The 288,358-nt window shown below is 43.2% G+C and overlaps 14 protein-coding genes and 2 long non-coding RNA genes across 21 annotated transcripts; 10 read left to right on the forward strand and 6 right to left on the reverse strand.

Annotated features, from left to right (window-relative positions):
• The first annotated feature begins 815 nt into the window (after positions 1-815).
• LOC311030105 (tripartite motif-containing protein 16-like) lies at positions 816-3,028 on the forward strand. Its single transcript, XM_084035670.1, has one exon. It carries the CDS (start codon positions 954-956, stop codon positions 2,613-2,615), a length of 1,662 nt encoding a protein of 553 aa, XP_083891796.1. The 5' UTR covers positions 816-953; the 3' UTR covers positions 2,616-3,028.
• Positions 3,029-6,396: 3,368 nt separating this feature from the next.
• cdk9 (cyclin-dependent kinase 9 (CDC2-related kinase)) lies at positions 6,397-14,037 on the reverse strand. The gene is made up of 8 exons (XM_084036001.1): positions 13,951-14,037; positions 13,702-13,815; positions 10,753-10,834; positions 8,983-9,073; positions 8,726-8,892; positions 8,471-8,642; positions 7,518-7,666; positions 6,397-7,232 (listed from the first exon to the last, which is right to left on the reverse strand). Exons 1-8 carry the CDS (start codon positions 13,989-13,991, stop codon positions 6,867-6,869), a joined length of 1,182 nt encoding a protein of 393 aa, XP_083892127.1. The 5' UTR covers positions 13,992-14,037; the 3' UTR covers positions 6,397-6,866.
• A 1,521-nt stretch (positions 14,038-15,558) lies between these two features.
• On the forward strand, positions 15,559-39,524 carry fpgs (folylpolyglutamate synthase). The gene is made up of 15 exons (XM_084035973.1): positions 15,559-15,711; positions 17,742-17,870; positions 17,997-18,050; positions 18,283-18,347; positions 20,062-20,176; positions 22,541-22,618; positions 22,832-22,893; positions 32,019-32,121; positions 32,388-32,465; positions 33,331-33,478; positions 33,872-33,955; positions 34,258-34,408; positions 35,682-35,757; positions 37,818-37,884; positions 38,353-39,524. Exons 1-15 carry the CDS (start codon positions 15,565-15,567, stop codon positions 38,721-38,723), a joined length of 1,728 nt encoding a protein of 575 aa, XP_083892099.1. The 5' UTR covers positions 15,559-15,564; the 3' UTR covers positions 38,724-39,524.
• A 1,149-nt stretch (positions 39,525-40,673) lies between these two features.
• skp2 (S-phase kinase-associated protein 2, E3 ubiquitin protein ligase) lies at positions 40,674-45,960 on the forward strand. Its single transcript, XM_084035247.1, has 10 exons — positions 40,674-40,815; positions 41,296-41,549; positions 41,633-41,744; positions 42,212-42,355; positions 42,699-42,833; positions 43,281-43,379; positions 43,458-43,585; positions 43,749-43,800; positions 44,574-44,681; positions 44,758-45,960. The coding sequence occupies exons 1-10, from the start codon at positions 40,802-40,804 to the stop codon at positions 44,963-44,965; spliced, it is 1,254 nt and encodes a 417-aa protein (XP_083891373.1). The 5' UTR covers positions 40,674-40,801; the 3' UTR covers positions 44,966-45,960.
• Positions 45,961-46,961: 1,001 nt separating this feature from the next.
• On the forward strand, positions 46,962-48,620 carry LOC311030338. Its single transcript, XR_014598967.1, has 2 exons — positions 46,962-48,424; positions 48,457-48,620. It is a non-coding gene; the product is annotated as an uncharacterized lncRNA (long non-coding RNA).
• Positions 47,317-57,211, reverse strand: nadk2 (NAD kinase 2, mitochondrial). Of its 2 annotated transcripts, none has more exons than XM_084035995.1 (12): positions 56,415-57,211; positions 56,251-56,339; positions 56,064-56,152; positions 55,724-55,805; positions 54,478-54,561; positions 51,541-51,680; positions 50,629-50,722; positions 50,368-50,463; positions 49,495-49,550; positions 49,343-49,396; positions 49,139-49,262; positions 47,317-49,068 (listed from the first exon to the last, which is right to left on the reverse strand). In XM_084035995.1, the coding sequence occupies exons 1-12, from the start codon at positions 56,664-56,666 to the stop codon at positions 48,930-48,932; spliced, it is 1,299 nt and encodes a 432-aa protein (XP_083892121.1). In that variant the 5' UTR covers positions 56,667-57,211; the 3' UTR covers positions 47,317-48,929. The 2 variants fall into 2 exon arrangements, with proteins under 2 accessions (XP_083892121.1, XP_083892120.1); XM_084035994.1 differs by having other exon boundaries at positions 50,368-50,508.
• Positions 57,212-66,373: 9,162 nt separating this feature from the next.
• LOC311030312 (excitatory amino acid transporter 1-like) lies at positions 66,374-82,071 on the forward strand. Its single transcript, XM_084035978.1, has 10 exons — positions 66,374-66,493; positions 68,430-68,572; positions 68,701-68,838; positions 71,021-71,225; positions 71,310-71,352; positions 72,149-72,429; positions 72,510-72,743; positions 74,337-74,531; positions 75,832-75,966; positions 81,191-82,071. Exons 2-10 carry the CDS (start codon positions 68,434-68,436, stop codon positions 81,399-81,401), a joined length of 1,581 nt encoding a protein of 526 aa, XP_083892104.1. The 5' UTR covers positions 66,374-66,493; positions 68,430-68,433; the 3' UTR covers positions 81,402-82,071.
• Positions 82,072-88,210: 6,139 nt separating this feature from the next.
• Positions 88,211-98,659, forward strand: spra (sepiapterin reductase a). The gene is made up of 3 exons (XM_084034577.1): positions 88,211-88,569; positions 95,912-96,202; positions 96,359-98,659. The coding sequence occupies exons 1-3, from the start codon at positions 88,257-88,259 to the stop codon at positions 96,547-96,549; spliced, it is 795 nt and encodes a 264-aa protein (XP_083890703.1). The 5' UTR covers positions 88,211-88,256; the 3' UTR covers positions 96,550-98,659.
• A 1,392-nt stretch (positions 98,660-100,051) lies between these two features.
• smyd1a (SET and MYND domain containing 1a) lies at positions 100,052-117,350 on the forward strand. Its single transcript, XM_084035992.1, has 10 exons — positions 100,052-100,305; positions 105,505-105,681; positions 106,890-107,103; positions 107,201-107,331; positions 108,411-108,449; positions 114,241-114,430; positions 114,520-114,612; positions 115,200-115,363; positions 115,534-115,702; positions 117,191-117,350. Exons 1-10 carry the CDS (start codon positions 100,169-100,171, stop codon positions 117,302-117,304), a joined length of 1,428 nt encoding a protein of 475 aa, XP_083892118.1. The 5' UTR covers positions 100,052-100,168; the 3' UTR covers positions 117,305-117,350.
• A 1,304-nt stretch (positions 117,351-118,654) lies between these two features.
• On the reverse strand, positions 118,655-135,845 carry dqx1 (DEAQ box RNA-dependent ATPase 1). Its single transcript, XM_084035969.1, has 12 exons — positions 135,670-135,845; positions 133,531-133,876; positions 132,087-132,280; positions 128,249-128,654; positions 127,258-127,551; positions 126,397-126,496; positions 125,809-125,967; positions 124,742-124,933; positions 122,884-123,009; positions 122,460-122,650; positions 121,362-121,552; positions 118,655-119,421 (listed from the first exon to the last, which is right to left on the reverse strand). Exons 2-12 carry the CDS (start codon positions 133,843-133,845, stop codon positions 119,223-119,225), a joined length of 2,367 nt encoding a protein of 788 aa, XP_083892095.1. The 5' UTR covers positions 133,846-133,876; positions 135,670-135,845; the 3' UTR covers positions 118,655-119,222.
• A 1,732-nt stretch (positions 135,846-137,577) lies between these two features.
• Positions 137,578-183,752, reverse strand: thnsl2 (threonine synthase-like 2). 3 transcript variants are annotated; one of them, XM_084035981.1, is made up of 9 exons: positions 183,582-183,752; positions 159,170-159,401; positions 158,800-158,994; positions 142,320-142,472; positions 142,002-142,235; positions 140,470-140,618; positions 139,212-139,337; positions 138,963-139,117; positions 137,578-138,058 (listed from the first exon to the last, which is right to left on the reverse strand). In XM_084035981.1, the coding sequence occupies exons 2-9, from the start codon at positions 159,390-159,392 to the stop codon at positions 137,833-137,835; spliced, it is 1,461 nt and encodes a 486-aa protein (XP_083892107.1). In that variant the 5' UTR covers positions 159,393-159,401; positions 183,582-183,752; the 3' UTR covers positions 137,578-137,832. The 3 variants fall into 3 exon arrangements, with proteins under 3 accessions (XP_083892107.1, XP_083892106.1, XP_083892108.1); XM_084035980.1 differs by lacking the exon at positions 183,582-183,752 and adding an exon at positions 160,906-161,004; XM_084035982.1 differs by lacking the exon at positions 183,582-183,752 and adding an exon at positions 160,816-160,835.
• A 3,659-nt stretch (positions 183,753-187,411) lies between these two features.
• On the reverse strand, positions 187,412-205,406 carry tbc1d13 (TBC1 domain family, member 13). Its single transcript, XM_084034908.1, has 12 exons — positions 205,263-205,406; positions 199,696-199,769; positions 199,553-199,593; positions 197,343-197,404; positions 196,778-196,877; positions 194,617-194,699; positions 194,233-194,392; positions 193,340-193,550; positions 193,091-193,254; positions 191,258-191,418; positions 191,110-191,167; positions 187,412-189,610 (listed from the first exon to the last, which is right to left on the reverse strand). The coding sequence occupies exons 1-12, from the start codon at positions 205,283-205,285 to the stop codon at positions 189,545-189,547; spliced, it is 1,203 nt and encodes a 400-aa protein (XP_083891034.1). The 5' UTR covers positions 205,286-205,406; the 3' UTR covers positions 187,412-189,544.
• A 3,787-nt stretch (positions 205,407-209,193) lies between these two features.
• Positions 209,194-231,949, forward strand: zer1 (zyg-11 related, cell cycle regulator). 2 transcript variants are annotated; one of them, XR_014598901.1, is made up of 17 exons: positions 209,194-209,318; positions 210,447-210,673; positions 210,779-210,929; positions 211,494-211,948; positions 213,436-213,609; positions 213,697-213,811; positions 218,884-219,030; positions 219,131-219,304; positions 220,071-220,286; positions 221,306-221,347; positions 221,482-221,601; positions 223,171-223,286; positions 224,353-224,541; positions 226,267-226,364; positions 226,797-226,899; positions 227,676-228,975; positions 229,011-231,949. XR_014598901.1 is itself a non-coding variant. In XM_084034907.1 (16 exons), the coding sequence occupies exons 2-16, from the start codon at positions 210,507-210,509 to the stop codon at positions 227,761-227,763; spliced, it is 2,355 nt and encodes a 784-aa protein (XP_083891033.1). In that variant the 5' UTR covers positions 209,194-209,318; positions 210,447-210,506; the 3' UTR covers positions 227,764-231,949. The 2 variants fall into 2 exon arrangements, 1 of the variants encoding a protein (XP_083891033.1); XM_084034907.1 differs by having other exon boundaries at positions 227,676-231,949.
• Positions 231,950-235,312: 3,363 nt separating this feature from the next.
• Positions 235,313-258,232, forward strand: sh3glb2b (SH3-domain GRB2-like endophilin B2b). 2 transcript variants are annotated; one of them, XM_084035999.1, is made up of 11 exons: positions 235,313-235,465; positions 237,818-237,959; positions 241,188-241,316; positions 242,676-242,809; positions 248,819-248,911; positions 249,346-249,408; positions 253,880-253,903; positions 254,000-254,089; positions 254,566-254,666; positions 255,705-255,945; positions 257,595-258,232. In XM_084035999.1, exons 1-11 carry the CDS (start codon positions 235,403-235,405, stop codon positions 257,700-257,702), a joined length of 1,188 nt encoding a protein of 395 aa, XP_083892125.1. In that variant the 5' UTR covers positions 235,313-235,402; the 3' UTR covers positions 257,703-258,232. The 2 variants fall into 2 exon arrangements, with proteins under 2 accessions (XP_083892125.1, XP_083892126.1); XM_084036000.1 differs by lacking the exon at positions 249,346-249,408 and having other exon boundaries at positions 257,595-258,231.
• An 890-nt stretch (positions 258,233-259,122) lies between these two features.
• On the forward strand, positions 259,123-261,237 carry LOC311029712. The gene is made up of 2 exons (XR_014598908.1): positions 259,123-259,390; positions 259,454-261,237. It is a non-coding gene; the product is annotated as an uncharacterized lncRNA (long non-coding RNA).
• A 4,131-nt stretch (positions 261,238-265,368) lies between these two features.
• On the reverse strand, positions 265,369-271,206 carry LOC311029618 (uncharacterized protein). The gene is made up of 4 exons (XM_084034841.1): positions 270,946-271,206; positions 267,740-267,794; positions 267,541-267,579; positions 265,369-266,641 (listed from the first exon to the last, which is right to left on the reverse strand). Exons 1-4 carry the CDS (start codon positions 271,186-271,188, stop codon positions 266,256-266,258), a joined length of 723 nt encoding a protein of 240 aa, XP_083890967.1. The 5' UTR covers positions 271,189-271,206; the 3' UTR covers positions 265,369-266,255.
• Between the last annotated feature and the right edge of the window lie 17,152 nt (positions 271,207-288,358).

Below are 288,358 nucleotides of genomic sequence, written 5' to 3' on the forward strand. Positions count from 1 at the left end.
ATAATAATATAATATTCAATATAAATGTACTTGTAATTCTCTGGGCTGAGGAGAAACCCAACTCTTCATCTGAGGTCTTGAAAGTTTAAAAAGTGAAAAGAAAATAGCTGAAAAGCAATAAAACAGAGGAAGAATGTTTGTCTGAGAGTACACAACAGCTGGGAAAGAAGTATGGCTTCCAATGTCGTGCCGTTTTGGACTTCCTATGTTTGTGGCGTCCTCAGACCTCCGTACTGTCTGAACTTTTACACCGTCACACTCCAGCTGGAGCACTGAGGTCGGCAGGTCTAATGCTGCCGGATGTCCCCAGGACCAGACTCAAATCCAGGGGGGACCGAGCCTTTGTGGGGGCTGCACCAAGGCTCTGGATCAGCCTCGGGACATTAGATCTGCCCAGACCCTGGAGGTTTTTATGTCCTCATTGAAGACTCAGCTTTTCTCTCTGGCTTTTGATTCAAACTGAGCAAGACATCCTTTTATTGTATGTTTATGTGTTCTGTCTTATATTATTGCATGATGTCTACTGTTTTATTTATTGTCCAGAACAGCACTTGTCAACTGGTGGGTGTTTTAAACACGCTTTATAAATAAAGTTTGAGTTGAGTTTGAAGGCTCTGTTAGAAGTGAGGAAACAAAGTCAATGTGCCGCACCTCTTCCTGGAATGAACCCCAGCTTGAGGACGCCTCCCTCCTCTCTCTGCTCACACACACACACACACACACACACACACACACACACACACACACACACACACACACACACACACACACACTTCCTTGTTCCTCCCCTTCAGATCTACCGTGTGAGGATGAGTGTAACCAACATGGCGGTGAAGTGCAGCAGCTGACAGGCCACATTCACTGCACACACACATGTTGTTGAGATCAGACCTCAGACCAGTTTCACTTCTCACAAAGTGAAACTCAGACAGTCGTCGTCGCTGAGAGGTGAAATGGCGCAGAAAGGAGTTCAGCTGGACCGGGAGACCTTGTCTTGTTCCATCTGTCTGGATCTACTGAAGGATCCGGTGGCTCTTCAATGTGGACACAACTACTGCATGAAGTGTATTGGAAGCTTCTGGGATGAGAAGGAGATCCACAGCTGCCCTCAGTGTAGGCAGACCTTCATACCGAGGCCTGTCCTGCAGAAAAACACCATGTTGGCAGATCTGGTGGAGGAGCTGAAGAGGACTGGACTCCTAGCTGCTCCTGCTGGTCTCTGCTATGCTGGACCTGAAGATGTGGCCTGTGATTCCTGCACTGGGAGGAAACTGAAAGCCCTCAAGTCCTGTCTGGTGTGTCTGGCCTCTTTCTGTGAGAAACACCTCCAGCCTCATTATGAATCAGCAGCATTTAAGAAACACCGGCTGGTGGAGCCCTCCAACAAGCTCCAGGAGAACGTGTGCTCTCGTCATGATGAGGTGATGAAGATGTTCTGCCGTACTGATCAGCAGTCTATCTGTTATCTCTGCTCTGTGGACGAACATAAAGGCCACGACACAGTCTCAGCTGCAGCAGAAAGGACCGAGAGGCAGAGAGAGCTGGAGGGGAGTCGACTAAACATCCAGCAGAGAATCCAGGACAGAGACAAAGATGTGAAGCTGCTCCACCAGGAGGTGGAGGCCATCAACCACTCTGCTGATAAAGCAGTGGAGGACAGTGAGGAGATGTTCACGGAGCTGATCCGTCTCATGGAGAGAAGACGCTCTGACGTGAAGCAGCAGGTCAGATCCCAGCAGGAAAGGGAAGTGAGTCGAGTCGGAGAGCTTCAGGAGAAGCTGCAGCAGGAGATCAGTGAGCTGAAGAGGAGAGACGCTGAGCTGGAGAAGCTCTCACACACAGAGGATCACAACCAGTTTCTACACGACTACCCGTCACTGTCACCACTCAGTGAGTCCACACACTCATCCAGCATCAACGCCCGTCCTCCTCGCCGCTACTTTGAGGACGTGACGGCGGAGCTGTTAGAAGTCAGAGATGGACTACAGGAAGTTCTGACACACAGATGGACAAACGTCTCACTGGCAGGGACTGAAGTGGATGTTTTACTGCCACAACCAGAACCCAAGACCAGAGCTGGATTCTTGAAATATTCATGTGAAATCACACTGGATCCAAACACAGCATTCAGATATCTGTTATTATCTGAGGGGAACAGAAAAGCAACAAGGAGTCAAAACCAGCTTTATTCTAGTCACCCAGACAGATTCACTGGATGGTGGCAGGTCCTGAGTAGAGAAAGTGTGACTGGACGTTGTTACTGGGAGGTGGAGTGGAGAGGATGTGAAGTTGGTGTAGCAGTCGCATACAAGAGTATCAGCAGAGCAGGAGGAGGGAAACCATGTAGGTTTGGATTAAATGATAAATCCTGGTCTTTATATTGTTACAATAACAGATATAACTTCTGGTACAACGATGTTCCAACTCCCGTCTCAGGTCCTCGGTCCTCCAGAGTAGGAGTGTTCCTGGATCACAGAGCAGGTATTCTGTCCTTCTACAGCGTCTCTGAGACCATGACTCTCCTCCACAGAGTCCAGACCACGTTCACTGAGACCCTCTATGCTGGACTTTATGTTTATGGTGGAAGTAGTGGTGAGATCTGTAAACTCAACTAGACAGAAATCATTTAAGAACTGAATGACTTCACCTCCACCCCTCCTCTTCCCCTCTTCCTCTCCTCTCCTCCTCTCCTCCTCTCCCCCTCCTCCTCTGCTTAGCGATGTACTTCTATGTTCTCCTCCTCTCCTCCTCTCCTCCTCTCCCCCTCTCCCCTCCTCTCCTCCTCTCCCCCTCTCACCTCCTCCTCCTTTCTCCTCTCCTCCTCTCCCCCTCTCACCTCCTCCTCCTTTCTCCCCCTCCTCCTCTCCTCCTCTCCTCCTCTCCCCCTCCTCTCCTCCTCTCCCCCTCCTCCTCTCCTCCTCTCCCCCTCCTCCTCTGCTTAGCGATGTACTTCTATGTTCTCCTCCTCTCCCCCTCCTCCTCTCCTCCTCTCTCCCTCCTCCTCTGCTTAGCGATGTACTTCTATGTTCTCCTCTCCTCCTCTCCTCCTCCTCTCCTCCTCTCCCCCTCCTCTCCTCCTCTCCCCCTCCTCCTCTCCTCCTCTCCTCCTCTCCCCCTCCTCCTCTGCTTAGTGATGTACTTCTATGTTCTCCTCCTCTCCTCCTCTCCCCCTCCTCCTCTGCTTAGTGATGTACTTCTATGTTCTCCTCCTCTCCTCCTCTCCCCCTCCTCCTCTGCTTAGCGATGTACTTCTATGTTCTCCTCCTCTGCTTAGCGATGTACTTCTATGTTCTCCTCCTCTCCTCCTCTCCCCCTCCTCTCCTCCTCTCCCCTCCTCCTCTGCTTAGCGATGTACTTCTATGTCCTCCTCCTCTCCTCCTCCACTCCTCCTCTCCTCCTCCTCTCCTCCTCTCCCCCTCCTCCTCTGCTTAGCGATGTACTTCTATGTTCTCCTCCTCTCCTCCTCTCCTCCTCCTCTCCTCCTCTCCTCCTCTCCCCCTCCTCCTCCTCTCCTCCTCTCCCCCTCCTCCTCTGCTTAGCGATGTACTTCTATGTTCTCCTCCTCTCCTCCTCTCCTCCTCCTCTCCTCCTCTCCTCCTCTCCCCCTCCTCCTCCTCTCCTCCCCTCCCCCTCCTCCTCTCCTCCTCTCCCCCTCCTCCTCTGCTTAGCGATGTACTTCTATGTTCTCCTCCTCTGCGTGGCTCTTTGGTGGAAACCAGCAGACCTCCTTAATCCCAGCTGCTTTGTTTTCTTTCTCTACGTTAGTAAAGAAATCTAGAATCCCACGTAGAAAGTGATTGTGTGATGAAATCATTGATCCTTTAACAGACTTCACTGATGAGATCTGTGGACACACTGAAGCTTTCCATGATGAATAAAGCAGCGTGAACAAAGTGCTTCCTCCTCGTCTTCATTCCAGGGTGTCATACAAAGCTGCTGGAGAAGAAGCTGAGTTCAATCCTGACAAGAACACACATATTGTTCTTCTGGTTCTGGTTCTGTTGGTTTTCATGCAGAGGAACGTTCAGAATGAGGCCGTCATGTTGGTTATCATAATAATAATAATAATAATAGTAATAATAATAATAATAATAATAATAATAAATGGAAGTAGCAGAAAAAAAGCATCCGCACACTCAGATCTGAGCAAAAGTCCTTCTTCTAAAGGCAGCTTCCCCTCAGAGACCTTCTTCAAGTCTAGAACGGTAGCAAGACAATGTAGCAGCACAAAAGGTTCAAGGATCATCACTTGATGATGCCACGTAAAATGACGGCGCGGGGTCATCGATGCTGAGGCACAGAGGTCACAGAGGTCACCAACTTTCTGCAGAGTCAATCACTACAGACCTCCAAACTTCATGTGGCCTTCAGATTAGCTCAAGAACAGTAGAGAGCTTCATGGATGGGTTCCATTAGGGGGGAGAATCTTTGGCTTCACAACGATTCCATTAACGATTCAGTAGAAATGTTTATTTTTTTTTAACGATTCGATTCTGTAACTTTTAACCAAAATTCTATATCCATGAAATAAACATCAATAATACGAGTGAGACTATCTGGATTCTTCTGAAAGGTGAAAAAATAAACAGACAACAGAATTACTTATTAAACATATTTATTCTATAAAAAATAGTCCTGCATAATATTTTATGCTGAATACAAAAATGTAATCAAACATTGCTCAGTTATTTTGAACATTTTTCAATAGACTACATGCTGGCAGGGGAGTCTTAAAAGTCTCAACACATTAATCATAATTAAGAATCACGATTCATAAGATTTATATGGATTATTGGTGAAGCCAAAACGATTCATTCTATTTATTTATTTTAGCAGATCGATTTAGTTGAATCGGTAGGACTGACAATCGATTCATCGATGCATCGCATGAATCGTTACACTACTAGTTTCCATGGCGATCAGCTGCATCCAAGCCATACATCAGCAAGTGCAATGCAAAGCGTCGGATGCAGTGATGTAAAGTTCTTATGTTCCTTTGATATTCTTGGTTTTATTTTGATTGTTTTGCTTGTTTTATTATTATTATTAAATGCCATGTTATATGTGTTTCTTTCCTATGCTTTTAATGTTTTATGTAAAGTACTTTCATTTTTGAATTACCTTGTTGTTGAAAGGTGCTATACAAATAAACTTGCCTTGAACGGTTAAATTCACATTATTGCACAGTGTTGGCAGAGTTGAACAGCAACAGGAAGGAGGAGCTGCTGGACCTGAACCAGCTGTTTATAGAACCAACAACATGGGGAGAGGTAGACCATGTGGTTTTTGTAGTCTTTGTAGACCAGCTGTCTCATCATAATGACGTATCTTAGTAAATCCAGTAGGATCCTCTGAGCTCGTCTTTGCCTAAATCCTGATGGTTCTCCTTCATATCATGACCTTTTCCCTCGAGCTTTTATTCTATTCCAACGCAGCGCTTGTGCATTTAGTCTCACTCTGGAAGTAGCGTACAGTCTTTATTTCCTCAGTTCTCCAGTCTTTAGTCGGTCTACTTTATTTCAAGTCTTTTGGATATTTTCCTGCCTGCTACCTGTTGCTTGAATACCATCACCTGCCTGTTGGTGGACTTTCAGCTCAAGTCATTTCACATCCACTCTTGAATTGTTCCCGCTGCCTCCTCATTTCTATCTGCATTTCAGTTCTTCTCCTGCAATCGTGACAGAGCTAAAAGAAAAACAATATTCCATTTCATTCCCTCAGCAGACTGTTTCCTCGTACTTATAGAATAAGAGCTGATGATTTGCACGTGACTTTGAGCTCTTTACGTGAGTAGTACTCTACGTTTCTGCCAGGGTTTCATGGAACCAGAGTACATAACTGCTGTTGTCGTGGGACATTTAGAAAGATCATCAGCTTGATAAGCCGTTTTTGTTGTGGGGGGAAAAGAAATAGAAACAGCTTCTGGAGCCATATGTGGAGGTTCTACATGACAACATGTAACTTTTCACTTGATAGTTTAATTTAGCTATGCTAGCTAAATCCAGCTGTAACGTTGACCTTGAATTATGAAGCTAACTTTGTTAGCAGCTTCACCCCGGAATCCAGAAGGATCCAGATCCAGTAAGGTTGCTCCTCGGGGTACTGCTCGTGTTCTTTAGATCCACCCGTCGCTCCTCCACAGTCCAAATATGGTCACTTCCTTCACTGGTTGCAAAAAAAAAAAAAATCCAACATGGTGATGAAGATGGCGATGACTCGAAGCTTCAAAAGTGCAGTCCACGAACCAGTGGGTGACATCACAAAGACCAAGTCCACTTCTTACACATCACACACACATCACTTGAAGCCTGATACGACGGACCTTCATGAGATCTCATGAAATTGGGAATCCAGCTGCCGTACAGGTGAGGAAACACCATGATCACACATTGAAAGTCAAGTTCAGTCATTTTATTTTGGGTATGTTACTCTTGACAAGTTGTGTGGTATCCTTGTAAAACGGTTTAAATAAAAGTTTCTCACTGTCTTAATATAAATAAAAACCTCAAAATTCGCACAGCCTTGAAAGACAGCTATTTGTATACAAAACAATGATAATGATATTTGAAAATGTATAAAAACATATTTAAAACTTACAGAGACGTCGTTAAATCAAGGTTACCAAGCGAACACGCAGCCATGTCTTTCTGGGTAATTAGTCTCTTCATTGTCACCTAGAAAGCATAAAGTGGGACATAACTTGGCTCTGCATAACTCTGAATATTACAGTCCCTGGTCATCCTCCGCCATAAACTCACATAGAAAATGTAGAGATCTTCAGGTAATACCTGCTAGACCTCAACCAAAACAAAGGAATGTGTAGCTTTCCTCGGTATCAGGCTGGTTGTGCGACTGTCCGTGAGCCACTAGAACACTCGGTCAAACTCCGTCTGACTGGTGGTGGCTGGGTTTCTGTTCTGGTTGGGCTGCTGCTGCGGCATGTGACCTCTCCGTCTGGGTGGGGCCAGATATTCAAACATGGAAGTGTTGTGGGTGGAGAGCATGTTCTTCAGGTCTGACGGCATGGGGTCGGACCAGAAGAAGTCGTGGTTGAGTGCGTCGTCGCTGTCTATGCGCTGTGCCGGGTCCAGGACCAGGAGTTTGTCTATGAGGTCCAGGGCGTACGGGTCCTTGACGTAGGCTTTGAGACGGTCCTTTACTTTCCTCTTCTGGCCTTTAGGCAGCTCCATTTTCTGGTAAAGCTCATACTTCTTATCCACGCCAGGCCACACCTGATGGAGAGAACATGGTTGTCAGCAGGTAGTAGTGCTGTTACAATAAAACAACATGCCTAATTATGTGGATACTCGTACGGAAATGATGCCAAATCTAAAAGGTCAGGAAAAGTAATGGAATTATTGATGGATGATTCTAATTTGTTTTCCCATTAATTCAAAAATGTATTAGTATGTGATGTTCCTTATACTTGAGTTTAGGTGATTTCGTTGATAGTTAACGTCACGTATACAACCAGATACCACGTTAAACATGATCAATGTAAACGGATGTGATCGTACCTCAGCAGTGATGGAGCCACACAGCTGGCTGATGAGAGTGAGTTGGTGCTGCTCAGTGTTGCCTTGCATTATGGGACTTCTGGTCCACATCTCTGCCATGATGCAGCCGGCTCCCCACAGGTCAATGGGGGGGCCGTAGTCTCGCTCACCTATTAAATTACAGAACAATTCTTCATTAATGCAATGCTCTTGTCTTTTTTATTTTTTTTTTTATTTGTATCACTTGTGAAAAGACTGAGATACAGACACAATCTACTAGTTGACACACTGGTACACATTTACACACTGCTGCTGCAGCAGAATGCACACACATCAGTGAACTGCAGAGATTATCTTAGAACAAGACGAGGATGTAGAGCACATGCAGAGGTCTGCCTCTGTGCGTTCTGTTGACAGTAGGGCTGTTTGCCCAAAAATAAAATCCAGATTTTCTTCTCTCAAAATCCGATTTTCGATTACGACTATTTTGTGAAATGACAAAAGGCAAAGAAATTATTTCAAATATGCCGTTTTTTATTGAACATTTTGCAAATAATTTCCCCGTTGGGATTTGAGTGCAAACCTTGCTCTTATTAAACAAAAAACCCCTCAAGGGATTAATATAAAGAACAATTAATGAACTTTTGCCATCCGGCTTTGTTCCATGTTGTCTTCTTGTAGACCTCTTGTAAAAAACAAAAAAAACAATCCCTTTGGGATTAAGAGAAAAACCTCACTTTCAACATGTATCTTAAGGTGTGTCCATTAAACAAAAATGAATGAATAAAGTGCAGAACTTCAACTTTTTGTAAAATAAATAAAGCTTGAAAAGTATATTATGTATCTCTGAGACAAAAATCAGACACACAAAAAAAATCTATTTTACGACATTTTAACATAGTCCTAACTACATAATCACGATTACGATTTAAAATCGATTAATCGAACAGGCCTAGATGACAGTGATCTCTTACCCAGCAGCAGCTCTGGGGGTCTGTACCACAGAGTGACCACTCGGTTGGTGTAGCGGTTCCCCTGACTGTTTTTAGCCAGGCTGAAGGCTCGAGCCAAACCAAAGTCAGCCAGCTTCAGGACTCCGTCTCTGGTGATGAGCACGTTGGCTGCCTTCATATCTCTGTGGAGGATCTGATCCAAGAGATGGACATATCATGCTCAAATCTTAAATCCGTTAACGAAGCAGTGGACGTTCATCTGTATCAGAGCCGCACCTTGTTTCTGTGGATGTAGTACAGTCCGTTGAGCAGCATCTGCATGACCTTCTTGATCTCTGCCAGGGTGAACTTCACATTGGCGTTGCTCAAAAGGCCGGCCAGGTCATGTTCACAGAAGTCAAACACCAGGTAGATGCTGCCTTTGTATCTGTTGAACTGAGTCGCTTCAACAACACCGACAAGAAAGCATGAAAACATGCGCCTCCCAACTCATGTAACAGATGTTACTGGAGAGACATATAGAGGTGACCTACCTTTGGTTCTGCAGATCTCAATCAGATTGACCACGTTCTCATGTTTGAGGAGCTGCAGGATCTTGATCTCTCTCAGAGCTGTGATTGGGAACTGAAACAGAGGAAACTCCTATGATCAATGTCCACAAAACACTGATGCAATGATACAAATTCAGGATGTGTCAATAAATTGAAATCATACCTTCTAAACTAGAAAGAAATCAGGTTTTCCAGAAAACTGGGCACATTTGCATATGCATATTTGCATATGCGACCAAAATTTTTACGAGTGCGACTGAAAAAATTGTAGGTCGCACTGGTGCACCTAACACTGATCGGGTGAAAAAAAAAATCATAAGCGCAGCATCTCTTTGTGTTCTCCTGATGGTATCGTGGTCTCAACCAATAAGAGACAGAGCTCGGGCGGGTGCTTGCCTCTGATTGGCTGTGGTCCTTTTCACGGCTGTAAATTGTGTCAGTTCGAAAAATGCGAGCAGAGCAGGTACTCCTGAGCGCTTCAACAATGAGTGCTGAGCGCTTCGATTTTCTTTGAAAATGAAGAGAGGCAGAAAGCCTCGCCCCGAGACTAATTAAAAAGCCCAAAAATATGCCTTCAGACAGGACTGGTTGAAGCAATTTCCCTGGCTGATGTACGATAAAGAAAGGGACTCGATGCACTGCATTTATTGTCGGGAGTGCGGTCAGAATTTGGCCGGTAATAGTGCGTTTGTGGAAGAGTCAACAACATTTCGCATCGAGACGTTGAAAAAGCCCAATATGTCCAAAAAGCATACTACATGCCGTGATAAGTGTGTTAATAAAGTGGCCTCTCATCCAGCTGCATTTCAGCGTCAGGCTGTATCGATCAGGTCCGCTGAGGAATCTGAAATTATTATAAAATTCAACGTTGCATACAATATTGCAAAGGAGGAGTTGCCGTTCACTAAATTTAAATCAGAAATTACTCTGATGAAAAAAATGCCGACACACTAAAGAACAAGACAGCTGCGGAGGTTGGAAACGCCACGTACACGTCATTCATGATCGACGGCGACACAGACGTCTCTACGAAGGAGTGCGTTATTGTCTACTGCTGCATTTTGCGGAAAGGGAGGTCAACATGTTAATTGGACATGTCGGTGGAGCATGGACACGCACAGTGTTTGAAGGCCCACATTACAGCGTGAGAGATCATGAATAGGAAATTGTATAGTAGCCTATTCCTAATATTATTAAAAATGAATAGCCTAAGTAAAAATATAAGTAGGCTAGGCTAAGATCACATAAACAGTTTTCCATTTGCAATCTATAGGCTAGTGACCTGTATGATCTTTTTATTGTGCCACAAAGCAAGCATTTACTGCGTTTGGGCATCAGTGTGCAGATTGGCTGGAGAAAAGGGTTGCTCTGGGTGCTGATGGTGCTGCAGTTAACCTAGGCCATAAGGGGGTGTCATTATGTAAAAGGAGAGCGATAAAAAGGTGACTTTTTGGCGTTAAAGGCGACACGATGAAAAATGTGGGTGCACCTAAATTTTGTGCTGGTGCACCTAAAAAAAAAAAGTTAGGCGCACCAGTGCAACCAATGCAAAAAGTTAGCCCTGAAGAATCACCATCAAAGAAATTAAATATTATGATTTATTAAACAAAAATCAGACGATTCTGTAACAAGAATCATCCTATAATGTGCCTTTTCTTTCATCTGGAAAACTCACTCAAATAATATTTCAAACAAATCGTAAACACATTCAGCTTATCATGCTATTTAATGAATTCTTGAACGGTATCTTACCCCTTCTTTCTCATTTTCCATCAAAACCTTCTTCAGCGCGACCTTCTTCCCAGTCTGTCTGTGCTTTGCTTTGAACACCTCCCTGTGAAGAGAAGAATACAACATGAAAGATGCTCACAAACCCAAACTCAAGACCGAAAACCTTGTTCCCCATCACCCTGTTCTAGTGGAGAAAACGGCTCCAGCTAGCCTTACAGCGCTGGAAGTCAGCCTACAATGGACGTAAACGCTCCCTTTCACTTCCCCGAGGGCTACGAGTTTGACTTAATCACTGGATTTATTTGCAAGGACCTTCGTCCATATAGTGTCGTCGCAAATGAAGGTTTCCGCCAAAAGCTTCAAACATTGGAACCAAGATACAACACACTGTATGGAAGGTATTTCACTGAAAAAGTTATTCCAGCCTTATTCATATGCAGAGACGAGAGCGAAGGTGGAGGATGCACAGAGTTACTCTCACCTGTGACGGGTGGACTTCAAGGGCCAGAGTCCTATGTGGCCATTACTGGCCATTTTACTGCCAACTAATGAAAAATGCTTGTGATGGAAATATGTATGAGTCGAAGCAAGGAGACCTCTGGAGATGGTAGATTATGTTTTATGCAGACATATTTATTGATGCCCGATGAACATTGTCAGAGTTTGAGCAGTACAACAGTTATGAAGTGAACAGTGCAGTGCCAACCCCAAGTTTGTCTACTGTCCTCCTAGGGAAGCATAAAGGCCCAAGTTATCATCGGCGTCTGGATTAGATCGAGGTTAAAAGGGAAGAACTTTGTGTTCAACCCCGAGAGACACGCTAGTGTCTTGTTAGCGGCGTTGCCTCGTCTAGAGAAGCTGACACTTAATAACTCAGATTAAATGTGAATCTAAGACGACATGTATTAATCTTACACTGGAGGGAATCAGCTAGAGAGAAAATTCCCTCACAATGCTAATTTACTTTCAGCAAACTAGGGCCAGCTGCTGTTCCTGAAGAAGAACATGCATATTTGAGGATACATTGAAAGGTTTCCAGGTTTACATACCACATATTAGTAAGCACTGAAATGTGCACAGTTTTCTGGAAAACTAGTTGGTAAGCACTGAAATATATATAGGTTTAATTTTGCATAACCTTTTGTTGTTTTTATTTTCTGGAAACTTAATTTGCACAAATTGATACAATTTTGTATCGTAAAACAACTTCAGAAGCGTTGTGATTATTATCAGTTTATGTCTATTTAGGAATAGTGATGTATATCGTAGATGATTATCGTACAGTATCAAGGATCAAAGAATTGTGATATCCTCGTTATGATATTATCTAGGGCTGCAGCTATAGAGTAATTACAGATTATTCCATCGATTCATCGAGTAATCGGATTAAAAAATTGTAACATTGTATATAGTTCCCAGTGAAAAGTTGATATGATATGATGATATATGAAACATATTCCCGTAATTTCCGATCGGATTTTTATTTTACGAGTTAATACTTAAATTTACACTTTTCGGAGGTCATAAAGTGTGTAATAGTGTAAAGACCCCTTCATTATCTCATGTGCTCGCCGATTAATGCGTTGTGTTGCGGTGCACTGAAGACAGGACGCTGACGTTCTTTAGCACGTAGGTACTTTAAAGTTCAGGATTCTATCTTCAGAAGCAGACTCGCTCAGTCAGGTAGAATGCAGACCGCTAGGAACGCGAAAATGCAGCCTATAGCCACCACCATCCAATAGAGGGCGCACTTACCATCAAATGGCTGAACATTTTGGTGAACTAAACTCACATACATAGCCACAAAATAGAAAGGGAAAAGTTAAAAGGTTTCACCTGAAATATCTTACTGGAATAGTAAGGATTGTTCTAATTGAATATGGGGCGAGGTGACGGCCCTCTTATTTTAACCAAAAAACATAACTTGACAGTACTTGACTGTCAGCTCATTCTAACAAAATCATAATGTCGTTTTTTTCTTCATATAGGCTAGAGGATAACCACGGGGAGCGAGCAGGACGGAGAGAAGAAGGAGGAAGGGACAGGTTTGATCATTCTAAAGAGACACTTCTTTTTCAAAGAGGGGGAAATGTAACCATAACCTGTCAATTATTAATTTTGCTTCCCCTCTTTTGTCTTTTGTTTGGCCACCTCAAGTTTAAGAAATGTCAGGCGGTGTTATGTATTTGTAGCCTATTATTTGTATTATATGTATTATTTTCAGATTTTGTAAATGGTACGTTTAATCCATTGGTTCTTACACTTGAATTAAAATGAACTACACTTGAGAGGATTCATGTTCATTTACAATATTTTGTAAGGTTTTGTTTCAACATTTAATAGATGTATTCCCAATAGATGTATATGTATCATGAGTATGAAGTTGCACTTCCTGTGGGAAAATGTGTCCTCCGCACAACTATGTAGGAGCAGTGGTATGCCATGCCAGCCTGGGGACCAAGCATCATATATCCATAGCTTGCATGTTGTTTTAGAGTAATAGAATATAATAATTTGTGCTTAAACAATAATCAAAAGGGTACACTGTTGGTCTCCCACCATATGCACCGTCATCAACACAAATGATCTGTCCCTAAACGTTAAAATCCACCATCCCCCCTGTTTTTTTTTTACAGCTCGAGTACTGCATGTGCTATCCACTGCACCGATGTCAGCAGCTTACGAGTTTATGTGACTTTGAAAGCTACATTTTCTAAAAGTCTCCTGAACATAAAACACATTTGTCCTTAAAACACTTTTGAACAGCTGCCCACACGGAGAAACATACATCGTTTCCATGTTTAGGACGAGCTTACTTACTTTAGTAAATTAGCTTACTTTAGTAAGTTAGCTTTCTAAAGTAAGCTAGTCCCATGAGTTAGCTGTCCATAGCTAACGTTGGCCACTCAAACACACGCACAACGCATTCAGAGGTACACTCACGTGATAATGTGTTGGTATGTGACTCACCCAAATGTCCCTTGTCCTATTTTAGCCATTTTTTCATATTTGGAGAACTCGTCACAGAAAGGAAATTCAACTCCATCGTAGTATTTCGACATTATGGCGGCCTCCCGGTCGGGCCTAAGAGAGACATTTCATTGCATATTAGGACATTATCGTTGCAACACCAGCTACACAGAACGCGCACACGCGATAAATACATTAATGAAAATAAAAATGTGTACGTCGTTTAACTGTAAATAACTATATTCTTACTTTTCAGCCCCACCGGCGTTGCTTGTTTTGTCTCGCTGCATCCCTGTTGGTTCCGAGTCTCTCTGCGACCCTGCTACATGTGCTGCATTCAGGGGAACTCGGGATTCTAGGCTTCCCAGGCAGTTTAAAAGAAATGCTTCATTGGTATATTTATTATACTAAAACTAAATATATAGAAATACATACATCTCGCTGTTGCCATAGAATGTAATCCAATAACACGTGAAATAAATAAGTATATAAAATATGATTTCTATTCCAAAACTGTGTTTCTGTCTAGTCAAAAACTGTACAAAGTGATCACCAGTGCAGTAACGTTACCTGAAGGCAGCAATACGGGACAGTGGCATGAACTGGAAGCGACACCTGGCGGCTCGGAGGAGTAATGTGTGGAGACAGACTGGTGGAGGGAGAAGAGTGGCAGGGAGACAGGTTGGTGGACGAAGACCTAGAAGAAGACTGTAATTTGCGATGAAATGAGCGCCACACTTCTAGACCATGTTGTGGATCCTGGTCTCTCATTGAGAGAGGCAGGGGTGAGGGTGCAACCCAATCTGCAAAGATCTACAGTTGCATCTGTAATGCAAATTTTCAGGTGAGAGTTGCATCCTTACAGTAAATGATAACATTACAGGAAGTAATTTCTGTATTGCAATTATAAAATATTTACACAGATATAGTATTTTTTTTTTTTACAATACAAAAGGACCAACAGGAGGAAGAGGAAGGATATGTTCAGATGTGCAGGCAAATGCTGTGGACACGGTTGTTATCAACAATAGCATTAGTATATTACTATGGACAAAATAAAAATATATCTTCTTGTTTTCCTAAAAACAAAACTGGTCTGTTAAATAAACATTTTATGTGAAAGAATATTTTCTTTAAAGAAAAAGTCACTCAAATGATTCAAACTGTAAAGAGGAAAAGTTTCTGTTTTAGTGTGTGATGGTAGTGTTTTTCCTCCCAGTGTGTTCTGAGTGACAGTGTGTGTGTTGTCTCCATGACGATTGTTTACAGTGTTTCGATGCACTGAGCCTCAGGTCACTGTTGGTGATGCAGACTGTGTTAGAGTTTTACACACGTGGCTTCAGTTCTGACCACCGTTGTTCAGCAATTGAAAAAAAAAGTTATTTCGTGGATATTACTGTTGCTATATATAAAAAGCATACATGCAAAGCAAGCACATGCATTCATTACAATTCAAAGCAATTTAAACTTGTAATGGATCTCTTAATGGTCGGAGTGTAATTCATCTGCAGTTGTTCACGTTGTAAATGTCAGTTAAGTTTAAGGTTAATGACGGTTATCCCATTTTCCATTTCCCTAGCTCAGTAAAAGGAAATGTTGACGTTTTCTATGTATATTCCACTGATTAAATGCTTTATTTGATATCCTATATAGCTAGTTAGTTCGTTGCTAAGTTAGAATATAAATTAGGAACACTTTGAGATCAAAGGCCGAATTAAATACAAATTATACATAAAAATGAGACCAAATATAATCAATATTTTTTTCAAAGTCGGTTGGTAAAAGTAGGGGGCGCGTCCTGACGTCACGCGTGTGAACGGACCCTCCCATATTTGGCTACAGCTTCCTGCCCGACGCCCCACGATGGTGTGCATGTCGAGCGTATGGCAGCGGGGCTCCGTGTTTTCCGCGCGGCTCCGAAAGAGGGACTGGGTGGGTAGTTTGGCGGGCCTTTCTTTCCGGTACTACAGCACCAAGACGGCACCTCAGATACCAGGCATGGAGTACCAGGTACGCTGTGTTACGGTCTCTCCTACCTATATATGCCGCGGCTGCTAGCGAGCTAGCTAGCCACCAGCGCTAGTTTGACAAGTTTGTATCGAACTAGTTACTGCACCGGTTTGAGAGGAATAGAAACATGGCTGACGGGACTTTATAAGACCACATGAAGTTTAGCTGGCGGGCTGGTGGCCGCTGAGTGACTGGTCTGGGAACAGTCCTAGTGAGGAGTGAGCTCACGGCACGCTGTCAGACAGACGTGCGGTTATCTGTTAACTCAGCGTCAGACTTCCAGCAGGCTGCTAACACGTGGACTGAACCACTGTAGACGAGAGTTGGACTCAGTTCACCTTCACGCGTTAACTTAACGGTTGTTTACCTTTTTTCTGCTGTAGTTGTATTCCAACTTCGTGTGTGTGTGTGTGTGTGTGTGTGTGTGTGTGTGTGTGTGTGTGTGTGTGTGTGTGTGTGTGTGTGTGTGTGTGTGTCACGAATATATATTCACACACACACACGGGGGATGGGGGGGATCTATTAGGCAACAAGTGAACATTTCATTAAGCAGGAAAAATGGGCAAGCGTAAAGATTTGAGACACTTTGACAAAAGCCAAACTGATTCTAGACGACCGGGTCAGACCATCTCCAGAACTGCAGCTCTTGTGGGGTGTCCCGGTCTGCGGGCGTCAGTTCCTATCAAAGTGGTCCAAGGAAGGAGGAAAACTGGTGAACCGGCGACGGGGTCATGGGGGGCCAAGGCTCATTGATGAGTGAAGGCTGGCCCGTGTGGTCCGATCCAACCGACGAGCTACTGGAGCTCAAACCGCTGAAGAAGTTCATGCTGCTTCTGATAGAAAGGTGTCACAGACCAGCCAGGGTCCCATGCTGACCCCTGTCCACAGACCAGTCAGGGTCCCATGCTGACCAAAATTCCCATTTTCTCTGTATATTGTTGTGAACAGAAAGATAAATGACAGAAGGCGTATAATAACCAGGATGTGAAGCCTCTACAAATAGAGATGCACAGATACCACTTTATATCAGACCGAGTACAAATACTTAACTTTCAGTACTTGCCGATACCGAGGCGAGTACTGATATGAGTACTTAATAATACCATTACAGTTCTAACAATAACTTTGAAAACATTCAACTTTGTGTTTTCCTGATACAAACAGAGCAGAGTTTGCAGTAGAGGTATTAATAATTCATGTTTAACCTGCTCTCAGTTACACAGTTAGAATACATATTAAAGATAAAAAGCTCAGAGGAGCAGAGAATAGTGCTGGTCCACCTTAAATGTCAGCCCCCTTAAGTGTTCCTGAGTTGGAGCAGTCAGAGTTGTTGTTAACTTCGGGGCTAACCTTCACTTTAATTATCAGCTGCGTCTTTGTGTACCAAAAAATATACAAGTCATATGAATTATCACATGGTCTCAGTGTGAACCTGCTGTGAAGAGAATGAGGCACCGATGGTGGACCTGCCAGTCCTGGTGTTCTCTGGTGAATCAAGCTGCATGGTGCTGGGCTGTGAGACCAGGTCCCACTAGAGGACATTGGCCCTCATTGGTCAGAAACATGCACACCAGCATTCTGCTGGAGGTTATTGTAGGGCTCTGGCAGTGCTCCTCCTCCTGGTGAACGACTGGTCTCCTGGGATCTCCTCCATGGCCGTGTGACCTCAGTATGGATGTGGATCCTAGAGGAGCTGGACTACCTGTGAACATGATCGGGCTGCAGGTAGCACATCATTGTTCCATGACTAGGACACGAGCAGAACCAGAACTAGAGAAGAAGCAGTCAGGAAGGAGAAGGAGAGAGCAGCTGTCTGTGTTCTCCTCATCAGAACCTCCATGTTGGGGTGGTCTTGTTTCGCCTCCATTGCTCCTGTTGAAAGTTAATTTGCACCAAAGTAGCTGAAATGGATTCATAATGTACTTCTAACTTCTACTTTCTAAAAGGACGGATCCATATCTCTGAAGGTTTACTGATTTGGTGTGAGACTATGGTGATTAAGAGTTCCCTTGATTTCCCCTTTGCTGCAGGATGCCATTTGCACTCTCAACACACTACAGACCAATGCCGGTGCTCTGGAGCAGGTACGGCGAGAGCGGAGCCATCCTCAGCTGCAGCTCCAGGCCATGACGGGCTTCCTGGAGCGAGCCGGCCTCACCGTGAGTCCCTTCTATCAGCTCAGATAATACTACACATGTAACAGTGATGACGTCAAGGATTACCAGACTGCTACTGTTGTCTGATGGGATTGGAGTGTTTTCTTATCTGATGTTTGTGTTTCAAAGGTGGAGGAGCTGGACCATCTCAACATCATTCATGTGACGGGAACAAAGGGCAAGGTGAGCTAACAAACCGCTCTTGTTTGTTTGTGTTGCCTTTTCAAAGGCCCATCAGTCACCATACAAGGAAGGCACCTACACATGTTTTTGCATTGTGTGTTCATATTTAGACTGAGCTCACATTATGCAAGGTCATGCAAACATGTTTTCAAGTCACTCTTTCAGTGTAGGAGATCAACTACTGTGACCACTCCGTTAGTGCGGCCTCTAAGTGTTTGTCTTTATCTCTCAGGGGTCAACATGTGCGTTCACCGAGAAGATTTTGAGAAGTTATGGCTTCCGCACTGGATTTTACAGGTAAAACGGGTTGTTAATGAGTCTGTCCACAAGACGATACGCAAATAACTTTTAATATGCTTGTTTTGGCAATGATGTTAAGATCGCTCAGAGCTAGGCTATGCTAACACCGTAGCTGCTCTGTAAACACTAAAAATAACGTCTCTGTATGAAATGTCAGATACTATCGTAGAGCTCCGGGAGACCACAGACCGCTACCAGGTGTTTTGCCTCCATTGCGACACGCTGATTGGCTTCACGTCACACGAAAGATTTCGCTTCATTCAAGTCGGTGAACGCCCTTCATGGGAGGAACCCGCCAGTCGACATCGCAACCAAACCCCCTTGTGTTTAAAGCGATGGTTCGGAGTAAAATGCAACCTAGGTCATTTCCACCATTTGGAAATGACCTAGTTTGGTCAGTTTGGTAACATTCCATGCATTATTAGTGGGGTAATTTACAAGATATACATAATGTGCCATCATGCCAGTACTTAGCCATTCGGCTGATAGCCCTATCTTGACCAATGTTGACCATCGCTAAAAATGCTTCTGAGGGGGTATTTGGCTGGATTTCATGGTGGAAATGACCTAGGGTGCATTTTACTCCGAACCATCGCTTTAAAAGAGATAACGTGCAAGAAATACATGTGAAATGGGGAAAATGATGCAGTAAAGTTCAGGCCCGGTGGTACCGACCGAAAAAACCCTAAACAGACGAGACGCGTGGGATGGTGTATTGGTGCAGTTGGATTAAGTCAGGTGACAGCAAGCAGTCTGCAATTCTGCAATTATTATATTTGCATTCAACATTTTTGTTCAACCAGAGTGTATTCAAGGTTTTCAAGGACTCAAGGAGAGAGTGACTTATTAAGGTGCCGGTTGAGGGAAATGATCCAAAATTAGGGTCCGGAAAAATATGGCTGGAAAATGAGGAGCATCACATTAATAGCTACAGATTCTGTAAAACACTAACGACATATGAGTGCATATATTGTCTTGCCCCCCAGAGGGGGTCCCCCGCGGCTTTGCATTCACACTGCTCAAGCCCAAACGGGCTTTGGCCCGTTAGTTGGTTGTACATACGTCATCACGTCCTAATACTACACACGCATGGCTTGATGTTGTTTTTAAGGAGCGCCGTCTTTGCATATATTTCTATTAAACACTCGACCTGCATCAGCGAATGTGCGCACGAGCGGATCTGTGCGAGCATGCAGCGCGAGGAAAGCGGATTTTGGACGGAGACACACAGCGGCATTTTTCCGGTACCGGTCCGGTTCCGCTCACACCACGAGTCTGAAGAGTGCAACAGCTTGTCAAAATACAGTGTCAACTTTCCGTGTTTTCAAAGTAGAAAACGACATCGTGGTGGTTTAACGAGGCAGAGCGGCATCAGAACAACATCAAGTGCGTAAAGTACACGAAGAAGAACGTAGCGGGAGCGCGCAGCGTGGATTGTTGCGGCCGCGCGTCTTGCGGAGCAAGTCTACTGTGCTGCCCGGAGCCGCTCCTAATGTAAATGATTATTGATTTATGAATGAATTGATAGGTGGCTTATTTTTGGCGTATTGATTTTTTTTTTTTTGGCCTGGCGGCAGGCCTCCTTGGCCTGGCCTGTACAATGGTAGGGGAAACGCTGAAGATTCATATGGATGCATCTTGCCATGGTACTTATTGTCTTCTACGTGGCCGGTTAAAAGTGGCTAAACACTGTTGATGTTGTCGGTTGTAGTTCACCACATCTGGTCCAAGTCAGAGAGAGGATTCGAATCAATGGACAGCCGATTGGAAAAGAGCTCTTCACTAAATACTTCTGGCAGGTTTATGGACGACTGGATGAAACTAAGGTGGGTCATGGAAGGAGTTCTAAAACACAGTTTAAAGTCCACACACGCTTTCTCAAATTAATTATTAAATAATTCCACTGTATATAGGGTGCTCCACACTACTTACTTGGCAAGTACTTTGTGACAAATAACTGATCAAATATATCCAGTGAGTGCTCCATTGCTGCACGTTAAGTGACTGCTCCTCAGCCTACTTGTAGCAAAGTTTGATTTTATTGGGGGATTCAGCCAGCCGTCTTCTCTGCAGGGAAAACAATCCTTCCTGTGCATCGAGTGTGCACGGAGAGGAGGGAGCTCACAGACGGTCCGAGAGCGAGTGAGACAGAGAGAAAGTGGAGAGACAATTAAATACGATTTTACATATTTTTAAATAGTTAATAAAATCAATATGTGAAGGTCAATGTTGATATTCTGGTGGGCCGCCACAAATAAATCCATGTATGGGGAAAAACACTGGTGATGAATGAACAGAACGATATTTATATTATAAAATCGCATTGGGGGAAAAAAAAAACAGAGCCAATTTGTGGCGTTTGATGTTGATTCTGTGGCGCTGCTCCACACATTGGTCGATGTATGGGAAACACTGTCCTGGTACCCAACACACACTTACCTCATTTTCAACAGTTAGACCACAAAATGAGACCTTCTTTATGTGTAAAATGATCTTTTAAATTGCCAAACGTCATATGTGTAATGTATACACTCATCGCTGGCTTACTCTCATCCCAGTCTTGTTTAACTCAAATTCCCAAATGTTTATCAGAGTTCAAACTGTATTTCATCGCTATTACAGACCTTTACAGCACTTACCTAACCATAATCATAACCATAGCTATGATGCTAGCGATTAGCATTTGTGTTTAAGCAATGAAAGTCCAAGTTCATATGGTGCTTTTTATGTTCTGAAATGTAGCATGGAATTGGCAAGCCAGCTCGCTAATTAGCCCCCAAATGAGTAAAATAGATTAACTTAATGCTTCACATGCTTTTCATGTTTTAGAGGCATTTTTGTTAACTTCCAGGCTCGAGGCATTTCAGCGGTGAGGTATTTAACTGAAAGGTGACCAGCTCTAAAGAAACAGACCAACCATGGCTTCTCATCCACTTCACTCAGGGAAGTGATTCAGTGGATTAACCTTTAACCGCCCTAAAGTAACTGTTGTCGTTCCAAGCAGTGATTTCAGTGAGATTTGAGTGAATCCGTCAGTATAATCAGTGTCACGTCTTGTATTGAAGTGAATGAGAGCCGTGGTGTCGGGATGAGCAGGACCATCATGTGACGGCACGCGTCGGTCAGCAGTCCGTAGAGGAGGGCTTCCACTTACAGATAAACGTATTTAGACGGGTCACTGCATTTATTTAACATTTGAGCCGTTACAATGCAAGGACTGTTCATTCACAGGTCACATCCAGTTGGCTGTTTTGAGGGTTCTTTTGTGGGGCTATAAATACGTTTGACACATTATCAACTGTTAAAATTGATACACAGAATGTGTTCATCAATCAGATGGAGTAACATTAGCTGTAATTTCAAATCACGTTTATGTCCAACATGCTCTGTTTTTGGTCTCCACCACCACCTGAGAATAATCTGTCTCTTTAGCAGAAAGTTTGAGCTGACAGTCTCTAATAACCTCCGAAACCCTTTGACATAGCACATTTGATTATTGTTTATATACTTATATTGATGGATGTAGCTTTTAAAGAGTAACTCAATCCCAGAATTCTGGCTGAAGTGCCTCTCGGCTGGAAATTAAAAAATGAACATGCATTCCATATCCTTTGGCTTTTGATGTTATGTAAATTACTTCTTGCTGAAATGTGCTATCGTCAATAAATAGAACTTAAATAGAACTCTTTACTGTGGTGTTAAATTGTAATCAGAACGGGATAGAATCTGGTGACTCCGTGTTATTGACTTAATTCCCTGCTGATAGGAATGAACGGTCCTGCTCTTTAACAGGAGTGTGTGGATGAAGCACTAAGTAGTTCCGTTTTACTCACTGAGGGGCTGCTAGGTCGCTAGCTAGCTTGCTAATCCCATGAAACCGGATACATTGGTTCAGATCAAAAACGTGGTTTGGGGGGTTTAGTTCATCTTTAAGGATGCTGATAGTGGTGCTGTGGAAAGACACACTGAGATGAATGGGCTGAAAACACAGCAATACACTGCAGGTTTGTTCCGTCTACAAACCAGAAAGTATTCCAGAATGACTGTACGCTGCTGTAAATATTCTACTACTATTCTCTTCTTAAATGTACCGTAGACCTGCTGGAACAGCGACTCCCCTACCATGTCAGAGGCATTGTATTGACTGTATTATTGCATAGAAACATTTCCCCTCTCTTTGACGTCTTCAGGATGCCCATGAAGGGACGATGCCGGCATACTTCCGTTTCCTCACCATCCTGGCCTTCCATGTGTTTCTTCAGGAGAAGGTATGCCAGCAGGACCCCAGTGCTCCTTGAGAATTAAACGTTGGTTACAGACTCGTCGTTTGGCTGTGGGGTGAAATGGTTGTAAACCTGCTAAACAAAGGTAAAGGTCTAGCTGCTGCTTGTGAATGGGAGAAGTTTCCTCGTCGTTGATGCTCAGACTAAATGAGATGATTGAATTTGCCTGGAATCTAAACAACTGTGCTCTTTGTTCAGGTGGATTTGGCTGTAATTGAAGTTGGGATTGGTGGAGCGTATGACTGCACCAACATTATACGGTAAGACTCCACGTTTCTAAAGCATTTGTTTTCCTTTTATTGCACAATCACAAAGGCTCATATGAAATACAATTTCTAACGACAAAATAACAGCGAATTACGAGGCCAAAAACTCCACAAATGAACATAGATATTCATAAAGATCATGGACGTTTTCTCATCCTCCTGTTTTAGACCAACCTTTATATTTTTCAAATGTTAAAATAATTATTATAAGTCATCCAATATTGAAAGAGTTTGCAGATAGTCTGCAAGAGAAAACCGTATGTTTAGGGTTTCAGTGTCCCAGGAAGTACAACTATTAAAATGTAAGATAATCCTCTGATGTAGGAACTCATTACATGGGTCTTTTTATTCAGGTGGAATTTGTAAAAATGTTGCAACTAGCTCTAATAACTACAAAATTGCTTCCAGTAATTTCATAGTTAATACTAAAGGAATTCTATATACTCTGGAATACTAAACAGATTTAGTTTTTAGGGCTGTCACGGTGAAGGAATTCCCCCGCGATAATTTAGGGAGGCTAAACTGTGCAGTTTGCAGTATTATCGCCATTAATTTATATATTCTCAGATTACTTAATTTATCCTGGTTTATCCTCATTGATAGTGATTTTAAAATACGCTTTATTGTTAGGCTATTATTAGGTATATTTTTGCTTTTTTAAATGACAAAGATAACACTGTTTTAAAACAAATTTAAATACTTGTATATTTATTAGGGATGCAACGGTCCTCAATATAATATTGAAGCGTGCGGTACGCCATGCACGGTTCAATACGCACTTGTAAATTGACGTATTTTTGCAATAAAATTTAACTTAATTTCACGTTTCCATCCTTGTATTTCTCTCTGAATTGGCTATGTCGGAGCTTTAGAGGAGCACTTGAATGCAGCATGTGTTCACGCCTCCCTGCCGAGTAAATATCCAACGTCCTGCTTGGCTGAGCAGGTAACACGTCAGTTAAAAACAGATTCTCTTGTTGATGCCGACAACAAGCTGATTCTACCGTTGCAGAAAACACAAGAACACAACAAGTGCAGTGGGACGTTTAGTGCTAAAGACTTACAGCCTTTTCCCGTAGTTGGTGGCTTCCGTCACCCAATCAAAATGCTCGATTCACACTACACTGCCATCATGCACACTTTTCAGCACCAAGGTAATGTCGTAGTGGGAGATGAAGAGCGCATACTCCAAACCTGCATGAAAGTCATATATAGGCTACTGAAGTACGGATATATGTATTTAAAACTGAGACTTTGTTTTAAATATGTACATATTTGTTCTGGCTCTCCCTTTTAATTCGATCCAACGCTGAAATGTTCCCAAACTGGCAAAGTTGCGTTTAGTCTTGCGAGCAGAGCAGCTGCCTTTGTGTCCTTCTTGAAAACAAGGACTGAATGTCAGCAGCACCTGATGCACACAGACGGTTGGGGGGGGGGGATCAGACCTTCGTGGTTCAGGAATTAAACTTTAGCTTTGGTTGTGAATGATTGACATGTCATGTGATACAGCTGTGTTGGGGTTGTAGCAGGAGCAGATTTGGTTATCAACAGTTAATTATTAATATCAATATGATTATCGGTATTAATAATTATATTTAATATATTATCATGATATAATCATGAATAAACGGGGCACCACCCTGGGATCAGGGAAAAGATAACCTAAAACTGTATTCAGTCTCAATATGAAGGTTTTATACTCACATGCCAATCATCGTGATCATTGGCATGGAAGCATAAAACAATCTAACAATTAAAAAGGCGTGAAATTCAAGCACTAGCCTTCACAACCTGCTGTTATCCAGTGACATATACACAACAAGCACAAGAGACCGCTAGTTATAATATAATAAGATTTATTAAAATCAGTAATAATGATCACAATCAATAACACTGCAATTAACAAAGCCTTATTACCTAACTACCTAACACACAAAACTAAGCTAAACAGAAGGAGAGACACACGTGGAGTGTGTGTGTGCGTGCGTGTGCGTGTGTGTGTGTGTGTGTGTGTGTGTGTGTGTGTGTGTGCGTGCGTGCGTGTCGAGAGAGAGAGAGAGGGAGAGATAGCTGATGTGCGGCCACCAGATGGAGCTATTCCTCGCAGCGTTCAGGGGCGGAGCCACTGAGGTTCGATGGGGTAGCGAGAGAGAGAGAGAGGTGGAGCTATTCCTCGCAGCGGTCAGGGGCGGAGCCACTGAGGTCTGACGGAGTAGCGAGAGAGAGAGAGATAGCCGTATGTAGCCACCAGATGTAGCTATGTCCCTAGCGCCCGCCGGGAACAGCTGGCTTAGGACACGTGTGTGCGGCGTGTAGCCTATGTGTGTGTGTGTTAGCGGGTCACAAACAAAGAGAGAGAAAATGCGCGAGCGATATTCGGAGGGACAGAAAGCGTGCCGTTACCACACGGGCTCGCGTGAATGAACTGGCGTTTATTCCGCGAGACCGGTCTTTTAACTGATAGTAGAGGCTTTCTGAGCTCGCGAATATGGCGGAGGTTAGTCGAAAACACTGTTACAGAAATCAACCCAGCGGCGATCACAATCAGTATTCAAATACAGCAGCACATGAACCAACGGACTCGGCGGTCCGCGATCAGAACTTAAAACACATTAACAAGAATTACAAGCATATCCTACACTATCACTTGTGTCTCTGCCCAGACTGATAGCCTCTTACTGGTATCGTTGCGTAAGACGATGACGGCGTTCCGTAACGGCGGTGGTTCGTGAGTCCCCGGCGTCAGCGGGGGCGTGATGAGTCGGCTTCGTCCAGACGAGAGCGGAGCGGGTTTCCTCTCGTTGATCAAACTCAAATAAAGAAAACAGTCCGTGTTTCTTTCTTCCACGGACGGCGATATAATCGCGGCTTGGCGATTTAGTCAGCTTACTTCAGACAGCGTCTGGTAGCTGGACGGCAGGAACCGGCTTGGTTCCTCTTGTTGCAGCGGTGCGCTGCGGGAGGGGGTCGCCTCCCGTTGCAACGTGGTGTTGCGCCGGTTGTAGGAAGAGGCCAGTAGGAGTCGGAGTAAGAGTGAATAAGAGAATAAGAGAGCGTTCTCCGGGCGGCTTCGGTTTATAAAGCTCAGGCCGCTCCAGGGGACCCCCCGGGGCGCCCGTTGTGACGTCACATTCCTCACCTGGGTGAGAAGTGAAACTAAAATGGCGGTGTAGTTTTTAATCCCCTTTGTCCCTTTGTCCTGGCCGCATGTGTAGGCTTCTGTAGGCCGCATTGTGTAGTCCTAACGGTTAGGTCCCAACAGTCCCCCTTTTGGTCTGAAGGTTGAGGTGTGGGACGCAACCTTCGGAGCAACATAAGGGCCGAACCGTCCATGTATTCCTTGAAACATGTGGGAGTCCAAACAGTCTGTATATTCCATGGAAATGAGGTTAAACAGTCATTCAGGTTAAAGTCCATAACTTGATGGAGGCATTGTCTGGGCAGAGATTGAGGCAAGGTCTGGGCAGAGATTTCTACGGTCTGGGCAGAGATTTCTAACCATCTAACCTATATCAAACATCTGCTAAGACACAATTTTCACAAACATCAACATTGTCATTACACTCAGGTAGTTTCAAACAGGACACACCCCAACTATGAAACGGAACGAAGGAGGAAGAGGAGAAGGGGTTAGTGGTCGTTTGGTTTACTCCTGGAGAAGATTTAAGTTAGCCATATTTACTATGTTGTGGCTCAGGGCTGTAACGCTCCATGTAGCCAGAAACAGAGGAAATGTCAGAGGCGCTGTCATTATCTGAGTTGTCATGTTTGTACACTGCTGGTTCACGTGACTGGGACAGAATTTCGGAGTAGGGCTTCCTACTACTTCTGTGTGAATGCCCATCTCGACGCAGTTGGTGGGCATGTCGGTGATGCTCAGTATCCCCACGCCGTCTCTTACCAGGCTTCTGGGGGGAGTTTAGTGATGGTTGGGTCGAGTCACGCCATAGCGCTATCGTTTTTATCAGCTTCTCGATCGGGTCGCACGGATCCCTATCTTCATCAGTTTGGGAGTTTGTCTGATTCCAGGGGCGTGCTGGCCGCTCACCCCCTTTCGCGCTGTTATGAGGGCTCTGCTTTAAGGCGACGGATGTTTGGGAGTTACTCTCGTTCCTTGGTTTTGTCTGATTCCTGGGGCGTGCTGGCCGCTCACCCCCTTTCGCGCTGTTACGAGGGCTATGCTTTAAGGCGGCAGACGTTTCGGACGCAGATGTGTCGAAGTTAGCGGGCTGGCTTTTAAGTTTGCGCACTAAGTGGGTTTCCCAAGCCATCTGTGCGTAATTACGAATCTCTTGCATGGAGAGTCGATGTGTCCGGAAGTGTATGGTGGCATCGTAGCGCACACTTTCGTGTAGGTTATGCAGGAAGAGGGCCTTGAAGGCAGGCTCTTCCTCCACTCCTGGGGAGTTACGGCCCTGAGCATAGGCGGCTCTGAAGCGCCAATAGTACTCCGTGGGTGATTCCTGCCCCTCATGTACGACGGCGAGGGCACTGATCGTAGCGGCGGCGGGATCCCAGTCCCGGCTATACTCCTTCCGGAGTGCTGCACAAAGTCTGGAGTATCGGTCCTGGGTTCTGGGTGCAAGTGTTCCTATGAAACTGCGGACATGTCTGGTTGTGGTCTTCTCGACTAGTCTGAGCTTCTCCCGTGAGGAGGCATGGGGGAGGTCAATCAGGAGTCTGTCTAACTCTCTCAAATATTCGTCAATATTATGGTTCGAGTTGTCGGGATCAAAATGTTGAATATCTTTAGCCATGCTCTCTAGCTCTTCAAAGCGGAAGCGCTGTGGCATCCTTTCTGGTGAAGGCGAGACTAAGCTAGGTTGAGGAGGCGCGTCGCAAATTACAGGTTTGTTCCAAAGATAGGAAGATTTTGGAGGAGAACTTGTGTAAGTTCCACTGCTGGTTTCTTCGCTGTCTGTGTCGGAGCAATGGGAAGCTGCGTAGCCGTTACCGCTATCTCTCAGTGGAGTTTGTCTTAAGGACTTTGTGTCCGCTGGTAACTGTTCCCATCTTCTGCATGGCGGGGGAGTCGTATTTTCACTACGAAAAGAGGGGAAGTCGGAGAAGCCTGAATCACACTGACTGGCCGAGTCGGCTGAGGGAGGACATTCTGGTTTAGACTTCGACCACCTGTTCTTGTAGGACAAAAACTGGGACTCTGTGGTGTGCAGGACATCTAAATAACGCATGGCTCTCATGTCTGCTGCTTGAGCGTCGTGGAGGTGACAAGCACTTTGCTCCTCTAGTGCTACCACTTTTTTCTCTAGGGCAGATTTACTCTGAACCAAGAGACAGGTTTGTTTGTAGAAAGTCAGTAGCAAGCATTTTAACAATGGACCCTTGGATGATGTTACTTCATCAGATCTGCTGTTCAGTAACACGTTGATCTCCTCTTGGCACTCACTGAGATTTAGTTTCTGCAAAAACTCAGAGTAGCCTGTCTGAAGGCTCTGTGCCACAGATGAGATGAACTGTTCACAAAAGTTCTCCATTGTGTCTGGAGAGAAAGGAGGGGGGTTATGCAAATCACCTGATAAGGTGACTGGCGGTTCTCTTTTAGAGAGGTCAGCTTCACGCTCTAATGATTCTATACAGCAACTCAGACTTACTGTAGGCTGCTTACTTAATTCTTTGCCAAAGGCACGCTAACTGAAATGCGCGGCAGGAACAGTTAGGGAATTATTTTGAAATTTTAACTCGAGCTAGAACCCGTGGTGGAAATAGCAAGGTACAATTTCAACGTTCACAGACTCGGTACACTCTGTGGCTCTATTCTCTGCTCTACTTCTAGTGAAAGGGAGAATACGGTGGCTTTACTTGTTCGGTGTTAATCGCAAGAAAAACTGTATTTGTTGTTATACTGAGGTGGGTGCACAGGTGAGCTGCGTCGACCTGTGACTTACAATGGAAATGTTAGTACTCTTCTACAGCCTGTGGACTGTCAATGAGGTGTCTCTAGCACCTCTGGTGAGTAATAACAGTGTTATAACGCGTCTTAGTATCCCTAACCCTGTGTTTGTTAGTATTGTTGTCAAACAATAAATGGCTAATCACAACATGCATATGCAACCCATCACTGTATTTGCTTGGCAAATAGTAACAGGGAGCAAACAAATCGATCCTTGAACATCGATTTCTAAACAATGATATCAATAACAACAATTCCTATTATTGTTATTATTACTATAATTCTCAGGTTATTGTGCATAAATCTCTGGATAAAGCTGGTTTAAGAAGGCCTCACACGGGGCGTCATTTATGTTGGGGTTGTAGCAGGAGCAGATTTGGTTATCAACAGTTAATTATTAATATCAATATGATTATCGGTATTAATAATTATATTTAATATATTATCATGATATAATCATGAATAAACGGGGCACCACCCTGGGATCAGGGAAAAGATAACCTAAAACTGTATTCAGTCTCAATATGAAGGTTTTATACTCACATGCCAATCATCGTGATCATTGGCATAGGAGTACAAAACCAATCGAACAATTAAAAGGCGTGAAATTCAAGCACTAGCCTTCACAACCTGCTGTTATCCAGTGACATATACACAACAAGCACAAGAGACCGCTAGTTATAATATAATAAGATTTATTAAAATCAGTAATAATGATCACAATCAATAACACTGCAATTAACAAAGCCTTATTACCTAACTACCTAACACACAAAACTAAGCTAAACAGAAGGAGAGACACACGTGGAGTGTGTGTGTGCGTGCGTGTGCGTGTGTGTGTGTGTGTGTGTGTGTGTGTGCGTGCGTGCGTGTCGAGAGAGAGAGAGAGGGAGAGATAGCTGATGTGCGGCCACCAGATGGAGCTATTCCTCGCAGCGTTCAGGGGCGGAGCCACTGAGGTTCGATGGGGTAGCGAGAGAGAGAGAGAGGTGGAGCTATTCCTCGCAGCGGTCAGGGGCGGAGCCACTGAGGTCTGACGGAGTAGCGAGAGAGAGAGAGATAGCCGTATGTAGCCACCAGATGTAGCTATGTCCCTAGCGCCCGCCGGGAACAGCTGGCTTAGGACACGTGTGTGCGGCGTGTAGCCTATGTGTGTGTGTGTTAGCGGGTCACAAACAAAGAGAGAGAAAATGCGCGAGCGATATTCGGAGGGACAGAAAGCGTGCCGTTACCACACGGGCTCGCGTGAATGAACTGGCGTTTATTCCGCGAGACCGGTCTTTTAACTGATAGTAGAGGCTTTCTGAGCTCGCGAATATGGCGGAGGTTAGTCGAAAACACTGTTACAGAAATCAACCCAGCGGCGATCACAATCAGTATTCAAATACAGCAGCACATGAACCAACGGACTCGGCGGTCCGCGATCAGAACTTAAAACACATTAACAAGAATTACAAGCATATCCTACACTATCACTTGTGTCTCTGCCCAGACTGATAGCCTCTTACTGGTATCGTTGCGTAAGACGATGACGGCGTTCCGTAACGGCGGTGGTTCGTGAGTCCCCGGCGTCAGCGGGGGCGTGATGAGTCGGCTTCGTCCAGACGAGAGCGGAGCGGGTTTCCTCTCGTTGATCAAACTCAAATAAAGAAAACAGTCCGTGTTTCTTTCTTCCACGGACGGCGATATAATCGCGGCTTGGCGATTTAGTCAGCTTACTTCAGACAGCGTCTGGTAGCTGGACGGCAGGAACCGGCTTGGTTCCTCTTGTTGCAGCGGTGCGCTGCGGGAGGGGGTCGCCTCCCGTTGCAACGTGGTGTTGCGCCGGTTGTAGGAAGAGGCCAGTAGGAGTCGGAGTAAGAGTGAATAAGAGAATAAGAGAGCGTTCTCCGGGCGGCTTCGGTTTATAAAGCTCAGGCCGCTCCAGGGGACCCCCCGGGGCGCCCGTTGTGACGTCACATTCCTCACCTGGGTGAGAAGTGAAACTAAAATGGCGGTGTAGTTTTTAATCCCCTTTGTCCCTTTGTCCTGGCCGCATGTGTAGGCTTCTGTAGGCCGCATTGTGTAGTCCTAACGGTTAGGTCCCAACAGCTGTAATATGTGTAAAGGTTTGGACCCAGTAAAGGACTGCTGTAATATCAAATAAAAGGTCTTTGATCAACACTATCAATCTTTGTCTGAGCTGATAACACTTACAGGTGACAGTAGGACTGCCTGTACTTGAAAATGTTTGATACCTTGAATTGGATACCGATACCACAACAATACTTGTGTTGATACTTTGTGTGAATGAAAACCTTGTAGCCTGACTAGTTTAGTTAGTAGTAGTTTCTATAAATGACTCCAGCTCATTTCTCTACTAGATGTGAAATCAGTTATGTTATATGTAGGGCTGTCGAAGGATTGAACAGTGTAATCAGATTAATCACAAGGTAGGATTGGATTAATCACGATTAATCACCATTTGTAAATATATATGAAAATCCCTATTTTCTCTGTATATTGTTGTGAACAGAAAGATAAATGACAGAAGGCGTATATGAACCAGAATGTAAAGCCTCTACAAATAGAGATGCACAGATACCACTTTATATCAGAGTACAAATACTTAACTTTCAGTCCTTGCTGATACCGAGTCCTGATATGAGTGCTTAATAACACTATGACAGTTCTAACAATAACTTTGAAAACATTACATTTAGTGTTTTCCTGATACAGAGTAGAGTTTGCAGTAGAGATATTAATAATTCATGTTTAACCTGCTGTCAGTTACACAGTTACAATAAATATTGAAGATAAAAAGCTCAGAGACTCAGAGGAGCAGATTCACTTATGGGAGAATAGTGCTGGTCCACCTTAAACGTCAGCCCACCTTAAGTGTTGCTGAACCAGTTGTTGCTTATGTCGGGGCTAACCTCCTTCCCTTCTATCAGCTGTTCAACAACAACACACAGGAAGTTAACTCGTGTCTGGTTGTAGAATTTATTAGCGTTAATGTGTTAAAAAATGAACATTGACAGCCTTAATTATATTGTAAACGTTAGTCGTTCTGAATGACGAGCTATTAGTTCTTATTCATCAGTTGATCTTCCAAATATGTATTTATTTATTATTTGTTATCAGTCCCTAATGAATCACTTCATCAGTGATGTCATAACATGTGACCAGTGTGTGTCGTCCTCCCTCCAATCTGTGGTTGCGTCCCCAGGAGGCCGTGGGTGTGTGGCGTCTCCTCTCTGGGTATCGACCACACTCAGATCCTCGGCGACACCATTGAGAAGATCGCCTGGCAGAAAGGAGGCATCTTCAAGGTCCGTTGATTGACTACTTCAGTTAGGAGTTTGCTCCGTTGTTTGAGTTGTCTCCATGAAAACTGAGCAAAGTCCATCCACTGATGAAGACCATGAAATGTATTGGGAAGTGCTGGAAAAGGCTAGTAAGTGGACCTTGAGCTAAGATGAGGTGTTTTGAAAGTCGAGGATACATTTCAAGACGGGGTTAGAAGGAATGATTTCTGAATTTGATTAATTAAAACTAGTCGTTGTTGTACTTCTCACTGTGTTCCCATGTGTTTCAGCCGGGGGCTCGTGCCTTTACCGTCAAACAGCCAGAGGATGCCATGGTGATGCTCAGGAACAGGGCTAAGGAGATGAGAGTAAGTGAGCAGTCAGGCTGAGACCCATCATCCCGAGACGTGTCGCCACACGCTTCAAAAACGCTGTCAAATGCATTGGTCAACGAGGTGATGTGTAGTGTGGGTGTGACATCATCACCCAGCTGATGGTCCTGTGTAGTGGGGGAGTGACATCATCGGCTGGAAGGCTGTTCAAAGGTTATAAAGTAGTGGCCAGATAAGGAAGAATTTTGGGTAAAGATAATTAAATGGACCAGGAGCACGATGCACTATAACAAACCGAATTGGCTGCGTTTTTTTCCAGTTTGGGTGCAAAAGACTGAGAATCAGGCTCTCAAATGAGTTCTAATTTAGTTTTGGTTTCGTCTGCTGCCTCGAGATATATATGAGTATTAATATGGCTGGGAGGACTAGCTTCGTTAAGCAAACATCGTCTTCAGCCAGGTTTCAGTCAGGCAGAATAAATCAGCCGCAGAGAAGTGTGTAAGACTGCAACTCTGCTTCCTGGTCTCAACTCTGGCTTGTCATGTTTTAGGACTACCAATAAACTCAGCAATACTTCTAGATAGGAGAGCAGCTCCATCCAAAGTGGGTGGATGCCATCTCTCCTGATCAGACCAGGTTTTCCCCAGAAAGGCTGGCAGTTATCTACGAAGCCCACATCTTTTACTTGTAAAGCCTCTTGCTCAGTTTGATTGCCTGCCAAGTGTGATGCTGACGAGTGGTTTGACTCCATATGTGGAGATGAAAGGTTGAGAATATTTAAGCTTTTATGTGCGTATAAAAATGTGGCACAAGAGAGGAGCGGCGCGTCTCAGTGAAATGTCTCATGGTGACTCAAGTTGTATGTGATCCAGTCTGACTGTTGTTGTTGTTGTTGTTGTAGTGTCCTCTGTGGGTGTGTCCAGACCTGGAGGACTACAAGGCAGATGGTGGACCGTTGCGTCTGGGCCTGGCGGGGCAGCACCAGCGCTCCAACGCCTCGCTGGCCCTCCAGCTGAGTCACACCTGGCTGCAGAGACGATGTTTACCAGGTGGGACGGCCGTCTTCTTCTTCCTCCATCTTAGGAACACTAACACAGAGTTGTCTTCTCTGAAGTACAAAGAAAATAAAACCAGTATAATAAACTACAAAAATAGTGAATTGTAAATTTAAAGAGGACCTGAAACATCATCTCCAGATTATGTGGAACGAGATGGGAGGAGGGAGTAAAGATTGATTTGGAAAGATTAGCTTACCACCTTCTTGCAACCAGATCAGCCTGTAAAATGATTTTGGCCCTGTTGATGAGGGACATTTAACCAGCTGCTAAATGTCCTCTCCTGTCTCAGTGAAGACATAAGTAACTGCTACGTCTGAATGTAAGGCCAAACCAGCAGCAGTGTTGTGTGTTCCATGTCTGAGAAGGCGTGTCCTCGTCCACCAGATAAAAGCTTCCCCTCCACCAGTGATGAGGACTCAGCTGTCCTGCAGGGGACGGCCTTCAAGCCCAGCCCCATCATGGTAAAAGGTGAGTCCTGAACAACTATCTGTTACTTCCCACCTCTGCCGAGTTCATTTTAATTGAGACACTCAGTCAGAGATCTACAGCAACTCGGTACAAATACTTACCGTCCCAGTCTAGTTCTGACTCCTCTCCATCAGCAGAGAGCTCTCCTGTCTTCAACACATCTTGTCTTTCCTTTTTTTAAGCCAGCCCTAATCTTTGCTGCATATTTAAATAAGGTAGAAAAGCTGTGTTTCATACCTTCCTTAGTCGGAGCACCGTGATGCTGCTGCTGCTGGTTGTGATGTTGTGATGTTTGGTCTCAGGGCTGGCAGACACGGAGTGGCCTGGAAGGAACCAGACTCTGAGGCACGGAGCAGTCTCCTACTTCCTGGACGGAGCTCACACCATGCGGAGCATGCTGGCCTGTGTTCAGTGGTTCAGAGAGACGGCAGCCCAGCATGAAAGGAACGCAAGGTGAACCGCTGTATTTCTCCTCTGTACACACCCGTAACATGACAGGAGGGGCTCATAGAGGCTAAGCCCCGCCCCTTCCTGTGTCGGTGCCTTATTTCACAACAAATATGTATGGCAGTCAACGGCTACAGACAAAAACCTTATCATATGTTTAATTAGTTGTACAATTCAAAAGGGATCTAAAATGATTTGTATGTGTTGACTGTCATCCATATTGTGACGGAGAGAACACTGTCACCTGGCTTTGAATACACAGCACTTTGGACTGAGTGGGACTATGCACTTTAATAATTGCACACACACTTTAGGAGGATACTGTTGACAAGTTCTTCCCAGCTACCACCACAACCGCGGAGGGCCCCGAAGTGAACCTGTCACCTCTGCCTGCCGGGTGAGAGACAGATGTGACAGGTTTTCTGGGTCCTCCGCGTTTTGACCAAAAAGAAGTCCCACGGGAGACACAGGAAGTACTGAGCCCGGCAGTATCACATCAGACACAACACTCTTGGTGTTGCATTAGGATTTGTAGCTTTAACTCCCGGCAGACTAATGAAACACTCCAGACGCTGGGTTTATGTGGTGGCATCCACCAGTGAGACCACATGTCAAAGTGGTTTCTCATGAAGCCGGAGTCCAGCTGGCTCATCCTCCATACTGGTTTAGGATGTGAAATGAACCTGGGGGAAGTAGAAACCACCTGGTCGTCTCTGAAACGGGATCCCCTCTTTGTGTGGAACAACTCTTAGCATTTGATGCTGTTGGTCTTTTAGCTTTAGGGTTGGTCGTCGTCGGTACAAAAAGCAGCTGCTCGTCTTCTGACTGGGAAAAGAAAACAGAATGACGTATGAGCAGCGTCGTCCTCCTCCACTGGCTTCCTGTCTGTCTCCGGATGGATTTGAATGCTTGTTATTAAGGCTTTAAATGGACTGAAGCCCCCTTATGTAGCAGCCACCTTATCTCCAGTTAGCGCACCGAGGTTGACCAATCAGATGCCCCACAAGTAGACACTAAAGCAGTGGTGGCACAGCCTCTATTCTCTACGGCTGACTGGTTCATATCCAAACATTGAAACCTTGTCTTCACACTTTGTGCTTCATGTCTGTTTTGCTGCATTTCTTTTACTCGCATCATGTACACTTTATGATTATTCTTATTATTGTTATTTGCTTTGTGTTTATTTGCATCTCCCGTTGGTTTGTGAAAATGTGCTCTACACATCAAATTGACTTTTCAAAGCGTCCTGACTTAAAGCCGTGACATGTTTGTGTTGTAGTGGACCTGTGGCCAGAGTTCTGCTGTTCAATACCAGCGGAGAGAGAGACTCGGCAGCCATGCTGAAGCTACTGGTGGTGAGTAGCAGAAACGACCTTTAACCCCACACGTACAGGAATGGGTCAGTTTAACAGAAGTACGACGGAGTCGAACACCGTGTTAAGTTTTTTTTAAGAACATTAACCACCAAAGACGGTGAAGGAACACAAACAAATAGTTTTCATAGAGTTCAGTTAGTTGTGTAGCGTTACACCAGCGAGGTATTACCGATACCTGGGCTGAGCATATCGGCCGATACCCGATACCGATCCAATACTACTGTTGAATGAATGAACCGTATACCTTCCCATGTGAGTGAAGGCATCAGGCAAATTAACACAGATATGTACTTAATATTATTTATTAACAAATAACAAAGTGTACGTTAGCAGCAAAAATAAATAAATAACACTTGTAACCATGTAAAGTGCACTGTAAATTTTAAAATGTAATATAAAATATAGCAGCTGCCTGAAACCCAACAAACAATGGCTTAATTAACCGGCCATGTTGCTCTGTGTTTGCTCATCACTAGCTGCTGTTCGTGATGACGTAACCAGCGTTGCAAACAGAATTGAAGTGACTAGATCGCTGTAACTGTATTGCTGTGTCTGATATTAATAAAAATGAAATGACTGGATCGGAATGCTGGATCGTCCTCATTCATCCGATATCCGATCCAGGTATCGGATCGGTGCATCTCTAGTTAAAGCCAGCCGCTGATTCTCTGATTGGTTCTCTCGGTGCATCAGAAGGCCGTTGACGTTTACATTCTCATCATTTTTTTATTGTATTTTACTGTGAATGTTTTGAGGGGATTGTTCTTGTTTTTACTGAACTGTTTTTATTCTTATTGAAAATATTGATTTATCTTATTGATGGAAAGCACTTCATGAATACATTTATTATTATTATTTTTATCATCATCTTCTCTGGAGGTCTGGAGGCGGCACACATTTCATTCACACACTTCAAGGAGAGGCTGCATGTGTGGCTTATATTTATAAATTATACACTTATTTCCCACATTCCTTGCTAAAGGAAATAAGGATTTCACACACAATGTATTTTTCTTTTTGAAAAGATGAAGTTCCACAGGTTTTTACTGAATGAGTAGAATGTGAAGGAGCAAGTTCCTTCTTATGTCTTATTCTTCACACAGTTTAACTCCTAGTTCACTCTGAGTTTTAGAAGTTTGATCAATTTGGACAAATTGAGTCTTGTAAAGCTCTGCAATAAATGTGGAACATTAGCTTTAATCAGTGCAGAAACCTTCCAGTTTATCCTGATTTGAAGATGAAAACCATAAAACTTGATTGTGTCTTGGCCTCAGGAGGATCAGTCCCTCCAGGATTTCAGGGGCTATTTTGGTGATTGCAGCGGATTAAAATGCCTGATTGATAATAATTGCAATGCATATCACAAGGGTTTAGACGTTGTTTTGCAATGAAACTTCAGGAACAAGTTGTATTAGACGGTTTCTGTCTCCTCTGTCTTACTCAGTAACGTCTCCATCACACTGCAGATTTAAATCAAATATTTTCTTTATCAAACACACAACACACACTAGAGCTGGCAGCAAAACCACAGACGATGACGTGATCAATTGGACAAATATTTGATGTGGTTTAAAAAGCAGCCCTAACTTGTCTGACTGTCCCTGAACGCACCACACGATGGAGTCACACAACATCACTTTGATGAATGTAAAATGAAATGTATCGTGAGGAATAATTAAATACTAAAGCGTATGACATCAGAGATGTCGTCCACAGAGAGACTTCCGTTAAACCAGGAAGCTGTCAGCCACTAAACAGTGGAACTAAACAGGAAACACAACTATTTTACACTAGATAACCAACAGGAAGTAGAAACTTTCAGGTGATCTCCATCCTGTCAGCTGACACCTTATTTATATGTTTGAGGAAAGGTTGCAGAGCTTGGACTTGATTGTTAGCTTACACATAATTCACAGATTGTTTGAATTTGCGTTAAGTGTTGCGATCGGGACCTCCTGGAGGGGCCGGCCCGTGGATCCCAGCAGGAGGGCTGATTTGGCAACGACACCAATAAATGACGTTTGTCTTTTTCTTTTCAGCCCTGCCACTTTGACTTTGCTGTGTTCTGCCCAAACATCACTGAAGCCATCGCTTCCTGCAACGCAGGTAACCACACCTCACACACGTAGCCAACAATAATCATGATGACAGACGGCATGCTAGCGATAAGCATGAGCGATTCGTTTTAGCACAAGTAATTAGCATAAGCTGAAGTAAAGGGCAACATTCAAGTCTGGCTCCATGCCAAGACCAGCCCAGCAGTTCATGCGGTGCTGTAGCATGTTCCTTAACTGTAGCATGGAATTAGCTAGCTAGCTAGCTAGCTAAATGAGTAAAACAAGTTAAAGTCCTCCCAGCTGCACATACGTTGATACATGTTGCTACATGTTGATACACGCTATCTGATTCCACCTTCTAGAGGCATGTTTTGAATCTTCAGGCTCGAGACACTTAAGCCAGAACTCTGGGGTTTAGTGACTCATCAAGTGCTTATGTGCTACAAATGAACCCCGAAACACGTTGACCTTAGTCATCCTGTTGTTGACCTTAGTCATCCTGTTGTTGACCTCTCAGACCAGCAGAACTTCAACGTCTCCGTGGAGCACATGTTGACTCGCTGCTTGGACAACGAGAGGAGCTGGCATCTCCATACCAACAACAACAACGGTCCACAGCTGCTCATTGAGGACCGCCTGCCCCTGGTCCCTGAGAAGACGGCAGACACCCTGGTCTTCCCCTGCATCCTCAGTGCCCTCCAGTGGATCACCCAGGGCAGGGATCCTGTGCTGGCTGACCCAGCCAAGTCAGTCTTACCAGTAAAACCCAGCATCATGGCCAAAGCTGCTCCCCTCTTCCACGCCGCCGAGATCCACGTCCTCATCACAGGAAGCCTGCACTTGGTGGGAGGAGTCCTCAAACACCTGGACGTGGCGTCCGCCAAGTAAACTGTCCGAACGTCAAACATGCTCTACTGCCATGTACGATGAGTGTAGTGGAAGAAAGGTGGTCTCTATGAGTAGTTGAGGTTTTTTGTCACTCTAGCTTTGTGACTGCAGCTGTTTACCTGTGTGGGGTTAGCTGCAGCCAGGTCAGTTAGCTCATGCATGTTTGGACCAAGGGAGCTGCAGGACTCGCAGCAGGCCCGGCTTCACCCAGAGCCTTACCGACGGCCTCCAACGGGTGGCGCTCACGTTTCTAGTCTTACTTGAAGCCAAATATGTTTACATGAACTGCACAGTGTGAGTTGATTGGCTGAACTGGAGCTGTGTGTGGATGAGCCAGTGTGGTGTGATGGTTAGTACGTCATTACATTTATACAAAGCCTGTCGATGAACTGCACCTAAAGGTGCTGCCTTCAGTTGAGTTGTTGGGATACTTATGAACACTATGACCTTTTTAAATGCTGCCATGTTGCACTTTTGGCATCAAATGAATTCATGCAACTAAATCACGTGTCACATTTTTTACACAGGTTAAATGGTTGTGATTGAATAGCCCTTAATGTGCATTAACTGACTGAACGACATACAATAATTGTATGTAAAATATTTAAAGATATTGAAACGTATATATATTCACTAATATTGCTGGCTCTTAATGTTGTCCAATCTCTTACTTCAAATGAGTTTTAAAATCAGTTTAAATCAAGACGCCAAGAAAATGCACTTAAATGGAATGTGTCCCTTGTTGTACGGAGTGAAGATGAAATCTTCTCATCGTTGATACGAGTCAATTAAAAAATATACATAAGGAAATCGTGCCCACCATTGTTTTGTCTTGTATAATGTGATGTAGCCAGTCAACTTTAGGAGACTCTCCTATGTCCTACTTCCTATGTCCTACTTCCTTTGTCCTACGTCCTACTTAATATGTCCTACTTCCTATGTCCTACATCCTTCTACGTATCTCCTACTTCCTAATTTCCATGTCCTACTTACTATGTCCTACTTCCTATCTCCTACTTCCTATGTCCTGCATGCTCAGCTCAAGCCCGGTCCACTTCCTCGGTACGGTGGGAATGTGTGCTTGTGCTCGGTACACTTGCTGTAATGTGGTCAGCGTATAATCAATAGGCCGTTCCTCTCATCTCTCGGTGGTCAACTCCGATCACTGACTCCTGTGGCAAATGCTAAGAACTACTAACATTTCTTACTGCAGACATGATGACTTTAATAGAAAGTAGAAAGAATTATTTATTTAAATCGAAAACCTTCGATGAGAGAATAGCATTCAAAGTTAAGGATCTCAATAGTGAATGAAAATGAATTGTCCAGGTGCAGCAGTCTATATTCCAACGAGTAAGATCTTAGACCATTTATAAGTGTACACTGCTTAATTGTTAGCAATAATGTTGGCCCTGCAGTGGATGGTGGAGAAGGAAGTTAAAAACGCATTCATCAATACGGCAAGAAGAATGGAAGGTACACAATTCAAAAATATGTTGGTGATGCTGGGAGGTCGGTAGGTCTGTCATTCGTAACATGAAATAAAATAAAAAACACCCTGCTGGGAACTGGACACACAGTAACCAACCAGACCGTTGAATATGCTCTACTTCATTGTAGGCAAAATAATGAGAGAAATAATCTTTATAAGTCATTAAGAAAGCCCAAAACATAATGAGTAAACAGTGTCAGGCATCCTGGGGAAAGGGAAGCTACACAGTGACATTAAGTTGTTTAAAAAGCTGGAAGAATTAAACGAATTGAGTTGTTCTTTCCCTGTCCAACCTCCTGTTCCACAGTCCCGTCCAGTTGGTGGCGGTAATGCGCCTTTAACTTGGATTTCCAAACGCCAATAAACACCAAAGAAGAAGAAGACTTGCGCCACATGGAACATGGAACGCTCGACGTCGCACGAAGCCTGCAGCGCGCAGGCGCGTCAGTGACGTAGGGATTATAGAGGGCGCCGTGCTGCTGCCGGCGGGGAGTTTAAAGAGTCCGTGTCGGAGCCGTGAGAACAGTCGAGTCTTCATGTGTAACGCTGCTCCTCACTGACTCCTTGTAGATTTTAACCGGAAAAGATGCCAGAAAACAGGTGAGCTCGCGAGCTTTTACACGTTGTTAATGTAAAACATTTCACAACCGATTCCAAACTACCCGGTTCGCTGTTCCGATTGTCCTCCAATTAAATAAATACCAGTATCTCTCAGAGAACTGCGAGTCGGTACCGTGACCGTGTATTACGTGTTGGTGAGCCTCCATTCTGGCGCCACAGCGTCAAAGCAGCTAGCAACATACCGCGCTTTCCGGTGGGACTCGGTCTCTCGCTGCTTCCTGCTCTCATAAAGGATAACGGAGAGGAGAATAAAAGGCCGGTTTTAACAACGAAGGCTTGTTTGAGAGAAACGTGACAAAGTATGTTTGCTTGGTTCGTATGTGTAGTTTGCGCGGTCGCGCCGCTGTGGCAGCGTCAATATGGCGGGCAGAGAGGTGACGCTGATGTCACGTCGCCAAACACTCAGTGCAGTGAAACGAGCGAATACAATGTGTTGTGATGGATTCTCCCTCCACGCAGCATGCCGCTGCAGGATCTGCCCTGCACCGGGCTCCAGGGCTCCGTGTGGTCTCAGTCCAAGACGGTCAGCAAACGCAAGTCCAGGGGCTGCCTCGGTGAAGGCCTGGACATTGAATGCACCCCGACGGAGCTCATCCAGCAGTGGTCACCGCGACACAAGCACCAGCGGCTCGCCAGCAAAGGGAAGGAGAACGACGATGGGAACCAGTTTGTGCTGGCCAGGAGATCCAGGAGGAAGAAGGAATCCACGCCCGGTAGGAAACCTGTCCGCTCACCTTAACGCCGCTCCGCTGTCTTGTTTGTAGCTCTGATCAACTCGTTGCTTGTCTTCGAGCAGGCGTTTCGTGGGATCACCTACCTGACGAGCTGCTCCTCAGGATCCTGTCCTACGTCCCTCTGCAGGACCTCCTCAGGATGGCCGTGGTCTGTCAGCGCTGGCATCGCTTGGCGTGAGTCTTTCAGACCTTCCTAAGGACCACCATGTCTCCCAGCGTGTCTTTGTGCTGGAGAACTGCTTCCCCCTTCACTCTCATTCTTCATGCAGTCGCATTCCCACAAAGCATTGGCTGGTGTAGAGCCTGAATACACGCTTTTATTGTTTTGTTGGCCTTTTGATGGACAGTGATGGACCGTGGCACATGAGTTACAAACAATTGTATAAATCAAGAGTACATATTAAAATCAATAACCGCAGCAACAACACCACATAAATAAGTAGATGTAAATTACCTGATCATTTCTACTAGCGGAGCTACTAAAATACACACTGATACACTGATGAAGAGGAGGAACCTCTGCTGACGGAGAGGAGTCAGAACTAGACTGGGATGGTCCTTTTAAAGGGGGTCGGAATGAGACTGTGCAGACTGTCTTTGACATATCAAACAGGTTTTGACTGCCTCCGTGTCTGTTCCAGGTTTGACGAGTCCCTGTGGCACAGTGTGGACCTGGAGGGGTTGACCCATGTGGGTCCAGCTCTGCAGCAGGTGCTGAAGACTGGAGTCCGCATGCTGCGCTGCCCTCGCTCCTTTGTGGAAGAGTTTCACTTCACAGGATCCGGGTGAGTCCAGTTCTATATTACCTAAATGTGAAGCGGTCTCATGTCAGCCTGGTGTCTCTCAGAGCTCAATTAAAAAGCCTCACTGTTGTTCCTTCATCACCATTTCTCTACATCCTCTGTTTGATCCAATGAGCTGAGAGCCACAGAATGATTGACAGGTCTTTAAATACATGGACTAACACCTGCACACACATTAAACATTATTTAAGGTAAATGTTGTCTTCCGTTTGTACTGTAACCCTTACCAAACAGATGCTTTAATGTACTGGTGTAGTTTTCTTGCTGGATGTGCCCAAATAGACTGGTCTGTAATTGGTTACTAATGATCTCTTCTGTGGCTCAGCCCTCTGCAGATAGCAGTCATGGATCTGTCCAGCTCCATCATCCCCACCTCGTCTCTGGAGAGCATCATCACTCAGTGCAGGCAGCTGGAGTATCTGAGCCTGGAGGGTCTGCAGCTCTCGGACACCATCCTCAGGTCTGTGGCTCTGCTGTCTAACCCACTGGCATCGCTTTCATCCCATCACGTTCACTTAATTAGACTGTTTTTAAAAATGTGTCTATGTATTTTATGTTGCACATACACCAAATGTGAAGCAATGTTTCTTCTCGCGTTATGCAAGCTTGAGCGTGATCATCGTTTTTATTTGCGTCTCTCGTGCTAGATGCACCAGATCGGTTTATGTCGTAGCAGCCTCAGTCGGCTGTGGTTCATGGGGTCGTTGTTTTGACACCACACTTCAGCAAGACTGAAACCAGCACAGTAATTAAACATCAACACTAAGGAGATATTTAGACTCGCTCCAAAGCTCACTGTGAGTCGGGTGTAGAAGTGAGGATGTAAACGGAAGTGATGTTGTCGTGGTGTCTTTGTCCGTCTGTCTCACTGACGTGGTTGAAGACATTTCATCCGTCTGTCTCTCAGCTCTCTGGCCGGGAACTCCAACCTGCTGCAGCTCAACCTGAGTGGCTGTTCAGGCTTCTCTGCTGGCCCGCTGGCTGACATGCTGGAGTCCTGCACCAGGTCAGAAACTCCCCCCCCCCCCCCCCCCCCCCGTCTCTGTGACCCCACTAACGCTGTGTTCGGTTCCCTCCTGTACAGCCTGGAGCAGTTGAACATCTCGTGGTGTGACTTCAGCAGTCATCATGTGAAGAGTGTGGTGAACAAGCTGAGCCCCAGTGTTACTCAGCTCAACCTCAGCGGATACAGAGAGAACCTCAAGCTAGAAGGTAAGAGGTGTAGAGCAGGGTGGGGTCCTTCACGCTCCCAGATAGGTTAGACTGTTTTCAGCTTTAAAAACCATTTGATGCATATTGTGACCAGATGAATCTGCTGCTGGGTTCTGTTTGCTCAGATGTTTTATCCATATAAACTCTCATGTTCTTCCTCCAGAGTTGAAGGTGCTGGTGACGAGATGCCCCCACATCCAAACACTAGATTTAAGGTGAGGCTCTATTCCTCGTGGATGATCCATAATATCTACATGTTAGCTGTAATGAACTATTGTCAAACCTTGAGGATTACTAAACCCAAGCAGGTGGAGGTCCAGAATCATCTTTCACTCTTTGTTTCTTTCATTCTGGTGACTTAAATGATTCAAGTTAGAAAATAAGAAGTGCAGTGCAACAGCCTTTTATTTGTTCGACTTATTTTTAGCTATTATCTCCAGGAGGATCATGTGATCGTGAGCGTGCACGTCTGTCTGTCCACAATATAACTCGTCCTGCGGCAGCAATCTGCATATTTTGGGCAGAGCCCACGCGGTGAAGTCTGGTTGACCTGGTTTTACCAGGTTCCTCAGGAACCTGAAGTGGACTGAAAGGAAAAGAGTGACATTCACGTCAACTTAACCAGAGCTTTCTATGATCACTGTGGGGCCTTCCTGCTTTTAGCAGCTTTCCCTCATCAACTTCTCAGAACTTCATCATTTAGTGTCTTTGTTTTGGAAGCCTGTTTTCCTGCTGCAGTACCACTCTCCGCCTGAACAGTTACTGATCTGTGGTCTGTGGGGGGTGCTGTTTGATGTGCTATCTGGCTGTAAATATAAGGGTTAACTATAAATAAATCACATTAGATAGTATAGAAGACATCCGATTATTATGTGTTTGTTCCATATCGTCAAGCAGCTGTTTTCATGAAAAAGCTCTGAAGACTATGAACATGGTGCTCAGCAGAGGCTCCAGATGATGCTGATGTTCTGCATGTGTAACTTGTTAGTGACAGCACCCTGCTGATGGCCGACAGCTTCCCCGTCCTCCGACAACTGAAGGATCTGCTGCATCTTTCCCTGAGCCGCTGCTATCACATCCACCTCGCTGCTCTCACGTGAGTTCCCCTGCTTCTGGTCCTGCTTCTGGTCCCGCTGCCTGACCTGAACCCGACTCGTGTCCTGTTTTTCTAGTGACTTGGACAAGACGTTCCCCATGCTGAGCCTGCTGGACGTGTTCGGCATCGTCTCCGGCAGCCACCTGTGCTCTCTGAAGAAGGAGATGCCCGGCGTCAGCATCAACTCCAGGCCGTTCTCCAGCATCGCCCGGCCCACGCCCGTCACCCGGCCCGTCGGCTGCCACATGTGGACCAAAAAGTGCCGCCTGAGGTTCAGACCGTAACCAGCACGCCCCCTCCACCAGGTTTCAAGTAGTTCTGCAGTATTCGGCCACGCGTCCGGGGGACAGGGGGGGGGGCGTGGTCACAGACACAGAGCCATGTTTGTGTTGTTTCTTGCTGCTACAGAAGATGTTTTTAGTGTTGGCTGCCATGAGAGGTCCTACATGTCCGTCCTGGACCGGGCCTTGAAGTCCTGGACCAGGCCTTGAAGTTCTTGAACATGCACACTTCCAAATCCAGTTCTTGTTTGAATGTTTTAACACAAACGTTTTAATGGATTTTTGAATCTGTTTTAGGTTCCAATAATGTGTTTTATTTAAAATATTTTGTACGGCAAACATGGTTTAAAAGACTCTTATCGGATGTGTATAAATATTTGGTCAGACGACTCCTCAGACATTTGAATAATACCGACCGCTGTAATAATGATTGAACAGTCTGAACGGTGAATCTTCCTGTTACGTACGCAGCCTCAGAGTCTCTGGACCAGGACCTGGTCTTTTTATCTCCAGCTGGACAGTAGCTGCTTTTATGATGAGCTCATGGTGCTGCTGTACGGTGTCGTTCAGGGCTCTGTGTCATCACGTATATGCTGTGTGTATACATCATCTCCTTTTAAATGTCCTACAGACCGACCATTAATGGAACATGAGATTGAACTTTTAACCGAGTCTTACCAAGTAAACCACTAAATACACAACCTGCTCCGTGTCTGTTTGTTGTCCTGTCCACGACGGGCTCGGCTGCTTTGAGGACCCATGTCTCGTCCTTTGGTTGCGATCGGTGGCGACCAAAGGCTCAGAACAGTGACCATAGGATCGAGTGATGAGCACAACCGGTTGGTTTCCATGCATGTGGTAGATATCTGGGCCGTTGACCAGCCTGGTTCATCTCAGTCTTTTGCTCATAGAGCAAATTAAAGCTTGGTTACTATGACAACGTTTGCTGGGAAACTAACCTGAGGCTGTGTTAAGACGAATCACTGACTTTGAATGTTTAAATAAACAAGCTGGTAATGTGAGTGACCATCTAAAGCTTCATGTGTACATTATGTTAATGTATTCTTACGACAATGCTTGAGGTTTGTTCTTTCAGCTGCAAGACGATATATTTTTATCTCAAATATTCTGCTTCAATCCATATTTCTTGCAGCCTTTGAAAAACATGTTTTGCTGAGGTACAACGCCTGTATGGATGCGTTTAGTGTCTCGTAAGCACAGATCAGACATAAGATAATGACCACCTGACTAATATTGTGTAGGTCCCCCTTTTGCCGCCAAAACGGCCCTGACCCATCGAGGCATGGGCTCCACTAGACCTCTGAAGGTCTGCTGTGGTATCTGGTACCAAGCCGTCAGCAGCAGATCCTTTAAGTCCTGTAAGGTACATGGTCCAGTTCTGTTTCTCACGTGCACATTGTTGGGGCTTTCGGCAGTGGATGGGGGTCAGCATGGGACCCTGACTGGTCTGTGGACAGGGGTCAGCATGGGACCCTGGCTGGTCTGTGACACCTTTCTATCAGAACCAGCATGAACTTCTTCAGCGGTTTGAGCTCCAGTAGCTCGTCTGTTGGATCGGACCACACGGGCCAGCCTTCACTCATCAATGAGCCTTGGCCCCCCCCATGACCCCGTCCCCGATTCACCAGTTTTCCTCCTTGGACCACTTTGATAGGAACTGACCCCTGCAGACCGGGAACACCCAAGAGCTGCAGTTCTGGAGATGGTCTGACCCGGTTGTCTAGAATCACAGTTAAATCCTTACGCTTGCCCATTTTTCCTGCTTCTATCGCATCAAATGTGCACTTGCTGCCTAATAGAACCCCCCCACTAACGGGTGCCATGGCAACAAGATATACAGGGTTATTCACTTCATGTCAGTGGCCATTGTTAAAAGAATTTTTCCGTAAACGAATAAATTCACCCAAGGAGGAGATCGGAGACATAAGTAAAGTCGACGTCTGACTTTAATCTTGATCAAGAGGAGCAGTTACAATGCAACAACGTGTGAGGATGCTACAGAGGAAGTGCTCAAATCACTGTTGTGACTTCTTTTAAAGGCACAGGAGATAACGCGTCACTGAAAACATGTAATACAAGACATCACGTGCACAGGGCCCCTGATAACGGTTAGCTGTTCTGCAGGATAGCTTTAGGCCCTGTTTAGGTCATTAGTGGAAATACTTAAGTCATTAAAACACTAAAATCATGTGGTTATACAAAATTCTTATAACAGCTGATCGGTGTGTATCCACTATGTGTGCAGCTTACTGAGGGGCAACGCTGCCGGATCTTCATGCTGGAGGTGATTCTAAGATGTGTGACCCGTTTTAATAAGCTCAGACACAAGCAGCTTGTTTTCATAACACTTTATCTGACATCATATTCATCAAGAACTGTATGCCTTTGGCAGCTGGATCGATGTCCTGATGATTGAGTAAACTCATCCTCAAATAAAACACCTGGTGCTTCAGAGTTCAGGGACCAGTTACAGACACCGACAATGAGATCTGCTGGATTTGTAATACATATGAAAAATCATTACAGCTTCACCAACATGATGGGCAAACTGTCCGTAACATACAGCGTCGAGGGTCAAGGGGGTTCAAATCACTCGTTTCTCTCGGGGTCCTTTTGGTTTTCATGTCTGCCGGTTCAGCGGCGTTTCTAAAGCTACGCCTCCGCTCTTCAACCTTTGACCTACGGCACGGAGCCAAATGCTCCTGTGGAGTGTTTTAGTGCACTTCATTCCAAAATATAAGCTATGTTCCAAAAATACCTTTAGTCAACAAACACACTCCACTTCTGAAGGTCTGCTGATATTCTACATGTCCTACAGTCGATACATCTCATGTTCAGACTGGAGCGAGCAGGGAGAGTTATTGTGCAGGAGAAGCTCTGATAACGACACACACAGAGGGACAGTGGCTTCTCTCTCTGCTCAGGTACACATCACTACATCTCGACATGAACAACAGTTGTTGAATCATCTGAATTTAACAGTTTGTCCAGTTACACCCATCACTATGGGCTACGTCTGTATGGAACCAGTTGAGCTGTTCAGACAGAAAACTGGTTTGCTTTAATGGTTTGCTTAAATGAATGGGTTAGTTACCAGTTAGTGAAGCTGCTAAAAATTCTCTTTGGCAAAAATAAAATCAATTTTTTCATATATTTTATATCAAAATCCTGTGCCTACATCAGCAAGATCCAACCAATATTAGTAAGACATCCATCCATCAACCAATCGGAGCTACAGAAGATGGCGAGCTCATATTTCAACCATGAAATCAAATTCCTCCCAGCATTATGTTTATGTCCCGCCTCCCGTTCCACTGGAAATATGTCACATATGAAGATGACGACTCAGCTCCACTTTCATGGAATTCAGGCTATCGAAAGCAAAACGAACCAGAATCGACATCCTCAGGCTGAGAGACAGACAGCTGAGGAGTCAGACAGGCTGAGAGAGAGACAGCTGAGGAGTCAGACAGGCTGAGAGACAGACAGCTGAGGAGTCAGACAGGCTGAGAGAGAGACAGCTGAGGAGTCAGACAGGCTGAGAGAGAGACAGCTGAGGAGTCAGACAGGCTAAAAAGTAAAGAATAACATCCTTCTTATTCTTATGATTAACAGATGAAAGTAATGTGAAATTGTTTTCTGTTAAAATAATTATATGTTATAGTTAATAATCATCCATGTCTTTCCTCTCCTTTGCATCGACTGTTAAATGCTGCCCAACACCGGATTATAAACGTGAGATTAGGTCTGATCTGGGGTCAGGGGGTAAAAATGCACACACAGTATTAAAACAATAGTAACAATGAAACCTTTCTTCCAGGTGTAACAAACACTTGTGGAGGCTAAAAGCTCTATAGTGGTTCTTCCCTTTGAACAGTTGGCCTGAGAGAAACCAGTCCCAGCTCTCCAGAACCAGTCCCGGAGCTGACCCTCCTCTGGACTCTCGTCAGTTCTCCAGCTCCACGGTCCGGAGCTGATCCTCCTCGCTCATGCTGATGGTGGCGATGGCGCCGTCGTTGAACTCGAAGGACGTCCCGCCGTCGACCACCATGCAGGCGTCCCAGCAGCGCGAGCGGACCGACACCCTGAAGCAGCAGAGGCGGCGTCACATTCAGCTCCACGGCGAGGAGACGGCTGTGTGAGAGCATCACTCACCTGCTGGCGAAGCCTCTCTGCCGGCTGCTGGAGAACACTCTGTTGACGATGGGCTCCCTGACGCTGTACAGCAGACGGCGGTCCTCGGGGCTGAACACCAGAGACTCGTTGTATCCGTGGGTAACTGAACACAGACCAGCGTCACGTCAACGAGGGCCACTCACATACAAGTCCATCAGAAATACAGGAGGATTGGTAATTCACCCTTTTCGATGACGTCACGGTGAAGCGGGATGTCGACGCCGGTTTGGGACTTTCCTGAAGGAATCACAGTGGACAGAAGTCAGCTGACTGACTGGAGACCAGCCGGCTGCTTTATTGTTCACATCACCATGACAACAGGAACACAGACGTACCGATTCTTAGAACCTCCTCCACAGCTTGTTCTGCAAGTTTGTTGATGTTATAAGACCTAACAAAGAGCAGCCAGAGGATTAATACAGGATTGAACATGCAGGATGCACTGATGCATGCTGGGAGACACTGATGTAAGGAGGAACTAAACCCCCCAAACAACTTCTTTAAGTAACTATAACAACAGGTCTCTCTGTGTGTTGGGTACCAGGATGTAACGTTACTATAACAACAGGTCTCTCTGTGTGTTGGGTACCAGGATGTAACGTTACTATAACAACAGGTCTCTCTGTGTGTTGGGTACCAGGATGTAACGTTACTATAACAACAGGTCTCTCTGTGTGTTGGGTACCAGGATGTAACGTTACTATAACAACAGGTCTCTCTGTGTGTTGGGTACCAGGATGTAACGTTACTATAACAACAGGTCTCTCTGTGTGTTGGGTACGAGGATGTAACGTTACTATAACAACAGGTCTCTCTGTGTGTTGGGTACCAGGATGTAATGTTACTATAACAACAGGTCTCTCTGTGTGTTGGGTACCAGGATGTAACGTTACTATAACAACAGGTCTCTCTGTGTGTTGGGTACCAGGATGTAATGTTACTATAACAACAGGTCTCTCTGTGTGTTGGGTACCAGGATGAAACGTACTAACACTACAATACCATTATTGTGCTTGGGTGTGGCAGGGGCCTCGATAGCAGGGATCATCGTCATCATGTGACCAACATCATCCAATACACACAACATGTATGTTCAGATGTCTTCCCTTGATAAACAGTGAAGTCGTTTCCAGCCCCACACACTCCACACAGGAAGTAACATCTACGCCATGAGACATTTCATGTGAGGCCGGACGTAGAGGACTCACCAGGCTTTGGATCCTGTCCCCGTACAAATGCTGAGTCCTGAACTCTTCTGCTTCTCCCAGGGGCCGTCGTCCACAGAGATCTCATAGTAGGAAGCCCTACGGAGCAAGAGGTTAACATGGGGATTGGAGTTTAACTTCCCCCTGTAGTGGACAGAGATTCCCACGGTGAGAAGAGCAGGCTGACGGGGGAGGTTGGGGATTAATGAGGGTTAAGACATGCGGACCGATGGTGGAGTTAGGAGCATCAGGGGACGGAGGTACCTGGAGGACAGAGACTCCCCGATGAAGATCTCATTCAGGCTCCTGATGGGGAGGACGCTCGGCCTGGAGATGCTCTCGTGTAGCGTTCCTGTCCCTGAGGAAAGTCTCTGGATTAGTAGAACAGTGATGGAATAAAAACAGTTTACAGATACGGAAGCATCCCGTCAGACATCTGAGAGGACCATGGAACTAAACTTCGTCCTAGGATAAGGACAGAGACCAGAATATAACATCCAGGTTCAACTGTATTCTCCTGTCAGGTGACACTAAATGGAGTCAATTGATCCTTCAAATCTATGTCACATGTAAATAAAACATGCTGTTGTTTTTATCTGTTAAACTGGATATTATTGAAAGAAAGAAGATGTGGTGACCGACTTAACGGTTGTAACGATGGAGCTCCTAATTAACGTTAATATCAGCCCATCAATGCCAACCTAACATGTGTAACATGAGTGAGGAGAGACAGGACAGAGGGACAGACAGGACAGAGGAGAGACGGGACAGAGGACAGACGGCACAGAAGAAGAGAGAGACAGAAGGACATAAGGACAGAGAGACAGAAGGAGAGAGGGAGAGAGGGACCGAAGGACAGAGTGACAGAAGGACAGAAGAGAGGGACATAAGGACAGAATGACAGAAGAGAAGGACAGAGGGACAGAAGGACAGAGGGACATAAGGACAGAAGAAGAGAAGGACAGAGGGACAGAAGGACAGAGAACAGAAGGACAGAGGACAGAATGACAGAAGAAGAGAGGGACAGAGGACAGAGGGACATAAGGACAGAATAACAGAGGACAAAAGGATAGATTGACATAAGGACAGAGGACATAAGGACAGAGGACAGAGGGACATAAGGACAGTGCCAGAGGGACATAAGGACAGAGGGACATGGAGGCTGCTGGGTCGTACTGCGCTGGCCGTCCATGGTGAGGATGCGGTGAGCTTGGCTGTGCTGCTCCAGACTCAGCTGCTGCTCGTGCAGGTCTACGGGGGTGGGGTTGATTCCGGTTCCCTCCAGGTGCACACGGATCCTCTGACGCCACAGCCACCTGAACGCAGCACAGAGGACGTGAGGGACACCAGCAGCCTCGTCTTCACACATGGGAGTTATATAAGGAAGCTTTTGATTAAACCTTCGTTTTTATGTCTTTCAATGGAGCAATCAAAATGAAGTTGTTAGCTAGCAAGCTAGCTTGCTAATCCCATGCTACAGTAACAGAAGGAACCATGTGAACTGCTGGGCTGGTCTACCTTACTTTAACATGGAGCTGGATAGAGATGCACCAAAACACTTATTTTCAGTACAAATACTGACATTTCAGTACTTGCTGATACTGAGTACTGATATGAGTACTTAATAATACCATTACGTTCCAACAATAGCTTTATTTTCATCAGATAATCCTCGATAAAACTCTTTTTTCTGACTGTAACAAATTGAAAATACAACATAGTGTCGTTGCTGATATTATAACATTCAACTTTACAAACAGAGCAGAGTTTGCAGTAGAGAAATTAATAATTAATTCATGTTTAACCTGCTGTCAGTCACACAGTTAAAATAAATATTAAAGATAAAAGCTCAGAGGAGCAGCTTGTCACTTAAAGGAGAATGGTGCTGGTTTAGCAGTTAGCAAAGTGATGTTGGCTTTATAAACCAACACCTGAATCCATCAACACTACTAAATACCAGGTGCATTGTTATCTGCTGAGAATGTGGTTTGGAGGTTTAGTCATAACATCTGACAGTACTTGTATTGCAGTAAGTAATGCTGTACACTTGTAAAACAAACATGGTTTATTTAAGGACTACTCCAGTGAGCTGTTATTGTACTTCTGGAAAGTTAATAATAGTGAAAATTAGTACAGAAAGATATCGTGGGTTTTAATCCAGATTATGACTCAGACTTCAGAATACTGGATCCTACATTTCCCACAAGTCAAAGTCCCAGTTTGTAACTTGCCTTAAAGTTACTCAGATGGAGAAGTCCTCCATAAGGAGTGAACTGTGATCAGCCATAATGATTGATTGTTGATTGGTTGGTATATGACACACGGTTCTGTGATTGGACCAACTCTATTCACCTTTGATATGCGTCCTTTAGGCAATATTGTTAGAAAATACTCCATAAATTATACATGCAATTATATCTATTATCGAATCAGACGAGACCAACCAGTTAGCTGAACTCCCAACATGCCTTATGGACATAAAACTTGAATGTCCTGAGGTTATTGTGGATGAAACAGATGATTTAAAGGTCCGTAGACGGCATTGCTCCGCCTCCAGCACCACCCCACACACACCCATGACTGTTAAAACCTGCCACTAATGATGCATATTAATGCACCGTTTCTCATATGGATTGATGTTTGAATTATTTATTCTGTTCACATGACATCTATTGTAGCAATAGAAATGTGTGGCGACTACGTCCCAGTAAGTCAGTGATAGGAATAAACGTATCTGCACATCTCACATGAGCCCAGGTAGTAATAGAAGCAGGCAATCTGAAAATCACCAAATCAATTCTTCCTTAACTCTGTAAGTGACTTTAAAGAATGGCGATGAGCACGTGGAGAAACAACGACCTCTAAAAGCAGTTTATCAGACACAGTAACTGGATTGAAGAGTCTGAAGACACAACAGTGAGCTTTTAGAAACCATGTGACTTCATCCAGACAACACAGGTGTGAACTTGTGTTGAACTCTGAGCTGATGGCAGAGCAACAGACCCGAGTTATTTACCAGTTTACACACAGCCGCTCTAACTAGAGGAACTAAACCTCCAAACCTCCTATTCAGCTGATGTATTTATTAGTATTGTTTATGGATTCAGTTTAATATCTTGAATTTTAATATCTGAATTCTACATTTTGTCTTATTAAAAAAAAGAAAAAACCAAACTCACTGTCTAAAGACATAGCTACTATTGATGAGATTGCCATCGCCTCAAATACTACCATAAGAAACCTTGGAGTCATCTTTGACCAGGACCTGTCCTTTGGCTCACATATTAAACAAACTACAAGGACAGCCTGCGTAACATTACTAAAGGCCCATCCAACTCTAATCTGATGACAGAGCAACAGCCCCGAGTTGTCTACTTTAAATTGAGAGATTTTCTGCATTATTACTATGTTATATGATACAAAACTCTCTTGTAAGGTGTGATGGATGATTGACGTAAAGGGTGTTTTCATGTTCAGTATGATGCCCCCCCCACTCAGCCTGCCCTATAACCATACGCCCAAATCCGACCCAGAATCCCGCTGTGATCATCATCAACAGTTTTGTCAGTCATAAATCAGCTCGATAGCGGGATGGGGTGGTAAACGACTCAGCACGCTGTAGTACATCTTCCAGGCCTATATGTGGCGCTGTTTCTGCTACAAAAATACACCAAAAATGGAGAAGAAGAGACGGAGCATGCACATAAAGCCTGCGTGCTGTAAACAAACAGACAGTAGCAGGAGAAACCCAACACAACAAAGGCTAGAGGGTCGAGGGGCGGGGCAATGACATCATCATTGGCGTATTTGCTGGAGCCATGAACGCGAACACACACGGGCAGCGTTTTTACTTTTTCACCCTGGGAGCTGGTCTCAAAAAAGTATGTTTACAGGTGCCAAACACCAGGAATCCACGTCTTCCAGTCATGCAGAGGGAGCGTACTGTTCTGAAGTACGGAACGGAGCATCACACTAGTGAAACCAACCAGACATGAGGCTCAAACGTGCCTGGGTGTGGTACGGATGTGTGAGTGCTCCCTGAGTGACAAAGCACACACAGGACAACAGGCAGCATGTTCTTTAGATTAGGATAATTTGTGGCTAAATACGCACCTGAACTCACCACAACACAGTTTCTCCAGTGCCTCTGGGAAGGCACGAGTGTAGCGCACAGGTAGGCACAGATGACCTTCTGACCTACAAGTGAAACAGAGACGTATGATCTCAGTATGACGACCGTTAGACACCAACAATGTGGAGTAATGACCTGATGATCACAGCAAACACAAGGGGAGTTTTTGCATCAAGTTACTGAAAAGTGTGACTGCAGGATCATTTGTGTTATTCGGCATCACGCTATCTACATGCACCAGAGGAGGCGGAGCTTCCTTCCACGTAGACCCCAACCAGGTTTCCTCCTGAAATCACCACTATTGCTGCTTTGTACATGTTGAAGTCCCAGATCCACCAGGAAACCAAACACATCCTGTCTGAGTTCATGACATCATCCAGAGGTGCTCGGTGGATTTCACCAAGCTGGATTCACTGGATCGAACAAGACCCACGTGGGCTGGTTTACCACAGCTGGAGGAACCCAGAATCAACTATTTATCTGTGATTTAATATCAATAACCAGATGAAAAGGATGCTTAAATAACTCCATAAAGATGTTGATCAGTAACAAGTCTGAAGTCATGCTTTGTTAGGTCTGTCTGAAGACCACAAGATAACAACTTTTAAAATGCTTGTTTTCTGAATGGAGTCTGGTTGATGGGTGCTAGGCTATGCTAACATTGTAGCTGCTCCATCAACACTCCAAATAAGGTCATCTAGACATAAATACAGCAGAGACCTTGTTGTTTGGACTACAGTCAGTCTTTCTCCACATAGTCTGGTCTGGTCTCTGGACTTATGTGAGCTACTATCTAGACCTCTGGGGGACCACAGACAGTCTCTGGTTCCTCCACATAGTCTGGTCTCTGGACTTATGTGAGCTACTATCTAGACCTCTGGGGGGACCACAGACAGTCTCTGGTTCCTCCACATAGTCTGGTCTGGTCTCTGGACTAATGTGAGGTACTACCTAGACCTCTGGGGGACCACAGACGCAGAAGCCAACATCTGGTCCCCCCATGAGACAGGCAAATTTCTCACTCAAGTTGAAATATTTCAACTGGGGCGAATATATGCGAATGAAGCATATTGGTGTCTTTGTTTGCCACATGAGAAGTTCACGTGATGTTTGCTGTGAACACGTCATTACTCTCCAGCTCTATAAAGAAGGTTTCCCACTACTTTTCACTTCTTTACACATTTAACGACCCAAGCTCTCACAAAAAAGTGCTGTGCAGTGTTTTACCTCTCAGGGTCGGTGTTAACTCCAACAACTGGTTTGTCCTTGCTTAGAACCTTACTGGCAACAAGTAGCATTGTCCCATCACCTAACAAAACAAACTGCAGTTAGAGAACTTGTATTGTGTGATGCATGTGTTGTCTGAAGCCTTTGTTCACGTGACTTTTTGCCCCCTGGGTTGAATAAGTCCTGCCCATTCTGAACATCAGGCCTGGGCACAAATGTTTGTGTTCGAGGATGTTTTTTTTTATTCAGGGTTTATGTATTCAACTAATAGTGTAGATCATAAGCATGAAAGCCAACATGAACGTTGCAGAAGAGGCTGCAGTACATCCAGAGTTCCTACCTCCAGCAGAGATGATAGCGTCCGCCCATCGAACGACTTCTTCATCATATTCTCCTCTCCTCACAACTCGTACCTCGATGCCTTCTCTCCTGAAAACCACGTGAAACAATGTTTGACGGTGAGAAACGAACTGTTGCTGTCTGCTTGCTGGTGTGTGGTGGTCTTCCTGTGGCGGACCCCCTCTCACCTCAGGCTCTTCACTATGTGCTCAACGTTGCTGGTGTGGATGTTGTGTCTTTCCAGCAGGCCGCTGTAGCTGGAGCCCTTCATAGCAAGCTGCAACACACAGACAGACATGTTAAAGTGGATTTTTGGGGCAGCAGCATGCCTCAAAGTGAAAGCCCCTCTCACCAGCTGCTTCAGGTCCTCTTCAGACAGCCCTGCGTACAGATACCGCTGCTGCTCGAACTCATACCGCGTAGTCTTTGTGACCACGGCGACTTTTCCCGGTTTGAATCCAGCGTTCGGCTGAGACGAGGCGTCGCGTGTGGAAGTGTGGAGGAGACGTGAGTTTCCATACAGCAGACTGACGGCTCGATTCCCGAGGCACGTCAGGTTGACCAGTGAGCGGCGAGCCATTCTTATGATTGGACACACAACCATGAACTCAATTACATGTCCGAGTGGAGGCGTTTAATGCTAAGTTACTTAGCTGACATACTGGCTCGTATGTCCGTCCTCAAGTTAGTGTCCATTCACAGAAGTCGGGCACACGCCCAGCTGCCGCGGAAGGTCACCAAGTCCACGAAGCGCTTCCTGTTTAGAACTTAGAGGACTTTCCAAGTCAAGTTTCCTCGGGCAGGTTACTAAACCCTAAAACCCCATAAACAACCGATCGCTCACTATTTAGCTAAGGCTAGTTACCTGCTACCCTGCTAACCGTATTTGGTAATGGTAAAATCTAGCGTTAACTTACGTTACCAGGCGCGCTCCAAAAGCTAAAACTAGCTAGCACTTTTGATGACAAGACATAAGCTAGTGGTCCCGAATATCACAATTCCTACTGTTTTACTGCGATATTAAAGTTCACATGCACGAGCCGCACGCCTCGGGTCCGAACCACTTCTAAGCACGAGGGCAGCGGAAGAAGAAACGAAAACACAAGGGAGCACTGGTCACACGTAGGTTACCATGCAAGCTGGCACGTACGCTAAATACGTAGGGGTTACGTGAGGAGACGGAGCGGTGACGTTTTGTTGTGGCCTGGTGCGTTCAGGATCCACACGAAAAATGTTATTATATATTTATTATAATTTACACACACTTATTTTGGACTGAACTGAAGCCCACTTCTACGGAAGTGTATTGCATTCACTTGAGAAAAAAAATCGTAATAATCACGAGTTGATTATCTCGGAATTACGAGAAACATTTTATGAATTACAGAACAAATGTTTTGGGCAACATAAATAAAATAAAATGAAACATTGAATATTATATATTTACTCACAAATAGCTGGAATGAGCTATTTCTAACTTTAGTCAAGTCCTCTTTGCTTTAATGGACTGGATAATAAATGACGCCTTCACTATACGCTAAACAATATTACATATTATATTTGAGGCAAACAAAATGTAGATGCATTAATGCCACAACATCCTGTGGAAGGTTTTTTAGAACAATGAGCAATAGAAATGTGTGGCGACTACGTCCCAGTAAGTCAGTGATAGGAATAAACGTACCTGCACATCTCACATGAGCCCAGGTAGTAATAGAAGCAGGCAATCTGAAAATCACCAAATCAATTCTTCCTTAACTCTGTAAGTGACTTTAAAGAATGGTGATGAGCACGTTGAGAAACAACGACCTCTAAAAGCAGTTTATCAGACACAGTAACTGGATTGAAGAGTCTGAAGACACAACAGTGAGCTTTTAGAAACCATGTGACTTCATCCAGACAACACAGGTGTGAACTTGTGTTGAACTCTGAGCTGATGGCAGAGCAACAGACCCGAGTTATTTACCAGTTTACACACAGCCGCTCTAACTAGAGGAACTAAACCTCCAAACCTCCTATTCAGCTGAAAACCAATGTATCGATGTATTTATTAGATCTTGACATTTTAATATCTGAATTCCACATTTTGTGGACAAAAAAAAAGACAAAACTAAAATTGAAAACCTTGGAGTTATCTTTGATCAGGACCTGTCCTTTGACTCACATATTGAACAAACTACAAGGAGAGCCTACTTTCACCTGCGTAACATTACTAAAATTAGACCAATGCTGTCTCAAAAAGATGCAGAAAAACTCATCCATGCATTTGTTACCTCAAGGCTGGACTATTGTAATTCCTTATTATCAGGCTGCTCTAATAAATCTCTTAAATCTCTCCAGCTGGTCCAGAATGCTGCAGCGCGTGTTCTGACTAAAACTAGAAGAAGGGATCACATTTCTCCTGTATTAACTTCTCTGCACTGGCTCCCAGTAAAATCCAGAATAGAATTCAAAATCCTTCTTCTCACTTACAAGGCTCTTAATGGTCAGGCACCATCATATCTTAAAGAGCTCATTAAACCCTACGGTCCTGCTAGAGCACTACGCTCTCAGAATAAAGGGTTACTTGTAGTTCCTCAAGTCTCCAAAAGTAGAACAGGGGCCAGTGAAAAAGTATTTGTCCCCTTCCTGAGTTTTTTTTTTTTTTGCAGCAACCTGAAACACAGCTACCTTCTGCCGGGGTCGACCACCACGGTAAGAGGGGGGAGACTCAGACTGAAACTTTCAACTCCAGCACCTAGAACGAGAGGCCCACTTTACACTTTTGGTTTTAGTCAATCAATAACTACCCCTGACAGTCTTGGTAACCTTTCTGGGCCAGAGAACAATCTGCTGCAAGTTTTGAACGTATGGCAAAAACGTGCCAGTGGCCAAGGGAGGAATGGGCCTGTAGACTAATTCCCCTGCTGACGGGGAAAGCTCTGGAGACCTACACAGCTATGGATGAGGACAGATCCACTCATCATCCTTATCTATAGGAGGCCCTGTTAGTCAAATTGTCATCTCTTCAGAGAACTACCCTCAACAATTCCGGCCCACCTTGACACCACCTGAGGAGATACCCACTGAGATGTATCACCGGCTGAGAGGCCTCTATCGTCGCTGGATGTGGCCAGAGCAGAGGAGTAAGGAACAGCTGGGCAGGACCACCATCCTAGACTACAACCACTCCAGGGATGCTATTCTGAAGACCTTTGGAGGTAGCCTAGTCATTTTATATGTTCTCATGTTATCATTGTCAGCAGCAGGGACACAAAGCACAAATCTGGCTGGACTGTGTTATGTGCCTAGAGGTGCCAATGACTTCCAGGTCAGGGATTCTGGTGGTTCCATGTCATTCATCACAAAAAGCTATGTACCTAGCGGGATGATTTCAGCCAGCCAACAGAGGTTTTATGTGTACATGTGGTGACAATAAACCAGAACTGCAGGTAGAACTGATGGTTGAGGTAGACAAAAATATCTGATGACAGTGGGAGTAGTGGAGAAATTGCCAGTGGAGATGCTTTTGGGGAGGGATTTGCCTGTTTTGTATGACCTATAAGCAGCGGTAAAAGTCTCTGTAATGCTTGTGAACCTGTGTTAGAACCAAAAACCCAGGTCTCTTATTTTGTCATGACGCGCTCCCAGGGAAAAACTCAAGCTCAGTCCGGGTTACAACCTCTGCCAGACTTATGTGGTAATCTGTGCAAGGCTGGAACAAAAGGGCCCAGAAAGACACGTTGGCAATGGCGGTTACAGAAACATACTGGTACACCTGTATCTTGTGGAATGCCTGATCATGTTTTAGGTGATGTTAAGATGCCAGAGAACATCACCATTTACAAACAGTCTGATCCTCTGTAAAAATATTTGCTATACCAGGTCTTAGCCTTTGCTAATCACGCTGCTCAAGTAGGTGGAGCAGTGTTTGTCCTTCAGGATGACATTCTGTATGAATGTTCTGAACCTCACGGTTCTTTTGACCTTCAATGTATACTGATGTGCAGACATATTGCAAACTGTGCCCAAAATGTCAGAAAACCAGTGCTGTCTGTAAGTCTGAGACTGAGCACCACTCAGGGATTACCACCCTATTTAAACGTATTGCCTACGTATGGACATTGTGTGGCCCCTGGGGAAAAAAAGCTCAGCAGAACGTCAGCAAAATCTTGTTGTGTATGATTATGCAACTTGTTTCCCTGAAGCTTTCCCCAGTGGTCAATAACAACTCCAAAACATCAGTGCTCGTGTAGGCATCCCAGTGGAGAGCCTGACGGAGCGGAGTGTGAGGGAATTTTCACTACACCTGATTCCCTCAGTGTAAGATTAATACATGTCATTTTATGAATAGGATCACATTTAATCTGAGTTATTAAGTGTCTGCTTCTCCAGACGAGGCAACGTCACAAACAAGACACTAGCGTGTCTCTCAGGGTCAAACAAAAAGTTCTTACCTTTAACCTTGACATAATACAGACGACATGGCAGCTTTCTCAAGATAACTTAGGCTTTTATGCTTTCCCAGGAGGGACAGGAATCAGACTTGGGGTTGGCACTGCACTGTTGAGTTTGTAGCTATTGAACTGTTCAAACCTTGATTCTCACAATCAGGCATCAAATAAATATTTCTGCATAACACATCTACTATCTCCAGAGGTCTCCTTTCTTCGACTCATACATATTTCCATAACACCGGGAACCAACTTTACTTCCAGGAGTTGGGCATAACGGCTATCAGGACATCCCCTTACCACCCAGAGACAGATGGCATGATGGAGAGGTTTAACTAAACCCTGAAGAAGATGCTAAAAAATTTTGTGGTTGATACAGTGAAGGAACGGGACAAATGGCAACCGTTTCTACTCTTTGCCTACAGGGAAGTGTCGGCAATCCACTGAATTCTTTCCATTCGAGCTACTCTATGGCTGGCCAGTTCAAGGGGCTCTAGATCTACTGAAGCGGACGTGGGAGGGGAATGTAGCAATGACTGATGGATTGTGCAATATGTCCTTCAGATCAGAGACCGGTTGGAGCGGTACAGAGAGGAGGCCGAACCTCCTGGAGGACGAGAAGACCCAGAAGCGGCGGTACGACCGGCAGGCGTTTAAAACGGGTGAAAAAGTCTTTCTCCACATAGGGCACCAAGTGCTGAGGGGGCACCAAAAATATTATGAAAAATCATCATAGTCATAATAATTATAATGCCGATATTATTTCACTATAGAAATTGTAGGCACATTTTAGGCATGTCTATCACAAAACAAGGTCAGAGCGCACAGCAGTAGACATAATGGTGGCGAGACCCCGGTGCCTGCACGAGCTGCCGGGCCATTCATCATCAACATCATCATCATCACCACCGTCTTCATCATCTGCGCTCCACAGCTGCACCGGATTCCCCGTCCAACCCCAGAACGGCAGGACAACGGGGCCGCTCCTGTGGTCCCCCACTCTGGCCCCTTGCGCGTTGTGTGCGGATCAGACCAGCTACAGCCCCAACTCCGGTTCCGGCTTGCGGCTTCTTCTGTCCTTGACCAAGTTTCCGGCCTGTGTGTTTCCTGGTTTCTGTCTGCTGGCTCACGCAACTGCCTGGCATTTTTCTGTGCCACCTGTCCACCGTGAGTGACTTGACCACTTCTCCGGTGGTCTGTCCAGCCTCAGACACTTTCTCTGTGCGGATTCCTGTGTCATCATTTCAGTCTCAAGTTTCTTGTTTGTCCAATGGACTCCCCGTGATTTGTATTTTCTCCCTGTGTGTTTTTCTGTGCTCCAATTGACTTCCTTGTCAGAGACTGTAGCCATCTTCATCTATGGAGTTTTGCTGAACTGCTTAAGGGTCCAAAACAGACTTGTGTCAGGTGGAGGGGACAGGAGCATATATGCGCAACCACTTGGTCACTTTGGTGACCCGGAGAAGGTCGGAAAAAATGTGCGATGTTGCCTGCTTCATGATGAGGTTCAGCTGATGCGCATCGCAGTGGATGTAGTGAGCATTTTGGTAGACATCCATTCTGTTATGCTGCACTCTGCCGGTGGCTCCCCTCATAGCTCTATCGTAAGCTTGGGCAATAAGTTTGGCCTTTTGGGAATTTTACAACTTAATGCTTCATCCACACTCTGATCACACCATAGGAAACAACACAGATGTTGTCAGATGACTGACAACTAACAAGTGCAACATTAATGCAGTGGAATTAGCAAACTAGCTTACCATCCGTCACTCCTCCACGGTCAAACTATGGTCACTTCTGTCAATGGTTGCAATCCAACATGGTTGGTCCAACATGGACAGTTAAAATCCAAGATGGTGAACAAAATACTGAACTCAAGGCTTCAGTCCACAAACCAACGGGAGACGACTACGTCAACTGAGCTCTCGTCCAGAGGCCTGTACTACGAAGCAGGATTTGGGCTTAGCGAGGTAACTTCAGCGCTAACTGCAAAAACCCTTTTTCTGTCCCTGACGGTGTTTTATATGAGAGATACAGATTCTAATCGGAGGGAATGGCTTATCTGTGTCAGCGTACAGCCTACTGACCACTTTGAATTATGTTTTTATATCGATTTTATTTGCTCCCAAGACTGTTTTACACCGCCGGGATTGCAGCTGAAAGAATTAGGCTGACTTGATAATACATCTCAGCAATACATTCATTTGTTAAAAGTAATTTTTTCGGCTTTTTGTTGCGGGGAGGACAGCGTGAGAGTTAAAGGGGCGAGAGAGAGCAACGACATGCTTTAAAAGGGGGCCGCAGGGCGGATTCAAACCTGGGACCGCTGCAGGGAGCCTCGGTACAACGCTACCACTGAGCTATCAGCACAGTTAACGCGTTTATTCAATCAGTCAGATCTAGTAGTTCCCTCATGATGGGGGCAGTCATATTATACTACTACTAATACTATTAATGCGACTTACGCATTCACGCAGTCTGCAAGTTTTTCCAGCTGTCCTTCCTGCATTTGGCAGATGAAACTGTTGCCTTTTACCTGTATTATATGTTTAACTTCGTATTTCTGTAAGATTTTGGTTTGCTACTCAAACGTGAAATACGCCGCTCCGCTGCCGTAGACTGATCCATGTTTGTGATTGGTCAAATGCTGCAAACGCCGCCTCTTTCATGTGCACGCGCTCATAGCTCGACAGGGAAATCCTGGTTGACTTACCGAGTTGATAACCAGCTTCATGTGACTGCTTTTCCCTGATTGCCTTTGTTAGGGTTACTTAAGCTGGATCTCTGAAAGATACCCTGGTATGTTGAACCCGCTTCGTAGTATAGGCCTCTGGTGAGCTGTGTCATCACTCTACAGCCCCACTGTTGTGTGTTGTCGCCATCCTAACAATCCCCATTTTCTTTTGTTTTAGTCACCTGCCTACTGAAACATGTCAATGTCCTGTTTTGTTTTTCGATGTTTCCATCATTATGAGATATGAAAACAGATTTTGGTTTTGATCATGAAAAACAGACTGTCAGGCCTGGACTGAAGGAGGACTCAGATGCAGAGCGGGATCAGTAAAACAACTTCTTAGCTCTTAAAGAGAGTGACAAAGGAACAGGCTGTGAACAATTACCTATCTAATCTTGACATAAGGCAGGCTAACTAATAACACAAAATCACTCCACAGGAGGCAAAACAAAAGACTATGACCTAAACTACACTCCAATACTGAGCTATGAAATTGTACAACAAAAAACACTCCAACGGAGGAAAGCAAAAAGGCTAAAAACAAAACTTCTCATCCAGACTGAGTTGTGAAAATGATCAAACAAAAGATCACTCCAACGGAGGAAAAGAGAGGCTATAAACTAAAGGTCCCTTATTTAAAAAAAAAAAAACAGGTTTTCTCTGGTCTCTACACCTATAAACTGGTCCTCCCTGAGCCTGTCAACTCCCAGAATGAGGAAAAAAAGCGACTCCTGCATGGTCTCTGCAGCCCCCCCACTGGTACAACGGTGCTCCTACAGGCTGTTTAGATTCAGCTCCCGTTGTTACGTAACGAAAGAAGTCATTTACATAGACCGAACTCCTCTGATGATAGGAGATATCCGAGAGAGGGTGTTCATCACCGAGGTGAAGTTTGGTGTGTCCTGATAGACCGAACTCCTCTGATGATAGGAGATATCCGAGAGAGGGTGTTCATTACCGAGGTGAAGTTTGGTGTGTCCTGATAGACCGAACTCCTCTGATGATAGGAGATATCCGAGAGAGGGCGTTCATCACCGAGGTGAAGTTCGGTGTGTCCTGCGGTGAGACAGCAGTGAGATAGCGGTGTTTCACAATGTTGTCGCTCAGAGCTAGACAGGCAGATTGCTCTGTTGTTGGTTGTACAAATCAACATAAGTGCTTATATTCGGTCCCAGCTACAGAAGAACAGAAGAGACGGTGGTTGCGTTTCATTTTTAATGACAATGTGCAGGCTACGGTTGGTGTTAGCTTGTATGTGTGTGCTAACCACTTCACATGGGACTGCTTCAGTAACGAGGGTCAGTACAAAGCTCGCTTTGCCTCGACACTGACCCTCGTAAAAGGATCTGTCCCAACCATACGGGACCCAGCAACTTCACCTGAGACACAAAGGCGAGCCATAGCGATACATCCACGTAAACATTGGTGCATGCTGCCGCTAGCGTAAGCGGCATCCTCTCCGTCTCTCTCCAAGTAGGCGTTGATAGACGGAGCTCATTAGTATTTAAAGGTGCAGGCACAGAAACAGCCTGTTCTCAGCAGAGCTCATTTGAGCAACTTTTAGACAGCTGAAATTCAGGACAACGGATGGGTTTTGGGCAATGCATATCAAATCCAGTGTTGTTGGACCTCTGACAGCTGTGTGGAATTGATAAAAAACTGTATAATATGGGAACTTTAAACTGGGAGACAAAGCTGCACTATAAAATTATCAAACACAAAAACATTCTTTAAAAGGAAAAAGAATGCAAAGTTACCAACAAGGAAATCAAGGCTCGGCCAAGACGAGAGCTGTGGTGAAAAGCTGTGCACGGTTGAACAAGACAATCTGGCACAAGACAGAGAGACAGACTATAAGACACATGAGGGAGAGGGGGGCAGGTGGACACAATCAGGAATCAGGGGAGACGTCAGACCAGTGACACATGAGGAAGGACAAGTGACCTGAAACGAGAGGAGAGTTACTTTTCAAAATAAAACAGGAAGTCACGAAACAAAAAACCCAGAACGAGACAACCCTCACCGTGGTGTGACACAGACTGACTTCAGACGTTGTTTAGGTCAAATTAGACTGTAAGCTAAACTGAAATATCAAAAAATATCCTAAGGTTGACTGAATGTTTACTGACACAAGTACATGTTTAACCAACTAGAGAAATGTGTTATTCACTAGGTGACAGTGAGTAGTGTTTGTAAAAGGCTATGTGACCTGATTTCACTAATTATATTCAACTTCACCAGGGAATATGTTTCCATACAGTGAGGTCACTTATTACTGCACAAGCTCTACTTTATTCAGCTAATTGTGGCAAATCATTTAGTCCATGGAATTACCTCCAACTATAACACGTCCCAAGTGAGATGATGTGTATCTATTAAACCTAGTTATTGTTAAAAATGTTTCATACCTCTGAAACTGTGTTACCGGGCTAAACCATGTTATCATGGAAGGACTATTTCATTTTCTTTTGTTTAAGTAATTTAGTATTATACTAATACATTGATCATATCCAATCACAAACACAGCAATTTATTTATTCAAGCATTAAAAGTTCTTAAGAAGAACATTATTTAGAGGAAAATAGAACAATAAATGAATAAATGATGAAGATAGGGGGGGGGAGGGGGGTACCTGCAGGTACAAAGATACACATGATGGAGGTTAAAATCACAAAAATGACTAAAATCATGATTAATTGAACCCATCTGGCTCCAAGAAGAGACACATTACTGAAAACATAGAATCTCTGTTGTGTTTTGGGGTATCTTAACTTTCTTAATGTTCTTTTATTCAGATACAGAGTTGCAGCTGTCCATCGCCCTTTATTTTGCAGTTGTGTCGTAATTTCTTCCATTATGTACTTTTTTGTGTTTTTGTCCATCGTTCTACTGATTGATTTTGATCCCTCCTCCCTCCTCTCAGTCTCCCTCCTCTCAGTCGCCCTCCCTCTCATTCTCCCTCCCTTTCCTCCCTCCTCTCAGTCTCCCTCCCTCTCCTCCCTCCTCTCAGTCTCCCTCCTTCTCCTCCCTCCTCTCAGTCTCCCTCCCTCTCTGTCTCTCCCCTGGATGTCTCCCCTTCCCTCTCTGTCTCTCCCCTGGATGTCTCCCTCCCTCTCAGTCTCCCTCCTCTCAGTCTCCCTCCCTCTCTGTCTCTCCCCTGGATGTCTCCCCTCCCATGTTTTCCAGTTACAATAAGTGTCTCAGTACTTCATGTTGGAGCTCCATCTCTTCACACTGACGACTGAAGAACAAAGACATAAACAGGTATGTGACCAATAAGAACTTTTTTCCTGCTTTTACATAAAGACGTGACAAAGTTTACATGCAGCTTCATCTGCACACTCGGCGATCTAACGTTTAAAACGTGACATCTTTTGTATCTTAATGGTGTTTTTAAAAATGTGGCCTCATGAATGTTGGTTTATACGAGAGCTGAAGTACAGAGGAAAGGTTGGGAAGTCTATTACACATTCATCTATTTCACTCAGAAAGGAAAAGGAAATCTGAGTCTATCAGGTAAACGTAGGTGAAAATATGTATTTGTCACAAAAAAGATAGTTTTGGTTTATTTGGACACATTTTGATATTTCTGCCTTCACCCCGAAACAATGAATGAATGGAATTGAATTTGTGGTACTCAGTAATTCATTTGTTTGTGTTTTGTTTTGCTGTTGCCTGTTTTGTTTATTTATATTATCTAATCTTATATATGTATATATATGATTTCATTTTTTAAAATTATTATTATTATTATTATTATTATTATTATTATTATTATTATTATTATTATTATTATTATTATTATATAATCTCATTTGGTTGTTTATGTTCCTGTACTTGCATTCACCTGTCCTAATATCAATTTTCACACAATTAAAAAATAAATGAATGAACGCATTTAAATACATTAAAACACTAATTAATGTGTAGTAGTGTAGTTATAGAATCAACAGTGAAAAGGCAAATATTTCAAAATAGACAAATAAATCCAAAACTATCATCATGACGAGAAAAAACTGTGAAGCACTCATAGCAGATTGAATGCTGTATATACTGTGATGTATTAATTTATAAAGTCATCTTCATATTGTCATTTAATGTGTCAAACAATATCTTTATTTTTAATGTTGTTTTGACTTGATACAAAAGGCTGTTGCATATTAATTTAAAGCTGGGTTGTGATGTTTCGAAGTCTAAGTTTAAAGAGTTATTGGATGCTGCGATTCATCTTCCTGCTCTTATCGGCCTCTTTCAAGTTCTTATTCTTAGGAGAAATATTCTAAACCACATTTTCACAAAAGGATTCATTAGTCTAAGGTAGAAAAGGGAAAGTCAGTTTCGTGCAAAACTCTCTTTGAGCCACAGTGGGAGACTAAAACAAAACTCAACTCTATCTGTGGATTTATGTCTTTATGTTTTGTCCTTTCTCCGTCACTCAAAGGTCATAACATGATGTCTTTAAGAGACTCAGTCTTTAAGCTGCTGGTATCACATGAAACTAGAAAACCTAAAAAACCATGAAACCCATTTTCATACAGTTTGGGACAAAAAACATTGCAAAAAAAGTGGGTCTTACAGAGTTTACAACACTCACAAACTCGTTCTAAGACACTCAAGCTTTAGAATGCAACATTATCTACAACACAGTCTCATTGCAGTTCATACAATAGTTACAAAACTTTAATCTTCTGATTCTTCTACTTTTTGATACAAAATGTAACTGTAATTAGATTTAGACAACAAAACCAACATTAGGGTTGAGACAACAAAACCAACGTTTAGGTTTAAACAGCAAAACCAACGTTATGTTGAGACAACACAACAAACGTTAGGTTTAGACAACACAACCAAAGTTAGGTTGAGACAACAAAACCAACATTAGGTTGAGACAAGGGTCAGTATAGAGACAAGTACATGTCAATATTATACATTATCACCCAGTCTGTATATCCATTCAGTATATATTTCCTTGCATGATTATTTTGTTTATAACTTACCAAACACTTCACTTTGTCAATATTATTGGAGATTAGATTTCTTCTTTTCTTCTTTTTTATACCATCCTAGCTTTTACTTATATGTGTGTCACATGCCTTGTATGTGTGTACATTGCTAAATTGTTAAGATTGTAATTATGCTTGACTTGAATTTAGTCTGCTGGTACTATTTGCTCCAATGGACATATGTTGGTTTCCTGCAGCAGGATGCAGCGATTCAGGGAAGGCATTCACATACGCACGATGAAGGCGAAGAGGAAAGTGGAAGAGATCTCCAAGGAGGACGTCCAGGCTTTCCTCAAGAAGAACGCCTTTGTTCTCTTTACAGTCGCGGCAGTGATTGTAGGTGTGTATGACTCTGCAAGCTAAACCATCATTCAATCTGTATCTCCACTGCATTATTATATGTTATTAAATGATACAGTATATACAGTATATATATATAAAGTACATGCTGTCTCTCTCTCTCTGCAGGTATTGTTCTGGGATTTGCACTGCGTCCATATAAGATGACCTATCGAGAAGTGAAGTACTTCTCTTTTCCTGGAGAGCTGTTAATGAGGATGCTTCAGATGCTGGTCCTCCCCTTACTGGTCTCCAGTCTCATAACAGGTGCCACTTCTGTCTGTTGATATAGGCCCTTTAAAGGCCGACCTCATCCTCATACATATTGGCCTCATGTTGTCATTGTTTGTGGTGTTTTGTCCCACCCATTCACATCAGCTGGAAGCTTTAAACATTGAATTAAAACTGTTAACAGCATCTCAATGTCTGCTTGAGAAATGTTCATATGTCAGAATCCATATTCCAACAGACTCAAGTTATACAGAATTCTGCAGGATCACGATGGTGTTTCAGTTTCAGGTAGATAATAAGTTTACAGATGGATTTTTAATAGATTTAAGACTTTTAGGAGGACACCTACTTGTTCTAGTCTGTCTCTCTATGCTTCGTAACAATATTTGTTAGCCTACTAGAAAACCTCACGTCAGTGACTCCACTACTAAGTTGCTACAAAGGTTCCATTGCAAAGATATGGAAAAATGGCCATTATAATATTATTTTATGGGTACTGATTCATCATGAATTATACCGATTTTGTCATCAGATCTGGTCTTTGGCTGTCCACAGTATGTTTTGTGGCCAATATCTGAAACCAGAAAACAACACAATGAAAGTAAACACATGACACTTCCTATACCATCCCACTGTATTTACTTAACTTTGCTCTTTTTGTAGATCACAAGCAAAATATTTATTTTTCTCCTTTTTTTTTTTTTTTACCAATTGAGCAACTAGATTCTGGAAGAGGAGGTGAAACTTAGTTAGAAATACTAACTTAATACAGAATTTTTTTCATCCAGGAGGTTATAAAAGTCTGAAGGAACATGCAGGGTATTTATTCTTAGATATATCTGATGCTTATCTCTGTGACTGGGATGCGACTGTGGTGACTAGTAGCCTGTTTGTCAATTTGTGAAACGATCAATCAGCAGTGTCTCAGATCTGTGTGGGAACATGTTGCTGGGAGGGAATGATCTGGTTCACGGCGATGTCATGCTTACCAGGCAGAACACAATGGTAAGCCTTACTGACCCCCAGCTTGGTGATGAAGAGATCCCCACTGAGTCAGCTACAGAGAAGACTTTCTCAATTGAATCACAGAAGGTGCTTCAGCCACGTGGCCTCTAAGTGCACCATGTCTGTTCTCACGGTGCAGCAGTGGACATTAATTATTTTCAAGGCAGAGTCCTCTTCGTTTCACCCACAAATTAGAAAAATGACAAAGTTACAGTCCCCTGACATCTCTCACTTCTTAAAAAGTAGCCCTCCATACTGCTAACGTTATGTATGAAGACAATGGTCCCTTTGATTTAACACGCTCTCACGGCAGTTCATGAAACAGTCATGAAATTGAATCCATTGGTTTCTTACTGAGTGATACAAATTTTACTTTCTTCCTGTTGCTCAGCACAACTTATTTTTCTGTCAGTGGGAATGTCATTACGTTGCAAAGCAGAAGTTAGGTTTAGGCAACAAACCCTCTCAATAAGGTTGAGGAAAATCGTTTCTTGTCTACAACACTTTGGGCAACGTGGTGTCCATGGTCCTGTGGTTAAAGGCCTGTGTTGTTGGACCCACCACCTCCCCACCATCAGTAGTCTCTCTCAATATTTTACAACAATTGGAAGCCCAGCACAATAGCACAAAATGGCTTCATAAAAAGTTTTTGTGTTATCATTTTCATTTTCATAACCAGGAAAACCCTCAACAAAAAATTCCGAATGCTGTTTCTTTTGAACTACAACTGCCATTGCCTGGAAGTACACTGTACTCCAAAGCAGAGATTGTGACGGTATAGAGAGGCCCGCCCCTTCCTGTATCCCCTATGGGACCTTATTATGCAAAAAAATAAAAATCTACATTTTTCAAAGGTCAAATAACTTGTTCATCCTCTATGATCCTGCTAGCTAGCCGAGCTAATGGCCATGTTGGTGACGTACGTTGACGAGATGTCGTGAGTGGTTTCACACTAAAATAAATGATACAATGAAAGACTGAGACTTTCAGGACATGAACATTTGTCTTTTAAAATGACATACATCATATATAATTCTTGGTAAAATACAAACGGGATCAAAAACGTATTTGTCTGTAGCCGTTGACTACCATACATATTTATTTTGAAATTAAGTTCAATAGGGGAAACCTGAAGGACCGGGGCTCTGGTTTGTAAAGTTTGTTATGTGTTAATTCTCAGATGTCTACTGCACTCCCATTTCCTGTCCTTTAGGAATGTCAGGTTTGGACAGCAAAGCCTCAGGAAAGATGGGCATGAGAGCCGTGATTTACTACATGACCACTACCATCATCGCCGTCTTCGTCGGCATCATCGTTGTCCTCATCATCCACCCAGGAAAAGGATCAAAAGATGAGTTTGGAAAGCAGCAGAAGATAGAGCAAGTCAGTCCTGCTGATGCCTTCTTAGATCTGATCAGGTAGCCTGAATATAACAACAATAATATTCACTAATTTCTCTGAAACTCCTCATCTTTTAATCACTGTGTGATTTCTCATTTCAGAAATATGTTTCCACCAAACTTGGTTCAAGCCTGCACACAGCAGGTGAGCTTTGCATCCAATATTGATGGTTAAGTACCACAACGTCTTAAAATACTACAACTATACTATAGGTTATTACAACCAGGTCAATAGTGAAAAGTTAGGCAACTAAACTACATAGTTAGGTTGAGGCAACTAAACTACATAGTTAGGTTGAGGCAACAAAATTACATAGGTTTAGTAAAAACATCATGGTTTGGATCCAAATCAGTATGAAGTTGCTACAGTATTTTGTAGCGTTTTCCATGCAGTTTTAGACACCCATTATTCTCAACTTTTTAATGCCAGGTGTGGAATAACGCCACTCGTCAATGTCACACGGGGCCCAGGCGGCCAATCGAATGGAGTAAGAGGCGGGCTTTACTACTGAACCACTTCCTGTTTGATGGCAGTAGATGTGGTACAATAAACGGTTGATATTAGTGGTTTTTAATTAGGATGAACTACATATTTTTTAACAGCAGAGTGACATTAAGAGCTCCACGTCTGCTGGAATCCACATTTCATCACCAAATTCCAACTTGAACCCAAAGCCAATTCATTTTTTCTAAAACGCCTTCATCTCCCTCCACTTACCTTTGATCTCTCACACAATGTCATAGGAGTTTGTTGAACAGCCACAAAATGTTATCTGTACATTTCTTTATCTATGAGTGGACATTACATTAGGATGTGAAACGGAAGTTATGATTAAACAAGTGACACACGACTCGAGAAAAGGGGGCATTAGAACTTCTAGAAAATGTGGGTGAAAAGTGGTTTGTTTCAACCTCAATCATTTAATTGTCTCATTCTCCAGTTCAAAACCAAATATGGAAAGCGAACAGTCCATGTCACTGTGACAGTGAATGACACCCTCTTCAACTCGACCAATGTCACTCAGGAGGTCATGGAGATCACCCGGGAGGAAGTGATCCCAGTGGCAGGTCAAGTGAATGGGGTCAATGCCCTCGGGCTGGTGGTCTTCTCCATGTGCTTTGGTTTAATAATTGGCAGCATGAAGGAGCAGGGCCAGGTCCTGAGGGATTTCTTCGACAGCCTCAATGAAGCTATCATGCGCCTGGTTGCCATTATAATGTGGTAAGACAAGTGTTTCCTGTTGCACAAATGTTACCGTCACACTTATCTCCAATAACTCGATTTTCCTCTCCTCCTCTCAGGTATGCTCCTATTGGTATCCTCTTCCTGATTGCAGGAAAGATTGTGGAGATGAATGATCTGACACAAATGGGCGGCCAGCTGGGCATGTATACCATCACAGTTATCATTGGCTTAACCATCCATGGAGTTCTTATTCTTCCCACTCTTTATTTTGTTATCACTCGGCAAAATCCCTTTATCTTCATTGCTGGTCTACTGCAAGCTCTGGTAACAGCCCTAGGGACATCCTCCAGGTGAGTTGTGCCATCACTACCCCACTTGAACAGATACGCTTATTAGATGTCTGCTTATGGAGTTTTTACACAACACGCAAAGCAAACTCGTTGCACATACAAGACAATGCATGGATGCAGATGCAATTTTGCACTGAGTTGCGGGAATGAGGCGATTACACAACATTTGGCACATCCGCGAGACACTGTGTTGTGAAAGCTTATCAGCGCGGAGATTCTCCTTCTGCCATTACCAACGTCCTGACGTTGCTGCATGTGGTCCCCCAGAGGTCTACGATAGTAGATATTAGTCCAGAGACCAGACCAGACCAAGTGGAGAAACCAGAGACTGTCTGTGGTCCCCCAGAGGTCTATATAGTAGCTCACATTAGTCCAGAGACCAGACCAGACTATGTGAAGAAACCAGAGACTGTCTGTGGTCCCCCAGAGGTCTATGATAGTAGCTCATATTAGTCCAGAGACCAGACCAGACCAAGTAGAGAAACCAGAGACTGTCTGTGGTCCCCCAGAGGTCTATATAGTAGCTCACATTAGTCCAGAGACCAGACCAGACTATGTGAAGAAACCAGAGACTGTCTGTGGTCCCCCAGAGGTCTATGATAGTAGCTCATATTAGTCCAGAGACCAGACCAGACCAAGTGGAGAAACCAGAGACTGTCTGTGGTCCCCCAGAGGTCTATATAGTAGCTCACATTAGTCCAGAGACCAGACCAGACTATGTGAAGAAACCAGAGACTGTCTGTGGTCCCCCAGAGGTCTACCATAGTAGCTCATATTAGTCCAGAGACCAGACCAGACTATGTGAAGAAACCAGAGACTGTCTGTGGTCTCCCAGAGGTCTAGATTGTAGCTCACATTAGTCCAGAGACAAGACCAGACTATGTGAAGAAACCAGAGACTGTCTGTGGTCCCCCAGAGGTCTGGATAATAGCTCACATTAGTCCAGAGACCAGACCAGACTATGTGGAGAAACCAGAGACTGTCTGTGGTCCAAACAACAAGGTCTCTGCTGTATTTATGTCTAGATGACCTTATTTGGAGTGTTGATGGAGCAGCTACAATGTTAGCATAGCCATCAGCCAGACTCCATTCAGAAAGGCTGCAGGACAAACACTGAGGTGATGTTGATCACGGTAAAAATCTATTAATCCAATCATCACTGGTGGACAATGAATCTTGGGATACGTAGGGCCCTGAAGGATCCATCAGTTGGATCCTCCGAAACAGGGAAAGAATGCCATATTTCTCAGCTGCATTTCTCTGGATGACACTGAGTCGGGACTGAGCTCGTCCCCCTCTGCCATGACAGTAAAGCTTCTGTTGTATGTTGTAGTTGAATACGTATCCCAGAGAGGCTGGGGAGAGGGAAGGAGGTGTTACTAGTGTACATCTCCATCCTCATACATCCCTAGTAAGTCTTCTTTTTAACAACATCACAAAAGTAAAAGACAGTTTTGCACCTTGGGGCCCCCATATTAGGGATATGCTGATCTACCTTTTCGTTACCTTTGTCGATACCAACGCCGGGCTTTGGGTCAGCCAATGCAAGTGATGTTGAACTTTTTATTAATCTGTTTCCATTCTTCATCTCAGCTCAGCTACCCTCCCTGTAACCTTCAAATGTCTGGAGGAGAACAACAAAATTGACAAACGAATCACCCGTTTCGTGCTGCCTGTGGGCGCCACCATCAACATGGACGGAACAGCTCTGTACGAGGCCCTGGCAGCCATCTTCATTGCCCAGGTCAACAATATGGACATGAACTTTGGTCAGATCATCACCATCAGGTGAAAAAGAGGAGAATCATAGATTATGTTTATGCTGTTGTCCTCTTAGTTATGTTTAGGCAACATAACCAACGTTATTTTTAGGCAACAAAACCACATAGTTAAGTTTAGACAATAAATCCAAAGTTAAGTTTAGGCAACTGAACTACTTAATTAGCATTACTGTCATATTCCGTGGCAGATCCCCTTATCCATGCCCTCATCACCTTAAAGGTTGTATCAGCGATTCTGGTTGCCCTCACTTCCGTTGCGAGATCCAAAACAAACAGAGCCAGCTAGCCCCTCCCTCCCGTGTTTTGAAAATGATCATGGACACGCATTTTCATGAACACTGTTTATTTTGCTTTTGCGGTGTTGGTAGTATGTCCAATGTTCTAATGTTGCTGTTGTCCAAAAACCATTTGTTTTTGTGTGCGATCTCGGAGCCTAGGCTGCCTAGAGAGACGCGTTTTTTTGATGGCCTGCTTATGGGGCGGGCAGCTAGCGGATCATGAGGTAAAAACAGATGAATGTGATCATTTATGTTTCGGCCCAGAATCGCTGATACAACCTTTAAGCCTGGACTATTGTAATGGAGTACAGTCTGGGGTACGGTCTGGACAGGCTCCAGTATGTACAAAACTCAGCACAACACCCCTACCCTCATGTACCTTCCCAGTCCAGTCCTCATGCAAAATCCTCCTTCTCACCTTCAAATCCCTCTACGCCCCTGGCCCCCAGTACATGTCAGACCTCCTCCAGCCCTATACTACTCTCCGGTCCTCTGGCACGGGTCTGTTCTCCAACCCCCTCACTAGACTTTTGTCTACGTTTTGGGACAGAACGTTCAGTGTGTCAGCCCCACCCTTTGGAACTCTCTCCCAGCTGAGATCCGAAAACACTGCATCGCTGGACATTTTCATGGGATGTTCATAACAACTTATAGACTCTAAGTCATCACTCCTTATTTCTGTCACTTTACACACACTGTCTTATTGTGTGTAAAGATTCCTTGGGTGCCTTGAAAGGCGCTATATAAATGTAAGTTATTATTAATAATCAGGCTTAGACAACAAAACTATTTTCTGCAACAACCCCCCCCCCCCCCCAAATACTACATCATTTAATACTTGCTCTGGAGGTGGCATAGTCACATGGATGTGTTTCATTCATGTCCACCATAAAAAAAAGGTTCCTAATTGACTTCACATTGACATTGTTTTAGAGTTGAGAGACATGAAAAAATCACTGAACATGAAACCAAAAGATTGCATTTCTTGACTATTTAACAAACTGCTGTTTCTGCTTCTCTTCAATCAAGTATTACAGCAACTGCAGCCAGTATTGGAGCTGCTGGCATTCCTCAGGCCGGCCTGGTCACCATGGTGATCGTACTGACCTCTGTTGGACTTCCCACTGATGACATCACTCTCATCATTGCTGTTGATTGGTTTCTGTGAGTAGTGTGTGTGTGACCCTGTGAACTACTGTAACTTAAACTTCAAATGGTCAAAGCAGATCTGCTATGACCACCCAGTAACATACTTCTGTCTCCCTGGAGTCTTGTTCTACATCTTCACTGCTCTATTGAATATTTTTGCCATGACTTTAACATAGAAACATAATTAGGTTTCCCAAATTAATCATTTCAATTAGAATACCCGTCCCTGAAATTACTCAGCTAACTGGGGTAATAAGAAAAAAAAAAGGTTCTTTTCCAAACTAGAATGGACTAAAGTCTATCACAGCCTTCCCACATGAAGATAGACAGAAGTTTAATGAATACCAGACATGTGCATTGTTCTAAAGCTGCAGGTGCATTTTATAAAGCAAGATTATCTGATTAATCCAGTTCACTCAAGAGAATCAGGCAAGAAGTGTGTTTCATAAAGGAAGTTTAAATAAATTATAGTGCTAAGCTAAGCTAATAGCTTGCTGGCTCCAGTTCTGTCTGCTCATCAAATGAATACGAATATTTCATTTATTTAAAATATATTTTTTCAAGTCAAGAAAGTCTCATTATGTTGAATAACAGTTTAAAGGTCCCATATTATGAAAAACAGGTTTTCTCTGGTCTCTACACCTATAAACTGGTCCTCCCTGAGCCTGTCAACTCCTAGAATGAGGAAAACAAGCTACTCCTGCATGGTCTCTGCAGCCCACCCACTGGTACAACAGCGCTCCTACAGGCTGTTCAGATTCAGCTCCTGTTGTTACGTAACGAAATTAGTCATTTACATAGACGGAACTCCGATGATAATAGGAGATATCCGAGAGGGGGTGTTCATCACCGAGGTGAAGTTGGTGTGTCCTGATAGGCCGAACTCCTCTGATGATAGGAGATATCCGAGAGGGGACGTTCATCACCGAGGTGAAGTTTGTTGTGTGTTGCGGTGAGACAGCAGTGAGATAGCGGTGTTTCACAATGTTGTCGCTCACAGCTAGACATGCAGATTGCTGTTGTTGGTTGTACAAATCAACATAAGTGCTTATATTCGGTCCCAGCTACAGAAGAACAGAAGAGACGGTGGTTGTGTTTCATTTTTAATGACAATGTGCCGGCTACGGTCCGTGTTAGCTTGTATGTGTGTGCTAACCACTTCACATCAGACTCCTTCAGTAATGAGGGTCAGTACAAAGCTGGCTTTGCCTCGACACTGACCCTCGTAAAAAGGATCTGTCCCAACCATACGGGACCCGGCAACTTCACCTGAGACACAAAGGCGAGCCATAGCGATACATCCACGTAAACATGCTACTGCTAGCGTAAGCGGCATCCTCTCCATCTCTCTCCAAGTAGGCGTTGACAGACGGAGCTCATTAGCATTTAAAGGTGCAGACACAGAAACAGCCTGTTCTCAGCAGAGCTCATTTGAGCAACTTTTAGACAGCTGAAATTCAGGACCCCGGATGGGACTGTCTGTCAGAAAAGTGTGCAGCTGCGTGAAATTGATGACAAACAGTATAATATGGGAACTTTAAGTATAGAGAGGCTAAGTCACAACTCAACAGTTTTTCCTTTTTCAAGCTCGGGTCCTCTACCTGAGGCCTGGGAGTCTGTGGGTGCTGCCCAGTATCTTAGCTGTTCCCAGGACTGAGCTCTTCTGGACAGAGATCTCCAATGTTGGTCCTGGACTCTGCTGGAGCCACTGTCCCAGTTTGGGGGTTACAGCCCCAAGTACTTCCATTACTACCGGTACCACTGACGCATTTACTCTCCCCATCTTCTCTAGATCTTCTTTCTTGGTATTTTTCCAGCTTCTCGTGTTCCTTCTTCCTGATGTTACGGTCTCTTGGGACAGCTACATCAGTTACTAGAGCTGTCCTTTGTTGTTGATCCACCACCACGATGTTTGGTGGTTAGCCAGTTTATCAGTGTGGTTCTGGATGTCCTACAGGATCTTAGCTCCGTCATGCTCAACCACCCTTGGAATTGTCTTCCATTCACACATTGGGACTTTCAGTCTTTCTGATGTGGTAGACCCCCGGCCTCCACCTGTGGTTCTGTCTAGTGTGGTAGACCCCGGCCTCCCCCTGGGGTCCTGTCTGGTGTGGTAGACCCTGGTCTCTATTTACATTGTGCCTGTTCTTGTTCTGCCATGATCCGTGCCTCTGTGCAGCCATTTATAGCCACCAGAGGGATTTCTCCTTATCAGCCACTTCTTCTATCTGTCGGTGATACATGTCGTGCAGGGTTTGTTCTTCCACCTCCTCCTCCTCCTCCTCCTCCTCCTCCTCCTCCTCCTCATCATCATCATCATCATCATCATCATCGTTTCTGCTGTCTGAGATCTTCACTTAGCAGGTCATCACTTGGGGCCATCTTCCTGATGGACTGGATCCTGGATCTTGAGTGTTTAATCCTGGATAGTGGCTCTGATGCTCATTAGTCCTTGGCCTCACTCCAATCTCAGAGTACGGGTTTTAGGGTGAAACCCTCGATGATGGCGAGGAGCATTCCTGTCATTGATATCAGTGGTTTCTATCTCTTCCTTCGACCACGTTATCATACCAGCAGGGTATCTGATGACCAGCAGTGTGTCTATGTTGATGGCTCTGATCTTGTTCTTTCCATACAGGTGACTCTTCAGGACTTGCCTTGCTCTGTGTAGGTATTTGGCTGTGGCTGACTTTCTTGCGGCCTCTTCCAGGTTCCCATTTGCTTGTGGTACAAGGTATTTGTAGTTGTCCTGGACATCTGCTATGTTCCCTCCTGGTGATCCAACCCCTTCAGCAGTGTTCATCTTGCCTCTCTTGGATACCATCCAACCTCATATATCTCTCCTGAATGACATTCTAATGTTGCTGCTGTAGATCCTGGTGATGTGGATCAGTGAGTTGAAGTCACACTCATTCCTGGCAGACAGCTTGATGTCATCCATGTAGAAGAGGTGGCTGATCGTTGATCCACAATGGAACCGGTATCCGTAGACACTCTTAATGATGATCTGGCCGAGGGGTTTCAGACCTCTGTAGATCAGCAGCTGGGACAGATAATGTCCTTGGTTTATGGTAACTAAAGTGTTTCACAGTGTGTAGGATAGCTGTACTTTGCATCATTGCAAAGTACAAAGAAATTCTGTGAGAAACAAACTGGGGCGTGGTCGAAAGTAGTAGATTTTCAAAAACTTTGGAGTGGAAAATAGTCAGAGATGTCAACAACAATCCTGCTGCTGTTGCTGAACTGGCTTCTTCTGGACTTGATGTTTCAAGGAAGACTGTTGTGAGTGCTCTTCATTGTGGTGGGCTTCTAGGTCTACGTCCAAAAAAACCTCCATCAAAGCAAGACTGAAGTTTGCCCGTGAACATTTGAAACACGGGAATGAGTTTTGGAAGTCTGTCTTTTGGTCTGATGAGACTAAACTTGAGCTTTTGGGACATATGGATGGTGCTTTTGTTTTGCGAAGGAAAGGAGAGGCCTTCAACCCTAAAAACACAGTTGCCACAATTAAACATGGTGGTGGGAGCGTAATGCTGTGGGGCTGTTTTGCTGCTTCAGGCATTGGGAACCTTGTTCGGGTGCATGGGACCATAAAGAGAGAAGATTATGTTGACATTTTGAAGGATAATGTTAATAAATGTGCTGCCAGTCTAGCTTTTGGTCGCCGATGGATCTTCCAGCAAGACAATGACCTGACGCATACATTCAAATTGGTCCAAAGTCTTTTGAAAGACACCAAAATCAAGGTCCTGGAGTCCTCAGAGACCAGATCTCAATCCTATTGAGAATCAGTGGCAGGCGCTCAAGGTTAATATTCATGCTCAAAAACCATGCAGTTTGATGAGCTGGAACTATTTGCCATGGAAGACTTAGCTAAGATCCCCAAAGAGCCATGTGCCAACCTAGTTAGGAACTGCCATAAGAGGTTTACATTTACATTTACATTTAGGGCATTTAGCTTTTGTCCAAAGCGACTTACAATAACATACATTTGTCAAAAGAAAGAAAGCACAACATATCATTGCTGATAAAGTAAGAGCTAAAAAATAGAAACAAGCGTTAGGTCTGAGTAAAGTAGTAGATGTTCAGCAAACATACCTTAAGAACTACAGTGCTATGATCAAAGTGCTATAGGTAATAACATAGAAGTGCTTTTTTGTTGTTGTTGTTTTTTTTTGGGGGGGGGGGGGGGCGTTGTTAGTAGGTCATGCTATGCAGAGTCGAGGTTTCGGAAGATGGCAGCGACTCTACTGTCCTGACGTTGGTCAGGAGTTCGTTCCACCACTGAGGACCAAAACAGAGGAGTCTGGATTTTGCTGAGCGACATTTGTTTGATTTCAGCGATGGTGGTACCAGCCGGCCAGCTGAAGTAGAGGAGCGAAGTGCTTGCTTCGGGGCATGAGGTTTGACCAGTGTTTGAAGGTAGATGGGTGCCGTTCCATTGATGGCCTTGAAGGCCAGTGCCATCGTCTTGAATTGGATGCGTGCTGCAACAGGGAGCCAGTGGAGGTCACGGAGGAGGGGGGTCACATGGGAGAATTTTGGTAGATTGAAGACAAGGCGTGCTGCAGCATTCTGGATACGCTGCAATGGTTTAGTCACAGAGGCCGGGAGTCCGGCCAGGAGAGAGTTGCAGTAGTCAAGGCGGGAGATGACCAGTGCTTGGACCAGGAGTTGCGTTGCATTCTTTGTGAGGAAGGTCCGAATCCTGCGGATATTGTAGAGGGCAAATCTGCAGGATCGGGCCACAGCAGTGATGTTAGGGGTGCAGGATAGTTGGTCATCGAGGATTACACCCAGGTTCCTCACAGTTGAGGAAGGAAATACTGTGATGCCCTCGACAGTGACCGACAGGTCCATGCGAGGTTGTTGTCAGTTGCGAGTCAGAAAGTTTACACTATTGACTATTCATTTTCACAGGGCTAATAATTTTGGCCTTGTCATTTTTTGTATTTTCTTGTTTCAATTCAGTGCATCAGTAAACCCTTAATCAAACTTAGTGGAGAATTTGTCTTTGTTCTTTTGGAAGCAATTCAACTATCAACACTTTTGGTTATGGTCATTTCCATGGAAAAGTTAAGGGTTTTGTTTGATTTCATGAAGGGGGCTAATCATTTTTTTCTGAACTGTATGAATGTATGTATGTATGTATGTCTGTGGCCTATGTATTTAATGTACCCAGCATTCCCACTTCCCACTTATTTGCCTTTTTCCTCCCTGTGTTCATGTTGGAGTGTAGGGACCGCCTGCGTACTACAACCAACGTTCTGGGGGATTCCATCGGAGCCGGCATTGTGGAGTTCCTGTCTCGACACGAGCTCCGCAGCAAAGACGTGGAGATGGGAAACTCTGTGCTGGAGGAGAAGGAGAGGAAGAAACCCTACAAGCTCATCTCCCAGGATAGTGACTTTGAAAATGATAAACACGCTCACAGTGAATCAAACATGTAGTTCAACCAATATGAGCATTTACAGCTGGCTCTGTTTTAAGGAGTAGGGACCTAATTGTGAGATGTTATCTACAACCATATAGTTTTACTGTCATTATGTCACACTTTTTGGATTTGTTAACATTCCTTTATTATCAAACCCTGGAAGTGAATTTCTTACATTCCTCTATGGCATCATTTAGTATATACATCAGTCATTTGTTTCATATCGGACTAGAAGTTTCTGTTTTCTATGTTTACGACCTTAAATTAATATTTTCACTTCATAATGCCCTTGTGTAGAAGTTGAGGTGACATTAGCTTTAGATACTTGAAGGATTTAAATGTTACAGTGAAATAAACCATCAAGCTTTTGAAGATGTTGTCTGAAGATATGATATATCTTAACTTTAACCACTTTGTCACCAGGACTAAAGTTCCCTAAAAATATATCTATATTGTCCCAACATTTGCTGGTTAATATTGTGGTTATAAAAAGCATTTTATAATTTTTACATTTTAGGCTCACATGCTCTTTCCCACACCTAGACTTGCATGCATGTCTGTGCATGTTGACTGTGTGACCTGATTTTTTTTATCAACATTTTCTGAAGAATGTGTGGAACTCATATTCAAGTCTTGGATGTTTTGAATTCAACAACTTTTTATTAAAACAGTTGTATTAGTTTTTGTTTATTATAACTTCAGTGAAATAAATAGAAAAAAAAGTATTTCTGTTCTGTCTCTCTTTTAGTTATTGTGTCAGGGAAACATTTAGAGTCATCAATTTACCTGCATGTCTTTGGACCATGGAGTACAAGGAGAGAACCCACGCTGACACACAGAGAACATGCTAACTCCACACAGAAGGAACCCCAACATCACACCCGCAGATGCATTTGACTAGTTTATAAGAGTCAAACTGTATTTTGTCATGACAGACCTTTACAGCACTTACTTAACCATAATCGTAGCAGTAGTGATTAGTATTACCCCTAGTGATTAGCATAGTCTAAGCCAAGCTGTCAACCTTTTTTCTTTTTTTAACATCAAATATTGACATCTGCTCCCAGATAGATGTCAACAATGTTCTAAGTGATCAGATCCAGATAAAGACATTTATCTAGGATGTACAAAACAATGAAATATAGTATTGTACTGGGTACTGCTACAAATAATCATATTAATATAGTTAATACAGTTAATGGTGTTTTGTTACGCACTCTCCTCTCGTTTCAGATGTTCCCACCAGTTTTATTTTGTCTGCCCTGTCCTTGATTAGATCCATGTCTCATTAACTTGTTCTCCTTGCATATGTTTAATAATTAATATGAATGTAAAAATATGTCATGATAATTAATAATTCAATTATGACTTAGAAACCCATGAATTGGTGTAAACATGTGAAGGAGAGTGTTGGGTTACTAGCAGGCAGATGTGGTTATTCATAGATAATTATTAATATCAATACAAATGAGTAATATTAATATGATTATGAATGAAATCAATAATAACACGGAACCATCCTTTAAAAAGGAAACATATAACCAAACCTTGACTCAGTGTCAATATTAAGGGGGTTAGACTCAAACGCCAATCATTAATAACTGTGAGCATATGAATGTGTGTGTGTGTGTGTGTGTGTGTGTGTGTGTGTGTGTGTGTGTGTGTGTGTGTGTGTGTGTGTGTGTGTGTGTGTGTGTGTGTGTTAAAATGGCGGCTGTCCACTGTCAGCCATGTGGTCGGGTTAAAGAGAGCGGGGGAAAACGTGAGGAAAGCCTCTGAGTCTGTCCTGAGACCAAAGTTGGATTAGTGAGCATGCACACTGATTGTTCTAGATCACTAACAAATGAACTAATTTAACAAACTTAACAAAACAACACATGAAACAGAAAATCAGCATGAAACATTAAGGTCATGACATAAAGTCCTGTACTTATGCCCATTAATCTCTTTGCCAAGTTTTGCCCAGAATGTTACCAGTTCTTGGGGAAATGTTGGTCCTTGTTGGTCTTTCTGAAGAAAGATTGCTGTCTTCAGGTTCCTGTGAACGAAAGTTGCTGTCCTTCAAGGTGTGGATGGAGGAATTTCTAGTGAGTTGGGTCTCTAATGTCTCGCTAGGAATGTTGCTTGTAGGCTGAAGCAGGCTCCAACAGCCAGCTTGTTTGGCTGTTTGGAGGAGGCTGCTTGGGGGAGGAGATGAGACCTGTTGTCAGGTCGAAATCCCAAGAGAAAGATAGGTATGAGACCCCTAATTCAGGTCGAGGTCCCAGGACAAAGAGAAATGTGGACACCCGTGTTCTGGTTGTAATCCCAGGAAAAAGGGAGCGATTCATTAGTTGGTCTGCTCAGTATAGAGAAGAAGAAATCAGCTCAGCCAATAGCAACTTCTGAGTTCTACCGCTAATCACAGTGGAATCTGGAGTTCACAGGTGGGGTCGTTGATGAGGCCAACAGGCAGATGGGGGAGGGGAGCCCTAGACCCCCTGTGCAGGACTGTGACAACCATGTTAATGTTCAGAAACCATTCAATCTGCATCTATGAATTGTTTCATAGACACAAACCTTGAGGTCCCAACAAGAGTGATGGCAATCAACTTGTGCTATACAGACACCTTTGGTTTTAGCAACATCATTTCATTAGATTCAATTTAGGATAGATATTTGACATTTGTTTAGTTTAGCAGACCCAGAGGAAGCTCGTAAAGGTTTAACAGTTTTAATGTATTTTGCGGTGAAAATGAAGGGTGGAAGTCCAGTGGATGATGGAGCAACAGGAACAATCCAGTCAACGGGGAATACAGAGAACACAGGGGCAGACAGGTGAGGATAGTACTGGATTCGAAGTGTCAAAAGTGAGGTGGTGGAGTTGTACTGCGACACAGGAACAAAAAGTTAAAAAAAACACAGTAGATATCTGGTCCTAAAAGAGACACTAGAGTAGGTTCAGAGGACTGGAGGAGAAAGGCTTCAGGTGAGACACATGAAATGTGGGAACAACCTTCATTGAACTTGGACTGACAGCAGATGGATGAATGATTTTTGGATTCTTTCAAAAAGGGCCAACAAAACGAGGAGACAGTTTTCAGATCCCAAGAACACAAACATACCTTCTGGTCTGGCTTGCAGAGGGGAGCAGGGACGAGACGACAGTCTGCCAGGCCCAGCTGCAGAGCGTAGAAGAGCTGTGGATAAGAGTTGGCAAATCCAAGAAAACATTGAAACTGCGGGTCAGTTCATGACTGCTTTCACTTTAGGAGGGTCTTCACCTGCCCCTGCTCAATGATGTAGCTGAGAAAACTGACCCTGAAGTGACATTAGACACATTTTCCTAGTCTTTAAAGCACCAACCTGACGTGCTGAGTGTGTTCCTCGTCCTCGTTCCAGGACAAAGCGGTTCAATATATAGTGGAGTATATCGTTGACCAGTGCTTGAAACACACAGGGGCACTGGTGAGACCAAATGGCACAGATGTCCAAGGGGAGCGTTAAATGCTGTCTTCCATTCATCCTTCATCATCCTTGATGTGGATGAGGTGGTATGCATTGCGAAGGTGCAGCTTTGTGAAGATGGTGGCTTGGCGAAGGGATTCACTGGATGGATAGATGAGGGGGAGAGGATGATGAACAGCGATACTATTAAATCTGTGAATATCAATGCAGTGCGTGGTTCTTCTTTGCAACGAAACAGAATCCTGCACCCACAGGAGATGACATGGGACGGATGAGGCCGGCAGCAAGGGATTCACTGAAACCTTCTCCATAGCCTCATGTTTGGGCCGGGAGAAGCTGTAGAGGCGTTGAAAGGGAAGAGGGGCACAGGGTAGTAAATCTGTAGAACAGTCGTATGGTTGATGTTGCAGGAAGTCGATCATCGGCTCCAGAGTCACCACAGCTAGCAGAGGAATGGAGGTGTAAGGGAGGACTAGAGAAGCTTGCATCTACATGCATGATTGAGGATTGAGGAACAATCTTTTGGCAAGGGGGGGAACGAGGCAAGGATGTGAACAGCTTCCCCAGTCAATACATATCCCCACCTTCTAGCATCCCTGCCTCTCGGAAGTGGAGATGGGCTCGACTGAGCTGCGTGGCCTCGTCAGGTGGGGATGGTGATGGTGACTTGAGTGGAGGACGAGGAAAAGGTGCACAGGGTCAGCTAGGTTGTGATGAGTTTGGCGGTTGTCAAGTAGCTAAGGAGATCCCTAGTGGCCTAACTCATCTTTAATATTCTCTGCTAATCCCTGCATGAATACACCATGCAAGGCTATTTCATCTCACCCACTCCCTGAGACGGGTGGTAAAATATTTAATCCATCACTTACCTTTGTCCTGAACATTCCTCCTTTTCTCTGCCTCAGTAAACACCTCAGCCATCAGTTCCCGACAAAAAATCTTGTTTTACATCGCATGGATTCTCCTACCATTGCTATGCAGATGACACCCAGCTGTTCCTCTCTTTTCCCCTCAACCATCTCGGACTGTCTGGCTGACATCTCTGTTTGGACAACTGCACATCACCCCAAGCTTAACCTGAATAAAACCGAACTCCTCTTCATCCCGGGGAAAGACTGACCTCGCATGGACTTGTCGGTCACTGTCGAGGGCATCACAGTATTGCCGTTGTCAACTGCGAGGAACCTGGGTGTAATCCTCAATGACCAACTATCCTGCACCCCCAACATCACTGCTGTGGCCCGATCCTGCAGATTTGCCCTCTACAATATCCGCAGGATTCAGACCTTCCTCACAAAGGATGCAACGCAACTCCTGGTCCAAGCACTGGTCATCTCCCGCCTTGACTACTGCAACTCTCTCCTGGCCGGACTCCCGGCCTCTGCGACTAAACCATTGCAGCGCATCCAGAACGCTGCAGCATGACTGATCTTCAATCTACCCAAATTCTCCCATGTGACCCCCTCCTCCGTGACCTCCACTGGCTCCCTGTTGCAGCACGCATCCAATTCAAGACGATGACACTGGCCTTCAGGGCCATCAATGGAACGGCACCCATCTACCTTCAAACACTGGTCAAACCTCACGCCCCGAAGCGAGCACTTCGCTCCTCTACTTCAGCTGGCCGGCTGGTACCACCATCGCTGAAATCAAACAAATGTCGCTCTGCAAAGTCCAGACTCTTCTCTGTTCTGGTCCTCAGTGGTGGAACGAACTCCTGACCAACGTCAGGACAGCAGAGTCTTTTGCCATCTTCCGAAAAAGGCTCAAGACTCACCTGTTCAGACTTCACCTCGATTCTGCATAGCATGACCCACTAACACCCCCCCCCAAAAAAAACCCTTACCTATAGCACTCTGATCATAGCACTCTTGCTCTTAAGGTACTACGTTACTCAGATGAGGACCTAACACTTGTTCTATTTTTAGCTCTTACTTTTCGGCAATGATACGTTGTGGTTTCTTTGTTTCCTTCTTTTGACAAATGTACTTATTGCTTTGGACAAAAGCGTCTGCTAAATGACCTAAATGTAAATGTTCCCTCACTTCAAACTTTACTGAACCAACCTTTATCCTGTTGACCTTTAATTATCTCATATTTTTGGATGAAGCATTCATTAAGTTTCTGTCTATACAAATTGTTTCCTTTTTCCAAATAAATTAAACCCCAGACATATCAATAGACACCATATGGGAGACATTAAAGGCCTTTATGAGGGGTCAAATTATATAGTACTCTGCCTACACCCGGAAAATTAAAATAAAAAAACGTCTCTCATTACCAGCAGAATTTGAAACTGGACATGCAGAAACCTCCTTTTGAAGTCAAGTTCTAAGTTCTACGAACAAGGGGAGAAATCCTGACAAATTCTTGCAAACCAGCTTCCCCAATCAAAAGAACAGAAATCTGTACTCCCTCAGATACTGTAACTAGGCCTACTGATCATGATGAAATAAATAATACATTCTGTGATTTCTATTCAAAACTTTATGCTTCCAACCCATCAGTCACTGATGGAACATTTCTTTCAAAAATGATTATTTGCCCTCCATGGATGTGAATGTTAGACACACACAGACTCAAAGAGCCAATTCTGAAATTGAAATAACAAAAACCTTGAGAATGTAGAAAAGCTAGTTTGTCTGAGGGAGAGGTAAGAAATGAGGCAGATTCCACTAGTGTTAAATTTCACTACAAGTTTAAAAAAAAGACTTGCTTTGTTGAATTAATTTTGTCACTCAAGATATTGAGAAATAAGTGGAAGTGAGGTTCATGGACTGTTGGTTTTTGATGGTCTATGTTCAATAAAACGAAACTGTAGGTCTCAAGTGAGTGTTTTTATACATAATTGTGTCTTGAGATGCCGTGTATGTTCAGTGGAATGAAAACGTTACACATTGTGTCTTAAACTGCACCTTATATTAAATCAAAACGTGTTCTGAAAGACACATTGAACTTTAAAGTCTATGTAAATTATTTATAGATTTTGAAACGTTTTGCTTGACAGCCTTAAAAAAAACATGTCAAGGTGCTACAGAAGAAAAACAGGTTTGAGAACAGCACAAACAGAACACAAAGTTTGGTGAAATGCTTTTTTGAAAGGAGGTTTTCAGGCCCTTGGCGACAGACAGCTCAGACTCCGGATCTCCCAGGAGAGAGCGACTCCAGGTGGACTCTTCCATCGGTGCAGGTCACGCTCCAGATCCATTCTCCGCACTGCTCCTCGCTGGGTTCCTGTCTGTCATACAGTGGGAAATCGGAAGATGGCGACAAGTGGATTTACGCCCCTTGTTAAATCCACGAAGAAGAAGAAGAATGTGGGTGAAGGGCGATTGGCTGGCTCTTTTTGCACACACACACACACACACACACGCCTTCACGCAGCAGCCTGCCTGTGTGCTGGTTCCTCCGCGGTGTCTCAACCATGTCGTGTACGGACCTGGGCCGGGTGCTCTGCATCATCACCGGGGCCTCCAGAGGCTTTGGCCGGACCATTGCGAGGGAGATGTCTCGGGCGGTGAAGCCGCGGTCCGTGCTCGTACTGGCGGCCCGCTCCACTGATGACCTGCGGGCTCTGCAAGCGGAGCTGGCCGACTCCGAGGCAGGCAGAGCCGGCGTGCTGGTGGAGTGCGTGGTGGCGGATGTGGGCCAGATGGAAGGACTGGAGAGCATCGTGAGAGCATCTAAAGACGCCTTTTCTGAACACGTGGATCACGTCATACTGGTCAACAACGCAGGTGACAATAATAATAAAAAATAATAATAATGATAAATTGTATGTCTGCACCTTTCAAGACACCAAGGACACCTTACACAACATTAGCTGTGGATTAATCACGATTAATTATTTGTAAATATATATATGGAAAATCCCTATTTTCTCTGTATATTGTTGTGAACAGAAAGATAAATGACAGAAGGCGTATATGAACCAGAATGTGAAGCCTCTACAAAAAGAGATGCACAGATACCACTTTATATCAGAGTACAAATACTTAACTTTAAGTACTTAATAATACCATTAAAGTTCTAACAATAACTTTGAGAACATTCAACTTTGTGTTTTCCTGATACAGAGTAGAGTTTGCAGTAGAGATACTAATAATGAATGTTTAACCTGCTGTCAGTTACACAGTTACAAGAAATATTAAAGATTAAAAGCTCAGAGGAGCAGCTTGTCACTAAGGAGAATAGTGCTGGTCCACCTTAAAGATCAGCCCAGTTTTGTCAAAAAGAAAAAATGTTCAACTTTATCCCTGAGGCAGTTGTTAATGTCGGGGTAACTGCTCCATTCACAGCTGCTCTCTGTCAGTGCTGGAGCTGCTGACTTCATACTCACCGTCATGCTCTCTCTCTCTCTCTCTCTCTCTCTCTCTCTCTCTCTCTCTCTCTCTCTCTCTCTCTGTGTGCATTAACTCAAAGAAATGAACTGATGCATTAACACTTTAATTTTGACAGTCCTAATATAACAACAACAATTAGAATATAAAGGCATGATATAACAACTCACAGTTTTCTCACTGTTTCTAATTAATACGAATGCCGACATTTTTTTTAGGCATAGAAGCCTTTTATTAGCAGTGGACAGATAGGAAACATAGGAGAGAGAGGGGGGTGTGACATGATGCAGCAAAGGACCTCCGGCCGGGATTCGAACCGGGGTCGGCTGCGTATGTACGTATGTTTGTATATGGCATGCGCTCTAACCACTCCGCCACCTGCGCGCCATGCCGACATATTTTAATAACAATCGCATAATTGCACAGTACTTTCAGGAACTCCTGAGGCTTGAACGTCTGCAAACAGAGCTGCACATGTCTAGTATTTTTCTCTTCAGGGCCCTAGCAGCGATGACATCGGGCCAGCGAAAGCCCTTTTGTAATTGTGTTGATTCTTCTTCTTGTTATTGCGCGGCTTGTGCTACCTTTTTGGAAGCCTTAGCATTAAAATTAGCTGATGTTGGTGTGTGCATGGGGACTGGGGAAAAACTTGAGATTTGAGAGGTTTTATAGTTGGCCACAAAAAAAACCGAGACACCTAACGCCTTGTAGGACACGCCCTTCACACCGTAATTCCAATTCACATGAAATTTTGCTCTACTCTAGCAGCAGCGTTCTGAACAAGCTGTAGCTGCTTGACAGTTTTTTTTCCGGAAGACCTGCAAGGAGACCATTACAGTAGTCTAGCCTACTAGTAATAAAGGCATGTACAAGCCTCCTACAGTGTCAATCCGATCCTTACCAAGTTTCTGTGGATCATCTCGAGACTGAGCCAACCAATCTCTATCAAAGGCTTTGTAAAATATCGTTGCGTTCAGAAGTTATTAGCCAAGTTACCAAGTTTGCATACAATTTTACTTTACTTTCTGTCAGATGCATTTGCTCAATGGTTGGGAACCCGTTTCCCTCCCCAAGTTTAGAGCGTTCCTCCTTATCTGGATCAGGAGAGCCGAGCTGAACGTGCTGCTCAACTTTCCCTCCTGCTACCCCACCTGTCTGTCACCTGTACATCAGGTTGTTATGTACGTTGGAGCACAAGTACAGATACACTAAAGGTCATTAACAGATGAAAATTGAACACGTGACACCCCGACTTGCGTGGTAGTGCGAGGGCCCGTTCATCACTGTTTTCATTTCTATTGGAATGTGTGTTGTGACAGTCACGGGAGAATCCACATTAACTGGTTGTGAAGCTCCAGTATTAGCTGCAGGCTCAAAGTCCACATTGCTGACAAAATGTGAATCAACACAGTCCTTGTGTGCTCGAGATAAGTGCTGCTTGTAGCCAGAGTATGTGCAAAAAACAAATGAACACGTAGCCTCTCCACAGAGACCTTCCTGGGTCCCATCCATGAAACTTAAACAACCTTCTTCAAAATAACGATGTCCGTGGTGTACCTCGCAAACATCGTAACATTTAACATTAAAGTCAGAAATGGGTTCCTCTTCAAGCTGAGCTTGTCGAAGGCAGCAGCCCGGTCCGAGTCTTACAAGAGAGCACTGTTCCTAGAATAAGGATAACATCTTCAAATGACTGGAGGAGCACAATCATGTTTCCTTTCATGTGCACAGTTCATGTCAAATGAGGACAAAGCTGCTCCTGCGCTGTAACATACCTGCAACAGGTCGGTTGATTTCTAAAGGGGGAATATGCTTTAAAAACAATTCTAAAAACATCCCTTGAGGAACTTGATCAGGCAACCACTGATCTTACACAAATTCTATGCAGACTCCTTGCCCTTGGATGTTGGAGGCAACAGGTGAAGCAGTAAAAAGATGGCGGGCACCTCACAGTCCCATTCTCGGGGGGAAAATGTATCAACACCATTTCAATGACTTGAATAACTGTAGGCCTAACTATGTTGTCTCGGTGGTCACTGCCAGGCACTCTGAACTAGCTGGAGGCAAGCTTGTTTGACAGGCAAGTTTCCAAACCGTATTACATGAATAGAAACCAAAGGCTGCCTGAAAAATCCTCAATCAATTGTAAATCAGTAATCTTAAAGAACCACAGGTTGAATTTGAAATTGATCAGCACTAATGTTAAGTACCACATACATGGGACATGGTGTGGTCCAGTGATCCATTATATTGGATTAGCAGGGAATGCAGTGGATGCCCTTATGTGTAATCTACAGTCTCCAATCACTTGGCACCATCATCAGATTACTGTTGGCAACAAAAGAAGCTCATCCAGATGAACACATTGACGGGAAGGCCTGGCTCTCAGTCTCCACTCTAATTCATCCCAAAGGTGTTCTATCAGGTTGAGGTCAGGACTCTGTGCAGGCCAGTCAAGTTCATCCACACCAAACTCTCTCCTCCATGTCTTTATGGACCTTGCTTTGGGGTCATTCCGTGTCATTTCATCAAATGCCTCCCACCTGACCATCTTAGAATGTCCTGAAAAAATTTGAGTACAAAGACACACTTGTTAATAGGACAAATCCAAAATATTAGGTCTCTACTGTCAACAGTTTTCTCATGAAACGTCATTGAATGAAGGGTAGTTTAGACGGTTTTTGGCATCATGCTCTGAAAAGCCATTTTTAAACGGCATTATCTGGAAAACTTTCTACAGTGTATATCTGTTACTAATAGCCTCCAGACATGGAATATCAGGGATGTAGCTCAATGATAACCTAGTATGGTAGGTACTTAAAATGAGGCTTGTTGAAATAAAGTAGTACATTTGAAGAGTGGCTGAGCTCCCATTTTTACAGATAAAAGACTTCTATCACTTCTGCCTCTATCTCTGGTGTTAGCTTAAACATTCTACAAAATATGGTCTCTCTCAGATGATTAGTTTCACAGATATTAAGGCTTAAAAATGGAAGTTAACACATCTTTGCCCAACTTCAGAGTCATATTCCAAAAAACTGACAACACGTATCAGGTCCAAACTTACTTTTTTTGAAAGATCACATTCTTGTTAAAATCATATCAAAAAATCAGGAGGGTGTTTTGCCTCATTTTGTCGCAGTGATTTTTTAAAAATCCTGATATTGGTGGGGTTTTTGTGGCTTGTTTTGGTACTGCATGTCTTAATATCCTACAAGTAAACATCACAGGAGGGCAATTCAAATGTGTTTTTTACCATTTACCAAAGACTTACATGTGACTAAATGCTACTGATAAATTTAGCCTCACGAAAACATTCAAATGTAGCACAGTTGTAGTTACAGAGGCAATAAGTCCTTGAATGTGAGTTAAACATGCTGAAAGCAGCTTTTAATGTCTTTAACCATGAACAAAAATAGCATAATATTGAAGACTGTACATTTTGTCATACTTTAAGTATATAAATACCACAACCAAATCAAATAATAATCTTAATTTGAGCATAAGATTTTACATTACAGTACAAAAATCTCCAAAGTTTGATATTGAATAACAGTTTGTCTCTATGCTCACTGTGAGGGATCACACATTTTTCATCTTTTAGATTCAATTCCTTTGTTACATTCATTAATTTGGCAGTCACTTTACAAATTGTCTAATGTGCATCTCTGCTCTGTTGTGCTCATCGTTTTTGATGGCATACATGCACCCAGTTTCTGGAGAGGGAACGTCTAGTCTTGCAATGCTAGCCTGCAGTGGGACATTGCACATGTCTTCTCTTCTTGGCCAGTAGAAACTCTTGGCAGGGCCATGTGGGTGCATGAACTGAACCAATACATCTTCATCTTGATCTGAAACATCTCTGATACTTCCTATCCACCATTTCTGATCATAACTTACATATTGTCTCATAGTGAGCATAGAGACAAACTGTTATTCAATATCAAACTTTGGAGACTTTTCTACTGTAATGTAAAATCTTTATGCTCAAATTAAGATTATTATTTGATTTAGTTGTGTAATTTATATACTTAAAGTATGAGAAAATGTACAGTCTTCAATATTATGCTATTTTTGTTCATGGTTTAAGACATTAAAAGCTGCTTTCAGCATGTTTAACTCACATTCAAGGACTTATTGCCTCTGTAATTACAACTGTGCTACATTTTAATGTTTTCGTGAGGCTAAATTTATCAGTAGCATTTAGTCACATGTAAGTCTTTGGTAAATGGTAAAAAACACATTTGAATTGCCCTGCTGTGATGTTTACTTGTAGGATAATAAGACATGCAGTACCAAAAACGGCCACAAAAACCCCACCAATATCAGGATTTAAAAAAATCACTGCGACAAATTGAGGCAAAACACCCTCCCAATTTTTAAATATGATTTTAACAAGAATATGATCTTTCAAAAAAAGTAAGTTTGGACCTGATACGTGTTGTCAGTTTTTTGGAATATGACTCTGAAGTTGGGCAAAGATGTGTTAACTTCCATTTTTAAGCCTTAATATCTGTGAAACTAATCATCTGAGAGAGACCATATTTTGTAGAATGTTTAAGCTAACACCAGACATCGAGGCAGAAGTGATAGAAGTCTTTTATCTGCAAAAATGGGAGCTCAGCCACTCTTCAAATGTACTACTTTATTTCAACAAGCCTCATTTTAAGTACCTACCATACTAGGTTATCATTGAGCTACAGTAACAGCTATTAGTAACAGATATACACTGTAGAAATTTTGAAGGCCACAGGTGAGATAGTTTTCCAGATATTGCTGTTTAAAAATGGCTTTTCAGAGCATGATGCCAAAAACCGTCTAAACTACCCTTCATTCAATGATGTTTCATGAGAAAACGATTTACAGTAGAGACCAAATATTTTGGATTTGTCCTATTAACAAGTGTGTCTTTGTACTTGAATTTTTTCAGGACATTCTGAGATGGTCAGGTGGGAAGATTTTCAGAAATTTGATGAAATTACACGGAATGACCCTTTGTGCACTGGTGACCAGTCATGTTGGAACAGTAAGGGGCCATCCCCAAACTGTTCCACAGAGTTGGGATCATGGAATTGTCCAACATCTCTTGGTATGCTGAAGCATTCAGAGTTCCTTTCACTGGAACTAAGGGGCCACGCCCAGCTCCTGAAGAACAACCCCACACCATAATCCCCCTCCTCCAAACTTTACACGTGGCACAATGCAGTCAGACAAGTCCCGTTGTCCTGGCAACCGCCAAACCCAGACTCGGCCATCAGATTGCCAGATGGAGAAGCGTGATTGGTCACTCCAGAGAATGTGTCTCCACTGCGCTAGAGTCCAGTGGCGGCGTGCTTTACACCACTGCATCCGACTCTTTGCATTGCACTTGCTGATGCAGCTGATCGCCATGGAAACCCATTCCATGAAGCTCTCTACTGTTCTTGAGCTAATCTGAAGGCCACATGAAGTTTGGAGGTCTGTATTGATTGACTCTGCAGAAAGTTGGTGACCTCTGTGACCTATGTGCCTCAGCATCCGCTGACCCCGCTCCATCATTTTATGTGGTCTACCACTTCTTCCACCCAATCGCTTCCACTTTGTTCTAATCCCACTGACAGTTGACTGTGTAATATTTAGGGGGGAGGAAATGTATATATATATATTTTATATATATATATATATATTCTACTAATACAGGCCAGTTTGGAGCCAGTTAAGTTTGACTGTGGTTTTAACTACAGGATTAGATTTTAATAGATAGATTTTGAAATTCTTTGTGAAACACTGTATCTTACAGTGAAAAAGACGCCTTATAAGATCTTATAAAGAGTCAGATACATGACTGATCTTAATTTGTTTCACAATATGATCCCATCAACTGCACCATGAGAAAAAACAGCAGGATAAACAATTCTTTCAGAATGTAAAGCATGGTGTATATTAGGGGTGGACATCTTTGGGTGTCGATTAGATTCAGAATCGATTTTCGATTCAAAACTATTTTTGATTTGCTACATGCTTCAGGATCTACTCCAGCCCTCTATGAGCTAATAAGATTATATTATTTACATTTACTAATAAATAATAAATAATGACAATCATGTATTTATTTTTAAATGTTTATATATATATATATATATATATATATATATATATATATATATATATATATATATATATATATATATATATATATATATATATATATGTGTGTGTGTGTGTGTATACAGTGTGTGTGTGTGTGTGTGTATGTGTGTGTGTAAGTGTGTGTGTGTGTGTATGTACAGTGTGTTTGTGTGTGTATGTGTGTGTGTAAGTGTGTGTGTGTGTGTGTGTGTGTATGAGGGTGTATGTGTGTGTGTAAGTGTGTGTGTGTGTGTGTGTGTGTGTATGTACTGTGTGTGTGTGTATGTGTGTGTGTAAGTGTGTGTGTGTGTGTATGAGGGTGTAAGTGTGTGTGTGTGTGTGTGTGTGTGTGTGTGTGTAAGTGTGTGTGTGTGTGTGTGTGTGTGTGTGTATGTACAGTGTGTGTGTGTGTGTGTATGTGTGTGTGTGTAAGTGTGTGTGTGTGTGTGTGTGTATGAGGGTGTATGTGTGTGTGTACTGTGTGTGTGTGTGTGTGTGTGTGTGTGTGTGTGTGTGTGTGTGTGTGTGTGTGTGTGTGTGTGTGTGTGTGTGTGTGTGTGTGTGTGTGTGTGTGTGTGTGTGTGTGTGTGAGGGTGTACGTCCACCACTAACAAGTCCTTCCCTCTGCCAGCCTCTCTGGGGGACGTGTCCCGCTACACCAGAAGCTTCACCAACATGGCCGAGGTGGACTCTTACCTGTCTCTCAATGTCAGCTCCTCCCTGTGCCTCACCGCCAGCGTCCTGCAGGCTTTTCCACAGCGGCCAGGTCTGCGGCGTACGGTGGTCAACATCACCTCGCTGTGCGCCCTGCAGCCTTTCCGCTCCTGGGTGCTGTACTGCACCAGCAAGGCTGCCAGAGAGATGATGTTCCGGGTGCTAGCAGAAGAGGAGCCAGACCTCCGGGTGCTCAGCTACTCTCCAGGTGAGGAACCCCATTTGTGCTCGTTATGTTCCTGGACTCGGCATTTCTATTTGTGGAAGCTTCTGTCATTAATCGACCTGTTCACACAACAACAGAGGAGATGGGGGTTCTTCGTGTTTCTTTGCGCTTGGTGATTGGTCCTCTGTCCTGTACCAGGTCCTCTGGACACAGCCATGCAGATGGTGGCCAGATCCACAACAGCTGATCCCAGCCTCAAGCAGTCTTTCTCAGACATGTTTGCTCAGGGCCAGCTGCTGACCTGCGAGGCATCCTGTGCCAAGCTGATGAAGCTGCTTCTGGAAGACAACTACACATCAGGAGCTCACGTCGACGTCTACGACCTCTAGACGCAGCTCACGTTGAGCACGCCTTGATTCTTGCGTGCCTTGATTTTAATTGAAACTCTATTCATTCATACGCATAATACAGTTGGAAGTGGAAAAGTTGACTCAAAATTCACTGTCAATTAGGGGTGGGCGATATGGCAAAAATATATCAACATTTTTTTCAGGCAGGATCACAATCCACGATCTTATCACAATTCTTTTTCTTGTTGGTTTGTAAGACTATTAACCAAACTAATTTCCCTATTTAAACAAATATAGCCCTACAAGGTAACAAAACTGGAAGAATAACAGACCATGTAGGCCAAAGTACCTTTTCGAACAGATTTGAATCAAATTTGCAAATGCATTTCTGCAAAGTATGAACATTCAACATGAATTTTAAAAGGTAAAACAACACTATAAATAGAATTCTTTTTAGGGACCAACTCTTCCGTGTTGTCCTCCATGCCGCTTGTGCGCCGTTTACAAGCTGTCTGTAATCCCTCAGCGTAGTGGCAGAGGTGCAACGGCGTATTAGGGCCACTGTAGTTAAAAAAAAAACGGAGCCGAGAGAGGTCGCAATATTCAGAGAAAAAAGTTGCAAATTTATAAAGTGGCAATTTTGCTACTTTATAAAGTCGCAGATTTGCTAGTTTTAAAATAGTAAATTTGCTACTTTATTATAGCGGTCATAGAGGAAGTAAACATGTTGCTTGACCGGATGTTTGCCGTTGCTCTGACAACAAGTGAAAGCTACGGCTACATCTTAGCCTAACCACCCGATCAATAAACACCCATAAGATGAGAATTTGGCCCGTATCAATAAAACCAACAATAAGCATCAACAGCCGGCACCCTAAGGTCCTTAACGAGGCGTTGTCACACGTTGGCATGGATTCATTAGAAAGATAAATATACGTACATTCATGGGCCGTTAGCTAGCATAAATGCCGGTTGTTTGTTAGCTTCGTAATAAAGTAGCATATCTACGACTTTTTTCCCAGAATATTGCCCCCCTCTCTCGACTCCGTTTTTTTCATACAGTGGCCCTGATACGCCGTCGTACAGATGAGCGGAATATCTGCTGCAGCACGATCCAATGGCCCAAACGTGCAAGACTTCTGCATTTACTCACAAAAGACGTTTCCATGTGGACGGCCAATGTACGCTGTAGCACAATGCTAACGATTTCTCTGTAAAGGCAGATCGCGGAACGATTTGAGACATTTTGATTGTTCACGATCTAATATCGTCATATCGCAAACCCCTACCGCCAATTCACCGTTTCTATCTGAACACGCACATATGGAAACACATGAAGGGTGTTCCGTACATGGTTGTACGTTTTTCTGAGCTTTACACATGTATTTGTGAATAATCAGTAAGACATGCTACTTCTAGTTGTTCATCTCAAGCTCACACATGATGCAGTTGTTGGACATTCAATCATCGTCTACCGCTTATCCGGTGTTGGGTCGCGGGGGCAGCAGCTTTTAGTTATTGGACATTCATTTCTTTTCATTTAAAGGAACAGTGTTTTACATTAAGGGCAGAAATGAGATAGACTCTTCATTATTATGGCTCTAAATAGAGCAGGTGATTATACACTAATATTAGTGTATAATCACCTGAAACTAATGGTATCACTTGTGTGAGTTTACTTGCTCGAGATACTTTATATTATTTTTATTTGGATACTGACATTCTGTGATGTCTCTGACCTCAATCAGTGAATGTTATTCTAGTGAAGTCTGGGGTTCCAATGTTAATGTGCCTTACTAGTGAGCTCTGTTTATAACATGCTCTGTTGTTGTAATAGTTAGATTAGTAATCAGGGATTAATGTGTATAAATAGTTATGTAATGCTGAGTTTAGGCATTTTAATATCTGCCAGAAAAAATATTGAAAAATATTTTTCAAGCATTCCACTGATGAATTATTACTTTATATGTGCTTACCTCAGGCTGTCATTTGACGCACAAGATAATCTGATAGCCAACTTACAGAAATATCACAGGATATACAGTATAACTGTTCTACTAATGAAGGTAACTCTAATAGAAACTCAGTTATTAAGTTTCTAAAATATTTCTGATAATTTCTCTGTTAATAAATCATTCCAATCCAGAAATTGTGTGTGTGTGTGTGTGTGTGTGTGTGTGTGTGTGTGTGTGTGTGTGTGTGTGTGTGTGTGTGTGTGTGTGTGTGTGTGTGCGCGTGCGCGTGGACCTAAATCCAACTGAAGACCCATGGGACATTATGCATCAGACCACCAAGTACCCCCGCAGACCGGAGCTCACTGATGCCCTGATCCAGATCTGATAGTTGTATTGTGTTCCCAACAAATTATACAATGGACACCACCAGTAAAGTAATTTTAATAATTAGTGCATCAAGATCTAATTCATGTGTTCCTTTCATTTATTTGAGAAGGGTACTTTTGTTTTCTTGTGTGTATTTTTGTAATGTTGTGTACAACGTCTCAGACAGCCTCTTGCCTCACTGCTGAGGTCTGCTGATGCGTTCCACGGACTTTCCTCGGGCACGGCAAAGCGCTCCGAGAAGAAGGAAGAAGAGTGAAACTGCACTTAGGCGACTTGAAAACAAGAAGAAACAAAGAAACATTTGTAATTCCCCTTCTGGAGCAGCTGATGAACAAGGAAGAGCTGCTGAGGTGAGACTGGGTTTGGCGGTTGCTAAGAGGAGACTCCTGAGCCCAGAGGGTCTTTGTCCAATAGGAACTCATTTCAGAGTTTGGGTTCCACCCGAAACTTCACACCTGAGTGAGCCTTTGGGTTCTCGTGGGGGTTTTGCATCGTGTCATAGTACTGGCTTCGCTTTGGGGTGTAGGCCTCATATTTAGGCTTCAAACCTTGCATACATGGTGAGGCCAAACAGAACTTAATATTTGGTAAAGAAACCTTTGTTAGCAATTCCAGAGGTCAGACGTTTCCTATATAATATCGTATTGTGACAACTATCGTGATAATATTGTTTAGTGACATAACAATCGTGATAATATTGTTTAGTGACATAACTAAAATGATATCGTATTGTGATAACTATCGTGATAATACCATTTAGTGACATAACTAATGTGATAATATCGTATTGTGACATAACTAAAGTGATTAATATTGTGACATAACTATCTTGATACTTTCGCATCGTGACATAACTATCGTGATAAGATCGTATCGTGAGTTCTCCGATGTTTGCAGCTCGGCCTGGCTGACTGTGGGATGTGACCACGCCCACTGCGCTGTGCTGAGGGTTAAAGACGACAACACAGCAAACAGGCTGCCACTGAATGTGAGCGGCTCCATTTCCTGTCATGTGCCTCTGACGGACAGACACAGCTGCCTCGGACCAAAATACCACAGAAGGAACCGACCCAAAGAAGGGGCCGACACCCCCAGAACCCACCCCCCCCCACCCCAGCCCATCGTACCTACTGCTCTCTGGGGAGCGGGTGCAACCAGATTTATTTTTGGCTGCAACAGGGGTCGGGTTAACGAGAGAGAGGGCAAGTTCCTTAGGATCTCCCTGCAGCTTGTTCAGTCCCTTATCCTCGGCCGTCCCACCCTCAGCAGCCTTCTCCCTCCTTTCTGTCTCCTCCGGGTTTTGTTTAGTCAGTACAATGACTGTGGGGAGCATGGAGAGCGTTGAACTGTTTGATGCTGGGAAGAAAGGTCGAGGCCTGAGGGCCACCAAAGAGCTGCATGCTGGGGAAGTGGTCTTCGCTGAGCCAAGTGTCTCTGCTGTGGTCTTCGACAGGTACGAGGCTCCCGGTTGTTAGTCTTTAGATGGACGGGTAGGAGGACGGAGCTCTGCTTACTGAGCAGGTCAGGTGTGTTGTGGCAACGTGTCATGTGATTATGACGCCTTGCAAACTTTCAAGTTCATGTTTTAAATAAAAAATGATTAAAAAATCAGTCTCCATCTCAGCAGTGTGCTGACGAGAGAAATGACACCTCCTTCACGTCCATATGTGCTGTCAGACATTATCGATATGCTACATGTTACACTTGAAATATTGTGTTACAGCTGCTAAATGTTCACCTGAACAGAAATACAGTACAAAAATGTCAGAAATATATTCTTAAAAAAAAAAAAATGAATATGAAAGTGTGCTGCTTCTAGTTTGGTGTCTGACAGTCAGCAGAATGTCAATGCAGATCAGAAATAAGTGACGAGTTGGTATTTTAAAATCAATTATCTAAATAAATAATGAATACATGCAAAAATAAATCCATTTAAAAAATAATAAAATATAGATGAAAGGAAAAGTTTGTTGAGATTTATTTTTATATTTTTTTTGGTAAACTGAAGTAATGTGAAAAAAATAAGCGTGTAAAGATACACTTACTTATAACACAAATAAGACACTTATACGGAATGTTATACATAAATAAATTTATATATATAATAAAACATCTTAAAAATAAATACATTAAAAAAATACATTTACATAAATAAATAAAAATATGTAAAAATTAATATTATTTATATAATAATATAATTAATGTATTGAAAATAAATGTGTTTGAAAATGAAGGGCTATGTTTATATGTATTTTTAATATTAATTTTGGTGCACTAAATGGCATATTAATTTGTATTTTTAATTACTTTTTTTATCTATGTTAGTATTTTTTATTTTTATATTTTGCATCCTTTTTATATAAAAATACAACAGTGATGATTTCTTCTAAATCTTTCTGTATATGATGTTTAATAGGTGAACAATATGATCGGGTATATGAACTAAAAGGGTTGAAACTGCATTTTCCCTTTTCAGCTCAACTTCAGTAGTTATGTGGTAGTTTATGTACTCCTGGATGTCCAACGTGTCCTTACTGAATTATATTGTTGAAGGATATTTAGTTTGACTTTGATGCTCAAAGGTGTCACCTTCAGAAAACTTTTCTTTTTCAGAGCTGGAGTTATGTAAACATGTACAGTCTGGCCCAGTCTCACGGCCGTCATCAGTAGTCACCATGTTCAGAATGTTGCTTTCATGTTCACTGGGACATGTGAACTTCATTGGGATTCTTTTTTTCGTGGTGGACACATGTATTACACATCCATGTGACTCTGTAACGGAGGGTGATGGGTCCACCAACAGGACCGCCAGACCACCAAGTGATGGTTTTCATGAACTAAGAGGTTTTGTTGTTGAAACTTAATTTAGAGGTTTTGTTGTTGAAACTTAACTAAGAGGTTTTAGTGTCTAAACTTAACTAAGAGGTTTTGTTGTCTAAACCTAACTAAGAGGTTTTGTTGTCTAAACTTAACTAAGAGGTTTTGTTGTCTAAACCTAGCTAAGAGGTTTTGTTGTCCAAACTTAACTAAGAGGTGTTGTTGTCTAAACTTAACGAAGAGGTTTTGTTGTCTAAACTTAAGAGGTTTTGTTGTCTAAACTTAACAAAGAGGTTTTGTTGTCTAAACTTAACGAAGAGGTTTTGTTGTCTAAACTTAACTAAGAGGTTTTGTTGTCCAAACTTAACTAAGAGGTTTTGTTGTCTAAACTTAAAAGGTTTTGTTGTCCAAACTTAACGAAGAGGTTTTGTTGTCTAAACTTAACGAAGAGGTTTTGTTGTCTAAACTTAACTAAGAGGTTTTGTTGTCTAAACTTAATTAAGAGGTTTTGTTGTCTAAAACTTAAAAGGTTTTGTTGTCCAAACTTAACTAAGAGGTTTTGTTGTCCAAACTTAACTAAGAGGTTTTGTTGTCTAAACTTAATTAAGAGGTTTTGTTGTCTACACTTAACTAAGAGGTTTTGTTGTCTAAACTTAAGAGCTTTTGTTGTCTAAATTTAACTATGAGGTTTTGTTGTCTAAACTTAGTCAAGAGGTTTTGTTGTCTAAAGTTAATTATGAGGTTTTGTTGTCTAAACTTAAGCGGTTTTGTTGTCTAAACTTAGTCAAGAGGTTTTGTTGTCTAAACTTAAGAGCTTTTGTTGTCTAAACTTAACTATGAGGTTTTGTTGTCTAAACTTAGTCAAGAGGTTTTGTTGTCTAAAGTTAATTATGAGGTTTTGTTGTCTAAACTTAAGCGGTTTTGTTGTCTAAACTTAACTAAGAGGGTTTGTTGTCCAAACTTAACTAAGAGGTGTTTTGTTGTCCAAACTTAACTATGAGGTTTTGTTGTCTAAACTTAACTAAGAGGTTTTGTTGTCTAAAGTTAACTAAGAGGTTTTGTTGTCTAAACTTAAATAAGGGGTTTTGTTGCATGATTCCGTCCTGAATGACAAATAAAGAAGTAGGATTGAGTGACAGAAACTTAATGGACATTTGGTGTGGCTTCACGCTGAGGCAGTAGATACAGTCTGGGTATTTTTGGGACGGTCTCAGGACTGCAGTCGTGTTGACAGTGCACACAGTGTTCCTGCGTTTCTGTAAATGGTTGGTTTGTCTTTGAGCTGGAATGCCAGATCCAGATCCGGTAGCTTGGTGTTCAGCCATATAAGAGCGAGTGGCTGCAGGACGTTCGGTGTCCAACACAGTCGGCGTGCTCTAATGTGAGACAGGAACAGGACTCCGGTGAGAAAAACAGCTCTGAGTTTCCAACAATCATCAGAGGCATTAGCAGGTCTGTTCACTGTTGCTGTGGACAGGCAGCAATAAACAGTTTACATACACGGACACATTCAAGCTGCTGTGGCGTCGGCATCCAAAAACACGGGACAAGGAGAGACATGGAGGCATGCTAGCGTTTCTTTGAAGCAGACAGTTGTGATACTTGTGTATTTGTGTCTTGTTCATGCATACTGTATATTTAACTATGTTACCTAGATATGTAGTATAAAGAAAAGAGTGGAGTATATTAATGAATCGTTTTTATTATTGCATCATTCAATAAATGCTCAAAAACACCAAACATTGGGAGAAACCAGATCTAAAAAAAATAGAGAAGCAGCTTGAACAACTGTCACAATGACATTTTCAGAGTGCCAACGTCTATAAAACGATTCAGAAATCAACGAGACAATAACATTTTCCATCTGGAACAAAAGAAATCTTTCGCCTACTAAATGAAATTTTGAAATAATTATTTGAGACAACGTTAGCAAAGTTTCCAAATCACAATTGAACAACCATTTCAATTTGTGATTACCTGCAGACCAGACAAGTGGAAGAAATTGTAAATCACTCTATTTGCTCATCATAAATTATTGCATCATCAAGTTGTGTAACGAAAAGAAAACTAAGAGCTAAATACAAAACTCTATCTGTAACTAACAAAGGCAGATGTGACACTTCAATCAAGACAATTCTTCAGTACAATTCTTCAGTATGAAAACAACAATGTGTAGAATAAGTGATAAACGCAGTCTAAAGCTAGCCAGTTTAAGAGGAAAATGTTGTCTCCTCTAGGTTGTTGGTATTATTATCTAAACAGCAGTGGTGGACAGTAACGGAGTAAATTTAGTACTGTACTTAAGTACATATCCAGAGGATTTGTACTTTACTTGAGTATTAGATTTCTTTGGTACTTATTACTCTTACTTGAATACATTTCCAAGACAAATACTTTTACTTTTACTCTAGTTAATTTCTAGAAAGGCTTAAAAGTACTCGTTACGTTCAGGTCTGCTCTTTTTTTTTTTTTTTTTAAATACTATTGGACACAAGCTGTGTTTGTCAAAGAAGGAACCCTATCACAGTGCACGCTCTCCACTGGGATCTACGTAAAAGCGGAAATACGTAATCCCTCCCCATAAGGATACCGCCAAAGTAGCCACGCTCTCGACTGTGTTTGTCAACACAAAACCACGACAATGTCTGAGTCTCAGACTGAGTGTGATAATGATCCGGAGGAACTTTCACAAAATGTTAGAGCTATGTTCGATGCAGCATCAGTGCAGTTTCCTTGGCAATATTACACCGTAAGATACATTATGATAATCTAATCATACTAGTTAAAGGTATATGTATTGTATTATATTTTACTTATCTTGTGTGACTGTATAGCGCATAGCAGTGGTTGGTATTTACTGGTGGTGCAGGAAGACATGAACCCCCAAAGACTTTTTTACACAAAAACGTATTAACTATGTTAAGCCTAGAACCATTCATTTGATTTGAAATTTACTCTTACTCTTACTTTTACTTAAAGTACATTTCAAAGCATGTACTTTTGGATACTTAAGTACCTTTTAAAAGCAAGTACTTTTTTACTCTTACTCGAGTACCATGTCGACTGAGCTACTTTTAGTTGTAACGGAGTAAATTTTGACCAGTAGTATTTGTACTCTTACTCAAGTACTGGGGTCGAGTACTTTGTCCATCTCTGCTAAACAGTGATGGATGGAGGATGAAACCAGCCCAAATAAAGTAAATAAATAAAGAATATACCATTAAATGTATGTTGTATGTTTTATTTTCCCATTTATCCATCTATTTTTCAAAAATGGATATTCCCTTGGCATTTCCCACAAACTTATTTATGTATTTATTATTTCCATTTGTATATTTTTCCTTTTCCTTCTGCAAATGAGCAGATCTACCGGTACTAATGTTGTATCTCTATACACCTACATGTCGCAGTTCTCTATATTGAAATAAATTAATGTATACATTAATACATAAAAAAATAATAATGCATTTTTAAATGCATTTAATACACATAATAAAATAAATATTTTAACGTCTCAATGTTTAATATTATTTTTCTTCCATTTAATGGCATATTTATTTATTTATTGAGTCATATATTAATGTATGTTTATTTTGGAGGTATCTAGCTCCATGTAAAGACACAGTGTTCTTTAAATACAAAAATACAGTAAATACAGCAATCAATAAAAGGGAAATTAATGTGTATATGTGTTTTAATATTATTTTTGATACACTAAATAGCATATTCATTTATTTAGTGAGTCACTTATTTATGTATATTTCTTTTCTTTTTTTTAGATTTCAATGAAAGCAGCAGCTGAGCTGTTTCTCTGTTTTGCTTGTTTCCCTCTCAGTTTGGCTACTCAGGTGTGTCACAGCTGTTTCCGGCGCCAAGCCAAACTCCACCGCTGTGCCCAGTGTAAGTTTGCCCATTACTGTGACCGCACCTGCCAGACTGCATGCTGGGATGAACACAAGCAAGAGTGTGGCGCCATCAAGAAGATGGGCAAGGTGCCCAGCGAGAACGTTCGGTAAGAGACTGGGAGGTGAGAGGAAGCTGCAGGAGAACGTACCGACTCATAACAATCAGCTTTACTGCGAGGAACCCATCATGGAAACCAAAGGTCCAGTTGGGCAGAACAAGATGTCTCCCTGGCAATTCTATTCAGTGCAATTCTTTGACCCTTGCTACAAGGAAAACCCTTGTTCATGTCTGTACTGCTCAGTGGTTTAACATCTGAGTGGAACTCATTTCCAGTTAGCCTACACTAAGCTAACATCATCCAAACTAGATTGACAAGTGGTAACTCCAGAAGAAAAGGGACAGTCGCCTGTACCTTTCAGACCATGTCAATTAATGCTTTAAGACACTTGATCAGCACCATAGCTCATCATCTTTTGGTCACATGCCTATGGAATATGATATATATGTTCATGGTGCCCAGAGAATGATTTCCAATGATTTTAGGGACCCACCTTGACTGCACCTCTTCTAAAACCACCAGGCCAATATATCCCATTTCCCCAAAGCGTTGGTTTAATGAGTGTTTCAAACACAGAGGGCTGGATTTCTATGGATTTTGTTGTGTTGTATAGTGTAGTATTTCATTGCAGGATAATATAATATAGTATAGTATAATAGTATAGTACAGTATTGTAGTATAGTATAGAATAGTATATTATAGTATAGTATAATATAGTATAGTAAAGTACAGTTTAGTATAGTAGTATAATATGGAATAGTATAATATAGTATAGTATAGTATAGAATTGTATAATCTAGAATCGTATAGTACCGTTTAGTAGTATATAATAGTATAATATAGTATATAATAGTATAATATAGTATAGTATAGTACAGTTTAGTATAGTAGTATAGTATAGAATTGTGTATTATAGTATAGAATAATATAGTATAGTATAGTACAGTTTAGTATAGTGTAGAGTAGTATAATATAGTATAGTATAGTACAGTACAGTACAGTTTAGTATATTATAGTATAGATGATTGTAAAGTTTAGTGTAGTTCAGTATAATATAGAATAGTATATTATAGAATAGGAAAGTTTAGTACAGTAGTATCATATAGTAACATGTAGTAGAGTGTAGTATTGGTAGTATACTATAATATGACATAGAGTGGTGGACACATGATGTGGAATATGACAGTGATCTCTCTCTCTCTCTGTCTCTCTCTGTCTGTCTCTCTCTCTGTCTCTCCGTCTCTCTCTCCTCTAAGTCTGGCTGCCCGTCTTCTCTGGCGTATTCACAAGGACACAGGCATTGTGTCAGACAGTCAGCTGGTCTCAGTGGACCAGCTGGAAGACCATGTGGCTGACCTACCTGAGGAGGACCTCAAGCAGCTCCAGACCGATGTGCACACTTTCCAGGAGTACTGGTCTTGTGGACGAAAGCAACACTCCGTCGACTACATCTCACGTATCTTTGGCATTGTAAGAATGATCGTCGCGTCCTGAGGTATTTTTCATGTATTAAATGTGTAAACTGCACTAGGAAAGACCCCCCCCCCCTCTCTGCCTGACTCTGTAGATCAAGTGTAATGGGTTTACCCTGAGTGACCAGAGAGGCCTGCAGGCTGTCGGTGTGGGTCTTTTCCCCAACCTCTGTCTGGTCAACCATGACTGTTGGCCCAACTGCACTGTCATCCTCAACCACGGCAAGTAGGTATCCAAGGTGGACCAGCACAATGACACATTTCTATGGAATTATTTTCTAATTACAGGTTGTTGTTTTCTGCATCACCAACACTCACCTGAGCTGAACATCACATCTCCAACAGGCTCAGTGCAGCCAAACACGATGTGACGACAGACAGTCACTCAGAACACACTGAGAGGAAAAACACTACCATCAACACACCAATACAGCAGTTAGACACTTTTCCTCTTTAGAGCTGAGTCACACAACTCCCATTTAAAATGTTCATTGCAGCAGCAGAACAATGTTGGCGTCGAGGCTTCAGCCTCGTCACTCCCCAGATATGATCACATGGAGATGATGGGAAGCTCATCCTGCCTTTCCCCAGGATCAGGCCATGTTTTCATCAACATCACATCAGATGTCCTCTCTTTCATGCACCTGGGGAAGAACCTCCTGGAGTGCCTCATCCATCCCTGGCAGTCCTCTGGACTCATGTCCCCACATCCGACTCTCATAGCTTCCAATAGAGACATTTGATCATGTGGGTGGTGATCGTACACCTTCCACCTCCAGGGAGAGAAAAACTCAAACCCTGAAACCAGACACCTGCTGAGGTTTTCAGCTGAAGTTACAATCATCAGTGTTTGACAGTCAGCAGGCTGAAATCATCCTGTGTTGAATGTGAGGTTTACATTTCTGACAGCGGTGTGTTAATATGAACAACATGCTGTAAATCCACAGTGTTGTGCAGGTTGTGGTTAAAGTCAGGAGAGACGTGTGGAGACTTTTGAAAACTGTGTTCAAACAATGGGAGCTAGAGTTCTGTCCACATGATGTGAGGCTGTGCAGACTGTAGTTAGTTTTACACATGTAACTTCAGTTCAGCCCGCTGCCATTTAGCAATCGAAAAAAAAAACTGTATGTAGAAAACTTTATTTAGGAATATATATTATGTGAGCACAACATAAAGTAGAGCAATAAAACTAGATTTTGTGAACCATAATGACCTGTTAATGCTTCAGTAATAAAATAAAAAACAAAGCCCCAGTGTAACTAATAGAAATGTTGTAAACTAATTGACTGTTACTTTCTTTTGCAGCCAGTCAGCGCTGAGTTCTGCTCTCCACTCTCAGAGGAGGTATGTATTAGACAGTAGCTGTTCTGGGACATAGAGACCCCGGGCCCTTAGAACTACGCAATAGAGAGGCTCACCAGGGTCTCCTATAGGTAGAGCACAGAGCCCTGCACTCCTCCAGGGGAACTGCTCCCAGTAAAATCACATCAGTGTGGGAGGATGTCAGAGAAACAGGAGTGCACATCAAAATGTTCCGTTATGTTCCGTTATGTTATGTTCCGCTATGTTATGTTCCGCTATGTTATGTTCCGCTATGTTATGTTCCGCTATGTTATGTTACGTTACGTTACATTATGGCCCTGTGAAAGACTGGCGTCCTGTCCAGGGTGAACCCTGCATTCACCCAATGACAGCTGGGATAGGTTCCACCCCCCGTGACCCTGAATACAGGATAAACGGTAGAAGATGGATGGATGGACGTTACGTTACCTTACGTTACGTAACGTTACGTTACGTTACGTTACGTTATGTTACGTTAAGTTACGTTATATTTAGGGCCAGGACTTGATTAAAATAATTAATCTAATTAATTAGAGGCTTTTTAATGAATTAATCGAAATTAATCGCATTTTAATCGCATATAAATATTTGACCTGAGAACAGTGAGAATTATTTTTTTTCACATGGATTTTTAGTATACCATTGAATAATGACTGAACACACGTAAATACACGTAATAACGTAATTAACCTGTATATAATGTACATAGCCCATTGCTTCTCTATATCTTTATTAATCTAAATCCTCTTGTCTTTTGTCTATTTTTTTATACCAGTATTTTATTGTTTTTATTGTGTTGTTTTTTTATTGCTTGTACATCTCTTGCTACTGTGACAAGTGAATTTTCCCGATGTGGGATCAATAAAGTCTATCGTATCGTATTGTATCGTATAAGCTTAAGCAACAAAATATTGTTTATTTTTGTTCAACCAAGTCCAACAGACCAGTGCAATTTTTGCCATTAAGTGTAGCCAGTGGCGGTCCTAGGTTTCATGACGCCCTGGGCGAACCTCACCTCCAGCGCCGCATCCAGCCCCCCCCCCCCCCCCCCCCCACACACACACACACACACAAATGGGCCCGGTCAGACCAGACACGTATTTCTCCGCGACGGTCGACAAGCGCTTTTGCTCAGCTCAGCTGTTGTTCATTTAGAGCTATATTTTTTAATCATAACTTCATAAAATAAATACGCCATGTTTCTGTAACCAAGAAGTTTGTACACTTCTTCTATTTATCCGTTCAGAGAGAGGGAGAGATAGAGAGACACACACACAGACAGACAGAGAGAGTGTGTATGGTAGTAGACAGTGTAGATATACAGTTGAAATACACATATTTGTTTATCTACTCTTCACATTTATTAAATGTATTTTCTCTTCCTGTTTCCCAGTGCGAGTTTAGATGTACAAATATCGCATTTGTCAATCGTGGTATTTTATTTTGAAAATTGCTTTTATTTTGAAAATTGACCGGATTGTCTCGTGTTTCTTTGTGTGATTTCCTGCCAGAATTGACATGATCGCTCGTGGCATGTGCAAAAAAATATAGCAGACGCCGAAACGATCGCTTCGCGGCGCTCCGCGTCTGGTGTGAAATACACTATCGCTTAAAGGGATAGTTCAGAATTTTGGACATAAGACCTATTTTCCAACTCAGCCGGTGTGTTGGAGACGTCTGGAGACGTTTTCAAGACATTTCATTCAGTTCTTCTAGTTGCCGAGTTCACTTGTGCTATGGCTAGCGCAAGTCAATGGTTCTAGTTAGCATGGCATTAAAAACAGTCTTGCCCACGCCACAGTGCACCCGAGGCAAATCAATTAAAACACTAGACTGTCGATGTACATATCTGTGTTGATAGAATAATATTTGAAACAAAACTAACCTTGCACAGTGACGGCACGAGGGGGGGGCAAGCAGGGTCTCAAGACCCTCCTGTCAAAGGCTGCACCCCCCCATTTGCCCCCCCTCCCCTCGAAATATTTATGGATTAAAAACTATAACAAATATAGAACAAATTAAGACACTGAGACATTAACAATCAATCATCTGAAGAAATATTGTTTATAACGTTCTTATGGTGATTGGGTGTCGTGCGATTTGATTGGCTGGTTTGCACGCAGACGGCAGGCTGAATTTGACGTTCACGTTAGCGGTGGTTGATGCATAGCGGCTAGTTAGCGATTGTGTCAACAGAGCGAAATGGACCGATTTGTGATAGCCAAAAAGCAAATAAGAGTGGACGATGGTGGTGGTGATTTACGGACGCAGGACAGAGTGATGACCGACTTGGAGGATGAGGATGAAAGCGAGGATGACAAAGGAGTGGTAGTAGGTGAGGAGAACAGAGAAAGGAGGAGGAGGGGAGAGGAGAAGAGAGAAAGACAGCATTGGAGAGCGAGTGAAGCAGAGTTTAGAGGACAAGAAGGGAGGAAGAGGAGAGCAAGACAGAAGTGGAGAGTGAATGAGGAGGAGTTTAGAGGAGAGGAAGACAAGAGTGGAGAGTGAGGAGGAGGAGTTTAGAGGAGAGGAAGACAGGAGTTGAGAGTGAGGAGGAGGAGTTTAGAGGAGAGGAAGACAGGAGTTGAGATTGAGGAGGAGGAGAAGAAGGGAGGAAGAGGAGAGGAAGACAGGAGTGGGGAGTTAATGAGGAGGAGTTTAGAGGAGAGGAAGACAGGAGTGGAGAGTGAGGAGGAGGAGTTGAGGGGAGGAAGACAGGAGTGGAGAGTGAGGAGGAGTTTAGAGGAGAGGAAGAGGAGAGGAAGACAGGAGTGGAGAGTGAGGAGGAGTTTAGAGGAGAGGAAGACAGGAGTGGAGAGTGAGAGAGGAGGAGAAGAAGGGAGGAAGAGGAGAGGAAGACAGGAGTTGAGAGTGATTGAGGAGGAGTTTAGAGGAGAGGAAGACAGGAGAGGATAGTGAGGAGGAGGAGTTTAGAGGAGAGGAAGAGGAGGAAGACAGGAGTGGAGAGTGAGTGAGGAGGAGACGAATGGAGGAAGAGGAGAGGAAGACAGGAGTGGAGAGTGAGGAGGAGTTTAGAGGAGAGGAAGAGGAGGAAGACAGGAGTGGAGAGTGAAGGAGAAGAGAACAGAAGGAGAGAGAAAACATATTTAGTGAGTTCAGAGACAGTTGTAAGAGTATACTGTATACAACTATACACTGTGCTACAATTCTCAGTTACACTCTTGTAAATCCACAGATGTTCTCTGTGGTGGATTTGTATTGTTTTTTGTGCTTGTTGTTTGGCACTTCATTTCATTAAAAGTAGTTAAATATGCTTGTGTTTGTTTTATGATAAACGTTTAGTAACATGCATTCGACAATATGTAGTGTATCAGCACGGCCACGGGAACAGTACACCTATATCTATTATAGTATTATTTGTTGGTGTCAGAATTCACTAGCACCTCCTATAAACAATCAGACCCCCTCATTGCCCCCCCCAATAATAATTTTCTGGTGCCGCCACTGACCTCGCATCACATGAATCATCCATTTCTCAGCAGCAGCGGAATTTTACTTTGCTCCGTCGGACTCAAAACTCTAAGATGCGCTGCTCGGAATCCAGCCGGTAAATACACACCTGAACACCGCTGATTTGTCAGCCCTTAAGCCCCCAATGCTGTCTGAAAAGCCCTCGGAGCTCACTAAAACACCGGGCAGCACACGGCCCTGCGAACCCACAATTACACACCACGAACCCAAACCTCTGCTCCGTCAGGAGAACTGTAAACCCTCGGCGGCGTTGCAGGGAATCCCTCCGGTAAATACACACCTGAACACCGCCGAATTGTCGGCTCTTATGCCCCCAAGGTTGTCTGAAAAGCGCTTTGACCTCACACAAACACTGGGCAGCACACGGCCACGCGAATCCACACATGCGGACTCTCCATCTGACTCAAAACTCTAAGACGCGCCGCCCGAAATACTGCCCGTAAATAGGCAATCAAACTGGGCCGAATTGTCGGGCCTCATGCCCTCAGACCTGGGTGAAAAGCGCTTTGACCTCACTCAAACACCGGGCAGCCCACGGCCCCGTGAACCCACAATTCCGCACCGCGAACCCGGACCTCTGCTCCGTCCGTAGAACCGTAAACCCTCGGACGCGTTGCGGGGGATTCCCTCCTGGCACCACCAGTCTCCGTTTGTTCGGTCCCGGTTCTCAGCTCCAGCGGGGACTATCTCGGTCTCCACAGACGCTCGTTCACGTTCTGCCCTTTGAGCATCCCTCTCGCGCAATTCTTCCTCTGTATATTCAGGCTCGTACAGGTACGGTTGGGTTTGGGTGGAAAAACACTCCTCATCAGAGTCTTCAAAAGTTTCAGTATATTCTCCAAAAGTGTCCATTTCTGTGAGATTGAAGAAACTAGCACTGCAGGCTACTCTGCGTCTGTAGCAATGACAGCAGGTAAACAAACTATTATAGAACCGGTAACTTATAAGTGCTAGGTGATATCACTCCGCCGCTACCATAGCCTACTAGGAAGTATGACACGCTGCTGCTGCTGAGACATAAATCCTTAAAAATGCAAGGTTGGTTTTATTTCAAACATTCTATCAACACATATGTACATCGATAGTCTGCCGTTACAATTGATTTGCCTCGGGTGCGCTGTGGAGTCGGTATGACTGTTTTTAATGCCTGTCTAGCTAGAACCATTGACTTGCGCTAGCCATAGCATAAGCGAACTCGGCAACTAGAAGAACTGAATGAAATTTCTTGAAAACGTCTCCAGACGTCTCGAACACACCGGCTGACTTGGAAAATATATCTTATGTCCAAAATTCCGAACTATCCCTTTAACAAGGGCGCCAAAAGGAAGCGGGCTCTGCTATGTGCCTATTTGCGGCGCTTCCGCGGCCGGTGTGAACCAGGCGTAATCGGTCCGCCTGAAACTCATCCAGTGAGAAACGTTCCGCGGTGCAAAAAAAATTATTGCGATTAAAATGCGTACATTTTTTTAACGCGTTAATGTAATTAATTAATCTTATGTCCCGCGTTAACGTCCCGGCCCTAGTTATATTATGTTCCATTATGTTATGTTATGTTACGTTATGTTATATTATGTTCCATTATGTTATGATCTGTTATGTTATGTTCCGTTATGTTATGTTATTAAAAACTAGACAGGGTAACAACACAAAGTATGACCTATAGCAATACTGACCACTGAAAAACACAATTTATATTTTTTTATTTATAATTTTACATCATTAATTGAATAAACAGACATTGATGTCATAAAGTGTGCATTGTTCCCAGGGTTCTCAAAAAAAAAAAAATATGGAACTTTGGATGCACAAGTAAATAAAGGCTAAAATTAAATAGGTGTGCCTTTAGTGGTGGCTACGTGTGACATACACATTGTATGCTTACAAACTGATCTTTTTATTTTTTGTTAAAAAGCTCTCAAATTGATAGTTTGCAGGCATAGTGGCGTGGTGGTGTAGTGCAGCCATGCTGCATTCACGGTGCTTTACTACACATTTAGGCTCCTCTTATTACTCGTCATGTCAAGCTATTTATCTTTAACGTCAATATTACAACGTATGTATAAGGGAAAATGACTTTATTTGTAATTAGAATATTATACTGCTGTATTTTCAGAGACCCCCACAGATATTTGAGTTAACTGTGTTCATGGGAGCCGGTCCTCACTCTATAGGAGCTCAGCTCCCACTGAACTCCAACACGGGTTGTCCCTGATAAATAACCCAGTAAATGAAAGACTTGAGCAATGCATATGTAAAGTTCACTTTCTTCCTGAGATGAGTTGATAAACCCCCTCGTGTCCAGGATTGAGCTGCGAGCTGTGGGTAAAATCTCCGAGGGCAAGGAGCTGACCGTCAGCTACGTGGACTTCCTGGACCTGTCAGCTGACCGCCAGAAGAAGCTGAAGGAGCGCTTCCACTTCGACTGCACCTGTGAACACTGCAGCCAGCACGTGAAGGACGAGCTGATGACGGCCGCCGCCTCAGAGGGCAAGGTCGGGATGACATACAATGACATCACACACGTGATTTCTTTTCTGGATGAGCTTCCTGTTGAGGGTCTGGTGGTGGTGTCTCCTTTCAGCCCTCCGCTGATCAGGTGAAGGAGGCGACTGTCTTCAGCAGAGAGAGTCTGGAGAAGATCGAGAAGTCTCGTATTGAGAAGGATTACCACGAGGTAACGCCCCTGTTCTCCTCTACTACATGTCTGTCCCTTTACATGCTTATCATGTCTCCTCCTGTCTCCTCCTTGTGTTCTCCTCTACTACATGTCTGTCCCTTTACATGTTATCATGTCTCCTCCTGTCTCCTCCTTGTGTTCTCCTCTACTACATGTCTGTCCCTTTACATGCTTATCATGTCTCCTCCTGTCTCCTCCTTGTGTTCTCCTCTACTACATGTCTGTCCCTTTACATGCTTATCATGTCTCCTCCTGTCTCCTCCTTGTGTTCTCCTCTACTACATGTCTGTCCCTTTACATGCTCCACATGGCTCCTCTTGTCTCCTCCTTGTGTTCTCCTCTACTACATGTCTGTCCCTACATGCTCCACATGGCTCCTCCCCGTCTCCTCCTTGTTTTTTTCCTCCCTGCCTCATCCCCATCTCCCCCTGCTTCCTTCCCCATGCTTCCTCCCCATCTCCCCCTGCTTCCTCCCCATCTCCCCCCTGCTTCCTCCCTGTCACCTCGTGTTCTTCTCCCTGCCTCCTCCCTCTCTCCTCCCCGTCTCTCCTGTCTCCTCCCCCTTGAATGGTGTCGTCTCCCAGGTGGTGAGGTTGTGTCGTGGCTGTCTGGAGAAGCAGGAGGGCGTCTTGGCCGACACTCACCTGTTGAGGCTGCGTGTGCTCAGCGTGGCGGGGGAGGTGCTCTCCTTCCTGCACTGCTTCTCGGAGGCGGCCGACTACGCGGGCCGGATGGTGGAGGGATACATGTGAGTGTTGGCGGAGCACTTTGTTCTGCAAAAGAATATTTGTCAAATATTATTTCAGGAAAAATACCTACAGTAGTCTAATGTAGGTATTTTTTCCTGAAATAATGTCTCACGGGGGACACAGGAAGGGGCGGGACTTAGCCTGTTAATCATGGGATTTGTTTCTACAGGAAGTTGTACCACCACAACAATGCCCAGCTGGGCATGGCCATCATGCGTGCAGGCGTCACCCAATGGCATGCAGGAAAGATCGAGGTGGGTCACGGTATGATCTGCAAGGCCTACGGCATCCTCATGGTCACCCATGGACCCAACCACCCCATCACCAGAGACCTGGAGGTACGCTATGCAGGAGTCTACTGCCATGTATCTCACTGTGACTAATACGCTCATGTTGAAGTAGGGAGGTGCAGATCTCCTCCACATGGTGGGAGGAAAACAAATCTCACGTCTCTACACAAAAGCCCAGATCATTACAAACAATCAGCCCAAAGTCCTTTCATACAGTTTGACAAACACAAAAGGAAACTTGCCAAGCAGCAGCTGAGTGGTGGTACGGCCCTGGTGGTAAAAGATTTAGCAGAAAGCTATGGTGAACATAAAAGTTTTCAGTCTAGTTTTAAAAGTGGTCAGAGTTGGGGCAAGTCTTCCATCTTCAGGAAGTTTATTCCAGCTATTTGTTGCATAGTGACTAAACGATGCTCTCCCGTGATTGTTGTTTACTCTGGGAATCACTAACAGATTGGTCTCAGAAGATCTTAGTGGTCTAGAAGGCTTATGTAGTGGGAGCATATCAGTGATATACTTCGGTCCTAGACCATGTAGTGATTTATATGTGAGCAGGAGGATTTTGAAATCAATCCTCTGACATACAGGGAGCCAATGTAAGGATTTAAGAATTGGTGTAATGTGCTCACATTTTTTGGTCTTTGTAAGAACTCTAGCAGCAGCGTTCTGAACAAGCTGTAGCTGCCTGACAGTTTTTTTCAGAAGACCTGCAAGGAGACCATTACAGTAGTCTAGCCTACTAGTAATAAAGGCATGTACAAGTTTTTCTAAGTCTTGAGCTGACATGAGCCCTCTAAGTCTTGCTACATTTTTGAGGTGATAGTAGGCTGATTTTGTTACTGATTTAACGTGACTGTCGAAATGTAAATCAGAATCCATAATAACCCCAAGGTTTCTGGCTTTGTTTGAGGTTTTCAGGGACAGAGAGTGAAGGTGTTGAATTACTTTAAACCTTTCTTTTTTTAGCACCAAAAACAATTATCTCAGTTTTGTCCTCATTTAGTTGTAGGAAGTTTTGGCACATCCAGTCTTTGACTTGCTCAATGCACTGGCACAGAAGATTTATGGGGCGATAGTCGTTTGGTGATAGTGCTACATAGATTTGGGTGTCATCGGCATAGCAATGGTGGTCAATGTTATTATTTTGCATGATTTGTCCTAGTGGGAGCATGTAGATGTTGAATAAAGTCGGCCCCAAGATTGAACCTTGGGGGACTCCACACGTTACATTGGTAGGTTCTGATACAAAGTCGCCAATGGAAACAAAATAGTTCCTATCTTGTAGATATGACTTGAACCAGTTTAAGACTGTGCCTGAGAGCCCCACCCAGTTTTCCAACCTGTCCAAGAGTATTGAGTGGTCGACAGTGTCAAATGCAGCACTGAGGTCTAATAGCATTAATAAAAATAATTAAAAGCAAAAATAATTCTACTATACTCTTTCTCTACTTGTTCTTGTAAAATGATTTAAGCATTATTTCGTCTTGTCAGTGGACTAGCAGTGATGTTGCTCTCCTCCTCCTCCTCTCCCTCCTCTAGGTGATGCGCCTGCAGACGGAGACGGAGCTAAAGATGTTCCAGAAGGACGAGTGTGTGTACCACAGCATGAGAGACGCTGCTCTGAACAAGCAGCTGGTGATCAGCAGCTCCTAAGATGGTGAAAGATCCTCCAAGCAAGCAAAAAAAAAAAAAAAAGAAGCAAGGCCAAGCATTATTTAGTCAGGAAACTATTCAAGTGTCTTTAAATGTGATTACACATAAAACCGGCCAGCTGATTATGTTCAGAGCTTTTTCCACATTGCTGTTGGCTGATTGTAATACACACACGGTGAAACAGCCTGCTGCTGTTTGGAGTTGTGGAAATAATCTGGAAGTGTGGGTTTTCTCGCATCAACAGTGTGTTTCCTGGTCGGTAGCAAACAGAACAAAGTGGAGCATTGAGTGGCTGAAGAGACCAAATCAGCTGTTAAAGGTCAACTATTCTGCTCACAAGTGATAAAAATAAAGGATTCCTTCTATCAAAGCAGAAAGTCTAGTTTGGCTGAATTTTAGCTGTTTTAGTGCACACAAGACATGGTTTGGATCTTAGCTTGCTAGCTTGCCTTACATATTTCATGCTACAGTTACTTGTAGCAGTGATTTAAAGGTTGAGTAGGTCATTTGGAAAAATCAGAGATTTTGGCTTTAAATGCGTCACCAAACCGACAAAGTCCCGCCTCCTTCGTTCAGACCTCTGTTCAAAGCCCCACCCCCTTCGTTCAGACCTCTGTTCAAAGTCCCTCCCCCTTCATTCAGACCTCTGTTCAAAGTCCCTCCCCCTTCATTCAGACCTCTGTTCAAAGTCCCGCCACCTTCATTCAGACCTCTGTCCAAAGCCCCGCCACCTTCATTGCTATCGTTATGTCACAAGGATTTCAAGTCATATAACGGAAAGTGTTTCTGATTTGAATCACCTACTCTACCTTTAATGTAGCCTGACTTCAATTACATTTAGCCAATCACTAGCATGCTAGCTATTGTTATGATTACAGTTGTGCTGTAAAAGTCTGTTATTGTACAAAATACTTATAATATTCTAAACATTTGTTAAATTTGAGTTTACACAAGGCTGGAATATGTGTACGCTACCGATTAGCATTTGGAATTAGCATAAGCGTTTCACCATCTAACAGAAGGGGCTACTTTTCACTGACACTCCTCTATAGCAGGTTTCAACCAGCAGGTGGCAGTTACTGTGTACATTTATAACACAATATGTAGAATGCCATTACTTGTGAAGATTAAGATCAATAAACAACACTATGAATATACAGATAGACTGGCTTGGAGGTTAAGTTACTCTTTGACTAACGATGGTGACCGAAATTCAGTTTGGACAAAACCTGAAATACTGAGAGATAAAATGGCTCTATTGTCTTTAATACCAAACAGTTTAGAGACAATGAAGCAGAGATAATGGAAGTAAAGCTACTAATAAAAAAATCAAAGCTGACATTTCCAACATGAAAACCAAGACTTTTATTTGTAGTACTGAGTACTGTATTGTTGACAGATGCATCCTATTAAATAGGACTTTTCATTACTGACAAGATAAAAAGGCAGATTCTAAGCAGGAAAACCCAAACATTGTAGAAACGGTATCAAAATGTTGAAAATAGAAGCTCTGAGCATCACTGCTATAAAGCCTCGAGAAGCATCTGCATAGAGGTCAAAGGTCAACGATAACAGCGTCTCTGCTCACTGAAGTAGTGTGTATTGCTTCTAGCTGAAATCTCAAGTGTTCAAAAAGAAAGAAAAGAGACAATTTCATGAATATTTTTGTTCAATTACAGAAAAAAGAAAACCCTCATTAAATTAAAAAAAATATTCTATATAACATTTTAAATTAGGTCAATCCAAAGCACAAGATACAAAGCCACTGCATATAAGACATATTAACAATACACCACTGTTAATGAGCGTTTTCATTTGAAATCACTCATCAGATTCAATTGATTTAACCTTAAATAAAAGTACCAAGATCGGATCAAACAATAAAGTGACAGCGGTGTGTTTAGTGTCTTCTTCAGTCTCATTGGACGACACAGAGCTCAGTGCTGGACTGACTGGGAGTCTCTCCTGTCCCGTCTGCGTCTCTGTGAGTCCTGCTGTGATCGTCTGAGACTCTGTAGGAATGAGGTTCCAGACTCTGTCTCAGCTCCATCAGCAGCTCTTTCCCATCACTTGAGGGCAGGTTTCCCAGGTAGTACTGAGGGGCCAACTCCACCAGCCTGCAGCGCGGAGGGGACAAGATTGCATCAAACATCTTGCCATAGTCAACTCAAGAATGCTTCAACAATTTACAAAATATACTTATTGTCTGGAGCAGGAAGTGATTAGCCTTGCTTAGCATAAAGACTGGAAGCAAGAGATGAAGCTAGCCAGGCTCTGTTCAAAGCTCAAAAATGCTCCTATATAACCCATAATGCCGTGTTCATACACAAAGCGAATATTTGTGTTTATACGCATCATTTATGATAGATGCCCCAGAGAGGAGGTGGGGCTTCCCTCCACGTAGACCCTAACCAGGTTTCCTCCTGAAACCACCACCATTGCTGCTTTGTACATGTTGAAGTCCCAGATCCACCAGGAAACCAAACACCGTCCTGTCTGGGTTCATGACATCATCCAGAGGGGCTCGGTGGATTTCACCAAGCTGGATTCACTGGATCGAACCAGACCCACGTGGGCTGGTTTACCACAGCTGGAGGAACCCAGAATCAACTATTTAGCTGTGATTTAATGGTAAATGGACCTGCATTTCTATAAAGCGCTTTACACGACATTCACTCTACATTAACTCATTCATACATATTTACACAGCACAGCCTTCGGGGGGCAATTTTGGGTTCAGTATCTTGCCCAAGGACACTCGGCATGCAGACTGGAGGAGCTGGGATTCAAACCACCGATCTTCCGATTGGGGGACGACTGGCTCTTCTCTGAGCCACAGCCACTCATGAAGGAATTTAATAGCAATAACCAGATGAAAAGGATGCTGAAATAACTCCATAATGATGGTGATCAGTAAAGTCTGAAGTCATGTTCTTTAACCCCTAACCCTCAAACGATTAAACATTTTGATCAGATTAATCACAGTGCAGCTGTGGATTAATCACAATTAAAAACCCGAAAAATCTCCATCTTCTCTGTATATCGTTGTGTGAACAGAAAGATACATGACAGCACACTAACTAACATTAACGTAAGGTTGTAACGTATATCAGCAGCTAAATTAAGTGATGTGGTGGAGACTCACTAGACTGTTTAGCTTCATACTACATGTTTATCCATCAGGTTATAATTGATGCTGGTTATTGGACTCCATGGTGAGAGGTTAGCACCACGTTGCTGCAGTGGTGTTGTATTATTGTTAGTAGTATTATGATGCTGCGTGTTTATTGATTGTTCCATCTTTGTATTTTTATACTCGAACGTCCAATCCAGAGAGCTGACATCGTTAATGCGCTAAAAAAAAATGAGCGCGTTAATTCCACAAATTAATCATCCTCCATTTACAAGTTAATTTTGAAGGGTTCATCATGAAACTGGCGGGTCGACCTAGACTGTAGGTCATTAATAGGAAACACTGAATTAGTCGAAGAAAACCAGAACCATTTCATATCCTTTTGTATCAAGAAGCAAATATGTTGTAGCATGACATGTTTGAGTTAATTTGCCGACATCATACTTCCTGACTATTGCGCATGTGCAAATCCCAATGCCGATGCTGAAACGAAATATGTTGCAGCTCTAACGGTCCACATATAAATGATAAGCAGCATTGAATCTGTTTACAATCTGTCCCAAGAATAACAAAAGTAAAGAGAATAACAGAGGCTCCAGGACAGAGCCCTATGGGACACCATAAGACAGAGCGCGGTTCCGTTAGAGACGATAAAACTTCCATTAGTGAGATATGATGAAAACCAGACCAACGCGATGCCAGAGAAGCTCACCCATTCACGTAGCCTCTGGATCAGGATATGATGGTCTACATTGCAAAATGCAGAACTTAGAATTCATAACACAGACCAATCGCTTACATCAGAAGATATTAAGATATCGTTACAAACCTTCAAAAGAGCATTTTCAGAAGAGTGCTGTTTTTCCGAAACTCTGACTGGAATCTATCAATATAAATGTTTACACATTTGCACTCTTGACTCACATCTGAGGGTGGACTTCGGAGGCGATGCGGATGCAGTTGTCACGGGAGATGGTAAATTCGTGGTACAGGACCCAGCTTGGGGGATTGGGGCATGGCTGCCGAGACAGGTAGGAACTGAAGGGATGCAGGTGAGTCACATGGCGGTGAGTTAGCAGGAGGTAGTTACCTGAGCCGTCCACATCATGAGCCACCTGAAGAGGACAAGAACAGCAGTTATCATCAACAACAAAGAAGGAAACTGTGTGAAGGTCTGGAAGGTAAAAGAAAGACCACCAGTAAAAAACACTATGGCAGGTGTGATATGGAGAGCGCCACATTAACATGAAATAAAATCACGCATTCATTATGGAGCTGGTTCTGAAAAGTTCACAGTTCACCAAAATCAACTATACGTATTTTTCCTTGTGTAGAGATGTCTGCCTTCACTCCCATAAAAGACCTTGTTCAATGTTCACGGTTCATTTATTGTCATTGTACAACATTGTACTGGATTGTACCAAACTTGCTGAGACTGACAAAATAGCTCTATAGGTAAGATTAGGGGTTACTGTCCCTTTAAAGGCTGTATTAACAGTATTATCAACAGCAGGTCATGAGTGAGTGAGTGAGTTTTCTTAGACCTAATAAAGAAGTTTTGTTGTTTGTCTAAACGTTGATTTTGTTGTCCAAACCTAATGACGGTTTTGTCTGTTAGGGTTTTGATTGTTATGATTATGGTTAGCTAAGTGCTGTAAATGCCTGTTGTAGTGACAAAGTAAAGTTTAAGCTCATAAACGTTTGTGAATTTGAGTAAAGAAGCAAGGCAGGAACATGTGTATGCTAGCAATTAGCAAGTCACAGGCTAACTGAAAGGGTCAGGGCTACTTTTCACTCATACATGCACTTAAATGTCAACATTTGGGCCTGAATTAATTAACACTACTAAAAATACATATTGATTTTCCTTTAAACAGGTATTATGATCTCCATCTCATTTTGGCATGTCAGCCCGCTAACATTTGCTAATTAGCAGTTAACAAAGTAGATTGGAAGCTGATGGGAGAGCAATGAGCTCTGCAGGAGATGCATCACTCGGTTTGAAGAAAGCAGGCTGTTTACTTTGAGGAAGAAGCCTGAGATGAGAGCACGCTTGATGTTGGTGCAGTTGTCCTGGCATCCAAAAGCAGGAGGAGAAACAGGAAGCTCTATTCGCTGCATCACCTCCAGCAGCTCCGCCCTGATCACCACAGCCAATCGTAGGGCGGCGTGACTGAGGAAGTTTGTTGTACACCATGCCTCGTCCTGATTATCTGCATTTACCACACACAGATCGTTCAATACTAAATCACATGTCAATAAAAGCTCACATTAATGCACAGTTCACACTGTGATCGTTATACTAAATCTTTGTGTTTCATATCCAAATCTACAACACTATATTCCGTTAATGCTAAAACACATAACACACATTGATATTATCTGTGTAATAAATTCCGCTAGTTGTTAGCTTCTATGATGAGTGTGTAATGAAGTCCGTACGTACGCTCTATGAAGGTCTTATAAATGTTGATGAGGGTCATGTGATCTCCCTCTGAGTGCATCAGCGGTCTCCAGTGTGTAACAGCAGCTTCCTCTCTGCTGGTGTCTGCTGTCACAAAGCAGGACGGAGCTGAAAGACAAACAGCAGACCAAAGGTTCATTTTAAAGAGTAATTTGATTAAATATAAAAAATTCTGCTCACATGGTATCAGACTTGAGAACTTTGTATCTCTATAAATGCATATTGTAATATTCTGTATTTATTGTATATTTTGTTTAACGCGTACATCCCACATGTTTCTTGGCTCTCTCTATTAGAGACGTTCGGTGTTGTTGCTGTTGTTATGACCATGAGTCATAATGCGTAGCTCTTATTTAAGTGTATTATGTAGTTTCCCCTCCCTGCCTTGGGGAGGTGCTGTTCCCTGTCCCCGTGTGTGTTTGTTTCTCTTGGAGTTCACAGGTGGTGGCTGTTGATTGGTTGGGAGCTGATGATGACCCTCTTAAGAGGATGCCTGCTGGAGATGACTCTTTTTCTTCCTGACCTCCAGCCAGACTGGCTGCACCATCATTTTGAAGAGTGATCAGAGTTGAGTCTTTTGAGTTTGTGTTGTTGCAGATGATTGTAATTAGGGCCGACAACGTCGGGCAGTGAAGCCCTATCGTAATTGTGATGTTTCGATGTTTCGACGTGCCTTTTGGAGGCCCCAGCATAAAAAAAAACCTCACCAAATTTGGTGCGCCCATGCGACGTGGTGGAAAATTTGAGAATTTGGTGGTTTCGTATTTGGCCACCAAAAAAGTTGCTAGCGTGGGGATTTGCCAGTTCCGCCACACCGTAACTCAGATTGACATGAAACTTTCTCTGCAAAAAATCTGTGTGGAAAAAAAGTCCGCCTTGCAAAATGTGCCGCCATTTTGGATTCTATGAAAAACACGATTTTGCACATTTCTCCATCACCGTTGATCTGATTTGGACGAAATTTGGTGTGCCTACTCGTTGGACCTAGCTGGGTCATGGTCCAAAAAGGTTTTGAAAGTATGGTTTTATTCAGAAAATATCAGCCAATGAACATAAGAGGGTTGTGCCTCCAAAACGCAATTAGCATAACTATAACCTTTGTGCCAATCATCACGAAACTCGAAACCTATGTTGACATAGCTTCAAAGAAAAAATGCATTTCGATTTTCATCAAAATCGAATAATCTGGGGTGCTTCCAAAAAATTCCAAAAATACCAGTAGCAATTTTTGGCCGTTTTTGGCCATTCAAAGATGTTCCAAAAGTTTAGGGCCGTGGCCAGGCCGACGCCATGACTGCGCTTCTATTTTCAACCTTCGCCAAAGGCATTAAAGCTGTTATAACTTCCGCATTTCTTCTCCAATCTGCTCCAAAATATTCATACTTGATAAGAGTCCCGTCCTGAACGCGTTTGCACTGCAATATTGACTCACAGTCAGAGTGCCACCTAATAGCGACATGAAATGTGACTGATTTTATGCCCTTTTTCTGAGTAACAGACACCCCTTTAGGTTGGGCGTACAAAATATTTTTTCCTAGATAGACCATGTGGAGATGTACAAAAAAGCCTCTTGGACCCACCGCCTCAAGTCAACATGTAGTGGCCAAAAAAAAAGTTTTTTGTAAATATTTGATTTTGCAGATGCCTTTTTGCTAAAAGATGAGTTAATATACATAATATAAAATGTGCTGTATGCATACAATCAACATGGATTCTAAATGTTGTTACACCTTCTCGTATTCTCTCATTGTGTCATGGGGCACAACAGAGAGTCAACTGGGTTCTCTTGGTTGTTTCCCAGTGATTCCCTCCTGTTATTATTATTAATAATAATTATTACCTGTGAGCATGGCTGCTATAGTGAGCAGCTCATCAACACAGTCGTACTCGCAGGCAGCGATCACAGCTTTAGCCAGCGGCGGCTCCAGTGGCAGCTCTGACATTATGATGCCCACTTCTGACAGGTTACCATCATCATCCAGGGCTGCCAGGTAGTCCAGGTCCTCCAGGGCCTGCATTAGAGCCTCGGGGGCTAGGAGTGACAGACACATGAAGGACAAATAAATATGGAGGAGACGGGGAGGGAGGAGGATGTCATGCGGTCGAATAGCCAAAGAATGACATCGCCTCGAGGGAAAACGTCATGATGTGAAGGAAAGATGAGGAAGAAGAATCATCAGGATTTAGGATCCTACTGGACTTTCACTAAGATACCTTATAATAATGAGACAGCTGGTTATTGACGTGGGCCTGCGGTGGAAAAACTACAATGATGGACTACAAAAAACACATGATCCTCTTCTCGCCATGTTGTTGGTTCTATGTCCAGTCTATGTCACACCCTGCCTACACTGGATCACCAGCTGGTTGATGATGTCACACCCCGTCTACACAGGAGCATCAGCTGGTTGATGATGTCACACCCCGCCTACACAGGATCACCAGGTGGTTGATGATGTCACCCCGCCTACACAGGATCACCAGCTGGTTGATGATGTCACACCCCGTCTACACAGGAGCATCAGCTGGTTGATGATGTCACACCCCGCCTACACAGGATCACCAGCTGGTTGATGATGTCACACCCGTCTACACAGGATCACCAGGTGGTTGATGATGTCACCCCGTCTACACAGGATCATCAGGCCTGTTGAGACGCGTCTCGTTGTGATCGGGACTTAAGTCTGACCAGATACAAGCAGCCTGATGATGATTAGATGTGATCGACCCAATCAGACGCAGCACATCTAAAGCTGATAGGAGATCCACTCTAATCCACAGACATCTGAAGGGCATGACTGCTGCAGGATCTTTCCAGGTGACCAGGAACCGTTTGAGGAACTCAAGAACTAAAACTGCATTTCACCCAAAGCTGGTTATTAGTGTGAAGAAGGAGCCGCTAAGTACCTGGTCTGTCCAGGAACTTGCACTGCCCCATGTCAGCAATATCGAGCCTCTTGAGCAGCAGCACCAGGTGACTGAGGTTCTCCTCCATCACCCCGGGACAATGAGCCTCCTCCATCCCGTCCTCATAGAGAGACCGGGGGTAAAGACGGACACACAATCCTGGAGACCAATAAGGAGACACAAAGGAAGAGCAGTCGGGATACAATCTCTTGCTGGCTTTTTACACATGAATTAATAGCTAAACAATTAGCAGTCTGATACAGTAGCTGGACCAATATTTACAAAGAATATTTACAATATGTTCCATTTTACAGTCAGTGCAGGAACATATTTATGCAAAAATGTCACAGATGGCAGATGACTGTGTGTGTGTGTGTGTGTGTGTGTGTGTGTGTGTGTGTGCATGTGTGTGTGTGTGCATGTGTGTGCGTATGTGTGTGTGTGTGTGTGTGTGTTGGGGGGAGGGGGGGGGGGGGTTGTGATGCTGCATATAAAGACAATAAGATGAAAATGATTTGACAGTCCGACTTCATGGCGTTAGGTGATATCTGAGGGTAATCAGAATAGCAGCGATGACCTTTGACCTACCTGGAAGGTGGCTGTTGACCCTCTGAGCTCTCATGTCAGCCTGGTGTTTGCTGATGGTCCTGACCACCTGTGAGTTAGCTCGTATTTGTGGATTGTAAACCTGCAGCAGATCAGAGGAACACATAATGACTTTGGTTTCACTTCAATAATAACTCATGAATAACTTCGTAAAATGAATTCACATTGAGCTTACACTGACCTCGACATTAGAACACTCTTATGGTTATATTCTATGTGTGTTTTACCAAAAAAGTGCAGTTCTTTGAATGCTCTTTTTAACTGTCTCACTAATATTAACATGATTAATAATAAATGAATAAAATAGAGACATCATGCTCAGATCCAAAAGCAGAAAGGACAGTCCAGCCCCTTCCAAGCCATGTCACCGAGCTGGGAGCTCCTTTACACTCTGATCTTCATTCTACTAGACATTTAAACACGGCGGAAACCACAGGATTCTTTTCATCTGAGGATCATTTTTAAAGTCAGACCATTTTAACTCAATATTACAAGCTGCTTAGATCACAGAAACTCTCTTTCTCTCTTTTTTTCGGTGTCTTTTAGTCAACAAATCAATTAAAGACATGTTTTTAATTTGGCTTTTAGTTTTAATAGTATGATTATTGATGTTTTGTTATAATGAGATAGTCTTGCAATTGTGTTGCTTTTATCGTTGTTGCTGCTGTTTAGTTGAACGGTTTGGGCTGCATCTTTGCATAAAATAAGCTTTACAAGTAGATCATTATTATATTAAAACAAAACAAGCAACCAACAATCCGAGACACTACATGGAGAAGCAAACAGGACAAATAAGTAAGCTCGCTTTGTTTAAACATGTTGTTTGTGTGAAAACGAACTCACGGTTTTGAGTTGAAGGCCGGTGTCTACGACGTAGCGGATGGCTGGCAGGGAGAAGGAAGCCTCTGCCAGCGTATCACACAGGATAACCTTCCTTTTGACCCCCGGACCTCCGGCTCCAAGCGCTGCGACGTCGAGGCCCTCAGAGACCTCGTTCTCCTTCAGTGGAGAAGCTTCATAGACCCGCTGGGTCAGCCCACCCAGTCCAGCATGGAGGGGCAGGATCCTGAGAGGACCAAGCTGGGGACTCAGACCTATACACTCCTTCTTCAGCAGAGATGCACACTCCTCTGTTTCCTACACAGAACACGTGAGACAGGATCAATCCACTCTTCAAAACATCCATAGCAATATCTAGTGGTGAGGGTTTGTGCCAGCTGACAACCCTGACCAGAGTTTCTGTGTGCTCTGGTTTGTCGTGTTAGTTCACTGTGTGTGTTTGACTGAGGATTAACCCGAGCAGAGGGGCATCGTCGGAGGACTTTGAGCCAGGCTGGATCACAGACTGGGTCTGTCCGAAACACAAAGAAGGACTGGCAGCGTGTCAAGCAGCACAAGGTGTGGTGATGATGTTGACACAAAGGGAGTTTAATGTGCGTGAGGGAGTTTGATAAACCGAAGGTCAATATGTACTGATAGTTCTGCACGTGGGCCGAGGACTCACGACAGAAACCTTGTAGCCTCTCAGGTTGAGGTCTCTCTCCTCTACAAGACAACGGTGGTGAAACGACAGCAACACAGAGACGATATGGTTCCACCCCTTTCCCTCTTTTTTGTAGCTCTTCATTACAGAACAACTACAAGTAATACAACAGCCTCTAAATAGAACCCTGTTTGCATCATTTAACTGATTTAAACATATTCTCCCCCTGAAAGTCATTACTGAATTTTGAAGTTATAATCTTTCATTTGAGTTCTATGAAACCCTCATTTTTGATCATGAATGGGTTTGCTTTTGGACTAATGAGGTATGTAAAGTATTAGGAGACTCTACCTGTGCACTGGCCAGAAACACCATCACATCTCCTTCCTCCCCCCTCCGGTGCAGATCCAGCACCATGTGACAGGCAGCGGTCGCCGGGTCCTTCCCCGGTGAAAGCTCCCGGTAAAGCATCTCCACCTCATCCCTCTCCACAGCCGCCCCGCCCCCCTCGCTGTCCAGGGAGAGGTGAGGGACCGACGGTCCCAGGAAGGCGGAGAGGCGAGGTGCTAGCGTCGGGTGGGTGAGGAGAACCACCCGGAAGTTGTCTGGCCTCTGGCGGCAGACGTCACACAGCAGACCCAGCAGCACGTCGGTGGGCACGGTGCGCTCCTGGAGCTCGTCCAGCACCACAACACCGTACTGGTGCAGCAGAGGGTCTGACATCATTTCCTCTAGCAGGAGGGTGTCACTGACAAACCTAAGGAGAGGCAACGGACAGGAGAGAGATGAGGAAGGTGGAAGAGAGCTACGTCCAGTCACGTCGGTTCATTTTAGTATCATCACAATCACGGGCCTTCTCTCTTTTTATGGAGGACTTGAACTAAACCATCAGGTCACCTGGTGAATCTGTGTGACTAAGTCTCTGCTGACAGAATGAGCTTTCCTACACTGTGACCTGCATTCACTTGTTCACTTTAACTCATTTAGGGGCTGCTAGTTAGCTAGCTAGCTAGCTAGCTAGCATGCTAATCCTATGCTAGAGTTACAGAATATAGCAACACCACATGAACTGCTGGACTGCTCTCCGTTACTTTACTACATTACATTAGCACACACGCTCATTCTAAATCACTAGCATGCTAGCTATTGTTCTGATTATGGTTAGCTAAGTGCCGTACAGCACCAGTAGAGGGCAGTCACTATGTACATTCATAACACAATACGTAGAATTCAAATACTTTGCACTGAAATATGAAGATTTCAACCTATAAATAAACAGATGTGTTGGTTGTCAGCTGAAAAAAATAAAGTTTGGTGTTCGTTTTTAAAGCTGCTATTGACAACATTGATAACATCCAGCCACTAGATGTCGCACTCGCACTCCCCCTTCCATTGCATCACAGAACACAGCTGTCGCTAGAAGCCACGCCCTCATTGGGTTGCCAGTTCATTGCATAACCTGCGTTTTCATGGTCACTTACTCAGACTCAGTAATGTGATGAATCTTTCGTGTTATGAATACATTTTGCAACATGTAGCTATTCGTTTGTTACTTTGTGCGATGGTGTTACTGAAATGCCGCCCTCTTACCGTCAAACTCAGCCATTTTATCGTTTTTTCCACACTAACTGGCAACCCCAAAGACCCTTGAGCCCTGACTAGCAGAGATATCATGTGATACCAATATCGTTATTCTATTGGCACACAAGCCTTGCTCGAAGCCACAGCCACACGTCACACATCTACACAGAGGTAAACTAAACATTCATTTTGGACCCGTCAACATTTCATTTTCAACGTGATTAATTTACTATCAAAACATTTTTTTCATGAGAAGTGATACTTTGATTCTGCACCTTTCTAAAAGTCTGTGGACGTTTTTTTTTTTAATTATTAATTTAAACAAAAATCTTATCAATATGACCTTTAAACAAACAGATTTTAAAGGACCCCATCCCAGTGGGTCACACCTCACAAAAACAACTATACACTGTAAACTAGGAGACAAAGTGACGGCTGAAAACCAACACCTTTATGGATGCTCATTAATCTATAGAAGCTTTGGAGAGTTCAGGAAAGGACACGGGGATCTGTTTTCAGTGAAAACACTTTTCCGGCCTCCTTGGAAACAAACTGCAGGAGACGCAGAACAAAGAGTCGAGGTGTGGCTGCAAGGAAAAGAAAGACCCTGAAACATTATCAGACAAAGCTAGTTCCAATCCAATCCAATGAAGCATCGACATGACCCCTGGGCAGTAAAAGATGATGACACATGATACAGAGCAGCGTTGTGCTCAGAAAATAAAGCAGTGAATGACTCCCTACAGTTTGGAAGAGCACATTTTATACCCATATAAAGTTCTTGTTCTCAGTCCCCCTGGGAACACGAGAGTCTTTAAAACCAGACCGTCAAGGTAGAACACGGTTGCTTTCAAATCTTACTCTTTAGTTTGTATTCGAGGGGCATCCTGAGCAGAATGATGTTAATGAAACGAGCACAAATTCGCAATAGCTGTGACCGTGTATGTATGCATGAGAAATAGCTCATGAATTGGTGTGACGTTGACATAGGGAGTGAGGCCAACCCTCACCTTTGAAACAGGAAGTCTGCTGAGAACAACGATGCCTCCTACAAGAGTTGAGGGGGAGCACCTGGTCAGGAGTTTTGCTAGTTTTGGCTATAATCCCTTTCATGTGTGTGTGTGTGTGTGTGTGTGTGTGTGTGTGTGTGTGTGTGTGTTCACCAGTGTGAAGGCCTTTCCTTCACAATGGTGACTCTCTACATCCACCTCAAGGCGGCAGGTTTCTGATGGACCTGCAGTCTCTCTGTGAGCTGACTACCAAGCGGCTCGTCCAGATCACACAGGTGGATGTTGCCATTAGAGATGCACCGATACAGTTTTCTTCCGATCCAATCCGATACCGATACCTGGGCTGAGCATACCCGATACCGATCCGATACTACTGTTGAATGAATGAACCGTATACCTTGCCATGTGACATTGCCACAGATATAAATGTACTTAATATTATTTATTAACAAATAACAAAGTGTACGTTAGCAGCAAAAATAAAGAAATAACACTTGTAACCATGTAAAGTGCACTGCAAATTTTAAAATGTAATATAAATATACAATGGCTTAATTAACAGGTGCTTGCTCCGTGTTGCTCTGTGTTTGCTCATCACTAGCTGCTGTTCGTGCTGCGTGTGATGACGTAACCAGCGTTGCAAACATAGAATTGAAGTGACTAGATCGCTGTAACTGTATTGCTGTGTCTGATATTAATAAAAATGAAATGACTGGATCGGAATGCTGGATCGTCCTCATTCATCCGATATCCGATCCAGCTAATTAGTCAATATCGGAGCCGATATCCGATCCAGGTATCGGATCGGTGCATCGCTATTTGCCATGTGTGTTGGGACGGTCCCACACACACTTTTGGTCATGTATTGTCCAGGCTCACCTGTGGCCATGACGTGGGATCAGAAAGAAGTCCCCATAGAGACTGTGACAATCAGGGATTATCACATTCACAACTTCAATGACAAACCCAATGAAACATTCTGATAAGACAAACTACGTTCAGCGTGTTTAACAATCAGCTGGATAGGTTACACTTTCATGGAGTTCACCAAGAGAAGCTTGTTTCAAAGTAAATCCACTCAAGCAGTACTTTGTTTGAATGAAATGTTGTGTTAATTGATCCATGTGGTATTGTCATGATCATATGACAAACTCATAATTACTTGAACTTATTCCGAAGTTTGCCACATCAGATTTTTTGCTATAGAAGCTAGTCAGGTTTAACTGACAGGACTGCAGATTCTCTCCACATTAGAACAAGTGCTCGGCTATCGCAACGTTTTGGATCTTTTGGCTGATTAACGTATGATTAAGGTGCTGCCTTTGGTTATTCATAGATTTTAGAATTAGTGAGCGATGCATGGCAACTCTCAGGACTTGCTGAATGTATACTATATTTAGTTGGCGTTTGGTGTGAACACAACAGGAGGCAGGTGGTTAAATCCGTCTCATGTACTGCTGTCAGCATCTAGTGGCATTCTGACACTTATTTTTATTTAAGTTACAGCTTTAAACGATGTGACTATCTCTGTTAACTCTCACGTCAATCAATACACATAGCATTTCCATTTTGATGTCATTATGAGTGTGCGTGCTAACCTGAGCAGGGTGTCAGGTGTACAGCTGTCATCGTGAGACACCCTGTAGCCCACCTCCAGACCCAGACTGAGGTCCATCTCATCAGCCACGCGGAGGGCCAGGCTCACCGCCGTCACCGAGTGGGGCTGCGAACAGCACACCAGGCCCTGAGCAAAGTCATAGGACAACGCATACTCCACACACCACTGAGGCACCTGAGGACAGGACACAAGATAACACATGATCACACACTCAGCAACTTCACCCAACTTAAAAACAAGGTGCATCAGTGGAACGCAGTACTGAGGAGACGGCTTGTAAAGTGGAGCACCATCCATCTTGTGCCCTAAGATGTCGGCAGGCAAACTCAGTATCTTCCTTTAAATCTCTTCTTAAGGCTCACTTTGAACATGATTATTTTTATTTTGTTTTATATTAATTTCTCTCTCTTAATTTCTCTCACTCTTAATTACAGTGAAGTGCTTTGTTTTTGAAGGCTATATAATATAAATATTATAACGTTATTATTATTATCTAGAAGGGAGGACTGAACAATAATCTACATTTGTTTGAAGTTCTTATATCTACATTAAATCACTTTTTAGCCACAACAACCTCAGTAATATCATCCTTTATGAAGGTGTTATGCCAACATGCTAGCTGCCTATTTAAACATCAACAACATGTGGCAGTAAGTTAGGTTTGATGTGGGCTTCTCAAAAATGATTAAAGTTTCAAACCGGTTGTGATGCAGACTGGATCCACCAGCAACCAGTCGCTCCTTGCTTGTGTCCACTCTGCTGGACGACTGGACCCGACACATGAACACTGAAACACGGCCCTACAATTAATATTTAATCAAAGCCTGCATTAGATCCACTGATGAGGACACTGAAGGATAAGACTGAACTCTCCAACACAGAAGACGATCACTTCCTTCTGTCTTCATCAGTATATCAGTGTTTACTTTAGTAGCTCCGCCTCCCTGTTTTAACTTCCGTTCACTGACATTCATGTTGGAACGGTTTTAAACCCTCTAGAGACCATTAAGCCTCTGAGTTTAGGGAACTCAACCTGTGTTGTTTATTTGATCTAAAATTACCAGATTACTCTAATAAAAGTATTAAAATATTCAAATTCACACATTGATCTCAGATCCCGTCTGCCTCCGAAGCTAGAAGAAGGGTCTGGGTTCACTTGTTGTTAATGTCGGCTGCTTCCAGTCTACGTAAGTGACCCGGGTGGAGCTAGCCTCTAATATCATGTTCAAGAGAGTCTTGTTTCGGCGAGCTACAGGTGACCTAGCTCTGATTGGTGGTGGTGGTGACCTAAACATTTCAACCATCTAATCAAATTCCTCCCAACGTTATGTTCCGCCTCCTATCCTGTTACCATGGGAATACAGAGGAAGAGACTCTGGAGGTGATGATTCAGTATTTTCCCAGTGACTGGTGCTCCTGGTTACCTGGGTGCTTTTTCCAGCTCCGCTCTGTGCACTGAGCAGCAGCATGTTGTGACTCTCCAGGTGCTCCAGGAGACTCTGTCTCAGCCTCCATATTGGAAACTGCTGCCTCTCTTCCAGGAGGGCGTAGTAGCGTGAAGAAAAGGGCAAACCATCATAAGGGTTCACCTCCAGGTCCCCCAGACCTTCCTCCTCCCCTCCTTCTCTCCCACCATCACCTTCATCGTCTAAATCCCCAGACAGGAGGGAGGACATGGACAGGGAGTCCAGGGCAGCCGAGGGGCCCTGCTGGGAGGTGGCAGATGGCTTTGACATCATCAGCAGCGAGTGGCGAGCTGCCTGAGATCACCTGCAGAGAGGCAGAAACACATTATTAAGTTATGATTCTCCTTTAATCTAACAGGCACCACAAACATGAATGTACAGTAGATCCTGTCTCATTCCCCTCCATAGGAACCTGTAGCATGTCTGCTATTTAACTGTGGAATGCTGGTCTCCACCCAGTGTGTGTGTGTGTGTGTGTGTGTGTGTGTGTGTGTGTGTGTGTGTGTGTGTGTGTGTGTGTGTGTGTGTGTGTGTGTGTGGACAGCTGGTATGATCTGTGGAGGAAGACATCCTACAGGAAACTTTCTGAGTGCTGCTTTATTCATGTTTGGGGACAGAAGATGAAAAGAATAATAAAAGGAAGAAAATAGAAGGTTTTATATTTAAATATTAGGGCTGTCAATCGATAATAAATGTCAGATTAATCACAAGGTAGCTGTGGATTAATCACAATCAATCACCATTCGCAAATATATATGGAAAATCCCCATTTTCTCTGTATATTGTTGTGAACAGAAAGATGAATGACAGAAGGCGTATAGGAACCAGAATGTGAAGTCTCTACAAATAGAGATGCACAGATACCACTATATATCAGACCAAGTATAAATACTTACTTACTTAATAATACCATTACAGTTCTAACAACAACTACATTCAACTTTGTGTTTTCCTGATACAAACAGCAGAGTTTGCAGTAGAGATATTAACAATTCATATTTAACCTGCTGTCAGCTGTCTATGTCTTATTCAAAACACCAATCACTTGATAGTAAATGAGTACTTTCCAAAAGCAGAAGTAAAATTATGCAAAAATATTGTCTTCTGAGGGACCAAAACCTTCTTCACACACGTTTCCATAACTTAATATCAACAAATCTGACTGACTGAAAATAAAGAGTGACATATAATTAACAAGTTGCTTCACTGGCAGAAATATCACACAGGTATTAGTGGGTGAATAAGGTAGGTGGGCTTGAACGGGACATTTAAGATAAGATAAGATGAGACAAGACAAGTTAAGATAAGATGAGACAAAGTAAGTTAAGACAAGACAAGAGAAGATGAGATGAGATGAGACGAGACGAGTTAAGATAAGATAAGACGAGACCAGACGAGACCAGACCAGTTAAGAGAAGATGAGATGAGACAAAGAGAGAATGACAGTTAAAGGCACTTCAGCCTTGGCTTCACTTCCAGAACCGGAGGTTGACACCTGAGTTTGAGCCGCTGGGAAGAGACACCAGGAGAAGAGTCTCTCCTTGTTGGCATCACTAATGTTGTTGTCCACTGCGTGGATAGGCGACTATCGGACAGCCTTTGTCAAACTCACACTGTACCGTAGTATTGAGGGTATTTTGTCCCCTCGATATGTCTGGCAGTAGAAATATAAAGTCATCTCATATGAATCACCATGGGCGGAGCCATAATCCGTTTGTGTACTGGTCACTATAGACAAACAAAAGGATACGGGGAAACTAATAGCTGGCTGTTTATTTGACATTACAACTATTTAATCGGTTAAAAACACAATGTAATATTACTATGGGAGCCCATATTGACATTTGTGTCTGTGTATAAAGCTTATGGTTGCGTGATAAGTAGTCTTTCTAGAGAGGAAAGGCTAATGTCTGTTATCACAACAACGAGCTGCTCTTCTTCTCATTTCTCATCTCCGACCACATACTAGTACTCACAGTCACAGAGCCGCGACCACGTCCGGGTCTACTGTGCCAGCGGGCTGGACCGGGTCTTACCTGTGAAACATGTAAGACCACGTCCGGGTCTACTGTGCCAGCGGGCTGGACCGGGTCTTACCTGTGAAACATGTCGGCAGAAAGGTGACGAATCCAACAACCAGTCCGCCCTCGCTCCTCCGTTTCTCCGCTCTGCTGTGGCTCATAAACCGCCTTCACATCCCGTTACCGGACCGCAGAACAGCTGCACGGAGCCAGACCCTCACCGCGTACCCTCACCGCCGCTCGGTGCTTCCGGACAGCTGTATAATCATGAAAGCCGAGGTGTTGACTAGCAGCGTTAGCTCGGGGCCGCCATGTTTACTGCGAAGCTGTCAAACCTCGTGCTGCATTCATGGCTCCTCGGAAAAGATGGACGTGGTTTGGGATACATGTTACTATTCCCCTTAAACATGCGGTACACCTTCTTTTCATCTTTTAATTAAACTCTATATATTTATTACAGTGGCGCATTGCTGTCACACTAAAAAAAAGGCTCAGTATCAAGTAATTACGTGAAATGTTCTTGTTATAACAATATCTTTTCACGTTTTAACAAGATAAGTATCACGTTATTACATGAAATGATCACGTCATTTCATGATAATATTTTCACGTTATAACATGAAAATATCGTGTTATTTCAAGAAATGATATTTTCACGTTTTTACAAGACGTCGTCTAATGCCCAAGTTATGCTTCCGCGTTGACACAACGCAAGGGGGCTTACGGACCCGCCGTCTTAACCTCAGCTGCACTCCTTGAGGATCGAGAGTCTTGAGCAGACAGCGAACACTGCAGTGGACTGAGACACAACCAAGCCAGCTTGGATGCATTTCAAATGCATAAATCTGTAGCCATGCAACATGCCATATGCCATATGCCATATTGGTTTAGTTGCTCCTGCAGGAAGAGCGCGACTTCCAGCAAGTGAGACTGGACTTTCATGTTATAACGTGAAAATGTCAATATCAAGAAATAACGTGATAATTTCATGTAATAACATGGAAAACGTGAAAATATCATTTCTTGAAATAACATGATATTTTCATGTTATAACGTGAAAATATTATCATGAAATAACGTGATACTTATCTCGTTAAAACGTGAAAAAGATACTGTTACAACAAGAAACTTTCATGTAATTACTTGATACTGAGCCTTTTTTTTTTTTAAGTGTGACAGCAATGCGCCAACGTATTTGAACTGGAACAAAAATACATTGCCATTACCCTTACAACACAACAGAGTTTATTTGTTTTTATTCAAATCCAAGTAAACGGCTGCTATGCTCTTCAGCTATTGGCATTACCTTCAACAAATCAGTAAAACAGGGAAACCTACAGTCTCCTAATAATGTCTGAAGAGCCTTGTGTGAGCCTGGCGCCACCCCAAGGCCAGACCGGGACTTACAATTGTGCATATAAAAATGGAGGTAAGGTAAATACATAATTAATATAAATTGATATATTGAGCGATTATATTCAGATCATTTGATTGACACTCAAACCATCAACTTCTGCAGTTTGATAAACTGAACTCCAATACAGCAGAAAATGTCTGGAAACATTGTGTGTTGATGGGTCCAGGTGGAGTACGTAGTAATTTAATTTAAATTAGTTATTATTTTCTTCTGCTTTCTTGTAAACCATGTTAAAGATCCCATATTATACTGTTTTTCCTCAATTTCACACATCTGTCAGAGGTCCAACAACACTGTTTTTGATATGCATTGCCCCAAACCCATCCGTGGTCCTGAATTTCAGCTGTTTAAAAGTTGCTCAAATGAGCTCTGCTGAGAACAGGGTGTTTCTGTGCCTGCACCTTTAAATGCTAATGAGCTGGATTAAAATTACTAATATTATTATTATCAAATACAGCTGGGCAAGAACATCAGCATTCCTGAACGGAAAATATCAAACTTCATGTTTCAATGATATGTATCATACTTGAATAAATTCTTGGTTTTGAGACAGTTAAACTCAGTTTGATTTTATTGTTTAGCAGTAATAAGACTGGATGTTGTGAATAGTTGGTTTATGGTGTAGGACATCACAATACAAAGACTGTTCATATGACACCACAGTCCAAAGTCCATCAAAGAGCCAACCCCTACATCATCATTTACAACATCCAGATAACAAAGTTCAGAGTTCATATCACATGACCTCCCTCATATACAGTTATTGGCCAGCAGGTTCTCTCAATAAAACACAATATTACACCATCACAACTTGTTTCCCAATCAGCAGTAGTAAGTCTGCCCGTTCTTCCTGGCTGAACTTACTGACTGGATTTCCTCTCTCAGTCTGTCCTCCCAGACTTTGCACCAGTCCAGGCTGCGCTCCAGTTTCTGGTAGCGGGTGGCCATCTTGTCTAACACCAGCACTGCCTCAGGGAGGTCAACCTTCAGGCCAGCCTTCTGCACGGTGGCCTGAAACTTCGCTGGAGACGCTGTTGCAATGTAACACCTGCAAAAAGGGTTTTAGTAATTATTTAGAAAACTGCTGCAGTAAGTAAAGATCAGTTACTAAGTAAATACCAGTTAAGTAAAGACCAGTAACTAAGTAAAGACGAGTAACTAAGTAAATACCAGTTAAGTAAAGAGCAGTTACTAAGTACAGACCAGTAACTAAGTAAAGACCAGTAACTAAGTAAATACCAGTTAAGTAAAGAGCAGTTACTAAGTAAAGAGCAGTAACTAAGTAAAGACGAGTTAAGTAAAGAGCAGTTACTAAGTAAAGACCAGTAACTAAGTAAAGAGCAGTAACTAAGTAAAGACCAGTTAAGTAAAGAGCAGTTACTAAGTAAAGACCGGTTACTAAGTAAAGACCAGTAACTAAGTAAAGACCAGTTAAGTAAAGAGCAGTAACTAAGTAAAGACGAGTTAAGTAAAGAGCAGTTACTAAGTAAAGACCAGTTAAGTAAAGAGCAGTAACTAAGTAAAGACGAGTTAAGTAAAGACCAGTAAGTAAAGACCAGTTAAGTAAAGAGCAGTAACTAAGTAAAGAGCAGTTACTAAGTAAAGAGCAGTAACTAAGTAAAGAGCAGTAACTAAGTAAAGAGCAGTAACTAAGTAAAGAGCAGTTACTAAGTAAAGACCAGTTAAGTAAAGAGCAGTTACTAAGTAAAGAGCAGTTACTAAGTAAAGAGCAGTAACTAAGTAAAGAGCAGTAACTAAGTAAAGACCAGTTACTAAGTAACTAAGTAAATATATAGAAATATTATGTAATAATTAGCAGTGTTTTTCATCTTCTTCTGGTCCGTTGTTGCTTCCCCCTGTCTTGTGTTTCCTCCTCAAGGTGAAATGATCTCAGAAACCCGACTAGTTAGATGTGTGTATGTGGCTGAACAGATGAATTCAGTCTGTTTGACCTGTTGATCCGAGGGCTGTGAGGACAGTGGTAGTGATGCCAGACGGCCACAGCTGTGTGAGGACACAGAACATACTGGTTTTCCTCCCAGCATCTCCTCATGGTGTCCAGGATCCCTGCATCAGTCACCGTTCCCGTTGATAAAACCTGCGACAACTAGAAGTAGAACATGGACGTGTTAGAGGTGGATCTCAGCAGACAAAGAAAAGAGAAGCATGCCTGACAGTACAGCCGGTGCAGTGATTGGTACTTGTTTACGCTGGTTTTCTGGCAGAGAATGTTTTTGTGATTGTTGAAACTCCTCCATCATGTTCTTCACTGCCATGCCGTCTCTGCCCAGCAGCAGCCAGAACACTCGCTCCATGTTGTAGGGGTCCTGCAGGCAAACAAGCAGAACCCTGAATGACCACACAGTTCTGCACAAATACCTCTATACCAAACCTTATATGGATGGCAAAGTGGGTAAACACGGTGTGGAAATCCATAGTGTTGTCATGATATCAAAATTGTTTGTGACTTTGATATGATCCCCTGCTAAAATATCTGGATACAGATACAGAGGAAAATAGTGGAGTGGTACTGTAGCAGGGAGAGAGAGGCTTCCAGAACAAAAAGACACTAAATGATAATACATTCAGATGAAGGAGCTGAAAGCTACTAAAAACAGGAAGAACCCACAGTAAGTGTAGAAAGCTCTGGTAGAGTTGAAGAGAACGTCACTCTTTTCCTTTCAGTCCACTTCAGGTTCCTGAGAAAGCCGGTAAAACCGGACTTCACCATGTGGAATATGTGTTGATGGATTACAGGAGACGCTTGGACAGATTCAGAAAAGATGCCGAGTCTACTTTTATCAGAACTTAACTTGACATTAACTTTACTGACCAATCAGGTGACTATCAACACGAATGATTCACGCAACGAACAACTGACGTGACAGTTTGATGCTGAACACTAACAGCACTCTCCTGGACTCTTTGACCTGTTCCAGTGGGGACTATCTCTTTGTTTAGACTATACTTGTTGCTCTACCCATAATGCAGCAGGTGACTGCATCAAATAGAAACGCTCACACGCTGAATGAGCATCTGGCTCAGACACCAGGGAGACCTGACCAAGTCTTAGCATATACAGCTCTGGAAAGAATGAAGAGACCACTGCGAAATTATCCCTTTCTCCTATTTATAGGTATGTTTTAATTATGTAAAATTAAACATTTTTGCTTTATTCTATAAACTACTGACAACAATTTTTCCAAAATCCAAATAAAAAAATATTGACATTTACAGCATTTAATATTTATTTGATAAGAGTAGGTAAGAAGAATATATATTGTTTATAAAATTAACAAAAAATGCTGTAAAAGTCAATATATTTTTCTTATATTTTTACACACAGGAAGTGTTCTGGCTAACTGGCAGATACCCTGAACGTGTTGGGGCTTTCGAGAAGGCCGATAACTGCTCCTATTTGTGTGGATGCCTCTCACTGATGCTGTGTAACTGTGTTACCTGGATGTCTATGGCAGGAGCCAACGTTTTGGTGACCTTAGCCGCCATGGAGAAGTCCCCAGTGGTGACCGTCCTGTGCACTATGTCATTAGAGTTCACCATGGCAACCAGCTTCAGGGGCAATCCCATCTGCTTTACAATGTAGCCAGCTGGGACACAGACACACAACACATTCATTACCTTTTGTTGAGGGAAACCTGTGCTGCTAATGAGGAAGTGAAATAGCAGAAATGAACACTGAAACAATTAGTCAACAATTTAGTCCAATTCTGATCAATTAATAAAAACCTGATAAATCACATAATCACAGATATATCTGTATCTAAACAATTGAAATGGGATGAATAATGAATTGTCTCTCACCGTTGACTAACGTACATATTTTTTCCAAAATAAGGTCCCAAGTGGAACACAGGAAGGGACAGGACTTAACTTCCCTATATCTAGTATGTTGGCTGAGCACACGTATGCACATTTGAGTGCTGACATATTTGGTTTGGTCTTGCGTGTCCTTCAATTCTACAGTTGTATAATATTGTAGGATTTAAGAAATATTTGTATAATCTTCTTCAATGATTATTTCCATTATATGACGGATTATGACGGATTGTAAGGATTGTCGTCTTGTAAAATAAAACAAAACACTACACTAACAAATTAATTCACATCAATTATGTTAAGTGGGAACCATGCCATCCAATAATCAGTGATCAATCACATTATTTATAGGCCAGGTCATGGAATTCACTGCTGCTGCAAGATGTTGCAGATCGTGAGGAGGGAACGCGTCTTGCAAGACCATGTGGATCTTTTTGCAGACGAGGACCTCTTGGGCGCTTTAGGCTACCAATAGTTACCAATTTGCCCAATATCTCCATTACACAGCCTGTGTGCCAGAAACAGACAGACACAATGACGTCATGGTCACAACTCCTTAATAAACACATTGTCACCCCCCCACCACACAGGACCATCAGCTGGTTGGTGATGTCACACCCCACCACACAGGACCATCAGCTGGTTGGTGATGTCACACCCCACCACACAGGACCATCAGCTGGTTGGTGATGTCACACCCCCACCACACAGGACCATCATCAGCTGGTTGATGATGTCACACCCCCACTACACAGGACTATCAGCTGGTTGGTGATGTCACACCCCCACTACACAGGATCATACGAGAGGATAGGGACGTCCAGTCTGTTTTTGAAAATGAAATGTGAAGTGTATCCATAGACGAACCTGAATTCAGTTAAACAGTGGGCACACAGTGTCGTGGTCCATTGAGCTTAATGAACCCAGCTAAGCAACTAGCATGATACAACTAACAACAACTAATGTGCTACCAAAACTTTACGGGTAAAACTTGCACTCCAGAATGAATTTTCCGCGTGTGGGAGTAGTAAAAACAAACAGCTGTGTGGTGACTGGCTGTATCGAAAGGACAAACAACCTGTACCAAACATTTCCAGGACACATATATGTACGGTTACACCCGAATCATGCAATTAAAGAAGTAATCACCTCACCTGCAATGTTCCCAGCCCCTCCAGTGGGCACCACCACCTCCAGCTCAGGTAGCTCTCCGTCAGCCTGCTCCATACCACTGAGCTCCAGGTAAGCATAGATGAAATGGGCCAGCTGGATCATGACTCGAGACCAGTTGACTGAGTTGAGGCTCATGAGATTGTGAGACCTGACCAGATCCTGATCGGCAAAGAGATGCCGCAGAGGCTGATCAATGTCATCTGAGCTGCCGTCGGCTGCAGAGGTAGAACCACACATTTGATTGTGTTTGTTTTATTATGAAAGAACAACCTTTAGTCCTGAAGCCTCGTTAGATTTACCTGCAAACACATGGACATTATCCTCCAGACAGGTGATCATGTGTTTCTCTTGGACTGGAGTGATGCATCCTCTGGGGTAAACCACCAGCACATCCAACCCACTGAGACCTCTCACGCTCTGGATTGCTGATCCACCTGTGTCTCCTGATGTACCTGGAGAGGAAAAACACAAGTGACAGGGCTTTTAATTTGAAATGGGAAAGTAAGTGTTGAAAAAACGTAACATGGCCAATGGGAGCAGATCAGAGAATAAGGCTTGCTGATCTTCCTTGGAGGACTGTTTCAAAGCAGTTAAAATAAACAACACAATGGATTTGTTTTCCATGACCCGGTCATAGATCGAGCAGCACATGATGAGGTAGATGATTCTCTCATAGTAAACGTGAGGATCTTTGAAGGCCTGTCATTTATTGGTCTCGTCACATTGGGCCCTAGTTTCGTAGACCAGGCGCAGTCAGCACGCAATGCACGTGCGCCACGCCGACGGGATGTGTCCGCCTGGAAGTTTTGTGCACCGCGTAGGCTAGCGCAGGCACGCCTCCCGTCTCGCCCACCCGCGCAAGTGGGAAAGAGGGAGGAGAAGAAGTGGGAGACGAGGAGGAGACGAGGCGTGGACTTCGGCTTCATGGATTTATTACGGACAGGACGACTGCACTGCTCAGTCGTTTCTTTATGGATACAAAATCAAAACTACGTGAAAAACGTTTTCGTTTCTGCGGTGACTGGGAGGGACGACAGGCGCTCGGCTGTCTACTGCTAATGTCTACTCTACGGGGTGATTTGAGGTGAGTAACTTCATGCTAAAACACACATATTTAAGTCGTTTTGCCACACTATTTGTGCTAAACGAGCGCCGTGGTGTCTCGTACGGACCCAACCTGTGTTGCATAGGTCTTGGAATTGTTTTCTGAGGCCCAGGAAAGCAGATACAACGGTGCCCCAATGGGTTAGCATTGTAGCGAGTCTGGAAGGCTGCCAGGCAGGTACAGATCTCGGGCTAGGCAACGTCAATTTTTGTCGGGTTTTTTGCTTCTAATAAGTCGGGATGACCCTGAGGACAACGGACATGGGGTCAAAAATGACCGGATTTCTCCTTTAAGATGTGTTTATTGCCTGATGTCCTGTAATTTGTAAATCATTGTGTGACTTTACTAATACTGAAGGATTAAAATTTATATTTGCATATGTGTTTGATTTTCTGGCAGGTGAAGGGACAAGCGCAGCATGCACTGTTTCACAGCCTGAGGACACCCCAGGCCCATCAACAGATCCTCAGGTCCATGAAATAACTCTCAAGGCAGCACCATTAGACCCTGCTGAATGGCCTTCCCTGTCTGATAAGGTGAGGGTGGAGTTAGTCCACAGAGGGCCATATCAGCTGAAACCGGACTTTGAATTCCCAAAAAGAGGAGATGGGAGAAGTTGCCATCACCACTACTTCCATAGACACTTAATCAATGGGGAAAAGATCAGGAGAACTTGGATGGTATATTCCATTAAAAACAACAGTTTGTACTGCTTCTGTTGCAAGCTGTTCTCACAAAAACCATATAAACTAATCAGTGATGGACTAAATGACTGGAAGAATTGCAGCGATGTACTTAAAAGTCATGAGAACAGTCCAGAACATTGGAAACACATGACCTCATGGAAGGAGCTTGAAACTCGTCTTGACAAGGAACAAACAATAGACAGAGTTGAGATGGCACTAATAGAAGCTGAAAGGAGGCGGTGGCGTGAAGTGTTGACCAGGTTAGTGGCCATTATACAGTCACTGGCAGAGCGAAATATTGCTCTCAGGGGAACCACAGAAAGACTCCATGAACCAGATAATGGAAACTTCCTGAAAGAAGTAGAGCTCATGGCCAAGTTTGACACAGTACTGAAGCAGCATGTAACTGACGTGGAAACACGAGTTAGCCATACATCCTATTTCGGAAAAAATATTCAAAATGAGCTCATCAGTTGCATTGGTGAAAAGATTGTTGAGGCAATGGTCCAAGAAATTCATCAGAACAAATACTTTTCAATAATTTTGGATTGCACCCCTGATTTAAGCCATAAAGAGCAACTATCTGTCATCATACGTCATGTTGCAGTTGAGGACACCCCACACATAAAAGAGCACTTTATGGGGTTCCTTGAGGTAGAGGAGTCCACAGGAGAAAGCCTTTCAACCCTCATTCTGAAGAGACTGGAAGAGCTCGGCATCCCATTTGAAGACTGTAGAGGGCAGTCTTATGATAATGGAGCAAATATGAAAGGGAAGAAGAAAGGAGTCCAGGCTAGGCTTCTTGAAAAAAACCCAAGGGCTCTATTTGTGCCATGTGGAGCACACACAGTGAATCTGGTGATGGCTGATGCAGCAAAAAGCTCTGCAGATGCCACTTGCTACTTTGGCTACCTGCAGAAGCTGTTCACACTTTTTTCTGCCTCCACTCAGCGATGGTCCATTTTAAAAAGACATGTCACCACAACCCTGAAATCCTGGTCAGATACCAGATGGGAGAGTCGAATCAGCAGTGTAGAGGCCGTGAGATACCAGGCTGCAGAAGTCAGAGATGCACTCATAGAGGTGAGGGACAACGCCACAGACCCAACTATAAAAATCGAGGCACAATCTCTAGCTGAAGAGGTTGGATCTTACAGATTCTCAATCTGTACTGTGGTCTGGCATGACATCCTGACAAACATCAAACATGTCAGCAAATTATTGCAGTCAGAAACAATGCAAATGGATGTTGCAGTTGATCTACTCAGGAAAACTGAAGCTTCCCTTGTGGGCTACAGAGACAGTGGATTTGCTTTAGCTCAAGTGTGTGCCAAGGAGATGTGTGAAAAAATGAATGTAGAGGCTGTCCTTAAGCAGAAGAGAATTCGAAAAACTAAGAGACAGTTCTCCTATGAGATTCCTGACCAGGAAATGACAGACGCACTAAGGAAAATGGAAGTTTCCTTTTTCAATGTGGTGGTGGATGTTTCCATTGTCTCACTGCAGGAACGATTTCAGGCATTGGGTGAAGTTGAGAAGACATTTGGTGTTCTTGTCAACTTCCCTGAGCTGCCCAATGAAGACCTGAGAAAACAATGTGAAACACTGAGCAAAACCCTAAGCTGTAATGGACAGTCAGACCTGGACTGGGAGGAACTGACACAGGAGTTGCAGAGTTTCCCAGACATGGAAAAGGGGAAAAAGACAACATTTGAACTTCTCAGCTTCCTACAGGAGAAGAAACTGAAGGAAGTTTACCCTAACATGTGGGTGGGCCTGAGGATTGCTGTCACGATTCCTGTGACAGTGGCTGCTGCAGAGAGGAGCTTCTCCAAATTGAAGCTGATCAAAACCTACCTGAGATCCACCATGTCTCAAGAGCGGTTAAATGGACTTGCACTGATGAGCATCAACCGTGAAGTGTCTAGGCAGGTGTCATTTGATGATACCATAGATGCTTTTGCTGCAAGGAAGTCCAGACGTGTACAATTTTAGTTGAAGTGAAAGACACGCTGGAAAGAGTTACCTGAAAGTTTGTTGTTGTTGTTCAAATGAAACTGTTGTGATTGTTCTTGTGGTTGCTGTAATTCAATACTTGAAAGTTGTGATTTTTTGCTGTTTGCTGTTGTTGTTCAAATTAAACATGTGTGATTGTTCATTTGGCTGGTGTAATTCGTGTGTGTGTGTGTGTGTGTGTGGGGGTGGGGGGGGGGGGGGCACCGGAGAGCAATCTCGCCTAGGGCATAAAATTAGGTAGAGCCGGCCCTGCATTCATCATCATCATCATCGTCTTCATCATCTGCGGCGGGACACCAGGACCTCGCGTGCCGCTCAGACCAGCTGCAGCCCCAACTCCGATTCCAGCTCGTGGCAAAGTTGCGCGTCTCTCCACGGACAACAGGCTGCCGAGGCACGAGACCTCAGACCAGGCATGAGCTGCTGTATTTTTTTTTTTTTTATATATTTTTAGACGCATTTTATTAGCAGTGGATAGATATGAAAAACAGGAGAGAGAGAGGGAGATGTTTTGGTCCGAGAGGCTGAGTTTCCTTTACGCGTGCAATCCACCTTTGATCTGACTTCTGATGTGACGGGACAATCTATATAGATATAAATTCACGTGTTGTTGGAGCCATTTTGATATTTATGTTGCAAATTAAGTTATTAAGATTGATAACACGGTTGAAATAATTATAATATTTAAGTTTATGGAATATGGTTTAATAGTATGGTGAATTATGGTTTAAAAATAACGTAATTCTATGTGTGAAAACGGATTGACTGCCGCAATCTGTCAAGCCAATGGAATGTAACGTCGGACGTTGTAGCTTGATATAGTGATGGGTTACCTATGACCATGTGAGGCGGAAGTGGCAAACAATTTTTCAACCGCGTGAATGCGATAGGGACATCTATGTTTGTATTGACGAAGAAGGAACAAATAAATGGATCTATAATTTACGACGTGCGTTGTCCGGTTGTATCCGCTCCCAGAAGTGGCTGCTGGAAAGCTGCCACTACATTAAGTTGAAAAATTGCCCATCCGAAACGTCGGACAAAGGAAACTGGCGGATTGCATCTTGGAGCTGTGCTTGGAAATACGCTGGAACACATTCAGCATCAACTTGCTTCTTCGTGAGTACCCGGCGATTTCCATTGTCTTCAGAGACCCATATACGATCAGACGTTAGGAGAGACCGAAATGTTTGATGGGACAATCCGAATTGCGCAATCATGACCCATACGATCGGACATCAGGAGAGAATGAAACGTTTGATGGGACAATCCGAATTGCGCAATCAAGACCCATACGATCAGACATCAGGAGAGATTGAAACGTTTGATGGAACAATCCGAATTGCGCGATCGCAGGAAAGAAGTATTTAAGCGATCGCTGAGATCCCGACGTGTTAATTCAACGTGGACTCTTTTAAGAATATTGCTTATGACAAACTAAGACTTCAGTAACTAAGCATAACCTGCAATAAATCTACAAAATAATTACGATTTTGCAAATGAATAAATTATGCGCACAACATATCTATAGGAACGAATAAACCGACGGCAAGAATTAAAGGAATTAAAGAAATTAAGACGCTGTTTATTTGTATGTTGATGCGACATGGGAAGGAATAATTATTTATAAAACGAAATAAAATAACCGAGATCATGTCTGAGGAAGAGGAGGCCATAGGCCCAGACACGGGTGAGCAACATCAGAGCAGACATGGGATTAAAGAGCTCAGCGCAACTCGTCGTGGCAAACTTGGGCACTGCACTCGAAAAATGAATGAGATTAATAATGAAATAAGATTTGGTAGAGGAGATTCTGTTGCTGTGAAAGCACAATTGGAAGAGTTTCATAAAATATTGAAGACATTTAAAACATCTCATGAATCAGTTCAAATGCTTTTATCTGATGACGTGAAAGAGAATGAAAATGTTGACTGGTATGAACCGAAGATAGCAAAGTTTAATGACTTTATTTGTTAAACCGAGATATGGTTAAGACGTCAGCAAGACCCACAATCACCTGATGATGTGCATGATAGTGTGTCAATGGTATCTAAGAGTAGTTCTAAAGCATCATCAGTTTATTCTGCGCGAATTAAAATTGCTGTGGATAAAGCTGGTTTACTGGCCAGAGCTAAGTCATTGAGAGAGAAACACGAAATGGAAATGGAAACGGAAATGGAAAAGCTTTAACTGCGAGCTAAAATGGAAGCATTTCAACTAAGAGAGGATCTTGCTGTCACAAATGCCAAACTAGAGGCCATAGAAGAAATTGATCCAACTGAAGCAACAGCAGGAATGGCTTTCAGACCTGAGGATGGTATGAATGCTTACCTGGAGAAATATATGGAGAAATCACACAGAACGGAGGAACCAATTTCCGAATCAGTGGAAAGCAGCAGAGTGGCAGGGATATCTCAGCCGGATTTCGTGGATCTGGGAGCAGTACCTAAAACACCATTACAGAGGGCTATGCGTGACGGCCTAGCCCAGAAATCAATGGCAGTACCGCAAACAACCACTGCTGCAACAACTAGGCTCAACTTATCAAGTGGAGGCACTAGAACTACTTCGACTCAACCAAGAAGAGCACAATCTACTCCGGGAAGAGAACCATTAGAACCCCTAGATAACTCAGACTTGACAAATCTGCTTGTATCTGTTGTAGCCCAATCAGCACTTCCAAAGAAGGAAGTTCCCGTGTTCAATGGTAACCCCCTGGAATTTCAGTTGTTCATGCAAGCAATCAAATACAACATAGAAGATAAGACTGACAGTAACGAAGACCGACTTTACTTTTTGGAACAATATACAGTCGGACAACCGAAAGAACTTGTCAGAAGCTGTTTTCACATGGACGCTGCGGAAGGATATGCTGAAGCCAAGCGCCTGCTCAAGCGACACTTTGGCAATGACTTTAAAATCACGACTGCCTATATGGAGAAGGCCTTAGACTGTAATCAGACCAGATGATGGAAAGGCACTTTACAGTTATGCGTTATATTTAAGAAGTTGCTGTAATGCTGCCCAAAACCTTCAATACATGTCGGAACTTGACTTGCAATCCAATATGAAACAAATAGTCTCCAAGCTCCCATACAAACTCAGAGAGAGATGGAGAACAGTGGTATGTGACATTACGGAACAAACACAACAGAGGCCTAAATTTAATGATCTCGTCAGATTAATTGAGAAACAGTCCAGAATATTGCAGGATCCGGTCTTTGGCGACATTCAAGACGTTCGCAGAGAAGCAAAGGTGAGAGCACCTACAGTGAACCTGCCCTATAGAAAATCTGCCAGCAAGCAGAGCTTTCTCACTGCAGTCTCTCCAGTCACCACTAGTGCTGTTGCAAAAGCCAATGTAAAAGAAAAGATAAATCAATTTAGAAATGTCACTCCTTTCAATGAAAGTTATGCTTTTTCCAAACCCTGTGTTTACTGTAATAGAGAGCATGCAATGGAAAGATGTGAAGCAATGTCAAAACTCCCACACAAAGAGAAAATTGAATTTCTAAAGAAACATGGATTTTGTTTTGCCTGTTTGACAAAAGGACATCTCAGCAAAACATGTAAGAAACGCCTGACTTGCCACTCATGTGATAAGAAACACCCAATACTCTTACACATCGAAAACTGGCCAACAGATGGCGCCATAGACACTAAAGCACCTGTAGTAGCCACGAACAATACTAGTGGTGGCACAGCCGTTCAAGCCAACTCGGTCACAGTTACCCTGCCACCAACCGACCAAACAGAGGCCGGCAATACAGACCACAAATTGGCAATTGTACCCGTGATAGTGAAGGCGACCAAAGGTAGTCATGCCATAAAAACATATGCATTCCTGGATCCCGGGAGTTCCGCTACCTTCTGTACAGAAAAACTAATGGAAGAACTGTCTGTCAGAGGGAGGAAAACAGAAATTCTGCTTCAAACCATGTGCTATGAAAAGCCAGTAAAAACCTTCAAATTATGTGGACTGGAAGTAAGCAGCCTTGATGGCAAAGACTTCATCGAACTCCCAGAGATCTTCACACAATGCACAATTCCTGTAAGTGATAAGAACATCCCAAGAGAAGAGGATCTAAAACAATGGCCTTACCTAAATGAGGTCAAACTGAACTCCATTGAAGCTGACGTGAGTCTGTTGATTGGGATGAACATCCCCAAAGCCATGGAACCACTCAAGGTCATCAACAGCCAGGACAATGGCCCGTATGCTGTCCTGACACACCTTGGATGGATAGTTAATGGCCCACTGGGAATTAGCTCACATGTAAACAAACATGGACGACCACAAATAATGACAAACAGAATATCAGTGGCTCGCTTGGGCGATCTTCTGATCCAACAGTACAATCAAGACTTCCCCGAATTGAGCTATGAGGAGAAAGACGAACATTCATTCGAAGATAAAAGATTTCTGCAAATCATGAAAGAATCTTTAAGGAAAAGAGACGGTCATTATGAAATCCGACTTCCTTTCCGTAAGGATGATCTTCGTATGCCAAATAATAGGCAAATGGCTGAACAAAGAGCATATGGCCTTAAGAAAAGACTTGAGAAGGATGAATCATTTAAGAAGGATTACGTGTGTTTCATGAACGATTTCTTATTGAAAGGACATGCAGAGATGGTACCCGAAGAACAGCTCCACCGGACTGATGGGAGACTCTGGTACATTCCCCACCACAAAGTGTACCACAAACGTAAAAAAACAATCCGGGTGGTCTTCGACTGTACTTCGGCCTACAGAGGTACCTCTTTGAACACAGAGCTACTACAAGGCCCAGACCTTACAAACACCTTGCTAGGTGTACTTCTGAAGTTCAGACAGGAACCAGTAGCTGTGATGGGAGACATCGAAGGAATGTTCCACCAAGTGAAGATTCCTGAAACGGATGTGGACTTTCTGAGGTTCTTGTGGTGGCCAGGTGGCGACACTACTCAAGCACTGAGGGAATTTCGAATGACTGTGCATCTATTCGGTGCAGTTTCATCTCCCAGCTGTGCAAATTTTGCCCTCAAGCAGACAGCTGAGGATAATGAAGGGAAAGCCGATAGCTCAGCACTGAACACTATTCGTCACAATTTCTATGTGGATGACTGTGTTAAATCAGTTCCAGATGAAAACCAAGCCATTAGTCTGGTTCAGAACTTAAAGAAAATATGTGCAACTGGAGGATTTAAACTTACCAAATGGACCAGCAACAGCCGTTCTGTCCTTGCATCTTTACCCGTAGAGGAAAAGGCAAAAGAAGTAAAGAACATTGACCTTGAGAAAGACAAGCTTCCTGTGGAGAGAGCACTTGGCATGCGGTGGGATGTCGAGTCCGATACATTCTTCTTTGACATCACCCCGAAACAACAGCCAGTTAGTCGAAGGGGAATCTTGTCTGTGCTCAATTCTGTTTACGATCCTCTGGGATTCTTATCGCCAGTGATGCTCACAGGGAAACTGATACAGCAGGAGCTGTGTAAGATCAACTGCGGATGGGATGGGGAAATCCCACCTGCCCTTGCGTCAAAATGGAGCGAGTGGCAGAAAGATCTTCACGGGATTTCCGACTTCAGAATCGAAAGATGCTACAAACCCGTAGATTTTGATGTCACTGACACCCAATTACACCACTTCTGCGATGCCAGCGAAAGTGGCTATGGGACTGTCAGCTACATAAGATTTACCAGCGGAAGCAAACCTCCTCACATTACGTTAGTGATGGGAAAAGCGAGGGTTGCACCCCTAAAAGTGGTCACAATCCCCAGAATGGAGCTCACTGCAGCGGTTTTGGCCACTCGTATTGACAATATGCTCAGGAAAGAACTGGGGCTTCAGATCTCAAACTCCTTCTTCTGGACTGATAGTACTTCTGTCCTGAAGTACATTCCGAGTGACACTCAGAGATTCAAGACCTTTGTGGCTAACCGAGTATCCCTGATTCGTGACCTGACACAGAAATCTCAGTGGCTTCACATTAAGACTGACCTCAACCCAGCAGACAATGCGTCTAGGGGAATGCAAGCTGATGCTTTTCTGAAAGAAAGATCTTGGCTTAACGGTCCAGACTTTCTGGCCAAATGCGAAGCTGACTGGCCGAAACTTTCCACTCAACCACTAGTACTTTCTGACAGTGACTCAGAGGTAAAGAAAACTGTTGTGGCCTTCGCAACAACAGTCCACGAAGACCCTCTGACTCACTTCATCGAATCCTTCTCATCATGGGACAAACTCATCAGATCTACGGCGTGGCTTTTGAAGTTCAAAGGGACCCTGAGACACTTGATCCAATTGAAAAAAGCATATACCTCACACAGTGCATCAGTTAAATCAGAATATGTGAAAGACAAGCAGCTATCTGACCAGCAACTGTCCGTGCAGGATTTTACAGAAGCTGAGGAATCACTTGTTGCTTATGTTCAACAGAAAGCCTTCAGGGATGAAGTGAATGCCTTAAGAGCAGGCCAAGCTGTAAGAAGGAGTAGCAGACTATACAAGTTGGACCCCATTCTTAGTGATGGAATACTGAGAGTGGGCGGTAGATTAAGTAAGTTGGCTATGCCGGAGGACTTCAAACACCCGGCTATTCTGTCTAATGTAGACCACTTCTCAAAACTTCTTCTGAACCACACCCACCATCTGGTTGGTCATTGTGGAAAAAATCAGATGCTTTCTAAGCTAAGAACAAAATATTGGATTCCCAAAGCCAATCAGGCTGCAAGGAAAATAACCCGCGATTGCACACTCTGCAGACGATGGCATGGCAGTGCTATGAAACAGAAAATGGCTGATTTACCGCTCATACGCATAACACCAGATCTCCCCCCGTTCACTCACACTGGCCTGGACTATTTCGGGCCCATAGAAGTCAAGAGTGGCCGTAGCCGGGTGAAGAGATACGGAGCCTTGTTTACAAGTCTTGTCAGTAGGGCTGTACACTTGGAGATGGCTTACTCCATGGACACAGATTCATGTATCTCAGCCTTGCGAAGATTCATCTGCAGACGTGGTCAAATCAAAGAAATAGTTTCAGACAACGGAACAAATTTCGTGGGTGCAGAGCGAGAATTAAAAGAGGCACTTGCTCACCTGAACAGGAATAAAATACAGGATTCAATGAATACAAAAGGCATCAAATGGAGTTTCAACCCGCCTTATGGTTCCCACCACGGAGGCGTGTGGGAACGTCTCATTCGAATCATAAAAAAAATCCTTTACTCCATCACAAAGGAACAGACCCTGAATGACGAATGTCTTCAAACTGCCTTGTGCGAAGTGGAGGCAGTTCTCAATGCCCGTCCCATTACAGTATCATCTGGAGACTCCAAAGATCCTGAACCCCTAACTCCAAACCACCTTCTGCTCTTGAAAGGAAAACCCATTCTTCCACCCGGGCTCTTTTCCAAACAGGACAGCTACTCTAGAAGAAGGTGGAAACAGGTTCAGTACCTGTCAGACCTCTTCTGGAAAAGATGGACACGGGAGTATCTCCCGCTAATGCAGGAGAGACAAAAATGGAATGAAGTCAAAAGAAATCTGAAACCTGGAGACATAGTACTGATCATAGATGAGACCTCTCCACGAAACTCCTGGCCTATGGGACGTATCATGGAAACCTTTCCAGACGCAAAGGGATGTGTACGTCGTCTCAAAGTAAAAACTCAGACAAACATCCTGGAAAGACCTATTACCAAGCTGTGTCTCCTCAAAGACATGTCCTGACTGACCATCTTACTGACCCGACTGACTGACTTACACACTGACACACACCACACTACACTGCTAACAAACATAACATTTATTTTGATAAAATACTGAAATCCTTTTCTAGTATATTTCACTTTTGAACGAGCAAAGAATACATACGAATTTGTTGGATACTTACCTGCTGATGTTTATGGAAAGATTAAATTAAATGTATTAATGTGAAATTATATGATTTGAAAAGGACTATTGAATGGACTATCGAAAGGACTATTGAATGGACTATCAAAAGGACTATTGAATGGGCTATCGAAAGGACTATTGGAATATTTTTTGAGAAAAGACTCTGAATTCCCCTTGATTTTTATAAGGGGTAATATTTTTGAAAGAAGAAAGCCTTTTCCGGCTGGACTTTTCATGAACCATTGAAACAAATATGTGAAAAAAAAAGAAAAAAAAAGAAATGTGAAACATGAATAATATTGCAATGGACTCTTTGAACTGTGTGGCTCCCATGAATATCTTGTTATGAATTGCCTTATTATGGCCAATTAGGGGCCGGAGTGTTGGAGCCATTTTGATATTTATGTTGCAAATTAAGTTATTAAGATTGATAACACGGTTGAAATAATTATAATATTTAAGTTTATGGAATATGGTTTAATAGTATGGTGAATTATGGTTTAAAAATAACGTAATTCTATGTGTGAAAACGTATTGACTGCCGCAATCTGTCAAGCCAATGGAATGTGACGTCGGACGTTGTAGCTTGATATAGTGATGGGTTACCTATGACCATGTGAGGCGGAAGTGGCAAACAATTTTTCAACCGCGTGAATGCGATAGGGACATCTATGTTTGTATTGACGAAGAAGGAACAAATAAATGGATCTATAATTTACGACGCGCGTTGTCCGGTTGTATCCGCTCCCAGAAGTGGCTGCTGGAAAGCTGCCACTACACGTGTTGATTCAATTAGTTGCATTAAATAGTGTTTGTGTCTCTTCATGTTAGCCCTGTGATAGACTGGCGTCCTGTCCAGGGTGAACCCTGCCTTTGCCCAATGACAGCTGGGATCGGCTCCAGCCCCCCCGCGACCCTGAATACAGGATAAGCGGTAGACAATGGATGGATGGATGGATGGAAATAGTGTTTGTTGTGATTATTTATTGCATTTAAATGTGCCTGGAACTGTGGAAACCTGCCTGTGAGGTCTCGGTGACGTGTGTGCACTGCACGCCGTCAGCCAAACTGCCACTCCGCCAGCTGTAACTCGCCTTGAATGAATGGACTTTATTTGCGCCTTATGCCAAGAGTAGACCAGGTTGGAGCTGGCAGGCTTTCAGCGAAGTCTCGGCGAGGCTTTTTGCCACGAAACTTCCGCTGCACCAAGCTGAATCTGTGACGCCTCCCCCTGCTGCGCCGCCACACCCATCTTGGCGCCGGCAATCCACCAAACTGCCAAACTGACCGTGCGCAAGGCTGCGCTGGTCGAAACTTGCATTACGCTGGCTCCGCCACCCTGCGCTGCGCCACGAAACTAGGGCCCTTTGGCTGTAAAACCTTAATTTACACTCTCTGTCATAAACATTAAAGCTAAATGGAATAAAGAACACTGAATATGAGAGGTGACTGAAGAGGATTTTAATTAAGTTTTGATGGATAGAGTGCACATTTAAAACCAAAGTTAAGTCAGCCTGAGAATCACGGAATCAAACAAAAAAGAAGAGTTCGACTCCCACTTGTTGTTTGCTTGAAGGGATGGACAATAAGCCCTTTGCTCCTCTAGGGAGCATGCCATTGATAAATATCCTCCATTTCACTCGGTTGTTGGTGGTTCTTTCTAGATCTCCCCAGCTGAGCTCACTCCTAGACATTTCTGTCTGGACACTTCTCCGAGAAGGGATGGGTTGTGGTGAAATTATTATTATTACAAATTTCTTGTTCACTGACCCTGGATCCATCAGTCAGAGAAAGTGTTGCTTCACATCGACTGGAAAAGGGGAAACCTGGACCCTCTTGTTATCTCTGTTCAGCTGCAAGTATCTGAGAGGAAGTCTCTGAGCATTGTTTGTGCTTATGCACTGAACAACATAGAGGACCTGGACTTCTTCATTGATGGGTATCGTCCTGGAAAGGGCACCAACTAGGGACTCTCTAGTTCTGCTGGGGGACTTCAGCGCTCACATAGGGAACAAAGGAGAAACCTGGAGGGGATTGATTGGGAGGAAGGATCTACCTGATCTAAACCCAAGTGGTAGTGTTGGACTGTGTAAGTCATGGATTGGCCATAACAAACACTATGTTTGAGCAAAGTGCGGTTCAAGAGTGGACTTAGGACCAGAACATTAAGGCCAAAGGTCAATAATCGACTCTGTGGTCATCTTCAGATCTGTGCGTACACTCATGTAAAGAGAGAAGCAGAGCTTTAAAAATGATCACCACCTGGTCGTGAATTGGATCAGATGGTGAGGGAGGGTGCCGGCGTGTCCTGGTGAACCCAAACATGTAATGAGGGTGAACTGGGAATGGCTGAGGTCCCTGTCCAAATCTACAACTCCCATCTCCAGAAGAAGTTTTTGTTTTGTTTTTGTGCATCCTGGGGGGAATCTGGGGGCATAGAATCCAGGCTGACAATATAAAAAGCCTTGATTGTGGAAGTTCCTGCTAGGTGTGGTGTGAAGAAGGTCATTGGTGTTTGCTGTTGCAGTAACCTAATAAACCACTGGTGGACACCAGTGGGGAAGGAGGCCTTCAAGCTGAAGAGGGAGGCCTTTCAGACTGGAAGATCTGAAAATCTGGTCTCTGGAAACAGTACGACTGTAGCTGTAGCAGGAGGGAATAATGTTCTGGCAAAACGACAGAAAGGAAAACAGGGCTCGTCTTAGGCTCTTTGAGGAACTCCTGAACCTGATGAGCACATCCTATGTGGAAGAGTTGGGGAAGGACCCATCCATATCTCAGGCAGATTTCACTGAGGTAGTCAAAAAGCTCCTCAGCTCCACACCAGGGGTGGATGAGATTCACCCTCAGATGCTGGGAGCTCTGGACATTGCTGGGCTGTCTTGGCTGACAAGCCTCTTCACGTGGAGGACGAGGACAGTGTCCGTGGAGTGGTAGACCGGGATGGCGGTTCCCATTTTTAAAAAGGGGGACCTGGGAGTGTGATCCAATTATCGAGGTATCACACTGCTCAGCCTCCCCAGGAAAGTTTAGTCCGGGGTGCTGGAAAAGGGCTTCCGACCGATTGTAGAGGAAAAATACGGAAAAGGATTATCAAATTAGCAAGTAGAGTTTCTTGACCACTACCTTGAATACAATGTATTCCTGAAGATTACAAAAGCAAAATTATGTCTTTTTATTCATCAGGCCTCAAACAAATCAAGGTCTTTGTAAAGACTATGTCAGGTATTTCCATTAAAATGTACCCGTTTATTTTTGTAGACCAGATTAAAAAATCACGTTTTATGTTATGATCCGCAATCCCTACAGTTAGTTTCCTCCCATTTTGTTTTTCCTCTTCCTGCTGAGCATGGCGAGACTCGCTTGCCCCCTCCCACTCCTGATCAGCGTCTGGCGAGACACACCTGGAAATGAACACCTCATCACTGCTTGCATATATAATCCACTCCTGCAGTTGAACCTTGCTGGATTATTCCTTTCCTTGTGATATTGTGCTCTCTGGCTCCTTAGCGAAGTAATGATTTCAACAAGCCTTTAGGAACTTGACAAACTTGATTTACCTGCTTGCCAGTTAGTCAACCTGTGCTCCGTTCGCCTCTACATCCTGTCTCTCTGCTGCCATATGATTCACCAGCCTGCCAAATGGTAAATGGTCCTCATTTATATAGCGCTTTTATCCAAAGCGCTTTACAGTAATGACTGACACCCATTCATACACACATTCACACACATTCACACACCGACGGTGGAGTCAACCACGCAGGGTGACAGCCAGCTCGTCAGGAGCAATTAGGGTGAGGCGTCTTTCTCAGGGACACCAGGCACTCAGCTAGGAGGAGCCGGGGATTGAACCGGCAATCTTGCGGTTGCCAGCCAACCCGCTCTACCTCCTGAGCTAACCCCCCCCCCCCAAATCTCTCCTCTCCTTGGGCCCTAGTTTCGTAGACCAGGCGCAGTCAGCTTTCAGCGCACCTGCGCCACGCCGACGGGGTGTGTCCGCCTGGACTTTGCAAGTTTCGTGCACCACGCAGGCTCGCGCAGGCACACCTCCCGTCTCGCCCACCCGCGCATGTGGGAAAGAGGGAGGAGAAGAAGGCGTGAGTGGGAGACGAGGAGGAGACGAGGCGTGGACTGGGATTAATACAGCCGATTCAGATCTTCACCAATCAAATGAGCTCCTCTCCTCTCCTTTAATGCGTTAGGGGAGGTTCAGTGCAAGTTCCGTCACTTGACAACCCGATGACAGAAGCAGCGCCGCCGCTCCCACCACGCGCATCACGCGCTGTGCGTGCGTATCATAATAATAACAATGCCGATATTATAAAAAACAGGAGAGAGAGAGAGATGTTTTGGTCCGAGAGGCTGAGTTTCCGTTACGCGTGCCATCCGCCTTTGATCTGACGTCAGATGTGACGGGACAATCTATATAGATATAAATTCACGTGTTGATTCAATTAGTTGCATTAAATAGTGTTTGTTGTGATTATTTATTGCATTTAAATGTGCCTGGAACTGTGGAAACCTGCCTGTGAGGTCTCGGTGACGTGTACGCACTGCGCGCCGTCAGCCAAACTTCCACTCCGCCAGCTGTGATTTGCCTTGAATGAATGGACTTTATTTACGCCTTGCGCCTTGTGCCGAGAGTAGACCAGGTTGGAGCTGGCGAGCTTTCAGCGCAGTCTCGGCGAGGCTTTTTGCCACGAACCTTCCGCTACGCCAAGCTGAATCTGTGACGCCTCCCCCTGCTGCGCCGCCACACCCATCTTGGCGCAGGCGATCCACCAAACTGCCAAACTGACCGTGCGCAAGGCTGCGCGGGTCGAAACTTGCATTGCGCCGGCTCTGCCGCCCTGCGCCACCCTGCGCTGCGCCACGAAACTAGGGCCCATTGTCTCCAACCTATGAACTTGCCACTCAACAAGCCTTCATTAGCTTCCTGGATTTCCTGGACCTCATGGAACCCACGGTACCCGGAACACTTCCCTTTAATTACAAATAAATCCCTTCCTGCTTTAAACTCCGTTCTGAGCTTGGATGTGTCTGCACTTGGGTCCAACTGTTTGAATAAATCACATGGTAGGTCTTACCCACAAGAACTGTAGCTCTGTGTCTCTGTTTTTGGAGGAAATAGTTGAGAAAGCGCACAGTACAGGTCATAGCCAGGTCCTTAAAAGCCAAGGTCTCTCCATGGAAGAGCTCCAGGACTGACAGACCCTCCTTCAGCCGGGCGATCCTCACCACCTCAGGCACTGAGAATCCAGCCAGAGCTTCACCCACTAGGACTAGGACAGGGGAAAGGATCATAGGAAAGAAAACATCTTTCAAAAAAACTCTTTATATATACCCAAATATTTAATATCATACACTTTAAAATTGTATATTGTTTCCTTTTATTTATCTCTATGGAATGGAAACCAAACATTCCTGAGTATCTAATGACATATTTCAGCAGCTCACCCTCCAGGTCTTCTCTGGGGATCAGCTGAGTGGGGATGAACAGTGAGGCTACCTCCACCACCAGCTTGGTGTAGGTCAGCCCCCTCCAGCCCCTCACGGTGTCTGGGCTCAGCACAGGTACACTCTCAGGCATGAACATCCCTCCGTCTGGAGCGAAACCTGACAACAGCACATCCCTGAAGTCCCATCCATGGACCCCACCCCGAGTACTGCAGTACTGCATCGGATCAACCTGTGAATGGGGACCTGAATCTTATATAGATACATGATCCACACTATGTGTTATATCAACGTAAAGCTGATCCATGAAATGGACACGCTGTGGCTCCAGGCATCACAACCCCCCGAAAAACATTCAGTACATAAACACTGCCTCACAAAACTCTTCAGTGAAGAGTTAGGACAATACATAGGAAGTAGCCACAAGTACTTTAAACCTGCATTTATTGATTGTTTCTGGTCCCCTGATCATAGCTGAGGGCTGCAGCATCGGAGACCCCAAAAGACCCAGGTGACCTGCTTGTGAATAGACCTTTCTAGGGTTCGTAAACAACAATGACATATTTTGTGAGCGGAGCCAAACTGGTGTGAGAAAGTGACAGTTCTGTCAACGTGGCATCATGACTTTTCGTAAATATACACGCCACTTCCCGAGCTATCCGCGTGTATGTGTACGTTCTGAGCGAAACGACCCATCACATCCGCGTGTATGTAAACGGCCATTAGGGTTAGGGTTCGGCATTGATAAACACGCGAAAAGGCGATTGTGCGTAGTGATAAAACGCCATAATGGCATACGAGTTGGCGTGTCATACATACGCCACTTCATGAGATCAGTTTGGTTCTGCAGTAGCGCTGTTACATGTGAAAATCTGGATCATCTGGAAAAAGTAAATGTATATTACAGATTGAATATTACCATATGAATGCATTAGCTAGTGTATGCTAGCTCTATGCTACTTCTGCATGCTAATGTTACTAAGGTTGGTATTAATTTATTTAATATTTAGTCATCAACCACATGATTAGACATTTGATGGAAAGAATGCTCTTAAATTTGAAAACACAGAATTAAATAAAAATAAAACAGAAAACACGGAACTTGGGAAAAATAAATACAGTTAGTTAAAGTTTAGCTTGACAAACGCCACCGTGATGATTAGTTTCAGAGGCAGCGAGGGGGTGGAGCTTGGATCTCGCCGCATAGTCTAATCTTTGGTTTGAACCTACTGTCTACAGTCAGAACGAGAGAGAAATCATCAAGAGCACACAGCTCTAAGGACTTTGAGCTGGGAAGAGAAGAGAGAAACAAGCAATATTTTACATTTTAAAATAACGTTACCTAGCTTTTGGGGTTTTTTATGTTAATTTAAATGTTTCTTGCAACATGTTGCATATCTGTTTAGTATTTGATTACTTTGTTTTTTTTATACAGAATCCCAAAGTAAACTTGCACAGAATGAGCCATGCTGTGTCTTGTATCTTACTGTTGGGTCAATACGTTCTATTTGTACTAGTTAGGCTCATACATTGAGAACCACTGATAAACTATTAAAACATTTTTTTTTTTTTTGCTGTATGGTAATGATGCTGAATGGGCCAAACAAAAAATTGCCGTGTATGCAGCAACATTTTGGTTGCCCCACCAAATCTCACTCCAAGGTTTGTTGAGAAGTTGGCAGCCCTGCATTCTACAAACCGCACCAACGTGCATCGAGCACTGATCAGTAGACAACCTGCCGCTTCCTGGTCCCTGCCACAGCCGGTGATTGGTCACAGACACCACAATCCGCTTGACCTTGAAGAGTCATGTAAATATGCAAGACGAGCAGAAGCTCCTCCACTCTCGGTTCCCTTTCCTTTGTTGTTATGGATTCTATATAAACGCTCTGGTTCACAGCATATTCTCACTCTTCATCAGCCTGTTAGATAATCACAACTCTCACAGGACATGAACATTCAACACTGTTAGGCTGTCTCTACTAGAGCCCATGACTCATCAACCTACATACCAAGTTGGCACAGACAGTAAATGTACTATATGTTGTTGTACACAACACTTACCACTCTGAAGTAAAATGGATTGAAACAACTCTTTCGTCTTTACTGCTGGTCTAAGGATGGATCTGGAGACAAACTGCTGACGCTCTCAAAGGAGGAAAAAGATTAACTTGAACTTTGGAACAAACAAACTTTATGATGCTGGATTACAGCGAAGACACAAGTTCACACGAGAATCAAAGTATCAAACCGTTTCCAAAGATGCGTGTTACTTTAAAGTAATAAGAAGTACTTATAGGTTACTGGAGATATCGTATTCATGAGTGACAGTTTTGGTTAATTTTGCTTTCTGTGGAATTAACTCTAACAAACCAGTTAATGTTGAAGCAAAAATTTGCCGTGCCTTTCCTTGCTCCGTTGACTCAAAGAGTGTTGTTGCTGCATTTCAAAACACTACATCCAATTGTAATGTGTTATGTTGGTTTTGTTGAACTGTATTGGAGTATTTTGATCACACTATGAATATCAGCCGGTAGGCCAACAATCAGCTGATTGTTGCTGCCTCCTAGTACCAGGTTTCCTCCAACACATGAGTTCATATACAGATGGACCTGTAGATGCTGTGTAACCAGCCAGAAAATCTCCTCGCTGATTAACTCATTGATTAACTGTTGACATTCCTACCATAAGTGCACAATTTTGTCATTTCATAAAACTGCACATAATGCTGATGTATGATTATGGATAGTCAAAAGATGGCCTTTTGGGTCCTCTTTCATAAACGTATAGCTTGAATTCAATTGTTCTCCAGTACTGTAAGTGTAACATGCCTGTTACTGACTGCAGTTAACAAACATTTCATCACGTTGATGTGTAACCCCACCCCCCTTATTGATGATCGGACGTGTCTGCAACATGACGTCACTGTGGTGAAGGTGCAATGGTTTTGGTCACCTTGAAGTTGCAACACCCTCCCGGCCGATGAGACTGACTCCAGTCAACTCATCATTTACAGTTCAAGAGGATACAGTAGTTTCCTGTTCTTCTCATGGTTATCCTGGAAGGTAACATAACAAGGCAAGAACGTACTTTTCTATCTCTCTACCACATAAACATCTTTAATTCTTCCCATTTTCCAAAGATGTTCGGGCGGTTCATCCTCATTGATTAATACCACATCACCAAGCTTCAGTTCCGTAGACTGTTCTACAGAAGAGGAGAAATGGACTGATCTCAATTCCATGAGATAATCCTTCTTCCATTGAGTCCAAAACGTTCCGCTGTCTGTATTTCCACCTTTTTCTCAACTGATCTTGATTTAGGTGAGGTCCTGTTGCTGTTGCGTTGCCGGTTGAGGGAAGTGTTGTCAGACGTTGACCTATCAAAAGTGTGAGGGAGTTAGAGGGACGGGTTCCTCACTGTTTGTGTGGGTGAAAGTGATCGGACGAGAGTTGACAACCTCTTCCACTTCTGTCAGAAGCATCTCAATTTCTTTGTACCTCAAAGATTGTTTTCCAATCACTTTGCACAGGCAAGTCTTCACCAACCTGACCAATCTCTCCCACATGCCGCCTCTCCAAGCAGCTCTTTACATTTACATTTAGGTCATTTAGCAGACGCTTTTGTCCAAAGCGACTTACAATAAGTACATTTGTCAAAAGAAGGAAACAAAGAAACCACAACGTATCATTGCCGATAAATTAAGAGCTAAAAATAGAACAAGTGTTAGGTCCTCATCTGAGTAAAGTAGTACTTCAAGAGCAACAGTGCTACGATCAGAGTGCTATAGGTAAGGTTTTTTTTTTTTTTGGGGGGGGGGGGGGGGGGGTGTTAGTGGGTCATGCTATGTAGAGTCGAGGTGAAGTCTGAACAGGTGAGTCTTGAGCCTTTTTCGGAAGATGGCAAATGACTCTGCTGTCCTGACATTAGTCGGGAGTTCGTTCCACCACTGAGGCGCCAGAACAGAGAAGAGTCTGGACTTTGCTGAGCGACATTTGTTTGATTTCAGCAATGGTGGTACCAGCCGGCCAGCTGAAGTAGAGGAGCGAAGTGCTCGCTTCGGGGCATGAGTTTTGACCAGTGTTTGAAGGTAGACAGGTGCCGTCCCATTGATGGCCCTGAAGGCCAGTGTCATCGTCTTGAATTGGATGCGTGCTGCAACAGGGAGCCAGTGGAGGTCACGGAGGAGGGGGGTCACATGGGAGAATTTGGGTAGATTGAAGATAAGGCGTGCTGCAGCGTTCTGGATACGCTGCAATGGTTTAATCGCAGAGGCCGGGAGTCCGGCCAGGAGAGAGTTGCAGTAGTCAAGGCGGGAGATGACCAGTGCTTGGACCAAGAGTTGCGTTGCATCCTTTGTGAGGAAGGTTCGAATCCTGCGGATATTGTAGAGGGCAAATCTGCAGGATCGGGCCACAGCAGTGATGTTGGGGGTGCAGGATAGTTGGTCATCAAGGATTACACCCAGGTTCCTCGCAGTTGACGACGGCAATACTGTGATGCCCTCGACAGTGACCAACAGGTCCATGCGAGGGCAGTCTTTCCCTGGGATGAAGAGGAGTTCGGTTTTATTCAGGTTAAGCTTGAGGTGATGTGCAGTTGTCCAGACAGAGATGTCAGCCAGACAGTTCGAGATGCGAGTTGCAATGTGAGTGTCAGAGGACGGGGGAAAAGAGAGGAACAGCTGGGTGTCATCTGCGTAGCAATGGTAGGAGAATCCATGCGATGTGATAACAGAACCTAGTGATCTGGTGTATAGTGAGAACAGAAGCGGTCCTAATACTGAGCCTTGAGGGACACCCGTGTCCAGAGAACAGGGTTTGGACATAGAGCCATTCCATGTGACCTGAAAGGAGCGATTTGTCAGGTATGATGTAAACCAGGTGAGAGCAGAGTCAGTTATGCCAAGTTCAGCCAGAGTGGAGAGAAGGATTTGGTGGTTGATGGTGTCGAATGCAGCAGATAGGTAGAGGAGAATGAGAACGGAGGAGTGGGATGAGGCTCTGGCGTCTCGCAGGGACTCGGTCACTGTGAGGAGGGCCGTCTCAGTGGAGTGAGCAGTCCTGAATCCTGATTGATTAGGGTCTAGGAGGTTGTTCTGCGAGAGATAGGATGACAGTTGGTTGTAGGCGGCACGTTCCAAGGTTTTAGAGAGGAATGAAAGAAGAGATACAGGTCTGTAGCTTTGGATGTCAGTAGCGTCTAGGGTGGGTTTTTTAAGGAGAGGCTTCACGGTAGCTGTCTTAAAATCCACTGGGATGACACCTGAGGTGAGGGAGGAGTTGATCAGGGTGGTGAGGAATGGCAAGATGTCGTGTGAGATGTCCTGGAGAAGAGAGGAGGGAATCGGGTCGAGGGAGCAGGTGGTGGCACGGTTAGATGTAACAAGTGCGTGAACGTCTTCAGAGGTGAGGGGGCTAAAGCTGGTAAGACCATCCGAGTTGAGAGTTGGGGGAGATGTCTTCTGGGAGGGAATAGGCGTGAATGAGGAGCTGATGTCATTTACTTTCTTGGTAAAGTAAGTTGCAAAGTCATCGGCAGTAAGGGAGGAAGGGGGGGGAGGGGTGAGGAGGGAGGAGAACATGGAGAAGAGTTTCCTGGGGTTGGAGGCAGAAGAGTTGATCTTTGCCAGGTAGAAGGCAGATTTAGCTGCCGAAACAGTTGAGGTGAAGTCAGAGAGGAGGTGGTGGTAGTGAGCAAGGTCCTCATGCTGGCCCGATTTCTTCCATTTTCTCTCTGACGCTCGCAACAATGATCTGTTGGTTCGCAGAGGTTCAGACAGCCAGGGAGGGGAGGGAGATGATCGCGCAGGTCGTGAGATTGGGGGACAGAGAGTGTCCAAAGAAGAGGAGAGTGAGGACATCAGGATGGAGGAGGCTTCCTCAGTAGGCATTAAGGAGAACTTTTCTGAGGATGGTAGCGAGAAGATAACAGTTGAGGAGAGAGCAGAGGGAGTGAGGGATTTCCGGTTGCGGCGGCTGGTGACCATTCGAGGCGTAGAGGGGAGGGTTGTGGTGGGCTTCATGGGGAGGGAGAAAGTCACAAAGTGGTGGTCGGACACGGTGAGCGGGGTAACAGAGAGTGCCGAGATGCCACAGGATCTTGTGAAGACAAGGTCAAGTTGGTTCCCGGCCCGGTGAGTTGGTGGAGAGGGGGAGAGCGTAAGGTCAAATGCGGCAAAAAAAGTCAATGAATTCAGATGAATGCAGCTTTCCCGGCTGGATGTTGAAGTCACCGAGGACGACGAGTGGTGTGCCATCATCAGGGGAGCAGCTTAGGAGGGCATCCATCTCATCCAAAAAGTCACCGAGAGGACCGGGTGGGCGATAGATCACTATGATGTTGAGTTTGAAAGGAAGGGTGACAGAGACGGCGTGGAATTCAAGTGCAGACCGGGGTAGGTGGTCCAGAGGAAGGACCTGGTAGGACCATCTGGGTGAGATGAGGAGCCCAGTTCCTCCTCCTCGCCCTGTTCGTCTTGGGGAGTGTGAAAACGAGTAGGCAGTTGAAAGGGCAGCTGGAGTGGTAGTGTTTTCTGGGGTGATCCAGGTCTCCGTAAGGGCCAGGAAGTGGAGAGTCTGCAGGGAGGCATACGCTGAGATGGTGTCCACCTTCTTGACTGCAGACTGGCAGATCCACAGCCCCCCTAGTACTTCAAGTTCCTTACCGGTGGAGAATGGTGGGTAGCAGAGATTGGATGGGTTACAGCCTCGAGTGAAGGGTCTTCGGTAAAATCTTCTCCAGTGTGATGTCCTGACTGGGATAAGACACATGGCTGCGAGGGGGGGGACTGAGATGTTATGCCTACCTCAATGGGCTTCCCCGATGGACTCCCACAGATAGACTCCCTTTGTCTTTGTTCAGCTGTCTTGACTCCCACAGATAGACTCCCTTTGTCTTTGTTCAGCTGTCTTGACCTCCACAGATAGACTCCCTTTGTCTTTGTTCAGCTGTCTTGACTCCCACAGATAGACTCCCTTTGTCTTTGTTCAGCTGTCTTGACTCCCACAGATAGACTCCCTTTGTCTTTGTTCAGCTGTCTTGACTCCCACAGATAGACTCCCTTTGTCTTTGTTCAGCTGTCTTGACTCCCACAGATAGACTCCCTTTGTGTTTGTTCAGCTGTCTTCGTTCTGATGGCCAGACGCTGCAGCTGACGCTGTAGTGACAGCCTTTTAAGTGCTCAGTTTACCGCAAGTACTGACTGAGACCCCTCCCTCCAATCAAGTCTATTCACTACAGCTGAGCTGGCTGAAACTAGCTGATTACTCACTTAGCATAGACAGCTTCACAAGAATTTAAACAACAAGCTATCAACACAAGACTAAATGTTACAACTAGCTTTACTCACACAATGCCTAAACCCAAATCTACAATTAGTTTCTGACTTACCAACAAGAGACAAAGCAGCTTCCTTCCTTTCTCCAGACAAAATGTGGTTTTCTTTCTGCAATGAACTTCCAGGTAATTCGTTTCTCTGTAAAGTATTTCTGTATTTTATATTATATATATATATATATATATATATATATATATATATATATATATATATATATATATATATATAATATATTCAGTTCCATATCAGCTCTTTTGAACGTTTTTGTCTGAATATCTAGTTTTACAGAGTCCTCTGCTGCCTACTTTTCAGTTGTCATATCAGTCGCTGATTCTAAATGAATAGCTCTTGTGACGGCACAGGTGAAAAGTGCAATATAAACTTTGTGTTGAGATTTACAATACAAAGGTCCAGCAAAATCTACTTCTGTCATTTCAAAAGGAGGTGCTTCTTCAATGTGCTGTACAGGTAAGGGTGCTGAAATCTGTTGAGCAGGTTTTACTTTGAATTTATGACAGATTAGACAAGCATGTACAATTCTTTCGTCAATTGTCTTCCCTTTATTATCCAGAATCCCTCTCTCACTTGATTACGGGTGTCTTGGAGGCCAGAATGCATCACTTGTTGGTGATATTTCTTGACTGTCAGCTCAGAAAATGTTGCATTTGCAGGAAAAATACAGGGATGCTTTTGGTCATTGAATCTTTGATATGTTCTTTAGGTGACAGTAGGCTGACTTTGTAACTTATTTAATGTGGCTGTTGAAGTTCAGGTCTGAGGCCATGACTACACCTAAGTTTCTGTCTTGGTTTGTGGTTTTTAGCATTACCACTTAAAGCTGGGTGCTAACTTCTGATTGTACTTCCAGAATGGATCCTTGGGGAACTCAAGGTATACTTAAAGTACGACAAAATGTGCAGACTTCAATATTACGCTATTTCATATGTTTGTTCATGGTTTAAGACATTAAAAGCTGCTTTCACCATGTTTAACTCACATTCAAGGTGTATGAGCCATTTCTGTGTTTGGGTGTGTGTCTGTATGGGGCCAGTAGGGGTCCTCAGTTCACCAGGAAGGGGGGTTATATAGGTGGGAACTAGTGTTTCCGGGCTCAGGTGTTGCTAGTCGGAAGAGCATACAGTTTTCGACCGCTCTGCTCCGCCACGCTACAGCAGGCGAGTCGTATTGGGAGAATGGTGCATTATTGACTTTGTTCACACTGGTAACGGATGTTGCGCATCGTTATGGTGATAAAAAATAAAGAAGCATTGCAAAGTCCCAACCAAGAAGTCGTCTGTCTCCTTCAGTGGCTGGCAAGCGCGTCAATCTAAGTAAATCCGTTCTATGCAGCCCCTCAGTGGCTTTAAGCTTTAGGTTTAGCCTCTACATTTAAGTCGAAAACTTGCTAATGATGGTGCTTCATCGCCCTGGAAAGAGAAGCCACAAGCATCTAAACACCGAACATTGCACCCACGTGAGCCTATCTGTTCTCATCCGAAGAGGCGAGAGGGCGCCGCTATACAGACAGGCATGATGTCGACATCCGCTAACTCCGTTTGCACCCAGCACTCGCTTCGTTTGGAGCCACGCCAAGGCGAGGACACCGGAGACCGGCCAGAGGACGCCGTCACCCGCTAACGCTGTTAGCATCCAGCATCTGCTTTGTTTGGAGCCAAGCCAGCGCGAGGACACCGGGGACCGGCCAGAGGACGCCGTCGCATGCTAACGCTGTTAGCATCCAGCACCTGTCGCCGTTGGAGCCAGCTACACCGAGGACACTTGGAGCCAAGAGCCCCATACGCCGGCAGCGCAGCAACCACAAGGGGATCACCATGGCGCCCACCGTGAGTAGTAGCGCTACAAATTTATGAATGACCATTCATGTTTTTGCGCACAGCTGTTTACTATATCCATGGGGCGTAAATCCAATGCATTGGTGGTCAAAGAGGGAGGGTAATTAACTCGAACTTAAAACTTTGTTTCTCGGGGAAAGCATCATGGATCTGGGTCAAACTTTGGAAGAGCCCATCGGGGCCATCATGCATCCAGCTGAAATAAACAGTAACAGTGATGGCGTTGGTGTGCAAAAGGACAAAGGAAAACGTCTTGTAACATTAACTGCAAAGGCTCTTGCCGAAAAACTTGAAAGGTTGCAAAAAACTCACAAAGCCAAACTAAACAAAGCGGGTAAATTAAGAGAAGATATGCAAGTGCTCATGCAAAACAAGGATAAATTAATGCGGCGTTCACACCGGACGCGATAGACGCGAATACAATCGCGTGAGACGCTTGTATCACGGCGCTTGATCATTTTGGACTTTTCGCGTCATTCGCGTCAGACACGGCATTCGCGTCATTCGCACATGACGCTCATTTTTGAACCGGTGCCGCTCTAGCAGGGGAAACGAGGGCAGTGCCGGCGGGGAGCCGGCGGGTCACGTCGGCGGACCCTCCTCCTCCGCCTCGGGGTACCCGATGCCAGAGTCCGTGAGCCTCCTCCGGGAGCCACGTTCCTCACACCTCTCCCCAGGGAGAGTCGGGGCCGCCACGTTCCTCACACCTCTCCCCAGGGAGAGTCGGGGCCACATTCGACTACGACCTCAGATCAGACGAGACAACCCACTGAATTTAAGCATATTACTAAGCGGAGGAAAATAAACTATCTAGGATTCCCTCAGTAGAAGAGGGAAGAGCCCAGCGCCGAAATGTGGCGTACGGCAGACCGCTTGCCCGGTGTCGCTCGGGGGCCTGAGTCCTTCTGATCGAGGCTCCGCCCATGGACGGTGTGAGGCCGGTAATGGCCCCCGTCGCGCCGGGGTCTTCCCGAGTCGGGTTGTTTGGGAATGCAGCCCGTCCATACAAGCTCATCTGTCTGTCGGCTTGAACTCGTCGTTGATTGGATGTCGCGGCGCGATGCCGCCTGAAAAGTTCGATATTTTCAACTTTATTCGCGTCGCGTCAGACGCGCCATTCCATTCGCGTCAGACGCGCCATTCACGTCAGACGCGCCATTCGCGCCGCGTCTCATCGCGCCAGACGCTCCATTCGCGCCGTCTCCGCCTGAATCGCGTGTCATCGCGCCATTTACATTGATTTTCAATGTAGAGTCGCCGCTCAATTCGCGTCTATCGCGTCCGGTGTGAACGCCCCTTAAAGGTACAATGTGTTCTTCATGATCTTGTTGATTTGTGTGATGAAGTCAAGGGTATTCATGGTTCTTTGATGGGTATTTTACCTGATGATGAAAAGGAAAAACATGACATATGGTTCAAAGCGAAAATGATATGCAATGATGAATTTATTTCTAATGTGAAAAAAATGGTTATCAGGTGTTGAGCAAACATTACCAGGTGCTGCACATACATTAAAGGTTTACAATGATGATGACAAAGATGATGTGAACCCAGAGGACAGTGTTTCAAATGTGGCAAGCAAACACTCAAACAGAAAAAGCTCAAGTAGTGGAAGGTCAAGCACCGCCTCTTCAACAAGAGTTAAAGCAGAGGCCGAAAGAGCTGCGTTGCTCGCTCAAGCTGCAGCATTACAGAAAATGCATGCCCTGGAGGAACAAGAACAAGTCATCAACAAATGCAATGAATTCCTACCTGGACAAGAAAACCAAAACAACATCTACCAAGCTCAACCCAATGGCCAAGGCATACAGACCTGTAAATCAGAATAAACAGCCCTCAAAGGATTGGTCATTGCCAACATTCAACCCAGCACCAGCTGCTATGCTAGCAAGGGAAGCTAGCCAGCAATGCACCATTAAACAGAGTGAGTGGATGGATCCAAGCGTGCAAGATGTCTATTCCACAACTCCATTAAATGCATTCTCACAGCCTTTGGGAAACACACTGTTGAATGCTCAGCCACTGGAAGAAAGGCAATTTGGAAGCATTTGTGCTATAATGGAAAAGCAGAACGAAATAACGTCAGCCCTCGTACACCAGCAACGTTTAATGTTATTGCCAGCAAGAGACATGCCCGTATTTGACGGAGACCCTCTTACGTTTATTTCCTTCCAGAGAGCATTTGAGCAAGGTGTGGAGCAGAAGGTCAGCAGAGGTGATTGTCTGTATTACCTCGAACAATTTACAAGAGGACAGCCACGGGAACTGGTTCGAAGTTGCCAGCACATGGCTCCAGAGTATGGTTATTCTTAGGCAAAACTGTTACTTCAACAACACTTCGGTAATGAGTTTAAGATCGCCACCGCATACATTGAAAAGGTCTTGGCCTGGCCTACAGTAAAGGCAGAGGACATAAATACACTGCAAAACTATTCTCTGTTCCTGCGTTCATGTTGTAACGTCATGGAGAAGCTACAGTACGTTCGAGAATTGGATATCCCAACTAATATGAGAGCTGTCATGTCTAAATTGCCATATAAACTGAGGGAGCGGTGGAGGATCGTCGCACATGACATATTGGAAACATCTGGACAAAGAGCAATTTTTAAAGACCTGGTTGCATTTATTGAAAAACAGGTTCAAATCATATCTGACCCTCTTTTCGGTGACATTCGTGATGTGGCATCTGGATCATCTAGCATTAAAGCCAGCAGCAGGATGAAAGCGCAACCACTAAACAAAATCAGAGGAAATAGTTTTGCCACCACCATTGTACCCGTGCAATCAGCTGAGAGCTACATGGATTCAAAGGGAGGTACATCATCACATGGCTCTTTAATGAAGTCAAACTGTGTGTTTTGTTCTGGAAATCATTTATTGGAAAAATGTCAACAGTTTACAAGAAAGAAGCACAGAGATAGAATAAGCTTCCTTAAGGAACAGGGGCTTTGTTTCGGCTGTTTATGTGCTGGGCACTTGAGCCGACAGTGCGACAAACGTGTTGAGCAAACATTACCAGGTGCTGCACATACATTAAAGGTTTACAATGATGATGACAAAGATGATGTGAACCCAAAGGACAGTGTTTCAAATGTGGCAAGCAAACACTCAAGCAGAAAAAGCTCAAGTAGTGGAGGGTCAAGCACCGCCTCTTCAACAAGAGTTAAAGCAGAGGCAACAAGAACAACAGCTCAAACAGCTCAAAAGGAAAAAGGAACAAGTCGAGTTGGAAACCAAGCTAGCCGCATCCACTGCTAAGCTAGCAGTCCTACAGGCCTCTGACATCCAAAGTGTTTCTAAGTCATCAACAAATGCAATGAATTCCTACCTGGACAAGAAAACCAAAACAACATCTACCAAGCTCAACCCAATGGCCAAGGCATACAGACCTGTAAATCAGAATAAACAGCCCTCAAAGGATTGGTCATTGCCAACATTCAACCCAGCACCAGCTGATATGCTAGCAAGGGAGGCTAGCCAGCAATGCACCATTAAACAGAGTGAGTGGATGGATCCAAGCGTGCAAGATGTCTATTCCATCTTTCCATCGTTTGGTCTGCAGGGTTTGTGGCCAGAATCATCGCAGTGTGCTCCACGTTGACAAAAGGGACAAAGACAGAGCAAATTCAAGCCACAAAGAGCCTGTGACATCAGCATCTCATCAAACATGTGGACATACAGGGGCCAGAGATGATCGCTGTCTTCTTTCCATCCTTCCAGTCCAAGTTAAGTCTGTCAAAGGTGATCATGTAATCAGCACATACGCTTTTTTGGATCCTGGCAGCACAGCCACCTTTTGTTCGGAGCACCTCATGCAAAGACTCAACATTGCTGGTCGACGAACCAGTTTTCTCCTTCAAACCATGGGACATGAAAGGGTCGTCATAGCTTATTCACTATCTAGCCTGGAGGTATCTGGCTTGGAAAACAACTTTTTCTATAAACTTCCTGAAGTCCTTTCTCAGAAGAAGATGCCTGTAAGTCTGGACAACATTGTGAAGGAAGAGGATCTGGCAAAGTGGCCATACCTGTCAAAGGTAAAAATCCCCAGTTTAATGGCTAACGTCTATTTGTTGATTGGTAGCAACGCTCCCAGGATGTTGGAGCCCTGAGAGGTCGTAAATAGCCAAGGGGAAGGCCCATATGCCTATAAGAACAGCGCTGGGTTCGGTCATTAACGGTCCTTTGCATGGAAACGGCAGCAGCTTGGAAGTCAAGCACCCTTCAGTAAGTGTCAACAGGATTTCGGTGAGCCGGTTGGAACAAATGTTGAGTGAGCAGTACAACCATGACTTTAACGAGAGAGCCACAGAGGAGAAGGGACTCTCAAGAGAGGACGTTAAGTTCATGGAGATGGCGGAAAATTCTGCAACGCTCAACGAAGGTCACTACAGCTTAAGGCTGCCCTTTAAGAAGGACGTTGTGTCTCTGCCCAACAACTTCTCTGTGGTGAAATAAAGGTTGCTGAGTCTGAAGAGGAAGTTCCTTAAGAATGAGGAGTTTTATGAGGAGTATAAAACCTACCTGGACGGGATGATCAGCAAGGGTTATGCAGAACAAGTACCTGCACAGCAGCTTGACCGGGACAGTGGCAAGATTTGGTATCTCCCCCACCATGGTGTATATCATCCAAGGAAGAGGCTCTGCGGGTGGTTTTCGACTGTGGTGCGGCATTCAAGAGAACATCACTGAATAAGCAGCTCTTGCAAGGCCCCAATCTTACAAGTACATTGCTTGGAGTCCTCATGAGGTTCAGACAGGACCCAGTGGCAATTATGGGCAACATACAATCAATGTTCCACCAGGTCAAGGTTGTGGAGGAGGACAGAGACTTCTTGCGTTTCTTGTGGTGGCCAAACAGAGATTTAACCAAGCAGGTAGCTGAGTTTCGGATGACTGTTCATCTGTTCGGAGCGGTGTCCTCTCCAAGCTGTGCCAGCTTCGCTTTGAGAAAAACAGCAGAGGACAATCAGTCCGACTTTCCAGCTGCGGTGGCTCAAACAGTCAAGGAGAACTTTTATGTTGACGATTGTCTGAAGAGCATCGGCTCTGAAGAGGAAGCCAGTACCATGGTCAAGGATCTGATGTCGCTCTGTCAAAGGGGAGGTTTCACACTCACCAAGTGGATCGGCAACAATCGCACCATGCTGCAAACTCTGCCAGAGGAACACAGAGCTAAAGAGCTGAGTGAGCTTAACCTGGATAGGGATAAACTTCCAGTGGAGAGAGCTCTCGGGCTGCAGTGGTGTGTTGAGACAGATGCATTTAACTTCAGGATGGAGATCCAGCAAAAGACTTGCATCAGAAGAGGAATGTTATCTGTCTCCAGTTCAGTGTACGATCCCTTCGGGTTTCTTGCGCCAGTTGTTTTGCCCGCCAAAATCATGATGCAGGAGCTTTGTAGGAGGAAAGTTGGATGGGATGAGACCATACCCCAGGATATTTTGCATCAGTGGACTAGATGGATGGAGGACCTGGATGCGCTGTCTGAGTTTAAGGTTGAGAGGTGTGTTAAACCTAAGGGCTTTGGACATCCTACGCATGCTCAGCTACATCATTTTTCGGATGCCAGCGAAGCAGGGTACGGAGCCGTCACTAACCTCAGGATTCAGAACAACAGAAATGACATCCATGTTGAATTCCTACTGGGAAAGGCGAGAGTTACACCTTTAAAGACCATCACTGTTCCTCGGCTGGAGTTGACTGCTGCAGTTCTGGCGGTTCGTGTTGACCTTATGCTGAAGGCAGAGTTAAGGCTCCAGCTTCAAGAGTCAGCGTTCTGGACGGATAGCACCTCGGTGCTGAAATATATCAGAAATGAGAACAAGCGCTTCCATACGTTTGTGGCCAATAGGATTTCGGCTATCAGAGGAGCCACTAAAGCTACGCAGTGGCGGTATGTAAGCTCTAAGGAAAACCCAGCTGATGTTGCATCCAGAGGGGTAAGAGTCGGAGAGTTCATACAAAGCAACAGTTGGATGAAGCGTCCAAGCTTCTTGTGCAGACCAGAGGACGAGTGGCCAGCAAACGTTGTAGAGACTGTGATAGCTCTAGATGACATAGAGGTAAAAAAGGAAGCCATGGTGAATGTCATCCATGTGGAAGATTCGCCTGGTGCCACTGGACGGCTGATGGCATATTTTTCAGATTGGATGAAACTGAAAGTGTCTGTCGCCTGGTTTCTTAAGCTGAAGGGTGTTCTCTTGGAAAGGCAGAGCAGGAGGATACAGGCAGACGCCTCCAATTCCACCAAATCAAGACCTCAGCCACCAGCAGGACAAGTTCTGTCAGCAAAGGATCTCTGGTACCCCTTTTCCACCAACGTGAACCTAGTTCAAGAGCCGGGCCGGTGCCGTGCTGGTTCGCAATTGGTTCAACTAGCGAACCGTTCGAGAACCTGTTTGCGTTTCCACCGGCTAGAGAGCCCAGAGAGCCACGTCATTACGTCACTGAATACGTCTGAGGTTTCCCCGCAGCGCTAATTTCAAGCATAGCAGACATGTCTCTTCAGAAAAAGTGTTTATTTTGGTAAATAATACAATAACAATAAAATACACAAAATACTAAAATCACAAACATTTTTGAAGTGTAGAACAGTGTGTGATCAATAGATCGGAGTGTTTGATGTTTAGTCATCTGCAGGTTGGACCTCCGTTCAATATCGCCGATGTCCGTCAGCTCTACAAACACAAACCAGAGAACAGCGGTTTAATCACAGACGTGTCCACGGCGCTGCGAACACAGATGTTAAGTCACGTTGGTAGTTGGTAACGTTTCACTAAACGTAAGTAGCATGCCACTTTCTGACTGCCGTTGGCTCACTAGCCAACGGCAGTCAGAAAGTGGCATGCTAACGTTGTTGTTAGCAATATCACGCTAGCTGGCTAGCTAGCCGGTCAGCTTACATTACCCGAGGAAGCATAGCCACTAGTTGCTGCTGTTACGAACGTAATCACTAGCTTGGTCAACTAAACAGAAATCTGTCGTTAGTTTGCAACGAGGTGAAACATTTTAAAAGTGAAACTTACCGGGAACAGTAACGTTAGTAAAACTCCGCACTCCGCAGCGGCGTATTTTCCCCCGTTGCCTCGAGCGTTAACCCCGCCCCCAGCCCCTAACGTAAGCCGGGCCCAGTTCCAGCCCAGCAAAGAGTTGGGGCCGCTCGGGAACCAGTTTTCCAGGCCGAGAGCCGGCTCTTTGTCTGTGGAAACAGGAAGAACTGGTTCGCGATTGGGCACCGGCTCCGAACCGGCCCTCAAAATGCCTCGGTGGAAAAGGGATATGGGAGGCTGAGCTTGCTATCATCCAGTACTCCCAGCAACAAGGATTTGCAGAGGAGATTGCTGCACTGTCATCTGGGGGAGCTACTGTGAGCAGGCAGAGTGTTATCTACAGGCTGGATCCATATCTGGATAAGGGAGTTTTGAGAGTCGGAGGGCGGCTGATGAGAGGCTCCTTGCCGGAGGAAACAAAACATCCGCTTATCCTCCCCAAGGATCAACATGTTGCCACTCTCATTATAAAGTACATTCACAAGCAGCTTGGTCACAGTGATCACGCGCTGTCCACAATGAGAAGTATTGGGTCACAAGCGCCAACGCAGCCGTGAGAATAACGGAATGTGGTTTCTGCAGGAGGTACAACGGAAGAGCGATGGAGCAAAAGATGGCAGATTTGCCAAAGGAAAGGATTCTACCGGACCATCCACCATTTACCAACGTCGGGGTTGAATATTTCGGACCTATTGTTGTGAGTAAAGGAAGAGGAACAGCTAAACGTTATGGCGTGATTTTCACCTGTCTCGCCTGCAGAGCTGTCCATTTGGAAGTGGCTAATTCTTTGGATACAGACGCATGTATTAATGCCCTTCGCCGTTTCATCTGCAGGAGAGGTCAAGTCGCTCTCATCCGATCAGACAACGGGACCAACTTCATCGGAGCAGAGAAAGAGTTAAGGGAGGCTCTGGCGTCATTGAATCATGGGCAAATTCAAGGAGCTTTGCGGAAAGATGGAGTTAATTGGTGTTTCAATGTACCAGCAGGTTCACATCATGGTGGAGTCTGGGAGCGGGTTATCCGCATCGTGAGGAGCAGGCCCGGACTGGCCATCGGGAGAACCGGGAGGTTTCCCGAAGCGCCGGCCTATGATTGGCCTGCTGGCCTGCGTCTCTCTCTCTCTCTTTTTTTTTTTTTTTTTTTTTTAAGTCTGCCGGTCAGCCGGCGCCGCGGCTATCTGACTTTTTTTTTTCTAAGTCAGAGATGCAGGCCTGGCCAATCAGAGGCCACTCAGGCCAGTATCATGTGAGGAGGACAAGGCGATTGGTTTGTTTTGATTAACACCCGCCCTAACAGTCCGTATCAACCACACAGACAGCGTGCGGAGGAAGGGGTGTGTGTGACACTGATGCTGCAGTCGCGGTGTGTGTGTAGCGAGCGCCGAGCAGAGAGGGAGAGTCGAGGCTTCGACTAGTACTGTAAACCATGGACCCCAACCCCCCGGGTAAAAAAAAAAAGAAAAGGCGGTGCCGAGAGGGAGAGAGAGAAAAAAAGAAAGGCGCTGGAGGAGGATGCGGCCAAATGCCGTAAACTGACAAATTTATTCAGGTCCCCGCCCCCCCCCAGCCAAGATACCTCTGCAAGTAAGTTATGTAAAAAACAACAACAACAACAAAAAACCTGGTTCTTGAGGTCCAGGGACCTGGGTCCTTGAGGCTGTACACTTTTACACAGTAGGCTATAGGTCCTGGCCATGAAATTAAACAAGCCACTTTTTTATTTACTGTTATCATTCCATTATTATGTATATGAATACAAGGGCACATTAAGTGAGACATAGGCTACACTATCTTACTGTATGAACTATAGTGTATGGAAAAACACTGTAAGCATATGTTTGCTATTCAAAGGTGGTGATGGTGATGACACAAGTCCTGCTGGTACTTCAGGAGAAGCCAGTGCAGAGCAGTTGGCAGAAGGTACAGAATCATTTCTAGAGCAACAACATGCAAGTTGCAGACATAACACCAACAGGCACTGCCATTTGACATAAATGGCTCTCATTTGTAATACGGTAATAGCTGCCATTCTATTAAGCACTAGTGGTGTTGAATTTTGCTGTCTGTTGCTGACTTGCTGTTATGTATCCCAGCCCTATATAAGAATATGAGTCAATATTATGTGATTGCTTATTAGGAACTATACTCTCGGACTGTATTATACATTGCGTCTATCAGTGTGTGCATGTTCTGTGAACATGTATTCAAAGGCTGTCCCCTCATAGCTGATTAATTGTTTGATTTGGACTTTGTTGTCTTTGTTTATTAGGTTATATTGTAGGCTACACATAAAAATAATTGCCAAAGAGGCAGTTGACATTCCACATGATATGATGTTTAAGTAACCTTGGCACTGCGTTAAACCTTTATTCTCTTCTAGTAAGTGTGTTAGTGGATTTTGCTGAGGATTGTTGTGTTACTGTATTTTACCAGCCTGGCCCCAAACACAAAAGTTACTGTATATTCCTAACTTAGTTTGTACATAGGTCCCATATTTGAACTTCTATTTGGAATGCAGTGTGTGTGTGTGTGTGTGTGTGTGTTCGTGCGTGCGTGCATGTGCGTGTACATGCGTGCCAATGCATGTAGGTGTGGGCGTGAACGTGCGCGTGTGGGCAAGGCCAAGGTGGCCTGGTTACATGACTGACTCCTGGCCTGAAAAAGTCTCCCAGTCCGGCCCTGGTGAGGAGGATTTTGGGTTCCGTGCTTCAACGGCAGAGATTGGACGACGATGGGCTTCAAACTGTAATGTGCGAAGCTGAAGCCATTTTGAACGACCGGCCCATCACCAAACTCTCGGACGATCCAAACGATCTGGAGCCCACGGACGTAATTTAGGGGGGGGGGACACAGGGGACATGTCCCCTGCACTTTTTCAAAAGGCCGTTTTAGTCCCCCTGCACTTTTTACCGTCCAAAAACAATGTTACGCTATAGTAAACAGAGACACGTCAAGCACTAGGACCAAGCGGAAAACGGCCGCTCAAGCTGAAGCCTGTTTCCCTTAGTCTAGACCGCCCACAAGCTCCTCGATTGGCTCTGCCGTTTCTTGTGTGATTGGCTGTCCCCGCTGTCACTCCATCTTGCTTGCACACCGGTCTGCTAGTCTGCGGTCAGGAGTCCTACAGGAGTCCGCTACTGTGCGTTGGGAGTTTATTCTGCCTGGTTCACGTCTGCTAGAAGGATTGTAATATCAGAGGTTTTATTTACATTAACGTTTGAATCGGTGTCCGTGTGCGTATGTGCGTGCGTGTATGTGTGTTTGGTAATTAGACGCAGCCAGGATGTCTAAAAAAAGAAAAGTGGACATAAGAGACTTCTTTAGAAGTCAAAGTGTAAATTACTCAAAGAAATGCGTTACACCCATCCTGCAACACCTTCACTGGCTCCCAATAAAGCAGCATATCCACTTCAAGATCATCCTCATCATTTACAAAGCTCTCAATAATCTGATCAATAAAATGTATTATTATTATTGTTGTTATTATTACTATTGGATTAGAATTGGGTGATAATGTTTTGCTACATGATTTACCACCAGTCAAACCAAAAAAGGGAACAGTAAACTTAAAATTAGCAATAGAAAACTAGAAGAACTACTAGAAAACACAGTGAACTGAAAGAGTTAGAGTTTTATTAAAAATACTTGTGTCCCCCCCACTTCTGAAATCAAAATTTCGTCCTTGCTGGAGCCGCTCACCCCCAATCATATTCTGCTCCTTAAAGGGAAACCATCTTTACCCCCTGAACTGTTCGAGTCACATGATCTCTATGTAAAAAGAAGATGGAGACAGGTTCAGTACATATCCGACCTTTTCTGGAAACGATGGGTACAGGAGTACCTTTGCTACAGGAGAGGCAAAAATGGAACCAGGAAAGGAAGAATCTCAAGCCTAGGGACATTGTGGTCATAATGGACACTACAGCTCCACCAGGTTCATGGCCACTAGGAAAGGTCTTGGAGGCTTTTCGTGACAAGAGGGGACTTGTGCGCTCAGTGCGTCTGCAGACAAAGTCCAGTGTTGTTGAGCGTCCTGTGACAAAACTTTGTTTGCTGCATGAGGTTACAGAGTAATAGGTCTATGAGCTTGAATGAGTTACATGAAACTATATTTGGTAAATTGTGCTTATTGTATTCATTTTTATGGCTCATTAATGTGTATTTGGAAAGAATTGTCTGCACAAATTTTACCCTATTTTACCCTATCAACCCTCGCGGACCCTGAGGTCCTCCGGTGCTGGCCCTTTAACCATACCACAAGTCAGAACCAAAACACACGGGGAGGCAGCATTCAGTTACTATGGCCCCCGATTGTGGAACAGCCTGCCGGAGAACCTCAGGGCCGCAGAGAATGTTGATGTTTTTAAAAAGAGGCTCAAGACCCACCTTTTTAATCAGGCTTTTAACTGACTTGTTTAATTCCTTCTAATTCCTTTTATGCTTCTTAAATTTTTTATTATTATTCTATTTTATATTATTTATTTTAGCTTATCCTGTTTTACTGTTTTATATATTTTTATTGTTTTATTTATTGGGTCTATTTTATTTTATTTTATACATTTTGATACATTTTACTGTTTTTATTGCCTCAGTTTTTAGCTTCTACCTTGTATATTATTTTGCTGTTTTAGCCCCTCGGTGTTTCCTCCTGGGGGCCTACCACACCGGGAGTTGTTTCTGGTCCACCGTTGGGGGTGCTGTCCCGTGGACAGCCCTGGCCCGGGTGGCTGGAGAGCTCTACACCGTGGTGTGGAGCCTCCTGTCTGCCTGGGCTGGGGTGGTCCCTGTGGCGGCGCCCCCTGCAGTCATGGACCATGATTCCTCTCGGTGTGCGCGGCCCCCAAAGGTAGCTTCTTCCTCACCTCAGATCTCGGTGCCCAGCCATGTCTCCTCAGCAACAGCTAGTGTATGTGTGTGGGTGTGCGTGGGTATGTGTATGTTTGTGCATATGGCTGTGTGTGTGCGTGAGTGTGTATTTGTGGGGGTGGGAGGCTTGGGTTTCATGGTGTTCTTTGTTGTTCATATCTTGTTTCGTTTTTGTTTTGTTCGCTTTTATTTTCTGTGAGGCAATTTGTGCTACTTTTAAGTATGAAAAGTGCCATATAAATAAAGTTTGATTTGATTTGAGGGGGAGAGGAGAGGAGGAGGAGGAAGGTGAAGTCATTCAGCTCTTAAATGACTTCTGTCTAGTTGAGTTTACAGATCTCACCACTACATCCACGATAAACATGAAGTCCAGCATAGAGGGTCTCGGTGAACGTGGTCTGGACTCTGTGAAGGAGAGTCATGGTCTCAGAGACGCTGTAGAAGGACAGAATACCTGCTCTGTGATCCAGGAACACTCCTACTCTGGAGGACCGAGGACCTGAGACGGGAGTTTTAACATCGTTGTACCTGAAGTTATAACTGTTATTGTAACAATCTAAAGACCAGGATTTATCATTGAATCCAAACCCACATGGATTCCCTCCTCCTGCTCTGCTGATACTCTTGTATGCGACTGATACACCAACTACACCTCCTCTCCACTCCACCTCCCAGTAACAACGTCCAGGCACACTTTCTCTACTCAGGACCTGACAATAATCAGTGAATCTGTCTGGGTGACTAGAATAAGACTGGTTTTGACTCCATGTTGCTTTTCTGTTCCCCTCAGATAATAACAGATGTTTGTTAGCTGTGTTTGGATCCAGTGTGATTTCACATGAATATTTCAAGAATCCAGCTCTGGTCTTGGGTTCTGGTGGTGGCAGTAAAACATCCACTTCAGTCACTGCCAGTGAGACGTTTGTCCATCTGTGTGTCAGAACTTCCTGTAGTCCATCTCTGACTTCTGACAGCGCCGCCGTCACGTCCTCAAAGTAGCGGCGAGGAGGACGGGCGTTGATGCTGGATGAGTGTGTGGACTCACTGAGTGGTGACAGTGACGGGTAGTCGTGTAGAAACTGGTTGTGATCCTCTGTGTGTGAGAGCTTCTCCAGCTCAGCGTCTCTCCTCTTCAGCTCACTGATCTCCTGCCGAGCTTCTCCTGAAGCTCTCCGACTCGACTCACTTCCCTTTCCTGCTGGGATCTGACCTGCTGCTTCACGTCAGAGCGTCTTCTCTCCATGAGACGGATCAGCTCCGTGAACATCTCCTCACTGTTCTCCACAGGCTGACAGGGAATGTGGCCTGTCAGCTGCTGCACTTCACCGCCATGTTGGTTACACTCATCCTCACACGGTAGATCTGAAGGGGAGGAACAAGGAAGTGTGTGTGTGTGTGTGTGTGTGTGTGTGTGTGTGTGTGTGTGTGTGTGTGTGTGTGTGTGTGAGAGAGAGCAGAGAGAGGAGGGAGGCGTTCTCAAGCTGGGGTTCATTCCAGGAAGAGGAGCGGCACATTGACTTTATTTCCTCACTTCTAACAGAGCCTTCAAACTCAACTCAAACTTTATTTATAAAGCGTGTTTAAAACACCCAACAGTTGACAAGTGCTGTTCTGGACAATAAATAAAACAGTAGACATCATGCAATAATATAAGACAGAACACATAAACATACAATAAAAGGATGTCTTGCTCAGTTTGAATCAAAAGCCAGAGAGAAAAGCTGAGTCTTCAATGAGGACATAAAAACCTCCAGGGTCTGGGCAGATCTAATGTCCCGAGGCTGTTCCAGAGCCTTGGTACAGCCCGGACTCCACCACACCACTGCATTTAGCTAGGAAGGTGTCCGCTGTGTGTCAGCTGACAGAATCTGTCAGCTGTTTGTTTCACTGTCATGCTACAGCCTGATGTAATGTCAGCGAGTGTCCAGTGGAGGGAGAGAGAGAGATACGTCCCAAATACCAGACTGGAAGAGAGGAATCAATCCATCCATTGTCTACCGCTTATCCCGTATTCAGGGTCACGGGGGGGCTGGATCCCAGCTGTCATTGGGTGAAGGCAGGGTTCACCTGGACAGGTAACCAGTCTATCACAGGGCTGACATGTAGAGACAGACAGGTAACCAGTCTATCACAGGGCCGACATGTAGAGACAGACAGGTAACCAGTCTATCACAGGGGGACATGTAGAGACAGACAGGTAACCAGTCTATCACAGGGCCGACATGTAGAGACAGACAGGTAACCAGTCTATCACAGGGCTGACATGTAGAGACAGACAGGTAACCAGTCTATCACAGGGAGACATGTAGAGACAGACAGGTAACCAGTCTATCACAGGGAGACATGTAGAGACAGACAGGTAACCAGTCTATCACAGGGAGACATGTAGAGACAGACAGGTAACCAGACTATCACAGGGAGACATGTAGAGACAGACAGGTAACCAGTCTATCACAGGGAGACATGTAGAGACAGACAGGTAACCAGTCTATCACAGGGCTGACATTTAGAGACAGACAGGTAACCAGTCTATCACAGGGCTGACATTTAGAGACAGACAACCATTCACACCTACGGGACATTTAGAGTCACCAATTAACCTATCCCCATCCTGCATGTCTTTGGACTGTGGGAGGAAGCCGGAGAACCCGGAGAGAACCCACGCTTACACGGGGAGAACATGCAAACTCCACACAGAAGGAACCTGGGCTGACCCGGGAATCGAACCCGGGACCCTCTCGCTGTGAGGCGACAGTACTACCCACTACACCGTGCAGCCCGAAGAGAGGAATACTTCCCCCAAATAACACACACACACACACAGAAACTCCCACATTTACTGGGAGAAATACATGATTGTGAGATGATAGCAGCTTAATGTACAGCCTTAGAAGACCTGAGGACAACCAGTGGAACCTAAACACACACACATACACACACACACACACACACACACACACACACACACACACACACACACACACACACACACACACACACACACACACACACACACACACACACACACACACACACACACACACACACACACTACTGTACACAACATATTCTGCTCATATATTTTTATTTTATTTGTTTATTTAATTATCTATATAATTATGTTATCTCCTAATATTAACATCTTATGTAATTGTGCTTTGGCAACACATTTCATATGTCATGCCAATAAAGCCTTGTGAATTGAATTGAACACAGAGAGAGAGAGAGAGAGAGAGAGAGAGAGAGACGGTGGGTATAAAGTCAGCGTACAGCGTGAATGCAGCAGTGCAGTGTGGTTACCGTTTTCTTGTCCGTGAATAAATGCTTCCTGTCTTGTTGTCATCCAGCTGGTCATTAAAGTGAAGATTAGCCCTGAAGAACAACTCTTCTGGCTGTTCCAGCTCAGCAACACGTAAGGTGGACTGACCTTTAAGGTGGACCAGCACTATTGTCCCATACGGGTGCACACTAGGGCCAGTTGATCAGTACCATGCCACCCCCACCACTGTCCCCCGCTCCAACCCTACTTGGTTTGCTCCAAGCCCAGCAGTGAGTGTGAGCTGCTGATCATGTGATTGTGCCCTAAGAGACAGGCTCTCTCAGCTTTCATTTATTTTAACTGCAGCAGGTTAAACATTTGTTATTAATATCCCTATATATATATATATATATAGACACACACACACACACAGGGATTATGGTGTGGGGTTGCTCTTCAGGAGCTGGGCTTGGCCCCTTAGTTCCAGTGAAAGGAACTCTGAATGCTTCAGCAGACCAAGAGATGTTGGACAATTCCATGCTCCTAACTTTGTGGAACAGTTTGGGGACGGCCCCTTCCTGTTCCAACATGACTGTGCACCAGTGATCAAAGCAAGGTCCATAAAGACATGGAGGAGAGAGTTTGGTGTGGATGAACTTGACTGGCCTGCACAGAGTCCTGACCTCAACCAGATAGAACACTTTGGGATGAATTAGAGTGGAGACTGGGAACCAGGCCTTCCCTCCAACATCAGTGTGTGACCTCACAAATACACTTCTGGAAGAACGGTCAAAAAGTCCCATAAACGCACTCCTAAACCTTGTGGAACGCCTTCCAGAAGAGTTGAAGCTGTTATAGCTGCAAAGGGTGGACCGACGTCATATTAAACCTTGTGGATTAAAGGGATAGTTTGGACTTTTGGACATAAGACCTATTTTCCAAGTGAGCCGGTGTGTTTGAGACGTCTGGAGACGTTTTCAAGAAATTTAATTCAGTTCTTCTAGTTGCTGAGTTTGTTTGTGCTATGGCCTTTAAGAATGGGACGTCACTTAAGTTCATATGTGAGTCAAGGCAGGTGAGAGAATACTTTTGGCAATATAGTGTGTATATATATTCTGCTTATATTTTGTATATATGTTTATCTGTATTATTCTGTTATCCCTTATAATTGTTAGTTATCACTATTTTATTGTATTGTATCCATTGTATGTAATTGTGCGTTAGCAACACATTTCATGTCGTGCCAATAAAGCCTTATGCATTGAATTGAGTGGCGTTAGTGCGTCTCCGGAAAAAGGTGGAACTAATAACACATGACTCCAATCCATTGAGATGTTCACTTCCACGACCTGTTGTCAAATGGAACGCCATCTATTACAATTACACTGTTTGACAATAAATGTACAGAAGAAAAAAGCAGCATGCACCACATGACTGTATCATTTTCCAAATATCAATCAAAGCCAGTGAATATTTCCTGTCAGGTAACTGCTGGTCAGCAACTGGCTTCATTCCACCACTTCAGAGAAAGAGGTTTGATTTATACCATCGTTCATTTTAATGCACATCTGCAAACATGTAAAAACATATATACAAGTATTAACACTGAGACATTACTACAAAATGTGCTTACAAAATCAGAACCATGCAAGTAACTGACACACACACACACACACACACACACACACACACACACACACACACACACACACACACACACACACACACACACACACACACACACACACACACACACACACACACACACACACACACACACACACACACACACACACACACACACACACAAATAAATACACATGTAAAAAGAGGAGCAGGTTGATGCCATCAATTAGTAACAGTCCCTCAAAAATATTTACCCAACACATTTGCACGATTAAAAATACTTCCAAATTGTTTTTGATCTCAAGAGAAGTTCTCTTTTGAACGGAACCTTTTGAAGAACAGTAGTGCAACAGTGATCATAGCACTGTTGCTCTTAAGGTTCTACTTTACTCAGATGAGGACCTAACACTTGTTCTATTTTTAGCTCTTGCTTTATCGGCAATGATACGTTGTGGTTTCTTTGTTTCCTTCTTTTGACAAATGTACTTATTGTAAGTCGCTTTGGACAAAAGCGTCTGCTAAATGACCTAAATGTAAATGTAGTGGTTGATGATTCAGGACTGGTGTTTCTGCTGTAATTGCTGCTTATTATGATACTCATATTCCACAGAGTCGGTCTCTCTGTGGTTTGAACTTTGGATCAGTGAAGATGGAGCCAAGTTCACGTCAGTATTTCTCTCAGAGATCTATTGGATCTCCATGTCTTTCATCCAAAAGCTGGACACAATGTAGGAGAATATCCTTTCAGTTACACTTTTTGACAAATATATGTGTCGTCTGAGCGGTTTATGAACACAACCTAAAAGTATTGTATAGAGTTGAAGCCCAGCCCCTTCCTGCGTCCACCATGGGACTTTATAATGGAAAACATATCTATAGTAGTCCCATTTGAATTGTGCCAAAAATAACATGTCAATTTTAAGTATCAGACTGTAAAATCCGTCCTAGTAAAGACTTTCACCACAGGGAGGTAACAGGATGTAATGTTACTATAACAACAGGTCTCTCTGTGTGTTGGGTACCAGGATGTAACGTTACTATAACAACAGGTCTCTCTGTGTGTTGGGTACCAGGATGTAATGTTACTATAACAACAGGTCTCTGTGTGTTGGGTACCAGGATGTAACGTTACTATAACAACAGGTCTCTCTGTGTGTTGGGTACCAGGATGTAATGTTACTATAACAACAGGTCTCTGTGTGTTGGGTACCAGGATGTAACGTTACTCACACTAACAACAAGTTAACTTTAAGTTAGTGACAGAACAGAGCTAAGTTAGCTAGCTAGCTAGCAGGCCAAGCTAACAGCCATGTTGGTGACATACCTAGCTAAGTAAGCTAGCTAGTTAGCAGGCCGAGCTAAGGGCTGTGTTGGTGACATACCTAGCTAAGCAAGCTAGCTAGCTAGCAGGCCCATCTAACAGCCGTGTTGGGGACACACCTAGCTAAGTTAGTTAGCTAGCTAGCTAGCAGGCCGAGCTAAGGGTTGTGTTGGTGACGTACCTAGCTAAGTAAGCTACCTAGCTAGCAGGCCAAGCTAACAGCCCTGTTGGTGACATACCTAGCTAAGTAAGCTAGCTAGCTAACAAGCCAAGCTAAGGGCTGTGTTGGTGACGTACCTAGCTAAGTAAGCTAGTTAGCTAGCAGGCCAAGCTAACAGCTGTGTTGGTGACGTACCTAGCTAAGTAAGCTAGCTAGCTAGCAGGCCACGCTAACCGCCGTGTTAGTGATGTACGTTGTGTGAGACCAGAGATGTAGTTCACTGAGCGGTTTCACATTAAACAAACCTATGACACTCTTAGACTTTATGGACCTGAAACATCTGTTAAACTGACAAACATCACATTCAAACCAGATCAAAACATCATCTTTATCCGTTGACTAGCGTACAAATTTATTCGGAAATAAGGTCCCACGAGGACACAAGAAGGGGCGGGACTTAGCCTCTGTATTGTTCCTTACACAAAGCTCACCAATATTAATGAGATCATTTCAATAGTGTGTTTTGATGAAAAAAAAAAGACAGGGAGAAGAGGTTTAATGCCCCGTCGAATTGCCTATAGTGCCTTTAAATGGATAACTACAGAAATACTTCAGTTGCTATGGTAACGCTGTCGGCTACCATTACGGGCAGAAATATGAAGGCTCATATTAGAAAACACTGTCCTGCAGCTTCACCCTTGTTCATATTAACATGTAGAGTTCCTTCATATGAAAATGCATGAAATGACTCAATAAGCAAGAAGTATCATCAACATATTTGGATTATTCTCAAATGGCATCTTGTCAGTTTCACCACCAGTTAAACTCATTAACATGATTTATATTGTACATATTTACATTCAAATGATAATACAGACTTAATCAAGACATTCCCAGACTGCCAAACAGATCATTTATAGGATGAGCATAACACAGGACCAAACCCGAAGAGAGGTTCTGGTGTTCACACTGAACATTATCAGTCGTTGAGTCTGGAGTGAAGCTAGTCTCACAATGGTCAAATGTGTGACAGGATCACACGTGAAAAATAGGATTTGCAAACAACAATGTGGCGTCATTCCTTGAGATCTTTGTTCTAATCAACAAACAAATACCAAGCAGTTTGAACACATGTAAGACTGTTTAATAAACAGCACTATGTGAATATAGGTTTATAATAAGCTGCTGGGTGGGGGACATGTTCTTCAGCTCTAGACTCTCTAGAGCAGCCTGTCCGTGTAAATACAGGTTTATAATAAGCTGCTGGGTGGGGGACATGTTCTTCAGCTCTAGACTCTCTAGAGCAGCCTGTCTATGTAAATACAGGTTTATAATAAGCTGCTGGGTCACATCTACCAGCATGTGGGCCAGAGAGTCTGGGTCTGCTGTCATTTTAAAGCCTATGTGTGGGGAACACTGAATGTGTATAATGAGCTGCTGCTGGGTGTCATCTGGAATTAACAATTGGCCTACAGTCATTAACAAAATCATTTTTGAATCGTTATAATTAGATAATGTGTGACTGTAATTCAGTTTGCTGATGTCAGCAGTGATGTCACTGAAAACAACTGGTCATACCACATACAGTTTTAGATGTCCGTATTGTTGTGCATGACGTTGCCCATGTTAGGCTTCCTATTGGATTGGAAGGACTGTCAGCAGAAGCAATTATTATTTGAGCCGTTTCTTCTGCAATAACTACAGATATCTGCAACATTTACCATTCATGTGTAGAACACTTTAATTTCAGATAACCAGTACTGCATGTTTGATATCCAGAATGAACATTCTGGATGTGGACAGAAGAACTCCCCACTTGAAAAAAAGATTTCAGATATCTACAATACAGTTGTTTCTAATCATTATTTTCATTCCAGGTTTCGAAAATGAAAAATCATTCAAGATACCCATAATGTAAAATACATTATGACTGGTTAAGATGTTATTTCACATATCAACAATTGTCATGACTAGAAACAATGCACCTGCAGAAATCCATACAAGGTATTGTGGACATCTGTTCTACCTGCTAATAATAATAATAATAATGTGTCAAAATTGGCTCACTTTCAGTTATGAGTCCCACTTTGTTAACATATTGGTATTGCATCCTACTGTATTAATATGCCATTATATTCCAGCACATTTAACCAATCAGCAGCCTTATTTCTGCCGGCTGGTAACCGATGGAAGATAGGAGTCACCTCGTCACCATAGCTGTTATGGAATGTTGCTACTTTACAACAAATAATGTTCAGTGTGAAAAGCAGCATAACTTCCTCTGTCTTTACAAGGAGCTTCATCACATTACATTTCCAAAAGGGACAAAAGGCATTATGCAGAGATGAAATAATGATTTTCAGAAGATTACTAATAAAATAAGACTTCAGATTTATTTGATTCAGACAGAAAATGAACCTGGAAATACCGTCTGACATAATTAAACAGATAAGGCATACATGTTTCTCACATTAAAAACATTCAACTCAAGACTTCTAAAAGAAGAAACATGCAGTATTAGCTGGATGTGACTACATACGTGGTTGCCGTGGGGATCCTTGGCTCTGTTGTTAAACTCTGTAGTGTCGGACTAACGTGGCTCCCTCAGATGTTCAGTGCAATCATCATTATCTCCACAGGAGAGATGGCTGTGAGAGGACGACAACCACCCACCAACCTTGCCTTTTCCCCAGAATGCATGAAGAAGCAGGCGGGATCTGTTCCTCGCTTCAAGAAAGGAATAGTTTCAACATGTCCTCAAAAGTTTGACGGCAGTCCCCACTGCACAACATATCTGTCCAAGGTGTTCATGGATCACGTCCTCCCACGATACATGTTTGACACGACAACGCTTCATAGAGTTTAAAGTCTCACCTTCCATGTCTGAGCGGAGCAGGTTAGGAGTTCTCCTGCAGGTCTTTGGCCTTGGCCAGGATGGTGTGGACATCCGAGATGGGATAATCCTGAGAGGAGGAAATAAAACCACAGAATCGTTTGAATATTTTCTATGTCTTGAATTTGATGCCACCAGGATATCTTTGTTACTTTGTGTAGCCTAACTAGCAGACCAACTATGTTCCTATAAATGACTCATTTCTCTACTTGATGTCAAATAGTTTATGATGGAAACATGAAAGAAACAGCAGCTTTTATTTCACTGATAACCAACAAACAGAAATTAATTTGACATTCTTATTCTACCAACAACCAAACTCTGTTGTCACATTTAACACTTTACACTTTTACACTATTATTACTAGAGGTTTGCATCTTCACTGCCCCCACGATACGATGCGATTCTACGATGCATCTCGATGCATCTTCTTGATGCATCGAGATGCATTTCATCCTCAATTTTCTATATTACCACACATGGCTTTTTCATCAATTAACACAAACAGTTAGATAAATATGAACGCTTTATTTAGAAAGCTGCTTTTAAATTCAGATGTTAACACATTTCATGTTTTGTTACATTAAGTTGTAAAGAAAAATATAATTTTAGGCCAAGCCTACCAACGTGTTATAATTTTAATTCCTCATTCACGTCAATGACGACGCTATAAAGCCGTAAGTCCTTCACTATAAGCTCCTACACACCGAGGTATCCTCTGGGCTCTCTCGGACTTGGATGGCAACTTTCTCACGGACTCGTCGATCTTTGGCTGTGCTGGGTCAGTAGTTTTCTTTCCGTTGTGACCAGAGGCTAACATTAGCTCAGCGTGCCATCGGCTAATGTGGTTCCTCATATTAGCGGTGTTACCGAAGTATTTGATTTTTGCGTGGCAAGTTTTACAAATAGCATGGGTTTTGTCCAGTTGTCGTCGCGTCCCAGCCGCTTCATAAAAACCCAAATGTTCCCAGATATCCGCTTTTAAATTGTGTGGATTTTTTTTTATCGCGCATCGGCTACCGCTACTGCGTTCCTCCATGTTATGATGGTGGCTTTAGTGTGTTCGCTCACTTGTCCATCCTTCACCCACAATGCAACTTGAACTTCACAACTTTATTGTCCAGCAGAAACGGGAAACGCAATAAAAATCGATTATGTGACGTTTCTGCATCGATTCAGAATCGTCCCATTAAGCATCTCGATGCATCTTTGAATCGATTATTTTCTGCACCACTAGTATTATCCGTCCCTTTTCTAGATCCACATGAACGTCTTCACATCAGCACCAGTTAGATCCACCACACAGCTCTGATTAAACAGAAAATACATCTATTTTAAAGCTGCTTTGATAAAAGGCTGGTTTTTAAGTCTGGTGCAGCGCTCGCCCCACAGGAAACACACTAGATGACATCACTTCCTGTAAAGTTCCCGTTGAACAGTGAGGATGTGCTTTAACTGAATGTTCTCTGGTCTAGTTCCCCCCCAGCCCTCCTCAGGAGTGGGTCGGCTCCGTTACAACATCAGCAGTACAGTACGTCTAATACGAAGGCGTATCAGAAAAAGTCTCACCTGAAGTAATCTCATATTCACTGTGAAGTCTCCTGCTAGTAAATTATCTCGGATGAGTCTGTGAACAAGTCAACAAAAACCAAGAGTCACATGAAAAATCAATCTGTCAACCAATCATTACTGGAGGAGCAGAATGTGAAAGGCTCACATGAGCATGGCGCAGCAGACCAGGATGAGGAAGTGGAACCTGTCCTGGTCTGAAAACAGGGTGTCCCAGATACGGATGACGTCTGGCAGCAGGAACTCCTGAGACAGTAACAAGGTGAGCCAGCGGAACGTGAAGTACTGAGGTTTGATGTTCTGCTCTTCCTGTGTGGACACAACACAATGGGGGACACACTGGAGACACACTCATATATGCCTGTTGTTTGAAGACACACCTGTCCTTTAACCAGCTCAGACTGTCCTCCGCCTCTCATTTATTGATTACAAGAGTAGTAACTGTGCACACAGAGACGCAGCTGTAGTTTTCACCTCGTGTCTCCGAGTCGTCGTGGCAACATGGAGACCACATGCTATTGTTTGACAGCCCTATTTCAAATGTTTAGTTAGTTACATTATGTATTAAGTGAGGCAGTTTGTGTTGGTAAAGAGCTACAAGGCTACGCTTTGTATTTGAACCAGAAACAGCCATGAAATTGCTTTCTTCAAAGCCACCGACTCTGTTAGATATTAGAAGTCAGAAAACAAGTATTGCTGGTCAATCGCTGCCTCCTTCAATGTCGTGAGTCAACATGTTTTTTCAGATCTTATTAAACTGTTTGAAACACCAGTTTGACACAACATGAATGAACATATAATTATGTATAATGTGTCAGAAGTTCTGGAACTAAAATGTCCTACTAAATGCTTCTAATTCAAATATCTCTGTGTGTTCTATCTTCTATGCAGCTCTCTTCCTTTTTCAGATCATTACGTCAGATGTTTACTGTTTGGAAGGAAACCTGTAAAATGTATGCAAGATTTAGTATAAAAAATCTACATGGGGAGTAACTAAGTCACTTTTACTTTGAGCAACTTCTTACTTTATTTTTTACTCAAGTCATTCTACTAGAAGTTGGGTATAATTTCTATCAAGAATTGGTAATTCTACTTAAGTAGGATATTTCAATAGTTCAGCTCTCTGTGTAAAAACACCGTATGTGTCTGTCTGTGTCTCTGAGTCTGTCTGTCTGTCTGTGTCTTTGAGTCTGTCTGTCTGTCTGTCTGTGTCTCTGAGTCTGTCTGTCTGTGTCTCTGAGTCTGTCTGTCTGTCTGTGTCTCTGAGTCTGTCTGTCTGACAGGTTATCTCTGTGCTAATGCATCAACAGTACATGATGCAGACGAGTAGTTTAGGCCAAAATGAAGAATGAGTTTGAAAATAGTCTCTAGTTTGATATTCATTTAATAAGTAAAATGACAATAGGCTACATGTGGAGATTTTAATATCAGTATTAGTTTATATGGTTTATTCATTTGATTTGCTACAGATTTGTTTTGAATGTTTCATCTATGGTAGAGTTTTATGAGTTTTAAAATTTGACCTTAGTTTTTCTTTGCGTTTGTTTACTTTCTCTTGTTATATTGCCTTTTGCTTTGCAAAATGGTTATTATTTTTATCATTATTATTATTGTTATTATTAATCAACAGAAAGTTACTCAACTATTTTGCCCATTAATTGTTTGAGTCATCTTTCAGGTAGAAATGCTAAATGTTGTCTGGTTTCCGTTTGTCAGATTTGCTGTATAAAAGTAAACAATGTATTTGGGTTTTTGGACGGTTGGTCAATTTACAAACAATGTATTAATTAATCCAGAAAATAATCCACAGATTAATTTTAAATTAAACTAATCTTGGTTGCAGGTTTGAGTCTGCAAATGTTGTTAGACTTAACAACATGCCGTGTGATTCACCTGATCCTCGACGGCTGATTGGAATCATTGATTTTTCCTGTTTTAAACATCCCCATAGCTCCCTGACAGGAAGAGAGAATGAGCCTACCAGCTTTAGATAGAGCTCCAGATCTTTGTCTTTGAGCATGGAGTAAACACTCTCCATCTTGTATGTGATGCCACACTGGGAGTCGTCCAGGCTCTTGATGAAGTTGTCTCTGTTCTCTGACATCAGGTTGGTGAAACAGAAGAAGGTGTCTGCTTCAGCGTGCTCTGAACAATGAAGCAGACATCAATCACAGAGGCCTTATATTTATATTCTACGTGTCAAACATCTTCAGCTTCAAATGTTACCCACCTTTCCACTGGCTGTTGGGGTCCGTGGCAAAGGTGTAGTAAATTGGCCCGACGATCTCATTCATGCCCTGAACGTAGGCGATCCCGGGGTTGAGTTTGGCATAGATGAAGAGGATCCGCTCCACAACCTCCCAGTGTGCTTCGCTCCCATTGGGCAGCACCTCATACTCATTAGATGGATACAAGTTGAAGGACTTTCCAGGGGAGCTGACCTGAGAGAGTACAGTAACGTTACCATGGTGAATATATGCAGCACGTACAATGTTTCTGATATTAACAAAGGAATAGATGAGATGTAGAGGAAAAGACCATCCAGAATTGAGACAGCAGCATCTCTCTATGAACCACGCTTCATCTTTGGTGTTGAAACGGTGGAGCCAACAGTAAGCCCCACCCGACAGGAGGCGGGGCTTCCCTCCACAGAGACCCCAACCAGCTTTCCTCCATCACGGCTGAAATCGCCACTATTGCCGTTTGTACATCATTGTTGGAGGATTATTCTAGACTTTGTATGAAATCATGCCACGCAAAAAACATGCCTTGCGTTTGGTGTGAACACTGCAAAACACATGCATCTTCTCTGTTTTAAACAGCTGTTTGTCAGAATGATCAACTATCTAATATAATGGAAGCAAAGTCAAACTTGAGACAATCATCTTTAAGATTTTGAAATTCCCGTGGGACATGTGATACTGGCGTACTGACTCAAATAGTCATTATGGGGGAGCAATATTCTTTAAATCAGTGGTTGAACTGCTTTCACACCACAAGAGTCTGTTTGGGACTCTTCTTTTCAGTCAGTCGTCCTGGTTGTTTGGTCCTTCAGCCCAGACTCACACACTCACCGGACAAACACACCAGGGTTCATTTCAACACACACACATCAACACCTACGTTGGTGACTCCACTGCGGTTGCGGTTAACAGTTTGTGCCTTCAGTGTGGTTTGTTCCACCCGTCGACGCAGCGTCTCATAATCATTCTGAGGGTCCAGGATCAGTTGGCATGGATAATCTGTAGGACGCTGGAAGAACGCCATGTCTGGGTACAGCCGCCTGCAAACAAACACACCTGTTGAGGAGCACTTTGGAGATACGTGTTTTAAGTAATGCTTTTAAGTGCTATCCTCTGGTACTCCTCCTGATACTCCTTGGAGTCGTTTATACTTTTAAATTCCTAATAAACATCTAATCAAAATGTCATGCTCTGCCTGACAATGACAGGCTGTGATCTTTTTAACATTCACATATTATTGAGAACAATCTAAACAAAGTCATACCGTACATCCTTGTCAATTTGTAGTAGAATCTCATTATCTTTGAAGTAGTTATTCCACCTGCTGTCTGGATTCGGATTGAGAGGCTGAAAAACAAATTCAAATTGTTGTTGTTGTTGTAGTGCACATCCACCTACTGAAAACTCCTAAACATATATTCAACATTTTGGTGAACTAACATATTTCAGTCAGTAACTCGAGCTGAACTACTGAAAGTACAGTCGTTGATGAGTGTGTAGGACAGATGGATTCTGGGTCGGGCTTAGGCTTCAGACTCATGGAGTGAGCTACCGGAGCGGAACCGGAGCGGTACTTCTATAATAAAAATGCCGCTGTGTGTGTCCGTACAAAATCCACTCCCCGGGGTCGCACTGTTTACTAGAAATATGTGCAGACGGACTGTCAGTAAGGTTCCAGTCATGTTCTCTGTGTTCTTCTCTCTTGTGATGACTTCGGGACGGCGCTCCTTGAAAACAACATAAAGCCATGTGTGTGTCGTTTTACGATGTGATGACGTTTGTACAACAGGCCATCGGGCCGAGGCCCGTTTGGGCTGGAGCAGTGTGAGTGCAAACTGGCTGTGGGGGGAGCATCGTGCCGAAGAACGGTACGGATCTAATGACCCTGGTGTGAGTTCACTCTGATACCCCTTTTCCACCGAGGCATTTTGACGGCGGTTCGGAGCCGGTGCCCAATCGCGAACCAGTTCTTCCTGTTTCCACAGACAAAGAGCCGGCTCTCGGCCTGGAAAACTGGTTCCCGAGCGGCCCCAACTCTTTGCTGGGCTGGAACCGGCCCCGGCTTACGTTAGGGGCTGGGGGCGGGGTTAACGCTCGAGGCAACGGGGGGAAAATACGCCACTGCGTAGTGCGGAGTTTTACTAACGTTACTGTTCCCGGTAAGTTTCACTTTTAAATTCTTTCACCTCGTTGCAAACCAACGACACATTTCTGTTTAGTTTACCAAGCTAGTGATTACGTTCGTAACAGCAGCAACTAGTGGCTTTGCTTCCTCGGGTAATGTAAGCTGACCGGCTAGCTAGCCAGCTAGCGTGATATTGCTAACAACAACGTTAGCATGCCACTTTCTGACTGCCGTTGGCTCACTAAACGTTACCAACTACCAACGTAACATAACATCTGTGTTTGCAGCGTCGTGGACACGTTTGTGATTAAACCGCTGTTCTCTGGTTTGTGTTTGTAGAGCTGTCGGACATCGGCGATATTGAACGGAGGTCCAACCTGCAGATGACTAAACATCAAACACTCTGATCTATTGATCACACACTGTTCTACACTTTAAAAAATGTTGTGATTTTAGTATTTTGTGTATTTTATTGTTTTATTGTTTATATTGTATTATTTGCCAAAATAAACACTTTTTCTGAAGAGACATGTCTGCTATGCTTGAAATGAGCGCTGCGGGGAAACCTCAGACATATACAGTGATGTAATGACGTGGCTCTCTGGGCTCTCTAGCCGGTGGAAACGCAAACAGGTTCTCGGACGGTTCGCAAGTTGAACCAACTGCGAACCAGCACGGGCACGGCCCGGTTCTTGAACTAAGTTCACGTTGGTGGAAAAGGGGTATGAGAGTGAGTTTGGGCTTCTAGGGAGGGGGAGGGGTGAAAGCACACAGCTGTAAAAAGGAAACGGGTGCGCTGGATTTATAACATGACAAAACGAGCATCATTGCAAAATGGAATGTGGCAAAATAATCGTTTTATTTTGATTATCTTGTTTTCATAATCGTTGGAAGCCAAAATTGAGATTCAAATTCAAAAAATTCAAACAGCCCTTAATTATAAGTGACTTGTTGTTGTCCACTTGGAAGGAATGGAAGACATTCTGGACAGATGCATACTGTGTGTGTGTGTGTGTGTGTGTGTGTGTGTGTGTGTGTGTGTGTGTGTGTGTGTGTAATAGTGTTGCATAGTATACCCATACTAGAAAAGTATGGCAACATCCTGCCGTTAAAAACTGTCCGACAGCCCGTTTTCTTAGCAGTGCTACTTTCAGTTAGACAGCTTGAGTCATGTGATCACGCTAATCAGCTCTCCCAGTGCTTCGTTAAGGCTTTTCTATGAGCAGGCTGCTGCCCATTTCTGCAGCTTCATTGAATCAGGCCTCGTGTCAGTGAAACACTGCTGTGAGAATAAACTCACGTGGTCCTCCATAGTCACATCTTCTCTGGAAAGGCCCAGGTTGGCTTTGGCAATACCAGGCTGGATGATCATCTCTTTTAGGAACTGGGAGTACACCTCCCTATGAGAGACATGGGACATAATGGAAGACATTAGTGAAAACTATAGATATACCTTGAGAATGATTGTGTTCATATACAGGCGTATACTGGATAAAAAAAAAACACTCGTTAGCAGAAGTACCAAGATGATAAATTGACTATTTGTATTGATAATCAAGTCATTGTTATATATCACAAAAAAACACAAAACCCACTGTTTTGAGCTTCTAAAATCTGATCTGAATTTATATGATTTATTTTTATATGAGTTTAAATATTTGGGGGTTTTGGTTGTTGACATGTGAAGATCATCTTCTGGGACATTGTAAGGACTGATTTAACGATTCTCTGATATTTTACAAAGCAATTAATCAACAGCGAAAATAATCAGAGGTTTAAATTGTTTTCCTCGATAGATTAACAGACCGACAGATCGATCCACCAAATAAAATGTGCATGTTGTTTGATCGACATGTTCTCCTTACCTCTGCTTTTTGAGGGAAGACTCCCATAATGTCTGATCATAAGGTAGATAATTAAGAAGGATCTAAGAAAGGGGGAAAACAACCACGAGTCAGGATCACAGATCAGAACATTTTGGAACAACCGGATGGAAATTGACATGTTATTTATAAGCCAGACCTCATTAGTGAATATTGTAATTTGAGGCATTCATTGTCAAACAAAGAAACAAATTAAATCATCTTTAACCCTGCTGAGGCCATCATTACCAACCCACTCAGCTTCATTTTAGTATGGTTGATCCACACCAACATATCTGTTGTATAACGCTGGGTCTACTTGGACTGAAAAGTGCTAATAGAGGGTCTAAGTCCCGCCCCGTATGGCATACCCCTGGGACCTTATTTTGAAACATAATGTTGGGTAATCAACAGTGAAAGGCACATTATGTTTTAACCCAGTTTGATTTGTGAATGACACCTACGATGTCTGTCATTTTAGAAGATCATTTTAAAGCTCAAACCGGACTCTACTGAATTTTTTGAATTTTTTTTCTGTTCTGTGATGACGCAGCTTTAGGGCCGGGAACTTTAAACACTGGCCACATTTCTTTGGTCTTACTGGATATCGAAAAACCGTGCCAAATGTCAGTGCCAAGTGTGAGTGTCTCGTAGGGCTGCAACGATTCATCGAGTTACTCGATTAACTCGATTATGAAAATTCCTCGAGGCAAAACATCTGCCTCGAAGCCTCGTTAAATTCCTATGACGCGCCTATGTGCAGGGATCCGATTGTTCCACACGGACCGTTGTTCAGGAAGCACCAGCGCGTCATACACGGTCATTCATTCTGAATTTAGTTGGCGCGATGGCGGAAAGTCAGCCTCAGAATGTCCGTAAACGACAGAGAGTATCGGGGCTAAACAACGGTACCCTGCTTGCCCATGTGAGCGATTTATTTCTGACAACAAAACGAATGCGTAAAGTTGTAAAATGTGTGACTAGATGTCTCCTCGTCTCCGTGGCGCATTTCTCCGTTTTGTTGTATATCGATCACTTCTCATCCGCCATCTTGCGAGTGACGTATAGAGTTACGTTTATGCATCGGACGCTCGTATTGGCTCCCGTAGCAGCTTTTACAGCCAATCGGAAAGCCTGATTTACGCTTGCCTTTGAGTTGTTGTGTTTGCCCAAACGGACGGAGGAGTTCAAAGCAGAGAAAAGAACGGTCAAAGAGTTACTGTAGTGATAGAGAAAGCTAAATACATAAATGGCACAGAAGAAGAACACTATATACACACATGTTTAGGGCAGGGAGAGGAAAGGGCCATTGCTGGCAAAACAAAACGTAAATTAAATGTTATCCATGTTTTATCCAAGTTGATTTAACTGTATTGTTGTTAAATTCTCACTGGCACTTAATAAATGGGCTTAGTTTTGGAGCCAAATTTTGGAGTTGGAATGAATACCTCTGTTTATTTTTTTTTAGAAATGCTTGATCATTTTACAGCCACATCATTTTCGTTATGCATTATTTGTTTTGGTTGTTTAAAAACGCAATTTTTTTTATCCGATTCCTCGATTAATCGATCGATAAAGTGCTAAATTAATCGATTACAAAAAGAATCGATAGCTGCAGCCCTAGTGTCTCGTGTCAGTCACTCACTCACTCACTCACTCAGTTTCCTGTGGAGTGAGCACGGCACCTGACTCCATTTAACAGAGGTTGGTGGTGTGGTGACTGGTAGAATGAGTGTTTAATTCATTTCTTTTTGTGATCAACAATCAATGATCATTCACATTCATTATCATTTACATTATCAACTATCATTTCATCTTAACATCATAATCTATTTTACATTAGGATACAAGGTTTTCATTCATACAGGCATCAACAAAAGTAGAACTGTTGCATTGGTATTGGATTGAAGGTATTGGATATTTTCAAACGATTCACACAGCATTCACAGCAGTGTTAATATTTTTACCATTGTAACATTACCGACACTGCTGATTAATTGTTATTATGTATTTTGATCTGCTGGTTTCTGACAGAAGGACGCAAAACCCTGCAGAGGGAAGTTCTTTTTATCCTTGAATCCCACTTGTAACTCTCATATGAGCCGTTTAGGACAACAATACAAAATATTCTAGCGTGAGGGCCAATGTGTCATGCACAAAACATGCACAAACAACAACAACAACAACAACAACACAGATGCAGGGCAACTTACTTTCCAGCAAAGTGCTCGAATGCCTCCTTCAAATGGGATTCCTAAAGAGGAGGATGACAAAAAAAAGAACAATAATATATCCAACAAATGTTATCAGTATCACCAGAAAAAAAATCACAAAAAACTAAGGATGTAAAAATCACCATTAAAGCAGAGCTCCCTCAGTGTCTTCACATTTATGTTTTCTTCACTCAAGGTTACTTTGAATTCCTGTATCCTGAAATAAGAAACAAGACAAAGTAAGAATTAACAAAATACCTCATAATAATATCAATGATAGGCTTGGGCCGGTTCAAACATTTTAAAACCGGTTTGGTGCGCGCGTGTGTATATATATAAAATAATCACACTATAATCATATAATCACTTGTCATAATTGCTGCTTATTACTAATGCAAGGATTGGATGTAGTGCCGTGACGCCGTTGGCCCAGGTCGCTGATAATTTTCCACATCATAAGGAGATCTGTCATAAAAGGACAAATGCCGGTTCAACCGGTTTGCACAAATCCCACCGGTTTATCTCCGTACACTGAAGCAGACTGGTGAAACTGGAAATCAACTCTACTTTGCACACTGAGTTAGTATTTTCCGCGTGCAGTTTTTTTTTTTTTTATTCGTTCCGCACAGAAAACTTGCACACCGAGTCCGATGGGCTTTTAATAAATATTCATTGGGGGAAATGCTCAAAATGAAAGCAGGGAGATTTTGTGATCGTCTCATTATAAAAAAAATAAAGAGCTGTGCAACAGTTGAATCGTGGAGGTTGGTGGTTCTTTCTGATGTGCGGTCCCAGTAGTGCTGCAAACTGGACCACCGACATCCTGAAGTCCACCTGGACCCGATCGGGATCGTTTCTTCCCTTCTTTTTCTTCTGTCAAGAATGAGACGACCACAACATCTTCCTCCTTCCATCCTTCCTACTGCTGGATGACTCATTTATTTTCAACGATCCCAATTGGGTCCAGGTGGACTTCAGGATGTCGTGGTCAGCTACAATTCATTCATGCTAAATCGTTACATAAAATCAATTTAAAAGTACTACATCCTTAGTTATAGTCAATTTAATTTGGTTCAGTAAAATTAACTAATATTTGACGATACTCATTTTAAGTTAAAAATGTTAACAGCAAATTATTCATATTTTGTATAATGGAGTTATGAGATTGTCTATGTTAGGGCTTTGACTCCGAACTTCGTTATTCGAATATAATTCGAATATCAAATTAAAACTGCGAGCAGTGATAACGGGCCCTCGCATGGCACGTAACTCGGTTAGTGCTACGACCGCCTGACATGTCGGACCGCCTGGCCTGGCCACCGCCACGGGGCGGGTCGTCCCCAGCCACCGCCACGTTGCCAGTCGTCCACGGTCGTCCCCGGCCACCGCCACAACGCGGGTCGTCCCCGGCCACCGCCACGGCTGGCGCCTGTCGTCCCCGGCCACCGCCACGGCGCGTTTCGTCCCCGGCCACCGCCACGGCGTGGGTCGTCCCCAGCCACCGCCACGGCGCTGGTCGTCGCCTGAATCGTTGCATCCATCACTGTGTCAGATGAGTGAAGTCGTCACGTTCGACTGGGGCGCAAAGTTCCACGACACTGGGACCTTATACAGTGTAAAAACATGACATTTCATGTCGCCAATAGGTGGCGCTCTGATTGTGAGTCAATATTGCAGTGCAGACGTGTTCAGGGTGGGACTCTCATCAAACGTGAGAAGTTTGAAAAAGATCGGACAATGGACACTGAAGTTATAACAGTTTACATTTTTGTGGTCGAAGCATGAAATTCGTCAATGTTCAGGACACCGTCCTGGCCATGCCATTTGACCTATGTAAGACCTTTTGATGACTTTTCATCGTGGAGGACTCTAGAACAGGCTCGCAAAGTTTGGTAGGAATCGGATCAATGCTTTAGGAGCAGGTCGTTGAAATACACTGCATGAAAAAGGCGAAAAATTCGGTTAAATTTGACATAAAATGCAAAATAGCAGACTTCCTGTACATTTTTCGGGCATGGGTCCCTGGGGTTTTTTTGTACATCTCTACATGTTCTATGTACCTACAAAGTTTCATGCATGTACGTCAAAGTTAAAGGTGTTCAATCTCTTAAAAGGAGCGGTAAAAGTGTAAAAACATGATATTTCCAGGTACCATCAGGTGGCGCTCTGACCTCAGGTCAATATTGCAGTGCAGATACGTTCAGGGTGGGAGTCTTATCAAACTTGAGAAGTTTGAACCAGATCAGACAATCGACACTGAAGTTATAACAGTTTAGAGTTTTGTGAAGCATGACATTCGTCCGCACTCGTCGCGCCGTCCTGGCCACGCCCTTTGACTTATGTAAGACCTTTTGATGATTTTTAATCATTGCGGCATCTAGAACAGTCTCACAAAGTTTGGTAGGAATCAGATCAACGGTCTAGGAGGAGTTCGTTGAAATACTGCATACAAAAGGCGAAAGATCGGTTAAAATTTCACATTAAATTCAAAATGGCTGGCTTCCTGTACATTTTAGGCTATGGGTCCAAGAGGCTTTTTTGTACATCTCTACATGTTTTACGTACCTACAAAGTTTCATGCGGGTACGTCAAAGCTAAAGGTGATCTTTCTCTTCAGAGGAGCGGTAAAAGTGTAAAAAAATGATAGTTCCAGGTACCATCAGGTGGCGCTCTGAACTCATGTCAATATTGCAGTGCACACGTGTTCAGGGTGGGACTCTCATCAAACGTGAGAAGTTTGAACCAGATTGGATGATGGACACTGAAGTTATAACAGTTTAGAGTATTGTGGCGAAGCATGAAATTCGTCCATGTTCATGGCGCTGCCCTGGCCACGCCCTTTGACTTTTGTAAGACCTTTCGATGATTTTGCATCGTTGAGGCCTGTAGAACAGTCTCTGTCAGTTTGGCAGCAATCGGATGAACGCTGTAAGAGGAGTTCGTCAAAATACAATCCCTACAATAGGTAAAATGGGAAAAATGGCCTAAAATGGCTGATTAACTGTAGCGCCCCCGAGTGGTCAATCTTGATAAAACTTTCAGGATATGTTCCAGGGAGAGATTTCAACACATCCTGCAAGTTTCGAGCAGATTGGACATTGTATGCTGAAGTTACAATGACTTCCTTTACACTGGCAAAACGCAACGCCCTGGCCACGCCCTTTGACTAATGTAAGACCTTTTGATAGCTTTTCATCATTGAAGACTTGAGTACATGGTGACCAAGTTTGAGGTGAATCTGATAATGCTGCTAGGAAGAGTGCGCTGAAGTACAAAACGTAACACTTTCTATTGCCAGTAGGTGGCGCTCTGAATATGAGTCAATATTGCAGTGCAGATGTGTTCAGGGTGGTACTCTTGACAAATATGTGAAGTTTTGATCATATCAGACAATGTACATTGAAGTTATAACAGTTTAGATTTTTGTGGTCAAAGCATGAAATTCGTCCATGTTCATGGCGCTGCCCTGGCCACGCCCTTTGACTTTTGTAAGACCTTTCGATGATTTTGCATCGTTGAGGCCTCTAGAACAGTCTCAGCAAGTTTGGCATGAATCGGATCAACGGTGTAGGAGGAGTTCGTTAAAATACAAACCCTACAATAAGCTAAAATGGCCTAAATTTGCTGATATACTGTAGCGCCCCCGAGTGGTCAATTTTAATAAAACTTTCAGGATATGTTCCAGGGAGATATTTCAACATATCCTGCAAGTTTCGTGATGATTGGGTTAGAGATTATGGAGTTATGTATATTGATTTCTAGAGCCCCGCCCCTCCGATGTTCATTGGCTTATAACTTCTAAACGCAACGATATTTTTCAAAGGTTTTGATGTCACTTAATCAACTTGGTCTAATGATGATCCACAGCAATTTTGGTGAGAATCGGTTTTACGGTTTAGGAAGAATGAGCAAAAACGTGTTTTTCACAAAATTCAAAATGGCGGAAAATTTCGGTAGGCGGACTTTGGTGCCATAATGTAATTTTTTGTAGAGCACACGGATCTGCATGTCTGTGCAAAATTTCTAGTCAATTGGAGTTACGGTGTGAGCTGGCCATCCTTCTTTGCGTTAGGTGGCGCTAGCGAGCCAGTTTTTTGTGGCCAACTATGAAACCTTTAAAATATCAAAATTTTCACCGTTTTCTATTAGAAGGCCAATTTTTTTCAACTTCTGAATATGTTTAGGCCCCCAAATAGGCCTCTGGAAAATAAAATAATAAAAAACAATACAGTTTCAATAGGGCTTCGCTGCCCGACGTTGTCGGCGCTCGGGCCCTAAAAATATATATATACTCGAACGAATAATAGACAGCCCTTAATATTCGAACCTGTTATGGGCATTATTTTTTGTAAATGTCTTTGCTTGAACGTTGTTTTCAATTCAGATTCCGAGGCTTTTTCACGCCTGGTGATTTTGTGTGAATCGCGAGCTCATTAGCAAGGCTATCATTGGTCATCTGGGCTCCTATAGGCTATAGGTGACGTTAGCGTCCTGGTTTGCGCCAATTTTGCAGAACAATGGCCGCGTCAACATCGGCAACAGCCCCCGAGGAGCCGGCACTCGCGCTCCGTCCCGAGAACCGTAAACTCTATGACGCGCCGCCCGGAATACTGCCCGTAAATAGGCAAATAGGCATCGTTGCCTGCCTATTGACGTTGACTGATACACTGCCCTCTGGTGGACAGAACATATACAACTTAAGTACCATACCATATAGGTCTGACTGAAGGCATTTAATGGTCAAAATATTATTAATCCATCCATCCATTTTCTACCGCTTATCCTGTATTTAGGGTCACGGGGGGGCTGGAGCCGATCCCAGCTGTCATTGGGCGAAGGCAGGGTACACCCTGGACAGGACGCCAGTCTATCACAGGGCCAAAATATTATTAATAAATATTCGAATATATTCGAATATTAATATTAATAAACAAACGAACTTCGAATATGATTTTTGGGCAAAAGTCAAAGCCCTAGTCTATGTACATCTACATCTGCAGCAATGTGTACATTAATTTTCCTATTAACAATAAATCAAATTGAGAAACCACCTTCTCAGCCAGAAAAAAATTCCTACTCATTATTGACGTAAATTGCGTTTATTGTGAGTTGTGGGAAGATGGAACGGCATAGTATATTTGAGGAATAAATCATGTTTTTTAAGATGAGATGTGCAGTAAACAATTTTAAAATGTCTTAGACAGAACAGTCGAGGTCGGAAATGTGGGTTAAAACACATTCTAATAGAGAAAACACATGCAAAGCAGGGAAGAAAGTAGTTTCTCTAAAGGAAGAGACAAGGACGTTAATGTGTTATTTGCTGACGTCGCATTATGTTCCCACACTGTCAGCAAATGTACCTAACTAGGTATATAAGCTAACAGCTAGCCAGAGGGCTGAGCGGAAGTAACGTTGTGTGTCAGCTGATGTGCTAACAGGGACTTAGCATAGCTACTTAAAACAATGAAGTTGCATTAGTTGACATGTAAAGCACCTCGAAGCCTCGCTGTTTCGACATTAAATTCGAAGCGATATTATCGTGTACGAATTTAAATGTTGCAAATATGATCACGGCCTAGCTTTTGTTTGATTAGCTGGGCTGCTTTTGCTGCTAGCTTCATTGAAGTTAACAACAGTTTGCGGTTCCGGCGCTAGCTGCAACATTAACCACATTCACACCGTTGACTGTGCAGATTTAGATGTGTCCCACCTGTTTCTGTACGCAGTAGACATGGCGACGTGTGGACAGGCGGCGGCGGACTCCTTTAACTGTTAGCAGAGGACTGGATGCTGGTCCAGACTGGGAAGTCCTCCTCCTCACTTCCGTCCTCACGACAACATTGGACGGACACCACGCGCTGCTGGGATCCACTATTACATCAACGCTCTCAGCGTGACGCACACAAGATGTAGAATACGATCCGTGCGGAAGACCACTGCGCCACTGTCAGGGAAAAGACACGAACATCGTCTTCAAGTGTAGTAGGACTATGTCATTATTTTTGAGATAAGGAGGTCTGCTGGTTTCTCATTATAGTAAGAAAGTGCATTAATTTCTTGTCATCTACGTCATTTGTTCAATAAAAAAAAAACACTTGCTTGTCAAAGCAAATATACAGACATCCTCTACTAGAAGTCTTTATTTTATTAACAGGTTAAAAATATATATAATTCTTGTTGGGCTGTACAACTACAACTAAATGTTTCGGTGATTTCCTTCTGGAATCATAATGGGGGATATTCATTTCTCATGGCCACTTTCACACACTGTCAATGTATCTGATAGTGCTGTGGGTGGTTTGTATAATAATGGTATAATAGAGAATGTGCCTTTTAGAAAAGTGTGGTTGTTACGAACAGGACGTTGAGTCTGAATGCTCATTTTGTATTAATTCAGATCAAAATTTGTTTAGGTATGGTTTCCTACAGAGAAATGTTGCTCAGATATTCTACCTCCATCCAAACATGTTTTGTGGCCGATCTTACTTTTTGTTTTGAGGATGTTTTTCATTACTATGTTTGATTCTAAGATGGAAAATGAAGGAAAATCTTTTATTATAAATCTTTTATTTTCCTGCTACCACACCCACAAATTGAAAATCCAATGGTTCTAAACATTTCTCTCCTATTGAATGAACTCAGTGATCATGCGGATGCCATACAATAATCAATGAACTCGAGAGGCATTAACCTTTGTGAGCTCGCAGGACTGATGGTGGAGTATCTTTCACTGAACATGAACTGGACCCCTGGGCTTTATTAGAGGATCTAATTTTCACATTCCTTCTGACAACCACTAGAGGGTGGAAATGCTTTGCGCTATTCAAATAAAGATATATCTGAAGATATAGCTACTATTGATGGGATTGTTGTTGCCTCAAACACTACCGTAAGAAACAGTCCTCACAGATCCTGATATTTGATATATCCTAATATTACTACTACTGCTTATATTACTACTACTGCTTATATTACTACTACTGCAAAATTATCACTTTCTCTGTTTTTACTATGTATAGGTATGTGTACAAGTAAAAATAACATTGTTGCTTTATTCTATTAACTAATGACAATAATTATTTCAAAATCCAAATAAAACTATTGACATTTACAGAATTTACTTTCAGAAATTGACAACTGGTCAAAATAACTTGGCATCTCTCATGTTGCTGTTGGGTGACATCATGCCTCTCCTGGTAAAAAAAATAAATTACCCTGGCTTTTTCATGGCATCCATCTTCCTCTTGATCACATTCCAGAGGTTTTCAGTGGGGTTCAGGTCTGGCCATGACGGGGTCTTGATCTGGTGGTCCTCCATCACACCTTGATGTTGCTGGAAGTGTGCGGAGCATCGTCCTCCTTGTTCAGTTCACCCAAGCTGCCATGTTCCATCCATTTGTAGGTCACTTGATGTCCTTGATGTTTTTATGCTTTTACTTGTTAAATAAGATCTGGTTCAGGTGATCACCTGATCACTACCTCATTAACCAGAATGAGGTGTGGCTGTGTTGGAATTCAACACTGGAATTTAATATCTGTCATACATGTAGAGATGCTGATAGAAGAACAAAGTGGAGTGGTCTCTTCTTTTTTACAGAGCTGTATACCAAAAATTGTTTCATCTCGGATGGGGATGTTTTCTTAAGAATGGCACAGTTTTTGTATAGAGCTCTTATAATTACAATGTCCTCATTATGGATTGCTTTTTTAAATGCTGCTCTGTACATTGCCAATAGATAGAAAACTTCAGATCTGTTGGAGATTTATACTTTGATATGGTGTCATAATTTAACTTTCATGTTGATATTACAAAGAAAATGTATAAATGGCATTTCATATTTAAAACATTGCCGACAGCTGATCTGGGAGCTTAGGGACAGCTGCCCATCTTAAATGTCTATCATTTCATAGATAAATCATGATCCAAACAATCACAACACAGAATTAACCATGGTGGTAACATTTGGCACATATTTGCATTAAAAGGGTGGAGAACATGGAGAGCATAGAACAACAAAAAACATGATTTGAAATCAGGTATAAATCAAATAAAACCTGGATGAATGTGCGTGCCAATAAGCAGGTTTGTGTTTATGGTAAAGGCGATTCATTTTGTATAATAAGAATAAACACCACTATTTCAATAGTATCAATAACACTAATAAATAATATTATTTTGTTATCATTATTAGTTACTATTCTATATATATATATATATATATATGTTTCACAGTCACTTTAGCATTAGCAGGCAATGCCTTTGACTTCCTTACTTACTTTCTCTTACTTCCTTACTTGCTCTTACTTACTTACTTTCTTACGTACTTACTTACTTACTCACTCTTACTTACTTACTTACTTTCTTACGTACTTACTTACTTACTTACTTACTTACTTACTCTTACTTACTTACTTACTCTTACTTAGGCTACTTACTTTCTTACGTACTTACTTACTTACTTACTCTTACTTACTTACTTAAACTTACTAACTTACTCTTACTTACTTACGTACTTACTTACTTACTTACTTACTTATAATCTTACTAACTTACTTACTTACTTACTCTTACTTACTCTTACTTACTTACTCTTACTTACTTACTCTTACTTACTTACTTACGCTTACTTACTTACTAACTTACTTACTCTTACTTACTTACTTACTTACTTATACTCTTACTTACTTACTTAGTTCCTTACTCTTACTTACTCTTACTTACTTACTCTTACTTACTTACTTACTCTTACTTACTTATACTCTTACTTACTTACTTAGTTACTTACTCTTACTTACTTACTTACTCTTACTTACTTACTTACTTATACTCTTACCGGTAGGTACAGCTATGGAAGCCATTCGTTGTAGCGCATTGGTTTGAAGTCAGGACGAATGCATTATTAATGAATTCGTCATCACAAGAAAACCGATCTTTGTTATGTCAAGATAACCAAATTATTAATTTGTTATCTTGAGAAAACAAACTTTGTTATCGCGAGATAACGACATAATAATTTGTTATCACAAGATAACAGTGCATTAAATAAAAATAAAAGAAAACATGCTCATGGACTGACAGTATTTAAATGTGCAGAGTCCTGGTTCATGGACTAGTGATTAAATGTGCAGAATCCTTGTTCATGGGCTCAATGTTAAAACATGTGCATGTGTACTGCGTCTGCGTGTGATGGATTTGAAAATAAATAAACAATTGTACTTTAAAATCTGGATCAAATATGGCACATACATTAAGTGGCTGAGTTAAGGTTTAATTAAGGCTGATATCAGGAACCACATCTGAACATAGTTTGGTCCAGAATAGGGCCAGTACTGGTTGTACAGTTTGGCTGAGTTCTGGGTCTTATGTGGCCCACGTTTTGGATGCCAGATGTGGACCACTAAGGACCATAATTCATTGCTGTATGTGGGCCAAGTGCGAGTGGGTTGGTGGCTCATCACTGGACCAGACCAGTTTCAGTATGTCGGAGGAGTATGGCATTTATTGACGACATAAAGATCAAAATAAAAATATTGTAAAAACAGGAACCGAAGGTACGAGTGATGGAGTAGAAGAAGAGGAAGAAGACACACTGGAGGAGGAGATGGAAAAGGAGGAGGAGTAGGAGTAGGAGTAGGAGGAGGAGGAGGAGGAGGAGGAGTCTGTTTGTTGACATCGGACGAAAACGACAATCCGATGAGTGAAGACTGATGATAATAACTCCGTTTCTTGCCGTCATCGAGACATTCAGCCTTGGCGGAAGCTACGGTAAAGTCGCGTTTGAGGGGCCATGCACGCGCACACGGTTGGCCACTGCCCGCCGCCTGTACGTCCAACACACACAGCTCGAAGCTAGCGCTAGCCCACTAGCTACGTTAGCTAACATCATAGCAGGGAAAGTCACCGTTAGCCACAAGCTAATTCAGACGCTGAAATGCACTGGAGACGCCGTAGCGGCAAGTTGACGCTTCACTTAGAATAACAAGTGTTGCTCTTTGGTGTTTCGGGTTCTCGTGAGTGAGTAGGCTTCTGCTTGTTGTCGGTTTGTCACTTGCTATCTGTCATTAGTGTTGTAAAAGTAAATAATTGTACGGTGTAGCTAGCTAGGGAGCTAGCTAACTTAACAGTAACAGTCTGCCGTGTCTCCCAGGGTTCGTTGCTGTGTGTTAATAACAAACTAGCACAAACCAAAAGACAGGGCAAGCTATCTTACTGGCTCATCAGCAGGAGACATTCAGCTTAATGTAGATAGGAGAATGTTGCTGGTGACGTTGTTGAAACAAGTTGTTGAAAAGTAGCCAACATTAGTTGCTAACAGTGTCAGCCATAGGCAGGACGGCTAACTTTCCTCAGCAGCAAATGGTCCAAAGATGGAAATATGGGCTCAGGTTATTATGGCAGTTACAGTCATATGTCTACCAGTTTATTCAGTACTCAAATATAAAAAATAATACCATCACAGAACATTTTGCATAAGAGAAAAATATATTCAGCAAAAACAATGTTTAACTGCTGGGAATGTCAAAGCTAGTGGAACAATTCTATTACTTTGTTCTGGCGGTTATAATGACAGTGACTTCATTCGTGCACTGTTTTTCACATTTGCTTCCATTCAAACCTTATATTGTAAATAGTTTCTTTGTTTCAACTTTATTTGTCATTGCATTGTATCTCTAAAAACACATGCAGGGGAACGAAACAGCTCAGAAATCCTGTGCAATAGAAACGCATTCAATCAGCTAATAGACAGAACAAATTTGAAAAGACAAGTGCAATAACCACAATTTAATTGAATTTTTCAAGTCAGAATGTCAAGGTGAACTTTGCTCCTTCCCTCTAGAAGCAGCTTCCTAAGAAAATTAACTCAGTTTGTACCCTTTATTTTGTTGATGAAAGCTTCCTGAGGTCCCCTGCACTGCCCCGTCTTTGATCTAAGCTGGAGAAGAAAAGGCAAACATGGCAGCCAAAGCAGGAGACAACCCTGACAGTCTCATGGCTCTGGCGACGATCTTCTGCCTGAGGAACCTGAGGAAGACCATGTGCTACCAGGGATTCAGGAGCAAGCTCAGTCTTCGCTCTGACATCTTCCTCCCCAGCGAAATCTGCGACAAGCTGGTCAACACGTACGTAACAGTATGCATCAATTCATGTTTACATTATGTCCGAGTTTTCACAAAATAAATCAACATTATAGATTCATGTTGATTTATTTTTTATTATTTAAACAGATACATGGAGTTGGTCCACACAGACAGTAACTTTGAACCAGAGGAGAGCTTCTTCCAACTGTTCTCAGACCCTCGAAGCACCAGACTGACCAGGGTCCAGCTGAGAGAAGACTTTGTACGTGACAGAGATCTGGAGGCCATTAAGAAACAGGTGAGTTATCTTAAGTCAAAGACTTCAAAATAAGCTGATGACATATTTCATTTTCCAGTTCACCTCTGTGAAACATCTCAACTCGAAAATGTCTCCTCTTGATGTTTTATCTCAGTAAACATTGTAAACATGAGTTTATGTCTCAATCTCTAGTTTCAAGTCTTCTTCAATGCAGCATGATGTTCATTTAGTACATTATGGTCCATTTAGAGTCCACCAGACCAGAAAGCAGGGGATGCTTTAGGGGCGGGACTACATGCTGATTGACAGGTTGTTACCTGTCATTATCTCATCTGGGAATTGTCCCAGATAGTGACATTCTTACCCTCTTGGCTCAGTCCAATCCAGTATGCTATGTCTTCTGATTCAAAAATGACAGTTCCATGTAATAGTAGATTGTGACAGCAACCCTGTGTGTCAAAATGAGCGACAACGAGAACCCAACCACTGCTGCTAGTAAAATGAGAGGTTCTCTACAGGGACTCAGGTACTCCACTAAGTATGTACGATGTACTTCCCCATGATTCAGTGTTCAGTAATACTTGACTTTGTGTGTTCTGCCAGGACCTGATTGAACTCCACCTCACCTACTGCAACAGTTTGTCGTCCCGCAGCTTGAAAACACTGACCTGCTTCCGTGAGACCTTGGTGTCTCTTTGTCTCTTCGGCTGCAGCCACATCTTCTACAGGAAGGGCGGCGCCCCGCTCGCCTGCAACGAAGACACCGAGGACGAGGATGAGGAGAGCCCTGCTTCTAGGCAAGCATTAGAGACAGACTTTAACTTCCAGGGGTTCAACCGCCTCAGGTTGCTCAACTTGGGAGGCCTGCCTGAGGAGGTGGATGCTGAAAGCCTGCTAAAACCCCTGAAGTCCCTCACCTCACTAGATCTGTCTAACGTACAGTTGCTGGGGACAACCTTTCTCACGCAGTGGAAAGAAAGACTGGCATCTCTTGTTCTCTACAATGTGGACCTGTCTGACGAGTTGGTCAATGCTGTGGTGGAGATCACTCATCTCAGGTGAGCTGGGAGGGTCTTTATGTACACGTTAACCTTGCTAATGCATTCCTTATGTGCTGCCAGTCCATCGTTCCTGCTTCAGAAGTGATCAAGTCCGTTTTACTGACGTCCTGCTGGGGGTACAAAACTGCAGATGAACTTAGTCCCAAACAAAAGTTAGAGCTTCTTTAGCTTCTGACTTGCGCTTTGAAACAAGAGGACTGCTAATAACACACACACACACACACACACACACACACACACACACACACACACACACACACACACACACACACACACAGGGGGCTGAAGTTCTAGAGTTGATCCAGTTCATGGACTAGTACAAGAGATCTGCAGTCTTTTTGTAGATGCATAATTATAATTAATGAATTAAAACCCAGCAACACATGTTATTTAACAGCACTTTATTGAAATCAGATAAACTACAGTTGGGTTCGTTCATATACTCTGAATAAAGTGCGACAAATTGCTATGTTGAAAATGTGTATTTGACCAATAGCACTAAAACAAATCATCGTAGCACATCTCAATGGAAACAATCCCGATATTAAAGGCTCCCGGTGGAGTTTAACACCTGTAGTCGTGATACAGAGCAGTTTGGGTCCCAATAGATTTTGTCTTGTTCATCCGCATGCATGACACTATACACGTTTGATAGTGACTATCAGCTCATTGTTCATCCGTCCGGCCCACAACTTCACTGTTTCAGCTCACTCTGTCTCTGCTTCATTTTTGGCCGCTGCTGTTTTCCACCACCTGCTGAGCAACAACCAGCAGACAGACACAGATAGAGATTAGCTGGAGGACATAACAGTGTAACTTTTTGACTAATGTAATCTGTTTACTGTCCTTTAATTCTGTCCTTTTAATGATATTACTATTGGATGCAGATATATGGAGATAATATGGAGATAATTTTTTCTGTAAAATCTCACCCACCACTTTTCATTTTTATGGATATACAATTTTAAATACTGGTGGATTAAAGGATTGGTTTGGATGTTTTCAAGTCTGTCCTAATAGTGCGTTCACAACAAACACGAAGCAAACTTTTCGTGCAAAAACAGGAACAAATGTCTCTTCTGTCTGTGGTCTCCCAGAGGTCTACGATAGTAGCTCACATTAGTCCAGAGACCAGACCAGACTATGTGGAGAAACCAGAGACTGTCTGTGGCCCAAAACAAACAAGGTGTCTGCTGTATTTATGTTAGCATAGCCTAGCACCCATCAACCAGACTCCATTCAGAAAACCAGCATTTTAAAAGTAGTTAGCTTGTGGTCTTCATACAGACCTAATAAAGCATGACTTGAGACTTGTTACTGATCACCATCATTATGGAGTTAATTCAGCATCCTTTTCATCTGGTTATTAAATCACAGCTAAATAGTTTATTTAGGGTTCCTCCAGCTAAGGTAAACCATTAAATGACCACTAATCATCTGAACAGAATATGTAACTGTCGTTGATTAAACTCTGCATTCTTCAGGCATCTTGACATCTCGAGAGAGAGCAGGCGGACCTCTAAGTTTAAGATGACCAGGAAGATCCTGACAGCCATCGTACAGCGTCTGGTCAACCTGGTGTCACTGGACATCTCCGGTCACATTATGCTAGACAACTGCACAGCTCCACACTTTGAAGAAGCTATGGGTCGACCAAGGTGGGCAACAAGTGTTTCAGAGGTTTTTGTCATTTACTTTCAGATGAACAATGAATTTTGGAACAAGCCTGTTTTTCTCTCTTTCAGCATTGAGCCTTGCAAGAGCAGCATCTATCCTTTCCAGGAGCTGAAGAGGCCACTGCAGTTTCTGGGCTTGTATGACACCACCCTCTGTAATGTGACACACATCCCTGCTTACAAGGTACTGCTTAGCATTATGCTTGGTAATGCTAATATTATATCATTATTTTGCCCATCACAACGAGTGTTGCATGGTATGCTAGAAAAGGATATACCCTAGATACCCCGCCATTAAAAACGGTTTGATTAATTAGGAGTGTTACTAGGTGTGACAGTGTTTTAATAAGAGTTGACGTGTGACAGCGGGGCAGTGATGTGTGAGACTAAACCGATCCACAAGAGGACGGTTTGAACTTTGCTGCAGTCAGAACATCCAGCTCCAGGATTTAGCTATTCCATTTTAATTTAATTTAATTTTATTCATGGTGTAATATGACACATTTAGACTGATTTGTGAACAATGTTTGAGAGAAATGGTAATATTGTGTATCTGGAATGAATTTTAGATCTTTAAGTCCATCTCATGAAAAATGGGAGCAAAAACAAAAGTGTTGCGTTTATATTTTTGTTAAGTGTATATAGCGCTGTTCCAAATGCTCAAAGACGCTTTACAAAAACATACTAAATCAAAACAAAAGAGAACAGAACACAGATCAGGATGTGGGGTTCATCTGGATTTGGTGTTGGTAGGAATATTAACATTAGTAGTACTGCTCTCAGCAGAACTCCATTCAGAAAACCAGGAAAACAACAACGCGGCTCTAATTAGTGACCTGGGGTCCGTTTCACAAAGCAGGTTTAGTGAAAACCTTGAGTTAGTTAACCCTGAGTTGAGGGAAACTCTGGTTTTTCGGTTTCACAAAGCCAGTTCAGCATAAATCTGAGTCAGTTACCATGGTAACATACTCCGTGAACCTAACCTGCTCACTAGCAGGTTTGCTTCAACAAACCGTGAGTTTCTCCCTACATGTCTCCGCCTTTTTCCGGAATCTGAACCAACTCTGAAAAAATGTGCCGTCCTTTCATATTCAACCTAATCGATATGGAAATAAAAGTGATTCTAGCAGCTTTACGTCGGGAGAGAATTTTGATTACCTTTCCTTCCAATCACATTAGATATTATCTAAACAATATTCTCCAACATTTTCAACATTTCATATCGCGGACATAATCCGCAACCAGATTCTTTGCGGAGGTAGTGTTTTTGCGAACGGGAGATTTATGAAATGTTTAAGTACATTCCTGTGTTGACATACCTGCTTATATTTACTGTTTAATATGTGAAATAAGATTAAAATCATATTCCTTAGTCAACGTATTTGCGCAATATTCTTCTGCTTTCAACTGACGCCACTTTCTTTCTGGGCATGGGGGGATTACACCCAATGAAAATTCATTCAATGAACTGCTTTGTGAACTACGGGAGTTGAACCCCTGTCGTCTGCACCGTGGGCGGCGTTGCTAACCATTACACCACAGTGTCGCTGTGCAAGTCTCAAAATAAAGACTTATTACCTTTAGATCAATAGACTGTTTCATTCAGTTATACACATTAAGTCGGGCAGTAATTGTCTGCCATGCCAACTATCGCTACTTTGCTGCAGTTACGTTGCTCCGCTTTCTAAGGATGAGCTCGTTTTCTACATAAACACTCAGTAATATCTAATGACGCTCTCCCCGTTGCCATGGTGAATCGTAGTATCGGAGCTCCATTGATGATGGCTTTGTAGAATCGGCAGGCACGCGCGTAACTCAGAGTTTACATACTCAGAATTGACTGAAATAATTCAAAACCGCTGCAGTGTTTCCCCTAGAATTTTTTTCAGGCCCGGTGGTACCCACCGAAAAAACCCTGAACAGACGAGACGTGTGGGATGGTGTACTGGTGCAGTTGGATTAAGTCAGGTGGCACAGCAAGCAGTCTGCAATTCTGCAATTATTATATTTGCATTCAACATTTTTGTTCAACCAGAGTGTATTCAAGATCACAAGGAGAGAGTGACTTATTAAGGTGCTGGTTGATGGAAATGATCAGGGTCCAGAAAAATATGGCTGGAAATATATCACATTAGAGCATCACATTAATAGCTACAGATACTGTAAAACACTACAACGACATATGAGTGCATATATTGTCTTATTTTATCAAGTAAAATATAAGTTATAGGTTTACTCAACAGCAGTTAACTCAAAGTCCCACATCTTATCAAAAACAATCCTCCCCCCCGGGGAGGGGGGGCAAACGGGCTTTGGCCGGTTGTACATACGTCATCACGTCCTAATACTACACACACATGGCGTGATGTTGTTTTTAAGGAGCGCCGTCTCTGCTTATATTTCTCGACAACACTCGACCTGCATCAGCGCATGTGCGCACGAGCGGATCTGTGCGAGCAGACAGCGCGAGCGCAGCGGGTTTTGGACGGAGACACACAGCGGCATTTTTATTATGTAAAAATAAATAATAATGTAATGTAATAAAATAAATATTATGGACCCTATGGACCGGTTCCGCTCACACCACGAGTCTGAAGAGTGCAACAGCTTATCAAAATACAGTGTCAACTAGGGTTGGGTACCTTTCACATTTGAACCGATATCGGTACCGGTGCCGGTGCCTAGTGTTCGGTCTCGGTATCCAACGATGCTTTTTTCGGTACCTTACTGTAACTGAACTGTAACGACTGGTTTTAACGACTACAACATTTGATTACAGTTAAAAAAAACTCACAACTTCTCAGTTTAAACATTTTATTAAACAGAATGCAAACACCCAAAACCCCACTGTATTACCCCCCTAAACATATAAAACATTATAAACACACGAACAGTATGGACGGTAAACATTTAAAAAAAACACACACACACACACACACAGCCATGTGAACATTGTATTACCCCCCCTAAACATATAAAACATTATAAACACACAAATAGTATGGGCAAACATGTTTTTAAAAAAAACACACACACAGCCATCTGAACATTGTATTACCCCCCTAAACATATAAAACATTATGAACGCACAGAGTAGGGGCAGTAAACATTTTTTTTAAAACACACACACACACAGAGTCAAGCTCAAACAAGCTTAAAAAAACTAGCGCTGCTGCTACTACTACGCAATTCTAAGCGGTGTAATTCTTTTTCAGAAAGACCAGCATATCTACTCTTTTCAGGTTGTAGCCTTGCCCGCTCCACACTCACTGTGTCCCCAGCCGTAGAGAACACCCGCTCTGAGGGTGTGGAGGAAGCCTGTACACAAAGATACAAAGATACGAAAGTTACAATTTCGTAACATCATCATACCGTTAGGCAACTCACGTTAACTCGAACACAGTCCACAGAACAGAAGTCAATAAACAGCTTTTAAGGGTCTTTAATTTATTTAAGCTCTAACCTACTTTTTGTAGATTAGTTAACGACCCCCAATACTGAACGTTAAAGTTAGCAGAACTTCACCGTAATAGGATAGCCTAGCTTCTATGCTAGTTGCTATGCCATGTTATGATTCTACGCTGCTGATTCTATACATTTTGGAATAACCAAAGGGTGGTGATAATAACATTACAACCGTTAACCAGTTATTCAACTTTGCACACTTCTACCAACAACCGATCCAAATACCTACATTACATAGTTAACCTACCTGGAGATGCCGGCGATGACTCGATGTTGCTAGCTGCCAGTGTGCTGCTAGTTTCTGTCGCCGCAGCAATCGCGTTGTCATGATGACTCATGATCCAGTCGTGATTCAGAGCAGTGGGTGCGTTCCATATGTCAATGTTCACCATTATTTAAGTCATTTTAAGGAATATTATTCTGATTTATGATGTATGCCTCCTCCTGGCACAAGACACACACGTTTACATGTAAATGGAGCACTAAATTGGTCATAATTGCTTTCTGTTTCGAGTTGGACATAACGTTGCACTCAGGCATATCAGCTGGTGCATTCTGCTCCGGATGTACGTGAAAGTACCGAAATTTGGCACCGTTGGATTTTACGTGAACCAATACCCGGTAATACCGACGTGTTTCGGTCGGTACCGGTAAAAGTACAGGGTTCGGTACCCAACCCTAGTGTCAACGTTCCGTGTTTTCAAAGAATAAAGCGACATCGTGGTGGTTTAACGAGGCGGAACGGCATCAGAACAACATCAAGCGCGTAAAGTACACGAAGAAAAAAGTAGCGGGAGCGCGCGGCGTGGATTGTTGCGGCCGCGCGTCTTGCGGCGCAAGTCTACTGTGCTGCGCGGAGGCGCTCCTAATGTAAATGATTATTGATTTATGAATGAATTGATAGGTGGCTTATTTTTGGTATATTGATTTTTTTTTTTGGCCTGGCGGCAGGTCTCCTTGGCCTGGCAAGCCGCCAGGCCTGTACAATGGTAGGGGAAACACTGCGCTGTTCTGAAACTGAAAACTCAGAGTTGCCCATCTCAGAGTTGGTCAACTCAGAGTTCAGGGTTAGGTTCAGAGTTTGTTGAACCTGCTTTGTGAAACGGGCCCCAGATGTTCTGATAAAAGTAGACTCAGCATCTTCTCTGAATCTGTCCAAGCGTCTCCTGTAATCCATCAACACATAATCCACCAGGGACCACGTGGTGAAGTCTGGTTTTACCGGGTTTCTCAGGAACCTGAAGTGGACTCAAAGGAAAAGAGTGACGTCTACACTTACTGTCGGGTCTTCCTGCTTTTAGCAGCTTTCAGCTCCTTCATCTTGTATTATCATTTAGTGTCTTTTTGTTCTGGAAGCCTCTCTCTCCCTGCTGCAGTACCACTCTCCACCTGTCTCATGTTGTCTTCTATTATTCTATTACTTTTCCTGATGTTTTAAATTCATAACGTGGTAATGTTTCAGTATCCATAGTACGATATTTAGGGTATCGTATCGAAGTCAGGTTTTTGTCATCGTGACAGAACTAATCTGAGCCAAAGCGACAGACAGTCCATTCTGACAAACAAGTTAGAGCATTCTATGATTGAAATGGAAAATACATTCTTTAAAACAGATCATGTGCACATATTAATAATACTTTTTTGCATAACCCCTAATATATTTTTGCACATCCTGCACAAAACACTACTCACCTCTTGAAAACGTACTTACAGAATTAACTCCCTTCTGATTCTGATTCTGAACCAGTTTAGTTTTGTGGGTTACATCTCTGTATTGCCGGTCTTTTTCAGGTGACTGGATCAAAGAATGAAGACCAGGTCCTGAATGCCATAGAGGCTTACACAGAGTTTCGCCCTGAGTTGGCTCACAGAGCCATCAATCAGCTGTTTGACATCGCCAGGATACAACACTGCAGCCAACTGCTCCGAGCTTTGCAAGTATGTTATAAGTTGTGTTGTTGTCTGAAGGAGGTGACACCTCCACGGTGATGACTGTGCCACTCTCTCATCCTCTCCTGTAAACTTCCTGTCCTCTCAGCTGGTCATAGCAGCATTGAAGTGCCATAAATATGATAAGAGCATCCAGGTGACGGGCAGCGCTGCTCTCTTCTACCTGACCAACACAGAGTACCGCAGTGACCAGAGTGTGCGGTTGCGCCGGGAGGTCATTCAAGTGGTACTCAATGGAATGGAGCAGTACCAGGAGGTCACCGTAAGTCTACCATCCCTGCCGCATCCCCATCTCTGATAAACGACACTCAGCTTAAGGTTTATTTCTGAAGTAGTTTACGTTCAGTTTAAAAGAAGATATTTGAAGGATATTTAATAGAGGTGGGAATCGCCAGAGAAATTATGTCAGGGAGTTCAGCTTCATTATTCAGTGGAGCAGTCTGCTACTAATAGTTACTAAGGCACCAGCAATCTTAATAGATCCAGTTGGGAAGACACATTTACACATGTAGTGAATAGGCCATAGATTTAGTTCTTATGCTGGTTCATACAAGGAAGTGCTGACTCTGAGCAAGAAGAAGGCAGCTACTATCCTGGAAATCTGGGAAACCACCCTCTGTTTCAATTTGCTTCAATGATGTGAGAAGATGACAATTATTGTTTTCCCAGATTTCCAGGATAGTAGCTGCCTTCTTCTTGCTCAGAGTCAAGTAAAGGCAAGGTTTGTGGGGACACACTGAATATGACTAGCAGTGGACGTGGTCGTGTACATATATGTACAGAAAGAAAGTATACTGAAGACCGGAGATGTGTGGGATGTGCTCGGGGTCACACAGCATCACAACTTGGGTCAGACTCTGGATATATTTCCTCCAGGCTTTGCTGAAGCGGACTCTGTGAACACCTTTAAACCAGAGTAAACTGAGCCGTGCACATGTTCGATCAGTTTTACTCCACATTATGTTTCTCTTCAGACTCTTCAGACTAACCCTTAACATGTGTCCCACTGTGTCTCCGTCCCACACCAGGTCCAGAGGAACTGCTGCTTGACTCTGTGTAACTTCAGTATTCCAGAGGAGCTGGAGTTCCAGTATAGTCGGGTCAATCAGCTGCTGCTGAAAATCCTGGAGCCAACCAGGCAGGATGAGTCCATCCAGAGAATCGCTGTGCATCTCTGCAATGCTTTAGTCTGTCAGGTGGACAACCATCACAAGGAAGCTGTGGGAAAGATGGGATTTGTCAAGGTAACTTACTCTTATAATGGTCACATGTTTCTGACAGATGTCTACAAAACAACACCACAATTACAGGAGTTATGACACGCATAACTGTTCTGGAAGCCTCTCTCCATCTCCCTGCTGCAGTACCACTCTCCACCTGAACTATTACTGATTATTATACGCTGATCTCTGGGTGTAAATATGAAGTTAATTATCAAAGAAATCACATAAACTCAAGTATAGAGACATCAGAGTACTGCCTATCATGAACATTTTTGATTAATACATTTTTACAAAGGAAAACACGCTTTAAGTTCCATGTTGTGTAATCTATTATTCCAGAAATCATTTTGCAGCCGCAATTCCATGAGTGTGTGAGGGCTTTTACTTTGACACAACAGTGGAGACACATGGACGGGGCTCTAGAGTGTTTGGGCGACACGCAGCCGAGGAGAGACGGGGAGAGAGACGGGTAGATTTAACAAGCTAATGTTAAGTTGGATAGATTTTACAGCTTAAAAGAACATTAACCCTTCACATTATTCTCTACTGATATTCATGGACAACTAATTATATCTAATATGATGAGATAATGGTCCAGATAACCTCACTTCAACGTTCGTGAACTCAGTGGGCCTTCATTTAAATGTTAAAACAACCACCCACCTCTATCATCAGGGTTTGAAACAACACTAGTCTAATATAAGTCGTTTTTAGTGAGTTTTTTCTCAATAAATATAGGCGTTTCCAGCCTCTCCTGCTGAAATCCTAGAGAAGCATTCCATTACTTTTCCTGACGTTTTCGATTTTTGTTGTGGTATCGTTTCAGTATCGTTATCCAGATATTTAGGCACATGCACTTATCCACTTTGCACCCAATTTGTTATAATAAGCTTTTATAGCAGCCTTGTTGCTTTGTGAGACTGTGTTGGTAAAATATCTATTATCTGTAGCAACATGCCCACAGCAGCAGAGCCCACTGTACTGTTGGTGTGAATTCACCCCGACAGCTGATTATAGTTCACATTTTCTTTCCTTCACAGACAATGTTGAATTTAATTCAGAAGAAGCTACAGGACAGAATGGTGAGTCTGTTTTACTTTAAACTTCGCATGTTATGTGTATTTTATAGACACAAGCCTGACTATTCTAAGCAGTAAACATGCCTGCATCTGTGTGACATGTCAGGTAATAAGGTTGTGTGTTTGTTTCCCCACAGTGTGACCAGGTGATGGAGTTCTCCTGGAGCGCTCTGTGGAACATCACTGATGAGACGCCCGACAACTGTCAGATGTTCCTCAACTGTCGGGGCATGAATCTCTTCCTAGACTGTCTAAAGGTGAAGCTGCTAAGAGTTCACTGCCTTCAGGATTTGGTCCTGGGTCTCTTTCTGCTCTCTATATGTACATAGTGGATAGACGATAGTGGTGACAGTCAACAGTCTGTGTGTTGTGTTTGATGACGGCTGACAGTTCAAGTCCCAGTCTCAAGTCCGACGGATGGAGGGCACTCTGTCCGATTTTGAATGTTTACAACTCTCACGCTCCTCCCCCACGACCACTGAGCTCCTTCCCCTCAACTTCGTGCCCTTTGAAATCCCTTAGATCACGCCACCTATCACAGGCACCGTCGCAATCTTTCTTTCTTCCTTATTTTCCACCGGTGTTTTCTTTTCCTTGGTTGTTTTGGACCTCCTTGTTTCGGTTTTTAACCAGGAATTGGAAGCTTGTTGCTACTTCCCTCCGCCTCCCCCTTGTGATAGTGGAACGACCCGAGGGAAGAGGGGCTCTGTAGGTGCACGAACACAGCCCTGCATGCTAATTGGACAAGATGAGCTGGGCTCTGTTGATTTTTTGCAAAACAAACAACAGGCTCTACGTGCACGTAGAGGCGCGTTTTTTTCTTCTTCTAAAACCGGATGATTTATGTTTTTCTATCGGAGCGTAGAGTCGGCTTCAGTGAATATGATCAAAAAATGTTGCTGACTGGGACTTTAAGCTTAACTCCAACTAAGACGATCGCAGAGCTGCAATGTCCATTCACACAGGATTTATTTGCTTACAAGCTCTTGGGGTCCAGAAGATACAAGTAAAATTATTCAATACAAAATAAGAGTATATTCAGAGGAAACTTGCAATACTAATTGATGATTTGTTGAGCCAGAATCAACTATTAATCCACAATTAACAGCACCAATGGTCAAACTTACAAAGTGACTCAAAGATGTTATTGATCCAGATGGATCATCTCTCTTAGAGATTTAACTGGAGGACACAAGCCGGTCTGACGTGTCCCCCCAGTGATGGGCTTTTATATCTGCATTGTTACCATGGATATTGTAACCAAGTATTAAATATAAAATAAAATATGTACACCTTACAACTACCAAATGTTAAAACACTGAAAAAGCTTAATTATATATTACAAGGTTTGTTCTATTAGACAAAGTACGAATTAAAGTTGAAAAGGTGAATTTAATCTGAAGAGGCAGATGTGTGTTCACACCAAACGTGTGGGTCTGAAGTCATGCTTTGTTAGGTCTGTCTCAAGACCACAAGCTAACTACTTTTAAAATGCTTGTTTTCTGAATGGAGTCTGGTTGATGGGTGCTAGGCTATGCTAACATTGTAGCTGCTCCATCAACACTCCAAATAAGGTCATCTAGACATAAATACAGCAGAGACCTTGTTGTTTGGACCACAGGCCATCTCTGGTCCTCTACATAGTCTGGTCTGGTCTCTGGACTAATGTGAGCTACTATCGTAGACCTCTGGAGGACCACAGACATTGTCTTTGTATACATAGGTTAGCATGAAAACAACTTTAGAAATGCTGTACCAGATATAATACCATGCTGTCTGTATATGATGTGTATAACATCCCCTCTTGTTGGGTGATGTCACTCCAGGAGTTTCCAGACAAGCAGGAGCTTCACCGCAACATGTTGGGGCTGCTGGGAAATGTTGCTGAGGTGAAAGCACTGAGGCCACAGCTGCTCACCCCACAGTTCATCACTGTATTCAGGTAAGATACCTGTTCAAAGTATGAGTCTGCTCTACCGACCCAGGGAACCATGTGGAATCATTTAGTAAACCGTCAAACACCAAACATCACACTCACATCATGGAATGCCCCATTTTAAATGAAAATGAACAATTAGGTCTTGAACAAACTTCTCAACAGGATCAGCCTCTTCCAAAAAAAAGGCCTCTTGTCAAAGTGCATTGATCAAACCTGATGATCTTGTGTTGTGGTGTTCAGTGATGTTTCACGACCCCCATGACCCCTGATTCTGTCGGTCAACTTGACCGTGACTGGATCAGCCCGTGCATCACTGGTGGGGGTGTGACATCATCAACCAGGTGGTCAGATGTAGCGCTCCTGATGTTGGTCTGCTGTTGGATGAGGAGGGAAAAGACCATAATAATATATATAGTTCCTCCTAATGAAAAACCTTCTGTCCGACCACATTGATGGCTATCGAAACCGGAAGGAAGTGTTCGTAGTAATTTGATTGGCCGCCTGGGACAAGTTGACATTTGTGAGATGAAAAGATGAGAACGTTTCATTTATATTTAATACTTTGTGGGTGAGGCATCTCGGTGTGATCAGCCGCTTGAGGAGTTATCTCTTCTTTAAAATCAAAGATGGGGCGTTACATAGTCAACCTAGTTTTATAATGTCCTTCTATATGTTTCAAGTTGGACATTTAATGACCTTCTACCAGCAATGTACTGAACTACTAACATACATAAGTTGGTTATTAACTTCTTCAGATTTCAGTCCTTGTTGATTTAGAATTTACATTTGAGTTAAAACCATAGAATTGTGCTTAGAGTTTAGCAGTCTGGATAGCTTTGTGCTGCTGCCGGTGATCTCAGTGATCACCAATAGCCGATGCCTTCACCAATGTCAAGATGATATTTGGCTCGTTTTCCCATCAATGTTTTATTATTATTGCATTAAGAGGCTAAATGAGTTTGCCCTGTAGGTTGCACAGCACAGCACACTGACACAATCACACACACACACACACACACACACTTTCAGTACATCCTGTGCAATCAAAATTTTTCTGGTGCTTTGACAGTAACCTGCTGGACAGTAAGGCCGATGGCATCGAGGTGTCGTACAATGCATGTGGCGTTCTGTCTCACATCATGTTTGATGGGCCGGAGGTTTGGTCCATGGAGGACCCGCGAAGAGACACTGTGATGGACAAGATGTGGGACGCCATCCAGAGCTGGGACGTGACCTCACGCCGTAACATCAACTACAGGTCATATATGTTTATGATTTCCTTATTAAATAGTCATATTTTCATTTATTTTGTGAATATTATATTTTTTTGGCACACTTTTGCGTAAAAAATGTCACAAATTCATTGTTGGAATGAAAGAAACAAAATATCAAATAGTTCAGACAGTCAACATTATTAATAGCAGCTGATTTCTGCCAATACATCACAAGTCATCAGTATCCAAATCCGTTTTTTAGACAGCTGAAGGAAGTCTCAGTCTCTTTAATAATAAAAACATTATTAATAAAAAAGGCTTTGCACTTCTGGTTAGACTGCATTTCGTTGTCTCTGTACTTGTACTCTGCAGAATGACAATAAAGATTAATCTAATCTAATCATATGTATACATCTACATAACAATACAAAAATATCTATATACCTATGTACACCTACGCATATGCTGATGCACATATATAAACATTAGAATGACTTCAAGATCAGAAGTGTGTTTCCAAGTATAGTATGAACAGTATGGGACAGTTCAGATCATTGTTGGTCAGTAAGACGAGACTTTTCTCTGTAGAACTGAGTAACAACACATCAGTAGGGTTGGCTATCGTTTGACAATGTGCCATAGCTTAAATAAGGTACAGATATCACAAAATTATAATCTTGTTACTTTGTGTAGCCTAACTAGCAGACCAACTATGTTCCTATAAATGACTCCAGCTCATTTCTCTACTAGATGTCAAATAGTTTATGATGGAAACATGAAAGAAAGAGCAGCTATTAGTTCATTGTTAACCAAGGAACATAAATTAATTTGACATTCTCATTCTACCGGGCTGCACGGTGGTGTAGTGGGTAGCGGGTTCGATTGTCACATCACAGTGAGAGGTCGATTCCTGGGTCGAGTTCGGGTTCCTTCTGTGTGGAGTTTGCATGTTCTCCCCGTGTAAGCGTGGGTTCTCTCTGGGTTCTCCGGCTTCCTCCCACAGTCCAAAGACCTGCAGGATGGGGATAGGTTCATTGATGACTCTAAATTGCCCGTAGGTGTGAATGTGAGTGTTAATGGACATCCCTAACATTGGAGAGGAAACACAAGTTAGCATGTTAGCTTCACTTCTCCTGTCTGTAGAGAATGAATGGAGAGGAAACACACGTTAGCATGTTAGCTTCACTTCTCCTGTCCGTAGAGAATGAATGGAGAGGAAACACACGTTAGCATGTTAGCTTCACTTCTCCTGTCTGTAGAGAATGAATGGAGAGGAAACACACGTTAGCATGTTAGCTTCACTTCTCCTGTCTGTAGAGAATGAATGGAGAGGAAACACACGTTAGCATGTTAGCTTCACTTCTCCTGTCTGTAGAGAATGAATGGAGAGGAAACACACGTTAGCATGTTAGCTTCACTTCTCCTGTCTGTAGAGAATGAATGGAGAGGAAACACACGTTAGCATGTTAGCTTCACTTCTCGTGTCTCTAGAGAATGAATGGAGAGGAAACACCGTCCACACTTTGATCGCATGTTGAAACCTTCTGATGGTGGATGTTGGTTTCCTCCTCTTCTACTGCAACGCAGTAACAACTGTAAAAAACTTGGCTCTGTTTTCCTCAAGGTTTTTTGATACCAACATAGTTGGTGTAACTCTGCACAGCTCCAGTCAGTAGATACTGAGTTGAAGCTGTGGTCTAGCTGTGCAGCAGAGCTGTCAGTGGGTTTTCCTGCGTTTTGAATTTTGAAACTGGCTTTGTTTCTCTCAGGTCCTTCGAGCCCATCCTACGACTCCTGCCTCAGAGCATCGCCCCCGTCAGTCAGCACTGGGCCACGTGGGCTTTGTTCAACCTGGTCTCCGTCTACCGTGAGTATACAGATATCTTAGAATACACATGTTGTAATTATCAGACCAAAAATGTAAATGTGTCTTCCTCTTCTGCTTCATTTAAAGAGTAACTAAACCCTCAAACAACTTTTTTTCTGTGTTAAAACCTGCGTTTTTGTGTAAATGAAAGGCCAAACTGCATGAAAATATGCATTTTCCTGTGAGTGTGATTATACTCTGGTTATGAAAATTACTTGACGTGTCCATCCTCCTGCACCATGTTGATCTTCACTTCAGCCAAAACTCTGGGTTTTAGTTTCTCTTCAACATGAACATTAATCACTTGTCACCAGGCTGCTTGTTGTTTTATTCATATAGAAACTCTGCTCCTCCACTTATTCTAACTGCTCACATGCCTCAACCACCATACTCCTCACAATTTGTGTCTTCACATTCATTTTCTTGCTACAGCAAGCAAGTATTGTCCCCTGCTGATAAAGGAAGGAGGAATAAGTCTTCTAGAGAAAGTTCTAGAACTGGAAAGCTCCCAGCCAGAGACAAAGGACATGGCCAGGTAAGACATGAAGCTCTGTGTTTAGAGGAATCTTCATCGGTTCTCGTTAGGACTCTGTCGCAGGTTGAGCAGCAGCCAGAAGAAGTTGTTTTTCTGGTTTAACCTGGTAAAGAAAAATGAGATGTCCCAAATAATGTTTTACCTGCCAGAACTAGAACATCATCATTTCTGCAGCAAAGCCATCAAATAGTACGATTGGAAGCAATGAACTTATGTGTTAAAGATGATACCCTTTGTAATATATAGTTACAATAATAGTGCTAACAATAATAATCATTTCAGAAGTGAAGGAGCTGCTTTTGGATGCATTCCCTTGCCAAGGACACTGGCCAAAATAAACATGTTTAAGTCCCTTAAGTTAAAATCTTTTTTCCGAGGGAGGTCTGATTAAAACAACACACTAGTTACAGTTTAAATAGACAGAACTGCAATAGTCAAAAAACGCAAAAGATTTTAGGTGTGTATTATTAGAGCCACTTGCAGTACATCTGATGGAATAATTGATGAATTACTCAAGCAATTGTTTACACTGCTGAAGCCTGGGATCCTGAGTTTCCTTGAATGCAGCACATGTAGCAGGCTCGCAGAGACACAGAACCAACAGGGATGCAGCGGGACCAAACAAGCAACACCGGGGAGGCATTTCTAGAGTGACTGCAGTCAGCGCCGCCAGAACGCAGTGGAATCCTTTGTGTCAAACAATGGTCATGAACAGCCAAACAAGCAGCTCATACCAGGCTGGAAATCAAACCCACAACTGTACATTTTTCTTCCAGCAAGGTAATGGAGCAGTGTGAAAACTTCAAGGAAGACCCCATGGAGACAAATCCTGGACCAGAGGTAAACTATGGACAAAGAGGTTGACACGACAGGAGCCGTGATTCCCAGGAAACATCAAACACACCAACCATAGGCCCCTCCCACTGTCACCACCACCACCAGGGTCAACCGTATGCATTATTCTTATTTTTCTCATTCTTCTTCTTTAGTAGAAATGTGTCTCTGACCCTCTTCACAGCAGTTTGGACAAAAGCTTACTATAAGACACACGGGACTGGAGATGTGGTGCATGGTGTTGTGTTGTGAGGGTGCTACACATTTGTTCTGTTGGGACGGGTTCATGGGTGAATGTTATCTCTCTGTGTGTGTGTGTGTGTGTGTGTGTGTGTGTGTGTGTGTGTGTGTGTGTGTGTGTGTGTGTGTGTGTGTGTGTGTGTGTGTGTGTGTGTGTGTGTGTGTGTGTGTGTGTGTGTGTGTGTGTGTGTGTGTGTGTGTGTGTGTGTGTGTGTGTGTGTGTCTCAAAGATTTAATGGGCGATCAAAACAGTTGCAGTGATGCTTGGCTGTCAGCTCACTACTATTAACTGTGCAACGTAGAACAAGAGGCTGCAGGCCGCGTGGCGTCCTGCAGCGCCGCCACAGGCCTCACGCTGCTCTCACAGTCACTCTTGCTTGTGGAGCAACACCGTGAATGTCAGCGTCACACTGACTGTCTTCCCAGACGTCGTGGCATAATGAATCCTTTGTTATATATGTAAATATTCTCTGTTTGTCTCTTCCTTTTACTGTGTGTATGTTTTATAATATAAACACTCATGACTTTACTCTATATTTAAATTTGTTTAGGTTTGACTGACATGGTCAGTGCTAAGTAACTATATACAGAACACCCTCTCATTCAGATGTATTCTGGCAATCCTGGATTCTCTCTTTAGATTTAGTTGCTAAATAGGTTTTAATTATCTGGCATTTTAATTGAATCACCATAAACTTAATTTGGACAAATGTTGGAGGACACTACGGTTACTTATAGAGAGGTGAAGTCCCGCCTCTCCTCATGTCCCCCATGGGACCTTTTTTCAGAATAAATAAGTACAGTCAATGGCGATGGACAAATATTTTTGATCCCGTTTGAATTGTTCCATGAATTACACATGTGATGTTTGTCAGTTTAAAGGCTAATAAAGTCTCATGTTGTGTTCAGACTGTAAATCTGTCCTTGTAAATAGTTTCACCAACAGGGAGGTGGTCTCTCTCTGTGTGTGTTTGGTACCAGGATGTAACATTGCTCATGTAGGTCCCCGCCTTTTTTCTCTTCCTGCTGATAAAAAGTCAGCAGTTGGTGAAGTACCTAGCTAAGTTAGCTAGCTAGATAGCAAGACCAGCTAACGGCCGTGTTGGTGACGTTCCTAGCTAAGCTAGCTAGCTAGCAAGATGAGCTAACGGCTGTGTTGGTGACATACCTAGCTAAGTTAGCTAGCGAGCCGGCCAAGATAATGGCCGTGTTTGTGACGTTCCTAGCTAAGTTAGATAGCTAGCAGGCCAAGCTAACAGCTGTGTTGGTGACGTTCCTAGCTAAGTAAGCTAGCTAGCTAGCAGGCCAAGCTAATGGCCGTGTTGGTGACGTATGTTGTTTGAGACCACAGATGTAGTTCACTGAGCGGTTTCACACTAAACAAACCTACAACACTCTGAGACTTTCTGGACCTCAAACATTATCTGTTAAACTGACAAACGTCACATGTGGAGTCTCTCACCGTTGACTAGAGTACATATTTATACTGAAATAAGGTCCCATGGGGGACACGGGAAGGGGCAGGACTACACCTCTGTAAGCACAAAGATATGGTTTATAAACAATGGTTTTCCCAGTTTGCTGTGGACAAACTTGACTGGCCCTCAACCACATCCATTAGATGAACTGGAACACCAGACCTCATCGCCCAACATGATGCTTTAGTGAGCGAATGGCAGCCATGATCCAGCATCTGGTGGTCTGACTGAAAGCAGACAAGTGCAGGCTGCTAAAGCAGCAGTTGAGTACTCGTGGTCTTGACAGACCTGTTCAACTATCACATGTGGGTACAATGTTCAAAGAAAAGACTCGGTGAGATCTGTTAGTGAGTTCAACACATGTAAGAACATCAACACCAAAGAAGGTGAAGGAACCTAAATCCGTGGGTAGAACCGTTCCTATTGAGCGTCCACATAGAACCATGGATCTGTTGTGTAACGTTAAGAGTCACTAGATGATCAACTCGTTATCTGAGGTCATGAACACAACGTCACACACCAGCACAGAGACTCACAGCTTTACTGGCTGTTACCAACAGTCGTGTTTATAGACATCACCAGTGTTTGGGTTCAAATGGTGACCGTGTTACCTGGTGACTCCCAGCTGCTGGAACACCAACAGAACATGTAGGAGTCCTCGTAGAAGCCTTCAATCTAGTTTAAATCCATCTGTGTTCATCATCTACACCAACCGTTTACTGAAGTTACGACCAGCTGAAAGTCACCAGGTAACACGGTCACTGGTTCCACTGGAACACCATCCTGGTCTGAATGCTGGAGAACTTGAGTCTGTTTGTTACGTGTTCATACCTCCGAATCCATGTGCAGACAGACAGTTGGATGCTGCCGACAGTTTGGATTCAGAGTTAAAGCTTTAACTGGAAGACTGTGATAAAACCACACTAACGATGACATCATGAATATTTATGATGACGTCACTGTAGAAAAGTCTATACTGCCCCAGTTTAGCATCACACCCCTTTTTTTAAAATGATTCCCAAACGTGTAGTCTTCATTCCCAATCAACGCTGTGTTTGAGGCAGTTATCGAGATTTTCCTGAGTCACAAAAGGCTTTATAGACGCACACACTCTGATGTGCGAACACACACTTTGATGTGTGTACGTACACACATTTGCCAGTGTTTGTGCTCGGTGTGGTCAGGACAGTGTTAACCGTACATCCTGGTTGGTGGTCAGTCAACCAGAACAGCCTAATGACTGCTGTCTGTCATTACATTGAAATAATGGCAAGTTGATTTCTATGAATGCTAAAAACAGTAACAGCTTCACTCAAACCAAACACTTGTTCTAGTTGAAGTACTACACTGTACTCCTGCCAACAGAGTCCAACTGACAGGCAGGAAGAACATCAACTTCGTAAAGCTAGGATAAGCTCCTCTTCCAATTCATGAAATGTGACTAACTGACCCTTCTCTAAGTCCCGCCCCTCTCAAACACATGCTGGCCAATCATCCTGCTCCGTCGACTCTTCTGCTTTCACATGTTCTTCATGTTCAGCTGAATAGTGATACTCCTGTTACCTGGAACCATTAGAAAGACATATGTTTCCCTAAACCTGTGGACCTAGCATTAGCAGAGGAGAAGACTGAAGGTGTACTGAATGTTTACATGGGCTGCTTTGGCTTTGTAATCCCTTCAGAGAAAGACTTCTTCAGTCAAAGAGTAAAATCCATTTTCTTTAACCATAAATGGCAGCGTCTCTCCCCAAATACACCAGACTCCATTGAAAAAACCCAGTATTTGCAGTGCAGTAAAACACACTTAATTCAAAGTCAGCGGAAAACCAATAAAACTCAGCAAACCACCTTAGTTCATCTTTCCACTTTGACGACACTCACCAGCTCAGGGAACATGTGAGGAGACACAATCCTTTCACACCGAGCAGTTCAAGGTTTGAGCTGGTGAATGTTGAAAAAGTGGAAAGATGAACCAAGGTGGTTTTGTTAGATTTGATTTTTGATTTATTTGTTTTTTCAATGGAGTGGTGTATTTAGATCGTGCTGTTCCTGGTTAAACAAATGTGATTTTCCTCTTTAACTAAGCAGTCTCCGTCGGGTTTCTCCATAATGTTGTGTCCTTGTGTGTTCAACCAACCAGCAGCTGTGATGTGGAGCTTCACTTCCACACTTTACCTTCTATCTTAATCTCTCCAACCTGTCAGACGTGATGTTTCTTTCAAACACAGATCTAAAATCAGTTTTACTTCTGTCTGCATCTTACTGAAGTCGCTTGCTGTTTTTCCCAAAAGGAAATGTGTGGTCTCCATGGTAACGTTGCCCTGACAGCTTTGACGGAGTAGCAGCGGGGGGCGGGGCTCAGCCAAGGGTCAATTAATTTTAGCTCTATACAATATATATTCAGTGAGGCAAATACACAGCAATGTACTCCTTAATAAGTGTTAATACTTTCATCATAAAATCATCATGTTGTTGTGATATGCATCAAATAAGGCAGGTTTCTTTTTCAAGTCTTCTTGCCATATAAATTTATTGAACAAATGATGTAGCGTTTCAATGGAAAAGACCTAATGAACTGAATATACATATACCATTCATATTGCAAAATGGTAAATGCTTTAAGTCTACATTCATTACTTTGTTCTACTCTTCAGCAAACAATTATTTTCATTAATGATTAATCAAATACATTGTTGTGTCCAACCAACAGTCCAGACCCCACCGTTATTCAATTTACTATTTACATCAGTTCACTCTATGAGCATAGTTTAGTTCACGGGCTCTGTTTCAATCATTTGTCTCCACTTTGGTTTCACTCTACCAGCGTTGCAGTTTTTCCATTTTAGTTTGAACGAGCGGTTTGAGCAGCGACTCACTTCACCAGCTAATGTGGATTCATTGCGCTCCTAAACCAGGGACTGTCAGGACCATAAGGAACCTACATCACCACCCACAATGCAACATTCAAAAGGTTTTCCCCTCCACTGTAAACCGTGTTGGTTTAGGTGACCAGTTCAGGTATACAGCCCAGTGTGGAGCTGGTTCCCAGTGCCAGCGTCTGGACAGTGTGTCATTCACAAGTACAGTTCAGGATTATGTTAATGCGTGATGCCTAACTGATGTTTTTTAAGCTATTTCATATCAGTTGTGTTGGGTTTACCCACTGACTGGATTTCCTGGTTCTCATGTACAGTTTTTCTTTGTGTGATTTTGGGAATCTGATTGGTACAGATCTGTTTCTATTGCTACTTCACAGTCATGGTGGAAGTTAATGTTCATGTAGGCAGTGGTGTGAGATGAAAATCTTTATTAGAGAATTCAAATGTGTGGATATGAAGAGGATTTACTTTCACATGTGATAAAAACTGTTTTAGTTCTTGAGATTCACACAGTGTTTGATTAAATATCACAGTAGAGGTGCGAACTTCTGTTCCAGAGTTTAGATTCTCCCTAATTTGAAGTGATTGAATGTTTCAATGTATTCTTTCCTGGAAGAAATCATGTGTGGAGCTGAAATAAAGCCAGTGACGGCAGGTAGCTACTGTTGGTTGACTGTTATTTATGAAGATGTATGTGCTGAAAATAAAGTTCCAGTGAGATGCTGCTACAGTGTTTCACTTTAACTTCACTTAAACTTTAACGGCTGCGTTTCAGATCTCATGTTTCTGTCGACACTCTGTTACTGATATCTTTTGTAACTGCTGTGTAATCCAAAATGGAGTGAAGAATATTTGATCCAAACATGATGGGATTCCAGTTATTTCCTACTCTAAATAGTACCAGGCCATTAGTGTAAAGATATGAATAAGCAATAAAGGTGGAGTGGCAAAAAAAAAATCCTGTGTTGTTTTTCTCTTTGTTTCAGGTTTTTTAAATGTGATATCTGGTTATTGAACCACCACTAGGACCCTTTAACACTGAGTGCAATGTTAAGGAAAATGTATTTGCTTATTATTAAAAAATAATAATTATATGAAACAATACAGAAACAAAGGCAGAATGTTGTATTTTTTTTAATCGCTTCAAGGTGGATCAGTTATTGGCTACGTCTCACCCAGCACAGTATTTGATAAAGTCCATTTAAAAAACAATTCTGATATATATATGTATATATATATATATATATATACATATACACATATACATATACATATCCTGGTTGATGACATCACTCACCAACCGCCAGACTCACCAGGAGGTGTCGTCCAATACACGACACCTCCTGGTGAGTCTGGCGGTTGGTGAGTGATGTCATCAACCAGGGGGCCAGGGCAGACCCTACATCTCATAAAATAAGTCATTACATAAAGCTAGTGCTCAGTGGCCACAGGATCTGAGAGCAGATCACAGGAACCATCCAGAACAAGACCCAGTAACCTTCACAATGGCACACATCCAAGAGACAGTTTAAGTGTTCAAAGAGTTCAAAGTCAACTGCAGAAGTTACCATCAAGCACGTCATACACCAAGGAGATGCTCTGTCCCAGCTGCTGTTCTGCATCGGACTGAAACCCCTCAGCCAGATCTTCACTAAGAGCTGCTATGGTATGATATTGGTTCTGAAGTGGATTAACCATCAGTCACCTCTTCTACATGGATGACATCAAGCTGTCTGCCAGGAATGAGTGTGACTTCAACTCACTGATCCACATCACCAGGATCTACAGCAGCAACATTAGAATGTCATTCAGGAGAGATATATGAGGTTGGATGGTATCCAAGAGAGGCAAGATGATCACTGCTGAAGGGGTTGGATCACCAGGAGGCAACATAGCAGATGTCCAGGACAACTACAAATACCTTGTACCACAAGCAAATGGGAACCAGGAAGAGGCCGCAAGAAAGTCAGCCACAGCCAAATACCTACACAGAGCAAGGCAAGTCCTGAAGAGTCACCTGGATGGAAAGAACAAGATCAGAGCCATCAACATAGACACACTGCTGGTCATCAGATACCCTGCTGGTATGATAACGTGGTCAAAGGAAGAGATAGAAACCACTGATATCAATGACAGGAATGCTCCTCGCCATCATCGAGGGTTTCACCCTAAAACCCGTACTCTGAGATTGGAGGGAGGCCAAGGACTAATGAGCATCAGAGCCACTATCCAGGATTAAACACCCAAGATCCAGGATCCAGTCCATCAGGAAGATGGCCCCAAGTGATGACCTGCTAAGTGAAGATCTCAGACAGCAGTTCTTCATGGAAGAACAACCCCCGACAGATAGAAGACGTGGCTGATGAGGAGAAATCCTACCAGCGGCTAGAAAAGGCTGCTCAAAGGTACGAAGGCACAAGGTCAGTAGAGGTCGGGGTCTAACAGGGTGGTGGTGAACCCAGTAGCAGCACAACCAGATACCACAGGTGGTAACGGTCTTCCATGCCCAAGTCAGCAGGTGTGCAGAAAAACAGGTGGAATGCAGACGGTTCAAAGCTGTTGGTCGGAGTGTGAAGAGCACTGTGTGTGTGTGTGTGTGTGTGTGTGTGTGTGTGTGTGTGTGTGTGTGTGTGTGTGTGTGTGTGTGTGTGTGTGTGTGTGTGTGATGTTACACAGTGCACAACATCCTGAAGTGGCAGGCTATTTGACATGAAGAGGACTTAATATTATATAATATAATATTGCATTTGGATCCCTGTGAACCAGACTCTCTGTCTGTGTATTATATGTAATAATGATTAGTGTTGGTATTTTCCACATGACTTAGATATTGTTGAAACATGTTTAATGTAGTGTGGTGATTAGTGTCGGTCATACTGGGGAGTCGTGACTGGAGCCCGGTGCGCTGTCCCTTTAAGCGCAGGGTGGAGAGCAGCTCTCCGATCGTCCATGAAGTGGATTAGGGTTTTAGTCCTGCGTCTGCAGCTCCGTCCTCTCAGCTGATCCGGAGTTCCTCTGCAGGGACCACAGACCAGACCAGACCAGCCCGGAGACTCGACCCAGCACGCCGTCATGGATTTCAACGTGAAGAAGCTGGCTTCGGGTGCAGGCGTCTTCTTCACCCGAGCGGTGCAGGTAAGATGCGGATCATCGAGCCGGACTCTGCGGGCTGCTTGGCCGTCACGGAGCGCGTCCTGCCCGGATGGAGAGCCCCGTCCGCTGCGGCTCATCTCTCCAACACCGAGCAGACTGGCGTGTTTAAAACGGGGAGATTTACCCAGAATCCCGCTGCCATGTTCATCCCGAGCAGCGTTGTAAGCCGATAAAGGTTCGCCGAGCCTCGATCCATTATTGATGGCTGTGATCGAGTGTATGACCCATGTGACACCAGCAGACTCCCTCCAAGTCCGGAACGGCGACCAGCTGCTGTATTCTCTAGAATATATGGGATATTATTTCTGCTCGGATCAAACCAACGAGCATTCGGGTCCCGGAGATACGGATCCTTGTGTCTGACGCTCCACGACCACAACGAAGCTCCTCTTCTCACCACCAGCTGCCTCCAAGACATCCGGCTTCAGGCAATTCGCCAATTATTAATAACATATGAATGTTTGTCATGAGCTGTCTTTCAGTTCAATATAGGGTGTCTCCTTCCAAAACTCATCCCAAGTCTTTTAATCACATAAAAATATTTTTTTATGTTCCCGTCAACGAGGAACCGCTCTGAAGTCAGGGTGTGTTATCAGTGGCGGTCCTAGGTTTCATGACGCCCTGGGCGAACCTCACCTCCAGCGTCCCCCCCCCCCCCCCCCCCACATACATACACACACACACACACAAATGGACCCCCCCTGCCCCCCTGTTCAGACCAGACGGTAATTCTCCGCAACGGTCGACAAGCGCTTCTGCTCATCTGTTGTTCATTCAGAGCTATTTTTTATCATAACCTCATAAAATAATGATGCCATGTTTCTGTAACCAAAAAGTTTGTAGGCCTACACTTCTTCTATTTATCCGTTCAGAGAGAGAGAGAGAGAGAGAGAGAGAGAGAGAGACAGAGAGACAGACAGTGTATGGTAGTAGACAGTGTAGATATACCGTTGAAATACACATATTTGTTTATCTACTCTTCACATTTATTAAATGTATTTTCTCTTCCTGTTTCCCAGTGCGAGTTTAGATACACAAATATCGCATTTGTCAATTGCGGTATTTTATTTTGAAAATTGCTTTAATTTTGAAAATTGACCGGTTTCTTTGTGTGATTTCCTGCCATAATTGACACAATCGCTCGCGGCACGCGCAAAAAATAGAGCAGACGCCGAAACGATCGCTTCACGGCGTGGGGCGGCCGTGCCTATTCGCGGCGCTTCCGCGGACGGTGTGAACCAGTCTCTCTCAGCATCAGCAGACGCACCTTTTTTTTGTGCGGGCGCTCATGCCGCCCCTCCATGAATGCCGCCCTGGGCGGCTGCCCATACTGCCCATATGAGAAACCGCCACTGTGTGTTATTAATGTATTTCTGACGATTATCTAGAAATGCTCAAAGTAATTAGACCGCCCTCTTCGTTCAGACCTCTGTCCAAAGCCCCGCCCCTTCGTTCAGACCTCTGTTCAAAGCCCCGCCCCTTCAAGCAGGCCCCTGTTCTAAGCCCCACCTCTTCATCCAGACATCTGTTCAAAGCGACGCCCCTTCGTTCAGACCAATGATCCAAGCTCCGCCCCCTTCATACAGACCTCTGTTCAAAGCCCCGCCCCCAGAACACCAAATGAGTGCTCGAGATTGGCGGAGTGCAGTCAGGAAGTAAGAATTCACACAGGCCAAATTCCAATTATTATCTCCGGTCCGACTCTTTTGATGGACGTGGTTTTACAGTCCTGTCAAGGCCACAGATGGCCTTTTTCATGTTTTTTTATGTCAGAGCATTTAATGTATTCATTGCTGTCGGTATGTAACGAGGATTTCAAGTAACATGACAGAAAGTGTTACTAAATCTTCAAAACACCCTTTTTCCAGAGTGATCTCATGAAGTGGCGTATGTATGACACTCCAACTCGTATGCCATTATGGCGTGTTATCACTACGCACAATCGCCTTTTCGCGTGTTTATCAACGCCGGACCCTAACCCTAACCTTAAAGGGCGTTTACATACACGCGGATGTGATGGGTCGTTTCGCTAGAGGGCGCTGACAAACACACGGATGTGATGGGTCGTTTCGCTCAGAACATACACATACATGTGGATAGCTCGAATTGTGTACAGGTAACACACCACAGGAAGTGGCGTGTATATTTAAAGTCATGATGCCACGTTGCTTTTTCAGCTAAAACCAATTAATATGGTATTTAGTATTGTTGATTTATTGCTAACATACCTGAGTTTTAAGGCTGAGTAGGTGATTCTTTTCAGGAACACTTTCTGTTTTACTTGAAATCCTCGTAACATACTAATGAATAACTTGTGTGTGTGTTGTGTCCCAGTTCACAGAGGAGAAGCTGGGCCAGGCTGAGAAGACAGAGCTGGATCCTCACTTAGAGAACCTGATCAGCCGCGCCGACTGCACCAAGAACTGGACCGAAAAGATCTTGAGACAAACCGAGGTTCTGCTGCAGCCCAACCCAAGTAAGAGAGGACACGAAGACCTCTCCTCCTACAGGGTCCCAGAGGAGACCGTTTCTAAGGGTGCACTCACATTAGGGCCAGTTGATCCGTACCGTGCCGGCGTCTGGTTGAGCCCCCGCTCCCCGGTTTCCAGTGGGCCTGCACCCACGCTGCTCCAGGCCAAACGGGCCTAGGACCGGTTGCCTCCTGTACAAACGTCATCACGCCGTAATACGACACACGCATGACTTTACGTTGTTTTCACGACATGTCATCATAGTCACCATAGAGATCAACACAGAGAACATGAGTGAAACTTTACTGACAAGTGGCGTCTGCACATATTTCTAGTAAACACTAGGCCTATTCTAAAAGGAGGGAGCGTCGCACTACGTCCGGGTCCAGTTCTGCCTGACCCAGAATCCATCTGCGTCCTACACAGTCATCAACCGTATTTTCAGTGAGAAATCCGGCCTATAGCGTGCGAGGGGGGGGGGGTAATGAGTGGAACGGCTTAGCGATTACATGGCGTGTCCACGTTGTGTACTCGTGCTCGTGCATGAACCATTCCGTGCCGAAGCGAACCTCTTGGGACCGTGCGGGCCGAGGGAGCGTCGGTACGGACGGCCTTGTGGGAGTGCACGTTTATTAGTCCGGCATCTCATTCAATAAGTGAGACATATAATAGTTTCTAAATTCCATTCATCAGGAACTCCTTATACGGTATATTGGGACACGATTCTAACAAGAAACCAAAACATTTGTCAATTGTCAACAAATGTGTTGAGGAAATATCTGTACTGAACTTTAATGAACTGTCACGTTGTAATTGTGATTATTATTATTTTTAGCTCTTTTATAATGCCACATTTATTCTCATAGTCCTACAAGGATCTGTATTAGCAGCCCAATCTCACAGCAAGTTAAATAGTCCTGAAGTGTAATGTGCTGCGTTCGTGTTCAGGGACATGAAGGGTCCCGTTCCTTCCTGTCTCTCAGCACTGAACTAATGTCCACTAGGATCCTCTTTGTACTGTGTTGCTGTTAGACTGACAACTTGGTTGTAATCTCTAACTTTCCATCTGTGTATTTTCTAACCCTCCATGCTCCAGTTGATCACACTGGTAAGTAATTTCCCAGAATGCCGTGTTTCCCGAGTGGCGGTGACATAATAGCTGCGTTTCAATAACAGTTTGAGTCGCCCTCGCTCACTTGCCCTCAGCCCTTGCTATGACATCACACGGAGGCCACTTGGAGGGCGGAGGGAAAGAGGGCGGAGGGGGAGTGAAAGGGGTAAATGGAACACACCTGCCCTCGTTCACTAACAGCCCAGACAATCATGGATCAACCACACGTTGTTGGAGTAGCGCTATACTGCCTATTCCAAATTACACAAAATATGCGGAGACTCATTTCATTGATGTATTCTGCGCTTGATGGCAATACGTCGGCTTATATACTTACACTTGTAAACGGTGGGCTCTGCCATAACTCTGCAACAGACAGTCTAATTGCACAATTTAAGAAAATGAATGAAATTTAATTCATTTTCTACTTTCTTCTTTCTTCCTCTTCCTTGGTGGTGAATAGACAGCAGGCAATGGTGTTTGAGGTTCATTATCGCCACCGCATGGACATATTTTTCGTGCACCACTGCAATGCATCGTGGGTGATATACAGCTCTGAAGTGGCCATCGTTGTTCACTCGATCACTCAGCCCTCAAGGGTCGATCTCACGGAGTTCACTTCAGCTGTTCAGGGAAATGGAACAGCCCTTAAAATGGCTGCGGGGATTCCCCCGAGGGCAAGTGCTTAGGGGAAGTGAGCGAGGGCGACTCAAACTGTTATTGAAACGCAGCCAGAGTGTAGAGAGTATGAAGCCATGCTGGGGCATGGACTCCCTGTGTTCAAAGAAACAGCTGTTTGATTCCTACTGATCGTCCAGCTGATCACCTCTAATCAATAGTTTAATTGATACTTTGTTCTCTTAAAGAAGCTGCTGTTCTGTCACTATGTTCATGGTGAGATTAGCAGCGGTTCAAATAAACTCACTATTACTTAAAATTAATGTTTTATCAATCCACCTTTTTTTTTATGTGGACAAAATAACAGAAATACCATCACAGTCACTTCAACAGGCAGTAATTAATGAAGCTCATATTGTTTGATTTTCTCCAGTTGTTGTTTTTCATTTCAATTCAATTAAAAGAAACATTGTTTGTCCACAATCCACATAAGTCCGACCTCCTCAGGACCCCCGTGAACCAGCAGCATGGGGGCGGTTTTAAGGTGGTCCGAGTCGAGTAGATACTGCAATGACGTTCATCATCTTAAGATGAATTTGAGCTCTCAGAATTCAAATAAATAGTGGAAGTATGAGGGCTTAGAACACAATAATGGAAGAATGTGATGCTCATTCACACGCTCACTTGTGTCTCATAAGCGATTTTTGAGTTGATACCATTTTTTACAGATTTGGTGCTGAATTAAGCATATTTTTTTACCACTCAGGAGTGGTAGGAGTGAATAAAAATGATCAAAAATCCCTCCAAAATACCACATCACCGAGACCATGAGGACTTTGGTGTCTTAAACTCTTGCATTATTTAGTGATTGGATGGCGGGCAATTCTGTTCAAATTATTATTTAATATTATTACAATAATATTATTATCCATCCTCTGGATGGCCTCGGCCTCTGTGAGACTGCAGACTAACACCACCACACATGAATGTGTCTCAGCTTTCCACACATAAAGGAAGGTCTGTTGTTGCTGCCCGAGATTTTATTTTATTTCGGTAGAAAAATGTGATAACTTTGCAACATTTTCAGTCAGCAAAACATTTTTAAAATAGTTGAGAAATGATTTGTATTGTGTGTCCGGTGTCCCGCTGCTCTCTTCCTGTCTTCCTCTGGTCCTGTCTTCCTGTGGTCCTGTGGTCCTGTCTTCCTGTGGTCCTGTCTTCCTGTGGTCCTGTGGTCCTGTCTTCCTGTGGTCCTGTGGTCCTGTCTTCCTGTGGTCCTGTCTTCCTGTGGTCCTGTGGTCCTGTCTTCCTGTGGTCCTGTCTTCCTGTGGTCCTGTCTTCCTGTGCTCCTGTCTTCCTGTGGTCCTGTCTTCCTGTGGTCCTGTCTTCCTGTGGTCCTGTGGTCCTGTCTTCCTGTGCTCCTGTCTTCCTGTGGTCCTGTCTTCCTGTGCTCCTGTCTTCCTGTGTTCCTGTCTTCCTGTGGTCCTGTGGTCCTGTGGTCCAGGTGCTCGAATCGAGGAGTTCATCTATGACAAGCTGGACAAGAAGCTTCCCTCAAGGACCACCAACCCAGAGCTGCTGGGCCAGTACATGGTGGAGGCTGCCAACGAGTTCGGTCCAGAGACTCCATACGGTAAAGGACCAGATGAGACCTCCAGCATGGACGAGTTGAGGGCTGACAATGTTTCCGTGACAACGCAGCCTCATGGCAGCTCATTCAGCACCAAAACAACGTCAATGTGAAGTTCATCAGGATCCTGTTTCATGCTGGACTCAGGAACTAGACCTAGTTACGTTGCTGTTGTCTAAAGTTAAAGGCAGAGTAGGTGATTCTATATTCTATTCAGAAACACTTTCTGTCTAAATGAAGGGGTCGGGCTTTGAACAGAGATCTGAAAGAAGGGGGCGGGGCATTGAACAGAGATCTGAAAGAAGGGGGCGGGGCTTTGAACAGAGATCTGAAAGAAGGGGGCGGGGCTTTGAACAGAGGTCTGAATGAAGGGGGCGGGGCTTTGAACAGAGATCTGAATGAAGGGGGCGGGGCTTTGAACGGAGGTATCGACGAAGCGGACGGGGCTTTGATCAGAGGTCTGAACGAAGAGGGTGGGGCTTTTTCTCGTTCGGCGATGCGTTCAAAGTCAGAAGTCACTGTGGTTTTCTTCAAATAACCTTAATAATAATCTTCAGGTTGCTGTTGTCCAAAGCTAATGTTGCCTTTGTTGTTTAAAATTAAGTTGCTGTTGTTGTCTAAAGTTAAGTTGCTGTTGTCTAAAGTTAAGTTGCTGTTGTCTAAAGCTAACGTTGCTGTTGTTGTCTAAAGCTAACATTGCTGTTGCTGTCTAGAGCTAACATTGCTTTTGTTGTCTAAAGTTAAGTTGCTGTTGTCTAAAGTTAAGTTGCCGGTGTTGTCTTAAGCTAAGTTGCTTTTGTTATCTGAAGTTAAGTTGCTGTTGTTATCTAAAGTTAAGTTAATATTGTTGTCTTAAGCTAACGTTGCTGTTGTTGTCTTAAGCTAACGTTGCTTTTGTTGTCTGAAGTTAAGTTGCTGTTGTTGTCTGAAGTTAAGTTGCTGTTGTTGTCTAAAGCTAATGTTGCTGTTGTTGTCTGAAGTTAAGTTGCTGTTGTTGTCTAAAGCTAATGTTGCTGTTGTTGTCTAAAGCTAACATTGCTTTTGTTGTCTAAAGTTAAGTTGCTGTTGTTGTCTAAAGCTAATGTGGCTTTTGTTGTCTAAAGTTAAGTTGCTGTTGTTGTCTAAAGCTAAGTTGCTTTTGTTGTCTGAAGTTAAGTTGCTGTTGTTGTCTTAAGATAATGTTGCTGTTGTTGTCTTAAGCTAACGTTGCTTTTGTTGTCTAAGGCTAACGTTGCTTTAGTTTAAACCTAACTGTACTTATTTAAAGCACCAGAACCCAGAATATTGTCTGTTGCCACAGAGACTAAACTGTTGCCAGGCTGTAGAGACGGTGATGACTGACGTGTGCTGTGTGTTTCCCAGGCAGCACGCTGGTCACAGTGGGAGAGTACCAGAAGAGACTGGGAGGAGCAGAGCGAGAGCTCCTCCAATCATCGGCTGCCTCCTTCCTCACTCCTCTACGCAACTTCCTGGAAGGAGACTGGAGGACTATATCAGTAAGACTGACTGTTTGATTTCAACTCTTTGTCTATTTACTTTTCATGTGTTGTTACAGTGGACAGAAACAATCACACATTAAAGGCAAAAAAGAGAAAGGCGACTCTTTCTGTGTAGCCTTTTTTCCAATCCCTCCCAGACACTAAGACTAACGTTGTACCTGGTCCTGGCCTTAGTCCTGGCCTTAGTCCTTAGAGTCCCTCTCTCTGTGTGGATGTGTTAATTGTGACCTGCCAAGGGTCTTTAGGTACTCTGGTTCAATGGTAACATTTAGGTCTTATATTCTACATAGGCCCTTAAAAATGAAATAAATAAATATACATATGGGTCAAAGACGTGGCATGTCAATTCTGGTGTCCGAAGCATATTTATAATGTTAAAAATATATAAAAATTTTAAAACACTACATTTTGTTACTCAACTCTCCCCACTTTACTTATTCACAGGAGTATTTACTATAAGAAATGAAAATTCAAGGAGCTATTTAGCTCAAAAGTACAAAACTGTCCCTCCTGGATAACGTCCGGGCTTAAAATCTATGTACAAAAATATGCTAAAAATGTCAAAAATCTTAATAAAAACATTAATTATGCACTGGGGCATAATTGTGTTGATGTTTGTAATGACACCTACAAATATAGTAACAACACTAAGCTTATTTACATTTTTATTCAAGAAATACTTTTGTCCCTACTTTTGGATTCCCAAATGTCCCTCCTGGGTAACACACTTAAAGCGGCAATATATGACCATATTTGGATGTGGATAGTCATATTGCAGGGTGTTGCATCAGCCAACAGACCCCGAAGGACCCCCAAGACAGAGCACAAGGTCAGTAAGTCTCTCTTAAAATGTTGATATTTTACCTTTTCGGTCGGTCGTACCTGACGTCCTCAAATCATTTGTCTTTCTGGATAACGCTAATAAAATATTTATAATTTTTTTTATTTTTTAAATGACCTATTTCATGTGAAATATGACATTGATGTGTTGAAGATTAAGCTAATATTTTATATAGTAGACCCAGTTAGTGCCTGATTATAAAGGAAATTTTGTTTTTTTGTCCCCCCTGGATAACGATATGTCCTCCCTGGATAACAAAGATATTCTGTTACCCAGGACATGTCCTCTGTTATCCAGGATGGACATGTAAATCAATTCAGATTTTTATCAGTATCTGTAGCTTTTTAGGCATTGATTGATGTTGTAATGTTATATTTTTATTATTATTAATGATTAATTAAACGATTAATGAGGCAATATTATGTATTTTTGAACTTTTATGACATTTTTTGTTATCTTTTTCAATGATAGCACCACAGGACATTACCCGTTTCCTGTCTCTCTCAACTGTGCTATCTAATAAATATCTTTTACATATATATATATACTGAACTAATCTTTATGTTTTTTAATAAAGTTTTAGTATAGCGTACGATGTTTAAGGGTCAGTTTTGTCCTTGCAGATGCCACTGTCTAATAAAGAAAGGCAGAGACTTTTTAGGGCCAGGAAGAATGCTGAGCCACAAGCTAGGGCTGAGTATCTCGAGGAAAAGAGAGAAAGGTATTGTGATTTAGTAAAGTGATTATGCAGATCAGTTAAAAAAGGATTAAAAAATAGGTTTACACTTGTTCGCAAAATATGTTAGTTAAGCAATGTGATGTGATGTTTATGGTAGGGCACATTTCTTCTGGAGCATCGGCATCTTGGTAATTTATCAAACCTGTATACCATGTCATTTGTTTTATTTCTAGGTACTACAAAGATAAATCCAAATCAAAGCCCCAGACACCTATACAGCTGATGACTCCTTCTGCTGCAAAAAAGAAAAGAGAACAGTGGAGGATTAAAAAGAAGAGACAGAGGGAAAGACTGAGGCAGATTAATCAATTAATGGAAGACACACCAGAATCTATCAACGAATCTGCTCTTGAAGATCCTCAACTTGAACCTCAATCCAGTGAGCCAAATGAACCTGAAACACACTCATCCAGTGAGCCAAATGCTCCTACAACACACACACCCCAATCCAGTGAGCAAAATGCACCTATAACACAAATACCCCAATCCAGTGAGCCACAGGAGAACGCTCAGCCACTTGCTTCATCTACCCCAGAAAGAAAGGATAATAACGCTTCAAAACGGCTTGCTAGCTTAAAGAAAGAAAAGTCAAAACTGAAAGATGAAATAGTTCAACTTCAAAGGCAACTTGCACAGGCAAACAAGGAAAAGGAGAAAATAAGGAAACGCCTCAAGAGGGCCAACAAAAAAAATGTTGTCAGTGAGAAGCACAAGCCACGGGGAGCAAAGAAGCTGGCAGAAATGAAGAGGGCACAGGTTGCCCAGTTCTTGTGTAGGGATGAAAATAGCAGACTGCTACCGGGAAAAAAAGACACAGTGACCAAAAAAAAAATTAAAGTACAGAGAAGGGTCCTACAAAAAACCTTAAAAGAGCTCCATGAGCAGTACAACACAGAAATGAAGAAAGAAATTAGACTCTCATATAGACAGTTCTTACGTCTCCGTCCGTTCTACATCACAGAGCCAAAAGCAAGTGATCGTGATACCTGCGCGTGCATAGACCACGAAAATGTCCAGATTCTTGTAGAGAAACTAGCCCAAAGTGGCTTAGTGAAGGCAGCAAGCCTTTCAGAGATACTGGCCAGTATAGTGTGTGATGTTAAAAAAAAGGACTGCATGTATCGTGTCTGTGTGGACTGCTGCTATAAGGAGTTAGAGCTAGATTTTCAAAATGAGAAAAGCATCACTACATGGCAGCAGTGGGAACGGGTCAAAATCACAAATGGTGACAAAGAATACACCAACTTCGTAAAAAATAATGAAAGTGGTACATGGCAGGACCTATTATTATTATTAAACAAGAAGCTTGATTTGCTTGCAAAACACCATTATATATGGATACACCAGGCTGAGCAGTGCAGGCATCTAAAGGACACCATCAGCGACACCGAATTAGTATTCCACATGGACTTTTCGGAAAACTATGGATGTAAAATGCACACAGAGATCCAGGCTTTCCATTTTGGTGGAAGCCGCCAACAGGCCACCATCCACACAAGTGTAGCCTACACGTCCAAGGGGGTACAGTGCTTTGCCACTATTTCGGACAGCCTCAGGCATGATGAGAGAGCTGTGTGGGGACACATTGAGCCTATTTTAAAGGACATTAAGATGCGCAACCCCAATTTGACAACTGTCCACTTTATGAGTGACGGGCCTGTGACTCAATATAGAAACAAAAAAAACTTCTATCTCATGAGCACACTTCCCTACATTATGGGCTTTAAAGAGGTTACCTGGAATTTCTCTGAAAAGGCCCACGGAAAAGGTGCACCAGACGGAGTCGGTGGTGCTGTTAAACGTGCTGCAGATGAAAAGGTTAAAATGGGTGCTGACATCCAGACACCCAGAGACCTTTACAACACATTAATAAGCACAAGTTCAAGCATAAAATACTTCTGGATATCAGAGGAGGACATTCTTAAACATGATGAAGCTGTTCCAGAAAAGATTCCAGTAATAAAAGGCACAATGAAAATTCATCAGATCGTGTCTGTGACTCCAGAGAAGATCAAACATAGAGAGCTGTCATGCTTCTGCAGCCGTGGCACAAACAGCGAGTGTGACTGCCACAGTCCAATTGTATTGGACTTAAATATCACAAAGACCCCCACAAACACACAAACTGCAGCTCCAAGTATGGGGAACAAAAAGAAGACCCCCACAACCAGTGAAACAGCCCAACAACTGTCACCTGACCTGGTTGGCAGGTTTGTAGTTGTAAAATACGATGCGATGCCATTCATTGGTCAAGTTGTCAAATTAGCTGGCAATGAACTTGAGGTGAGCTGCATGCGACAGCTAATGGGGAAAAATTCATTTGCCTGGCCAACAACCACTGATGTGATTTTCTATTATGCATCTGACATGCAAGCCATCCTGTCAGAACCTGAGCCGGATACGAATCGCTCATCGAAATTATGTCCCCAAGACTGGAAAACCTTCCAAAGTTTTTGGTAGCTCACCTCACCTGCTCCGCTCCCTCAGGCTGTGATAAAAGAAAAGATATCCAAGAGAAAAATGCAGTTTCAATTGTTTGCTTTAAAGTTTAATTCATTAACAGGTTTATGAAAAGAAAAGTTTGGTTTAAAGTTACTTGAACATTCAGTTAGTTACTGTATTAGACTAAAAATGTAGTTGTTATAAATAACTCAGTTACTTAACTGAAACTTTGAAAGATTTGTTGTTTTTAGGTGAGTTTATTGTGAAATCAAATCCATGGCATTTTAAGTGATTATCTATTGTTACATTCAGAAAAATCAACTCTAGTTTTTTAACATTTTAATATTTTAACATTGCAAATGACTTGGTCACTTGGTGACTTTAACACTGACATTGTTGAACAAAAAGCTTGTTTGAATGTTTTGATGCTATGCTGTTACAAACAACTGAACGTGTTTTCTTATAGTTACGTCGCTGTTACATTGTTGCATGAAATTAAAGATTTTTAAAAAAAAAGAAGAAATCACTTTTTCAGATCTTTTAACAGTTGTCAGTTTCTTTGTATTATGTTGGTTACAAATGTCCTGAAACAGCCTTTAATGAAATACTTGACACTGAAATCGTGCAGTGGTCATTCCTGGCTAACAGCATGTCATTCTGGGTAACAATGACACAGTCAAATAATTCAACCCAAATTTCATATTATATTACAGTATTGTGTTTTTTTAGGTGAGGATACAATAACAACCATTTTACTTACACTGTGAAAAATCTTTAAGACATTTTCCATCTTTTTTCTCTTTTTGGCACTAAATATTGTGTGACAAACAGGAACGAATGAAGCCATTTCACTATAAATGTCCAAATATATTACATTAATTCTGATAAAAATGTTGTTTTCTGAGAAGTAATTATTTGTTGAGCTCTAACTATAATTATCTAAAAACATTTAAATGCCAACAATGATAGAAATTTTAATTAATTTTGAAAACCATTTACGTTACCCAGGGGGGACATTTCCCACGGGAGAAATCATATAATTCACTGAAAAATGTTTATTGCATTCTTAAAACAAATTCCTGTTGTTGAGTGATATACAAAACACTCTAATAAAGATAGAAAGTGACTTAATGGGTATTTTTAGCTAATTTAATTTTTTTCCATTTTTAAAATCCTTATTCGTCTTTGACCCATATACAGCTTCCATTATGTCCAGCCACTTTCCAGGAGTTGGAGGGTCACATGTGAGTATCTAGATTTTGAATAGAATGTGGAGGAGGGTGGCTGGCCCTTAGAGATCGGGTGAGAAGCTCAGTCATCCGTGAGGCACTCGGAGTAGAGCCACTGCTCCTTTGCGTTGAAAGGAGACAGCTGAGGTGGTTCGGGCATCTGGTAAGGATGCCCCCTGGGCGCCTCCTTAGGGAGGTCTTTCACACACGACCAGCTGGGAGGAGGCCACGGGGAAGACCCAGGACTAGGTGGAGAGACTATATCTCCACACTGGCCTGGGAACGCCTCGGGATCCCCCCGTCAGAGTTGGCTGATGTGGCCCGGGAAAGGGAAGTTTGGGGTCGCCTGTTGAAGCTGCTGCCCCCGCGACCCGACACCGGATAAGCGGTTGAAGATGAGATGAGATCACCGGGTATCGATCCTATGTACCCGATCCGCGGATCCCCTCAAGAGTCCAAATAACGCTGTCCCAGAATGTTCATTTTTATGTGGTGTGGAATAAAAAAGCGGATTCAAATCTCACTTCCAAATTCCCTCCATCCAAGTGGACGTTTCTTGTGTTCTTCTCGTGTTCTTGTGTTTCTTATTAACACCACCTGGGTGAAGGGACTTACTGTATGTTGCCATGGATACTATTTTTGCATTTCCTATGAAATGTCTTGTTATGGGAGCTGTTAATGGAATGCTGGTGTTACAAGGTCTGTTCCCTCAGAAGATCCCTGGTTTCTGATTGGCTCCCTCCTGTGTTCTGTAGAAAGAGAAGCGACTTTTGGAGAATCGACGGCTGGATCTGGACATCTGCAAAGCTCGGCTGAAAAAAGCCAAACAGGCAGAAGCCAAAGCAGCGGTGAGATGAAACTTCCTACTGTTCCTATCATTCTTCTTCCTCCTCCTGTCCTCTGTGATCGTATTCAAACTACAGTAAACATGAGTCCAGAAAGTCTCAGTGTTGTAGGTTTGTTCGAGACGCTTTCTTTGTCCTACTGTAAATCACCCAGTATATGGGCAACAGCACAAGCGCATTAGCCTATTGTATTGTGACTTAGTGGAGCCCACTATCACAGATGTAAATAAAGACCCTGACTATTGGTGGTAATATGAAAACTAGGCCTCCCCCTCCTTACAAAACCCAACTGAACTGTTTCTAGCTTGTGCACCTGTGCTGCTTCTCATCACGTTTCTTTTTGTTGCTCTGCCTCTTTTTGTTTTCCTGCTTTAATGATTGAAACTGCATGCCAACCGTTGCCAACATGTGTCTCCCCTCCCTGCTCTTGTTTGTAGGCTGCACCTGATTTTCAGGAGACAAGACCTCGCAATTATGTTCTTTCTGCCAGTGCATCTGCGGTAAGAATCCTGAGTTGAACAAGTGGTTGTATGAGCAGCAGCTATGCTAACAGGCTAACAGAGAGCACTAGAAGACTTGGTGGACTGGCTCAGCCTCAGAGCCGACACCAGGAGAACTAAACAACAGAAAAAAAGATAAACAGGCAGATAATCAAACACTGAAAGATATGTAATGTGGTGAACAGAAATGATATATCCACTAAAGCTGTGTCGTTCTTCTTTTACCAACCTTCTTTTGATTTTTGAATATATTTTTTCAATTCAATTTTCTCAGCATCTTTTCACATGGGACTGTTTCCATCCTTTGTTCGTTCCACATTTTCATTGTAGCAGTTTTAGGGTGCACTCACACTTGGGCCACTTGATCCGTACCGGGCCTTGGCACGATCAACACTATTTTCAGTCATAAATCGCCTCGATAGCGGGGAGGAGATCCGAGTTGAACACTGAGCGATAACGAGTGAGATGGCCTATCGATTAAAGCCTACATCATGTCCACAATGCGTACCCGTGGCCCAGGAAGCAAACCGTTCTTAAGTACGGAACGGAGCATCACACTAGTCAAACAATCTGGGCTTTAGGCTCAATTGTGCCTAGACACGGTATGGATGCCTAGTGTGAGTGCACCCTATCCAACATCTAAGAATCTTCTGAGCACAAGTTGATAGAGTGATAGAGAGATGGGGTGATAAGTAGCTTCTACTCTTGAGTGTAGATTTACTTATCAGCGATGAATTGCTACCAGTTCACATTTAGCATTATCTTGTTACAACTGTTTAGCAAAGGTTGGATATAGCTTTAAAGAGACTCGTCTCTCTTTTTTGGTATTTTGAATGACATCAAAGTTTCAAGACGACATAGACGACTAAACAACATAGTTTGGTTGAGACGACTAAACAACATAGTTAGGTTGAGACGACTAAACAACATAGTTTGCTTGAGACGACTAAACAACATAGTTAGGTTGAGGCAACTAAACAACATATTTAGGTTGAGACGACTAAACTACAAAGTTAGGTTGAGACGACTAAACAACATAGTTAGGTTGAGACGACTAAACAACATAGTTAGGTTGAGACGACTAAACAACATAGTTAGGTTGAGACGACTAAACAACATAGTTAGGTTGAGACAACTAAACAACTTATTTAGGTTGAGATGACTAAACTACAAAGTTAGGTTGAGACGACTAAACTACATAGTTAGGTTGAGACGACTAAACTACATAGTTAGGTTGAGACGACTAAACTACATAGTTAGGTTGAGACGACTAAACTACATAGTTAGGTTGAGACGACTCAACTACATAGTTAGGTTGAGACGACTCAACTACACAATTAGGTTGAGATGACTAAACCACATAAGTTATGAATTTAAGTTTTCATGCATGGCTCGGATATGTGTATGCTAGCGTTTTGCATCAGCAATTAGCATAAGTGATGAACAGGCTAGCTGAAAGGATGAGGGTTTACATTTATATTTAGGGCATGCAACAGTATATGGGGACTGATGGGGGTCAGAGATAGGAGGACTGCTGGTTAGAGATGGTACGTTCCACGGTTTTAGAAAGGAACGAGAGAAGAGATACCGGTCTGTAGTTGTGGATGTCAGTGGTGTCAAGGGTAGGTTTCTTAAGGAGAGGCTTGACTCTAGTGATCTTGAAGGACGCAGGAATGAGGCCTGAAGTGAGAGAGGAGTTGATGAGGGTGGTGTGGAATGGTAGGATGTTGTACGAGATGGCTTGGAAAAGGGAAGAAGGAATAAGGTCAAGGGGTCAGGTGGTGGCACGGTTAGATGTAATTGTTTTGTGGACATCTTCAGGGGAGAGAGGGGTAGAGTGGGTGAGGCAGACAGAGGTGGGAGGGAGGGAAGTGGGAGGGATAAAGGAGGAGCTAATGGCCTTCTTAGTCAAGTAGGTGACAAAGTCATCTGTGAGGGAGGAAGGAGAGGGAGGGGAGGGAGGGGTGAGTAGAGTTCAGGTTCAACTGGTGACCTTGTTACCTGGTGACCGTGTTACCTGGTGACTCTCAGCTGCTGGAACACCAACAGAACATGTAGGAGTCCTCGTAGAAGCCTTCAATCTTAAATCCATCTGTGTTCATCATCTTTACCAACCGTTTACTGAAGTTACTACCAGCTGAAAGTCACCAGGTAACACAGTCACTGGTTCCACTGGAACACCATCCTGGTCTGAATGCTGGAGAAATTGAGTCCGTCTGGATATGGATGGTGAGGTACGAACATGTAACAAGCAGACAGTTAGATGCTGCTGACAGTTTGAAATCAGGGTTAAAGCAACACTGAAGAAGTTTTCCACTTCGGTCCCCCTACAGGTTGGAAGCGGAATTGTCCATTACTGCCGTCGTAAATAATTTAGCCTATCGCACATACATTATTTGTTTGTATGCAGAACCGGCTCTGGAAACGATGAACGATTTGAATGATGTCCAGTGACAAGGTAGCACAATAGCTAATGCCTTAGCTAAGATTAGCTAACATGAGCCATAGCGATAGTTACATATATATTAGCACAATAGCTAACGCCTTAGCTAACATGAGCCAATAAAATAATCGACAATGTATTGTACAGATGCACACTGTTGGAAAAAAAAAAGATTACCGGTATTATTTACAAGTCCAGCAGCAACAAAGCCAAGTCACCATCTGTCTTACATTTTGTAGCCTCCTTCAGCTCTCGCCAACGAGTGTGAGCCGGTCCGATATTCACTCTCGTTCGAGCTCGTTCTTTGTCATGCTCCCGTTTTCTTTTCTTCACCTCATCGGACATTATACTCCTCCTTTTCTTTGCAGGCTCTGCCATGACGCCAATTTAAAAACTCCTTAGCTGCAAAGTATCTTCCACGCACCTGCCGGGTGTTCTCCCACTGATCTCCACGCAGAGCCTCCATCTACCGGCTTTGTAACACTTGCCGTAAAGCTGGTCAAATTTGTAGTCTCATTAGAACTACAAAACCGCTACCCGACGAGGCAAAGTTACATAGTGCGGTTACAGCCGATAGACGGCCGCAGAGCGAAAGCGGAACTGCCGTTCACCAGGTTTTGAGGTGATGAACCACTGAAACTATTTTGGAAACATTATTTGAAGGCACTAAAAACTCTTTAGTGTTGCTTTAAAGCTTCTAACTGGTGTTCTGGAGTTCTAACGATGATGACATGAATATCTATGATGACATCACTGTAAAAGGGTCTATTAAAACTCCTTCATGAGCATGCTCTGTCAAGCTACATTCCACATGGTAACGGCTAGCTGAAGGTTTAACAAGTGAAACAATGCAATACAAACAATGTAATGAGTAAAAGTTATAAGTGATGCAGAAAAGAAAAACGGGGAGATGAAGACAAACGGCGCAATTAGCTGTTTCAAACCCGTTATTACCTAAAAAGGCCTGTTTAGATCATGTTCATCATGTTCTGTTATTACATTCAGCAGTGTAATGCCTTAGTGTCTAAATCATTATACATTTTTCTCATGAGACACTCTGAATGCATCGCACACTTGTAAGTTCATTTAGTTTCTACATAACAAATATTCTTGCATTGTATGTTCTACAATGAGAAATGGCCTTTCTGGCAATAAGACATGTTGACCACAGCGGGGTGCTATACAGCAACTATTCTCAAGTTTGCAGCTGCAGAATGTGGAGTAAAGGTCAGGTTCAATTCAAGCTGGAGGCAACAACAACAACAGCTGTCGGCATAAACAATGTCACTGAATGTTTCTAAACTCCAGATCAAATCAGCTTCTGACTTTATTTGACTTCTGTCATCGCAGAAGGCACAAAAATATCATTCAATCAGTGAGGCTAAAATATAAACTACTGTGTGTCTCCTACAAATCTACATTCCCATTCAACTGAACTACATTCTCACTTATATTTCCAGGGAAAGTGTTTTTTTCCAGACCAAACGGTCACAGTTTGAAAGACTTTAAAAGATGTTTGACAAACGATATGTCAGCACAATAAAAGCCGACACCAACCAGGTTTCCTCCATCATGGCTGAAATCACCACTTTTACTGAAGCAAAAGAATTGCCTCGTTCGCGTCTTTATCATGTCATGTGATCTGCAATTAACAACATTGAACACACGGTTAGCCTCATAAATGTTGGTCTATAAGATGAAGCGAGGTTGAAACGACATTGCATGTCTTCTGAATTGTTACGCAGAATATAAATTCATTAAGTTGAAATTGAATGTGATTAAGTTAAACTTAATTACATGACATAAATTTCTATTTGAAAATTTCGATTGAAAGTTCTAATATCCAGCTGACCTGCCAATAAGCTGGTGAGATTCAGAGAAGAAGTCATATCAGCATCTGTTTTGTTTCTAGCGTCCCTCATAGTTTCACATTGTTGCAGCTTCAGAGTTTCATATCGTCAACATCATTTAATGTTTGTGAGGATGATTCATGTCTCCTTCTTTCTGTTCTCATGCTGCTTTTCTCAGCTGCTGAGTGAGGAAGTGGACAAAGTAAGTATGTTCTCCTAGTGGCCATGCGTCTATTTGTGTCTTCATGACGAGCATCACGTGTTTATATGGCTACCTTCCTGTCGCTTCCCTCTGCAGGCGGAACACGAGCTCCGCGTTGCTCAGACGGAGTTTGACCGGCAGGCTGAGGTCACCAGGCTGCTGCTGGAAGGCATCAGCAGCACACATGTGAGATCCTCTGAGCCACGTTGGACACACAGCATGACTCATTGTTGTGTGTCCGTCTGAATATGGCAGATTTACTGGCGACGATCTTGCTCCAAACAGGATGAATCAGGTTCTCCGTAGGGGGAATGAATGAGACGCATTGATAGCGTCAATTTCAACTTCCGTGAACTTTGAAGCACTCAAATTTGTAGCATTATCAGCAGGCAAACGCTGACAGTGCTGACCTTTTTGAGATATAGTGCTCAGAGAATGAGAGGACTAGTCTGCAGACAGTCCATGGGACAAATGTTTCTTTTCTGAACTAGACTGGTTTCCTGAAAACTATGTTCCCACACAACTAAACTACAATGTCAGTTGCTTTTGGAGAGAAATGTATTCTGTGTTGGATTATCCCCTCGTCTGCTCTCTCCCCTCGTCTGCTCTCTCCCCTCTCTCCCCTCATCTGCTCACCCCCCTCATCTGCTCTCTCCCTTCAGCTCAACCACCTGCGTGGTTTGCAGGATTTTGCAGAAGCTCAGGCCACTTACTACGCCCAGTGTCATCACTACATGCAGGACCTTCAGAGGGAGCTCAACAAGTGAGGATTCACTGCTGTAAAATGTGTATGACCAACAGTCTAAAAACACAGAAAGTTATAAAAAGTCACAAAAAGTTTTCCGTGTTGCTCAGCACAACTTTCAAAATAATGTATTTCAGTTGGAAACATCTGGGTTTAGATCCCAAAACCAACGTTAGGTTTACAGAACCAAGATTAGGTTTAGGCAAGAAAACCTCGTAGTTGGATTCAGGCAACAAAAAAGATAGAAGTTGGGTTTAGACAACACAACTAAATTGTAGTTGTGTTGGAGAATACAGTCGTTAAAGAGGCCCTTTCAAGCAAAACGCAGCCATTAAACAGACTGACTGTATGGATGACATCATCCTGAATCAGATTTCTCCTGTTTATCACACACAATGATAAATCAATGATGGAGTTAATAACCATAAATTAGTAACATTAATAATAATACATATTATTTGTAGTGCAATTTTCATTCATTGAATTTTGGTTATTTTATTATGGTAAACACCACTGATGAACCTTAGCAATGTTAGCATGTTAGAGTGTTAGCCAGGATAACTATTGAACATCTTTTACTTTTACTTTTGCCAGTTACTTCAAGGTTAACATGAACTGGGGTGGCCGGTGGCTTAAAGTCCTCGATGCGGGAACGGGTTTGAATCCCACCCGGGACGAATTTCCCGCATGTCATCTCCCTCTCTCTCTCCCAGTTTCCACGCTGTGTGAAAAAGTAATATAACACTTGAATGGCGCTCGAGCCAAAAAAAAAAAAATCTTTAAAAAAAAAAAAAAAAGAAGGTGAATCAAAGATTTTTGCTCTCTTATATAGCCCAACTTCTCTGGAAATGGGGTTTGTACAAGCCAATGAGTCATTCATTCAAATCTGTTTCCATTTGAGGTTGTTGATACAGCAGCAACACAGACAAAACGTCACGTCCAGCATTTGTTGTTGTCTCACTTTCTACGTGATTACTGTAAGAACCTCAGATATATATATATATATATATATAAAAACTGGAAATCCACTTAATTAATTTTCCAATGTTCACACAGATGTGGTACTGCCGTCAGCATCCCCCAGCCAGACGCTGCTGTCTGCCCCGACCCCGTCTCCCCTGCCTTCCTGTCTGGACCATCGTCCCCTGGAGCTCCGGTTTCCTCTTTGTCCAGCCAAAGGCCCGGCACACTGGCGATGGAGCTGACACAGCTCCCCGTCACAGGCACCAGGAAGGCCAAGGTCCTGTATGACTATGATGCCCATGATGCCAGCGAGCTCTCCCTCTTGGCTGACGAGGTACAGTAGGATATATAGTAAACTATTTAGCTGGTTTTAATATTAATAACCAGATGAAAAGGATGCTGAAATAACTCCATAATGATGGTGATCAGTAACAAGTCTGAAGTAATGCTTTGTTAGGTCTGTCTGAAGACCACAAGATAACTATTAAAATGCTTGTTTTCTGAATGGAGTCTGGTTGATGGGTGCTAGGCTATGCTAACATTGTAGCTGCTCCATCAACACTCCAAATAAGGTCATCTAGACATAAATACAGCAGATACCTTATTGTTTGGAACACAGACAGTCTCTGGTTTCTCCACATAGTCTGGTCTGGTCTCTGAACTAATGTGAGCTACTATCGTAGACCTCTGGGGGACCACAGACAGTCTCTGGTTTCTCCACATAGTCTGGTCTCTGGACTAATGTGAGCTACTATCATAGACCTCTGGGGGACCACAGACAGTCTCTGGTTTCTCCACATAGTCTGGTCTGGTCTCTGGACTAATGTGAGCTACTATCATAGACCTTTGGGGGACCGGAGACAATCTCTGGTTTCTTAAACTACATAACAACTTGTCGTTTACACATTTCAGCAACAAGGCAATGAATTAATGACATGAATCATTAAAGGACAAAGCATGAAACGCATAATACAAGGATATTTCAAAACGAATAAAAACATTTAAAAAATATTTTCCATTCATTCATTCATTTATTTAAGAAGCAAAACGATAGAAAATGAAAATAAGCTAAAATAGAATAAGACTGGTGTTGGAGCCATTTAGGGTTTTTGTTTAGAATATTTTTATATTAATTATATAATTATATATTTTGAGTTATGGTAAAAATTATAAGTTGTGAAAGTGGGTGTGTTGAATACTTGGGAAACGGGTGTGTCTTGGTCAGGCTCTAGTAAAATGCCCCTCTATAAGGAAGGAAAATATCTTTGTTCAGGTTCCATCAGCAAGAGAGCAAAAAATGTACTGACTGCACTATTTCAATACATTAAGTTATTTTGTCCCACATTAGACCACTGTTTTGATCGCACAAACAGCGACATTGTTTGAATTTTGTTTTCACTTTCCCATAAAGTCAACCGGAGTTTGCTTTAATAAATAAATAATATAATTTCGAGTTAAACACTCTCTGTGTGTGCTTTGGAGGAAATGCGTGTCGTTGCCAGAAAACCCGAAGGGCGAGCAAAGAGTTTGCAAGGACATCCGGTAAAGAACTAAAGTTACAGTGATCCAGCCTCTTTGCCTCAGGCACAATTCATGTCACCTCCACTTTAGGAAACACTGTATTGTCAACAAGAGGCCGAGCAGGAAGGAACGCACATAAATAGAAAACAACATCTTGAGATCATGAGGATGAAGTGTGGGGGTAAATCCTCTGGGACTTTGTGGTGTGGATTTGGTCTCTGTTTCCTGTCCTGTCTCCTATTTGGAGAAGTTGACGCAGATAAGAATGAGGCAGACTAAACACACACTGTGATCATGAGTGTGAGATGATGCAGAATTCACCATACCCATTCATTTCTGTTTCCTTTTGCTTGAATTAAGACTTCAGTCTTTTCTTTTTTCTTGTTTAAATGGATTTTAATCAAACATTTTGGGTCACATTTATCTTAAAACATCCTCCTTTGTTTCCTTTTGTTTCTGCAGCTCATTACTGTGTACACCGTACCAGGGATGGACCCTGATTGGTTGATTGGAGAACGGGGGAACCAAAAGGGAAAAGTCCCTGTCACCTACCTTGAACTGCTGAGCTAATGGACTAAACAACAGGACACACACACACACACACACACACACACACACACACACACACACACGTTTTCATGACTTAGATTCTATCCCTGGAGAGTTATCCAAACCAGAACCCCTACCAGTCTCATCCTAACCCTCATGATGTGTTCACCCCAAACACAAAGCAAACGTTTCATGATTGCATTCAAACTCATTAATGACACGACACAAATAAGACAAATATGCAAAAAAGTTGAAATACTTCAACTCGAGTAAGAAATTAGGGCGACAGGAATCGTCCTGTCACCCTAAGGTCTCTGAATACGAAATGGAGGGACCAGATGCTGTCTCCTAGGTCTGTGGTCCCCCAGAGGTCTACGATAGTCTGGTCTGGTCTGGTCTGGTCTCTGGACTAATGCGAGCTGCTATGTGGAGAAACCAGAGACTGTCTGTGGTCTAAACAATGATTATTTATGTCTAGATTACCTTATTTGGAGTGTTGATGGAGCAGCTACAATGTTAGCATAGCCTAGCACCCATCAACCAGACTCCATTCAGAAAACCAGCATTTTAATAGTTATCTTGTGGTCTTCAGACAGACCTAACAAAGCATGACTTCAGACGTGTTACTGATCACCATCATGATGGAGTTATTTCAGCATCCTTTTCATCTGGTTATTGATATTAAATAACAGATCAATAGTTGATTCTGGGTTCCTCCAGCTGTGGTAAACCAGCCCACGTGGGTCTTGTTAGATCCAGTGAATCCAGCTTGGTGAAATCCACCGAGCACCTCTGGATGATGTCATGAACTCAGACAGGACGGTGTTTGGTTTCCTGGTGGATCTGGGACTTCAACATGTACAAAGCAGCAATAGGGGGGGTTTCAGCCGTGATGGAGGAGACCTGGGTGGGGTCTACATGGAGGGAAGCCCTGCCTCCTCTCTGGTGCATCTAGTGTGAGTGACACAAATAAATATAAATGATCCTGTGGTAAAACTCTTGAGTAACGAAAGGTAAAAATGTATTTTTGGTCTAAGTCTTCACCCTAAAATGTACACTATGGGGACCTGCAATTGTCCCCACAACGTGACAATGTAATCAAATGAATGTCTTCACATGACCAGTAAAGCATACATACACACACTTGTGTTTAGTCAGTACGATTATTGTATTTTGGTCCGTGGTGGTCTAAAACACTCATGTTAACCTGTTTGTTGGGAAAGTTTCTCTATTTACAGATAAGTCTAAAACAAATGTGTGGTTTGATAATAATAATAATAATAATAATAATAATAATAATAATAATAATAATAATAATAATAATAATAACTTGGACTTATATAGCGCCTTTGATGTAAACATGTGGGTCATTACAGACTCCCCCCCCCCCCCCCCCCCCCCCCCCAGTGTGTGTGTGTGTGTGTGTGTGTGTGTGTGTGTGTGTGTGTGTGTGTGTGTGTGTGTGTGTGTGTGTGTGTGTGTGTGTGTGTGTGTGTGTTATAACAGTAGTTTGAGTGGTTTTGTGTAAAAACTCTATTCAATCTTAGATTTGTTTTATCACAAAGGCATTCATGAGGCATTCAAAGAAAGAGACGTCACATAATCCATTAAAGGATCATTTTGATTGGTTACGACTTGGGTCTCATTTTTGTAGTTTATTATTTCTATTAATTTTGTACGCACCAATGTAACTGCTGAGGACTGGAAAAGTGGAAAAGTGACAACACAACAAGAGAGTTTGATAGAGTAAGACACCAGACAGATGTTAGGAGGACAACAATGTACCCTTTATGTTTAACCCTGGTTGTAGTAATAATAATAATAACACATTTTAGTATATGTAATTGTACTGAAAGTTGCTTAACAGTTAAAATACAGTTAAATTAGAAACAAAGTCAAGCAATAGAGAAAAGACACAGCATTAGTCACACATTAAAAGCAGATCTAAAAAGGTGAGTTTAAGTAGCGTTTTCAATGTGCAGTGTGGTCTCGGATGTGTTTATGATCTGCTGAGGGCTGAAACCATAGAAATAAAATAGGAGTAGAATTCAAATCATTGTAGCAGGATTGTTAGAGCTGCGGCCATTTTTATGTGTATTGTTGCCATAGTGTCCATTGTCGTGGGCCACTTCTGTATAAAATAGATGGATTTCTGTTATCCAGTAATGACAGGGGAGTAGTAAGATACCGAAGCATGGAGAGCCACACTAAATAAGTCAAATGTTACAACGTAATGCTTCCTCACTCTTACCACACCGTAGCACACATTGGTGTTCTCAGATGGTTGACAACAACGTTACTGCAGTGGTAGCCGTGATCTGTAATTAGCTCATTTCTGAGAAAGTTGCATGACTAATGTTACTCACTACTCATGGTTTAGGTCACTAGTGACAGTGAAATGAGTGTGAGTCATGGCTGTGTGTGATGTCGGACTTCCGAGGGGAATCCCTCCAACTGAGATTATTAGATGAAGGATTCTGACCTTCCACTCGGGCCATCGTTGGGCAAAAAATTCCTGTCGTCAGAAAGCCATTCAATTTACAGAGAACAATCATACTTTCTTTCTCTAGTGCCACCTTCACACAACCTGGAAGTGAGAAAAGCAAGACAATCCTTCTTCTCGGACATCATTGCCAAAAACAACAATAACGCACGGACCTTGTTTGCTACTGTTGACAGACTAACAAACCCTTCTGTGTCTGTAGCCCCTGAACTGCTTTCCACCAGGGCCTGCAATTACTTTGCCTCCTTCTTCACAGAAAAAATCCAGAAAATTAGGCAAGCAGTCAGCGCCTCCACATCAGGTGCAGGACATGTGTCCATGTTTCCACTCAAGGTCAATTTAAAAAACATTGCACAATTTCATGTGATTAACCATAAAACCTTGGAGGACATCATACAACATCTGAAATCCTCCTCCTGCTGCCTTGATATTCTGCCAACAGGCCTTTTCAAAAATGCATCAAACTGCATGACCCCAGATCTTTTACAGATTGTAAACACGTCTCTTCTGTTAGGTGTCTTCCCACAGGCCTTGAAAACTGCTGTTATCAAGCCTCTCTTAAAAAAAGAACAATTTAGACACTTCACTAATGAACAATTATAGACCAATATCAAACCTCCCATTTTTGAGTAAAATCGTCGAAAAAGCAGTTTTTAAGCAGCTGAACGACTTTATGGTAATGAACAACTGTTTTGATGTCATTGGGCGAAAGCAGGGTACACCCTGGACAGGTAACCAGTCCATCGCAGGGCCGACATGTAGAGACAAACAACCATTCACACTCACATTCACACCTACGGGCAATTTAGAGTCACCAATGAACCTATCCCCATCCTGCATGTCTTTGGACTGTGGGAGGAAGCTGGAGAACCCGGAGACGCCCGGGAATCGAACCTTCTGTAATGCTTTTCTGTAATGCATTTTAATTTTGCCTTTATTTTCTTTTAATTCTTCTATTTTTTTCACTTTATTGTATGACATGTTATGATGTGAAGCACTTTGAGACTGTCTTGTGTATGAAATGTGCTATACAAATAAAGTTGCCTTGCCTTGCCTTGCCTTACCTTCTCCATAGCCTAACTAAAAGAATCCCGGGTGTCCACTCAAAATTTCAAAATGGCAGCTGTTTTTTCTGCATGTCTAAGTTTAGTTTTGCATGTCAGACAGAGCAAGAAGAACTCAATAAACACTCATTGGGCTTTGAGGAATGATGTCAGAACAAAAGCCAAAAAAGCAATGGAGCTGACTGTGTTCATGCTGCTAAGATTGTTCTTTGAAGCCAACTTCAGCCTCTACTTCCAGGCATTAAAGGAGCTGATGCCATACTTCTTTGCCAATAACAACACCAATAATTATGCCCGATGGTTGCCTGTTCACCCGAGGGACATGCTGAAAGGCAACTTTGTGGTGCATAAGACCAAACATGAATTCTCAGGATTTGGTCTTGATCAAGCACATGAGCAGGCCAGTGCTTTAATCAAGGGTGATGGTGGAGCCATTGGTCTCACTGAAAATCAATCAGCCCTGAGGAGATTGATGTTCTCTGGTCCTGAGGTGAGTCATCTAGTGTCCTTCTATGAAAGTGAGGCACAGCTGAAAGAGGCCAATGATCACTCACTTCACCATGAGCAGACTCTACATGCTCAGCAGACATTTTTTCTTCCATGCATTTACAGGTTGTGACGTTGTCTCAGCCTTCAGAAACGAAGGAAAGAAAACAGCCTGGCAAACATGGAAAATATTTCCTGAAGCCACCTCAGTCTTTTCTAAACTGAGCAAGTACCCAGCAACCATCGAGGATGCTGACAGGAAGAGTCTGGAGAGGTTTGTGGTACTCATGTATGACAGGTCAAGCACTCTAGACAGTCTGGATCAGGCCAGACTTGACCTATTTGCCAGAAAACAGAGACCTTATGAAGCCATCCCTCCAACCAGAGCAGCTCTGCTCCAACACACCAAATGCTCTACATCTCAGGCAGGTGTATGGGCTCAGGCAATTCTGCACCAGCCAGAAGCAGATAGTCCTGTTGACTGGGGTTTGGAAAAGGTTGGTGAAGAATGGAAAGTCTTCTGGACAGCCATCTCTCCCATTGGGAAGAGTTGTGAACAACTCACTAAATGTGGCTGCAAGTCTGCCTGCCATGGCAGATGCAAATGGTACAGGCTTGGGTTGGCATGTACAGCTTTATGCAGCTGCAAATGTGAGATGTAAGAAGCCTCTGGAATGGCCGCTTGTTATTTTTTATTTATTTTATTATTTATTTAGTTTTTAGTTTTTAATGTCAGTGTCAACATCATGACCACATATCATAAAAAATTGGGCACTGAAAGTTCTAAAATGGTCTAGAATCGGTGCAATTGGCGGCCACCTTGAAAAATGGTGGCCATCTTGAAATTTTGCATGGACACCCAAACTTTTCAAAAAGAGTTATAGTGAGCACTTGTGCCAATTTTCATGTTTGTATCACAAACTTACTTATCAGCTCCACTAGTAGGGCTGTCTACTGATTAGACATTTTAATCAGATTAATCAAACGGTAGCTGTGGATTAATCATGATTAATCACCAGTGTTGGGCAAGTTACTTCAAAAGCGTTACTTACTACGCTATAACACTTATTACTTGTTACTGTCATTTTAAAGTAATTAGTTACATTACAATATTACTGTCTTTAAATTGTAAGGCATTACACTACTTTTACATTACTTTTGCATTACTTTTCGCCAAAATAAAAGGAAATGGATTTTTTTTGTTCTCAATAGATCTTCTTGTGTTCAATGCAGCTCATTACACAGCAGGATGTGATGTTTTTCGCTTCAAAATAAAAGAACGAAAAATGGAAAATGACTCGTATCCCGTTATTCGTAAAAACGGAAAACGGAAAACGTCTCGTTAACTGATATTAGATATTGTGTTCATGAATGGGATTCGGGGATGAAATAACAGGGCCATTTTTCATTCCAGATTTGCCGTACGTCTTTTTTAATGACCCTGAAGGTGCTGTGTTATGCTGCGAAATTACCTGAAAGCCTACCTGAGACATTTAGGGGGAGCTCTAAAACACTGTTCATTAACGCTCTGACAGCGTCTGACGCTCGCGTTTTGAAATAAACCTACTGTTTTAAACTCGCACCAAAAGCAGTATGACGCGGACATAAAAGCGGTCCATAACCGACGGGGAGAATCGGAGCCTCAGCCTTTTCGCCGCCGCCCCTCAGCTGTTGATCCTCGGTGTGCCGGGTCGGCTGCGCTCTGACCGACCGGGAGCCGCTCCGTGAGTCGGTGTCCAGCTCATGGAGCCTGCTAACAACAGCGCTTAATTAACATAGTGTAGAGTTACAAGGACCGGCTTTCACACTTTTCCAAAAGTGGAGCGTATGCCCATCTCGCGATCGCGAATGTAGAGTCAATTGATTTCGGGTTTAAAATGAATTGTAATGCGCGTTACTGAGATTTGTACCGAGTAACATATTACCAGTTTTTGTTGTTGTAATGCCTTACATTACCGCGTTACAGCAAAACGTAATGCATTAAAGTAATGCATTACTTTTGTAACGCGTTACTCCCAACACTGTTAATCACCATTTGTAGATAAACCCTAAAAGTCTCAATTTTCTCTGTATATTGTTGTGAACAGAAAGATAAATGACTGAAGGCGTATATTAACCAGAATGTGAAGCCTCCACAAATAGAGATGCACTGATGCCACCTTAAAGGTCATCCCACCTTAAGTGTTGCTGAGAGTTGTTGCTTCTGTTGGGGCTAACCTCCTTGACTTTTATCAGCTGTCCAACAACAACAACAACACAGGAAGTTAGCTTGTGTCTGATTGTAGAATTTATTCACGGACAAGTAAGCAGAACACAGACGACCTAACCTTACTGCTAACCTTATTCTCTCTCTCTCTCTCTCTCTCTCTCTCTCTCTCTCTCTCTCTCTCTCTCTCGCTCCCCTCTCTCTCTCTCTCTCTCTCTCTCTCTCTCTCTCTCTCTCGCTCTCTCTATCTCTCTCTCTCTCTCTCTCTCTCTCTCTCTATATCTCTCTCTCTCTCTCTCAGATTTCATCTGGAATAAGAAGGTTCCTAGGCTGTGCAAACAATATTTGACCAAGGACCAAAGCCATTGGGAAGGCTAGCCCTGCCAAATTTTATGTTATATTGTTAGGCCACCAATATCAATATTCTTAAATACTGGCTTCAATATGAAGCTTTTGATCCTCCCCCAACATGGCTAGTTATGGAGGCAAGGTCAGCAAATCCTGTCTCCTTGAAAGCCTTAGTGCACTCCCCTATTCACTCGTCCACTCTTCCCTACACCAAAAGTGTGATTGTTAAGACCTCACTCTGGATCTGGGTCCAGTTGAAGCGGTACTTTGGCCTACAGACATTCTCCATTTACGCACCTCTAGCGGCTAACCATGCTTTCCCTCCTTCCCTCATAGATGGTATTTTCTTATGTTGGACACATTTTGGTATTCATAACTTTAAAGACCTGTATAATAATAATGTCTTTGCAACTTTTCAGTAACTTTCAGATAAATTCTCACTTCCTAAGCAACATTTCTTTAGATATTTACAAGGCTTTGTTCATGACACATTTCCTAGCTTTCCTAATTAACCATCTGATTCCGCTGTGGACAGTTTCCTGACACCAATCCCTAGTCTTAAAGGCTCTATCTCATATATCTATAATCAAATTAATATTTCACGTTCAGAGCCCCTAGGCTGAATTAAGTCACACTGGGAGGAGCACCTGGGGGTGGCAGTATCTGAGGAAGTCTGGACATAGATTTTGAGACAGGTACATAAATCTTGTATTTGTGCAAGACAGTCTTATTCAGTGCAAAGTTGTACACCGTACCTATTATACTAAGGCTCGACTGGCTAAGTTCTGGTGTGACTCCAACTTGTGATAGGTGTAAGCAATATCCCGCAAACTTAATTCATACGCTCTGGCATTGTATCTCTATGCCATCTCTATATAATTATTGGACTGAGATTTTCAATACCCTGTCAGAGGTAGTTGGGGAGAAAATAAAGCCAAAGAAAATAAAGGGCACTCTTTGCGGTTGCTCCCCCTTCCCTCATTAAGTCCAAAAAAGGATGTACTAGCTTTTGCTACCCTATTAGCCAGAAGACTAATTGTAATTAATTGGAAATCAACAAAAGCGCCCTGTCATGCCCACTGGATCAGAGACACCCTTTATTTTCTTAAATTGGAGAAAATCAGACTGTCCCGTCTGGCTGCTCCAGGAAATTTGGGAAATTATGGGGCCCATTCCTACAATTTGTTAAGATGACAGATCTTCCACTCACCCCTGACTGACATGACAGAAGCAAATTAGAGGGGTAGATATGTTATTTCTGTTGTGTTGAGGGTCACATGCCGCTACTCTGATTTAGTACGTTTATATAGTCTGTTGCTATCTCAATTGCAGTTTATTATTACCTGACTGATGTGCCTGTGTTTCTCTCTCTTTTTTTATGTCTATTTCTGTCCCAGTCCTACTTTTTTTTTAATTATTTGTTTTATTTAATTTTTCTTTTTATGGCTGTTCTAGTTCTGTGAGTTGTTCAGGTACGCAGCAATACTTCACTCTTGTTTTCTGTTGCCTGTTTGTTTGTTTTTTCTATAAGAAAAAATGACCACTTAACTCTTTGTAAATGTTTTAATACAATTGTACTCATCTGCAAAACCCAATAAAAAAGGGTTGAAAAAAAAAAAGAAACAGTCTGCATGCCTAGCTTGCTTTTATAAACCTGTGGCCATGGAAGTGATTGAACAACAATTTCAATCATTTGGATGGATGAGTGAATACATTTTGGCAATATAGTGTGTGTGTGTGTGTGTGTGTGTGTGTGTGTGTGTGTGTGTGTGTGTGTGTGTGTGTGTATATATATATATATATATATATATATATATATATAGATAGATAGATAGATAGATAGATAGATAGATAGATAGATAGATATGCTTTATTGATCCCAAGCTGGGAAATTTAAGTGTAGCAGCAGCTGTTATTGTACAGTGTGATGGCATGTGGCAGGAATTTACATTCACCAAACGTGTTCTCTATGTGAGATAAGCACCAAAGTCTGATTTGTTGATCAGTTTGTAGCCCTCTCCGATCCACACGCTCACATGATCTCCTTTTAATAAATCACAAATCTGGCCCACAAACAGGTTCCTGAAGCCTTCTGAGCATGTCAGACCGTCCAAGGCGTCCATCAGGAGACGGCTCTGGTTGTAAGCTTCGTTCCAGACGTGAAGCGCTGTATAGAAGCTCATGAAGCCTGATGCTTCCTTCTCACGGCAGCTTAAAGCAATCTGTACATAGACAAAATAGAAGCCGTCCTCAGGAATCACAATGGCACGTTTCTCTTTGTTGTATTCTTCATCCGACCCGCCAGTCCATCTCATGTATACTCCATCAGGCCCATTGATTTCGGACTCAGACTCTGTAGAAGGAGACACACAGTAAGTTCCAGGTTTCACTTAAAGAGCAAATACACTCTTGTTGGTTTATTCAGGTCCAAATCTTGACATTTAAGTACAAGGTATTTGAATGATACATATTGTTACGAATATACATAGTGACTCTAATAGTTGAAACCAGGCTATTAGCTGATCTGGAGTCAGGTGACGTATATGTAGGCTGCTCTCCTCACCAACTTTCATCAACAAACCCCTCCACCTATAGAACCAACGTCTCCCACAAAGAAATGAGAGCCGTAGGACAGACAATTAACTGTTTTCAGTGGTCATGTGACAAGTAGAAAAGATAATGGTGACTGTTGTTAGTTGTTATGGTGACGACACACGCCAGTAGCTAACTAGCCGCTAGCCTGCTACCTCCACAGCTTTAATGTCTGAACAAAGTAGTAGGATGTTAAATAACGTAGTCTGACCTCCACTTGTCTGTCTGTCTGCCTGTCTGTCTGTCTGTCTGTCACTACCTGTCTTTCTTTCTGTCTGTCACTACCTGTCTGTCTGTCTGTCACTACCTGTCTGTCTGTCTGTCTGTCTGTCTGTCTGTCTGCTTCCTAAGGTTACCACTCCACTGGTAGTCTCTGCTGGGAACCTCAGGGAGTTTAACACTCGCTCACTTTACAAGTCATCGGCCACAGCGGTTGCTATGGCAACGGTACACATAAAAATCGACGCTGTGTTGAACATCCTGCTACGTTGATTTCCATGGGAATGTTCCTTCTACTCCTGTTTCATTTTATGGTCCTTACATAAGGAATGAATAAAACACATGAACGTGTACATAAACATAAACACTGTGTTATTCTCTATCAGCCAAAACAAAAGTCATGCAGGAGGTATTCAAATCTCAAGAATACAAAACACTTACTGAGATTGATGCACAGTCTTTGGGAGTTTGTTCGATTATCTGGAGAGTGAGTAAGAGAGGAGAGAGAGAGAGATTCAACACAATGCTGCTTGCTCGCCCATATTTCAGGGGAACCGTCATCTGCGTCACGCTGCACAAACAGGAGACGGAGTGAAAGTTACACAAAAGGACCAGAATGAGTAAAGTCTGTGACACATACCTGCAGGGGGAACTCTGTCTTGCTTGGAGAAGGCGGGACTTTGTCCAGCTGCTCTCTAAGAATAAGTGAGAACACGTTTTCAATCAGGACTCTCTCTGGATGTTGCATATCACAAGAATGTGTTTCATTCAAGTGTACATGAAACCATTAGATTGCATTTCACAAGCTACCATGAGACAAACTACATTCCATTCACCTCTATTGGGGCGGCAGTAAAAGCTTTTTTTTAAGTCAAAAACCTCAACCATAAAAACAAAACAACTTTGAAATATGATTTTTGTAACTAAAATTGAAGACACTGTGAAGCAGATAGGAATGTGATGTGGTCTTCACACAATACCGGCAGCAAAGGGCAAGTAAACAGGCTGAAATGAAGGAACACAACGCAGTCTCAGCGTTTCACTTGACTCTAATGCTTTCATGCACAGACACAGGAATTGTCCATTTCTTTTGTGTTGCTCGACGGAAATAGTTTTTTTGTCAATCCAGACGTCATTACGTGACGAAACGAAAGTTAGGTTTAGACAACAAAACCTCTTAGTTAAGTTTAGACAACAAAACATCTTAGTTAGGTTTAGACAACAAAACCTCTTAGTTAAGTTTAGAAAACAAAACCTCTTAATTAAGTTTAGACAACAAAACCTCTTAGTTAAGTTTAGAAGACAAAACCTCTTAATTAAAGGTTGTATCAGCGATTCTGGGCCGAAACATAAATGATCACATTCATCTGTTTTTACCTCACGATCCGCTAGCTGCCCGCCCCATAAGCAGGCCGTCAAAAAAACACGTCTCTCTAGGCAGCCTAGGCTCCGAGATCGCACAAACAAATGGTACTACCAACACCTCAAAAGCAAAATAAACAGTATTCCAACCAATCACGTTCATGAAAATGCGCGTCCATGATCATTTTCAAAACACGCGAGGGAGGGGCTAGCTGGCTCTGTTTGTTTTGGATCTCGCAACGGAAGTGAGGGCAACCAGAATCGCTGATACAACCTTTAAGTTTAGACAACAAAACCTCTTAGTTAAGTTTAGAAGACAAAACCTCTTAGTTAGGTTTAGACAACAAAACCTCTTAGATAAGTTAAGAAGACAAAACCTCTTAGTTAAGTTTCAACAACAAAAACCTCTTAGTTAAGTTTAGAAGACAAAACCTCTTAATTAAGTTTAGACAACAAAACCTCTTAGTTAAGTTTAGAAGACAAAACCTCTTAATTAAAGGTTGTATCAGCGATTCTGGGCCGAAACATAAATGATCACATTCATCTGTTTTTACCTCACGATCCGCTAGCTGCCCGCCCCATAAGCAGGCCGTCAAAAAAACACGTCTCTCTAGGCAGCCTAGGCTCCGAGATCGCACAAACAAATGGTACTACCAACACCTCAAAAGCAAAATAAACAGTATTCCAACCAATCACGTTCATGAAAATGCGCGTCCATGATCATTTTCAAAACACGCGAGGGAGGGGCTAGCTGGCTCTGTTTGTTTTGGATCTCGCAACGGAAGTGAGGGCAACCAGAATCGCTGATACAACCTTTAAGTTTAGACAACAAAACCTCTTAGTTAAGTTTAGAAGACAAAACCTCTTAGTTAGGTTTAGACAACAAAACCTCTTAGATAAGTTAAGAAGACAAAACCTCTTAGTTAAGTTTCAACAACAAAAGCTCTTAATTAAGTTTAGACAACAAAACCTCTTAGTTAAGTTTAGACGACAAAACCTCTTAGTTAAGTTTAGAAGACAAAACCTCTTATTTAAGTTTAGACGACAAAACTTCTTAGTTAAGTTTAGAAGACAAAACCTCTTAGTTAATGTTGGGACCTCAGGGTTTGTGTCTATATAACAATTGATGGATGCAGATTGAATTTTTTCTGAAGATTCAGATCAGGTCTTGTCACTCTTTCTACTGGGACCTCAACCTAAACAGAGGTCTCCTCTTTCTCCTGGGATTTGGACTACAGGTCTCAAGTCCTCAAGCAGCGCCCTCAAAACAGCCAACAAGCTGGCTGTTGGAGCCTGCTTCTGCAACAAAGACAAGAATTCCTAGTCGAGGTGCATCTCACTAGAAATTCCTCCATCAACAACTTCAAGGACAGCAACTTTCCTCACAGGAACCTGAAGACAGCAACCTTTCCTCAGGGGAACAACCAACCCTTCTTCAAGGACTGGTAACAATCTGGGAATAGCTTAGGACAGAAACTGAATGTGATGACATTAATGTTTCAAAGTGATTTTCTGTTTGATGTGTTGTTTTGATGTGTTGTTGAGTTAAGTGTGTAACCTTAGTTCAGTTGTTAGTGATCTAGAACAGACAGTTTGCATGCTCACTAATCCAACTTTCCTAACGGCTCTACATATATTACACTAATTATACACGTATATTGAAACCTGTTCTCCACACACACACACACATACACACACACACACACACACACACACACACACACACACACACACTATAGTATTTAGTTAGATAGGCCACTTAGACTTAGTGTATGTTTATTTTTTTATTGTTAATAAACCCCTTTTAAGCATACTGCTGTGTTAATAATGTTGTATAAGAATGAATGATATCAACCCCTTCTCTGCAAAGAATTCACAATTCCTTCAACTGTGTGTACTGATATACTAATAGTTATTATTAATTATTGGCATTTGAGTACAAACCCCCTGACTGTATAAGAGGCTGAGTACAGGTCCGGTTATCTTTCCCTGATTTCAGGGTGGTGCCCCGTTTGTTATTAATTATATTAATAATCCTATTCATATTAATAATTATCTATTACTAACTGAATCTGCTCCTGCCAGTACCCCAACAGTTACGTTTAGACAACAAAACCTCTTACTTAAGTTTAGAAAAAAACATTACGAAGGCATCACTTCACATCAACACTTTGGGACACATGGTTAACATCCTGAACATGAACCCCACAGATTGTAGTTTGTGAAATAGTCAGAATGAGTGGACTTCATCACAACAGCTGTATTAAGAGTTCATGGTTGAGATTGAGATTAATTCTCTGTAAATGTACGGTCTTTATCAGGATGCAGTGAATTAAAATGTGGATACAACCCACCTATGTTAATACAAATCTTATACATTTACATACCAACATTGCCCTCAAGGTCATACATGCATGCATGTATTTTGCTTTTTTCAAACCTTTCAAATCGTAGACTACAGCTTTAAATCAACCCAAAACTCACCTCTTGTCCACTGGCTCCAGGGTTTTCCCGTTGAATTAAGTCAGTACAGATGTTAAAAATGAATAAAGCCGTGCAGCCGAACACAAGCAGCAGAGTGATGAGTCTGAGGCGCGTCTCCTGTTGCTTCATGTCCCGGCAGTGATCGATGAGAATGAGCACTGACTCGTCCCGGCTCATATCTATCTCGGCATCCTCACAGGTTACTTGACCTGGCAGAGTGCGCCCAATCAGTTTGCTTCCCATGGCGATAACTCTGGTCGGTCTGGTCCTCCAAAAAACTGTCTGGTGGTGATGCAGGCAGGGTCTTATAGTAGCTGAGCTGTGAGGATGTAGCTAACCGCCTACTCTGACATCCTCATTCTGGAATGATCTCATCTGTCCATTCATACAGATGGGAGGGAGACGGCAGATAGGACAGAGCAGTTGGCTTGACTAGGTTCACTTTATTGTTATTGTCAAATTTGCACAATGACAGTTTGTTTGTTATCCCACTTAAACCCGACCTTAACCTCCCATTCACAAAAGTTAAACCAAAGCTAAAGGTCCTTCAAGCTGCATTCTCTCTACTGGCCATCAGGGGGCGACTCCTCTCTGTTTGTATAGAAATCAATGAGAAAATGTTCCTACTTCTTTCTTGATGTATTATCTCAGTAAACATGAGTTTATGGTCTCAATCTCTAGTTTCAAGTCTTCTTCAATCCAGCATGATGTTCATTTAGTACATTATGGTCCATTTAGAGTCCACCAGACCAGAAAGCAGGGGATGCTTTAGGGGGCGGGGCTACCTGCTGATTGACAGGTCGCTATCATGCTACCAATGCAGTTAGCTACTAAGATGACTTTAACACTTAGCTGTAAAGTTGACCTTGAATCATGAAGCTAACTTTGTTAGCAGCTTCACACCAGAATCCACATGGATCCAGATCCAGTCAGGTTGCCGCTCGGGGTGCTTGTTTTTATCAGATCCACCCCTTCCTCTTTCACGATCCAAATATGGTCACTTCCTTCACTGGTTGCAAAAATTCGGCACCAGCCAAAATCTTCAAATCTGCTAAACTCGATGCTTCAAAACCACAGTGAGCCAACATATCAATACCGTCACTTGTGGGTCTACACTTCAAACTATGACTTCTAGGTTCCCCTCTACAGTCAACCTCCCTGGTCAGTGGAGTGGTAACGTTAGGAAGCAGGGACAGACAGACGGACAGACGGACAGACGGACAGACGGACGGACAGACAGACAGACAGATTACATGAGGTTCATCCTCACATTTAATCTACAACAAAATACATTTCCCTCAAAATTTAACTCACAATGTAGTTTAGTTGTGTGCAGACCCGGCTGCAGACATTTTTTTTAGGGGGGGGGCATTACATTTTTTCAGGGGGGCAAAGTTTTTCAACCTACATTTTATTTGCTTCAGGCAGAACAATGGCTTTGTGACCACTGCTACAGTGCGGAGAAGTAATTTTCCTCTTACTAAAAAGGGGCAGTTCATCCAAAAATCTAAAAAACAAACAAAATAGTGTAGTGCTGTGTCCATTTATGCAAGCATTTATTCAAGAAGACCGGCAACAAGGGTTGTGGCATGCAGATAGCACCATACAGCTTCACTTCTACTGGAAACAGAAGCACTGATGTCAACCTGAACACTGAACTCATGCTAGGAGAGGTAGCTACAGCAGCTAGGGAGCTACCTCTCCTAGCATGAATGTTTACTCCAGTGTTACGGTTGACTTCGGTGCTGACGTTTCTAGTAGAAGTGAATATCGCTGCTTCCTGCTCGCTCCCGTTCGCGTCCTCACTTCTTGTCCGCATATTTTTTGGGGAAAAATACGAGCTGCGTTTCAAAAACAGTTTGAGTCGCCCTCGCTCACTTGCCCTCAGCCCTTGCTATGACATCACACGGAGGCCACTTGGAGGGCAGAGGGAAAGTGGACGGAGGGGGAGTGAAAGAGGTAAATGGAACACACCTGCCCTCGTTCACTAACAGCCCAGACAATCATGCATCAACCACACGTTGTTGGAGTAGCGCTATACTGCCTATTCCAAATTACACAGAATATGCCGAGACTCATTTCATTGAGACAAAGACGTATTCTGCGCTTGATGGCAATACGTCGGCTTATATACTTACACTTGTAAACGGTGGGCTCTGCCATAACTCTGCAACAGACAGTCTAATTGCACAATTTAATAAAATGAATAAAATTTAATTCATTTTCTACTTTCTTCTTTCTTCCTCTTCCTTGGTGGTGAATAGACAGCAGACAATGGTGTTTGAGGTTCATTATCGCCACCGCATGGACATATTTTTCGTGCACCACTGCAATGCATTGTGGGTGATATACAGCTCTGAAGTGACCATCGTTGTTGACTCGATCACTCAGCCCTCAAGGGTCGATCTCACGGAGTTCACTTCAGCTGTTCAGAGAAATGGAACAGCCCTTATGATGGCGGCGGGATTCCCCCGAGGGCAAGTGCTTAGGGGAAGTGAGCGAGGGCGACTCAAACTGTTATTGAAACGCAGCTAAACTGTTTTTGAAACGCAGCTACGGACATCCATGCCGAACACCACAGCTAAATAACTTGTTGTTAACTCAGTGACCCGCCCCCCCCCCAACACCTGTAATTGGCCAGCTAGTTGCCTTGGTTCGTTGGTTGGATTGGTTGAATTGTATGATCGACAAACCGAGATAGGAATAGTAGAGCGTTGGCCACTCCGAGGTAAAAAAAACAAAACCCAAATAATTTAAACAGCTTCCAGCCCAGGGCGGGCACGGCCAGCCAATGCCCGCCCATGCCGCCGGGACTGGTTGTGTGTGAACATATTTTGTAGGAGTCCACATAGGTAGTGGTAGAAGTATTAAGAGTAAAAATCCTGCATCCAAAATCTCAAGTAAAGTACTCGTCATGCAAACTATAATAACATTGTCAATAAAACCGTGGAAACCCAGTAATTCAATTTTATTTATAGTGTCATATCACAATATAAGTTTTCTCTGGACACTTTCCACATTGAGCAGGATGAGAACACGCTCATGATTTTCAGCGTCAATGAGTTTCAGAGTCCCAACATCACCAGCAGCAAGAGTTACAGTGCCACCTAGTGGAGAGAAAAAAAATGTTTAAAGCAACCCACCAGTCAGGAACAGGTTTTGTCATTCATCTCTATTCAGTTGTGTTTTGTCTTCCTTTTGAGTAATAATAATAATTGTACCGCCCTGCTATAAATGATATGTTATCTCATGTGTTTGGGTTTACAAATATTCAGTATATTTTGCAATATTGCCTGTTAAATTAGTTATATGGTGAAATAACCTTGAAGTAATACAGAGAAATAAATAAGTTCACTTCATTTGGGGAAGGTAATAAAATGTCCCATGTTTTTCATGGTCTGTGAATGTCTCATGACGTTTCTTTTGTTTATTTGAGTAATCAGGTATCAATCTGTTATTAGCCAATCCGTGCCTGTCAGAGATGCGCGTCAACTACCTACTGGAGAGTGTGGAAAAAACGGAATAATGGCTGAGTTTGACGGTAAGCGGACGGCATTTCGGTACCAGTCCCAAGTGCTAAATGACAAAAGGCGGGGCAAGACCAGAGTGAACATTGGTTCAGCGTTTGGTCGTTGGACTCAGCAGAAGGACTTTCAAAGACTGAAAAGCCACGGCGAGGTGGCTACTTTTCTTCGTGACCGGTATGATGAAAGTGAGGGCCCATCGACCTCCACACCCTTTAAACTGAGAAAGAGAAAGAAGCGCTGCTCGACTCCAGCCCCTGTCCAGTATCGTTGGTTTACTTTCACCAGATAGGCAGGTCAGGTCTGTGTCTCAGCTCGCTGTGGTGTGAACTACAACCACCGCCAATGAAGCAAAGTGTGGAGGCGTGAAGACGCTATCCGCCATCGTTTAACGGTTGTACATCAGTTATCTTCAGACCAAGTCAGAGAAAAGACCCTAGCTGTCCAGGAGCTCTTCAACCCAAACCTGTGAAAGTGTGCATCAGGACACTTTGCAATGAGTTCACCTGAAGAAGTTCAGCATGAAACTTGCGCTGCTCCTTCTGTCCAGTCATCTGAAAATAAAAAGGAGTCAGGGAAAATAGATGCTGCTTGTCAAAAACCGAAGAGTCAAGACGAGATGATGACAGCCAACCAGTCAGAAAATAAAGAAAATAGAGATATTAAAGAAGAGGAGGATGAAGAATTCATCACTACGTTAAGTGTGGGCGACGGACGCCACCTCGTGGATTTGGGGAGCTCGTCAGAGTTCATCGTTGATGAAAAGTGCATCCTTCAGCTGTTCAGGTCATGCCGGGAATGCAACAAACAATGCAGAGTTAGAAAACGTGTCACAGGACTAAAGATCGTGGTTAACCAGCTTTGCTGTTTCTGGACTAACCTGCCAGATGATGATGATGATAGCGATTGCCAGATGAATGGAAAAAATCCAGCACGTGGATGGACCAAGTCAGCCAAGCAGTAACAACAGTGGTTGTCTTAAGATTAGCTTGAAGCAGGAATGGATTTCTGATAATTCTGGACTATATCAAAGCTGTGGTTTGCTGTGGTTTTGTTCCTCTTGTTGATTTCGTAATGCCATCACACATAGATCAGAACTATTGCTGCATAGGTAAAATGGAGTTCTAGTGAGACGTTTAATTCCTGTTAAACCAGTGGAGCGGTTACAACAATGCTTGTAAATGCAGAGCTGGTTCCCTGAGGAAAGATGGACTCTTCTTTTCTTTCAAAGGACATTTTTTTTCTTCCAAGTCTTACTTGATGTCAATCTTTGGATCAGTTGCCATCCATATGCTAATATGCATTTTCACAATGTGCAGCTACTTAGATCTGGATTGTTGTCAACTTTTCAAGATACATTGTAGGTTGTTAAGCTCAAGACCCTGTTTACACCTGTCATGAACATGCGATCTGTATCAGGATGAGTTATTCAGGTAATGCAGGATGCATTGTGATCAAATGCCATCACATGTGGAGGAGGTCAGACTTGCATTTTGATAATAGTTGTGTATAAATGCTCTCTGAGGAGTTTCTTTCCTTGACTCGATGTGAAAGCAAAAGGTTAGATTTCAGCCTTCCTGTTGGTTTGTCGTCCTACAGATGGAATAGCTTCGTTACAGGATTTACCCCTTTTCCACCAACGCGAACCTAGTTCAGGAACCGGGCCGGTGCCTGTGCTGGTTTGCAGTTGGTTCAACTTGCGAACCATCTGAGAACCTGTTTGCGTTTCCACCGGCTAGAGAGCCCAGAGAGCCACGTCATTACGTCACTCAGGCCCGGTTCTACGGGGTGCATAAGCATGCATTGCACCCCCAAAAAAATAGTTTGCACCCTCAATAAAAAAATAAAAAAAAGATTTTCATTTTTAGAAATATGATAAAAATAATAAAATACTTGCTCACAAAACAAATTGTAGTTAAACTTGTGACAATTTCCATTAAATACCGTTGAGATATGAGCTTCCAACATCACTCTGACTGTTCACCAAACTGTCAAAATCACTCCGCATTTATGTATGGTGTTTTGTTTATATGTTGCTTGGCAACAGTCCGCTCAGTGGGGATCTATTTTTGTTGGCGGAAGCAATTTCATCCGTTTATATGATTAAATAAACAAACAAATCACAATCTATTGTCAATTATTATTATTATTATTAACAGTACATTTTACGAAATATAACTGTTGTATAAAGTAATATCACGCTCGAGGTCGCAATGTTGTCGCTCTATATCAGCGCTGCTGTGATAGCCTTCGGCGGCCGGTGGCCGGCCGCGTCGTGTGTCGTGTGCAAAATGCGCGCACCCTTAGTATATCTATGGCGCGATATATCTCATATCCAAAGCTATCTAAGATATCAATAAGCTAATGTTGCAGCTGAAATGTTCTCCACATCACAAGATATGATACCATCTTTTAAGCACAGTAAATGTTTGTTGTCCCAACATGTCAGTAGAACTACGCAGAAGTGCTTGTCTATGGTAGAGAGGCCTGTGTGTATAAAAGCGAAGTCTGAACTGAAGCTGGGTAGCTGGTTTTAGTATAGTACTGGTGCACCCTCTGTAATCTCAGATGCACCCCAAGGCATTCTGTTCTGGAACCGGGCCTGACGTCACTGTATATGTCTGAGGTTCCCCGCAGCGCTAATTTCAAGCATAGCAGACATGTCTCTTCAGAAAAAGTGTTTATTTTGGCAAATAATACAATAACAATAAAATACACAAAATACTAAAATCACAACATTTTTTAAAGTGTAGAACAGTGTGTGATCAATAGATCGGAGTGTTTGATGTTTAGTCATCTGCAGGTTGGACCTCCGTTCAATATCGCCGATGTTTGACAGCTCTACAAACAAAAACCAGAGAACAGAGAACAGCGGTTTAATCACAAACGTGTCCACGACGCTGCAAACACAGATGTTATGTTACGTTGGTAGTTGGTAACGTTTAGTGAGCCAACGGCAGTCAGAAAGTGGCATGCTAACATTGTTGTTAGCAATATCATGCTAGCTGGCTAGCTAGCCGGTCAGCTTACATTACCCGAGGAAGCAAAGCCACTAGTTGCTGCTGTTACGAACGTAATCACTAGCTTGGTAAACTAAACAGAAATGTGTCGTTGGTTTGCAACGAGGTGAAACAATTTAAAAATGAAACTTACCGGGAACAGTAACGTTAGTAAAACTCTGCAGCGGCGTATTTTCCCCCGGCGTATTTTAACCCCGCCCCCAGCCCCTAACGTAAGCAAGACCTTCTCCGGGGCCGGTTCCAGCCCAGCAAGGAGTTGGGGCCGCTCGGGAACCAGTTTTCCAGGCCGAGAGCCGGCTCTTTGTCTGTGGAAACAGGAAGAACTGGTTCGCGATTGGGCACCGGCTCCGAACCGGCCCTCAAAATGCCTCGGTGGAAAAGGGTTATCACGAGGCGCGGGCTAGTAACGGGGAGAGACGAGGAAAAAGAGTGACAACACTACGGAAAAGTAGTAGTAAGCTATTTGAGACCGTTTAAAGTTACTGTTGTTACTAAAACCTTCAACCGGAAGGTCTGTTTGTGTGTTACCAGTACCAAATGTGGAAGTAAGCCAAGTTCAGAGCTGTTTCAGCCGGGAATTTTGCATGGTTGGGGTGGGGGATGAGATTCAGTTAGTGTGTTGTGTTTAAATTCAAACGTGCAATGTGACATATTGCTGTAGCAAGTGGTCAGATCGGGCATGGTGAAATTATTTTAGCACTATAGGATACAGAGATATAAGTTTCGTTTTTACCGAAAGTAAACCTCTCGTCCAGCAACTGGGCCTCGCACTGTATTCCTCCGCTCGCAGATTAGCGTAGGGATACAGGGGTTCTGTGGTTGAGAAAATGTAGTGCCAGTTTCACCGTGTTAAGCCTCTGTGAAAACTCCGGTAAGAACCATGCTAAATCCAAAGGGGCTAGGCTTTGAGCTTAGCTGTTGATATTAGCATGATGTGGGAAAATCCTTTCATTGAAGTATGTTCATAAAACCAGTCAAAGTCACCGATATGTTTCCTAGTGTTTTAAACCCTTCGTGATACCTGCAGTATCACTGTGAACCTGGAAAAGTAACTGAAAAATGATCGCTAGCCGAGCTAGCGCGAAGCTAATGCAAATCGCGGCTAGCGCCGCTAAGCTAACTCAGGTATTACTTGTAATTGGAATGGTAATGCTGTAACTGGTTAAGCTAAATTGCCACTACTGGAGCATATTAGAGAGAAAGAGATGTGATGCATATGATGCATATTTGTGTTGATATGTCAGTTGTGATAGAAAAGGTGCTTTTGATTAAAGTAATGTGCATAATGTTTTTTACTGCATTGAAGTTGTTAAATATTCATTTTATACTATTTATTTACGGTTAAAAGAGTTAAAACATGATATATAATCTATGGTTAAAGATATGTAGGTGATGTGATGGGTAATTGTCATGGTAAAATACTTATTGTATTGTAAAAAGAAATGTACAGACTCATTTACAATGCTTTGAATGCTGTATAATCCTGCATCTGGGTATAGATATGGAAGATATAGAGTGAAAAAGATTGAAAAGTGGAAGTAAAAAGATGTCATGATTTGAATAGAGAGTAATGGTTATTATTCCGCACTCTATGTGGTTTTTCATTTTGCCAAATTAGGACTTGATTCAGATTCCGAACTGAGGAGGTTCGGTGGCGAGCCAGAAAGGACGAGCGACTTGGACGGAACGGTGCACGGTCTGGCCAACTGTGGGATCCACTCCGAGGAACTTTAGACATCATCTCACTTCACTCGTGATACAGATAAGAATACAACACAAAAATCTACCTGGGTAGTACAGTGATGTTGATAGGTTTTCAATGTAATGAGTCCCCGGGACCCACAGGTGGTGAGTTGAGTGGGTCCCTGGGAAATTCAATGGGTCCCGACTCCCCAGTTAAAAAAAAGGAATTCTTTCTTATATTATTCTATTTCTTAAATTTTATTGAGTGTTAAAGTCCTTTGATGGTGGTATGATATGGTTATAATAAACGGATATATTCATTGAACATGTATGTTCAAAATGTATCTGAAATTAAACAAATAAAATTCCAAATCTGAAAAGTTTATTGCAAAACAACTGTCACAGTGGCATGACATATGACATTCAAATCAAACAGCATTTTTGTAGCAACATAAATAGCACCAAAATAAATTACTAAAATTCAAATCAAAACAAAATGGTGTCTCTATGGTCTGTAGTACCAAAATAAAATTTCAATAAAAGTGCTGATTTTAACAAATGAACAAAACATTTTCATCACCATGACAGAGTCAATAAATGAATTGTCACCAAAATCTTCTCATCTGAATATCAACTAAATCAAATGAACTGAGTCAATCACTGTGAAACTTTTAGTGTATTTAGCTACTGTATTAGCCAGGGATGTGATCGGCAAAGAATAAAAAAGCAGGAAAATACCCCCCCCCCCCCCGAATCGTTTCACATTAATGTAGAACATTACATTAATGAGAAAACTGGGTACAACTAGGGGGGGTCCCCTGGAAGAAAATGTTGTCAATTTTAACAATTAAATGCATCAATCTGGACTACTAGAAAATTGTAAATTGAAGATTTGTTTAACTTAAATATTTATTATTTACCAATGCATTGTATCAGCAGGTTAAAGACAATAGGCATATAGAAATTGCACAAAAGACCAGCTCATCCCTAAAGCCTGTACAAGACAAAACAAGATGACAGAAATCACCTAATAGTAGTTTATTTATTATCTATTATTATTACAGTCTTCCACTGCATTTTGGGAGATGGTAATCAATGTTCAGGCTCAGCAAGCAGAAAAAAAAGATCAAATTTGATAATGTTTACATTACAATAATTACTCATATTAATTTGTACTCTAAATAGATGTTTAACTCTACTTCTATTTCGTACGTGCTACGCCCTCTAACGGGCTTCGCTATTGGTTTATTTTGGAGAAGCAGCTCACCTGGGAGGGGGGGACTTCTCTCCCCATCTCATGTGAGGTGGAGAAGGGGGAGAAAGCTTGGCCACACGCGCTGGGTGAGAGCTCAGCACCCGAGTCTATCACTGACGTTTAGCATTTACTCCTGATTACTGTTTGCATGCCGACGAGGCAGGGCGAGTCATGTTCTCCTCATTTCCATAGTTAACCGCTCCTGCTTCAGCTTCTAGCCCGTGGTCGGGAAGCACAGCGGAGACTTTGGTTTGCTCTGCTTTGAATGAAGTTCCACCGCGACAACGCGCACTACTTGCGGAGTGACACGAAGACATGAATCAGAGGCACAAAAACCGTTGACAGCGTGAGCGGTCATTATGACCCGTGCCTTGCCGAAAAGCCGGATTTAGGGATTTATCCGGAAGAATCACATCCCTGATTAGCTCAAAAATGAAACATAACTAACACAGTGGAAAGTCTTTTGAGAAAAATGAAATGATGCAGATATGTTTTTGGTGTACACGAATGAGCACAGCATCGAGCAGTGGAAACGTGGGTTTATTTACTATGAAGTTCGTATTTTTAATTGTTGAAATTAAATCAGCGGTGACAGGCTAGTTGTTTTGGTAGCGGCTAAATTAGCATGTCGCGATACTTTGTACAGGGGATCACGTCTGCGCCGAGTAGATGCGCAGAGGGTTGAAACAGCGCTGTCCAGTCTGCTAACAACAAGGTTTCTTTTGCCAGTTACTGTGATTAAACACGAGTTGTTTAATGTTCACAATGTATCGTTTTTCATGGGAAAAATGAGGTGCGTCCCCGGGACGCATGGATAGTGAGTTTAGTGCGTCCTTTCAGATTTTAATGCGTCAGGGATGCAGGACGCGTACCTAGCAACATCACTGGTAGTATGAACAGAACTGAAACTGAACTCTGACCTTCTACAAAGAAGGAGGGACACTTTCCTTTGAACTTTTTTATTTGATTATTTTTGAACTTTTTGAAAGAGCTCTATATTTTATTTTGTGTGTCTTTTATTTTCATACGCTGCAAAATACTCCTCCGTGAACTTCATGCTATCGTGTTTGAATAACTATTACCAGCTCTCCGAATCTAGAGAGATTGAAGGGGTCATAGTGTGTTGACAGGCTGACCAAGCAAGGCCAGACAGGCTGACCAAGCAAGGCCAGCTAAGACCAGCTTGACCAGCCCGACCAGCTAAGACCACCCTGACCAGCTAAAACCAGCCTGACCAGCTAAGACCAGCCCGAACAGCTTGACCAGCTAAGACCAGCCCGAACAGCTTGACCAGCTGACCAGCTAAGACCAGCTTGACCAGCTAAGACCAGCTGACCAAAACCTAGCTAAAACCAGCTTGACCAGCTAAGACCAGCTGACCAAAACCTAGCTAAAACCAGCTTGACCAGCTAAGACCAGCTGACCAGCTAAGACCAGCTGACCAAAACCAGCTTGACCAGCTGACCAGCTAAGACCAGCTGACCAAAACCTAGCTATAACCAGCTTGACCAGCTGACTAGCTAAGACCAGCTGACCAAAACCTAGCTTAAACCAGCTTGACCAGCTAAGACCAGCTGACGAAAACCTAGCTATAACCAGCTTGACCAGCTGACTAGCTAAGACCAGCTGACGGAAACCTAGCTAAAACCAGCTTGACCAGCTAAGACCAGCTGACCAGCTAAGACCAGCTGACGAATACCTAGCTAAAACCATCAAACCAGCTAAAACCAGCTTGACCAGCTGGCCAGCTAAGACAAGCTGATGAAAATCTAGCTAACACCATCAAACCAGCTTGACAAGCTGACCAAAACCTAGCTAAAACCAGCTTGACCAGCTAAGACCATCTGACCAAAACCTAGATAAAACCATCAACCAGCTAAAACCAGCTTAACCAGCCTAAGCTGGTTAAGACTTTATAGTCTTGAGACAGGTGTGTCAGTGCTGTCTTTTGCTCAGGTCGCTGTGTGTGTGATGGAGTAAACTGTTTGTGTGAGTGAGTAATTATTTTTTGCTCATAATATTCGAATGGCCTTGCAAAAGCACACAGCGTACAGCAGGGATGCCAGGGTTACGGCCTGCTTTACGTCACATCCGGCCCACGGGTGATAAGGGGAGAATTTTTTTTTTATTATTATTTTATCAAAAAAAAATTTTTTTTATATATATTTTTAATTTTCGGTGGAATCCATCAGTTGGTCTGTCGCTGCTGCTCGTCTCAGCTGCAGCAGCGCCGGTAGTGCTGACGGTAGACTAGTCACTATCAAGATGTTATCAAAAAAGACACTGAATGTCGCATCTTTCAGGATAGATGCAAAGAAAAGTATTTCTTTTGTGAAGTAGGAGGCAAACCCTTGTGTCTTATTTGTTCTCAACAAGTGGCTGTAGCAAAGGAGTACAACATCAAACGACATTATGAGACCCATGCGGAGAAATACGGCGAGTACACAGAGCAACTTCGGACTCAAAAGCTAAACGAGCTAGCATCATCGCTACAGAAACAGCAAGCCGTATTCTCCAAATGTCGAGATACACACGAAGGTTCGTTTTATTTTTATACATATCTTCTTCAACTGTTAGTTATTTTTTACTGCACCGGAGTGTCTCAATTTCGTTATACCCATACATTTAATTTCGTTTTAAGGGGCAGTGAAGGCAAGCTACATCATTGCTAAGGCATCCAAGCCTTCTCAGAGGGAGCATTTGTCAAGACCTGCATGCTAAATGCAGCTGAGCTAGTGTGTCCTGACAAGCGACAAGCTTTAGCTAACATAAGCTTATCGAGGCCTACAGTGACGGAGAGAGTTGAAGAACTTTCTGGTGATTTGAAGAGTCAACTAAAAGACAAGGTTAAGTCCTTCATCGCATTCTCTATTGCTCTCGACAAGAGCACTGACGTGACTGATGTAGCCCAATTAGCGATATTTATTCTTCCGTTATTATGCTTCCCTGAATGTCACAGGAGTTTGTGTCAGTCGTGCCAATGACAGACACCACCACAGCTAACGACGTGTTTGTTAGCCTTGTCGGGGTCCTGGACAAACTGGAGGTGGACTGGAGTCGCGCTGTCAGTGTGGCTACCGACGGTGCGCCTTCTATGATAGGAAGAAAGGCAGGAGTAGTTGTGAAGTTGAGAAAAAAGGCAAATGCGGCTAATCAAGAGCAAGTATTCTGGAACTTTCACTGTATACTGCACCAAGAGGCTTTGTGCGGCAAAAGTCTGAAAATGGACCATGTCATGCGTGTTGTTATTAACATTGTGAATTTTATCAGAGCCAGAGGACTTAACCATAGGCAATTCAATGCTTTTTTATTGGAAAACGACATTCATCATGGCCTTCCCTATCACACAGATGTGCGTTGGTTGAGCCGAGGCGCAGTGCTCAAACACTTCTACAAATTACCCACAGAAATAGCCGAGTTCGTGCAGGGTAAAGGAAAGCCTGTGGTGGAATTGGACGACCCAGAATGGACCAGGGATCATGCCTTTTTAATGGACATTACCGAACACCTAAATGTGTTGAATGTTACTATGCAGGGCCACAACAAACTTGTCACAGAGTATTATGATAGTGTTCGTGCTTTTCAAAGTAAACTGGCTTTATGGAAGACGCAGCTCTCCAAACGCTATGCAGCCCACTTCCCCTGTCTAAAATCTCAGCCTGTCAATCATCAGAGTATGGACATGTACGCAAACTTGCTTTCCGGACTCAGGCATGAGTTTGACAATTGATTCACGATTTTTACTGAACTGGAAAATGACTTCGCTTTTTCGCTCTCCATTCACGATTGACGCTTCCGAGGTCCCAGAGGCGATCCAAATGGAACTGATAGAACTGCAGTGTTGCGCACCGTTGAAGGATAACTACGCATCTGTTGCAATCGAATCATTCTGTCAATTCTTGCCTTCACAGTACCCAATGCTCACGGCCTTTGCAGGTAAAATACTTTGTATGTTTGGGACAACATATTTATGTGAGCAGGCCTTTTCGATGATGAATATTAATAAATCAAAAGTGCGCAATCACCTGACGCACGGACATCTGAATGATGTTATGAAAATAGCCACTGCCCAGAAACTGTCCCCCAATATGGACAAGCTGGTGAAATTAAAAGGTGTCTGGCTTCAACAAGTAAAATGTAGCTGAGGTAGGCTGTTCTCCCCATTTATCATAATCCAGTGTGATATGGGTGGAAGGGAATAAAAGGGGTTGGGGTTGATTGATGAGGTTGAGTGCCATAGGAATATGTGTGTGGAAATATGGGTTGGCGTTGACTGATGATCTGTTGTCCGTGTGTTGTTTTTATATATATATATATATATACACACACACACACACACACACACACACCGGCCACTTTATTAGGTACACCTTGCTAGTACCGGGTTGGACCCCCTTTTGCCTTCAAAACTGCCTTAATCCTTCGTGGAGTTTAGGCCTACTTGGCCTAGCCTTCTTTTAATTGTCCTAATTATGCATTGATGTGTTTTCATGTGCAAGCCTTCAATAAATATAATAAAATTAACAGTTTACACTTGTGTTATTTAAAGGAGATGTGTTTTGTTGGCATCTAGTCTATTTTGTTGCATTTCTAATTTATAAATGTAGGCTACTTGCATGGATAGGAAAATGTTAAGTTTTTAGAGGGTAACTGTCTCCTGCTTTGGGCTGTAATTGCGTGCAGCGCACCTGCGACACGCTGACGGGGTGTGTCCGCCAGGACTTTGCAAGTTTCGTGCACCGCGCAGGCTAGCGCAGGCACGCCTCTAGGGTTGCACATCTCTTTGTGATAAACGGTTCGATATGCATCTAGATACACAGGTTACGATTCGGTTCAAAAACGATATCCTTTTATTACAGACCGATTCGAATCGATTCCATACAGTGTAAGAACGATACAATTCGATTCTACGCTTAATATTTGTAGTAGATATTTTATAAAATAAAGAAGCCGATTCTATGAAAATATGTAAAATACCACATATTCCCAAACATTGTGGCTGTATGGCACTGGCAAAAAAAAAAAAAAAACGGAACAACAAAATCACATGTCAATGTATTTATTTTTAGACATGGACCAAAAAAAAGTCTGGCTGAATCGTTGGATGGCGGTCACAGGGCAGTGTCATGGACGCTACCCGTGCTGCGTCCGCCTCTTGTGGCGCGATTTGAGACACAAGCGATTGACATTCAAAGCCTTCCGTCTCTCACGTGCGGTCGTGGAGTGCCTGCGGTCACACGGCAGCGTCGCAGCCGCCTACCTGTGCTGCGCCAGCCTCTCCACCTCCATCTCCTCCATGTTGCGTGTTGTCCCTTGTTTATAACTCATACAAGCTAGCCAGCTACGGCGTTTCGCGGGCAGCTTCAGCTCTCGTGTTGTTTTAGAGACGCTGGTGTAATGCCGCCAACCGCTTCAAAGGCTTGCGATACCCGATCCATGACTCTGTAACCGATTCATCTAGGAATTCATTGATAATTCGTATCGATCGAGGAGGCTGCTACCGATGCAGCTGTATCTCTCACTTGTTCAACCGAATATCCGGTCGCATTGGTTTATCGTTTACAACCCTATGTGCCTCCCGTCACTCTCACGTGCGCAAGTGGGAAAGAGGGAGGAGAAGAAGGCGTGAGTGGGAGACGAGGAGGAGACAAGGCGTGGAGTGGGATTAACAGCCGATTCAAAATCCTGCCAGCTCTGTAGGTCTTTTGAGTTTGACTGCTGTTGTGTAACAAATCCCAGCCTCTCACACTGATGGGGCTGTAATTTAGTTTTTAGTCTTTGAAATGTTTCCTCACTTTTCACTTGCAGCTCATGTGGTGACAGATCCCTGAGTGTTTCATCAAACAAAGTCAAGGGCTCAGGTAGATTTGTCTGTTCCTCCATATCACTGCCGGATGACGCCGTGTCCGTGTTGCTGTTTTCAAAACTGGTCAGGACTGTAGCATGAGGGGCAATACTCTGTAACTCCAGGATGTCATCATCTGTCAGTGCTGTATGAGATAGACAAATATGTCAGTACATTCCAATATGTGCCATAACATAACATTTCACCCTTGTTTTAGTACAGTGTAGATAATCACATTTCCATGATGTTGAGAATTGCAGGCATGATCACACTACCATACACATTGTATAACTTGCATCTCCATAAAAGCTTCTTTCCTTGTCTGACATAATGTCGAAGGGGGGAGGGAGGTGTAAAAAACACAAAATTATGTTTGGCCAAAGGAAACTTATCTAGGCTGTCAACTACAACATGCCTGTGCCTCTGGGAGTGGTGCTGTTAGGCCTACTCCTGACAGTTTCCAAAGTGGCTGGACGCTGACTGCCTGGTCTCTTTGGTTTACGAAAGCTGATATTTCTCAGTGGAGCTGGTTGGACTTCTTTCCTACTCAAGTCTTTCCACACACACTCTCCTGAGGTGACTGCTGGCTCCTCTATCATTCCCATTCTAACACAAAGTTCAACTTTGAACATAATCGAGGCTGCATGGCTACAGCATGACCCAAGTCTGAAATGAAATCACATGTTAAGCAGATTAATCGAAACGATCTAAACTACTGTTTTTTTAACGTGTGTGTGTTTGTGTGTGTGTGTGTGTGATGGAAGTTAGCACCTGCCGAATGCTTGTCAAATTTGACAGTGGCTGGTAGATTTCTGGTATCATTTTTTGAAAAGTGACATACTTGCTAAAGAGGATAGTCAGCTAAGCTTCATTCTCAGATGTTTTCATATAACTGCGATCGTGGACAAGGAGTTGGAGCAGAGAGGATTAAGCTAAATAGGCTTAATTAACAGATGATATGCTATGTTATGCTATGTTGAACAGTGAGAGAGCAAGTGAAATTTACGTTAAATGGCAAATGGAATGATGCTAACAGGAAATTATAGAAATAAAACTGTCAACAAGATAAGGACAGTGTCCTCTGGTTTAAGAAAAAAATAAACTTACCCTGCCATGCAGGTGCAGTTAGCTGTGTGAATGTAGCACTTCTCCTGGTTGTATATGACCCACGCCTCGTACATAGTCGTCTTCTTTCCTTGACACTGGCTTGGCAGGACTTCTGCTTTCAGTGCACAAAAACCTTTCCCTATGTCATTGTAGAGGATCTTATGAACATGTCCAGACACAACATAATTAGGCATCGAGCGACTTGTATGCGCATAGACTTTCTCGCGTGTACGGGCTAGGTTTATCGATAAGGTAAGAGTGAATAGCTGGCCACTGGATATCTGGCCACTTGCTAATATCATCTACCCAATCTTTTATGGAAGCTGGGTCAGGCAGACTATTGCCGTCGGCGAGTACTAATTTATTTAGGTATTGTTCGCGGTCCTTAATCGACAACGAAAGAGCATATTCAGAATTATTTGGTGGAGGACCGTGGACAGACATGCTCTTCGCTTACCTGTTGTGACATTTCTGACCCCAAACTGCGCGTGCATCCTCGCTAGGCTTGGAATGTTTGAATACAATGAAAGGGTCGATAGACGAGCCGGCCGGGCCATTCATCATCATCACCGTCTTCATCATCTGCGCTCCACAGGCAATCGGCTCCCAAAATCTTCTCGCGAACGCGCAAGGATTCTGAGTGACAGAGTGCTCTGGCGGTCATCCGGGACTCATAGAACCGTAGTTACAACTGTAACTCTTCGTTCTATTTCGTCCCTACTGACTGCCACAGGCGGTGCTTTAAGCACTGGATGACATATACCAACAGTGTCATGAAGAATCCCCTAACCCACCTTATTGATGAGAGTTTGAAGACCCAGGGCAAAGGACCTCGCCCAACGGGTGGGGAGCAGCAACATTAAGCCGGTAAAACCGATGGAACGTACCCGGCGACGACCAAGAGGCTGCAGCACAGATGTCACCCAGGGGTACGCCTCTCAGGGCAGCCCAGGATGTGGAGACACCCCGCATTGAGTGG

Source organism: Eutrigla gurnardus, assembly GCF_963514095.1.
Source record: "Eutrigla gurnardus genome assembly, chromosome: 19".
In the NCBI taxonomy this organism is placed as follows: domain Eukaryota; kingdom Metazoa; phylum Chordata; class Actinopteri; order Perciformes; family Triglidae; genus Eutrigla; species Eutrigla gurnardus.

Bases quoted from the DNA above. Each gene is read 5' to 3' on its own strand.
- LOC311030105 (XM_084035670.1), top strand. From the start codon at position 954: ATGGCGCAGAAAGGAGTTCAGCTGGACCGGGAGACCTTGTCTTGTTCC.
- cdk9 (XM_084036001.1), bottom strand. From the start codon at position 13,991: ATGCAGCGAGACAAAACAAGCAACGCCGGTGGGGCTGAAAA. The intron at 9,074-10,752 runs GTAAGATACCGT...CCTCTGTTTCAG, and splicing joins TGGAAAATGAGAAAGAAGGG to TTCCCAATCACAGCTCTGAG. The intron at 7,233-7,517 runs GTACGATCACAT...TCTCTCCATCAG, and splicing joins GTGGCTCCATCACTGCTGAG to GTGTGGCCTGGCGTGGATAA.
- fpgs (XM_084035973.1), top strand. From the start codon at position 15,565: ATGGTGTGCATGTCGAGCGTATGGCAGCGGGGCTCCGTGTTTTCCGCG. The intron at 18,348-20,061 runs GTAAAACGGGTT...TGTCGGTTGTAG, and splicing joins TTCCGCACTGGATTTTACAG to TTCACCACATCTGGTCCAAG. The intron at 33,479-33,871 runs GTGGGACGGCCG...CTCGTCCACCAG, and splicing joins GCAGAGACGATGTTTACCAG to ATAAAAGCTTCCCCTCCACC.
- skp2 (XM_084035247.1), top strand. The intron at 41,550-41,632 runs GTAGGAAACCTG...GTCTTCGAGCAG, and splicing joins GAAGAAGGAATCCACGCCCG to GCGTTTCGTGGGATCACCTA. The intron at 42,834-43,280 runs GTCTGTGGCTCT...TCTGTCTCTCAG, and splicing joins CTCTCGGACACCATCCTCAG to CTCTCTGGCCGGGAACTCCA.
- nadk2 (XM_084035994.1), bottom strand. From the start codon at position 56,666: ATGGTTGTGTGTCCAATCATAAGAATGGCTCGCCGCTCACTGGTCAAC. The intron at 54,562-55,723 runs GTAAAACACTGC...TTTCACTTGTAG, and splicing joins GTTAACACCGACCCTGAGAG to GTCAGAAGGTCATCTGTGCC. The intron at 50,723-51,540 runs GTACGACCCAGC...GACTTTCCTCAG, and splicing joins CACCATGGACGGCCAGCGCA to GGACAGGAACGCTACACGAG.
- LOC311030312 (XM_084035978.1), top strand. From the start codon at position 68,434: ATGCAGCGATTCAGGGAAGGCATTCACATACGCACGATGAAGGCGAAG. The intron at 71,353-72,148 runs GTGAGCTTTGCA...CTCATTCTCCAG, and splicing joins TTCAAGCCTGCACACAGCAG to TTCAAAACCAAATATGGAAA. The intron at 72,430-72,509 runs GTAAGACAAGTG...TCCTCCTCTCAG, and splicing joins CTGGTTGCCATTATAATGTG to GTATGCTCCTATTGGTATCC.
- spra (XM_084034577.1), top strand. From the start codon at position 88,257: ATGTCGTGTACGGACCTGGGCCGGGTGCTCTGCATCATCACCGGGGCC. The intron at 88,570-95,911 runs GTGACAATAATA...TCCCTCTGCCAG, and splicing joins CATACTGGTCAACAACGCAG to CCTCTCTGGGGGACGTGTCC. The intron at 96,203-96,358 runs GTGAGGAACCCC...GTCCTGTACCAG, and splicing joins GGTGCTCAGCTACTCTCCAG to GTCCTCTGGACACAGCCATG.
- smyd1a (XM_084035992.1), top strand. From the start codon at position 100,169: ATGACTGTGGGGAGCATGGAGAGCGTTGAACTGTTTGATGCTGGGAAG. The intron at 107,332-108,410 runs GTAGGTATCCAA...TTTCTTTTGCAG, and splicing joins GTCATCCTCAACCACGGCAA to CCAGTCAGCGCTGAGTTCTG. The intron at 114,431-114,519 runs GTCGGGATGACA...GTCTCCTTTCAG, and splicing joins CCGCCGCCTCAGAGGGCAAG to CCCTCCGCTGATCAGGTGAA.
- dqx1 (XM_084035969.1), bottom strand. From the start codon at position 133,845: ATGATGTCAAAGCCATCTGCCACCTCCCAGCAGGGCCCCTCGGCTGCC. The intron at 125,968-126,396 runs GTAGGTCAAAGG...ATTGGTCTCCAG, and splicing joins GGTCAACAGCCACCTTCCAG to GATTGTGTGTCCGTCTTTAC. The intron at 122,651-122,883 runs GTACGTACGGAC...TGGTAAATGCAG, and splicing joins TTATAAGACCTTCATAGAGC to ATAATCAGGACGAGGCATGG.
- thnsl2 (XM_084035980.1), bottom strand. From the start codon at position 160,980: ATGACTCTTCAAGGTCAAGCGGATTGTGGTGTCTGTGACCAATCACCG. The intron at 159,402-160,905 runs GTTGTCTACTGA...CCCCATTCACAG, and splicing joins CAGGGACCAGGAAGCGGCAG to GTTGATCCGATGCAGTACTG. The intron at 142,473-158,799 runs GTAAGACCTACC...TTTCCTCTCCAG, and splicing joins CAGAGCTACAGTTCTTGTGG to GTACATCAGGAGACACAGGT.
- tbc1d13 (XM_084034908.1), bottom strand. From the start codon at position 205,285: ATGTCTACTGCGTACAGAAACAG. The intron at 199,770-205,262 runs GTGGGACACATC...TTCTTATTTCAG, and splicing joins TCTACTGCGTACAGAAACAG to GATACAGGAATTCAAAGTAA. The intron at 193,551-194,232 runs GTAGGTGTTGAT...GTACTCTCTCAG, and splicing joins ACCGCAGTGGAGTCACCAAC to GTCAGCTCCCCTGGAAAGTC.
- zer1 (XM_084034907.1), top strand. From the start codon at position 210,507: ATGGCAGCCAAAGCAGGAGACAACCCTGACAGTCTCATGGCTCTGGCG. The intron at 210,930-211,493 runs GTGAGTTATCTT...GTGTTCTGCCAG, and splicing joins TGGAGGCCATTAAGAAACAG to GACCTGATTGAACTCCACCT. The intron at 221,348-221,481 runs GTGAGTCTGTTT...GTTTCCCCACAG, and splicing joins AGAAGCTACAGGACAGAATG to TGTGACCAGGTGATGGAGTT.
- sh3glb2b (XM_084035999.1), top strand. From the start codon at position 235,403: ATGGATTTCAACGTGAAGAAGCTGGCTTCGGGTGCAGGCGTCTTCTTC. The intron at 241,317-242,675 runs GTAAAGGACCAG...TGTGTTTCCCAG, and splicing joins CGGTCCAGAGACTCCATACG to GCAGCACGCTGGTCACAGTG. The intron at 255,946-257,594 runs GTACAGTAGGAT...TTGTTTCTGCAG, and splicing joins TCTCCCTCTTGGCTGACGAG to CTCATTACTGTGTACACCGT.
- LOC311029618 (XM_084034841.1), bottom strand. From the start codon at position 271,188: ATGGGAAGCAAACTGATTGGGCGCACTCTGCCAGGTCAAGTAACCTGT. The intron at 267,795-270,945 runs GTGAGTTTTGGG...ACTTATTCTTAG, and splicing joins CTGGAGCCAGTGGACAAGAG to AGAGCAGCTGGACAAAGTCC. The intron at 267,580-267,739 runs GTATGTGTCACA...CTCACTCTCCAG, and splicing joins AGACAGAGTTCCCCCTGCAG to ATAATCGAACAAACTCCCAA.